Source organism: Bufo gargarizans, chromosome 2 (assembly GCF_014858855.1).
Source record: "Bufo gargarizans isolate SCDJY-AF-19 chromosome 2, ASM1485885v1, whole genome shotgun sequence".
NCBI lineage: Eukaryota > Metazoa > Chordata > Amphibia > Anura > Bufonidae > Bufo > Bufo gargarizans.
In genome coordinates, this window is record NC_058081.1 from 473,972,787 (window position 1) to 474,261,144 (window position 288,358).

Consider the following 288,358-nt stretch of genomic DNA (forward strand, 5'->3'; position numbering starts at 1 on the left):
GCCAATCAGTCATCTCATCCCGCAAAAATCATACCCTATCCAAGATAATCGCCCAAAAACTGAAAAAACTATGGCTCTCAGACTATGGAAACACTAAAACATGATTTTTTTTGTTTAAAAAATGAAATCATTGTGTAAAACTTACATAAATAAAAAAATTGTATACATATTAGGTATTGCCGCGTCCGTGACAACCTGCTCTATAAAAATACCACATGATCTAACCTGTCAGATGAATGTTGTAAATAACAAAAAATAAAAACGGTGCCAAAACAGCTATTTCTTGTACCTTAAACTAGTACCAACAATACTGCCACTCTATCCCGTAGTTTCTAAAATTGGGTCACTTTTTGGGAGTTTCTACTCTAGGGGTGCATCAGAGGGGCTTCAAATGTGACATGGTGTCAAAAAACCGATCCAGCAAAATCTGCCTTCCAAAAACCGTATGGCATTCTTTCCTTCTGCGCCCTGCCGTGTGCCCGTACAGCCGTTTATGACCACATATGGGGTGTTTCTGTAAACTACAGAATCAGAGCCATAAATATTGAGTTTTGTTTGGCTGTTAACCCTTGCTTTGTAACTGGAAAAAAATTATTAAAATGGAAAATCTGCCAAAAAAGTGAAATTTTGAAATTGGATCTCTATTTTCCATTAATTCTTGTGGAACACCTAAAGGGTTAACAAAGTTTGTAAAATCCATTTTGAATACCTTGAGGGGTGTAGTTTCTTAGATGGGGTCACTTTTATGGAGTTTCTACTCTAGGGGTGCATCAGGGGGCTTCAAATGGGACATGGTGTAAAAAAACTAGTCCAGCAAAATCTGCCTTCCAAAAACCATACGGCACACCTTTCCCTCTACGCCCTACTGTGTGCCAGTACAGTAGTTTACGGCCACATATGGGGTGTTTCTGCAAACTACAGAATCGGGGCAATAAATATAACATTTTGTTTGGCTGTTAACCCTTGCTTTGTTACTGGAAAAAATGGATTAAAATGGAAAATTTGACCAAAAATCTAAATTCTGAAATTTTATCACCATTTGCCATTAGCTCTTGTGGAACACCTAAAGGGTTGACGACGTTTGTAAAATCTGTTTTGAATACCTTGAGGGGTGTAGTTTCTAGAATGGGGTGGTTTCTATTATTATTATTTTTCCATTTTTGGGTGGTTTCTATTATGTAAGCCTCACAAAGTGACTTCAGACCTGAACTGGTCCCTAAAAAGTGGGTTTTTGAAAATTTCTGAAAAATTTCAAGATTTGCTTCTAAACTTCTAAGCCTTGTAACATCACCCAAAAATAAAATACAATTCCCAAATTGATCCAAACATGAAGTAGATATATGGGGATTGTAAAGTAATAACTATTTTTGTAGGTATTACTATGTATTATAGAAGTAGAAAAATTGAGACTTGGAAATTTGCAATTTTTTTATTTTTGGGGGAAAATTTGGTATTTTTTTATAAATAAAAATGATTTTTTTTTTACTTCATTTTACCAGTGTCATGAAGTACAATATGTGACGAAAAAACAATCTCAGAATGGCCTGGATAAGTAAAAGTGTTTTAAAGTTATCACCACTTAAAGTGACACTGGTTAGATTTGCAAAAAATTGCCTGGTCCTTAAGGTAAAATAAGGCTTTTTGCACCCGTTTGGGCAAAAAAAAAAAAATTGCTAGCCTTTGCTGCAGATATCATTGTGAGATACACTCTTTAAATACAGGGGTTCTATTCAGGTATATGAAATACCGCCATTTTGTGCACAAATCTTTAATTGCGGCCTAGTGTGGGTCAGGGTGTGTGAGATACACCCTGTACATACTGTCGTTCTATTCTACTATTAATTAAACACCAATTTAGGGCAAGATCCTAAATTTGAGAAATATGAGGAGAGCGTCAAATAAGGGTCGTGGTGCTGCTGGTGGAGCTCCTGTTGCAGGAAGAGGACGTGGTCGATCTGTGCCAGCTACACGAACAGCTACACTCTGTGCCAGCTACACTCAGGTGCGAGTAGGTGACAGAATGTGCAGCGGTATTTGGTTGGACCTAACGCGGCTCTACGAATGGTGAGGCCTGAACAAGTACAGGCGATAGTAGATTGGGTTGCTGACAGTGGCTCCAGTTTATTCACATTGTCTCCTACCCAGTCTCCTGCTGAAAGAGTTGGCACCTGCAGCTGATGTCCATCAGTCTTTCACCTCACCTTCTTGCAAATCAGCCAAGCAGTCTGAGCCCCAAGTCATGCAGCAGTCTCTTCTGCTTTTTGATGACTCTGTTAGCAGGGTTTCCCAGGGCCATCCACCTATCCCTGCCCCAGAAGTGGAAGAGATTGAGTGCACTGATGCCCAACCACTTATCTTTTAAGATGAGTACATGGGAGGACCATCGCAGCACGTCTCGGATGATGACGAAACACAGGTGCCAACTGCTGGGGCTTTCGAAAGTGTGCAGACCGACAAGGAAGTCAGGGGTAAAGACTGGGTGGAAGATGATGTAGAGGACGATGAGGTCCTCGACCCCACATGGAATCAAGGTCATGCGAGTGACCGATGTAGTTCGGAGGAAGAGGCGGTGGTTGCACAGAGCCACCAGCACAGCAGAAGAGGGAGCAGGGTGCAAAAGCAGAGCGGCCATCCTCTAGACACCAAAGCCAGCTCCAAGGAGCTCCCTGGCGTGGCAGTTCTTCAGACAATGTGCTGACGACAAGACACGAGTGGTTTGCACGCTGTGCAATCAGAGCCTGAAGCGAGGCATAAACGTTCTCAACCTGAGCAAAACCTTCATGACCAGACATTTAAGTGCAAAGCACGAGCTGCACTGGAGTAGACACCTCAAAAACCAAGAATGGTCTCTGGCTCCTCCTGCTTCCTCTTCTGCTGCAGTCTCGGCCTCTTCATCCACCTCTGGAGTGACAGTGCCACCTGCCACCCCACAAACAGAGGATCTGCCAGCAACACCACCACCTGGGTCACCAAGCATCTCCACAATGTCCCACGGAAGCGTTCAGCTCTCCATCTCCCAAACACTGGAGAGAAACAGGAAGTACCCCCCTACCCACCCACAATCCCTAGCCCTGAATGCCAGCATTTCTAAATTACTGGCCTTTGAAATGCTGTCATTCGATCAGGTGGAGACGAATAGTTTTAAAGGCCTTATGGCGGTGGCTGTCCCACAGTACGTCGTGCCCAGCAGCCACTACTTTTCCAGGCGAGCCATCCCTTCCCTGCACAACCAAGTAGGGGACAAAATCAGGTGTGCACTGCGCAACGCCATCTGTGGCAAGGTGCACCTCACTACCGATACGTGGACCAGTAAGCAGGGTCAGGGACGTTATATCTCCATAACAGCACACTGGGTAAATGCAGTGGCGGCTGGGCCTGAGGCAGATAGCAGTTTGGCGCATGTCCTTCCACCACCGAGGATTGCAGGGTGCTTCAGTTTGCCTCCTGTTGCTTCCTCCTCTGCTTCCTCATCCTCTACCAGCTCCTCATCCGGTCAGCGTAACACCTTCACCACCAACTTCAGCACAGTCAGGGGTAAACGACAGCAGGCAGATTTAAAACTTATCTGTTTGGGGGACAAACCCCACACCGCGCAGGAGCTGTGGACGGGCCTTGAACAACAGACCGATGAGTGGTTTGTGCCAGTCAGCCTTAAGCCCGGCATGGTGGTGTGCGATAATGGGCGAAATCTCGTTGCAGCTCTGGGACTAGCCAGTTTGACGCACATCCCTTGCCTGGCGCATGTGCTGAATTTGGTGGTGCAGAGGTTCCTTAAAAATTACCCCGATATGTCAGAGCTGCTGCATAAAGTGCGGGCCGTCTGTGTGCGCTTTCGGCGTTCTCACCCTACTGCTGCTCGCCTGTGAGCGCTGCAGCGTAACCTCGGCCTTCCCGCTCACCGCTCATATGCAACGTGCCCACAAGGTGGAACTCCACCTTGCACATGCTGGCCAGACTGTGCGAGCAGCAGCAGGTGATAGTGGAGTTTCAGCTGCAGCATGGGTGAGTCGCTGTGCGGAACAGCGCCACTTCACACCAATAACTAGGCCACCATGCGAGACCTGTGTTCCTTGTTGCGCTGTTTCGAGTACTCCACCAACATGGCCAGTGCCGATAACGCCGTTCTCAGCGTATCTATCCCACTTCTATGCCTCCTTGAAAAAAAATGCTGCTGGGGATGATGGCAGAGGATGTGGTACAGGAGGAGGGGTCATTTCGTAGGGTTTCCAGCCAATCATTCACAAGTGGCTCAGAGAGTGGGTTCCTGCAACCACAAACGCCAGGTACACAATTGTCCAGCCAGGGCACAGTTCTGGAGGATGAGGAGGTGGAGGATGAGGAGGAGGAGGAACCATGTTCACAGCAGGGTGGCACCCAGACCAGCTCATGGCCATCACTGGTGCATGGCTGGGGGGATACAGAGGACATAGGCGATACACCTCCCACAGAGGACAGCTTTTCGTTGCCTCTGGGCAGCCTGGCATACATGAGCGATTACATGCTGCAGTGTCTCCGCAACGACCGCCGAGTTGCCCACATTCTAACTTGTGCTGATTACTGGGTGGCCACGCTGCTGGATCCCCATTTCAAGTACAACGTACCGTCCTTAATTCCGTCTGGAGCGTGATCGTAAGATGCGCGAGTACAAGCACACGCTGGTAGACGTGCTGCTGGTGGCATTCCCACTGACAGCGGGGGCTCAGTGGAAGCACAAGGTGAAGGCAGAGAAAGAGGTCGCCAACGCAGCTGGGGCACCTCCAGCACCTCAGAAGGCAGGGTTAGCATGGCCGAAATGTGGAAAAGCTTGGTCAGCACGCCACAACAACCAGCACCACCAGCTGATATGGAACGTCTTAGCAGGAGGCGGCATTTCACCAACATGGTGGAGCAGTATGTGTGCACACGCCTACACGTACTGAATGATGGGTTTGCCCCCTTCAACTTCTGAGTCTCCAAATTGGGCACATGGCCTGAGCTTGCCCTTTACGCCTTGGAGGTGCTGGCCTGCCCTGCAGCCAGTGAATTATCTAAACCTGTGTTTAGCATGGCAGGGGGCGTCATCACAGACAAGCGCAGCCGTCTGTCCACAGCCAATGTGGACAAGCTCACGTTCATTAAAATGAACCACGCATGGATCCCATAGGACTTGTCCATACCTTGTGCAGAATAGACATGTATACCGGCACTAACCAGCCATTGTTATACTGCAGCGCAATTGCTCATTCTTGTATTTTGGATATTTCACACTCATTTGGAGTGTACCCAAATAAAAAAAAATTAAATTAAAACCAAAAACCTGTGTTGGCTACCTCGTCCTCCTCCACCGCCGCTTCCACCTACACCGCTACGTCCACCACCTCCTCAAACTCCTACTCCATATCGAACTCCACCTCATAAATCAATTTTTTTTTTTATTTGTACGCATTTTATTTTATGTCATTTCACTACTTTGTCAGTTACATTTTCGTGTAATATTCACCAATTTTTGGGTGTGATGTGCCACTGCTATACCTAGTGGACATGTAAAAAAATAATTGTCAGTTACATTTTCGGGTGAAATTCACCAATTTTTGGGTGTAATATACCACTGCTATACCTAGTAGACAGGTTAAAAATAAATTAATTGTCAGTTACATTTTCAATTGAAATTTAACAAATTTCGGCTGTGATGTACCACTGCTATACCTATTAGACCAGTAAAAAAAAAATTTAGCTGTTACATTTTCATTTGAAATTCAACAATTTTTGGGTGTGAAGTACCACTGCTATACCTAGTAGACTGGTAAAAAAATAACTAAAAAATTTTTGGATTTTTTTTTTTTTTTTTTTTTTACCTGTCTACTCGGTATAGCAGTGGTAAAATTGTCATTTACATTTTCTGGTTAAATTCACCAATTTTTGGGTGTGATGTACCACTGCTATACCTAGTAGACCGGTAAAAAAAATAATATAATTGTCAGTTACATTTTCGGTTGAAATTTAACAAATTTTGGTTGTGATGTACCACTGCTATACCTAGTAGACAGGTAAAAAAAATAATAATAATTTGTCTTACATTTTTGGGTGAAATTCACAAATTTTTGGGTGTAATATACCCGTCCTCTACCTAGTTGACAGCTTAAATAATTTCAATAATTTTTCTTTTACATTTTCGGGTTACAATAAACATTTTTTTTCTGTCAAGTAGACAGGTTAATAAATTTCTGTAATTTTTCTGTTACATTCTTGGGTTGACATTATACAATTTTAGATGTGAATAAACCCCTGCTCTGCATAGGTGACAGGGAATAAAATTTCAGAAATGATTCATTAATTGATGCGCGCCACCTCCTTTGATTAAATGCTTAAACTTTAACAAGTTGTACCACATTTGCACTTCAATAATTTGTCCCACATTTCCGCTTTACTCTTTTGGCCAACATTTGCGCTTCAATACTTTGTCCCACATTTCCGCTTTACTCTTTTGGCCCACATTTGGGCTTCTGTAATTCTTCCCACATTTGCGCCTCAAAAACTTTTCCCATATTTCCGCTTTACTCTTTTGGCCCACATTTGGGCTTCTGGAACTTGTCCCACATTTGCGCCTCAATAACTTTTCCCATATTTCCGCTTTACTCTTTTGGCCCACATTTGGGCTTCTGTAATTTGTCCCACATTTGTCCCATAATTCCGCTCTATAATTTTAAATTTGAAAAAATGTATCCTCCCTTGGATGTGGTCTCTGTTTCTCACGCTCCCTCTCCAGCGTGGAACCCTGATTCCCCGCCACCCGTGATCACCATGGTAGGCGCATAAAAGAACATCGAAAGTTGATAGAGCAGATATCAAATTGGATCGTGAATAGGGATGAGCGAACTCGAACTGTATAGTTCGGGTTCGTACCGAATTTTGGGGTGTCCGTGACACGGACCCGAACCCGGACATTTTCGTAAAAGTCCGGGTTCGGGTTCGGTGTTCGTCGCTTTCTTCGCGCTTTTGTGACGCTTTCTTGGCGCTTTTTGAAAGGCTGCAAAGCAGCCAATCAACAAGCGTCATACTACTTGCCCCAAGAGGCCATCACAGCCATGCCTACTATTGGCATGGCTGTGATTGGCCAGAGCACCATGTGACCCAGCCTCTATTTAAGCTGGAGTCACATAGCGCCGCCCGTCACTCTGCTCTGATTAGCGTAGGGAGAGGTTGCGGCTGCGACAGTAGGGCGAGATTAGGCAGATTAACTCCTCCAAAGGACTTGATTAACTGATCGATCTGCAGCTGTGGATCATTGAGCTGCTGATCCTCAATTGCTCACTGTTTTTAGGCTGCCCAGACCGTTTGTCAGTCACATTTTTCTGGGGTGATCGGCGGCCATTTTGTGTCTTGTGGTGCGCCAGCACAAGCTGCGACCAAGTGCATTTAACCCTCAATGGTGTGGTTGTTTTTTGGCTAAAGCCTACATCAGGGTGAAGCTGTCACACCAAGTGCATTTAACCAGCAATAGTCTGTTCATTTTTTGGCCATATACAAAATCAGGGGCAAGCTGCGCCTGTCACCAAGTGCATTTAACCCTCAATGGTGTGGTTGTTTTTTGGCTAAAGCCTACATCAGGGTGAAGCTGTCACACCAAGTGCATTTAACCAGCAATAGTCTGTTCATTTTTTGGCCATATACTAAATCAGGGGCAAGCTGCGCCTGTCACCAAGTGCATTTAACCCTCAATGGTGTGGTTGTTTTTTGGCTAAAGCCTACATCAGGGTGAAGCTGTCACACCAAGTGCATTTAACCAGCAATAGTCTGTTTATTTTTTGGCCATATCCCAGTCTAATTCTGTCACTAAATCCATACCGGTCACCCAGCGCCTAAATACTAGGCCTCAAATTTATATCCCGCTAAATCTGTCCTTAGTGCTGTAGCTGGGCGAGTTATTTAGTGTCCGTTCAAGCACATTTCTTGTTCTGGGTTGAAATACAATTCCCAATTTAGCAATTTCATAATTTAGTGGTTTCTGCTATATCAGAGCTATTTGAAATCTATCCCTAAAAGGGTATATAATATTCAAGGTGCACATTGGGTCATTCAGAATAACTTCACACACACCCGCTACTGTGTATTTCCAAGTCTAATTCTGGCACTAAACCCATACCTGTCACCCAGCGCCTAAATACTAGGCCTCAAATTTATATCCCGCTAAATCTGTCCTTAGTGCTGTAGCTGGGCGAGTTATTTAGTGTCCGTTCAAGCACATTTCTTGTTCTGGGTTGAAATACAATTCCCAATTTAGCAATTTCATAATTTAGTGGTTTCTGCTATATCAGAGCTATTTGAAATCTATCCCTAAAAGGGTATATAATATTCAAGGTGCACATTGGGTCATTCAGAATAACTTCACACACACCCGCTACTGTGTATTTCCAAGTCTAATTCTGGCACTAAACCCATACCTGTCACCCAGCGCCTAAATACTAGGCCTCAAATTTATATCCCGCTAAATCTGTCCTTAGTGCTGTAGCTGGGCGAGTTATTTAGTGTCCGTTCAAGCACATTTCTTGTTCTGGGTTGAAATACAATTCCCAATTTAGCAATTTCATAATTTAGTGGTTTCTGCTATATCAGAGCTATTTGAAATCTATCCCTAAAAGGGTATATAATATTCAAGGTGCACATTGGGTCATTCAGAATAACTTCACACACACCCGCTACTGTGTATTTCCAAGTCTAATTCTGTCACTAAACCCATACCTGTCACCCAGCGCCTAAATACTAGGCCTCAAATTTATATCCCGCTAAATCTGTCCCTAGTGCTGTAGCTGGGCGAGTTATTTAGTGTCCGTTCAAGCACATTTCTTGTTCTGGGTTGAAATACAATTCCCAATTTAGCAATTTCATAATTTAGTGGTTTCTGCTATATCAGAGCTATTTGAAATCTATCCCTAAAAGGGTATATAATATTCAAGGTGCACATTGGGTCATTCAGAATAACTTCACACACACCCGCTACTGTGTATTTCCAAGTCTAATTCTGGCACTAAACCCATACCTGTCACCCAGCGCCTAAATACTAGGCCTCAAATTTATATCCCGCTAAATCTGTCCTTAGTGCTGTAGCTGGGCGAGTTATTTAGTGTCCGTTCAAGCACATTTCTTGTTCTGGGTTGAAATACAATTCCCAATTTAGCAATTTCATAATTTAGTGGTTTCTGCTATATCAGAGCTATTTGAAATCTATCCCTAAAAGGGTATATAATATTCAAGGTGCACATTGGGTCATTCAGAATAACTTCACACACACCCGCTACTGTGTATTTCCAAGTCTAATTCTGTCACTAAACCCATACCTGTCACCCAGCGCCTAAATACTAGGCCTCAAATTTATATCCCGCTAAATCTGTCCCTAGTGCTGTAGCTGGGCGAGTTATTTAGTGTCCGTTCAAGCACATTTCTTGTTCTGGGTTGAAATACAATTCCCAATTTAGCAATTTCATAATTTAGTGGTTTCTGCTATATCAGAGCTATTTGAAATCTATCCCTAAAAGGGTATATAATATTCAAGGTGCACATTGGGTCATTCAGAATAACTTCACACACACCCGCTACTGTGTATTTCCAAGTCTAATTCTGTCACTAAACCCATACCTGTCACCCAGCGCCTAAATACTAGGCCTCAAATTTATATCCCGCTAAATCTGTCCCTAGTGCTGTAGCTGGGCGAGTTATTTAGTGTCCGTTCAAGCACATTTCTTGTTCTGGGTTGAAATACAATTCCCAATTTAGCAATTTCATAATTTAGTGGTTTCTGCTATATCAGAGCTATTTGAAATCTATCCCTAAAAGGGTATATAATATTCAAGGTGCACATTGGGTCATTCAGAATAACTTCACACACACCCGCTACTGTGTATTTCCAAGTCTAATTCTGTCACTAAACCCATACCTGTCACCCAGCGCCTAAATACTAGGCCTCAAATTTATATCCCGCTAAATCTGTCCCTAGTGCTGTAGCTGGGCGAGTTATTTAGTGTCCGTTCAAGCACATTTCTTGTTCTGGGTTGAAATACAATTCCCAATTTAGCAATTTCATAATTTAGTGGTTTCTGCTATATCAGAGCTATTTGAAATCTATCCCTAAAAGGGTATATAATATTCAAGGTGCACATTGGGTCATTCAGAATAACTTCACACACACCCGCTACTGTGTATTTCCAAGTCTAATTCTGGCACTAAACCCATACCTGTCACCCAGCGCCTAAATACTAGGCCTCAAATTTATATCCCGCTAAATCTGTCCTTAGTGCTGTAGCTGGGCGAGTTATTTAGTGTCCGTTCAAGCACATTTCTTGTTCTGGGTTGAAATACAATTCCCAATTTAGCAATTTCATAATTTAGTGGTTTCTGCTATATCAGAGCTATTTGAAATCTATCCCTAAAAGGGTATATAATATTCAAGGTGCACATTGGGTCATTCAGAATAACTTCACACACACCCGCTACTGTGTATTTCCAAGTCTAATTCTGGCACTAAACCCATACCTGTCACCCAGCGCCTAAATACTAGGCCTCAAATTTATATCCAGCTAAATCTGTCCCTAGTGCTGTAGCTGGGCGAGTTATTTAGTGTCCGTTCAAGCACATTTCTTGTTCTGGGTTGAAATACAATTCCCAATTTAGCAATTTCATAATTTAGTGGTTTCTGCTATATCAGAGCTATTTGAAATCTATCCCTAAAAGGGTATATAATATTCAAGGTGCACATAGGGTCATTCAGAATAACTTCACACACCCGCTACTGTGCATTTCCAAATCTAATTCTGTCACTAAACCCATACCTGTCACCCAGCGCCTAAATACTAGGCCTCAAATTTATATCCCGCTAAATCTCTCGTTACCGCTGTCCTGTTGTGGCTGGGAAAGTTATTTAGTGTCCGTCAAAGCACATTTTTTGTTCTGGGTTGAAATACAATTCCCAATTTAGCAATTTCATAATTTAGTCGTTTCTGCTATATCAGAGCTATTTGAAATCTATCCCTAAAAGGGTATATAATATTCAAGGTGCACATTGGGTCATTCAGAATAACTTCACACACACCCGCTACTGTGTATTTCCAAGTCTAATTCTGTCACTAAACCCATACCTGTCACCCAGCGCCTAAATACTAGGCCTCAAATTTATATCCTGCTAAATCTCTCGTTAACGCTGTCCTGTTGTGGCTGGGAAAGTTATTTAGTGTCCGTCAAAGCACATTTTTTGTTCTGGGTTTAAATACAATTCCCAATTTAACAATTTCATAATTTAGTGGTTTCTGCTATATCAGAGCTATTTGAAATCTATCCCTAAAAGGGTATATAATATTCAAGGTGCACATTGGGTCATTCAGAATAACTTCACACACACCCGCTACTGTGTATTTCCAAGTCTAATTCTGTCACTAAACCCATACCTGTCACCCAGCGCCTAAATACTAGGCCTCAAATTTATATCCTGCTAAATCTCTCGTTACCGCTGTCCTGTTGTGGCTGGGAAAGTTATTTAGTGTCCGTCAAAGCACATTTTTTGTTCTGGGTTGAAGTACAATTCCCAATTTAGCAATTTCATAATTTAGTGGTTCCTGCTATATCAGAGCTATTTGAAATCTATCCCAAAAAGGGTATATAATATTCAAGGTGCACATAGGGTCATTCAGAATAACTTCACACACACGCTTCTGTGCATTTCCAAGTCTAATTCTGTCACTAAATCCATACCGGTCACCCAGCGCCTAAATACTAGGCCTCAAATTTATATCCCGCTGAATTTGAATACAATACATTGGGCCAAATAATATATTTGTTGTTGTGGTGAACCATAACAATGAGAAAAACATCTAGTAAGGGACGCGGACGTGGACATGGTCGTGGTGGTGTTAGTGGACCCTCTGGTGCTGGGAGAGGACGTGGCCGTTCTGCCACATCCACACGTCCTAGTGTACCAACTACCTCAGGTCCCAGTAGCCGCCAGAATTTACAGCGATATATGGTGGGGCCCAATGCCGTTCTAAGGATGGTAAGGCCTGAGCAGGTACAGGCATTAGTCAATTGGGTGGCCGACAGTGGATCCAGCACGTTCACATTATCTCCCACCCAGTCTTCTGCAGAAAGCGCACAGATGGCGCCTGAAAACCAACCCCATCAGTCTGTCACATCACCCCCATGCATACCAGGGAAACTGTCTCAGCCTCAAGTTATGCAGCAGTCTCTTATGCTGTTTGAAGACTCCGCTGGCAGGGTTTCCCAAGGGCATCCACCTAGCCCTTCCCCAGCGGTGAAAGACATAGAATGCACTGACGCACAACCACTTATGTTTCCTGATGATGAGGACATGGGAATACCACCTCAGCATGTCTCTGATGATGACGAAACACAGGTGCCAACTGCTGCGTCTTTCTGCAGTGTGCAGACTGAACAGGAGGTCAGGGATCAAGACTGGGTGGAAGACGATGCAGGGGACGATGAGGTCCTAGACCCCACATGGAATGAAGGTCGTGCCACTGACTTTCACAGTTCGGAGGAAGAGGCAGTGGTGAGACCGAGCCAACAGCGTAGCAAAAGAGGGAGCAGTGGGCAAAAGCAGAACACCCGCCGCCAAGAGACTCCGCCTGCTACTGACCGCCGCCATCTGGGACCGAGCACCCCAAAGGCAGCTTCAAGGAGTTCCCTGGCATGGCACTTCTTCAAACAATGTGCCTGACGACAAGACCCGAGTGGTTTGCACGCTGTGCCATCAGAGCCTGAAGCGAGGCATTAACGTTCTGAACCTGAGCACAACCTGCATGACCAGGCACCTGCATGCAAAGCATGAACTGCAGTGGAGTAAACACCTTAAAACCAAGGAAGTCACTCAGGCTCCCCCTGCTACCTCTTCTGCTGCTGCCGCCTCGGCCTATTCTGCTGCTGCCGCCTCGGCCTCTTCCTCCGCCTCTGGAGGAACGTTGGCACCTGCCGCCCAGCAAACAGGGGATGTACCACCAACACCACCACCACCACCTCCGTCACCAAGCGTCTCAACCATGTCACACGCCAGCGTTCAGCTCTCCATCTCACAAACATTTGATAGAAAGCGTAAATTCCCACCTAGCCACCCTCGATCCCTGGCCCTGAATGCCAGCATTTCTAAACTACTGGCCTATGAAATGCTGTCATTTAGGCTGGTGGACACAGACAGCTTCAAACAGCTCATGTCGCTTGCTGTCCCACAGTATGTTGTTCCCAGCCGGCACTACTTCTCCAAGAGAGCCGTGCCTTCCCTGCACAACCAAGTATCCGATAAAATCAAGTGTGCACTGCGCAACGCCATCTGTGGCAAGGTCCACCTAACCACAGATACGTGGACCAGTAAGCACGGCCAGGGACGCTATATCTCCCTAACTGCACACTGGGTACATGTAGTGGCAGCTGGGCCCCAGGCGGAGAGCTGTTTGGCGCACGTCCTTCCGCCGCCAAGGATCGCAGGGCAACATTCTTTGCCTCCTGTTGCCACCTCCTCCTTCTCGGCTTCCTCCTCCTCTTCTTCCACCTGCTCATCCAGTCAGCCACACACCTTTTTACCCGGGGATAAACGTCAGCAGGCCATTCTGAAACTCATATGTTTGGGGGACAGGCCCCACACCGCACAGGAGTTGTGGCGGGGTATTGAACAACAGACCGACGAGTGGTTGCTGCCGGTGAGCCTCAAGCCCGGCCTGGTGGTGTGTGATAATGGGCGAAATCTCGTTGCAGCTCTGGGACTAGCCAATTTGACGCACATCCCTTGCTTGGCGCATGTGCTGAATTTGGTGGTGCAGAAGTTCATTCACAACTACCCCGACATGTCAGAGCTGCTGCATAAAGTGCGGGCCGTCTGTTCGCGCTTCCGGCGTTCACATCCTGCTGCTGCTCGCCTGTCTGCGCTACAGCGTAACTTCGGCCTTCCCGCTCACCGCCTCATATGCGACGTGCCCACCAGGTGGAACTCCACCTTGCACATGCTGGACAGACTGTGCGAGCAGCAGCAGGCCATAGTGGAGTTTCAGCTGCAGCACGCACGGGTCAGTCGCACTACAGAACAGCACCACTTCACCACCAATGACTGGGCCTCCATGCGAGACCTGTGTGCCCTGTTGCGCTGTTTCGAGTACTCCACCAACATGGCCAGTGGCGATGACACCGTTATCAGCGTTACAATACCACTTCTATGTCTCCTTGAGAAAACACTTAGGGCGATGATGGAAGAGGAGGTGGCCCAGGAGGAGGAGGAGGAGGAGGAGGAAGAGGGGTCATTTTTAGCACTTTCAGGCCAGTCTCTTCGAAGTGACTCAGAGGGAGGTTTTTGGCAACAGCAGAGGCCAGGTACAAATGTGGCCAGCCAGGGCCCACTACTGGAGGACGAGGAGGACGAGGATGAGGAGGAGGTGGAGGAGGATGAGGATGAAGCATGGTCACAGCGGGGTGGCACCCAACGCAGCTCGGGTCCATCACTGGTGCGTGGCTGGGGGGAAAGGCAGGACGATGACGATACGCCTCCCACAGAGGACAGCTTGTCCTTATCCCTGGGCAGCCTGGCACACATGAGCGACTACATGCTGCAGTGCCTGCGCAACGACAGCAGAGTTGCCCACATTTTAACCTGTGCGGACTACTGGGTTGCCACCCTGCTGGATCCACGCTACAAAGACAATGTGCCCACCTTACTTCCTGCACTGGAGCGTGATAGGAAGATGCGCGAGTACAAGCGCACGTTGGTAGACGCGCTACTGAGAGCATTCCCAAATGTCACAGGGGAACAAGTGGAAGCCCAAGGCCAAGGCAGAGGAGGAGCAAGAGGTCGCCAAGGCAGCTGTGTCACGGCCAGCTCCTCTGAGGGCAGGGTTAGCATGGCAGAGATGTGGAAAAGTTTTGTCAACACGCCACAGCTAACTGCACCACCACCTGATACGCAACGTGTTAGCAGGAGGCAACATTTCACTAACATGGTGGAACAGTACGTGTGCACACCCCTCCACGTACTGACTGATGGTTCGGCCCCATTCAACTTCTGGGTCTCTAAATTGTCCACGTGGCCAGAGCTAGCCTTTTATGCCTTGGAGGTGCTGGCCTGCCCGGCAGCCAGCGTTTTGTCTGAACGTGTATTCAGCACGGCAGGGGGCGTCATTACAGACAAACGCAGCCGCCTGTCTACAGCCAATGTGGACAAGCTGACGTTCATAAAAATGAACCAGGCATGGATCCCACAGGACCTGTCCGTCCCTTGTCCAGATTAGACATTAACTACCTCCCCATAACCATATATTATTGGACTCCAGGGCACTTCCTCATTCAATCCTATTTTTATTTTCATTTTACCATTATATTGCGATGCTACCCAAAGTTGAATGAACCTCTCCTCTGCCTGTGTGCTAGGCCTAAATATATGCCAATGGACTGTTGCAGTGGTGGCTGACGTGAAGCCTCATTCTCTGCTATGACATGCAGACTAATTCTCTGCTGACATGAAGACAGATTCTCTGTTACGGGACCTCCCTCCTCTGCCTGGGTGCTGGGCCTAAATATATGCCAATGGACTGTTGCAGTGGTGGGTGACGTGAAGCCTCATTCTCTGCTATGACATGCAGACTAATTCTCTGCTGACATGAAGACAGATTCTCTGTTACGGGACCTCTCTCCTCTGCCTGTGTGTGTGCTGGGCCTAAATATATGCCAATGGACTGTTGCAGTGGTGGCTGACGTGAAGCCTCATTCTCTGCTATGACATGCAGACTAATTCTCTGCTGACATGAAGACAGATTCTCTGTTACGGGACCTCTCTCCTCTGCCTGTGTGTGTGCTGGGCCTAAATATATGCCAATGGACTGTTGCAGTGGTGGCTGACGTGAAGCCTCATTCTCTGCTATGACATGCAGACTAATTCTCTGCTGACATGAAGACAGATTCTCTGTTACGGGACCTCCCTCCTCTGCCTGGGTGCTGGGCCTAAATATATGCCAATGGACTGTTGCAGTGGTGGGTGACGTGAAGCCTGATTCTCTGCTATGACATGCAGACTAATTCTCTGCTGACATGAAGACAGATTCTCTGTTACGGGACCTCTCTCCTCTGCCTGTGTGTGTGCTGGGCCTAAATATATGCCAATGGACTGTTGCAGTGGTGGCTGACGTGAAGCCTCATTCTCTGCTATGACATGCAGACTAATTCTCTGCTGACATGAAGCCAGATTGTCTGTTACGGGACCTCTCTCCTCTGCCTGTGTGTGTGCTGGGCCTAAATATATGCCAATGGACTGTTGCAGTGGTGGCTGACGTGAAGCCTCATTCTCTGCTATGACATGCAGACTAATTCTCTGCTGACATGAAGACAGATTCTCTGTTACGGGACCTCCCTCCTCTGCCTGGGTGCTGGGCCTAAATATATGCCAATGGACTGTTGCAGTGGTGGCTGACGTGAAGCCTCATTCTCTGCTATGACATGCAGACTGATTCTCTGCTGACATGAAGCCAGATCGTCTGTTACGGGACCTCTCTGCTCTGCCTGTGTGCTAGGCCTAAATATATGCCAATGGACTGTTGCAGTGGTGGGTGACGTGAAGCCTCATTCTCTGCTATGACATGCAGACTGATTCTCTGCTGTCATGAAGCCAGATTGTCTGTTACGGGACCTCTCTGCTCTGCCTGTGTGCTAGGCCTAAATATATGCCAATGGACTGTTGCAGTGGTGGGTGACGTGAAGCCTCATTCTCTGCTATGACATGCAGACTGATTCTCTGCTGACATGAAGCCAGATTGTCTGTTACGGGACCTCTCTCCTCTGCCTGTGTGCTAGGCCTAAATATATGCCAATGGACTGTTGCAGTGGTGGCTGACGTGAAGCCTCATTCTCTGCTATGACATGCAGACTAATTCTCTGCTGACATGAAGCCAGATCCTCTGTTACGGGACCTCTCTCCTCTGCCTGTGTGTGTGCTGGGCCTAAATATATGCCAATGGACTGTTGCAGTGGTGGCTGACGTGAAGCCTCATTCTCTGCTATGACATGCAGACTGATTCTCTGCTGACATGAAGCCAGATTCTCTGTTACGGGACCTCTCTCCTCTGCCTGTGTGTGTGCTGGGCCTAAATATATGCCAATGGACTGTTGCAGTGGTGGCTGACGTGAAGCCTCATTCTCTGCTATGACATGCAGACTAATTCTCTGCTGACATGAAGACAGATTCTCTGTTACGGGACCTCCCTCCTCTGCCTGGGTGCTGGGCCTAAATATATGCCAATGGACTGTTGCAGTGGTGGCTGACGTGAAGCCTCATTCTCTGCTATGACATGCAGACTAATTCTCTGCTGACATGAAGACAGATTCTCTGTTACGGGACCTCTCTCCTCTGCCTGGGTGCCGGGGCCTAAATATCTGAGAATGGACTGTTCCAGTGGTGGGTGACGGGAAGCCAGATTCTCTGCTATGGAACCTCTCTCCAATTGATTTTGGTTAATTTTTATTTATTTAATTTTAATTTTAATTCATTTCCCTATCCACATTTGTTTGCAGGGGATTTACCTACATGTTGCTGCCTTTTGCAGCCCTCTAGCTCTTTCCTGGGCTGTTTTACAGCCTTTTTAGTGCCGAAAAGTTCGGGTCCCCATTGACTTCAATGGGGTTCGGGTTCGGGACGAAGTTCGGATCGGGTTCGGATCCCGAACCCGAACATTTCCGGGATGTTCGGCCGAACTTCTCGAACCCGAACATCCAGGTGTTCGCTCAACTCTAATCGTGAACATCACGGGGACGTGCGACATGGTAAGTGTGCACACGCCTACACGAACTGACTGACAGGGGTCAGCCCCTGCAAGGTCAGCCCCTGCAACTTCTGGGTCTCCAAATTGGGCACATGGCCTGAGCTTGCCCTTTAGGCCTTGGAGATGCTGGCCTGCCCTGCAGCCAGTGTATTGTCTGAACGTGTGTTTAGCACGACTGGAGGGGGTTATTACAGGTTATATTTCCCAATGTTTTGGGGTGTACCCTAATTTAAAAAAATAAAAATAAATTTAAAACCAAAATGCAGTGTAGGCTACCTGCTCCTCCTCCACCGCCGCTTCCACCTACACCGCCACATCCACCGCCTCCTCAACCTCCCATTCTATATGGACCTTGTCCTCCTAGATCAAGATTATTTTTTTTTATTTTTACGTATTTTGTTATTTAAAGTCATTTTCCTATCCACATTTGCTTGCAGATGCCATTTGCAGCCCTCTAGCCCTTTCCATTACATTTTTACAGCCATTTTAGTGCTCAAAAGTTCGGGTCCCCATTGACTTCAATGGGGTTCGGGGTCAAGGTCAAGTTCGGGTCCCGAACGCGAACTTTTTTCTAACACACATGTGTTAATTCATAGTTTTGATGCCTTCAGTGTGAATCTACAATTTTCATAGTCATGAAAATAAAGAAAACACTTTGAATGAGAAGGTGTGTCCAAACTTTTGGTCTGTACTGTACACTTATTGCATTTTTTTTAATCAAAGACATGTAGAACAATAAATTTAGAGAAAAAAATTATATAGAAATGGAGTTTTATTTGAAAAATTTTACAACAGAAAGTGAAAAATGTCATTTTTTTGGCAAAAATTTCGGTCAATTTTGATTAATATCAAAAAAAGTAAAAATGTCAGCAGCAATAAAATACCACCAAATCAAAGCTTTATTAGTGAGAAGAAAAGGAGGTAAAATTCATTTGGGTGGTAAGTTGTATGACCGATCAATAAACCGTGAAAATAGTGTAGTGCAGAATTGTAAAAAGTGGTCTGGTCATTAAGGGGGTTTAAGCTAGGGGGGCTGAAGTGGTTAATAGAGCTCGGCATCGGGACCTCCACAGCACCCCATCCCCTATAACAATGAAGAAAAATGGCTGTTGTTATGGAAACCCGATGTAAAACTGTGTGTATGTTAAAAATTAAGGATTTGCGTGCTTCTGTTGGCTAATAAGGCTCATGTGACCATGTATATGGCAGTCAAGATGTACCGGTAGCGAGGGTCCAACAAGGTGGAGAGCCAGAAGTCATCCCTCTGCCGAATGGTGATAATTCGGCTGTCACTGCGCAAGCAAGTGAGCATGCATCGGGCCATTTGTGCAAGTGACTCGGAGGGACTCCCTGCCTCCATCTCCACTGCATACTGCCACTGTGTGTCCGGGTCCTCTGTCTCATCTTTCTCCTTGCCCTGTAGCTCCTCTGGCTGCTCCTGATCCTCCTGCCAGCTGAGTAGAAAAACCACCCATTTGGCTACACATTGCCTGTGCTCCAATGTCCTCCTACCCCTCCTCCTCTTTCAGTTCAGCCCCCACAGGGCTCATGTGGCTGTGAGATGGAGGCGCCACATCTCCTGTCCCCTGACCAGCCATAGTTACCAGCATCTGTTTCAGGACATGAAGCAGTGGAATGACGTTGTTCATTCCGTAGTCCTGGTGACTGACAAATAACATGGCCTCCTCAAAGGGCCTGAGCAAACGGCAGGTGTCACGCATGAGCTGCCAATGGCTGACATTGAAGTTACACAGTGGAGTACTCCTATCCGCTTGCATCATCAAGAAATCGTTGATGGCCTTTCTCTGTTCGTATAGTCGGTCCAACATATGGAGGGTGGAATTTCAACGGGTGGAAACGTCACATATCAGCCGATGTTGGGGGATGCTGTTCTGCCGCTGTCGCTCAAGGAGGGTGTGCTTTGCAGTGTACGAGTGGCTGAGATGGGTGGAAAACTTCAGGAACCGCTTGACAACCAGATTGAACACGTGTGCCATGCAGGGCGCATGGCTCAGCCTTCCCCGACATCATGTTCTTCCCATTGTCCATCACCATGGTTCCGATTTTCAGTTGACACAGAGAAAGCCAGGATCCGATTTCTTGATGCATCACATGGAGCAGTTCCTCCCCTGTGTGATTCCGTTCGCCAAGGCAAACCAGGTGCAGAACAGCATGACACCGCCGAGCCCTGCACATGTGGTATGCTGGAAGGGCACTGTGACTTGTCCCTGCACTGGAGGCTGAGGACACAGTGGAGGATAAGGAGGCAGAGGCGGACATTGTCGCAGGACCAAGGGCGTGACAACGTGGAGGCGGAAGCGGTGTGACCTGGCCAAGTTGCTGTACAGGAACCACATTCACCCTGTGGGCCGTAAAGGACATGTACTGTCCCTGACCATAGTTACAGCTCCACACGTTGGCGCTGCTGTGCACTTTGGCAGACACCGACAGGCTCAAGGACTGGCCCACCTTCTGTTCTACGTATTTGTGCTGGGCTGGTACTGCCTTTTTTGCAAAGAAATGACGGCTTGGGACTCTCCACCTCGGCTCAGCACAAGCCACAAGCCAGAGTCCACCACTTTGAAAGGGAGGGAGGGACTGCAGCACCAGCAACTTGGACAGGAGCACCTGTAACACCCCAGAGTTGTGTTACTACACGTCTCTACCCCGCTACTGTCTTCTAAGAGCTTTTATTTTGTTATCTGTTGTAATTTACATTATGTCTCCACAACTGTGCATCTAAAACTATGTTAAACACAATTGTTATTGTAATTTTACAGGTCCACCAGCAGGTGGCAGCATCATTGGTAGTTGGCAGTTCAGAGTGGCGCGATTCTGTTCTATTCTGCCCCCCTGCTGAAGAGAAGTGGAGGTTTCCGGCTTCCTGCAGCAAGGGAGGAAAAAAACTGTTAGAACCAGTTCTAGTTGGCCCCTGCATAGGGAAGACGGCAAGGACCAAGACTCGGTCTGAGACTTGGTCAAATTCCCAGTCTGAGCCCTGCAGCTCAACTGGATGAAAAGAAGCAGAAAGCTGCAAACAACCTCCAGAGGTCCAGGAAGAAAGCATCCCCTGAGAAATCATCTGTGAGTTAGGTCCTGTGACCTAGGAGAAGCCATTCCTCCTCAGCTAGTCTGTCCCCACAAAGCAGAAGGTACAGAAAAGTGCAGAAGATTAATTCCTGCCACAGTTACAGAGCTATCAAGCAGAAGTCCTATCCTGCAAGCTCCCCACATATCAAGCAGAAGCATTTATTCCTGCCAATGATTGCTAAAACCTGCTGGGACCAAAGACTAAAGCTGTACACTGCTTGGATACAAGTTACCTTCAGTAAAGAAACATTTGAACTTCACCTAAAGGTCTGGACATAATTTCTGCTGCAAAATTCCTCTATTACTCCTACTATCACTACAGTCAAATTTATTGCAAGGGAGCCAGGAGTCCAGCCGTACCCGGGTAGGAGACACCGTTGACATAATTATCACCACTCTTTAGAGACATTATAAGCCATTACACCACTCTGGCAGTCCTAATCTGGGACGTGCGTTATAACACCTTGGAAGGGCCCTGGGGTAGTACCCTTCGCACGCTGCAATTGGCATCACGACAAATACAGAACATTAAATACCCGTATCTTGGCCCACTGCACACGTTCAGCTTCTGTGCCGTTAGATGCTTGCACGCATACTGCTGTCTCTTGGCAATCGCTTTGGTGATCAATTACTGACGGAATGACTGACGAGGAGTAGAAGGAGGAGGAGCAGGAGCATCTGGACCAGCAAAAGATAGGAATGACAGACAGCTCCCTTTGGCTGAGGTGGTGGAGCCTTGACTGGCTGAAACCGGGTGTGTGCCACTGGCTGATGCAGCGGCTGGACCACCACATCGGAGCCACGGTTCTCCCAGGCCACTGCATGGCAATGCTGCATATGTTGACGCAGGGCTGTAGTGCCAACATTTGCACACTGGCCACGCTTCACCTTCTGCCCACATATTGTACATGTGGCCAAGTTAACCTCCTCTAGCACCTTAATTTAAAAAATGCCACACCGCCGAGTAGGTGATTTTTCCCCCAACAGTCCGTACTGACTGACTGCTACTGCCGCTGCCTCTGTGAACCCCTGCACCACTACTTCCCGGGCAGGTAGGCTGTTGCGAAGCAGGTGGTCTACCCCGGGCACATTTGGCTCCCGGCCTGCAGCTGCTGCCACGCTGCTGACTCCCAGCCATACTACCGACTTGCTGGCTCAGCCGCTGCCTCACAGACAAAGCTGCCACCCTCTTCTTGCGATGATGATGAAGTCCCTTCTGCCCCCAGCTCCCAAATGCGATTGGCTTCATCATCATCAAGTAGTGTCTGCATGTCACTGATGTCCTCCTCAACGGTCTCTGGGTCAGTAGCCTGAACGCTCGCAACACAAGCTCCTGCACCACTGTCCTCATCACTACTTAACCGCCTAGCGGAGTAAGCGGCGGATGTCTCCTCCAAATCTTGGCTGGGCAGTAGCTGCTGACTGTCCTCTAGCAGCTCATCCTCGCTGTACAGTGGAGCTGAGCCCACAGAACACAATACTTCTATGGCTGAGGGAACAGCAAAGGACAGCTGAAGTACACAAATTAAACAGAAATTAAAGCAGCCCTAAAAGCGACGAATATATTTTTCTTTTTCTACTAAAATAGTCCACTATTCGCTTTCACCAGAAATAACTGCAAAATTGAAATGTGTATATATTTTTCTTGTTGTACTAAAATACGCCCCTATACGCCCTCACCAGAAATAACTGCAACAGTGCAGTGCGTATATATTTTTCTTTTTATACTGTAATATGACCCTATACGCTTTAAACAGAAATAACTGCAACTGTGCAGTTAGTATATATTTTTATTGCTAAACTGAAATAGGCCACTATACGCTTTTGAATTAGGACACGATTCCTCAGGCAGGGTGTAGATTTAATGCCAAGCAGCATTACAGCTGACTTGCCAGTGTGAATGCGGTCTGATACCGAGACCCAGTGTTATACTGCACGATTGGGTAGGCTGTTATAGGCGGCTGAGTGAGCGTCCACAATTCATATATACTGGGTGGATGCTTTATGCTGGTCTGCCCTGGCACCCAGCTCATTACTCACTCATAGCTGTTCTATAATTCATGCTAGGTAGGACTGCTCTAACTATACACCTGTGCCTGGTTCAAATATAAGAACCGTATCCTGATTCCCTTTCCAGTAATTACTGGCACCAACGTGCTAGCTGGTATAGGGATCTAGTCCAGACTTTAGGTTGGGTGGTGGATATAATTAATTCCTATACCACATCACCTGAGTCTGGAGCCTGATAGTCACGGAAAGTGATACACAGATTTTTCTGTCTTAACCTGAGACTAATAAACAATTTATTATTTTCTTTTAAATACGTTCTTCAGGCAGTAATTACACTATACGCTTTGACCAGAAAACAATCAAAGAGTGAAGTGCATATATATTTTTCTTGCAGTTCAGAAATACTCCCCTATACGCTTTTACCAGAAATAACTGCAACAGTGCAGTGCGTATATCTTTTTCTTTTTTTACTGAAATACGCCCCTATACACTTTTACCAGAAATAACTGCAACAGTGCAGTGCGTATATATTTTTCTTTTTTTTACTGAAATACGACCCTATACGCTTTCACCAGAAATAACTGCAACAGTGCAGTGCGTATATATATATTTTTTTTACTGAAATACGACCCTATACGCTTTCACCAGAAATAACTGCAACAGTGCAGTGCACATACTGTATATTTTCCATTTTTTTACTGAAAAACGCCCCTATACGCTTTCACCAGAAATAACTGCAGAAGTGAACTGAGAATATATTTTTCTTGTAGTACTGAACTACCCCCTTATATGCTTTCACCAGAAATAACTGCAACATTGCAGTGCGTATATCTTTTTCTTTTTTTACTGAAATACGCCCCTATACACTTTTACCTGAAATAACTGCAACAGTGCAGTGCGTATATATTTTTCTTTTTTTTACTGAAATACGACCCTATACGCTTTCACCAGAAATAACTGCAACAGTGCAGTGCGTATATATATATTTTTTTTTACTGAAATACGACCCTATACGCTTTCACCAGAAATAACTGCAACAGTGCAGTGCACATACTGTATATTTTCCATTTTTTTACTGAAAAACGCCCCTATACGCTTTCACCAGAAATAACTGCAGAAGTGAACTGAGAATATATTTTTCTTGTAGTACTGAACTACCCCCTTATATGCTTTCACCAGAAATAACTGCAACATTGCAGTGCGTATATCTTTTTCTTTTTTTACTGAAATACGCTCCTATACCTTTTCACCAGAAATAACTTTAACAGTGCAGTGCATATATATTTTTCTTTTTTACTATAATACGCCCCTAGACGCTTTCACCAGAAATAGCTGCAACAGTGCAGTGCGTATTTATTTTTCTTGTTGTACTGAAATACACCCCTATATGCTTTCACCAGAAATAACTGCAACAGTGCAGCGCGCATATATTTATCTTGTTGTGCTGAAATACATCCCTATATATGGCACTATATTCAAAATATTTACAAATTCTTAAAGTTGCGATATTCTCGATAAATATTCATAATTCAAATATTTATACTCAACACTAGCTCCTATAGACTTTCTCCTGAAATAACTGCAAAAGTGCAGTGCGTATATATTTTTCTTGTTGTACTGAAATACGCCCCTATACGCTATTAACAGAAATAACTGCAGAAGTGAACTGAGAATATATTTTTCTTGTTGTACTGAACTACGCACCTATACACTTTCAACAGAAATAACTGCTGAAGTGACCTGTGAATATATTTTTCTCGTTAGACTGAAATAGGTCACTATACGCTAATACCAGAAAACAATTAAAGAGTGAAGTGCGTATATATTTTTCTTGTAGTACTGAACTACGCGCCTATACGCTTTCACCAGAAATATCTGCAGCAGTGCAGTGCATATATATTTTTCTTTTTTTAATGAAATATGCCCTTATATGCTTTCACCAGAAATTACTGCAACAGTGCAGTGCGTATATATTTTTCTTTTTGTACTGAAATACACCCCTATAAGCTTTCACCAGAAATAACTGCAACAGTGCAGTGCGTATATATTTTTCTTGTTGTACTGAAATATGCCCCTACATGCTTTCAACAAAAATAACTGCAGAAGTGAACTGAGAAAATATTTTTCTTGTTGCACTTAAATACGCCCTTATGTGCTTTCACCAGAAATAACTGCAGAAGTGAACTGAGAATATATTTTTCTTGTAGTACTGAACTACCCCCTATACATTTTCAGCAGAAATAACTGCAACAGTGCAGTGCATATATCTTTTTCTTTTATTTACTGAAATACGCTCCTATACGTTTTCACCAGAAATAACTGTAACAGTGCAGTGCGTATATATTTTATTTTTTTTTACTGTAATACGCCCCTATACGCTTATACCAGAAATAAATGCAACAGTGCAGTGCGTATATATTTTTCTTGTTGTAGTGAAATACGCCCCTATAGGCTTTCAACAGAAATAACTGCAGAAGTAAACTGAGAATATATTGTTCTTGTTGTACTGAACTACGCCCCATATGCTTTTACTACAAATAACTGCTGAAGTGACCTGAGAATATATTTTTCTTGTTGGACTGAAATAGGTCACTATACGCTTTGACGGTTTTACAATTAAAAAGTTAAGTGCATATATATTTTTCTTGTGGTACTGAACTACGCCCCTATTGCTTATTTTTCTTTTTTTTTATGAAATACGCCCCTATATACTTTTATCAGAAATAACTGCAACAGTGCAGTGCATATCTATTTTTCTTGTATTGAAATACACCCCTATACTCTTTCAACAGAAATAACAGCTGAAGTGAACGGAGAATATATTTTTCTTGTTGTTCTGAAATACGCCCCTATATGCTTTCACCAGAAATAACTGCAGAAGTAAAATGCATATATATTTTTCTTGTAGTACTGAAATACACCCCTATAAGCTTTCACCAAAGCATTTATATTTTTCTTTTTTTAATGAAATATGCCCCTATACGCGTTTACCAGAAATAACTGCAACAGTGCAGTGCGTAGATATATTTTTCTTTTTTTACTGAAATACACCCCTATAAGCTTTCACCAGAAATAACTGTAATAGTGCAGTGCATATATATTTTTCTTTTTTTACTGAAATATGCCCCTATACACTTTCACCAAAAATAACTGCAACATTGCAGTGAGTATATATTTTTCTATTTTTACTGAAATACGCCCCTATACACTTTCAACAGAAATAACTGCAGAACTGAACTGAGAATATATTTTTCTTGTTGTACTGAACTCCGCACCTATACGCTTTCAAAAGAAATAACTGCTGAAGTGACATGTGAATATATTTTTCTTGTTAGACTGAAATAGGCCACTATACGCTTTCACCAGAAATTGCTGCAGCTCTTCCTCTCTTGTGGGCACCCACGTGACGTCCATCGACACGTCATCTTCATAACCTTCACTACCACAGACATTAGAGATCTCAGAGTAGGCAGCAACAGTGGGGACCACCCTCCTTGGGCTGATCTGGGTACTGTCGTCAGACTGCTGGGTGGCGACCGTTGATACCTCCTCTTCCTGATCTGATGCCAAGAATGGCTGCGCATCGGTAAGGTAATGGAATGAATGGGAAAATAATTCCTCTGACTCGAGCGGAGGGAAATGGTGGCGGTGGTGTCTTTGGGGGTGCACACAGCAGAGAGTGAAGAGAGTGCAGATAGAGAGGATGAGGAGGGTGCAGAAGCGGAAAGCTGAGTGAGCCACTTAACCAACTCTGGTGCATCCTTTGACGTAATCGCACGCACCTTCTGCAACTTCCCACTTAGGCTCCGGCCTGGTGCACCTGCCCAACCCCTACCACCCCTGCGGAATGGTCTTCAGAGCATGGGGTGTCTGGTTTAATGTTCGGGTTCTCCCATTGACTTCCATTGTGCTCGGGGGCTCAGTCAACACTAATTACATCCTATACAATATTAACTGCCTCCGGACCGCCTAACGCAGGATCGCGGTCCGGAGGCGGCTGTCTCAGGCAGAGTCACGCATTGGTGCGTCATCTCGCAAGACTTCCTGTGAACGCGCACACACAGGCGCGCGCGTTCACAGGAACTGCAGGTAAGCAAGTGGATCTACAGCCTGCCAGCGGTGATCGTTCGCTGGCAGGCTGTAGATGCGATTTTTTTTTAACCCCTAACAGGTATATTAGACGCTGTTTTGATAACAGCGTCTAATATACCTGCTACCTGGTCCTCTGGTGGTCCCTTTTGCTTGGATCGACCACCAGAAGACACAGGCAGCTCTGTAATAAGTAGCACCAAGCACCACACTACACTACACCCCCCCCCCCCGTCACTTATTAACCCCTTATTAACCTCTGATCACCCCATATAGACTCCCTGATCACCCCCCTGTCATTGATCACCCCCCTGTAAGGCTCCATTCAGACATCTGTATGTGTTTTACGGATCCACGGATCCATGGTTCGGATCCGCAAAACACATACGGACGTCTGAATGGAGCCTTACAGGGGGTGATCAATGACAGGGGGGTGATCACCCCATATAGACTCCCTGATCACCCCCTGTCATTGATCACCCCCTTGTCATTAATCACCCCCCTGTAAGGCTCCATTCAGACGTCCGTATGTGTTTTGCGGATCCACAGATCGGATCCGCAAAACACATACGGACGTCTGAATGGAGCCTTACAGGGGGGTGATCAGGGAGTCTATATGGGATGATCACCCCCCTGTAAGGCTCCATTCAGACGTCCGTATGTGTTTTACAGATCCACGGATCCATGGATTGGATCCGCAAAACACATACGAACGTCTGAATGGAGCCTTACAGGGGGGGTGATCAATGACAGGGGGGTGATCACCCCATATAGACTCCCTGATCACCCCCCTGTCATTGATCACCCCCCTGTAAGGCTCCATTCAGACGTCCGTATGTGTTTTGCAGATCCGATCCATGGATCCGTGGATCCGCAAAACACATACGGACCTCTGAATGGAGCCTTACAGGGGGGTGATCAATGACAGTGGGGTGATCAGGGAGTCTATATGGGGTGATCACCCCCTGTCATTGATCACCCCCCTGTAAGGCTCTATTCAGACGTCCGTATGTGTTTTGCGGTTCCATGGATCTGCAAAACACGGACACCGCGGATCCGCAAAACACATACGGACGTCTGAATGGAGCCTTACAGGGGGGTGATCAATGACAGGGTGGTGATCACCCCATATAGACTCCCTGATCACCCCCCTGTCATTGATCACCCCCCTGTAAGGCTCCATTTAGACATTTTTTTGGCACAAGTTAGCGGAAATTGATTTTTTTTTGTTTTTTGTTTTTTTGTTTTTTCTTACAAAGTCCCATATTCCACTAACTTGTGTCAAAAAATAAAATCTCACATGAACTCACCATACCCCTCACGGAATCCAAATGCGTAAAGGTATTCGCTGAGGGGCATATTGAGTTCATGAAAGATTTAACTTTTTGTCCCAAGTTAGCGGAAAGGGAGACTTTGTGAGAGAAAAAATAAATAAATAATCAATTGTCGCTAACTTGTGCCCCCAAAAAAAAAATCTTCTATGAACTTGCCATGCCCCTCATTGAATACCTTGGGGTGTCTTCTTTCCAAAATGGGGATACATTTGGGGTATTTATACTACCCTGGCATTTTAGGGGCCCTAAAGCTTGAGAAGAAGTCTGGAATCCAAATGTCTAAAAATGCCCTCCTAAAAGAAATTTGGGCCCATTTGCGCATCTAGGCTGCAAAAAAGTGTCAAACGTGTGGTATCGCCTTACTCAGAAGAAGTAGGGCAATGTGTTTTGGGGTGTATTTTTACATATACCCATGCTGGGTGAGATAAATATCTTGGTCAAATGCCAACTTTGTATAAAAAAATGGGAAAAGTTGTCTTTTGCCGAGATATTTCTCTCACCCAGCATGGGTATATGTAAAAAGACACCCCAAAACACATTGCCAAACTTCTCCTGAGTACGGCGATACCACATGTATGACACTTTTTTGCAGCCTAGGTGGGCAAAGGGGCACAAATTCCAAAGAGCACCTTTAGGATTTCACAGGGCATTTTTTACACATTTTGATTTCAAACTAGTTCTCACACATTAGGGCCCCTAAAATGCCAGGGCAGTATAACTACCCCACAAGTGACCCCATTTTGGAAAGAAGACACCCCAAGGTATTTCGTGATGGGCATAGTGAGTTCATGGAAGTTTTTATTTTTTGTCACAAGTTAGTGGAATATGAGACTTTGTAAGGAAAAAAAAAATCATCATTTTCCGCTAACTTGTAACAAAAAATAAAAAGTTCTATGAACTCACTATGCCCATCAGCGAATACCTTAGGGTGTCTACTTTCTGAAATGGGTTCATTTGTGGTTTTTTTCTACTGTCTGGGCATTGTAGAACCTCAGTAAACATGACAGGTGCTCAGAAAGTCAGAGCTGCTTCAAAAAGCGGAAATTCACATTTTTGTACCATAGTTTGTAAACGCTATAACTTTTACCCAAACCATTTTTTTTTTACCAAAACTTTTTTTTATCAAAGACATGTAGAACAATAAATTTAGAGAAATATTTATATATAGATGTCTTTTCTTTTTTTTTTTTATTACTAAAATTTCGGTAAATTTTGATTAATAACAAAAAAAGTAATGTCAGCAGCAATGAAATACCACCAAATGAAAGCTCTATTAGTGAGAAGAAAAGGAGGTAAAATTCATTTGGTTGGTAAGTTGCATGACCGAGCAATAAACGGTGAAAGTAGTGTAGTGCAGAATTGTAAAAAGTGGTCTGGTCATTAAGGGTGTTTAAGCTAGGGGGGCTGAGGTGGTTAAAAAGTGAAATCCATCCCACAAAAAAATGAGCCATAATACAACTAAAAATGTTATGGCTCTGTGAAGGCAGGGAGTGAAAAATAAAAATCCAAAAACAAAAAAAATTGCTTGGTTAAATCTATGAAATTCTCATAATTCAAAGAATGCCTCTCTTGAGTATTATGGTGACTCAGTGGGTGCACTGGATTCAAAACTGAAATTAAGCCTTGTACATGGCAAAAGTAGATTAAAAGTGAACCCCATTAGGAACATGGAGTGTCGAATCTCTGTTACAGCGCTGCAAAATGTGTTGGAACTATACAGACAACCAGAAATAAGAGCAAAGGGAGATGTTGCCCATAGAAACCAACTGTATTCAAGCTCTTATTTTTCTAAAACACTCAGAAAATGAAAGTAGTAACGTGATTGGTTGCCATGGACATCTGCTTCATTTTCCTCTTCCACTAGTTTGGATAAATCTCCCAATTAGCACCCAACTGCCATTTTATATAGCGAACAGGGCCCGACGAACTTCCAGCAGGTAGTTATGGATCTGGCAGGCTGTTCCCTCGCCGCAACAGCCTGCCGGAGAAGGCTGCGGCTAGTGTGAAAGTAGCCTTAGTTAGGGAGTGTTCAAATTGCCATTATTTTCCATTCTTCTGAATAAAGAAAAAAAAAAAGGATCCTGTAAAAAAATGAATCCTGTGCATTCGTTGCACATTTAGCATTCATTTGAGCCATTTCTGTGTGATCCTTTAGGCTACTTACAGCTTTGCATTCTGGCAGGCTGTTCCCTCTGAGAACAGCCCGCCAGGATGAACTTGATTGGGCTCAGCCGGATGAAAATGCAATATGCAAGTATAATGGCATACAGATGACATTGCATTTACAGTATGTTTCGCCCTATAAGACGCACCGGCCCATAATACGCATCTAGGTTTTAGAGGAGAACAATAAGAAAAAAATATTTTTCATTAGACCTCAGGCAGGGCCGGTGCAAGGATTTTTGCCGCCCTAGGCAAGATAAAAATTGCCGCCCCCCCTTATCCCCTTATCAGATGATCTGCCCATATCATGACATCACATATGTTCCACCCCTTTCTCAGCCTGTCTGTACATCATCTCCGGCCGCCGGTTCAGTGCTGTGCCGCCTGAGGGATTCTTACTAGAGCGCTCAGCCGCTGGCCAGCCGCCACTTAACCAACCTTTTTTTTTTTAAACCGCACGGTTCCGGCGCCCCCTGCTAAATTGCGCCCTTGGTGGCTGCCTAGGTCGCCTTACAGGTGGCGCTGGCCCTGACCTCAGATGAGACCACCAATCAAACCCCCAATTTTAATAAGACGCTCAATCAGACCTCAGCTCAGACCCAAATATGAATGTGCCGCAATCAGACCTCAGATAAGAATTGCCTCTCATCAACCCCCATATGCCTCTCATCAGCCCCATGCCTCTCAGATCAACCCCCATGCCTCTCATGTCAACCCCCATGCCTCTCATGTCAACCCCCTTGCCTCTCAGGTCATCCCCCTTGCCTCTCAGGTCATCCCCCATGCCTCTCATTTCAGCCCCCATGCCTCTCATCAGCCCCAAGTCACAGAGCATATAAGATTTAAAAAAAACGTACCTATCCTGCTCTAGACACCACCGCCATAATGTAAGCGCTCATTAGTATTCGCCCCATAAGACTCTGGGGCATTCCCCCCCCCCACACACACACTTTTGGGGGGGGAAAAATGTGTCCTTTGGGGCAAAAAATACGGTACATCTGGCTGACTATTGGAGGATGGACAAAAACTGCAGAATGCTGCCATTTTTTGTCCGGATGATCTTCCACTTGCCTGCTGGAACAGGCTACGGACATCTGCTAATGCCACCTGAAAAAACGATCTGAGACAGAAGTAAACATGCATAACTGATGCACACAATATGTTTTTTTTTTTTAACAGGATCCATTTTCCATTGCTCTCTTGTGCTGGTGGTCAGCAAATTGAAATGGAACTCCAGCTAAGAGTCACTGCCGTAGATTGTTGATTTAAATGAATATCCATTTTTATTTAGTGTTAACTACCGTATTTTCCAACGTATAAGACGACCGGGCATATAAGATGACCCCCAACTTTTCCATTTAAAATAAAGGTTTTGGGCTATACTCGCCGTATAAGACTACCCCTGAATGCCCAGCCCTCCCTGTCTTTAAGACGATCTTCTCCAGTCCAGGGAACTGACTGGGATCTGTTGATGGCACTGTTATGAGGAGGGGGATCTGTGAATGGCACTGTTATGGGGAGGGGGATCTGTGGATGGCATTGTTATGAGGAGGGGGATCTGTGAATGGCACTGTTATGGGGAGGGGGATCTGTGGATGGCATTGTTATGGGGAGGGGGATCTGTGGATGACACTGCTATGGGGGGGATCTATGGATGACACTATATAGAATCTTATGCTATATGTGTCATCCACAGATCCCCTCTCTAAACAGTGCCATCCACAGATCCCCTACCCTAAACAGTGCCATCCACAGATTCCCCCCCCCCCCCGAAACAGTGCCATCCACAGAACCCCCCCTAAACAGTGCCATCCACAGATCCCCTTCCCCAACGCTCACAGGAGTACCGTACATTTATAAACTGTAATCCATAACTTTAACTTTCATCATTGCTCATCTCTTTACTAGAATACCTTACTCTCAGCTCCGATAACAGCAGGCAGTGCCTGCGCCGCCTAGTGTTACCGGAGCTGAGAGTAAGGTATCCTAGTAAAGAGATGAGCGATTATTACAGTTAAAGTTACTGATTACGGTTTATAAATGTACTCCTGTGAGCAGCGTGGCCCTGTATATTCTAACCCCCAGGCAAGCATCCCCGTCACCATGGGAACGCCTAGGGGTTAGAATATACCACCGGATCTGAGTATACCCGGCGTATAAGACGACCCCTGACTTTTGAAAAGAATTTCTAGTGTTAGAAAGTCGTCTTATACGACGGAAAATACGGTAATAGTATTAGTTATTTTTGGTATAGGGATAGATTTTATTGGGTGCTTCTTCTTCTTCTTTTTTTTGTGTGTTTTTGTAGACTCCAAGTCTTGAACACCCAAAAATTAGTGCAGCAATAAAAGCACAAACAGATAGTGGAAGATCATTCCAAGAGGCCTGGACAGAGTCATTTGGAGTGATTGAATGCAATGGGAAAGCGTTATGTATTCTGTGTAATGAAACTGTTGTGTGTCGCACATCAAGTGTCAGACAGCATTTTGACACCAACCACAAAAGTGTTGCCGCACTTGGTGAAACTAAATGAAAATAGTTTCTTGAAGGGAAATTAAGAAAATATCATTCCCAGTATCACAGTTTTTGCAACTACCTTTCTAAAACAAATCATCTGACAAATGACAGTTTTCAAATTTCACTATGCCTAGCAAAACATAGTAAGCCCCTCTCTGATCTTATCAAAATGGCCATGTTTTCTGGGAGTAATTCCCTTTTCCATAATTTCCCAAACAAGGATAAAATTATTTTTCTGAGATGCCACTTAGCAGAAATACTGTTAAAGATCGAGTCCAGCGCATGGCCAGTGATGTTAGTCAGCAGCTCACCACTGACTTACAAAAGGCAGCCCGTTACTCCATGTGCTTGGACGAAAGCACAGATATACGCAATCATGCAAGGCTAGCCGCAATTTTGCGCTATGCTTTTGGTGACATCATGAGAGAAGAGCTGGTGAAACTAGCGTCTTTGCCTAAAAGAACATAAGGGATGGATATCTACAATGCTGTGATGGAGGTTTTTTGTCACAAGACATAAGACCAGAAAAAGTTGTTTCAATTACTAGTGGTGGGGCACCTTCTATGGTGGGGGCAACATCTGGTTTCATACAGTTCTTTGTTAAAGAACCAAAACATGAAGTCATTCAGTTCCATTGTATTATACACCAAAAAGCTCTTTGTGCCAGGGAACGCATTAAAAAAATTTGACGATGTCCTCCAAGATGTCACAAAAATGGTGAATTACATCATGGCTCGTGCTCTGAATTTTCGCCAGTTTCAAGCACTTCTTGAGGAGGTTCAGGCCCAGTATAATTGTTTACTTATGTACAATAATGTACGTGGCTGAGCAGAGGATGTGTCCTGGACTCCTGGAGAGATTTGTAGCCTGTTTGGATGAAATTAGGCTGTTTATGAATGAAAAAGAGCGAGAATATCCACAGCTGACTGATAAGGCCTGGCTTACCAACCTCATGTTTTTTTTTACAGATTTTACACTACACTTTAATGTACTGAACAAACAACTGCAAGGTGTAGGGAAAACAGCAGAAAGGATGTTATGTGATATCAAAACTACAGGTTTTTGAAAGAGACCTTGAAAGTGGGCAGCTAAAATATTTTCCATACATAAAAAAGCATTTAGAAAATGCTACAACACTTGCGATTGCTTCCCTTACTTTGTTTGGATCATCTTATGATTGTGAGCAGCTGTTTACAGCTTTGAATTTGATCAAATCTGACATCAGAAACAGACTAACAGACGACCTCAGTGCTGCACGTGTTGCTCTCAAACTTACAAAGTATGAGCCAAGATTTGACAAATTGTCAGCATGCATACAACAGCAAAAATCACATTAATTGCAATCTTTTACCTTTTTACTTTTTAATGAAAAGTTGTTTGTATCAATAAAAGCTCTGTTGTTGTGTTTTTCTTTTAAAGTAAAAGATGTGAATGTATGAGTTTTTCTAAAATAAAACCTCAGTATTAGGCAAATTCCGGATCCGCAAAACACAGATGGCGTCCGTGTGCGTTTAGCGATTTGCGGAACGCCACGGACAGCCATTGATATAACTGCCTATTCTTGTCCGAAAAACGGACAAGAATAGGACAGGTTATATTTTTTTTTGCGGACCACGGAACGGAGTGCTGTCCGCATCTTTTGCGGCCCCATTGAAGTGAATAGGTCCACATCCAAGCCGCAAAAACTGCGGCTCGGATGCGGACCAAAACAACGGTCGTGTGCATGAGGCCTTAAGGTTAAATTGCCATTGGCACTTTGCAATAAGTAAGTGGGTTTTTGGGTTGCGATTTGGGCACTCGGTCTCTAAAAGGTTCGCCATCACTGTACTAAGCTATAGGTCATGCCTTCAAAGAAATGCATAAGAAACATTCACAGTGCCATTTCTGTTAGTGCGACCGATTGATTCGAACTATTAAACAGCTGCTGTCCAATCTTGTGGACTGCAGCTTTCATTCAATAGTTGCTAAAAAAGTTGCCGTGTCACCATGGTCTTAAAACAGTTGTGGCTGCCACAAATGTCAGATAAGTGAAAGTCTCACCCTTGGGACCCACTCCTATCTCGAGAATGGAGCCTCCAAAGTGGTTTACGTAGAGAACATGGAATGCCATAGCAAAGAGCACCCCCTTTCTGGAGCTGCCTGACACCACCACACCCCTAGCCATCCAGACCCAAAGGTCCTAATGTCCCCATTGCCCTTCATGAGTTCTCACCTACCATTAACATGGAATGGGTCCTCTCTCTCTCCAGGTTCAAAAGGAGCCGTATGGAGTGTCTGTATTGTATGGTATAGTACAGCATAGTTACATAGTTAGTTAATACGAGTTCAACCAAAGGATGGGTGGGGATGTGAATTAAGAGAAGGGGAGTGAGAAGCCAGAATTCTACCCATTTTCATTGGCAATAAATGGGTTGGCCCATCTCACACATTGGTGGTATATTGTTAGGATATGCTACCAATGTTAGATATACTACTGACAAAAAGTTAGGGATATTTGGCTTGTGGGTGAAAATTATGCACTCTAACCTTACAGGTTAACTTAATGTGACCTTCTCTAAACTTTTGAATGCACATGTCCAACTGTTCAATGTTTCAGTACTTTTGGCATAGCTTGCTGTTTTCTAACAAGGAGTTTAACGGCAAAATTCAAAACAAGTGTGGGATCCATGAATCACCCAATAAGTTTCCTGGTTCAATTAGAATTTGCAATTAAACAGTCCTCCTCATCATGCTGTTCACATTTTGACATCATGAGACCAAGATGACACCTAACAATTGATGAACAGTACCTCGCCATTGTGAGGCTTCAAGCAGGATGTTCTCAGACTGAAGTGGCCACTGAGCTTAGAGTGTCACAGAGTGTCATCAGCAGGTTGCCACAGAGATACAGAGAGACTAGAAGTCACAGAAAGGCATAGAAGTGGACGTCCTTTGGCCACATCCTACACTGATGATTGCTTCCTTGTGAGCAATGTCCCACCATGCCCTGCTTTAGGCTGATAGCTATAGGCAGACTGGGCATGCTGGGAGTTGTAGCTGGAGAGCTGCAGGTTGGCCATCCCTGCACTATAGAGTCATTATTATTGAATGTACTATAAAGGGAATTATTATTAGTGGGGGCATTATTATTACTGGGGAAATGACAGGAGGCATAAATACTACTGGGGGCACTATATGGAGCTTTATTACTATTGTGGACACTATAAAGTTGGCTTATAACTAATGGAACCACTACGGGGGGGCTTCTTTTTGCTGGATCCTCTCTGGGGAAGCATATTACTACTGGGGTCATTTTATAGAGGTCATTTTTACTACTGGGGGTACATTTTTTCTGCCGTATAGTATTTTGGACATTGAGAAGCATAACGGACACTGTATTGGGGTTGGCAGTAGGATGACACAACTGGGGAGTTTGTGTTGAAAGATAGCGAGAATAATGATATCTGTGTGACAAACTCTACAAAGACATGACTGAAAGAAGTTGTCATGACAGCCCGGGCTGAATGGAAAAAAAGAATTAAAGAGAATGTCTACATCAAAGGAGATGTCACTGTATGTAATAGGTATGTAATGCTATATGTATGTTCGGTAGTGCTCAAAGATCAGGCAGCAAGAGAAAAGTAGGGCTGGCTCAGTGCTGTGACCTGCATCTCATCTGCTCAGCCCCCTCCTCCATATCATAATTAGAGAGAACTGAGGGCAGGGTGGAGGAGAACAAAACATGTCAGATGGCACTGCCCACTGCAGAGCTGCAGGTTCTAGGGAGAAATTTGGGCTGCTGAGGGAATATTTTGTTCTGCACTGTGGTATTTAGATCAGCTGGGGCAGTATTTAGTGTTGCACTGTGATATTTGTATCTGCAAGGGCGGCATTTAGTGCTGCACTATGGTATTGCTGATTCTGCCTACTTGTGTTGATCCGGCCTACTTGTTTTGGTCCTGCTTTCTGTGAATTTGGACTTGTTTAAAACATCTCACCACTTTTTTTTGTATTTCCCAGTCCACCCCATTAATAAGCATATTAAATATATCAGTAATTAAAGTTAAGATTATAAAAATAGTACATTTCCACAAATCTTTGCACCATCTTTGCTGCATCTTTGTGTTGGTTTTGCCTTGCAGTCACAGGAGATTTTCATTTGCTGATTCATTTCACATACATACAAATTTACATACACATAGTATTACACACATTTATAGATGGTGTATAGGGGTGTGTGTATATGTATTTGCTTTGTATGTGTGTGTATAGAAATGGGCGAGTCACAATATTATGACCAGCAGCTAATATATATAGTAACCGCTATGTGCAGCACGGACAGCAGCTAGACGGGCTGGGAGTGACTCAATAAGGTCCTGGTAGGTGGTCACAGGTATCTGGAGCCATGCTTACTGCAGTGCACCCCACATATGCTGAAGGGTGTGTAAGGGGGAACATGAAAGTGAACATGGGAAAGTGAACGTGATGATCGAGGTGGTCCCACAGATGCTCAATTGGGTTTAAGTCTTCAAAATATGGGGGCCAGGGTAGTACTAAGAAGTCTTGGCCATGCTCTTACAACCAATGTCAGAAATTTCTAGCCATGTGCTATGTTGCATTGTCTTGCTGGAACATCCGATCCTCCCCAGGGAAGACAATCAGCAAGCATGAGTGTACATGATCTGCAAGGATGATTCATACCTAAATCTTTTCAGAGTGCCTTCCAAATGGATGAGTGAGCCTAGAGAATGCCATGAAAACATTTCTCAGACCAAAACGTTTGTTCTGTGATGTTTCTCACCTGACAGGCCAACATCCATCCGTTCTATGAAGAAAATGTGACTCATTGGAGAAGGCAACTCTTTGCTAATCAGTATTCACAGGCTACAAAACATAGAATAAACATAAACCCAAAACCATTGTATTGGGCACTGTGGTAAAATGAAACCCTAACACAAAACCTACTCACTGTACCAAATACACAAATACCAGCATGAACTGAGACTAAACAGGTTTTACATAAAAAAATATGCTTTATTATAAATACAATCTACATAAATAAAAAAGAGACATGATACATCAGATTAAAAAAGCGTACTACACCTGAAGAGGTATAAACAGAGTATACGTGTGGAGGAAAATATAAAAAATCATGTAGGCAGGCCCAATTTTATGAATACATGTGTACAAAAAAAAAAAAAATATATATATATATATATATATATATATACACTCACCTAAAGAATTATTAGGAACACCATACTAATACGGTGTTGGACTCCCTTTTGCCTTCAGAACTGCCTTAACTGTATGTGGCATTGATTCAACAAGGTGCTGGTAGCATTCTTTAGAAATGTTGGCCCATATTGATAGGATAGCATCTTGCAGTTGATGGAGATTTGAGGGATGCACATCCAGGGCATGAAGCTCCTGTTCCACCACATCCCAAAGATGCTCTATTGGGTTGAGATCTGGTGACTGTGGGGGCCATTTTAGTACAGTGAACTCATTGTCATGTTCAAGAAACCAATTTGAAATGATTGGAGCTTTGTGACATGGTGCATTATTCTGCTGGAAGTAGCCATCAGAGGATGGGTACATGGTGGTCATGAAGGGATGGACATGGTCATAAACAATGCTCAGGTAGCCCGTGGCATTTAAACGATGGCCAATTGGCACTAAGGGGCCTAAAGTGTGCCCAGAAAACATCCCCCACACCATTACACCACCACCACCAGCCTGCACAGTGGCAACAAGGCATGATGGATACATGTTCTCATTCTGTTTACACCAAATTCGGACTCTACCATTTGAATGTCTCAACAGAAATCGAGACTCATCAGACCAGGCAACATTTTTCCAGTCTTCAACAGTCCAATTTTGGTGAGCTCGTGCAAATTGTAGCCTCTTTTTCCTATTTGTGGTGGAGATGAGTGGTACCCGGTGGGGTCTTCCGCTGTTGTAGCCCATCCGCCTCAAGGTTGTGCGTGTTGTGGCTTCACAAATGCTTTGCTGCATACCTCGGTTGTAACAAGTGGTTATTTCAGTCAACGTTGCTCTTCTATCAGCTTGAATCAGTCGGACCATTCTCCTCTGACCTCTAGCATCAACAAGGCATTTTCGCCCACAGAACTGCCGCATACTGGATGTTTTTCCCTTTTCACACCATTCTTTGTAAACCCTAGAAATGGTTGTGCGTGAAAATCCCAGTAACTGAGCAGATTGTGAAATACTCAGACCGGCCCGTCTGACACCAACAACCATGCCACGCTCAAAATTGCTTAAATCACCTTTCTTTCCCATTCTGACATTCAGTTTGGAGTTCAGGAGATTGTCTTGACCAGGACCACAACCCTACATGCATTGAAGCAACTGCCATGTGATTGGTTGACTAGATAATCGCATTAATGAGAAATAGAACAGGTTTTCCTAATAATTCTTTAGGTGAGTGTTTATGTATATAACATCTAGCAAAGTACTAAAGTGCAAGTGCATAGATCTATTATAGTGATACAATCATGCAGGAGCGTGTTAATTTGCGCGCTCTGTGGGGATCGTCATCCTGGAAATGGATGAGAGAGCATGCGCGAACGCCCGATGGCCAGTCTGGCGACCGCGCGCCCAATCCCGCCCACGTAACGCGCCCAGACACGTGATGGCCAGTCACGTGCTCGCCAGCGTCATGGTCAGGTGACTGTCCCCACAGGAAGGTCCTTAAGTCATAGTACACTAATGTAAGTATATCCGAAAATAGGGATATTGACAGGAGACTCGATGGGACAAATTGTTGGACAGTAATGTGACAAACACACCTACAATGAATGCATGATTGTACAAAGAATGAGTGAAAGTTAATTAAGTGAGTAATAAATATAGAAATGTAATGAAGTGAAAGAATAAAAAGCACATGATGAATAATATATGAATACATGATTATACAAAAAATATATGAATAATCAATTGAAGTGAATCATGATGCAATACAATTAAATCAGTGAAAAAACACATTTAAAAATACATATGTAAAAAATGCTGAGAAATCAAATAACAAAAAATGATCAAATACAAAACTATATAATCATTGTGAAAACACAATTAATTTGTATGATAAAGATAAAATGACACATGAGAGTGTGTAATGGAGTAAAGTTAGGTAAAAGGGAAAAAACATATACCGTAAATGTGATTAAAAACTAATGAATATAAATCCCATATATCATTTCATAACAAGGTATAAAAGAATAGGTTAAGAAAGTACACCCAAAACGGCCAGTATATCTTCCAACAAATTCCTGCTTCCTGAATCCCTCCTGGAGTCTCCAAAGGACGAAACCACAGGAGCATGAAAACGAAAAAAAAGGTGAGCTAGGGAATATAATAATGATAAAACAATTGTAAGTATACATGTAATATTGCTAAAAGAACACAAAGACAAGGACTCACAAAATATAAAAAAATGTAAAATAAAATATATGGTTATAACTGAATGGTACTGAGAAAAAAAGAGCGAAGCTCAGGACATAATTAAGACCCCTCGGTTGCATAGTATCCAAGGTCCAGATCCACCTGGTCTCACGTTGTGCTAATATTTTCATTACATTGCCTCCTCGCATTCCCAAATCGACACGGTCAATGCCATGTATTCTCAATAGGGAAGGATTTCCCTCATGGTATTTTTTAAAATGTTTTTGAATCGGTTTTAAATTAACCAGGTCATCATCATCCCTGGCTTTCACTATATCTATACAAGTAACATACAGTCATGTGAAAAAATTAGGACACCCTTTGAAAGCATGTGGTTTTTTGTAACATTTTTATAAAAGGTTATTTCATCTCCGTTTCAACAATACAGAGAGATTAAAGTAATCCAACTAAACAAAGAAAACTGAAGAAAAGTCTTTTCAAGATCTTCTGTAAATGTCATTCTACAAAAATGCCTATTCTAACTGAGGAAAAAGATAGGACACCCTTGCCCCTAATAGCGAGTGTTACCTCCTTTGGCTGAAATAACTGCAGTGAGACGGTTCTTGTAGCCATCTACCAGTCTTCGACATCGGTCTGAGGAAATTTTACCCCACTCCTCAATGCAGAACTTTTTCAGCTGTGAGATGTTTGAGGGGTTTCTTGCACGTACAGCCCTTTTCAAGTCACCCCACAGCATCTCAATGGGATTCAAATCTGGACTTTGACTTGGCCATTCCAGGACTCTCCATTTCTTCTTTTTCAGCCAATTTTTGGTTGATTTACTAGTATGTTTTGGGTCATTGTCATGTTGCATGGTCCAGTTCCGCTTCAGCTTTAATTTTCTAACTGATGGTCTCACATGTTCTTCAAGCACCTTCTGATACACAGTAGAATTCATCGTGGATTCTATGATGGTGAGCTGACCAGGTCCTGCTGCAGCAAAGCAGCCCCAAACCATGACACTTCCACCTCCATGCTTCACAGTTGGTATGAGGTTCTTTTCTTGGAATGCTGTGTTTGGTTTACGCCAAACATGTCCTCTGCTGTTGTGTCCAAATAATTCAATTTTGGACTCATCTGTCCAAAGAACATTATTCCAGAAGTCCTGGTCTTTGTCAACTTTATCTCTGGCAAATGTCAGTCTGGCCTCGATGTTTCTCTTGGAAAGCAAAGGTTTCCTCCTTGCACACCTCCCATGCAAGTTAAACTTGTACAGTCTCTTTCTGATTGTAGAGGCATGTACTTCTACATCAACAGTAGCCAGAGCCTGCTGTAGTTCTCGAGATGACAGTTTAGGGTTTTTGGAGACCTCTTTTAGCATCTTGCGGTCTGCTCTTGGGGTGAACTTGCTGGGGCGACCAGTCCTGGGCATGTTGGCAGTTGTTTTGAAAGCCCTCCACTTGTAGACTATCTTCCGGACAGTGGAATGGCTGATTTCAAAATCTTTTGAGATCTTTTTAAATCCCTTCCCAGACTCATAGGCTGCTACAATCTTTTTTCTGAAGTCCTCTGACAGCTCTTTTGCTCTCACCATGGTGCTCACTCTCACTTCAACAGTCAGGAGCACACCAAACTAAATGTCTGAGGTTTAAATAGGGCAAGCCTCATTCAACATGCAGAGTAACGATCTACTAATTATGTGCACCTGGTGTGATATACCTGTGTGAGATCTGAGCCAATTTAAGAGGGAATACATGTGAGGGTGTCCTATCTTTTTCCTCAGTTAGAATAGGCATTTTTGTAGAATGACATTTACAGAAGATCTTGAAAATACTTTTCTTCAGTTTTCTTTGTTTAGTTGGATTACTTTAATCTCTCTGTATTGTTGAAATGGAGATGAAATAACCTTTTATTAAAAATGTTACAAAAAACCACATGCTTTCAAAGGGTGTCCTAATTTTTTCACATGACTGTATGAGGGTCCAGATGAATTCCATCGATCTTTTGGAGTAAGTCAGCAGTATCTCGTGTATATGAAGGTAGGCATTCCACAAGTGGTTTTAAAGGGCTTCTGTCACCCCACTAAAGTCTTTTTTTTTGGGGGGGGGGCTACTTATAATCCCTATACTGCGATATATCAATCTATAATGCTATTACTCATTTTGGTTCAGTAGTTTATAAAAAAAAACGGACTTGTATAATATGCAAATTACCTGTCTACCAGCAAGTAGGGCGGCTACTTGCTGGTAGCAGCCGCATCCTCCTTTCATAAAGACGCCCCCCTCCTCATGTTGATTGACAGGGCCAGCGAACGCGCTCGTCCTCTGCTGGCCCTGTCTGCATTCAAAATCTGGTGCCTGTGCCGTACCTGTCTTCAGTCGGCGCAGGCGCACTGAGAGGAGGATGCTCGAGCGAGCGTCCTCCTCTCAGTGCGCCTGCGCCGACTGAAGACATTTTTGGGACCCGGTACATGGATGACATCTTTATGATCTGGCATGGTTCATCTAATGGGCTTCAACGATTCATTAAGGACCTTAATGATAATGAATATATAATGGGCCTACCTGGGGGCTTTGTCACACTTTTATGAACTTTAGGTAAAAGGTACAACATCGGTATCGTAGGGTTATTCACGATTACTACCTCCTGTAATTGTTGGGAAATAGTACTGTCTTCCACAGCTCTATTTAAAGGATCCCATAATAGGTTGCTGAAAGATGAAAGAGGGTTATATGTAAGTTTCTTGTAACATAGTACATAAGGCCGAAAAAAGACATTTGTCCATCCAGTTCGGCCTGTTATCCTGCAAGTTGATCCAGAGGAAGTAAAAAAAAAAAAACTGTGACGTAGAAGCCAATTTCCCCCACTTTAGGCAATTAGACTAACTCCCTGGATCAACGACCCCTCTCTAGTAGCTATAGCCTGTAATATTATTACACTCCAGAAATACATCCAGGCCCCTCTTGAACTCTTTTATTGTACTCACCATCACCACCCCCTCAGGAAGAGAGTTCCATAGTCTCACTGCTCTTACCGTAAAGAATCCTTTTCTATGTTTGTGTACAAACCTTCTTTCCTCCAGACGCAGAGGATATCCCCTCCTCACAGTCACAGTCCTGTGGATAAACAGATGATGGGATAGATCTCTGTACTGACCCCTGATATATTTATACATAGTAATTAGATCTCCCCTCAGTCGTCTTTTTTCTAAAGTGAATAACCCTAATTTTGATAATCTTTCAGGGTACTGTAATTGTCGCATTCCAGTTATTACTTTAGTTGCCCTCCTCTGAACCCTCTCCAGCTCTGCTATGTCTGCCTTGTTCACAGGAGCCCAGAACTGTACACAGTACTCCATGTGTGGTCTGACTAGTGATTTGTAAAGTGGTAGGACTATGTTCTCATCACGGGCATCTATGCCCCTTTTGATGCAACCCATTATCTTATTGGCCTTGGCAGCAGCTGCCTGACACTCTTTTCTATAGTTTAGTTTGCTGTTTATTAAAATTCCTAGATCCTTTTCCATGTCAGTGTTACCGAGTGTTTTACCATTTAGTATGTACGGGTGACTTGCATTATTCCTTCCCATGTGCATAACTTTACATTTGTCAGTGTTAAACCTCATCTGCCACTTATCTGCCCAAGCCTCCAATCTATCCAGATCCCTCTGTAGTAGTATACTTTCCTCTTCAGTGTTAATTACTTTACACAGTTTAGTGTCATCTGCGAAAATTTATACTTTACTATGCAAGCCTTCGACAAGATCATTGTAACAGGATAAATCTCTGAGTTGACAATAGACTTCCAACTCATACATTTTATGGGGCCAGATGACCACGTTGCCAACTTTATCCGCCGGCTTGAAAATTACATCCTTAAAAGACTGTAATTTGCTCAAGATTTTGCATTGGTCCGATGTTAAATTGTTTCATGTCTTATTTTGGGGCAGTTTATAAAGCTCATAGGTGACAGATTTCACAAAAAGGTCCACAGCTGGACAGATTGATAGGGAGGGAAATTTTCCAACAGGGCCTCACTTTCCACAGGTGTATTAAAAAACATTATCCTCCTCAGACCTATAAAACCACTTCTTAAAGATCAATGACCGTCCAAATAGATAATGATCTTTCACCGCTGTAAAAATATCAAGAGGGGAACAGGGTGAGAAGGTTAATATTTTCTGTAACATGCATATATTCGTGTCAGAAAGTTGATGGTCAGATAGATTAATTACCTTCAAACTGTTGGTATTTTGAACTCCTCTTGTTCTTGCCTTTCCACCTAGTGGTTACACCCAAACTAGCATAGCTGTCAGTATCACATTGAATAAATCAAGGACGTCCGGGCCAATGCGTGCATCTGTTGTGTGTGCCTCCAGCGATATACCTTGTTTAAAGGGGTTCTGCACTTTCAATTAACTGATGATCTATCCTCTGGATAGATCATCAGCTTCTGATCGGCGGGGGTCATGACACCCGGGACCCCCGCCGATCAGCTGTTTGAGAAGGCAGCGGCGCTTGTATCAACTAGAGTGGGCGTGGCTAAGCTCTGTTCACTTGAATGGAGCTTAGCCGTGCCCACTCTAGTTGATACAAGTCGTGACGTCAGTGGGCGGGCGGCCCGGCGGTAAACAGTGAGAAGGCCGCGGCGCTGCTGGAGCGCTGCTGCCTTCTCAAACAGCTGATCGGCGGGGGTCCCGGGTGTCGGACCCCCGCCGATCAGAAGCTGATGATCTATCCAGAGGATAGATCATCAGTTAATTGAAAGTGCAGAACCCCTTTAATTGTTCATAATTGGAGTCCCTATCAAATTTTTTTGTTTTCATAGCTTGAATCTCGTTTTCCTATGTATCCAGCTGTAATTCCAACTGCCGATTAAATTAATTCCATTCCTTATCCGTTAGAATCTCCCTCAATTGTCCATGTGTTGTCTCAATATCTTGATCAAGCGTACATAATATTTTAGAGCCAAGATCTATAAGGAGTTCAATGAGTTGTAGCGAGCTGTTGGTACAGATTTCCTCCCATTTCACTATAAACCCTTCATCCGAAATAGGAAAAGATGGAAACACGTGGACACGCAACCCTCTAGGGATAAGTTTCCGTTGAACATAATTTTCCAAAAAAAGATTTACTCCAACATGTTTTCATCCTATTGTGGAGTTGTGTCATGAATGTGCTCTGAAGCCCACTCACATTTCTCTGAGTACCACAACCACCTGATGGATTCACATCTCTAAATACTTCTGCAAGGCGAGATTGCCAAGTATGTTCTCTTACCTTCAAATCCATGGGGTCCGTAACCAAAGAATCTGTTGAAACCACAGTAACCAGAACGATTAGTATACACAGGCTACAAAACATAGAATAAACACAAACCCCAAACCATTGTATTGGGCAATGTGGTAAAATGAAACCCTTTACACAAAACCTACTCAGTGTACTAAATACACCTATACCAAAATAAACTAAAGACTAAACAGGTTGTACATAAAAAAAATATATGCTTTATTATAAATACAATCTACATAAATAAAAAAGAGACATGATACATCAGATAAAAAGTATACTGCACCTGAGGAGGTATAAACAGAGTATACGTGTGGAGGAAAATGTAAAAAAATCATGTAGACAGGCCCAATTTTATGAATACATGTGTACAAAAAATATATATACATTTATATAACATCCAGCAAAGTACTAAAGTGCAAGTGCATAGGTCTATTCAAGTCGTTTATCCATATCAAATGACAACATGCCAGTAGAGTAAATGGAACTGCTTGAATCATACAGATAAATCTGCTGGGGAATATACATATAAAGAGCCTGAACCCAATAGTAACACTGAGTGTGTATGCAAATACACCACTAAGTGTTTTCCTCATACCTGGAATCACACTGATATCACATACCCATAATAGGGATATCCACCTCAGGAGTACCCAGATGCTCGTTTTGGCGATGCTTTCCTCTGGGGGTGCGGCTCTCCCTGTATATGTGCTCCTTTTAAAATGTCCAGCTCACCTGTGTGGAGTGATACAATCATGCAGGAGCGCGTTAATTTGCTAATCAGCAGAGTTCCAATTCTGATACTGCCGCGAAAATTGAAGCCTTTTCTGGTGACTGAGCTTCATTAGCAAAGGTGCAGTGACCATCTGTCTGCTTCGGAGCCCCATATGCAGTAGGGTTCACTGAATTGTTGTTTTACAAATCAACTGGTTGTCCCCTGGTTCATTTTTACGGAGAGCTGTTCCACTGTAGCGTGTCAATCTGCCCTTGTACATCTTCATAACCGAAGTTCACCTCTCGCATCAATGGCTTGTGGTGCTCTGCAGTCTTCACAAACTATTCACAAACTGCGCAATTTCAGAAATACTGCCTCCCTTGGCCCAAAAGCCTATAATCATCCCTTTTTGCAACTCTGATAAATCGCCCCTTTTTACCCATGATAGCAATGAGCAATATGTGTGCACACAGCCCATCACACACCTTATACACCCACCAAGCGAGCTCACGACACGTGACTTCTTTCATGAGCTACTTGCTGCCCATATCAAAAGTAGGAAGTGGTCATAATAATGTGACCAACTGTGTAGGTGTGTAAGGCATGGCTTGTGTGTATGCATGCGTGCATTTTGTTCAGGGGTTGACTGGCCATAGACGATACAGGGAAATTTACAGGATGGCCGAAGCCCAGAGGGCCACCTGAGGCCTCCTCATGGATAGCAGCTGGATACATAATGATCTCATGCTCTAAGTAGTAATTAATGCTAGGAGCATCAGACAGGGGCATACATAGAAATCATGGGGCCACATAGAAAAACTGAGCACTGGACCCCCCACACCTGTCCAAATATAAAGTACAATTTGTATAGCTAATTATATACTGCGCTCTAACAAATACATCCCCACATACATCCAGTGATGTCTCCTCTAATGTAGACGTTCTCTTTCCTCATCTTCTCCATTCGGACCAGACCACCTTGACAAATCATTTCAGCTGTGTCTCATCTCTGTAGAGTTTGACAAACAAATATCTTAGATTCCTCACTTTTCCGTCATCCTCCTCCTCCTAGTGCCCCAACATTGTTATCCTGCTGCTACACCCAATGCTCTGCCCACTGTGCGTCTCAATACTATACTGTATTATAGTACCATAAAGGTAGTCCTCCATAGTAATAGTGCTTCCAGACTGCCCCAATAGTAATAACAGTTAACAATAGCAACTCCATTAGTAGTAATGCCCTCCATATTATGCTGAATAATAATGCCTCCATTATTAAGTACCCCCAATACTAATAATGTCCCAATAAAGCCACTAGTAGTAGGCCCCCTAAAGTGTCCCCAGTAGTTATAATGCCCCCTGCAGTAGCCACAGATCTGTACTGCTGCAGACGCCGGGAGGCTATCGGACGCCACATGCACATGAAAATACAATTTCACAGATTGCATCGTTATATATCTGCAGTCTTCATATATGTACTGTGCCCTTATATATATTTATGATACATAAATATTATCAACTATAAGTCGGCTGAGATACATGTGAAGCGATACTGAGTATCTCTGAGTACCGGCCCCCGGCAACACAATCTGTATTGGACATATACTACAGACACGTTCCCTTGCATGTCACAATCTATAAGGCCAGCAGTAATCAGGTGGCTGCCACTATAGGAAGATATCGGGTGTATTACCCACGTCTGTGATGCGCAAGTAGACAATTGTCTATCAATGTCATATATTACCAATTTAAATATCATTTAGATATTAAGGCACTATTTATACCCCTATCATTCTGTGTGTAATTTGTCCCCTGATTAACTCAAAGACAATAAGGGTGAAACGCGTTGGAACAAGGAAGTTATCAATCTGGATGGCATCTTAATTTTCTTGAATTAAAGGAATATTGATGTCACCAATTTTGGTTGACGCCAAACCCCCCGCTAAACTAGAGGATGGGATTTTGTGCTATTTGAAAATTGACAATGTACATCTATGACTACAATTAGGAGATAGATTGATCATCACATAACCTATCTTTCAATCACTACCCTCAGGGTATGTCAACAATATCTGAGTAGTGGGGTTCAGACACCCGGGGCCCCCACCGATCAGCTGTTAGAAGGCCGCTTCCAAGCACAGCGTCGACACTATTGGTATGAGCTGTGCCTAGGCCACGTGACTGATGTCGTCACTGGCCTAGGAAAGGTGAGAAGAGGCTGCGTTACTGTGAGAGCTGGGACCTTCTCAAACAGATGATTGGGAGGGGTCCAAGGTGTCAGACACCCCCAATCAGATACTGATGATACTGATCAGATACTGAGGTCATTAGTTCTAAAGTCTCAGATAAACCATTTAATACATTTTTTGTGGAACACGGCAGGTGATAAAATGGAACTAATACTCCATATGTATGACCCTAATTCTGCAGTTTTTAGGAATTTCCCACATGTGGCCCTAGAGTGCTACTTGTCTAAAAAACCATCCTCAGAATTGAAGGAGCACTTTGTTGATTTTTAGGGTCACTATTTTTTAGGAAGTTTTTTGGGCAGCATTTAAGGTTTGCTTTGAGGTGCTAAAATATAAGAAAAAAAACAAGAGGCCCTATTTTATAAAAAAAAATACACCTCAAGGAATTAATATATGGGTACAGTGATTATTTTGACCTTATAGGAGTTTCATAGACTTTATTACACTTGGGGCATGAAAAAAAAAATTGCATGTTAACAATAATATGTAGTTTTAGCTCAAAATATTTTTATAACAGTTAACAAAAGAAAATGCACCCCAAAAATCATAGCACCATTTCCCCCAAGGGTGACTTTTTGACTGCTTTCTATACCATTTATTTATGAGGTGAGCTGACATAAATAGAATCATAGTTTTTTATGTTGTTCACCACATGGGATAAGTAACATGATCCTTTTTTTTTCTTTTTAACCAATTATAAAAGTTTTTATGGGGAAAAGGGCTTTTTTTTTTATTTACCATATTTTTCGCCCCATAAGACACATTTTTTGTCCCCCAAAAGTGGGGGGAAAATGCCCCTGCGTCTTATGAGGCGAATACTAATAAGAGCTTCCATTATGGAAGCGCTCATTAGTACCGGAGGACCAGGAAGCGGTGAAGGTTTTGTACTCACCCCTTCCTGGTCCTCGGCTGTGCAGTGGCTGCGCACAGCGCGAGGGTGCTCTGTGATCTCACGCGATGCTCTCCGGTTCACAACACAGCCGACGGAGAAGGGAGACAGAGCCTAGGCAGTGAAAAGCAGCGGCGTCCAGGAGCAGGAGAGGTAAGTGATTTATTTTTTTGTGAGCTGAGGCTGGGGGCTGCAGAAACATGGCTGGGGTCTGCAGAAACATGGCTGGGGAATGATCAAACATGGTTGGGGGCTGCTGAAACATGGCTGGGGAATGATCAAACATGGTTGGGGGCTGCTGAAATATGGCTAGGGGCTGATCAAACTTGGTTGGGGTTGCTGAAAAATGACTTGGGGCTGCTGAAACATGGTTGGGGCTGCTGACACATGGTTGGGGGCTGATCAAACATGGCTGGGGACAAATAAATATGGCTGGGGGTTATGAGATATAGCAGGGGGCTGATATGAGGCATGGGGTCTCATCTAAAGTCAGAATGGGGGGTCTTACTTATATTGGGCTCTGATCTGAGGTCTCACTGGGGTCTCGTCTTATTCACATTGTAGTCTGATCTGAGGTCTGATTGAGGGTCTTATTAACATTGGGGGTCTGATTGGGGTTGTGAGCTAAAGTCTGATTAATATTGGTAGTCTGATTGGTGGTCTGACCTGAGGTGTAATGAAAAATATTTTTTTCTTATTTTCCTCCTCTAAAACCTAGGTGCATCTTATTGGGCACTTTTTTGATGTGGTAGCTGTTTTTACAGGTGAAATGCGTAAATAATAGGGCACATTTATTAAGACCAGCATTTTAGAAACCAGTCTTAATAAAGCCCCATACCTGGCGAAGGATCCCACTTAATAACTTTGGCACATTCAAAGCCAGTTCTAAATGTATGACAGCTTTCTAGCTGTCTTACATTTAGACCATTTTCTACGCCTAAAACAGGCATAGAAAATGGTGAATGAGACAGGCCTGCCGGCCCATCTCCTTCCCCGCCCACAATGTTAGACCTGGCATGAGCAGGGAGAAGAAGCAGATGGCGGGGCAACTATCTTTTGCGCCACCATCTGTGCCTGAAATATGCCTCATTTAGGCGTATTTCAGATTAGTAAATAACCTTCTATATGTGCTTCAATTGTAAAAATGGCAACTGTATTGATATCCACAGAAAAAAAACCATGCAGTTTTTGATGTGGTTTTAACCTTACCTCACCCACAGTGTATGAATACACCCTTAAAAATATATATCAAGAAATTAATCAGTACAGAAGTATTAAAAGGAAGAAATTCACTTCAATGGGCTATCCCATGAGTTTAAAATTCTTTTTTTACTCACTTATCTGCTTATCTAGAGGATGTTCTTCCCTTTCTGTGGGCGGGCAGCAGCTCACATAAGACAATCAAACACCTGCACACCTGCATCTCCCAAGATACATTGCAATTAGCTGCTACTTTACCCCTACATAATACTCTCCATGTGTCCCTCACATGTAGGTATAGGAGGGGGCACCCTTGCTGTTATTTTATTTTTTATTTTTTTGTGTTGCCATGGGCTGCCTTATTGAAGAACAGAAAATTGTAAAAGCATAAATGAATGTTATTGGATATACTATATATTCATGTCCTTATTTTTTACCTATATCAACCCTTCACCTCTTTCTATCCCATTTAATTGTGCAGTAAGTTAACGCATCTTCTCTGTCTCTATGTTACTTTGTCTTAATAGGTTGTAAAAGCAAAAAAGCCTCTAAACGTACTAGTTATTTGAGATGATCACATGTGCACTTTATGTTATAGAAAATGTGGTGATGGCTCTGAAGAATGACAGGGATTTACCTAAATTGGGCTTTGTATTGTGCGCAGAAATTCAGTTCCCTTTCACACATAATTCACAACAAGCCCCCAAAAAAAATTCTGAATAAAAAAAATATATATGACAGCTTTAAAAATAACTGCGTAAAAGCTTAACTCCTGTCCTCCTCCGACTGTAGTAAGCCACTCTATTCCACTTCTACCTTGTTTCCAGGGAAACTAATAAAAAAAAATTCACAAAAGGTTAAAAATAAAAAAGTGACCATATGCACCCTCACTGGTTCACCACCGGTGCCGCCCAGCGCAGGACCGGCCCACGCTCCTCTTAGCTTCCAGGAATCGGCAGGAGATCAGTGAGAATGGCTTGTTCTTTGTTACCCTTTTAGATAAAAATATTATTTCCCCCCAAAAAAATATTTAAACTCAAATGGGTCCAGAAAGATGATATATGGGGAACTGTTTGTTAGGAACTTCACCAGTGCTGTACACAGAAGATAACACATATAACTTTTTGATCATGTTTTATTAAATTTTTGGGGAGACAAGATGAGCATGGTCAATATGGGGTTAAAGGTTATTGCATCCAGGGCTGGGCCCACCTCTCTCCAAGGATTTCATAGCAGCCACATGTTCCACCTCTGTGGTATGTACACCCTTTGTTCTCAGAACCTGATTTTTTATCAGACACGTGGAAAGAAATTCTTGACTAAAGCATGCTCCTGTTATCAGTTACTGAGCAGCGGCATAGCTATGACAACCATTGATTCATGCTCAATCTCATAAAAAAACATGAAAACTAAAGAATATATCTTCGTGGGTAAGATAGAATTAAGCAATAGAAGGATTGATTTGGACAGAGTTACTATTCACTCATGCAAAATGAGAAAATTAAGACAATATTTTAAAAATATATTGACCACTCGTATGGACATACATAAAAAAAATTAACATTTTCAAATTGCAGTAGGGTGTACTCTGGCACTGTTTATGCGGAAGAACTCTGCCGACACTGTTTATCAGGCAGCACTCTTTTAGCACTATTTATACAGAAGCACTCTGCTGGCACTGTTTATACAGAAGCACTCAGCTGGCACTGTTTATACAGAAGCACTCTGCTGGGATTGTTTATCAGGGAGCACTGTGCTGGCACTGTTTAACAGAGAGCACCCTACTGGTAATGTTTATCAGACAGCACTCTGCTGGCACTGTTTTCAGGGAGTGCCCTGCTGGCACTGTTTATCAGGAAGCACTCTGCAGGCACTGTTTATTAGACAGAAATCTGCGGGCATTGTTTATCAGAGACCACTCTGCTTTCACTATTTATCAGGGAGCCCTCTGCTGTCACTGTTTATCAGGAAGCACTCTGCTGACAACTTTTTTATCAGATAGTAGTCTGCTGGCACTGGTTATCAGACAGCATTCTGCTGGCACTGTGTATCAAGTAGCACTCTGCTGGAATTGTTTATCAGGGAGCACTCTGCTCTCACCATTTATCAGGGAGCACTCTGCTGTCACCGCCTATCAGAGAGGACTCTGCTGGCAGTGTTTATCAGGAAGCACTCTGCTGACAACTTTTTTATCAGATAGTAGTCTGCTGGCACTGGTTATCAGACAGCATTCTGCTGGCACTGTGTATCAAGTAGCACTCTGCTGGAATTGTTTATCAGGGAGCACTCTGCTCTCACCATTTATCAGGGAGCACTCTGCTGTCACCGCCTATCAGAGAGCACTCTGCTGGCAGTGCTTATCAGACAGCACTCTGCTGGCACTTTTTACTAGAGAGCACTCTGCTGGCAATGTTTATCAGGGAGCACTCTGCTTGTATTTTTTTTTTATCAGAGACCACTCTGCTGACACTAGATATTAGGGAGCACTCTGCTGTCAGTGTTTATCAGAGAGCACTCTGCTGGCACTGATTACCAGGTAGCACTCTATTGTCAGTTTTTATCAGGGAGCACTCTGCTGGTACTGGTTATCAGGGAGCACCCTGGCAGTGGTTATCAGGGAGCACTCTGCTGGCACTATCAAAAGGCAATTTCCTCACAATGTTTATGTGGGACACTGTTAACCCCTTAGTGACCACCAATAGTTTATTTTCCTGCAGTCGCTAAGGGGCCTTTTGCTGGTCTGCCGCCTTTTCAGAAGTGCTGTTATAGTGGGGGCAGACTCCCTCTCTATCCCATTGGCACCCTGCAAATTTCAGTAAAACAGGCTGGAACCTAATTTAGGCCTCAGGCCTGCCTCCAGTGTTTCCCAGCAGGCTATGTCTCGTTAATGTCAGTATAGCACTGACATTAAAATGCATTGCACTATAGGAATAGTGCAATGTATTTTAAAAGTGATCAATAGATTGCCTATTATCGTTCCCATATCCCATTTAGGGACAATTAAATGATTTAAAACGTTTTTTTTATATATATTTTTTAAAAATTCCAATTAAAAAAATACCCTTTCTCCATAGAAAAAACGCTTTTCAATGGAAGAAAATTGCAAAAATAAAATCTCCACATGTTTGGTATGGCCGTGTCCATAATGACGCACGCTACACAAATATCATGTAAATTACAGTGAACTGCACAAAAAAAAGAACAGAATTGCTGCTTTTTGCTCAGTCAACACCAAAAAAATGTCATTTCACCCAAAATGATACCAATGAAAACTACAAGTCATCCCGCAAAAAACAAGCTCTCATACACTTCCATAGAAGGAAAGTTCAAAAAGTTTGCGGTTCACCCACCTGTCGTTTCGATGAGAACTTTGCTTATTCGCGATTAGCCAAACATGCAAACATATGGCAATATTTAAACGCGCCATATTTTTTTGCATAGCGTTGAACTTTGACCCATGACACATCCATCAGGTGGGACAGGACAGCCAATTGAGACGTTTCAGCACATGGACACACCCCCAACCCTATAACATAACCTGATCTGGCAGCCATTTTGCATTATGTGTTTTGCCAGTGTAGGGAGAGGTTGCATTTTGAAGCAGGGACAGTTAGGGGCACCAAACGCTAGCTAATAGGGCCACAAAAGGACTGGTATATGTGTGGTATTGATAGGTGTGATATAGAGGGATGTGATATACTTGAAATATACTTTCTAACATAGAAATTATATTATAGCGTATTTGTATTGTGCAGCAGTTGTGTGCAGTTCTGCTGCGATACCGCAGCTAGATAGAGGGACAAACGCTATTGGAGTAACTAATTGCAACGGGTGTGATATACCTGTTGCCGCTAAATACTGACTGAGGGGTGCTATATACCTTCTTACACCAAAAACTGCTTGAGGGCTGCTATATACCTGTTTCCGCCAAATACTGATTGAGGGGTGCTATATATCAGTTTCTGCCAAATACTGATTGAGGGGTGCTATATACCTGCTTTCGCCAAATACTGATTGAGGGGTGCCATATACCTGCTTCCACAAAATACAGATTGAGGGGTGCCATATACCTGTTTCTGCCAAATACTGATTGAGGGGTGCCATATACCTTCTTCCACTAAATGTTGATTGAGCGGTGCTATTGCTATATACCTTTTTCCACCAAATACTGATTGAGGGCTACGATACACCTGCTTCCACAAAATACTGATTGAGGAGTGTCATATACCTTTTTCCGCCAAATACTGATTGAGGGGTTCCATATACCTTCTTCCACCAAATACTGATTGAGGGGTGCCATATATCTTCTTCCACAAAATACTGATTGAGGGGTACTATTGCTATATTTCTTCTTCCACAAAATACTGATTAAGGGGCTGTGATACACCTGATTCTACAAAATACTGAGGGGTGCCATATACCTGTTTCCGCCAAATACTGATTGAGGGGTACTATATACCTGTTTCTGCCAAATACTGATTGAGGGGTGCTATATATCAGTTTCTGCCAAATACTGATTGAGGGGTGCTATATACCTGCTTCCACAAAATACCGATTGAGGGGTGCCATATACCTGTTTCCACCAAATACTGATTGAGGGGTGCCATATACCTTCTTCCACTAAATACTGATTGAGGGGTGCTATTGCTATATACCTTCTTCCATCAAATACTGATTGAGGGCTGCGATACACCTGCTTCCACAAAATACTGATTGAAGGGTGCCATATACCTGTTTCCGCTAAATACTGACTGAGGGGTGCGATACACCTGCTTCCACAAAATACTGATTGAAGGGTGCCATATACCTGTTTCTGCCAAATACTGATTGAGGGGTGCTATATACCTGATTCCACCAAATACTGATTGAGGGGTGCCATATACCTTCTTCCATAAAATATTGAGGGGTGCTATTGCTATATTCCTTCTTCCACCAAATACTGATTGAGGGCTGTGATACACCTGCTTCCACAAAATACTGCTTGAGGGGTGCCATATACTGTACCTCTTTCTGACAAATACTGATTTAGGGGTGCTATATACCTGTTTCTGCCAAATACTGATTGAGGGGTGCCATATGCCTTCTTTCACCAAATACTGATTGAGGGCTGCAATATACCTGCTTCCACAAAATACTGATTGAGGGGTGCCATATATCTGTTTCCGTCAAATATTGATTGAGGGGTGCTATATACTTGTTTCCGCCAAATACTGATTGAGGGGTGCCATATGCCTTCTTCAACTAAATACTGATTGAGGGGTGATATTTCTATATACCTTCTTCCACCAAATACTGATTTAGCACTGCAATACACCGCCAAATACTGATTGAGGGGTGCTATATACCTTTTTCCACCAAATACTGATTGAGGGCTGTGATATACCTTCTTCCACAAATAAAGCTTTTCTCTACCGACTTAGGCACAGGGTAATTTATAAAATGGCAGACAGAGGAAGAGGCAGACCGTTCCGCAGGGATGGTAGGGGTCGGGCAGGTGCACCAGGCCAGAGCCTAAGTGGGAAGTTGGAGAAGGCGCGTGCGATAACTTCAAAGGGCACACCAGAGTTGGTTGAGTGGCTCACTCAGCCTTCCGCTTCTACACCCTCCTCATCCTCTGTATTTGCACCCTCCTCACTCTCTGCTGTGTGCACCCCCAAAGACACCATCACCGTAGCCCCTACACTAGAGTCAGAGGAATTATTTTCCCATCCATTCCCAGACCTTACTGATGCGCATACATTCTTGGCATCGGATAAGGAAGAGGAAGTAGCAACGGCCACCACCCAGCGATCTTACGACAGTACCCAGGTCAGCCCAAGGAGGTTGGTCCCCACTGTTGCTGCCAACTCCAAGATCTCTAATGTCAGTGGTGGTGAAGGTGACGATGATGACGTGTCGATGGACGTCACGCTGCTGCCCACAAGAGAAGAAGAGGAGGGGAGTTCAGAGAGAGAGACAGAGCAGCAGATAGGGAGGAGAAGGCGGAGAAGCAGGTAGAACTCGCAGTGCACATAAGGCAAAAAGCAGACTGCAAATGTATCTGGAGCGAGCCACTAGCATGCACGTTCACATCTTGCGCTTCCAGGACGCCGGCACATGGTTCCTTAGTGTGTTTTTTTTTTTACGTGTCAGCTGCTGATAATAGTGTTGCCATCTGCAGCCTGTTCTGTCAACGCATAAGTCGCGGAAAGCCCAACGCTTACCTAGGGACGACCGCCTTAATAAGGCACCTGGCCTCCCATCACCGAGCTCAGTGGGAGCAACGCCGTCAGAACCCACAAAGCCACACTCCCGACTCTCCATGTCCTGCCTCTTCTCCTTCTCCTCTCTCCTCCCATTTGTCCTCTACTCCACCTTCCACCGTACCATGGTCGCGTTCATCAGGCACAAGGCAGGCTTCCGTGGCCCAAATGTTCGAGCATAAAAAAATTATAACGCTGGATAATCCTCTTACCTAACGGCTGACCGCTGGCTTGTCGGAACTGCTAGCCAGCCAACTACTGCCATATAAATTGGTGGACTCTGATGCCTTTAGAAAATTTGTGGCCATTGGCACACCGTGATGGAAGGTCCCCAGAAGGAAAAATTTCCCCCAGAAGGGCATCCCTGAACTATATGACCACGTTCAGCGGCAAGTTAATATATCTCTGGCACACAGTGTCGGTGCCAAGATACATCTGACCACAGACACCTGGTCTAGCAAACACGGGCAGGGAAGGTACATACCTTTTACTGCCCACTGGGTGAACCTTCTGAGGGCCGTCAAGCATGTAACCCGTAGCACCCATGTGGATTTGGTGTTACTGCCACGGATTGCATGCAGGCCTGCCTCTACTTCTCCTCCTCCATCTCCTCCTTGGCTGACTCCTTTTCCATTGCTACCGCCTCTTCTGCTGCACGCCCCAAGCTCCCCAGAACCTATTTGACATGCCAGGTGAGACGTTGCCATGCTGTGCTGCAGAAGTTGTACCTGGAAGCTAAGAGCCACACCGGTCCTGCATTGATTTCAGCTCTGCGGTCACAGGCTGAACAGTGGCTAACCCCGCTCAATTTGACAGTTGGTAAAGTGGTGTGCGACAACGGTGCCAATCTGCTGAGTGCCCTGAAACAGGGCAAAACGACACAAGTACCGTATATGGCACACATCTTGAACTAAGTCGTGCAGCGATTCGCTGCCAAATACCCCAGGAAAATCTCTAGCCATTTTAGAAGATCTTACACGGCCATAGCTCCCCTTGCTGATGTTCAGCGGCGACACCACTTGCCCGTCAGACGTTTGACTTGTGACTGCCTGACGTGCTGGAACTCCACCTTTTATATGCTTGATAGGCTGCTCCAGCAGACACGTGCCGTTAACGACTACCTGTACGAACTCTGCTGCAGGACAGGGTCTGGGGAGATTGTTTTTTGTCACCGCGCCAGTGGGTGCTCGTGCGCGACGCATGCAGACTTCTGCGGCTATTTGATGAGATAACCAAACTGGTCAGTCGCAGCTAGGGCGCGATCAGTGACATCGTACCTTACGGCTTCTTTCTGGAGCGCGCATTGCGCCGTGTCATTGATCAAGCCATCGAGGAGCTGGAGCTGGAAAATGAGGAAGTCGCAATGCTTAATGAATTCCCAGAGGGGGCTACTCCATCTGACACAAGTCAGCAGCAGTCTGAAGAGGAGTCAGAGAAGGATGGTGGCTGGGGGGAGGAGGAGCAAGAAGAGCAGGCTTTAAACTTTCCAGGGATCCCTGCTGTTGTCCGTGGCTGGGGGGAGGAGACCGAGGACGACATTCTCCGGGGCGATGAGCAGGAGCCAGGGTGCTCCACCGCTTCTAATTTAGTGCAAATGGGAGCCATGCTCCAGTGTTTGAAGAGGGACCCCCGTATAAAAAGCATAAAGGTCAAGGACCTGTACTGGGTGGCAACGTACTTAGACTCCGGGTACAAACACAAAATGGCGGACATGTTACCAGCATCACAGAGGGCTGGCAGAATGCAGCATTTCCAGGCCTTGCTGCGAGAGATGCTTCATTTTGCTGTTGCGGGCACTGGCAGAGGAATTTCAACCCACAGCGTAACAGGTGGTGGTACCACTCCTACCACGCCTGCAAAAAGAGGGCGGTTTAAAGATGTGTTGGTCACTTCAGATATGAGATTCTTGCAGCCAACCCATAGACAGTCGCCCTCCGGATCCAGCCTCAGGGAATGCCTAGACCGACAGGTGTTCGACTACATCGGGTTAACGGCCGATGTGGACGCTCTGAGAAGCGAGGAACCCCTTGACTACTGGGTGTGTAGGCTTGACCTGTGGCCAGAGCTGGCACAATTTGCCATGGAACTCTTGGCTTGCCCCTCGTCGAGTGTCCTGTCCGAAAGGACGTTCAACGCAGCAGGGAGGATTGTGACCAAAAAGCACACTCGCCTAGCTAATGACAGTGGGGACTACCTCACATTTTTAAAAATGAATGAGGCATGGATCTTGGAGTAATTCAACATCTGTGGTATTTCTTCATGCCGGCCTACACATATCCGCCACCACCCGGAACAAAGAATGGTCCTTGCCTTATGTATATACAGCAGCATAAAAAGCCTTTTATGTCAGGTGAATGCCTAATTTTTGGGGCCTGTACTGGCCGACAGTTACATTTGTATCCTGTGACTGCCTAATGTACCTCCAGCCACAGAATCCAAAGTTCTTTGCTTTCAGGTAAATGCCTATTAGCAAATTTTTTGGGCCTGTACTGGCTAACAGTTACATATTTATCCTGTGACAGCGTAATGTACCTCCAGCCACAGAATCCAAAGTTCTTTGCTGTCAGGTGAATGCCTATTAGTTAATTTTTGGGGCCCGTACTGGCTGACAGTTATATTTTTATCCTGTGACTGCCTAATGTACCTCCAGCCACAGAATCCAAAGTTCTTTGCTGTCAGGTGAATGCCTGTTGCCTCATTTTTGGGACCTGTACTGGCCAACAGTAAAAAAAAATATCTGTAGCCACATAATCACACCCCTGTCTCACTCCTCTGCCTCTCATTATGGTGGAGTATGAACCGCATTCACCATAAGGACCTTCTAATGTCACAGGGTCATGTGACTGTGCTTCCCACCCTGTACTGTGCCCCTCACCCCGTACTGTGCCTCCTTTTACCCTGCATTGTGCCCTGTGCAGTGCCCCTACTCATTCCCTGTACTGTGCCCTTTTATACACTTTCATCCGGTCACGGTATGGCAGTGTTATCCGGTCACTGTACAGAGGTGTTATCCGATCAATGTATGGCGGTGGTATCCAATAACTGGATGGCCAGAACTGTATCCCTTTCCCTGCCCATGCCATCCTTTTTTAGACCTGGCATGAGCGGGAAAAATATGCAGATTGCGGTGCTAAGGACCTTTGCGCCACAATATGTGTCAGAAATACGCCTAACATAGACGTATTTCTATATAATAAATGATCACCTAATTGTATTATTATTCGGGGGTAGGGCTAATATCTTTATCTTATATAGATTCTAGTGTATTATACTGTGCCCTGTGTTTCCCAGTAGAAAATGATCCTTGGGAAACACAGTCCTCATCCTTGACCACCAGAACCAGGTAGCGCTGTCAGTACTTGGCGGCCTCCCCTCTCCACCACGCTGCTCCGCTGTGTACTGGTGCTTATTCTGACACTAAGGCTGGGTTCACATCCTATTTTTGCCAAAATTGTATGTGTTAACAGATGCCTCAGACTGATGCCGTACAGTTAATATCACTATTTGTGTACTTCTAGTAAGTGTTTGCTGGCTGCGAATATGACCTGAAGGTTTTTCAGGTTCGCCTGCCATTAAAGTGAATGGGGCCCGCCGCAAACGCGCGTTCGCAAATCGTCCCAGCCGATGTTCGTCCATCACTACCTAACGGGCCTTTTATGGCACATCCACAGAGTAAGGTGATGCCTTTAATACAGACAGTCATAATGGATGTTAAGGGGCATGGCTTGTACTCATGGGCAGGGTTTACATTGAAAACATTTACATAGCTAAGCATGCTACATCTCATGTGTCCCTGACAAGCAGGCATGTACACTGAGTCTCCTCAGAGACTGGTCCACCCTGGCCTTGATTGGGCACAGCATTGTCCATGTTATAATAGAGAGCTGGTAATACTCCATGACAGAAATGTACAGGATCTTATAACAATCTATTAAGAAGGCCACCTTCAAATCAACTGAAGTGGCAGAAAATCAATGCCTTCTGATTTCTTATTTCTGATATTTTAGAACCGGAGAGCACGATATGAGCGGGTGTATTGGGACGGCTGTATAAATTGTAAGTAATTTTAGCGCAGATGAAACATAAAACCATCAAATCTTTTCAGTATGTACTACAGTTTTATGCTTATAATTAAAATCCAACGGTGCTCTGCAGCCGAAGAGCGGCATACAAGTGCCACTACTGGCAAATGTCTGCATTTGACCGGAGCTGCAGTAGCACTGTATGGGATTATACGGTGGTGTAATAAACGCTGAATTCTCTACCTCTGGCCTGGTTTTATGGTTCACTTTAATTTTAACAGGGTGCCTCATGGTTTGAGAGTCTCTGAGTCACACTACCTCACTGACTGAGGTCATAAACAGGTCACAGTCTTACCACTGCTTACACACTTGGCGCTCACAGTGCCAGTAAGGCTACTTTCACACTGGCGTTTCTGGGTCCGATTGTGAGATCCGTTTCAGGGCTCTCACAAGCGGCCAAAACGGATCAGTTCAGTCCCAATGCATTCTGAATGGAAAAGGATCCGTTCAGAATGCATCAGTTTGGCTGCGTTCGGTCTCCGTTCCGCTTTTGAGGCGGACACCAAAACACAGCTTGCAGCGTACGCAGGTGTGAAAGTAGCCTAATCTGTGTCTACAGGCCAGGTGGTTTCCCTGATAAGCAGAGCTAAATTAAGATTGGTGATTCCCCATAATCTTAGGGACATGGATTCGCCTTGACCCCCAATCACAGCCACGTATAGAAGAGGATGCCATGCATTTGCCAGTCTCTCTGTAATAAAATATTTCATATAATGGTGACAGCCGAGCTATACTTTAAAAGTAGGAGGTACACACATGCATGGTTACTTCTCAGTCTTTTCCTGGCTACCTATGTAGTGCCCTGGAGCAGGGGTAAAGCCTGGAATTTTGTGGATATTTGCTCCATATTTCCCCTATGCAAAGTCATTAATTCCTTACTTTAACTTTAAAGGGTTAACTTGCACCGACATATACTGTTTAATTCAGTGTAACTGCCTTTTATATGTTTGTTGTAATACAGTATATATCCTGTTCTTTTGCACTGTATTTGCATAGTACTGTGTAAAGGGTTAATGCATACTGAGACATTTTGGGACTTTATAGCTAATAATGAGAAGCTAATAATTTTCCACAGTTACCATAAGGGTTAAAGAAGAGTATGTTTTGGAAGGAGAATAACAGTCTTGTTTACCACCAAAAACCAGACTGACTTACCTTTTTGAATGTCTGGTTTAAATATGTTATTATGTGTGAAGACTGCTTCATTCCCATTAGGTATTATTGAAGTTGACAGACAGAAATTGTATAATTGTATCTGTTTGGACTGAGTTTCTCTAATCCACCCTTCCCACTAGAAGGTTCTAGTTTGGCTAGAAACTGCATATAATCAGAGCAGTCAGAGCCGCTAGTATTCTGAAGTTAGGGAACAGTGCTTAGAAAAAGACTCTGCCAGACTATTGAGTGACCAACTGAGACAGGGATACTCTACCACAGACCCTGGATCACCAACATTTGAACAGGATTTTAGGGACAGCTAGCTGAGGCCTTTCCTCAGCACCAAACCTTCTTCTGCCAGGGAAGAGAATGAAGAATCTATCCCAGCCTGGACTTATTTTTCATTGGGGTGCACTATGCGTTACCATCCTTTCAGAGATGAGCAGCAGGTGGTGACACTTCGGCAGTGTCCAAGGGATCCAGTGTAGTATTGGGGCCACCACAAACTTGGCCACTGCACATATGTGTGGTCACCAAAATCCATCAAGGAAAGTAGGTGGTGAATTAACATAGTTACCATACATAGTAACATAGTTTATAAGGACGAAAAAAGACATCTGTCCATCCAGTTCGGCCTGTTATCCTGCAAGTTGATCCATAGGAAGGCAAAAAAAAAAACAACAACTGTGAGGTAGAAGCCAATTTTCCCCACCTAAGGAGAAAAAAATTCCTTCCCGACTTCAATCAGGCAATCAGAATAACTCCCTGGATCAACGACCCATCTCTAGTAGCTATAGCATTTCATCTGACAGTTTATTTTCCTCAGTGAATACAGTGGAGAAAAAAATGTAACAGCTTTGCTTTCTCCTCATTGTTCTCTGCAACTCTGTAGAGGGCCGACGCTTTTTACCATTATAATTGAAGAACATTTTAGGGTTAGTTTTGCTCTCTTTGGCAATTAGTCTCTAGTTTGGCTGCTTAAATTTGTTTTTTACATATTCAATTTTTTCCTTATAGTTTGTCAGTGCTTCCTTGTCACCCTCCTGTTTTAGTGATTTAAATGCTTTCTTTTTGTCATTTATTGCTTTCTTTACAGTTTTATTTATCCACGTTGGTTTTTTCTTGTTCCTGAACCTTTTATTCCCATAAGGTATGTACCTCTCACAATTAGATTTTAGGATGCTTTTAAAAATATCCTATTTTGTGGCTGTATTTTTATTTTTGAGAACTTTGTCCCGGTTAGTTAGGCCTATAGCCTCACTTAGTTGGCTAAATTTAGCTTTTTTGAAGTTCAGTATTTTTGTATCTCCCTGAAGAAACACTCTTTTGAATGACAATTGGAAGGTTATTACTTTATGGTCACTATTTTCCAGGTTTCCACCAACCTGCACGTCTGTTGTTCTGTCAGGCCTATTGGTTAATACTAAGTCCAGTATGGCCGTCCCTCTAGTCAGGTCCTGAACCAGTTGGGAAAGGTAATTGTCTTTGGTTATTGCCAAGAACCTATTTCCTTTATGAGATATTCAGGTTTCAGTTTCCCAGTCTATATCTGGGTAGTTGAAATCCCCCATAATAACAACCTCATTATGATCTGCCGCCTCATCTATCTCGTTTAATAGCAGATTTTCTGTGGATAGATACTGATATAGTGTAGCTGATAGGTTCTACTGTCATACATACATGCTACATACATAGTGCTGTGATGTCACAAGTTCACAACAATACATAATGCACCAATCAATAGTATGTAGTCAGACCTGTTAAATGTGAAGGCGCACGTATTGCGAAAAAATCTGCGCATCATTATTTGCCGATTTGCGCAATTGCAAATATATTGGAGCACTCTATCTGCATATAAAGCTATTCTAATGTTCTGCCGTGCCAACCATTTTCTCCAGTCTCAGGAAACTTCTAGCAGCTTGAAATATGTAGCAAAAAAGACCCATGCCTGTATTGCGCACGCATTATACGAATATAACATTGCCGATTTTCGCAATCAAGAAAATAATCTCGAATTCACAAATTTATGATAAATATTTGCCAAAATATTCGCGAAATATTGCAAATTCGAATATTGCCCCTGCCGCTGATCACTATTCTAGCCATCTTCTCCCCAACACAGCTGCCCCTTTCCCATTGAGTTGCAGCCCCTCCCTACGATAGAGCCTGTAGCCGACAGAGAAGTCGGCCCAGTTCTCCAGGAACCCAAACCCCTCCTTCCTACACCAGTTCTTGAGCCACTTGTTAACCTCTGTAATCTCCCGCTGCCTTTCTTGTGTGGCAATATTGGATGCCCCAGGGCACATGTCCCTTGTATCCTCCCTATAATCCAATCCTGCTGAAGTGTAGAACCATTGTGAGTGCAAAGGATTTCACCAGTGTAGTGTCACCTTTGAAAAAAATATTAGCCACATGTATTTAGTGGCATTTCCAAATATGGTATATGGTAATATAATTGGAACAATATGCTGAACCTACTGCAGAAAGAACTCAAATTCCCTAAATTTTTCCTCATTATTTTCAGTTTTCAACATTTTGAAAATATTGGGAAAAACAAATAATTTTCAAGTGACTATTACTAAGCTGCAATACTATACACATTCATGGACAAAAATGGTGCTCTTACAAAAATTTTTTACATATGACTGTTCTAGGTTATGAGTTTGCTCTGTCTAATAATTTATTAGTTGTGTCTAATCATGTGAATTATTTTTCAAATGTCTTTTTCCCTGTGTATTCAGATTGGAAACATGTCCTCTGGCATGTGGATGTTGGCAAGAATCACTGAGTCCAAGTTACTCAGCTATTTAGGATTTTTTTGGATCATGCAAAACACTGAGTTGACAGCTGTAAGGCATTTTTAGGACGTCTCAGCAAAGAAAGGCAGAATTGGCAGATTTGTCTTGCCTTGCTAGACCAGCACTACAACAATTCATTGCGTATCTAGAGATGTTTCCTGTAGAGAGAGTTAGTTAGAGCGAGTGGGTTAAAGTGTGAGCAGGTACCAGCTGTCTTCAGCCCTATGGCATACACAGTCAGAATTTGGGACCCAGGAAGGACCGTTGAGAAACCATTAGACTGAGAGTAGAAAAAATCAATTGAGAAGGTTGTACAGCCAAAAAGGAGGATGCGTGGAAGTAGTCTGTGAAGGTAACACATGTTTATGGCTTCTGGACTTCACAACCTTTAGCTGGGCAAAAAGGCTTCTGGCTCCTAGTCATACCAGAGTGACATAGTTTGTGTCTTAGGTTTTACATCCCGCAGTGGGAATTGTAGACATATATATTTTTTTTTTTTAGGAATTGCACCCCAAAGCTAGATAGGAGTGTAAAAATGTGTTATATGAGTGAGGGCATCTTAAAAGGGACCTGGAGATAACCCCTTGATTTAGCCTAGAACATTTTGGAGCTGATTAAGAATTGTGCCTCCATTTTATGTGGCTGATTGTTTAGAACTTGATCTTCAGTAAAGACTTCTGCTAAATGTTAACCTGCATCACCACTATATCCTTGTCTGGTCTCCTGTCCTTAAACCACACTCTGACACCCAGGACATCCACCTTCTACAGGGCATGAGGCCACAACCTAGGTGTGCCCCAGGGGAGAACTACACGTATCATAGCCGCCATCAGCATCGGGACTACTACCACCCTCGTCACCACTCATCTATCTATCTTCTATCTATATTATCAATATATATCTCTTATAGCTATATCTATATCTATCTAAGGAAAAAAGCAGCTCTTCCAAAGTTGAAAAGAATCAGGTGCCATCGTATTAGACCTTGATCCAATGTCCCAAACATACAAAAGAATCCACAACACTCCAATGCAGTCAAACTCAAACAAGGATTTATTCACCTACCTTCATCTGAAATATGATGTGCATAAAAAATTAGTACATATGGTATTGAAAATTATGTAATTTTACAATAAAGCACATAATGATCAACTATATTATGGGTAGAGGAATATTGGCACTCATCAATATCTATCTATCTATCTATCTATCAATCCTATTGTTTGTCTGTCTAACTTAGTAAATATATTGCTTTCTCATCACGTACTGATCTTACGCTACTGAATCTTGTCAATTGTTTTCAATATAGTCAAGTTCCCTAAAGGCATTAGGACATTTAGGCTTTGGCAAAAACTATTCATCAGATAACGGTATGCTCAAAAATGAACAAGAGCATGGGGTATTGGGAGGCTTAAAGGGGTTCTCCAGGATTTAAATACTTTTGATACTGAAGCCAGGGGTTCTGAGAGTCAGACCCAAGCTGATCAGCTGTATGAAGAAGCTGCAGCACTCCATGATGTTACGTTGATCGGTCATGTGGCCTAGGTGCAGCTCAGTCCTATTCAAGTGAATGGGGCTGTGCTGCGATACCAAGCACAACCACTATCAAATGGAAGGCGCTGTGCTTGGTAAGCTGTGAGGGAGCCATTATGCTCACTGGAGCTTTAGTGCCTTGAGTTGAACCCTCACTAATCTCCTATTGATGACCAATCCTGAGGAAAAGTCATTAATATGAAAATCCCCGAGAACCCTTTAACCTACCTTGCCTCTAAATCCACCCAATGGGTGTCTATACATGCCCAATCCCACCCTGTCTCTTTAGTGCCCCCACACAGTAATTATTCACCCTTAGTGCCCCCACACGGTAGTTATGCCAGTTTAGTGTCCCCACACAGTAGTTATGCCTCCTTGATGCCCTCACAAAGTACATATGCCCCCCTTACAGTAGTGCTGCCCTCTTAGTGCCTCCTTACAAAAATGTTGGCCTTTTAGTGCCCCCTCCTTACAGTAGTGAAGCCCCTTAGTGTTACTAAAATAAAAAAGGTACTCCTCATCTAGCCTCGTTGAACAGAGCGCATCATGCTCTCTCTCAGCAGCAGGCGCGATGCAGTAACAATAAGGGCAAATGTCCATAGTCCAAAGTACCCTTGCTCCAGAGCACTACAGCTGTTGTGCAGTAGGTTGGGCGCCGGAAGAAAGCACTGGACCTACCCAACCTACATCCACTGTGTGGTGGATGGCGCTGCTTAGTGCACTCTGCTCCTATTGAAGAGAATGGGTTTTGCCAATCCCTTTAAAGAAAAAGTGGTGGCAGATTCCTTAATGATCTCTGTGTGATTTCTTAATTTTGCTTCATGACATCACAATTACAGTCCAGGAATCTCCTTCCGCAGATACAAAGTCAGCATTATCTCACACACTGTTTATATCTGCTATGACACAGCTGGTATTTTCCAGGAAAAAAAAACTGAAGCCTTCCACCCGCTCCTGCGTTCCATAAGTCTACAAGTGTGTTGTATCCATCCAACCTGATCAGTGACAGAAACGTATCAGACAATCACATTCACTTACTGCTGATACTAATGAGCCTCTGCTAATTCCCTGCTGAATGTTGACCATGATAAATGAGATTATCGCTACAGTGGGAGATCCTGCGTATTTGTGGCTGTTGAAAGTTTTTTTTAGGGATAATGCCTCAGGATGGGTGCAGTCCTAGGTAAATAACACTTAATCACTGGAAAATTAGTGCAATTGTAAAAACTGACCATGTGCTACTCACACAGTTGCAGTTCTTAGAATGTATACAATATCTATCTATCTATTACCAATCTATCTATGTATCTATCTATCTAATATCTATCTATCTATCTATCTATGTATCTATCTATCTAATACATGGATGTCAAACTCATGGCCCTCCAGATGTTGCAAAACTACAACTCCCATCATTCCCTGATAGCTGTAGTATGGCCAGGCATGATGGGAGTTGTAGTTTTGCAACAGCTGGAGGGCCACGAGTTTGACATACCTGATCTAATATCTATCTATCTATGTATCTATCTATCTAATATCTATTATCAATCTATCTAATATCTATCTATCTATCCATCCCATATCTATCTATCTATTATCTATCTATCTATCTATCTATCTAATTATCTATCTAATATCTATCTATCTATCTATCCATCCCATATCTATCTATCTAATATCCATCTATCCATCCCATATCTATCTATCTATTATCTATCTATCTAATATCTATCTATCTAGCCATCCCATATCTATCTGATTATCTATCTATTATCTATCTATCGAATTATCTATCTAATATCTATCTAATATCTATCTATCTATCTAATATCTATCTATCTATCTATCTATCCCATATCTATCTATCCATCCCATATCTATCTATCTATCTATCTATTATCTATCTATCTATCTATCTATCTATCGAGCTATCTAATATCTGTCTATCTAGCCATCCCATATCAATCTATCTATCTATTATCGATCTATCTATCTATCCATCCCATATCTATCTATCTTTCTATCTAATATCTATCTATCTATCTATCCCATATCTATCTATCTAATATCTATCTATCTAATATCTATCTATCTATCTATCTATACATTCCATATCTATCTATTATCTATCTATCTATCTAACTATCTAATATCTATACAGGGAGTGCAGAATTATTAGGCAAATGAGTATTTTGACCACATCATCCTCTTTATGCATGTTGTCTTACTCCAAGCTGTATAGGCGCGAAAGCCTACTACCAATTAAGCATATTAGGTGATGTGCATCTCTGTAATGAGAAGGGGTGTGGTCTAATGACATCAACACCCTATATCAGGTGTGCATAATTATTAGGCAACTTCCTTTCCTTTGGCAAAATGGGTCAAAAGAAGGACTTGACAGGCTCAGAAAAGTCAAAAATAGTGAGATATCTTGCAGAGGGATGCAGCACTCTTAAAATTGCAAAGCTTCTGAAGCGTGATCATCGAACAATCAAGCGTTTCATTCAAAATAGTCAACAGGGTCGCAAGAAGCGTGTGGAAAAACCAAGGCGCAAAATAACTGCCCATGAACTGAGAAAAGTCAAGCGTGCAGCTGCCAAGATGCCACTTGCCACCAGTTTGGCCATATTTCAGAGCTGCAACATCACTGGAGTGCCCAAAAGCACAAGGTGTGCGATACTCAGAGACATGGCCAAGGTAAGAAAGGCTGAAAGACGACCACCACTGAACAAGACACACAAGCTGAAACGTCAAGACTGGGCCAAGAAATATCTCAAGACTGATTTTTCTAAGGTTTTATGGACTGATGAAATGAGAGTGAGTCTTGATGGGCCAGATGGATGGGCCCGTGGCTGGATTGGTAAAGGGCAGAGAGCTCCAGTCCGACTCAGACGCCAGCAAGGTGGAGGTGGAGTACTGGTTTGGGCTGGTATCATCAAAGATGAGCTTGTGGGGCCTTTTCGGGTTGAGGATGGAGTCAAGCTCAACTCCCAGTCCTACTGCCAGTTTCTGGAAGACACCTTCTTCAAGCAGTGGTACAGGAAGAAGTCTGCATCCTTCAAGAAAAACATGATTTTCATGCAGGACAATGCTCCATCACACGCGTCCAAGTACTCCACAGCGTGGCTGGCAAGAAAGGGTATAAAATAAGAAAATCTAATGACATGGCCTCCTTGTTCACCTGATCTGAACCCCATTGAGAACCTGTGGTCCATCATCAAATGTGAGATTTACAAGGAGGGGAAACAGTACACCTCTCTGAACAGTGTCTGGGAGGCTGTGGTTGCTGCTGCACGCAATGTTGATGGTGAACAGATCAAAACACTGACAGAATCCATGGATGGCAGGCTTTTGAGTGTCCTTGCAAAGAAAGGTGGCTATATTGGTCACTGATTTGTTTTTGTTTTGTTTTTGAATGTCAGAAATGTATATTTGTGAATGTTGAGATGTTATATTGGTTTCACTGGTAAAAATAAATAATTGAAATGGGTATATATTTGTTTTTTGTTAAGTTGCCTAATAATTATGCACAGTAATAGTCACCTGCACACACAGATATCCCCCTAAAATAGCTAAAACTAAAAACAAACTGAAAACTACTTCCAAAAATATTCAGCTTTGATATTAATGAGTTTTTTGGGTTCATTGAGAACATGGTTGTTGTTCAATAATAAAATTAATCCTCAAAAATACAACTTGCCTAATAATTCTGCACTCCCTGTATATCTATCCATCCCATATCTATCTATCTAATTATCTATCTATTATCAATCTATCTATCCATCCCATATCTATCTATTATCTATCTAATATCTATCTATCTAATATCTATCGATCCATCCCATATCTATCTATCCATCCCATATCTATCTATTATCTATCTATCTAATTATCTATCTATCTAATGTCTATCTATCTAATATCTATCTATCTATCTATCTAGAAAAAAAGCAGCACACAATGAATGCGGGTGCAAAATCCTCCTGAGGGACCTGAGACCAAGATCCCAAGTGTGTACAGAAAAGAAAAGAAGGCAGAACTCCAAATTGTGCTGAAAAATGTGGACGGTTTATTCACCCATCTAACAGCAACGTTTCAGCTCTCTCTTTGGAGCCTTTGTCCAGCTGAATAACATGTGCATATTGGCATACATAAATAGTGCAAATGGTTAACAAGATTCCAAATTAATACATAATATAATAAAGTGCAAGTGCATAAATAATATAGCCATGTAGCAAGTATAATTCATCTATCTTCATAATTCAAATCCACATAGCCGTAAACATGATCATATAAATTCCATAACATGATTCGTACAGTGCAAAATCGCAAAAAATACATGATTGATAATCAAATGTGGTAAGTGAACAGGTGTGTTTCAGTACTACATCAATAAAAATGTTAAAAACCTTTGAATGGATCACATTAGGCCAGAAAAACCAGGTGGGAACTGTTGGCGTCCGGAAAGGCTGTTGGCGCATGCGCCGCTCCATCTGCTATCGCTAGACTCACAGTACTAGTAGGAAGCATAAAGACCACAACAAAGATGGCCGCTATTGAACATCGCATTAGGGCGCATGCGCAAGTCAGCACAGCCGCCCATGTAGAATTGACAGACACATGAATGGTCACGTATGGCGAAGACTGGAGGAACTGTGACGGCGATCCTTTTATATGCTACTTATTAGTTTACCATGTTGAGCCATTTTTCAGTGACAGCCCCTGTCTGTCATGTATCTATCTATCTATCTAATATCTATCTATCTATCTAATATCTATCTATCTATCTATCTAATATCTATCTAGCCATCCCATATCTATCTATTATCTATCTATCTATCTATCCATTATCTATCTATCTATCTATCTATCCATCCCACATCTATCTATCTATCTATTATCTATCTATCCATCCCATATCTATCTATCTATCTTTTATCTATCTATCCATCCCATATCTATCTATCTATCCATCCCATATCTATCTATCTATTATCTATCTATCCATCCCATATCTATCTATCTATCTATCTATCTATATATCTATCTATCTATCTATCCATCCCATATCTATCTATCTATTATCTATCTATCTATCCATCCAATATCTATCATCTGTAAAGTTGTGCGGAGGCATGACAATGAGCGACAATAAGCCTCTTTCTAACAACTGTAAATGTCAACTAGGAGTTTCTTGCACACAAATCTGTTCAGAAACATGAAAAAAAGCCTGGTGCAAAAATTGCTGTTGGTTCCTATGGGCAACTGCTCATGAATTCCTGTAGGTAAAATGTAATTCTGCATTGTGTGAATTTACATTTTCAGTTATTTTTTTTTCAAACCTTAAAGGGATTGTTCCATCTAGGACATAAATATACAAAAGGTATGGGTCCTGTTGTGCCTGCTCGGGAATGGGAAGAGGAACATTCATGAGTGACGTTCTCCGAAAGTGGCCGAGGCACATATGGTGTGCTATCCATTCCCTACTCTGGAGACAGGAGTGGGTCCCAAAGGTGGGACCCACACCTTTTGGACATTTATTGTATCCTATAGCCTAAATATCTTAAACAGGAATACCTATTTAAGTAAAAATAAAAGCTCTGAAAAATTAAAGGTGGAATCTGATTGGTTGCTATGAACAATATAAGGCTACTCTCAGACTGGCGTTTTGGCTTTACGTTCAGGGCTCTCACAAGAGGTCCAAAACGGATCAGTTTTGCCCTAATGCATTCTGAATGGATAAGGATCCGCTCAGAATGCATCAGTTTGCCTCCGTTCCGTCTCCATTCCACTTTGGAGACGGACACCAAAACGTCTGTCTGACAAAACTGAACCAAACAGATCTGTCCTGACACACAATGTAAGTCAATGGGGACGGATCCGTTTTCACTGACACAATCTGGCACAATAGAAAACAGATCCGTCCTCCATTGACTTTCAATGGTGTTCAAGACGGATCCGTGTTGGCTATGTTAAAGATAATACAAACAGATCCATGATGGATCCGAACCAAACGCGAGTGTGAAAGTAGCCTAAGCCAATTTTTGATTGCTCCAGTTTTGTTAAATCTCCCCCTAAGAGCTCCTAGTGGGAAAACCCCTTTAACCCTTCAAGAAAAAGCGCATTTTCTAATTTTCTATTCACATTAATATTTTTTGCTGGACAAGTTTTGCCATCTCAGACAATGGGGGCATATCGCTAGGATATGCCCCCATTGTCTAATAGGTGCGGTCCCACCTCTGAGACCCACACCTACAATGAGAACGGGGCGGGGAAATGAACGGCCGCCCTCCATTCATTTCTATGGGGCCGCCGAAAATAGCTGAGCACTGACTCGGCTATTTTCATCTGCCCCATAAAAAAAAATGGGAGCAGCGGCCGCACGTGCACGGTGCTCTCCCATTCACTTCTATGGGAGCAGCAGGGAGCAGCAGGGCCCTCCAGCCACAGCTCTCCCTGCTCCGTTCTCGTTGTAGGTGCAGGTCCCAGAGGTGGGACCCACACCTATCAGACAATGGGGGCATATCCTCGCGATCCTAACAATTAGTTACTAAAACTGACATGTCAGGAGAGGTGACAGGCAGGTCTTCTTGAAGCTTGAATGGACATACTACTCAGCTCTGTTTACTGTATTTATCAGTGAGGGCTCAGCTTGTAGATCCTCAGTGATACTGTATTCCCTGAATGCTTCCATTCATGCGCCTGTGTCTGACTTGTCCAAGACAGTCGAACATGTGCATCGTCTCCACTCTCCTGTACTCAATATACCGCCGTGCCTCTGTATATGTGGGGATGTTCTGTATTAGTTGTTGAGCTGCCGATGTGTCCACAACTGCAGAGACTAAAAATACATCATGTTTATTTCATGAGTGGCATTCGCAGGGAGTCAGTAAAATGTCAGGTCCGCAGCAGACACATGTCAAGGGTGTTACAGTAGACAGCAAAAGTGCTTTTCTATTTAAAGGAACATGTGAGCTCAAAAGTAGAATTTACTGAGTGTGACGGATGACTCTGACTTGCTGGAACTGGCAGTTTTTATAAGAATATAATCAACGAACGCTAGTGTGAAAAATAGAGGAGACAGTTGCCTGGGGCAGGGCCAGCAGGTAGGTGCAGAGAGGGGTAGAAAAGATTAAATAATGGGTGAGGGCAATGGTTCCAGTGTATTTTCTACTCTGCTCAGTTATAGATAGGGGGACTAGCAGAATCTGTCAAGGATGTTTAAAAATAACCCATCAATTTCACTGATTACATTGGAATGAGATGTGTAATGTGAAGTTAGGAAACTTTCCAATAGAATCCATTAGGCGATTAGAGACATGAATTCCACAAGTCAAATTTTTTAAATGAATCGTCACTTTTTTACTGTCTAATGTGGACAACCACTTTCTGTTTATTCAAGGGGTAAGGAATGTTGAAGATGCACGACTTAAAGGAGTTTTCAGGGCTACAGATATTAATGATCTATCCTCGGTGTGTGAATTATGGAATGGTCTGCTGTGTGTTAGGCAGAGAAGTCTTCTCTACAATTGGGCCATGTACATATGGGTCATATACAGTACTTGCTTCACCTTTCTCTTCCTTTGACTGCTCTGATGTCTCCTTATCACTTACATTTGTTAACTGCAGCACCAAGTCAGGGGATTTAACCTTTACACTGCTTTTCTTAAGAGATTACTTTTACAATAGATGTAAGCAGTGTGAGGTTTAATTCTCCTGACTTGTAGCTACAATAAACAAAAGTTAGTGATAAGTAGACATGAGAAGGGGGATGGAGCTTGGCTGCACTGCTAGATTGCAGCCTGACTAAGAGCTCCTCACTAGACCTAGCCAGCTATCTCTTCTAATTGCCTTCAATCTCAGCCAAAATGTGCAAACTTGGTAAAGATAAGCCCAAAGAACCTTCCGACACTATTCAAGCCAAGAGAATGCAACCCAACATGGAGAAATATCTGAAAAATAAAACCGATCCATCCGCCTCCAGTCTCACCAAAATGGCGCCTGGACGTGCTCTCTCTTCAGACCGTGAAGATGATTCAGAGGTGGGCAACCTGTCAGATGCCTCTGAACTGCATACAAAGGCTGATAAACACCCAATCTGCAAATCGATCCTCCAAGATGTTCTGGAGAGAGCTTTGTCACCCTTAAAGAAAGATCTGACTGACAATAAAGAGAATTTGCACCATCTCAGCAACAGAGTGGTGATGCTTGAAACTACACAGGAGGCCATGCTGGCCTTTGAAGAAAAAACTACAGACATGATACAGACCTATAAAATTCTCATAAACGACATCTTCTAGTTAAAAGACCAGGAGAACAGAAGCCGTAGATGCAACACAAGGCTCTGAGGCGTACCTGAAACCCGGAGGCCCTGCCCCAAGCAGCCAAGGAGATATTCGTCTCACTCCTGGGTGACAAAAGATTGAGCCACATTGTCATTGGAAAAAATACATCAGGCCCTATGCCCAAAGCCAAAATCTAAAGAGCCATCGCAGGATGTCATCTGCAGCCTGCTTTTCTGAGCACAGTAGTCATCTTGAAAAGCAGCAGAGGGGTAGGTCAGCTTCGCTATGAAGGTACCGACATTTCCCTTTATCAAGACTTGGCAGCCTACACTTTGATGAAACGCCAGGCCTTCAGTCTCTTTTTGGAGGTACTAAGAGCCTCTAAAACTCCCTTCTGATGGATTTACCCTTTTAGGATAGCCATCATGAATAACGGGCACCAGATTATTCCCACAAGACCTGCGTGTGGCCTGGGACATCATGGATATCTTCCATAGACTTGCCTTCTTGGATGCCTGCAGACCAGGGGGACCCCCCTCCCTTCATTGATGAACCCAGGATCCTGGAAATTCAGGAAGGGGAAAGCAGGGGGCACCAATAGCACCTAAGACCTGAGGCCCTTCCTTTGGTACATCGGGTCACCTCTCAGTTGATCTGGACATGTGAGCAGTGAGTGTAGAGGCTATTTGCCACAGCCGCCTGTCTTGTTCCCGGTATAACGTTGGACGTATAACGTAGTTCCTTGGGACCCCTGCCTCTGTTGCACTCATGACCTAGGTTCTCTGTTTTAGGCCTTTTTCACACGACCGTATGGCTTTTTCAGTGTTTTGCGGTCCGTGTTAAACGGATCCGTTGTTCCGTTTTTTGTTTCCGTTGTGTTTCCGCTTCCAGTTCAGTTTTTCCGTATGGCATATACAGTATACAGTAATTTCATAGAAAAAATTGGTCTGGGCATAACATTTTTAATAGATGGTTCAGCAAAAAACGGAACGGATATGGAAGACATACGGATGCATTTCCGTATGTGTTCTGTTTTTTTTTGCGGACCCATTGACTTGAAAGGAGCCACGGACCGTGATTTGCGGGCAATAATAGGACATGTTCTATCTTTCAACGGAACGGAAATACGGAAACGGAATGCATACGGAACACATTCCGTCTTTTTTGCGGAACCATTGAAATGAATTGTTCCGTATACGGACCGTATACGGAATGCAAAAAACTGACCGCAAATGTAAAAACAACACGGTAGTGTGAAAGAGGCCTTAATTTTTTTAATTTTACATTGTGTTATATACATCAGATGCCGTGATCATATATGAACGCGGCCTCAGAGGGATACAATGATGGGGGGTGGCGCAAATGTAGCTCCCTGTCATGCACCCACTACTTGCAAAGAAATGCGCTTCGTGATGAAGTAATTTGTAAGGAAGCAAATTTTTTTCTAAAATTCGGCAAAGCAGCCAAATCGAATTTTCCAAAACTGTGCTCATCTCTAACAGTAACAATAAAACTCCCCCACAGCAAATCTGTTGAAAATGATGAGCTACTGCCACAGAAAGTTAGTTTTTTTTTAGCTTAGATAGGAAGGTCATATAGAAAAAAAACTCAGGTTTTCTTGTGCTCTATAGCCATGGAGATACAATAGGCCTGCATAGTTGTACAAGATGGTAGGAGATTTTGCAATCAAGAGTATTTATAAAGCAGTGGGACTCAAGGCAACTAGTCAGAATATATAGGTAGGAAAATAAAGAAAAAAATCCTGACTGGTTAGACCAGGGGTCAGCAACCTCCGGCACTCCAGCTGTTATGAAACTACAACTCCTAGCATGTTACATTTAGGCCTCATGCACACGGACAGTTGTTTTTTGCATCTGCAAATTGTGCGTCCGCCCCCAAAAAAAGGGATGAGGCATCCGTTTTTTTTTTGGAGGATCCGTTTTTTTCCCCACAGATCCCTTGTAATAAATGCCTATCCTTGTCCGCAAATGTGAAAAAAGTAGGACATGCACTATTGTTTTTTGCTGAAGGGAAACACGGACAACGGACGCGGAACACAAACGGATGAACTATCAGCATTTTTTGGCTCACCCATTGAAATGAATGGGTCCCCATCCTATCCGCACAAAAAAAACGGAACGGAGGCCGAGACATTTATACTAGGGGCTCCCTATCTCCCTCTAGTGTCTAGGATGTCTAACTACACCCAACTAGGCCTGCTATTGCATCATACAGGGGTACATTGCATATAAAAACACATTAGAACATACATTAAATGCACAATTAAATATAACATTTCTGTCCCTTGTGAGTAGGAGTAACGCGCACACCAATTGACCCTTGTGTAGTGCCCACCCCTACCTAGTGGGACACTACATACCCCCACGCTATAACGTTGCCCGTCCTCGGCGCAACATGGAGGGGCCCTGCACAGCTGGATACTGCACCTGTAATAGAAGAATAATGCAAAGCAGGAAAATACATCTACATTTGCGAAAAATACATTATATGCATGTATCAGGCAGTTCCACTGGCTTAGGAACAAGTAACGGTGAAAAGGGGCGTCGTTCTCTTCTCTCAGGATCATGTAAGGGAACAGGGGCGCTGACCTGGCACAGCGTAACAGTAAATACCAGGATAGTCCATAATAATACTTTTAAGTGCAAATTGTCCATAATAGAACAGTTGTAGTCCATAGAAAATGTAAAAAACATTAAATAACAATTCTTGGAGGCTCAAAGCATATAAAATGAGTCCGTACCCAGGTTCTTTTCTCTTCAGACAAGTAAGGATTTCACAGACAGCAAAGCAAGAGGAATAGGATCACAGAGGCTCGCATATGGTGGAGTCCATCTCTGGGCACATTTCTTTGAAGTAGTAGCAAAATCTCAGAGGCTCATGTGCATTTGAGTCTATCTCTGGGCCCAATTCTTGAAATTTAAGTTGCATAATAAAATAGCAGCACATAAAATAGTCCACATTATTCAAATGGCATCCATATAGAAATAAGTGCTGTAATACCCTTAATCAACCTGAAAAGGGGGTGAAAGGGTTAAAGGTGCAACTTATCAATAGGCACAACTGGGTTCAAATATTGCAGAAGCAGGTAGGAGGTCCTGTAAACAACATGACCTTGCTGCACGTGGTATTTCATTGGTTTGCCGCCTCCACTGAGCCGTGGGTAACTGGCAGCAGCAACAGAGGGCCAAAACAACGAAGGACTCCTGTCCTGAAAGGGTTAAATCTTCTTTATAGGATCCCTTGGTAAAATAAATCAAACATCAAGGGCCTAGCAGGCCAATTCACAGGGGCAAGTCATATCCACTAGGCATCTCAGTGGTGCTCCCTGGCTCCATTTGTATATTGGGCCTGTATTGAGGATCAACAGACGGATGTGCCCACAACACTGTATTGGGGGGCAACTGCAGCATAAACGGACCCCTAATAGGTATAGGCCCCATAGGCCTAGGGGTTATTAAAGTTGCTGACCGCACCGGTGCAGGCATGACGATAGTGGGCTGCTGCACTGGCCTGGGTACCGCTGCTGCAAGCGGTCCGGTGGGTTCTTGGACGACTGGCTCTGTGCGCCGGTGCACAGCGTAAGAAGACCTCACCGCAGGTGCCGATACTAAGGAGGGACGGCTGGAAGGGACAGGTACTCTCACCTTAGACCCGGAGACGTCCGAGTCCTTAAGTCCACTTTCTTTTAGGTCAGGTGGAGTCTGGATCCTGGCGGAGGCAATCTGACGCAGCTCCTGTAGTTTCATCTCCAGCCGCACGATCTGGTCGTCCAGGCTTTTGGAGTCGGGATCGCTGGTCTCCGCTGTCGCCGTCGGCACTTGTAAGGTGGGTGGCACGTCCTGCGCAGCCGCTGCAGGCTCAGGTGAGGCGTCCGCTCTTCTCCCTCTTCGGATATTCTCCAGGGTAGCACGGAATCTTTCTGCATCTTGTAGTTCACGGACAGTCTTTTCCCTGCGAGGCATCTCAGCCGAGGGCCATGGGCTAACCTTCTTCTCCACCACTGTTGGTTGCCAAAATACATTCGGGCCAATGAAAGAGCCCCGTTCCTGAAAGGCATGATGGGCCGGTTCTGGAGAGCGCACAGGTTCGCGCTCGCAGCCAGGGTGGTCCTCATCAAGGTCCCAGTCTTCCGTTTTCTTTTTAGGACGGGACACGGCAGTGGCGTAGGGGCATCGCAGGCCCTCAGCAGGGGTGAACTCAACCTCCTCTCCCTCGCGGAGGTTATGCAAATGTTCTGGGAGGTAGCTCCGCTTGACGGACCTCCGATTGACATATAAGTCTCTTCCGGTAAGATAGTCCTTTATGAAACCGAAGCCTCGGTCCTTGTCAAAGGCCACAACTAACCCCATTCTCCTTTCCAGGCGGGGTTGGGTGTCAGTGTGGCACTCGTGAACGGTCTTTGCCAGTTCTTCGTAGTAGATTTTAGTTTTAGTAGTCTCCTTTATTGCGGCCTCCCGGATCTCTGCCATCAACGCTGACCACTTAAACGAGGGCTGGAAAAAGTCTCTCCAGGAGCCATAGTAGGTCTCCGGTTGCGTCCTCGGTGGCGGGCAGGCGGGTCTCTCCGGTCCCGGAGAGTAGGCCGGTGGAGCGTCCTCTTGCTCTACACCAACAAGGTTCATGGTTAACAAATCAGGCGCAGACATCTCAGCAGAGCAGTCCTCACTCCTCAACATGCTCGATCCTTCTCTGGAGAGCGTCAGGGTGGCGCCAACAATTGCAGACAGATCCTCCCATTGCGCTGGGAGGCCGCCCCCCAGGTACTCCAGTATGGGGGAGGCGGAGTCCATTTCAGAAGACATGCAAATGTCCAGACAGGGCGGTGGCGCCAGCATACAGCCTTCCCGCACTTTTCAGCAGAAGGCGCCAATTTTTACCGCCAATTTAGTATGAAGATGACGCAACAAACAAATCCAATCAAGCTAAGCGGCCTTCTTTGTGCAAAATCGCTGTCTATTCATTGACAGCAAGCGGTGGCTTAAATAAGCAGAAAACAGTCCATACAATGCAATCTTCACACCGCAATTATGACAGTTCACTTTGGCCCAGCAATTTTCAATAAAACAATTGGGGCTTGTCACTTTAAGGCAATAAACAGCGCACAGTTTTTGTATCCGCAATGGCGCAGGAATGTTCGTATCCTGTTCGTGACGCCAATTTATGCAACACGCCAGACCTGCAGGGTATAGCAAAGTGAGGTCACGGTTATGGGCAATCGAGGGTTACTTACTGTATTGGAGAACCCTGGGCAGGCATGTGACAGTGAAGGAGAGGTAGACACGGTTCCTCTGGGGCACACTCTGGATGGAGGGACCAGGCCTGATGGTGGATGAGGTGCCCTGGATGTTACGGGTATTTTGAGTGCCTGGGGCAAGGTCCCTTTAAGGTTCGTGACGCCAGTGCCTTTGACGGTGGCACACCAGATGATAGTTGGAATAATTGAGGTACACAGGTAGTATAGTGAACCAAACGTTGCTTTACTAAACAGTCCAACTTTGTACATGCAGGTGGTACACAGTCTCTCAGTTCACAGCTTCACAAGTAGGCTTTCTTCCACAAAATGGCAGGTATTAATTATGCAAGATACTCAGAGGGTAAATCCACAATGCACTCAGAATCAGGTTGTACCTTTCCTCAGAAATAGCGTACACTGTTCTTTCTAGAACTCCTGTCTGGCTTTCTATCCCAAGGCCCGGATGCCTAAAGGGTGGCTTAAATCCTTGGTAAATATCTCTTCCTCTGGTATTAATTAAATCCTTGCTTTATTTTGTAATGCATCTGCCCATCAGGGTTACTTATCTTTCCCTGGGATGTCCTTACTTGTTAGGTGGATGACTGTGGGTTTCTCCCAGGAGGTTCTGTCCTGCTACTGGGGTGACTTCAGAGCTAACTAAGGCTCTCTTGGCTTCAGGCAGGCTAGGTCTCCTCACTAGCCTCCTGGTCATAGCTAGCAGCCGGGGCTAAGTTGCATGTCAGGAGAGGGCTTTCTAACCTCTGTCTTCTCAGACTCCTGACTCTGCACACCAACACTCCCTGTGTGGGCCTGGACATTTATACTAGGGGCTCCCTATCTCCCTCTAGTGTCTGGGATGTCTAACTACACCCAACTAGGCCTGCTATTGCATCATACAGGGGTACATTGCATATAAAAACACATTAGAACATACATTAAATGCACAATTAAATATAACATTTCTGTCCCTTGTGAGTAGGAGTAACGCGCACACCAATTGACCCTTGTGTAGTGCCCACCCCTACCTAGTGGGACACTACACATGAGGCCTTACTTATATGGGAGTTCTGAGAATGGCCAAGCAAATGTGCATGCTGGGAGTTGTAGTTTCACCACACCTGGAGTGCCAAAGGTTGCTGATCCCTGGGTTACACAGTCCTTAGATGCAAGGATGGAAGTGTTGCGATTGGGCCAAGACACGGTAGCTCTTCTCACAAATGCAGCTTCAAAAAACAAGTGCAATGTGTTTTGGCATGTTTTATTGCCATTTTTGCATAGTGTTTTTTTTTTTTTTTTTACCTATGCTTTCTTCCCATATTCCCATACTGATCAACAGGGAAAGTGACATTATGGGGGAAGGGGGACACATACATTCCTGTAATAAAAAAAAAAAAAGGCATCCAAAAAACGCCACGTGCAAAAAAACACTATATGGGCAGAAACTCCTAAAAAGATACTGATCAGGTCAGGTGCCTTTTGAGGCATTTTTTGGGGGGACAAAATGCCAGGGACAAAACTGAGTCTGAAGGAACCCTACAAGTGTCATGTTTCACACTGGATAATGCTAGTAGTTAGCAACGTATTGTGCGACCTGCGTCTCTCGCCTGGTGACAGATCAGGTGGTAGATCATGTTTAAAGTGATCCTTTAAAGGGGTTGCTTGGTTTAGAAAACCAGTGATGAAGAATACATTAGAGTGAATGGTGGATGGTCCAGTGTTCAGTGCCTTCATCTATTTGCCGGATCAGACAATAACTAGAAAGGGCGTCTTTTACTTTATGGAAGACCGAGACCACTTTTCATTACATGGGAATTGTGTATTGTCGGACCCAGTGAAGATAACCCAGTTAATATAAATATTTTTACCATTCTCCTTTAAAGGGGTTTTCCGAGAGCTTTATACTATTCAGTGGGAGTCCGACACCTTGGACCCCACCGGTCAGCTGTTTGAGAAGGCACCAGCAGTAGTGCCACGGACTTCTCCAGGTTTTCCTAGGCCTTGTGACATCATGTTCATCACTGAAGTAAATGGGGCTGAGCTGTAATACCAGGCACAGCCGCTATACAATGTCTGATCGGTGAGCAGAGTGCTACTGCGAGCGCCGATGCCTTCTCAAACAGCGGTGGAGGTCCTGTGTGTCGGACACCTACTGATCAGATTCTGATGACCTATCCTGAGAATAGCTTACTATAAAACTTTCGGAAAACCCCTTTAAGTGTGAAATCCCTTTTCCCCCATCTCAACTGAAATTCCCTTCACCACTATGTTCTAGATTTTCCTTAGGGCTACATGCACACGACCCGCAATACACGGGTCCGCAATACACGGGAACCAGCCGTGTGCATTCTGACGCGGAACGGAGGCAAGGATCGGAACCTCACGGAAGCACTACGGAGTGCTTCCGTGGAAATTTTGGCCGTGACTCCGCACCGCAAAAAAGTAGCGCATGCACAACTTTTTTGTGGTGCGGACCGCCGGATGCAGATCGCGGACCCCATTCAAGTGAATAGGTCCGTGATCTGCATGCAGCTGCCCCACGGTCTGTGCCTATGCATTGCGGACTGCAATTTGCGGTCCGCAGCACGGGCCCGGAGCCTTAACGTTCGTGTGCATGTAGCCTAAGACACATTTTTCCTTGCGTTCTTTTCCCCTTTCTTATCGTGTTCCTCAACATGCTGTTGAGATGGTTAATCTTCTCCTGTCGTCCACTCTACTCTTGCCTGGCGAGGCATGGCACTCACGAGATACGGTAGCTTCTCGTAATAATTACATGGGAAACGGGCAGAGTTGTGTGTAATTTCATTGTTAAATGTCATTTTGATTAAAAAGACAGAGCTTTATACATTATTAAAAATCACATTTCAAGATAAGAGGAGCAATCGCAACTCTCAGGAAGATATTCCACAGTAAATTGTTTCGCGCTTGAGTCCCCAGCTCATCACTAATCATATTTAATTGTGGATAGAATTGATTTGGTGTAGAGAAGGATTGCAAAATCTGTCATTCTACCTGTGACAACTTCTGGTATTTTCTGTCAGCTGACACAACCTAATGTAGACAATTACCATTAGAGCCTGTTACTTATAAATACAGAAAAATGGCAATTAATCTATCTATCTATCTATCTACTGTATCTTCTATCTATCCTCTATCTCATATCTATCTATCTCATATCTATCTATCTATCTACTGTATCTTCTATCTATCCTCTATCTCATATCTATCTATCTCATATCTATCTATCTATCTACTGTATCTTCTATCTATCCTCTATCTCATATCTATCTATCTCATATCTATCTATCTATCTATCTATCTATCTATCTATCTATCTATCTATCTACTGTATCTTCTATCTATCCTCTATCTCATATCTATCTATCTACTGTATCTTCTATCTATCCTCTATCTCATATCTATCTATCTCATATCTATCTATCTATCTACTGTATCTTCTATCTATCCTCTATCTCATATCTATCTATCTCATATCTATCTATCTATCTATCTATCTATCTATCTATCTATCTATCTACTGTATCTTCTATCATCTTTCTCATATCTATCTATCTATCTATCTACTGTATCTTCTATCATCTTTCTCATATCTATCTATCTGTCTATCTATCTCATATCTATCTATCTGTCTATCTCATATCTATCTATCTATCGCTCTATCTATATCTGTCTATCTATCTCATATCTATATCTATCTATCTATTTATCTATCTAGAACAAATGAACTCCGCGACACATCCAAGTCGTGAAGAAGTAAAAGAAACTTTATTCACCAAGCATGCGACGTTTCAATCCTCTCAATGGGATTTTTCTCAAGCAGTGACATAGTGGGCAGTGCACAGTACATATTTAAACACATTGACATAATCAAACAATTAATGAATAAATTACAATCAATTAAAATAATATGGTTAAAAAATTATGACAGCAACAGTGTTATCATTGTAAAGTAACATTTTATGAAACTACATTCAGTTTTGCAGTGCAAACAATCTCCATATCAAATTCAAAGTACAGTGTGCTAACAAAATATAGAAATGACAATCATAATTAAATCAGGTGTGTATCATTATAATAACTAAACAGTGCAGGTGTACCTCAGTAGAATGATGAGTTAGATTGCAGGAGTGAGCGATGGGATCAGAGCACATGGGTCCAGGCGTCTCAAGCAAATCAATGCGCATGTCACAGGACCTACTTATCTATCTATCCATCTATCTCATATCTATATCTATCCATCCATCTATCTCATATCTCTCTATCTCCTACCTATATCCTATCTATCTCATACCTATCTATCTCTACATCTATCTGTCTATCTATCCGTCTATCTATCTATCTATCTATCTCTACATCTATCCATCTATCTATAACTATCAACCTATCTAATATATATCTATTTATCTTATATCTATCCATCATCTATCTATATCTATCAACCTATCTAATATCTATCTATCTATCTATCTATCTATCTATCTATCTATCTATCTTATATCTATCTAATTATCTATCATCTATGTATGTTTCTCTGATTGACTGTGCAATAGTTTCCAGGCAGCAACCACAAACCATTGTGTGCAGTGCACAACATGCGTGAAACCTAATTTTCAAAAAATGTATGGTTATACCATAACTTCTTCACTATGCAAGGGTTAATGTTTATGTAAGCCAGTTTTCCTGTGATCAACTCATTGGTGAGCAATAGAGAAGTTTCCTCAGAGTTGATCCATCGTTTTCAAAAACCTCCTTCTTTCCCCCATCAGTCTTGCATGTTCACTAGGTCACAGTGACATGACATAACATGACTACATCATCTAATGGCTGTAGGCCACAATAAATGGCATCCATGTACCATATACTGCGACAGATATTGGATGACATATGTAAGAGGTGTAACTGTGCTCAAGTAACTGTCACTAACTATTGCATTTAAAGGGGCTGTCCCATAAAAAGTATTCTACAGTTTTTAATCCGGCTCCTGGATCTAAATACCTTAGTAATTGCATGTAATTAAAAGTTTTGTATAGCCAAATATAATTGTATGAGTTAGGCCTCTTTCATACGGGCGTCCGGGATTTGCTCTGGATGCGTCGCATGTGCATTGCGTGAAACCCGCGCGAGTGCGCACACAATTTCAGTCAGTTTTGACTGCAATTGCGTTGCGTTGTTCAATTTTTATCGCGCGAGTGCAATGCGTTTTGCACGCGCGTGATAAAAAGCTGAATGTGGTACCCAGACCCGAACTTCTTCACTGAAGTTCGGGTTTGGGTTAGATGTTCTGTCGATTTTTTTATTTTCCATTATAACATGGTTATAAGGGAAAATAATAGCAGAAGGTCCTTCTATCTTCATTCAGCAGGACCTGCGCTGATGTCACCACGTGGTGAGCGCGATTACGTCATCAAAGGTCCTTTTGCAGGTCCTGAAAGAAGAAGAAAGAAGACGATGCCGGCTGTGCGATCAAGTGGATAAGGTGAGTTAATTTTTTATTTATTTTTTAACCCCTCAATCGACATTTTAGTAAGCATTCTGTATTAAGAATGCTATTATTTTCCTTTATAACCTGTTATAAGGGAAAATAATACAGTGAATTTACTTTAATGGGGTCCGGGTTTGCTCATCCCTATCATCTCCTACCAATCATGCGTGAAAATCGCACCGCATCCTCACTTGCTTGCGGATGCTTGAGATTTTCACGCAGCTCCATTCATTTCTATGGGGCTTGCGTTGCGTGAAAAACGCAGAATATAGCACATGCTGTGATCTTCACGCAACGCACAAGTGATGCGTGAAAATCACCGCTTATCTTAACAGCCCCATTGAAGTAAATGGGTCCGGATTCAGTGCAGGTGTAATGCATTCCCCTCACGCATTGCACCCGCACGGAAAACTCGACTGTGTGAAAGGGGCCTTAGGCTACTTTCACACTAGCGTTTTTACTGGATCCGGCAGGGTTTAGCAAGAACACTTCCGTTACTGATAATACAACCATCTGCATCCGTTATGAACGGATCCGGTTGTGTTATCTTTAACATACCCAAGACGATTCGTCATGAACTCCATTGAAAGTCAATGGGGGACGGATCCGTTTTCTATTGTGGCAGATTGTGGCAGAGAAAATGGATCCGTCCCCATTGACTTGCATTGGGGGTCATGACTGATCCGTTTTGCCCCGCATCCCAGGACGGAAAGCGAACTACAACATGTTGCGGTTTTCTATCTGGTATGGGAACGCAACTAAACGGAATGGAATACACTTTGGAGCATTCCGTTCTGTTCGGTTCAGTTTTGTCCTCATTGACAATGAATGGGGACAAAACTGAAGCGTTTTTTTTTTTCCTGGTATTAAGTTCCTATGACGGAACTCAATACCAGAAAAAAGAAATGCTAGTGTGAAAGTAGCCTTATTCACTGAAATCTGTCTGTTGTGGCAGTGGAGCTGCCAGAGGGCCATATTAGAGCCATTAAAATGGTGTATCTCACCCAGAGGAAGCTGGGTGAGAACAAGGAAGGCTGGAAAAATAGGTTTTTCCCACTGTATGCAGCAGCTAGGCTGGTAATTAGCAACCAGCTTAGGAACTCGGATAAATGTGGGCTGAGCTTCTCAATCAAGGCTCCCAGTCTGGGGAAGGAGCAGGCTGCGTCCAAGCCTGTGGGAGCCGGGACCCTCTAACCCTGTGTAGGGTAAGCACCGTGTTGTGTTTTGGGGAGCTGGGTGCTAGACCCAGATCCCGTATAGAGGGAGAAATACTGTGGAGTCAGTGGCCAGACGGCCTAGGATTTGTTTATGATTTATGTTTGGTCTGCTGCAAAAGTGACAATAAAGCTGGTTGTGGCTAGTTTGCACCCAAATCTGCAGCGTTAGAGTGGCTTCTTGAGGTGTGCCAACCCTCTAAGAGGAGAAGACGGCGATCCTCGAGAGCTAAGTGACCCTGAGTTGTCACACTGTTTAGCGCCACCTGCTGTTTTCCCTTTTTCTACATTCTCTGTCCAGCTCACTGAGGTTGACATACATACTCAGGACCATCCTTAAACTGCCACCAGCTGCAGCAGAAAAGAGACAACCCCTGAAAAAGTGTACACCCCCTGAGCTGCCCTCCTGTAATCAATCTAGCAGAGCAATGAATGTGGAGATCTCTGGATCCATGTGACGTTCTAAGTTAGTTAGATAAAGACTGTCATGTACTATATATTATCTGATTTTCATTTTTTACTTTACTCATGGGATGACCACTTTAAGAATTGAAATAAGATCTATTATGGTCACTTGGCGTCCTACCACAATATCTGGACATCTGGAAATGCAGCCACAGTTTTTCCATGGGTTGTGTATGGCATTGCAGCTCAGCCCATTGAAGTGAATGGAGCTCAGTAGCAGTACCACACACAACCTGTGGACAGGTGCGGTACTGTTTTGAGAAGAAAGCAGCCACATGTTTAATTCTGTATACCCCCTCAAATCTGAAGCTTATCCATGAAGGACTTGGGCAAGCTATCTGAACTTTGAATCCTGTTTTCCTTAATATGATTAGAGATTGAATTTCATCGCCATCTGTACAGAATGCTGCTAATCCTTTTTTTACAGTTACACACTGACTGGCAAAATGATATATTTCCCACTGGGGTCCCAAAGGGTTAAACTGATTTTATTTTAACTCTTCCCGCTTGGTTTTGACAGACAAGGGATTGCATGAGTTGTTGGTCAAAAGTATCCGTCTGTAACTTGTGCACTTGGTCCACTTCTATATTACATAATATACAGTGCATTGAGAAAGTCTTCAGACTCTCGCCCTTTTTCTCATCTTATATTACAACCTTGTGCTAAAATAAAAAAATAAAAAGTTCAAGTTTTCCCCCATCAATCTGCACTCAATACCCCATAATGAGAAAGTGAGAACAGAATGTTCAAATTCTTTGCTAATTTATTGAAAAGGAAAAACTAAAATCTTGCATTGACATAAGTATTCAGACCCTTTACTCAGGACTTAGTTGAAGCACCTTTGGCAGTGATTACATTCTCCAGTCTTCTTGGGTATGATTCCACATGGATTGCATACCTGGATTTGGGGATTTCCTTCCATTCTTCTCTGCAGATCCTCTCAAGGTCTTTCAGGTTGGATGGGGACTGTCGGCGGTCAGCCATTCTTAAGCCTCTCCAGAGATATTTGGGTTCAAGTCAGGGATCTCAAGGACATTCACAGAGTTGTCCCTAAGCCACTCCTGTGTTGTCTTGGCTGTGTGCTTAGGGTCACTGTCTTGTTGGAAGGTAAACTTTGAGTCCATTCTGAGGTCCAGAGCACACTGGATCACATTTTCATTAAGACTATCTGTGTACTTTTCTCCATTCAGCTTTCCCTCAACTCTGACCAGTCTCTTCGTCCGTCCCTCATTCGCAATCAGTGTCTGCTCTGTTTAACCATGTAAAAGAGCCCCAATACTTGTAACCACCACTTTAATATCTATTCTTTGTTAGCTAGTTGCCTAGTAACCACATGACTTCCTGTCTGGGTGACCACCATCTGAATACATGTAGATACATGTAATTAAATCGTTACAAGACCTTCTTTTCTTTTGTCATTTAATTCACCCTTTTCCTGACTGAGGACTGGTAAAACACAGAATTCTAGAAAAAAAAAAGGTGACCACAATTGTTTTTTCAAGTATTTGATAAAACAGACATATCTTCTTTAAATTATTGTCACTGGGAGAGATCTTAGAAGTTCAAAGAGACGGAAGACTCAGGAATCGATTTGACAGATCTCTTGTTTTCATTGTTGCTGACAGATTTCCACCCCTTCGCAGATGCTGCTCATTATCAGTCAGGTGGCTCTTTATATGTTCCGCCTCTCACTTTGTTTCCCTGCGGCTGATAGTTCTTCTGTGGAGTGCTCTGCTTGTGTGGTGGTTCTCCTGCTCCAGTTACATCTCAAGCTAAGTCCTTTTCCCTTTTCTTGGTGTGTCTGTTCTGACTAGGCCTCAGGGAGACACTAGCTCCTTCAGTTTGGAATATAGGACCACAGCTTCTTGGTCAGTTACAGCATTCCTGAAAAAATTGAAGTGTTTGACCTGCAAATAAAGGGAATGTAAGTGATTAATATTCCTCATCTAAAAATTTAACCCATATAAATCCTGTCCATACCCATAGTGGTTGGTGATGGCCCATGAAATTTAATACCATGAGGTCTAGATCATTCTCAACACACCTTGCCACCTCTTCCCTGACTTGAGAAGAACACATGCAGAAGACATTGTAAATCAACACATCTATATTAGTTGACTAGTCTTCTTCTCACACTGTGACTCACTTGATATTTCTGTTCTTGTGGTAATGGTGTCATACATGATGTGACTTTCCTGCATTTGGAGTCATACTTCAATTTTTTCAATTAAAGTGGACTATGACTTTTATACAACCATGACTGTCACGGATGATTTTTATCACGTTAGCAGTAGTGATGTTCACGTCATAACCGATGCAACCATCTGCAGTTGTAAAACTTAATGCGTTTTTTCAGGTTCAGCATCATACATCATAAGAACTATGTCTCATCAGGGTGATCCTACAGTAGCTCACTCTTTCTGCTCCATTTCAGTATTTGGCTTCTTTACAAGTTACAATATCCCATTTCTACTTGCATTCATTATAGCAGGAAATCTCTGCTTAGGCAGGTCACCACTGCAGCCCTTTTTATAAAATGTTTTATCTTGCCGTACAGCCCTTTTTATATCATTAAATGGAGATGGAGGGGGATCAACTACTTTTCTACATACATAATCATCACCCCCCGTTATTACTACTCCAACAGAGAATGCTGTATCCTGGAATAAATCCCTGCGTGTAAATGGATAAAATGATCCGATTTGATGGCTTTATTATTTGACTAAATATAAAACATGCTTATTCAGCAGTCTGCGCTATTACCATAGTTTTCTGTTCTATTATGGTAAATGTAAATTCAGAGCTAAGGCCGAACGTCTGGACAACCAATATGCTGTGTGTTTCTATGGCAGGTGTCTCTCTTGTCTGTGTCTTGGCCCGACACTGTCCCACTGATGTATCTGATAAAATTATGCTATATATATAGTGCCAAGTCTCTCTGCTGAATAAGCAAAGAGTAAACGGCAGGACTGATCATACTTTGGCAGGAGCATAACATGTCCTGCTAATCGGAACATAAAGGGGTTTTCCGGGATTTACTTATTGATGGCCTTTACTCAGGATAGGTTATCAATAACAGAACAGCGGGGGTCCGCCTCAGCTGTACATGAGCACTTAGGCCTCTTTCTAGGCCATGTGACACGACGTTCATCACCGCTATCAAATGTGTGGTGCTATGCTTGGTAGGTTGAAAGGAGGCCACTAGCTCCGGTGAGCGCAGCGGCTTCCTCGAACAGCTGATCGGCGGGAGTCAGACTCCACTGATCTCGTACCGATTACCTATCCTTAGGATCAGTCAGCAATATGTAAATCCACGAGAACCGCCTTTGATATGTACAGAAGATACAGATGTTACATTAAAGACATTGGTGGAGATTTAGTAAGATCGGCTTTGTGCACACAGGTCTTAATTCATCCTGCACTGACGTGAGAAGAACCACCATTTTTTGACAGGCACACGCTGAAACAGATTTCTGACCAGTTTTCTGGTGCACATGTTAAATGAGTCGGGTTACACGGGTCCTGCCTGATCCAACCCATGCCCCGTCCACCTTTTGGAGAAGTAGGTGTTGGAAAATTCTAAAAAGCTGCACATTTCATCACTAACTGGGACTTGTGCCATAGAAGCTTGGTCAATCTCCCCTATAGTAGTAATGCAGAGAACGGATATCTCAGGGCTTATTTACTGAACTGTTTGGCAGATTCTTCTCTGTTACGGATTATCATGTGTAAATGTTTTAAAACAAGCAGATTCCCTTTAAGACAAATCCACACATATGTCAGTGAAACAATGAATTACTTACAGCTTGTCTCAAGCACAGGAGCTTTAATCCACTAATGTAATCAGCAGTGATTGGAAGGAAAAGTCAGGCCTTAGCATGAAGACATGCGGGTACATGTGGGAATGGGATCTGAGGGAGGGAAGCGAAATGTGAATGATGAAGCTCTAGCCAATCTGTTCTATATTATCTGCAACACTGAAGAAGCTGATGTTGCATACATCTACTGATGAGACTGAACTACCTCCAAACATCTGCATTGAAGCCTTGTAATTTAGCATAATAGTAGTGGTTACATTTATGCTGCTTTTGCAGAGTACATTTGCTCCTGGTGCAGTGATACCCTGAGAGGATGGGAGTGGTAGTGGCTGTGATGATGTGTTGTGTCATTGAATACTCCCTTAAGCCATTACTCCCTGGAGATCAGTGCAGTGGAAATGTAGTACTGAAGAACGAGGCCGGAATTAAACATAACAAAGTATTTTTACTAAGTGCAATGTACAACTTCAAATACATTCAGTAGCAGCAGACTGTAAGTGCAGATCTTCTCTGGCACCAGTAAGGATTTGAAGGCAGGTTGGTTGGTGACAATTCAGCACTTAGGTGGTAGTAGTCTGAGGATGGGAGTCTTGGCTGTAATCCCTCACCTCGCAGCAGTGTCTTTAATGCTGATGGTAGCAGTTCACTCTGCTCTCTAGCATCTAGTGTTGAGTGAATCCAAGCCAGAAAAAATTTGATCCGCCAAATTTCCTCGTACTTTGTGGGGTGCCTAAAAACCACTTTGCAATAAACAAGGCATTTTGGTACTGGGATGAGACAGCGAATGGAATCGTTGACCAGGGTGAAGGAAATCCTAACTACTTCTCCCATTAGAGCTTTAGCTTTAATATTTGTTTTTCTATCTAACATCTTCCTATCTATCCATACATATATCAGCGTGTATCAAAAAAGCAAAAAAGTGCACGAGGACAGCAAACGAAAACAATCCAGCGTAATCTCACAGCCATTCAGTCTGAAGGTTTGTACTCTCTCTTGTATAGAGGTCAGAGTGCAGCTTGCATGTGAGCGAGAGAATAGGGATGCTGGGAAATGCAGTCCCTTCCTCTCTGCATGGACCCTGGAACAAAGGAGTAGCAACATAATCATCTTTCAGCTCATGCGTAGGAGGCACTTATGAATGGCTTGTTTTATTTGCAAGGCACTCCCAGCTAAACTTACTAAAGGAATACAAATATATAAAAAGCTGAGCACGCTGGGAAAATCACTAACACTGTAAGAAGTTCTTGCTGCATGCATAACGATCACTAGAGCAAAAATACAGAACTAACAATCGCTTATAACATCCAGCATAAATTCATTTTCAGTATAAATAATAAATATTTCTGGCGATAATTTGGGGGCCAAAAAAATGTGTTAATTTATTTTTTCTTATTTGAGCTATAAGTGTAATATAAAAACATGATATAAAGTGATATTAAAGTAAACCAATCTATACTATAATATCTAGCATAGTTATTTAATTGCTGAACATTAAACCTGAAAAGTCATTACTTGCAGCATTTTATATTAAGCTTTCATTGCTGTTAATTTTAACAGTATAAAAAAAATATCAAAGTCTAAAAAGAAAAATAACAAAAAGAAAAGAGCACCGGTTCTTTTCTTCACTCTGTGCATAAAAATCATGAAGTCATTGAATTTTTAAACCTTAGGGCAACTGGAGGTATAAAAATGCAAAGTGCACTAAATCTCAAGGGAATGATTGTTTTAGTCAGATTCAATTTAACAGAAAGCAAGGAACAAAAACAATAATAAAACGTGTAAAAAAATACCATATTTTTTTTTTAACAAAAAGTGGGGGTTGACAAACCAAAAAATAAAAAATACAATTTCCAGACTTTTTTATGAGGATTTTACTGTGAAATTCTCTTTAAGTTACTGTTTTCCCCTCCCCCACTTTAACCTTGTCTCCCTCTAGCTCCTCAGATGCTGCTCTTCTCCTCTACATCAGCTGCTACAACCCATTTCATGGCTGACTGGTGAAACTCTCCGACTCCTTTTTCTTTTCTGGAAACGTCTAACTTGTTTGCCTATCCATAGCTGTGTTACACTTGCTCGAAGCTTCATCTTTTATACAGTTAAACCTTGCGTACTTTGCTAATACATGTCTTCTTTATTGCCAGCTCTTTCTAGTACACACGGCTAGTGATGGAAGTTCCTGCAGTGAATGAGGAAAACATCCCCTTGAATAAACATCAGCAAGCCTATGAATAAGAATGTGAAGGAGGCGATCCTCACGCTGCCTTTCCCATCATTTGTTTACTAGTCAACGAAGGCCTGCAAAAATGTGTTTACAGCTGGCGAGAGGAAAAGCCGGCTCTTACAAGGCATCCAATAAACAGTAATTATTCGATCAGGAAACCAACAGTGAGGAGCGTTCCTTACCACCGTAGCCCTGTATAAATGAGCAAAACGTCCGTCCATGAACCATAAAGTTACTGTTGAGAAATTCATCCACAAAATGTTGAATGAAATTTAACGGAACACTATTGCTAACCATCGATCATACACTGCCAATCACATCTGACGTATTGACCCTGTTTGGTGACTATATAAGCGCTTCATTCAACTATGAAATTACAATGGATTTTATTTCCATTTCAGGGTGAAGTTTTCCAAAGATTCTTACACACAAGAATTTGACTGTAGCTTTTTTTCACCTGTAAAAAAAAAACACCAGGATAAGCACAAGCATGGCACCTTCTGTTTTTGTGGTGTATTCTCTAGTGCTTTTTGCACACACTGATGGACATTTATCAAGACTGGCGCTCCCATATGCCAGTCTTGATCCGTGCGCGATGCACCTAATTTATTAAGAGGCTCTGGTACCCCATTTTTACAAAGGTAGCCCCCCTTTGCCCCCTAAAATGAAAAGGCTTTTTGAGGAGATCCGGTGACATAACGGGCTTTCCACAGGGACTGCTAGTCGGAGGCTTCCACCCAGCAGTGAGCCCGGTGACGTCATTGGGACTAATGGGCGGGCTGTAGCACTGCCCTAGCCTGTAAACAGCTAGGGCAGCGCTAAACTCCGTACATCAGAGGTGGTGACGTCACCAAATACATCGCTGGGTGGAAGCCTCCGTCTAGCAGTGTGTAAACATAAACAAAAAAGCCCTTGCCCTGGGCGATACAGCGCAGTGCAAGCTTATATCATAGAGGCAGGAGGGGTGAAAATAGGGGTATGTCCAGACTCAGACAACCTCTTTAATAGATTAGTCGCATCTCTGGCAGTCTTTCTGCCAGAAACTGATGTCTCATGCCAGCTACCAGAAACTGAAGTCTCTGCTATAACTTACGCCAGTTTCTGGAGTAAGTTATAGCAAATCTAGTCGTTTGTGCAAAGCTCTGCCATCTGCAAAGCCCCACCCCTTTTCTTGATACTTTAGAAAAGTGGAGAAAAGCTCAAAAAGTTGAAAATGATGGTGCAACTATGAAGTGTGCCATAATTTAACTTTTTACACCACAATAGTGGCAGAAGAATTTTAGTAAATGCCACTCAATGTGATACAGCTAGTGTTTTCTTAATGGAGCTTTGGGTGATGGCAAACGCCTGAAAAAATTGCAAGAGTTACAGCATGCTGTATTTTGGAAGAGCAGCAAGAAAAACAAAAAACGCTACCTAATTAACAAAAACGTCAGGAGCAAAAAAAATGCTTGTGTGGCCTGTATTTCATATTTCCCATAGACCTTTATTTAACATCTGGAGGTGGCGTTTTTTTGCACCAAAAAAAAGCACTGAAAATGCGAGTGCACAAAAACTCCACAACAAAAAGTGCAGTGAAATGCCACTAATAAAAAAAGATAAATTACTCTAAGACTGGTTTTATATATAAAATATAAAATAATTAATTAAGTGTGTTGTATGTGTATAGGCTGTGTTTATACCATTTTTTGCAAAATAATCTTAATAAAGGTCATCATTTTAAATAAATGTTTATATGATAGATTTAAACCGTTCATCTAAACCATGCAAAAAAGTTAAGTAAAGATAAGAATCATTCAGAAATATAAACAGCACAGAAGACGTTTTTAATGTAAATCTTGAATCGACTATGGAAGTAGATTACAAAGAAGAGGTGTCCATGTGCTGCCTATTATAACACAAGTCATATGCCAGTGAAAGAAAATAATTGGTAGTACAATTCCTCTGGGCTACGTCTTTCATCTGCTCATTTCTTCAACCATTCTCCACAGTCGTGCCTCAATATACAAAATGTTTCTGTTGTTATTTTTGTGTCATTATTTAAAGCCTTGCTTACACTAAATTGCATTGTGGGTTGTTAGAAATTAGAGCCTTTAGTCATAATTAGTCATATCAAGTAACAGAAATTGTTGTCGGGAGCAATGGGGAGTATTTATTAGACTCAGGCAGTCATGTTTTTGTATGCTGCTGCACTATGCGATTAGGCTCTATAGGCTATGTTAACAGTAGAGTTTGTATTTGTGGGTTTATTGATCATATTACTTGTCATTTGGTTTAAGAATTCTACAGTGTACGAGTTTCCCCTCAGGACAAATGGAGAGGAGTAGTTTTCATAAAGCAAACCCTTCACTAAAAAGTAGCCTGGCCCAGATGACCTCCGGGTCCAGGAAACCATAAAGATGCACTTTTATGACCAAGAAATGTTTTGTTCTCCAATACATTTCTTCTTCAGGATTATACAGGACCAACCATGAACTAGATAGACAAAGCTGGGTCTACCTTAGTGAAAGGTGTTCTCACATAGTGGTTATCTTGATAGTGCCTATGCCGAGGGCATCTCAGGATAAGAATCCAACATCTCCACACAGTCTGAAGCAAATATGAGGCCCACCAGAGGAGTCCCTATTCCAAAAGAGAAAATATGCCATATAGTGCAAACTGGGAATTACACCTCTAGGTAGAGACTTGTGAGGAGAAAGCCAGGGGCGGACATACCGCCTGTGCAGCTGGTTCAGCCTGTAAAGCCACCCATCACTGGGAACACTGCTAGGGCTGTAAACAAAACAGCCCTTGCCCTACACTTTACAGTGCAGGCCAAGGGAGAGCATCAGAGGGGCTGAGTGGGGGGGGGGGGGGGGGGGATATGTCCGGGTTCAACTCTGAACCCAGACAACTGCTTTATAAAGGCATCTGTCATCAGTTTTGAATCTATGAAACGGGCTGACCTGTTACATGTGCACTTGGCAGCTGAAAACAGCTGTTAGTCCCATGTTTATATGTGCCCGCATTGCTGAGAAAAATGATGCTTTAATTTACGCAAATGAGCCTTTATGAGCAACCGGGGCGTTGCCGTTACACCTAGAGGCTCCGGTTTCTCTGCAACTGTTGCTCCCTGTCTACTTTGCCAGGGCTTGGCAGTGAAACTGTCATCACAACTGGCCATGTCAAAGTGCAGAGGGCACAGCAGTTACAGAGCGCGGAGCCTCTAGGAGTAATCATAACGTCCCCGTTTGCATATAATAAAACATAATTTTTCTCAGCAATATGGGCACATAAGAACATGGTACCAACACAGATGCCTTCAGCTGCCAAGCGCACATGCAACAGGTCAGCCCTTTAATTGTGCAAGCGTATAAGGGAGTCCTGAGGTAGAGCATAAGGCCTAGGGAGCATTTTACTATCAGCTATCTAAAAAATTCAGACTTCATTGGGGGGAGAAAGCCAGCACTAAAGTGTCTAGGGCAGCATAAAATCAAAATACGGCCCTGGCTCTACAGCAGCAGCGCAATGTAGTGTCAGACATCACACTGCTACTGTGAAGTAGGCACATATCTGGACATAACTACTGTGAGGGGCACATATCTGGACATAACTACTGTGACGGGGGGACAATATCTGGGCAAAGCTACTGTGAAGGAGGCACATATCTGGACATAACTACTGTGAAGGGGGCACATATCTGGACATAACTACTGTGAGGGGCACACATCTGGACATAACTACTGTTAAGGGGCATAATCTGGCATAGCTACTGTGAAGGGGGCACATATTTGGGCATAACTACTGTGAAGGGGGCACATATTTGGGCATAACTACTGTAAGGTGGGCACATATCTGGGCATAGCTACTGTGAGATGGGCACATATCTGCGCATAACTATTGTGAAGGGGGTACATATCTGGAGATAACTACCCGTGAAGGGGGCACATATCTGGCATAGCTATGGTGAAGGGGGCACATATTTGGGCATAACTACTGTGAAGGGGCAGATATCTTGGCATAGCTGTGAAGGGGGGCACATCTCTGGGCATAGCTACTGTGAAGGGGACACATCTGGGCATAGCTACTGTGAAGGGGGCACAGTTTGGGAGCATTAAGGGGACTGGGTGTGTACAGTTATGTTTTGGGCAGAGTTAGAGGCGTGGCCTAATACGAAAAAATATATATACATATTGTAAGCATATTGACCCATATTAACAAGATGTTTTTTATTGCATGTATCTGTATATGTGTTTTGTTTTTTTTTGGGGGGGGGGGCAGGTACATTCCTTGCACAGGGGCCCTCTGCTGTCTGTGTCCGCCCCTGGAGAAAGCAATGGTTGGTGTTCATGTTCTGAGATTTTCATTAAAGTCCCATAACGCAGGGACAGTGATTTTGTGTACACTCCAATCTTTGGCACTGGTTTCAGATTTCTTGATTTGTGGCACAACCATTGCAACATACTTGTATGCACTATCCCTGGTGCATTGTCCACCAACATGTTGCACAGTTTCCCAACCAATAAATACAGATCATAGGGGGACATTTATCAAGACCAGCTTTTTCTTTCACACACCTCCCGCATCCTCCCGCTGGTGCATCCTCCCACTGGCCGTGCAACAGTTTAATATCTACAGCAGCCTCCTAGGTTCTGTAGATATCTGTCTTTATTCACGCCAGCAAACTGACATGTAACATAGTACATAAGGCCGAAAAAAGACATTTGTCCATCCAGTTCGGCCTGTCATCCTGCAAGTTGATCCAGAGGAAGGCAAAAAAAAAAAAAAAACTGTGAGGTAGGAGCCAATTTTCCCCACTTTAGGGGAATAAAAAATTCCTTCCCGACTCCAATCAGGCAATCAGAATAACTCCCTGGATCAACGACCCCTCTCTAGTAGCTATAGCCTGTAATATTATTACCCTCCAGAAATACATCCAGGCCCCTCTTGAATTCCTTTATTGTACTCGCCATCACCACCTCCTCAGGCAGAGAGTTCCATAGTCTCACTGCTCTTACCGTAAAGAATCCTCTATGTTTGTGTACAAACCTTCTTTCCTCCAGACGCAGAGGATGTCCCCTCGTCACAGTCACAGTCCTGGGGATGAATAGATGATGGGATAGATCTCTGTACTGACCCCTGATATATTTATACATAGTAATTAGATCTCCCCTCAGTCGTCTTTTTTCTAAAGTGAATAACCCTAATTTTGATAATCTTTCAGGGTACTGTAGTTGCCCCATTCCAGTTATTACTTTAGTTGCCCTCCTCTGGACCCTCTCCAGCTCTGCTATGTCTGCCTTGTTTACAGGAGCCCAGAACTGTACACAGTACTCCATGTGTGGTCTGACTAATGATTTGGAAAGTGGTAGGACTATGTTCTCATCACGGGCATCTATGCCCTTTTGATGCAACCCATTATCTTATTGGCCTTGGCAGCAGCTGCCTGACATTGGTTTTTGCAGCTTAGTTTGCTGTTTATTAAAATTCCTAGATCCTTTTCCATGTCAGTGTTACTGAGTGTTTTACCATTTAGTATGTACGGATGACTTGCATTATTCCTTCCCATGTGCATAACTTTAAATTTGTCAGTGTTAAACCTCATCTGCCACTTATCTGCCCAAGCCTCCAGTCTATCCAGATCGCTCTGTAGTAGTATACTGTCCTCATCAGTGTAAATTACTTTACACAGTTTAGTGTCATCTGTGAAAATTGATACTTTACTATGCAAGCCTTCTACAAGATCATTAATAAATATATTGAAGAGAATAGGGCCCAATACTGACCCCTGAGGTACCCCACTAGTGACAGTGACCCAATCTGAGTGTGTACCGTTAACAACCACCCTCTGTTTTCTATCACTGAGCCAGTTACTTACCCACATACAGACGTTTTCTCCCAGTCCGAACATTCTCATTTTATATACTAACCTTTTATGTGGTACAGGGTCAAATGCTTTGGAGAAGTCCAGATATACGACATCCATTGATTCGCCGCTGTCAAGTCTAGAACTTACCTCCTCATAGAAACTGATTAAATTAGTTTGGCATGACCGATCCCTCATGAGGCCATGCTGATATGGCGTTATTTGCTTATTTCCGTCGAGATGCTCTAACATAGTATCTCTCAGAAAACCTTCAAACTGTTTACCCACAACAGATGTTAAACTTACCGGCCTATAGTTTCCAGGCTCTGTTTTTGGACCCTTTTTGAATATTGGCACCACATTTGCTATGCGCCAATCCTGTGGGACATTCCCTGTCAGTATAGAGTCTGCAAATATCAGAAATAAGGGTCTGGCTATGACATTACTTAATTCCTTTAGGATACGGGGGTGTATGCCATCCGGTCCTGGTGATTTGTCTATTTTAATCTTTTTAAGTCGCTGTTGTACTTCTTCCTGGGTCAGACAGGACACTTTTAATGGGGAATTTATTTTCACATTCAGCATTTCATCTGACAGTTTATTTTCCTCAGTGAATACACTGGAGAATTTTTTTTTTAACAGCTTTGCTTTCTCCTCGTCGCTCTCTGCGACTCCCCCTCATTACTCTTTAAAGGGCCGACACCTTCAGATTTATACTTTTTAACATTTATATAATTGAAGAACATTTTACTGTTAGTTTTACTCTCTTTGGCAATTAATCTCTTAGTCTCTAGTTTGGCCGCTTTTATTTGTTTTTTACATGTTCTATTTTTTTCCTTATAGTTTTTCAGTGCTTCCGTGCTACACTCCTGTTTTAGTGTTTTATATGCTTTCTTTTTGTCATTTATTGCTTTCTTTACAGTTCTGTTTATCCACATTGGTTTCTTTTTGTTCCTTAACCTTTTATTCCCATAAGGTATGTACCTCTCACAATGAGATTTTTGGATGCTTTTAAAGATATCCCATTTTGTGGCTTTATTTTTGCTTTTGAGGACTTTGTCCCAGTTTCTTCGGCCTATGGCCTCTCTTAGTTGGCTAAATTTAGCTTTTTTGAAGTTTGGAATTTTTGTTCCTCCCTGTAGAAACGCTCTTTTGAATGATCATTGGAAGGCTATTACTTCATGGTCACTTTTTCCCAGGTGTCCCCCAACCTGCACGTCTGTTGTTCTGTCAGGCCTATTGGTTAATACTAAGTACAGTATGACCGTCCCTCTAGTCGGGTCCTGAATCAGTTGGGAGAGGTAATTGTCTTTGGTTATTGCCAAGAACCTATTTCCTTTATGAGATGTACAGCTTTCAGTTTCCCAGTCTATATCTGGGTAGTTGAAGTCCCCCATAATAACCACCTCATTATGATTTGCCGCCTCGTCTATCTCATTTAGTAGTAGATTTTATGTGGACTCTGGTATATTAGGTGGTTTATAGTAAACTCCTATTAGTAATGTATTATTGTTTTTAGCGCCATGTATCTCTACCCACAGTGACTCCACATGTTCATGTCCCTCACTTATATCTTCACGGAGTGTGGGCTTTAGACAGGACTTTACATAAAGGCAGACCTCTCCCCCTCTCTGGTTTTGACGATCCTTTCTAAACAGACTGTATCCTTGTACATTAACTGCCCAGTCATAGCTATCATCCAGCCATGTCTCAGTTATTCCCAACTATGTCATAGTTCTCCTCACACATCACTAATTCCAGTTCCCCAGTTTTATTTGTCAGGCTTCGGGCATTAGTATACATGAATAAAGATAAATGTGCCGGACCTGATACGCTGCTCCATCCCCACCCTCACCATGCCCACTTTTCTTGCCAGTTTCGTAGCGTACCGTATATAGAAAAATAAATGTCCCCCACAGTGTGTAATGCAAATTTGTTCAATGTAATCCAGACATCTCCTTGCCTAAGAGATCAATGATCTACTGAACCTAACTGAATGGGTGGGTGTACGTGGTGTCAGCCATTACTTCCTTTCTAGGAGTTGTCTCTGCTGTTCACCATTGCCAAGCAGAATTTGCATTTCACTTTCTGAACCAACTTCACAAGTACCTATTTAAGAGTCAAGAACAGGGATGGCCAACCTGAGGCTCTCCAGCTGTTGCAAAACTACAACTCCCAGCATGCCCAGACTGCCTTCTGCTAGCAGCCTACAGCAGGGCATGGTGGGAGTTGTAGTCTTAAAACAGCTGGAGAGCCACAGGTTGGCCATGCCTGGTCAAGAAGATAAGGGAATCAGAACACATGAGCCTTATTGACAGTACATTGAGTAACTATATTGGGGGCAACTGCACCCTCTAGTGTAGTTCTAAGAAGAAGATGCCCCATCCTGGTAATGGGTTCTCTTTAAAGGTGTTATTCCATAAGTAATGTTAAAAATTAAAATTGGATATCATACAGTCTATGGCAATCTCTAACAGAGCTAGAACAAGACCTCACATGGATGCAGAGCTCTTCCCATTCATTGCTTTAAACTGCTCTGCTAAATTTATTTCAAACTGGCAACTCAGGGGCATGTCCTGGAACTGCTTCTAACAGAAGATAGGACAAGCTGCAGTTAAACAATGGACCTAATCATCTACAACCACTTCAGCAAGTTGCACATAGTAATGCGGAAAAGAAGAAATAGTAGGTGGCGCTATACAGTTTTGCTACAAAACATTTTTAATTACATAAAATTACCAAAGTATGCAGATTCAGGTGCTATTTTGAAAAATGTAAAACATTTTTTGTGAAACAACCACTTTTAAGTACAGAATAAAGAGACGAAAGGTGATCAGGACAAGATATCTTTTAGTGATCACATTACATGAGCTCGTTTCTGCAGAAGGCAGCGGTATTGTGAAGGGGGATGATAAACTGCTGTCACTCTCCTTCCATGTTAACACTTCTTGCTATTTACAGGAAAATTACCATAATCACACACAGATACACATGTGACACGTTCACACATATGTTGCCATTAGAGATAAGCAAATATAATCTAAACGTATCATATCAAATTTCACAAAAATTCTTCTTCCAAACAAATCTGAAGTTTAGTCGATTTACTTTGGATGAATTGTGCAAAACAGTGGCTGCCGTTTTACATTTATTATTCAGTGAGATACCGGTGAGAGATACAAGACAGAGGATCACATGACCCCAGGTGGTACCGCGGGCGTTAGGCTTGCCCACAATGCTTTGCAGTCAGCCTGACAGCTAATAAGCAGGGAGGATATTAGCTGGTCTATCAGGCTGTAAGTTAGTGCTGAAGCACAGATTTCATTGTGAGCTCAGCCACTAATGTGATAGGCCTCTTTCACACGGGCGTCGCGTGTGAGGGCCGGATAGGATGCGGGTGAGTCGCGGGAAAATTGTGCAATTTTGCGTGCGAGTGGGGTGAGTTTTGTATGCATTTGCGTTGCGTTCTTCAGTTTTTTCCATGTGAGTGCAATGCATTTTGCACGCACATGAGAAAAAACTGAATGTGGTACCCAGACTCAAACCCGGACTTCTACACTGAAGTTCTGGTTTGGGGTAGGTATTCTTTAGATTTTAATATTGTCTCTTATAACATGGTTATAAGGGAAAATAATAGCATTCTTAATACAGAATGCTAAGTAAATTAGGGATGGAGGGGTTAAAAAAAGAAATAAAAAAATTTAACTCACCTCATCCACTTGTTCGCGCAGCCCGGCTTGTCTTCTTATTTCTTCTTTAAAGACCTTGGGAGAAAAGGACCTTTGGTGACGTCACTGTGCTCATCACATGGTCCATCCCCATTGTGATGGACCAGGTAATAGACCATGTGATGAGCGCAGTGACGTCACCAAAAGTCCTTTTCCTCCCAGGTCATCAAAGAAGAAGAAAGAAGACGAGCCGGGCAGCGCGAACAAGTGGATCAGGTGAGTTTAACTTTATTTAATTTTTTTAACCCCTTCATCACTAATTTACTTAGCATTAAGAATGCTATTATTTTCCCTTATAACCATGTTATAAGGGAAAATAATAATCATCGGGTCCCCATCCAGATCGTCACCTAGAAACCATGCTTGAAAATCACACCGCATCCACACTTGCTTGCGGATGCTTGCGATTTTCACGCAGCCCCATTCACTTCCATGGGGCCTGCGTTGCGTGAAAAACACTGCTCATGTGCACAGCCCCATAGAAATGAATGGGCCCAGATTCAGTGCGGGTGTAATGCATTCACCTCACGCATTGCACCCGCCCAGAAAACTCGCCCGTGTGAAAGGGGCCATAGGATATATCTGCCATTTCTCTGGCAGACAACAATTAGGCACACCAGACAAGCATTTTAGGGTCTTGCAGGGGCAGTGTAGGGATTGTGAAGAAAATATATTTAGGTAGTCAGGTTTTATTTAATAGGGACAGGATAGGTGCAGTTACTGTACTGTGTGTCTTAAACCAGGAATGGAGCTTCTGAAAAGAAATGAGATTTTAAAGAGACAGCACTCTTTTTTATATGCAGGACCTGAAGGGGTATAAGTAACTCCATTTTGTTTAATTCAGCCACGTGTATTACATTTGGCTAGTACACTACAAAATCTCCTTAACCCATTCCCCCTCTGTAATATTTGAAACTTCCTGTGCTGCTTCAGGATATCCATACATTCCTTAGTTTGTATGTTTGAACAGCCTTCTAACCATATAAGGTCATCTGGCTCAAGTGTATGCTGGCCTATGTGTATATACTTGATTGGTCAAATGCTGTTACTATGAGTCATCTATTATGTTAATGCAGAGCTCATGTGTGTTCATGCTATAGGTTAAACAAATGCTAACATATGATTGGATGTAAAGAAAGTTCAACCCCTCCTATATCAACTGTTGTTCCCCTGTAATTAAACAGAATGGATTGGAACTAGACACGTGTTCAGTGCTCATCTGATTCATTCTCCCGGTACCGGATAGACTTAATCCAAGCTGATCACCGAAATCATGTGTCAGGGACACGTTAGGCAAGAGAGTATATTGCCCAACAGTTCCCAGACTATATTTTGCCACATATGCTGCACAATTGCCCCTTTTTCTTTCCAAAGACCTTTTGCAAAGCAGTGTATAGTTTGATCGCAGAAGACCTACAATTGCATCTTTTTTTCTGTTTCCTACAAACCTGTTGCAATTTTTCTTCCATTTATGTGTGCAAATAAGCGCATTTTAGTGCATCAAGAGCAGTGTATAGTTTGTTCGCACTCAGGGGACATCCAATTTAGTCTTTTACTGTTTCCCCAAACCCCGTTGGAATATTTCTATTGTTTATTAGTTCATAAATAAGCATATTTTAGTTGGTCCATAGCAGAATTTATTTCTGTCACACCCATGGAATGTCCAATTGCACCTTTTTGTTTCTCAAGAACCTGTTACAAGTTTTCTACTGCACAAATGCGTGTCTTTTAGGCTACTTTCACACTAGCGTTTTGGCTTTCCATTTGTGAGATCCATTCAGGGTCCAAGTGGTCCAAAACGGATCAGTTTTGCCCTAAGGCTGGGTTCAGACCTGAGCGTTTTACAGCGCGTTCCTACGCGCTGTAAAACGCTCAACAGGCAAGAACCAATGATTCCCTATGGGAATGGTTCTCATCTGAGCGTTTTACAGCGTTTTACATCGCAAACGCTCAGGTCTGAACCCAGCGTCATGCATTCTGAATGGAAAAGGATCCGCTCAGAATGCATCAGTTTGCCTCCATTCAGTCAACATTCCGCTCTGGAGGCGGATACCAAAACACTGCCTGGAGCATTTTGCTGTCCGCCTGATGAAGCGGAGCCAAATGGATCCACCCTGGCACAAAATGTAAGTCAATGGGGACAGATCCGTTTTCTCTGACACAATCTGGCACAATAGAAAATGGATCTGTCCCCTATTGACTTTCAATGGAGTTCAAGACGGATCCGTCATGGCTATAGAAGACATAATACAACCGGATCCGTTCATGACTGATGCATGCGGTTGCATTATTGGGAGCTCAACTAGAAAACATAGATATTTGGGGTTGTATTATTGTAACTGAAGTGTTTTTGCAGATCCATGACGGATACCCCAAAAATGCGTGTGAAAGTAGCCTTAGTGTGTCAATAGCAGTGTATATTTTTGTTGCACCCAGAGGATGTTCTATTGCTCCTGTTGAAAATCAAGCTTCTACAGTTTATAAGTGTACAAATATGAATCACCGGCAGTATATATTTTGGCGACAAACTGTGTCCAATTGTGCAATGAAAATTCTTTTTTACACAGGCTAGTGTACCTAACCTGGCGTATTGGCAGTGGCGTAATGCCAATATAGGCAGACCACGTCGCTGCTATGGGGCCTGTGGCACAGGGGGCCCAGAGTGAATGGAAGGCCCCGCCCACTTGTCCTTTGTTCCGTTTCAGGCCCTGCTTGCTTCCCCTTTGCTCAGTCAAAGCCCCCCTCCCCCCATTGTGTGCACAGGCAGCACTCTCAGCTGGTGTCCTGAGTACAGACCCTCCCTGTCCTACCAGTTGATACAGACTCCCAGGCACGCAGCATAGCCAATCAGCATTTAGCAGTGCAAAGCACCTGACTTGACAGTGTATTGCTGGCAGCAGGAGCAGAACAGCAGGTTCAAGTATACAGAACTTTGAGGGGCGGGCGAAGCAGTTGTATACTGCGCTCACGCCCTGCCCGCCTGCCTCATCAGCCACCCACCAGACCAGACTGGAGAACAGTCGGTCACTGAACACAGTCAGGCCGCACCCCCCAACCCCCCCCCCCCCTAGCATCACCACCGCCGGCCTTGAATAAACACTTGCCTGCCCGTGATGTGTGCCACAGCCGAGCTGCCCACAGTAAGAAGAGTAAAAAAAGTTAATGTGGGTATTCTTGATGGGGGGAGAGCAGCAGCAAGCAAGCAGAGTCCCTGTGGGGTTGGGGGGGGGGGGGGGGACACTGTAAGTTCATAGATAGAGGACTCAGGACAGTGTGCGCCCCCCATGAACTCTGCTTGCTGATAGAGGACAGAATGCCCAGCCAGCACAGCTGCACATCCCCACTCAGTCACCTTGCAGGGTTTTGCACACTAAGCATCAGCAGCAAGGAGTTAAAGGTGTTATCCAACCCCTATAATGCCCCCCAAAATGCCCGGGCACCTCATACAGGTAATATTTAGCCCGCTCTCCGGCACCCGCATCCCTCCTCATGCCCACACGGCTGCCACTGCATCTCCCCGTCGTGCAGATGAAAACATCCGGAGATGTGGGGGCAGTCAATAGCAGGCCTTGATGGGAATGAGCCTCCCTAGCATCGCAGGTGACGTTAGAGAGGCTCATTTCCGTCGCAGTCTGCTATTGGCTGCAACTCTTCCCCACCAGGCATTAGTATTACCTGTATGTGGGGCCTAGCATTTGGGGGGAGCATAATAGGACAAGTTGTACTTTAATATGGCATACAATGTAGTGGAAAGTGGGCAAAAAATTCCAAATGGGGTGGAATTGGAAAAAAAAAAATTCTCCACCATTTTGCGGGTTTTGCTCCTATGGCATTCACTTTGCGGCAAAACTGACCTGTGCCCTTCATTCTCTGGGTCAGTAGGAATACAACGGGGGGGGGGGGGGGGGAGGGAGCCAGGGCAGGTGGTGGGAGGGGCCAGGGGTGGGTAGTGTGCTGAGTTAGGGGGGCCCAATCCAGATTCTTGCTATGGGGCCCAATGATTTCTATGTACGCCCCTGCGTATTGGTCTATGTCACAGTTGCTGTATACTGTAATAGTGTGATGAGATTGGTCATGTGGTCCCACGTCGTCATATGTCTCCAGAGAGCCGGCTGTTATTGTATTAGACTCTGTCCAAATGTCACTTTTTTTTTCTTAAAATGCATGAAAATTTTCTTCCAAAATATAAGTTTATCAGAGTCTTGTGTACACGTTCTAATGAACATGGCAGTTTTCTTTTAATAAAAAAAGGCATGTAAATTGTCTTCCAAAAATCCATGTATCAGACTAATGTGCCTGACCCCTAATGTACATTGTGTTGGACATCCAAAAAATCCATTTATCATAGTTGTGTACTTGACCTAACGTACATTTTATTGGACTCTGTCCAAGTGCCTTTTTTTAATTAATGAAAATTCTGTCCCCAAAAACTCCATGTATCAGGGTTGTGTGCCTGATCCCTAATTTAGCCCTGTTTCACACGGCCGTTTTTTTTTTCCGTTTACGGGCCGCTTTTTGCTTTCCGTATACGGTCCGTATGCAGAACCATTCATTTTAATGGTTCCGCAAAAAAACCTGAATGTACTCCTTATGCATTCCGCGTCCGTATTTCCGTTATTCGGTTCCTTGAAAGATAGAACATGTCCTATTATTGCCCGCAAATCACGTTCCGTGGCTCCATTTAAGTCAATGGGTCCGTAAAAAAAACGGAACACATACGGAAATGCATCCGTATGTCTTCCGTATCCGTTCCATTGTTGCTGAACCATCTATTGAAAATGTTATGCCCAGCCCAATTTTTCCTATGTAATTACTGTATACTGTATATGCCATACGGCAAAACGGAACGGAAAAACGGAACAGAAACGGAAACACAACGGAAACAAAAAACGGAACAGATCCCTGAAAAACAGACTTAAAAATATTGGAAAAGCCATACGGTCGTGTGAAAGAGGCCTTACATTCTACTGGTGTCAATTGTATTTTTCCCTAAAAAGTAATTAAAATTGTCTTCCAAAAAAATCCATGTTTCAGATTCGAGTGCTTGATCTGTCATATATTGTACTGGACTTTTTCAAATAGAGAATCTTATCTACAAAAATAAAAAAAATTGCCTTATCTACCAAAAAATGTGTATGCCTGCATACCAAACCATCGCCAATTCATCGCTGTCTACAAGCTCTCTGCGAACTCTGCAGACAGACACTTAGATGTGTCACTTTGGGCATTAATGTAGATACTATGGATCTCTAACACATGAATCGCCATCACAGGCTCTTGTGGGAAAATCCATTTATTAGAGTTGTGTACCTGACCTTACATACATTGGATTGGACTCTGTCCAATTGAGAATTTCTTTTCTAAAGAATTGTTTAAATTGTCTTGTCCTAAAACATTTATGAAGTCCTTGAGCTCCAGGTTTTCACAATAATTATTTAAAATTGATTTGTTATAAAAAAAGAATTCTAAAAATTGTCCTTGCGTTTAACCCCTTAGGGACACAGCCTTATTTCACCTTAAGGACCAGGCCATTTTTTGCAAATCTGACCAGTGTCACTTTAAGTGCTGATAACTTTAAAACGCTTTGACTTATCTGGGCCATTCTGAGATTGTTTTTTCGTCACATATTGTACTTCATGACACTGGTAAAATGAAGTAAAAAAAAATATTTTTTTTGCACCCAAAAATACCTAATTGACCAAAAATTTGGAAAAATTAGCAAATTTCAAAGTTTCAGTTTCTTTACTTCTGTAATACATAGTAATACCCCCAAAAATTGTGATGACTTTACATTCCCCATATGTCTACTTCATGTTTAAATTATTTTGGGAATTATATTTAATTTTTTTGGGGATATTACAAGGCTTAGAAGTTTAGAGGCAAATCTTTAAATTTTTCTGAAATTTACAAAAACTCAATTTTTAGTGACCAGTTCAGGTCTGAAGTCACTTTGCGAGGCTTACATAATAGAAACCACCCAAAAATGACCCCATCTAAGAAACTACACCCCTCAAGGTATTCAAAACTGATTTTACATACGTCATTAACTCTTTAGGTGTTGCACAAGAGTTATTGGGAAATGGGGATAACATTTTAAAATTTCATTTTTTTGCCTAATTTTCCATTTTAACCCATTTTTTCCACTAACAAAGCAAGGTTTAACAGCCAAACAAGACTGTATCTTTATTGCCCTGACTCTGCCGTTTACAGAAACACCCAATATGTGGCCGTACACTACTGTACGGCCACACAGCGGGGCGTAGAGTGAAAGGTGCGCAGTTTGGTTTTTGAAGGGCTGATTTTTATGGACCGGTTGATTTACACCGTGTCCTGTTTCAACCCCCCTGATGCACCCCTGGAGTAGAAACTCCCTAAAAGTGACCCCATTTTGGAAACTACGGGATAAGGTGGCATTTTTTGGGGGACTATTTTTAGGGTTAATATGATTTTTGGTTGCTCTATATTACATTTTTGTGAGGCAAGGTTACCAAAAATTTAAATTCTGAAATTTCATCTCCATTTGCCATTAACTGTTGAGGAACACCTAAAGGGTAATAAAGTTTGTATAATCAGTTTTGAATACCTTGAGGGGTGTAGTTTCATAGATGGGGTAACTTTTAGGGAGTTTTTACTCTAGGGGGGCATCAGGGGGGCTTCAAATGGGACATGGTGTCAATATAAAAGGCCATCAAAATCGGCCTTCCAGAAACCATGTCGGTCCTTTCCTTTTGTGGCCTCCCTTTTACTAATAGAGTAGTTTACGACCACAAATGTGGCATTTCTGTAAACTGCAGTATCAGGGTAATAAATTTTAACTTTTGTTTGGTTGTTAACCCTTGTTTTGTTACCGGAACAACCGTGTTAATCTGGGGGGTTAGGGAATGGGATATTTTTATAGAGGAGATTCTTACGGACGCGGCGACACCTTTTTTTTTACAATTATTTAGGTTTTTGACTATATTATACTTTTTGATAGCAAAATTTTTTTTTGTATCTCTAAAGTCTGTGTCATTTATTTTTTATTTTTTTATCCGATTATCTTATGTGGGGGCTCATTTTTAGCAGGATGAGCGGACGGTTTTATTGGCACTATTTTGGGGGCTATATGACTTTTTGATCGCTTGCTATTAAACTTTTTATTATGTAAGGTGACAAAAAAAAACTTTTTTTGCACCTTTTTTTTTTTTTCCTGGACCGTGTTAATCCGGGGGGTTAAGTCATGGGGTAGTTTTATAGAGGAGATTATTACCGACGCGGCGATACCTAATATGTCTACTTTTAATAAATTATTTTAGTTTTTTGGGTGTCTCAAGTCTGAGAACCAGTTTTTTTTATCCGATGTCAGTGCTAAATTGGGATATAAGTTTAGTGTTGGCCAGGGACGATCCGGGCCAACTCCTCCCATATACCGATTGTAGTAGACGCTACAATAGGGATTGAGGACCGTTGCCATGGTACCTCGCACAGGGACAGGGGTGATGCCGTTACCATGAATTGTGGACAGCATAAGGACATCCCTCTTGTCCTCATACCTGACCAGCAACAGGTTTCCAGTGGTAAGGGCACGGGTCTGACCCCTGGGGATAGGTACCTGGAGGGGGTGGGCAGGGAGGCCGCGTTGATTTTTCCGCACAGTCCCACAAGCGGACGTGGATCTGGCGGCAAGGGACTGGAACAAGGGGATACTGGTATAAAAGTTATCCAGCAGTGGGTACATAAGGTCCCACACAAGTTTCCCGGTAACACCCAGAGTGGGGGGACATTCTGGGGGTTGAATCCGGGAATCTTGCCCCTCGTATACACGAAATTTGTAAGTGTACCCTGAGGTACTCTCACAAATTTTGTATAGCTTCACGCCATACCTCGCCCGCTTGGAGGGCACATACTGGCGGAAAATGAGTCTCCCCTTGAACGCAATGAGAGACTCATCAACCGCGACCTCCCTTCCAGGTACATAGGCCTCCATGAATTTTGGGGGACATGCTGCATTATCGGAATAATGCAGACATTTCCAGATGGCCTCAAACCGGGAGCGTGTCATGGCCGTACTGTAAAGTGGGGTCTGGTATAGGACGTCCCCACTCCAGTACAGCCTGACACTGGGTTTCTTGACCAGGCCCATATGCAGCATGAGGCCCCAAAATGTCCTCATTTCGGCTGCACTGAACGGCGTCCAGCCACCGGGCCTGGCCAAAAAGGAGCCCGGGTATTGAGCAACGAACTGTTAGGCGTACACGTTCGTCTGCTCCACCATCAGATTTACCAGTGGGTCACTGAAAAAATGACAAAAAAAGTCATATTCAGTGTAGCCCACTGTGGAAATCTGGATTCCTGATTGGCCTACAAAATCAGGAATCACGGGCTCGTATCGCTCTGGTCTACACCAGACAAGTTCACCGGCAGGGTGCTCCGGTGGATTTAACTGGTGGGCCGGGAAACCAGTACGAGCCCCAGAGCTACTCGTACTAGTGTGGGCCACAGGGTCCCTAACATGGCGGTCCCTTTGCTCCGCCTGGCGGCGTCTCCTCCGCCTTGGGGGCTCATCATCCTCGCTAGATGATGAGGAGGACGCGGATGACAACAGATATGAGGGGTCATCCTCGTCCTTACTGGGATTCTCGGAGTCGGAGGCAAGCTGGGCGTATGCCTCCTCGGCCGAGAACGTCCGGCGGGCCATAGGGGAGTGTGTGTCTGCGTGTATATGTGCGTGTGTGTAAATCTTTATTTGGTGTGCGTGTGTGTGGGGGCACGGGTGTTCACGAACTCACCCTAAAAATAACAGAAAAATAAATAAAAAATAAATAAAAAATGTCACGATGTCACGGCCATGCCCATGACCGTGACTCCTTGACCGCATGCGGTTGCCTGCGGTTTTCTATGGGTATTCAACCATGGGTGAGGGCCGCTTGTGTGTGGCCTCACTTGTGGTTGCCGCAGGCAACTAGCGTGGTATTTTGCAGCAGAGCAGCCTGAGCGTCGCTAGGCAGCTTGCTGCCCTGGCATGCGGTCTCACCTGACTCCCTTTTTGTTAGGTGTGTGTGTTGTGTGCACGGTGTATTATGTTTTGTGTGCACTTCCCCTTATATGTGTGTTTTCCCTTCGGTGTGCTGGAAGGGTTAACTTCCTTCCCAGTGTGTGTGATGTCACTGGGTGTGGTTGACCGGTAGGTGTGGCTTTTTGGCCTATATAGCCTGAGTCTCTTGCAGGCTTCAGTAGGTTGCTTCAGCCTTGCTAGCTGGAGCAGCCTCCTGTGTATTTGATCTGCCTGTGAGAGCCACCACTGTGGTCATAAGTTTATGTTCAGTTTGTCTTTGTCTGTGTGATGTTCGGTTTATGCTTTCTTGTATATTTCTGTGCTGCCATGTATCTGGGTTCCGGTGTGTGGATGTATTTGTGGACTTCAGATTTCCTTCACACTGGTCCAGTCAGCAGGGCTGTGGCAGGTGGCTGGAACTAGTGCAGCACCTGCCATATACATTGGTTCGCATTTGTGTTCCCCTTTTCCCTACAGCTTGGCCATTGGGACTCTTGATCCTCCCTGTCTTGGAGGAGTGGGTTGTCCTACTCTGTCACCTAGGTCAGGGCCGACTTGAGGGCTTGTAGGGACTTTAGGTTCCGGCGTATGAGCCCTCCTACCATCAAGGTCGGCTCATACTGACAGGAGACAGGGTCAGCGTTAGGGACGCAATAGGAGGTTACCTGCTTCCTAATGCTGTGGTCCTGGCCAAGCAGCGACCGGACATCCTCTAACAACACACGGCTGAGGATTTCCCCCATCCTCAGCCGTGACAAAAAAGGGCAAAAAATGTGGAAAAAAAAATTCGAAACCGCTGATCAACCGTCCGAAGTTGATCAGCGGTGGGGTGTGCGATGCGCTAACAGTGGCCGGACGCTAAGAGTGCCGGCCACAGTCAGCATACACAAAAAAAAAACTGCACCCCAAAAAAGTGGGGGGGGGGGCAAGCGGCAGCACCCCTGGGGGGTCTAGGGTCACACAGCTGTTCTGTGGACCCCAGACACCCTAACTTACGGTGATGCAATAAAAGTTCACAAACTAACTTTCCCTTTTTTTCCCCTGCCTAACCCAAACTTTCCCTATGCTTTCCCTATGTACCTGATGGGGGGTGCTGGGGCACAGATCGGGTCCTGGGGGCACAGATGGGGTGATGCTGGCACCGACGGATGACACGTTCAGGCAGCTCCTCTCTCCTCCGTCTCCGGAACACAAAAGGAGGAGGAGAGGAGCGCCTGCATCTTTTGAATCTGCCGCCAGCCCGTCCACAGACCAATCAGAAGCGATCCTGAGTGGTGATGTCACCATCACCACTCAGGATCGCTGGATGGTGATTGGTGGGGTGAAATCACACCACCATCACCATCCTGTTCTGGGTTATCGGGTCTTCAGAGACCCGAATAACCCGGAAACGCAGAAAACCGCAGGTCTGAATTGACCTGCGGTTTTCTTCGATCGCATACATGGGGGGGTCACAGGACCCCCCGGTGCATTTGCCCTAAGTGCCTGCTCAATGATTTGAGCAGGCACGGGGTTTCCGATCGCCGCCCGCCGGTGATCGAAAATATACAGGGCGTACATGTACGCCCTGTGTCCTTAAGTACCAGTACCTGTATGTCCTATGTCCTTAAGAGGTTAAAGGGAACCTGTCACCGAGATTTTGTGTACAGAGCTGAGGACATGGGTTGCTAGATGGCCGTTAGCACATTCTCAATACCCAGTCCCCTTAGCTCTGTGTGCTATTATTGTATAAAAAAAACGATTTAATACATATGCAAATTAACCTGAGATGAGTCCTGTCCCTGACTCATCCCACGTACAGGACTCATCTCAGGTTAATTTGCATATGTATCAAATCGTTTTTTTTACACAATAAAAGCACACAGAGCTATGGGGACTGGATATTACGGATGTGCTAGCGGCCATCTAGCAACCCATGTCCTCAGCTCTATACACGAAATCCCGGTGACAGGTTCCCTTGAGGCTGGGTTCAGACCTGAGCGTTTTACAGCGCGTTCCTACGCGCTGTAAAACGCTCAACAGGCAAGAACCGATGATTCCCTATGGGAATGGTTCTCACCTGAGCTTTTTACAGCGCATACGATCGCGCTGTAAAACGGCCGACGCCCCAAGAAGTACATGAGCTTCTTTGGGGCGTCTTGTCGTGCGTTCCCGTACATAGACTTCAGCGGGAACGCGCGACAATGGGCGTTATCTTGTCTCTGTATGCGCGATTGCAAAAGCCCGTCCAATCGCGCGTACAGAGCGCGCCATCGCGAACGCTCAGGTCTGAACCCAGCGTTAAGGTTTAAAGTGCTTAGAATTGTCTTTCTTGGCCTCAAAAATTGATGTAGGGTAGGTTCATACATAACTGATTAGGTACAGAATTTCTGCAACAAAATCTGCAACAGAAAAAAAGTATCAAATGGTGCATTTATGTTGCTGATTTTGTTGCTGAAAGGCTGCTGATTAGATGCAGATTTCAGACTTTCAGTACTGGAAACGGTGAAATCTGCCTCAACAGGTATAAAGTAACATGCTTCAGATTTTAAATCACCACACGCATATGGAGGGTCCTTAGTACATGGGCACAGGCCCATGTGCACTTCGCATCACGGATGCGGACCCATTCACTTGAATGGGTCCACAATCAAGGAGATGTGGAACAGAAGCACGTATCGGAACCCCATGGAAGCACTACGTAGTGCTTCCGTGGTGTTTCTGTCCATGCCTCCGCACCGCAAGAAAATATAAATTTTTTGCATAGAACTTGTTAAAAAAAAATTGTGGTGCGGACTGATCATAGACACATTCAAGTTGAATGGGTCTCGATCCGTCCCGGCAGCTTCACAGACGTTGCCCATGCATTGGGGACTGCAAATTGCACAACGTTCGTGTGCAAACTTTGTAGCTTTGTACAACACTGCTAATTTGCTGCATGAAAATCAATGACGGCAAATTCCAAACTGTAGCTTACGCAGTCACGTGTGGATACTGCTGAAAATTGTCTGAGTCCCTAAAAAAAATTGAAGAAAACGATCTATGATTTTCATGTCTTTAAACATTGCTTAAAATTGACTTGTTTTAAAAAAAATTGATTAACTTTGAGTTTCTTGTCTTCATGAAAAATTGATAAAAATCGTCTTGTCTTCCTAAAAATCCATTCTCTAGTGTGCTTGCATATACCAAACCATTGCTGTCTGCAAAGCAGTACCACAGCAACAAGGCCAGGTGATATTGACATCTCCATTGACACCTCGATCTGGTTCCCACACCAGGCATTTATCCACATTCTCCACGTGTCCACTTTAACCAGTGTTTCTTCCACTCCCCCTCCCTCTTTTCATATGTGTAAACTGCAGAGTTGCTATGGTGTCTTAGAAATGATAAACATGGGCAAGAGAAGCCACAAGGCAGGTCAGTTGCTAATGTGCACCAAGCAGCAAATTTCTTGCAGGACATCGTCCTGCAAACAACTGGGCAAGGTGGTCAGTGACAATGACACAACACCGTGGCTGGGCTCCATTTGAGGGAAATAACACATGCTTCCTGCATGGCAAACTATATGGGGTGTATATACGTCACAATATAGTGGGTGCAAAGTTTTAAAAAAATATAGTGGCTTGAAAAAGGTGCTTGCCATGTACAGTAGAGAGTCTGCGCATTTCAGCCACTATTATGTGGCTAAAAATGCCCTCCTGGACTTGTAGTGACAGAAAGGTCTCTCTCTGCCTCCCTTGATCTGCATCCCTCTCTGTAATTCCACCTTTCATATGCTGGATGTTCTGTAAAAGCAGTGTAAAACAGTCAATGACTATATCATGCACCAAACCATATCTTGCTGGCCACCCTGTAGTTGTTAAGGACCCACATGGGCAAAGTCCCATAGTGGAGGAGGATGAGGATGAGAAGTTACCACTGGAGGAGGTGTTGGCGTCGGTGGTGCAGGAGGACAAGGCTGCTGCTAACAATGACCCTGTCCATGACCAATCATCGCAGTGGAGGAGCATAAAAGAACTGGGTCTTTGGGCACGCTTGCGAGCATGGCAAGCTCCATGATTTGTTGCTTATGTGCTGACAAGTATATAGTTAGCATCAAGCAAACAAAAGGCATGCTTTTATACCCTTGTTATAAAAAAAATTGGGGGAATGTTTTCCTAACATCAAAAGGGAGGCAAACTTGTTGTATTACCGGGATATGCTTTGTACACAGCATGCTGCAGCTTTTGCTGAGCAAAGGCCAACCACCTGCACGCCTGATCAGGAAGCCCCTCTCCGTCCCTGCTGAGTCATAAACCTGCAGCCATCTCTGCTACAACAAGTAGCAGAAGCCACAGCAGATTCAGCGACAGCCAATACAGTTGGACTTCTGGGAAGGTAGATTGGAACAGTGACCTGAACTGGCCCAGTTTGCTATCACTGTACTATCTTGTCCAGCCGCAAAATGTAATATTAACGTGGGTATTCAGCATGGCAGGTGTCAACATCACACCCAAGTTGACAATATTGTAGCATTTATCTGTGATTTTCACACACACTCCTGGCTCAGGCCAATTAATGAATCTGCTGACAATGGCTATTTATCGCCAGCCCAATCATGTCACAGCCGCTCTTGGCCTATCCATCATGTTACATGCTTTATTGATAGGGAACTTGTTTGGAACAAGCCACTGCTTCTATCAATACTACCACATGTGTGTATAAACACAGGTAGGCATCTGCCCCTGTTAAGGCATAATTTCTGGACCACTTCAGAACAAGCCATTGTTTTTTCTGGCAATACTGTTTGTATGTATAAACACGGGCAGGCATCTTCCATGTTAAGGCACAATATTTGGACTGCTTCTTCAGAACAAGGCACTGCTTCTTCTGATACTGTCCTGGGTGTGTATAAACACAGGCAGACATCTACTCCAATAAGGCATAATCTTTGAACCGCTTGTTCAGAACAACCATTGCTCCTTCTGATAATACCATGTGTGTATAAACACAGGCAGGGATCTGTCCCCAGTAAAGGACAATATTTGGAACTGTTCTGTGTGTTCAGTGTGACAGAGAAATAGAAGAAAAAAAAAAGTAAAAATTAGAGAAAGATGAGAGAGAAAAAGACCTCAGAGTGTCATCAGTTTTCAGGTCAATTGGAGCAGCAAAATCAATTCCAAACCAAATCTAATTTTTGACCAATTCTTTTAGAGTCAGGCTTAGAACGAATTTTAAGAAATTCACTGATCTATAATTGATTCTTAGATGCCAATTTTCCTGATGACAATGGTTGTTAAAGGGAAAAAAATGCCACTGTCTCAGGTCTTGGTAGCCTACTTGAATCCTCCCTGATTCTCCAGAACTCCGGAACCTGAGGTGAGTGCTTCTGACTATTAGTGGCAATCCTATTCCACTGTATTCCCTGATTTCTGGCTACACAATCTTGTTATTTCCTGACCTTCTCTCTTGTCTCTCTTCATTAGTTGATACACTTCCTAATATTGATCTTGGCTCTGTCTATGGGCTACGTCTTAGATATTCCCTAGTACTTTTGCTTGGTTTTCAACCCCTGACTGGTATTAACCTTTGGCTATTCTATTCTGATCACCTATTTTCCCAAAAACAGCACCATTCTAATCCATTTGTTGAGTATGTAACTGCAGCTCAGCCCAATGCATTTGAATTAAAAGCTGTAATCACAGACTAAACCACTTTACTAGAGTGGACTACAGTTGACTAGAGCTGCTTCCAGAAAAAAAAAAAAAAAACTTTTTTTTAATAACTACATAAACCCATTTAACTGTAGGGCCATGACCAAAATAGTATTAAAAAACACAGGAAAACCCATACATTTGGTAAAAAGCCATTACTCTTAGTCCTCATTCACACAACCCTATTTTTAGTCTGCATAAAATGCAAAAAATGCCAATTCGATGCAGACCCATTCATTTCAATGGGGCTGAAAAAAATGCGTACAGCCCACCGTGTGCTGTCTACATTCGTATGTCCATTCTGCAGTCCCACAAAAAAGATAGAACATGTCCTATCCTTGTCCATTTTGCAGAGCCATGGTTAGTGGCCATCTATCACTGAAGTCAACTACCTAAAATATAACTTTTAATATGTAATATACAAAAAAATCACAGTTAATCCCTCACATGGGGACAAAATTACCAACAGACAATGAGGGGCTTGATTCAGGACCGAGGATGTATAATGCTGATGGAATGGGGGCAAGGCCATAGGGGTCCCTAGTATATCCCTAGGGTATCCCTTACCTGTTCTCTGCCCAGAGATGCACCCCGATGGTGGGAGCACTCTGCCCCCGTACCTAACCTGTCTGTCCTTAAAACACCCTGTAGCAAACTCACCTTTTTGCCAGAGTTTGCCATGAGCTTTTGGAGGGGGCTGCGTGCTCGCCTCTTGCCCTGGGATTATGGTCCCTTAAGTTATTGGGTCTTAAGACACTTGGGACTGAGCCCTCTGTCCCTGGATTGCATCCTTTGCCTTACTTGCTTGGATGAAGCACATGGTGAGAACAATAGATAGCGGCCATTTTAGCTCACAGACACTGTTCTGACTTTTCAACACGGTGCTATCTTGCCTGTATTTGGTGCACAGAGACATCATTCAGTAGTTTGAAACTACCAAACAGGGGACACATTTATTAGCGACTTTTTTCTGTATAACTTGTATATTATCAGTGTAACTGTATCTTCCAAACTATTGAACGGATGTGGGTAAATTTTGGATATGTGGTTCACCCAGATCCCCCGGTTCCGAGGATATATTGGTTATGGGGTTATTGCATGTTTTGGGGTTCCTGTGATATGTTTTATAAAACTGTATTTCTCTGCCTTTGATAATTATATTCGCCAGTGTGTTCAATAATCATCATCGGCAGAGGGGAGGATTTTGTGTGGGTGGGTTTCTATTGTCCCATTGTGTGTTTAAATTGTGATGTCTGTCCTGTTGTCTCCACATGTGTATTGGCGATCTCCCCTTTGTCCTGAGAGATAATTGGATTTCCCTCGGTTGTCTCTGGGACAGAGAGGAGGAAACCATGATGCATTGTGGGGATGTGTTGTATCTGTCCTGTATTTGCAAAACTGTAATAAAAACCAGGCTGGGTGTGCCAGCACGTGAGTTCCTGTTTTAAACCTCAAGGTGAAGTGTCGTCTCATTCTTGGGGGAGGATTTATTGCATGCTGTCCCAGTTTGACTGCTAGGAGTGAAAACCTATTCGTATGGTTTCCTATTCAACTGCCTACAGCATTCATATGCATCAAGAGGATTTATCTGCTTCTTCGGTTTGGTGATTGTGGTGTCTGCCAGAGTGCTTGGAAGCCTCAGGAAACGCTAGGCGCATCCGTAAACGGAGGTACTCAGTCGGGGTGCCAGGTGATCCGTTACACACCCCTACAACACAAATGGACCCTTATGGATACCCGGGTCATATAGTATAATCCAAAGATTACTACAAGATGATTGTCAAAATAAATTGTTCTCGTCTCGACGCGTTTCCCCTTATAGATCAGGTTCGTCAGGAGACAACAAGCAAACAACCAAATCAGACGCTGCCCAATCGCAGCGAATACATATTGACAATCAAAATTAGAAAACGAAATAAACCAAAATGCTGGAGCACCCGCAGGACGATATCCAGCTATCAGACATACAGACAGTTGCACGAAGATAATGCAGCTGAAAACGAAACTTACAGAGCATGCAACAGACAAATGCAAGCATCAACATGTATAACGATAAATAATGCTATACTCATCCGATGATGTATGTCGGCTTGGGGTGCTCCAGGGGGCACTAAAATGAGCCTCTGCCCTGGTACAAAGCCCCCCGGCTGGTTTCCCTGTAACTGGGGCTACTTTGGATGCTCCCGTTACAGTGGAAATAGTACCAAAAAAGTCAATTATTGTCTACCAAAGGTCAGTGACCTCTTGGGGACAAATTATGTGGTAAAAATATATTTAAAAAAAATAAGTTACAAAATTATTTAGAAAAATGAAAACGAAATAAAAAATATAATAAAATATTAAGAAAAGAAAAGAGAACTAAAATATGAAATATTTATGACCTCTTGTGGGACATATTATGTGGCAAAAATATATTAAAAAAAGTAATAAACCAATTATAAAAAAAGTAATACAATAAAATATAAATAAAAGTAAAAAAGGAAAAAGTGCAAAATTTAAAAAAAGTGACGGTGTCCCCCAAGGTCTTTATTTTGGTGTCAGTTTGCATATTTAAAGAATAAGGAGCTATAGTTTGAACAAAAAAAAATACTTTTTAAAAACGTTTTGTACAGTCCCTTCCCGTCCCCCGTCCCCCAATAAAAATTGTTGCAAAAATTATTTTGGTAGTCCAACAAAAAAGATAGTTACAACCGTTTGAACCACCACGCGCGCTATATCACAAAAAAGTGTCTGGTCATTAAGGCTTTTTCAGGCCTGGTCATTCAAGCGTTAACCAATAAGCGCCTTCTCCACTAGCAAGGTAAAGCGCTTACTGGTTACTGCAAGGTGCCTATAACTGGATTGGCAGGAGATGGTAATAACCAGTGAGCTCCGTCCTCTGAAGGGAAGGAAAGTACTGATTTATGAATCGGAAGCAGGATGGAAGGAAATGTCGCCACTTTTCTGTTAAAAATTATTTTTAACAAGTTTCTGGTAAAAATTATTTTTAACAAGCATCATGGCGTCTGAAATAGAAGATTCATAATTACATGCTCCATAACGCTCTGGTCCTCTGCACTGCCCCCGCTGCCTCCATCTTCCGGTTCCTGCGCTGTTTACACCTGACAGTGCATGGCCATGGTCACTCGCACGGCTCCAGTCAATGACTGGCTTCAGAAGTGACATGCTGCTTGTGGCCACATCACCGCGTAAGCCAGTCATTGGCTGGAGTGGTGTATGACCATCATTGATGGCCAGTACGCCATGTTCGCCCGCGAACACATGCGGACTGCCATCTTAAATCACAAGTCCGGCGATGCACAGGTAAGACCTTATCTGTGCCTGCGCCGCGAGCCGGTCTAAAACAAATGCGGCCACCGGGAGCAGGCAGTTCCGAGAAAAGCCGCAGGGGGCCTTCATCGGGCTGTTCTCGAAACTGCCTGCTCCCAGTGACCGCATTTATTTCAGACCAGCTCGCGGCGCAGGCACAGGTGAAGACTGAGCATCGTCGGACTTGCGATTTAAGATGGCAGCCCGCATGTGTTCGTTGGCGAACTGGCCATCACTGATGGTCATACACCACTCCAGCCAATGACTGGCTTACGCAGTGATGTGGCCACAAGCAGCATGTCACTTCTGAAGCCAGTCATTGACTGGAGCTGCGCAAGTGACCATGGCCATGCACTGTCAGGTGTAAACAGTGCAGGAACCGGAAGATGGAGGCAGCGGGGGCAGCGCAGAGGACCAGAGCGTTATGGAGCAGGTAATTATGAATCTTCTATTTCAGACGCCATGATGCTTGTTAAAAATAATTTTTACCAGAAACTTGTTCAAAATAATTTTTAACAGAAAAGTGGCGACATTTCCTTCCATCCTGCCTCCTATTCATAAATCGGTACTTTCCTTCACCGCGGGCGAACGCGGCGAACTGGCCATCACTGATGACCATGTCCATGCACTGCCAGGTGTAAAGAGAGGGGGCAGTTCGAAGGACCGGAGAGGTGGGGAGCAGGTAAGTATAACTCTTCAGTTTCAGTGGCTATGCTGCAGCACGATATTTGGGACAATTACTGGAAACAAGTGTTCATAGGAGCGCTCATATCTTATATCTGGCCAGTATAATCGTGCAGCTGATTAGTCGATATACAAGGAATTGCTAATTTGTCGGCTGATTTGCATATTTTATCAGGATGAAAGATGTGCGATTATCTGCAGCACATCTCCCTGTGTAATCTAAATGACTTTGGCAGCTATCACTCCTCCCCAGTCACTTTGCATTGGCTTGTGTAATAGGCAGATGAGCGCCGATCAACATTTTTTTTATTCGAGGCCCTTTGAAATAGAGCGACGTGACAATACGGCCCCCAGACCAAAAAAGGTTGTGCCCCCTGACGTACACAATACTTCCATAGGATAACCAGCAGTGTGATGTTGATTCTGAGCTTCTCTTTCTATCAGATCCAAAAATATTTTCCAGATTGACCAAAGGGATGCACAGGCAGATTATCCAGAATGAACATTCCTAAGAATGCTCCTTCCCGACAAATCTGCCCGTTTAAAAGTGCAAAAGTTCACCCGATCTATGAACGAAACACTCATTCATCGAGTGAAACTGTCGTTAGTGCCGGCACCTATACTACCATTTCCGTTTAGACAGCACGATCTGCTGCTCAAAAACAAGGTGGTTGCATGAGGAGGAGGGATCTCAGCTGTGATCCCTCGTCATCATACTGTGGAGGAGATCACTGCATGTAAATGCAGCACTTCACCGCCACTGAACCGCCAATCTGCTGATCACTGACCTGTCTATATACATCTTTACTTTGGGGCCTAAAGGGGCACTATTACTGTGTGGGGCAAAATAAATGGGTGCTGTTACTGTATGAGCCACCAATAAGGGGGGGGGGGGGGGAAAGACAAGGGTCAAAGATGCCTTGGTGGCAAATTCTGTAGAGATGAGAAGACGTGACCTGTGAGTGACTGGATTTATGGTCTGCAGAGTGCCAGTGTTAAAAATGGTATCTACCACTGTATGGTGGTAACTTTGATCTTAGTATATGGTTTTATATTCAGTATGGAAGTATTATTCACATACCATGTAGTGGTAATTGTAGTAGACATGGAGTGCTGGCACTCCGGGCAGATGGCCATAGACCCTATGGGAAAATTTCCCCCAAGCCCTCCTGACTGCCGCTGGCCGGGTACATAATGATCTGATGCTATAGCCTATAAGCATTTATTAATGCTAGGAGCATCAGGTACTTATGCACTTGACCAACGACCGCAGGTCCCTCCTGAACTCAAATACATCCCCATCCTCAGGACGGTGATACAGTTGAACACTCTGATGAAGGCAGCAGTATGTAGTGCAGCACTGTGGTATTTGCCTCTGCTGAGGATGTATATTGTACTGCATTGTACTAACTGGATCTGATGTGGCGGTATTTTGTGCTTCATAGCAGGCCCTGTCTACTTCTTTTGTCTCTGTCTAGTTGCAGTGCCCCATCTTCTGTCAATCTGGATCTGCCCACAATATGGGCCCCTTTAAGTTTTTTTCCAGGGCCACTTTAAGTTCCCAGTCCGCCCTCAGCAGCACTGTATTTGCCCCCCTGCATAGTGGTATTATTGCTAATATTACTTTGTTAATATTACTTTGCTATAATAGTTTTGCTCATTTACAGTGTGGTAATCATATTTGTTCTCTGTAAAGTCGTATTGTTTTGTAACTATTATTTAGAGGTATATTATCATACACAGAATGTTACTAGTATTACTAGTATTACTAGGGAGGGCAAAACATATGTTTATAGACTGTAGCGAGAGCACTGAGACCAACACATTTGGCCTGGGATGCCTAAGACTGTAGCTATGACCGTGCTTTAAAGTGGTTTTCTGGGACTACCCTCAGAATAGGACATCAATAGCTGATTGGTGGGGGTCCAACACCCTGCCCCTCAACTGATCAGCTATTGTGCAGTAGCTATAGTAGCTCTGGAAGTTAGTACCAGAACCACACAGTTCTATCCATAGCTGTAGTGGACAATGCTGGTTACTGCAGCGCTGCTCCTATTGAAGTAAATGGAGCTCTTGCAGAACAATTGATCGGTGGGGTTGCAGGGGGTCAGATAGGCGAATAAGAATGGACTTCAAAACCCCCTTTTTAAAGATTATCTGTAGGTTTAGCTATATATTGAGCAGGAAGATCCCACTGACTGCAATGCCCCAATGTGTTCTGTGTGTATTACACAGAGAAGGGGTACTAGTATTATGCAGATATTAGTCACAATTAACATTTATACTCATTCTTCCCATATGTGAGTCACGGCTGGGGGGTCTAGGATTAGGTGAAATACCCTGCACCACTGCTACTAAATAAACAGGCACAGGTAGACAGATTCATGAAAACAAGGAACAGGCTACATCAGTCGCACAAGGCCCACAGCCCCTACAAACAGCTGATTGGTGATACAGCCGAGAGTCAGACCCCCATATATGTGACATTGATGGCCAATCCCGAACTTAGAAGAGAAAAAAAACGAAGAAAAAAAACACAATGCAACAGCACTCTACAAACACAAATAAAGAACAATAATGCCATAGTTATAGAAAACATTCTGGTGCTAATGCTATGCTTATTTTGTAAATTTGAGATTCTTGGCAAATACGTTTTGTACAAAATTATTTGGGCCCGTCTACCAAACGTCAAGGCGATCTCTGTAAGACGGGAACCTAACACTAAATGCTACCTGTTATGTGCCATAACGGCCACCATAAAATTCAGCTAGTGCAGGTAATGCATGCTGGATCCACTCTACCATTTTTGGTGCCATAATGGCCTCCATTAAATCCAGGGAATGCAGGAACCAACATGCATGCTGAGCCCACTCTATACTTCTCCTGGTGCCAGATGGCTTCCAATGAATGCAGAGAGAGCAGGCTACAGCTTTAGGCCTCATGCACACGGTAAAATCACCATGGTAAAAGATCATGTGACGTACCATGTGATGACCGGAGTGACGTCATCAAAGGTCCTTTACCTGTATTTAATGCTCACCACAGGTCCTATTCAACAAAGGAGACAGAAGGAGATTCCGGGCTTCGCGATCAAGTGGACTAAGGTGAGTTAAATTTTTATTTTATTTTTTAACCCCTCCAGCGCTGTTTTACTATGCATTCTGTATTCAGAATGCTATTATTTTCCCTTATAACCATGTTATAAGGGAAAATAATACAATCTACAGAACAAGGATCCCAAACCCGAACTTCTGTGAAGAATTTCAGGTTTGGGTACCAAACATGAGCGATTTTTTTCACGCGAGTGCAAAACGTAATACAATGTTTTGCACTCGCGCAGAAAAATCGCGGGTGTTCCCGCAACGCACCCGCCTCTTATCCGGGCCAAAAATATGACGCCCGTGTGAAAGAGGCCTTAGGGTCCGCAAAACACGGACAGCGGCAATGTGCGTTCCGCATTTTGCAGACCGCACATTGCAGGCACTAAGAGAATATGCCTATTCTTGTCCGCTATTGTGGACCAGAATAGGACATGTTAAATTTTTTTCTAGATCGGAATTGCGGACCAGGAAGTGCGGGTCTGCAATTCCAGATCCGGGCCGTACATCGTGCGGCCCGATAGAAATGAATAGGTCCACAATTCCGTTCCGCAAAATGCGGAGCGGAATTGCGGATGTGTGAATGGGGCCTAACTGGAGTCAGCCACATCTCCAGCTCAGTACAACTGTGGCACCAAAAATGGGAAAAGGCAGAGTTGACCCAGCAGGCATGTGGAACCTGCACTACCTGAACTTTATGGTGGCCATTATGGCACATAACAGGTAGTAGTTAGTGTTATGTTCCCGTCTTATATCGCCTTGACGTTTGGCAGACGGGCCCAAATAATTTTGTACAAAATTTGCCAAGAATCTCAAATTTACTAAATAAGCGGAGCATTAGCACCAGAATATTTGTTATAACTATGGCATTATTGTACTTTATTTGTGTTTGCAGAGTGCTGTTGCATTGTGTTTTTTTTCTTTGTGTTTGCATAGGGATGTGCTGACTGACCCCCTTTTTCTGCAAACCTGAACATAGGCCATCGATATCCTTAAAATGGAAACCTATTTACAGAAGATGGCAGAATAGACACCTGGAAAGCAGGCATTAACCTCTCTGCTGCACTAGACCATTAAGGATGGAGGCATTAACACCTAAACAACCCTGGACTACCAGGACTTGTGACATGAACACATGAAAACGTGTTTTAAAACCTTCAGTACGCCACACAACTGGGGAAGCTAGGATTAATTCCTTTACTACCCAAAACTTTTGGGAAAGCTGGCTTTAACACCTCTACAGTCCTAAACCAGCTAGAAAGCAGGCATTAATCCCATCAGCAGTCCAGATCATCAGATAAACTGTCATTAGCCCCTCTACTACCCTAAATCACTAGGAAAGCTGGCATAAACCCCTCCACTGACCTAGACCTCCAGGGAGATCTAAATTAGACTGAAATCTTATTTTCATTATCGTCTCTTATCTAAAGGTGCATGCATCTCATAGTTCAATGCATCTGATACTCCAAAAGAGTAAATTATTTAGAAAAAACTATGGGGGTCATTTATTAAGAACGATGTTTTAGATGCTGGCCTTAATAAAGCCCTATATCTGGTGGTGGATCCGCCACTTCTAAATGTAAGACAGCTACCGAGCTGTCTTACATTTAGACCTTTTTCCACACCTGAAACAGGCGTAGAAAATAGTAAGTAAGACGGACCTGCCAGCCTGTCCCCGTCCACGTCATGCCCACTTATTTAAACCTGGCGTGAGCGGGGGAAAGTCACAGATTGCGCCACAATCTGCGCCAGAAATACGCCTAAATTACACATATTTCAGCTTGAAAAATGACCCCCTATGTTTTTTAATTTTGTCGCCATTTCACTTGGGAACACTTACAGTGGCTGCACAAGGCGTGGATTACATGCGTTTTTTTCCAGAGGGATTTTGTGCGGAAAAACTGCAGTATAATGCCTTCTGCACACGACCGTAGGTGTCTCGTTGCCGTATTATGGACCGCATATGCGGATCCGCAATACACGGGCACCGTTTTGTGGGCATTCCGCATCACAGATGAGGACCCATTGACTTAAATGGGTCTGCAAATCCAGAGATGCGGAACGGTGCAAAACGGAAGCACGGAACGGAACCCTAAGGAAGCACTACGGAGTGCTTCCGTGCGGTTCCGTTCCATACTTCCATTCCATAAAAAGATAGAACTTGCTCTATCTTTTTGCGGAACGGACGGATGCCGACCCATTCAAGTTGAATGGGTCTGGATCCATCCCGGCGGCCGCATGGAGGTTTCCCATGCATTGGGGAGCGCAAATTGCAGTCCCCAATGCACGGAACGGAACAAATACGTTCGTGTGTAGGAGGCCTAATACAGTACCAGCAAAGTGTATGAGATTAAAAAAAATCTCACTTTGCTTTTTTTTCTAAGCCCTGGTTCACACTTGAGCATTTTACAGCGCGTTGAAACACGCTGTAAAACGCTCAACACATGAAAACCAATGCTTCCCTATGGCCCTGGTTCACACTTGAGCGTTTTACAGCGCGTTTGAACGTGCTGAAAAACGCCCTACGCTCAAAAAAGTTCTTGAACTTCTTTGGGGCGTTTTGTCGCTCGTTTGCGGCCATAGGATTGCATAGGAATGAATATGTTATTTTGCGCGTTTGTGACCAGAAAAACGCGCGTCCGAACGCGCATTTGGCACATAGCAACAGTCATAAAAGGCCACACCCTAGTGATCGGCAAGTGTCTAGCCTGACCAAGATGGAGGAAGCAGGCTGTGCTAGTGAGACACTGATCAGGCTTGTGCAGGCAAAACGCTGCCTGTATGACATCCAAGATGCCAAGTACAAGAACAGGAGAAGCAGGCAGCAGGCATGGGAGGACATTGGAGCAAGCATCTGGCCACAGTGGAAGACATTATCAAAAACTGTGAAAGAAGGCAAAGGTATTTACATGTGTGTTCTGAGTGTAAAAAAAACTAACTCCTTGTGTGCACTGGTGTAAAATCTCTATGTAATAGTCCAGCCCAGCTCTACCTGTGGCCCTCCAGCTGTTGTCCAACTACAACTCCCAATATGCTGTGCTGTATTTTACTTGCTGTAGCCTGTCCAAGCATGCATGGAGTTGGAGTTTTGCTACAGCTGGAGGGCTGCAGCTTCACCATCCCTGTTCTAGTATAAGGCCAGATGGGTTCCCCATCACCCATATTCTTGCACAATGTAGTCGGCCAGTATGCTCAATTTGCACTTGTTCCAATCTGGCAATGTATTTTAAATTCAAATGTTGGCCTACATTAGTGGTGCGGATTTGTGTTATAAAGCTGATATGGATATTGTCTACGTTGAAACATTATTGTGCTTGTGGGCTATTGCAGCACTGGCACATTATAGGTGATTGTATGTCTATATAGTACCAGTATTGGGCACATAAATGGGATCCGTAATTCCGCCCACATTGTTTTCCCTTGTTAATGGACGAGTATTGGTGGGCACTATTGGGGCTTCTACAAGGGGCACGATATAGGTGAAAAAACGGCATTGCACAAATTCACTCTTCAAATCTTTTAATTCAGCCATTACAATAAACAAAGAAAATGGAATATTACAAGTTAAAGAAACAATTTTTGAAGCTGCAAAAGAAAATATAAATTTATATGGCTTGCATTTGCCAAGGTAACTCCCCCTGTGGTGACATAAAATAAGTCGCAAAGTAGTCCCGAATGGCGGCACCATGTGTGGTCCCACGCACACCGCTGCGATTCTGACTCTCCATGGAATGGCTCAACGAATCCTCAAAATTGAAGCCATCCCTATCTCTGACAAAATTGTGAAGAGCACATGCTGCCTTCACAGCCGAGATGGCGGTCTCCAATTTGAGATTTATGGGAGAGTGCAGAACTCGCCATTTGTTGGCTAATATGCCAAATGCGCATTCCACCACCCTGCGTGCTCTTGTCAGGCGATAGTTAAAAACACGCCGCGCAATGGATAGATTATGGCTATAGTATGGCCTCATAAGGTGCTCACCTAGACCAAATGCCTCGTCACCAACAAAAACAAAAGGCATAGATGGATAAGTGGTGCCAGGCAGTGTGGTGTTCCCGGGAAGGTCAGAGGCATTTCTACTGAGCATTTGACCAAAGTCAGAATGCCCAAAAACAGCAGAGTCAGAGCTGCTGCCATAGGAACCCACATCGATATAACGGAAACAATAGTTCGCATCACATACCGCAAAAAGAACAAACGAAAAGTATTTTTTATAATTATAAAACTGACTGCCACTCCTCATTGGTTTCAGAACGCGGATGTGTTTTCCATCAATTGCTCCGACACAGTTCGGGAAATTGCAGGTATTTTGAAAAGTATCCGCAATTTTCAGCCACTCCTTGTTTGGTTGGCCCATCACAACAGCATGAAGGACCTGCAAAATGGCGCTGCAGGTTTCCTTCACAATCACACTGGCTGTGGATTTCCCGATCTGGAAGGTGTAGTGAAGACTGGTCAACGATTGGCCTGTAGCTAAATAGCTGAAAAAAATGTGTGAAAAAAAAAAGATAACAATTAATGGATGTTATTTTATTTTTATTATAGTAAACTTCCTAAAAAGCAAGTGGAAGAGCCTCAAAGATGCCTTCATTCGTCATCGACGCAAAGAGAAGGAACAGAGGAGTGGACCTTCGCCAAGTGCACGGTCCAGCTATGTCCATGCGGAGGAAATGGCCTTTCTAATACCATGCACTGAAATGCGTAGGTGAGTCCAGGGCATACACATGCAGGAGAGGGTGTGGTATGACATGCATTCACTTTCATATCTTGCACATACTTATGTATATTTTCATGTTCACAGCACCGATAGTAGCTGGTCGAAAAGACAACAGCAGGAGGAGGAAGAGGAGGAGGTCACCAGGGACAGTGAGGCCTGTGCGTCTACGGGGCCACTAAGTCCTCTTCCACCCGATCCCACCCCTACATTCCAAACACCCACACAGCCTGCCCCACCTGTCGTGAAACCCGAAACCATTCGGACTCACCGTTCAAAAAGGAAAAGAACCGATCGCCAGGAGGACCGGCTAATTGCATGCCTGGATGCACTTGTCCATCCAGCACCCAAACTCACTAGTGATGCACATTTCTTACTGAGTTTGGAGGAAAAAATGCTGCTAGTTCACCGAAGTCGCATAACTGAAGCGAGGGAGGCCTTAACAAGGACTCTAGACAGCTTCATTACACATTATGACATCACACAGCCCAACAATGCACCACAACATCCACCACCACATCCACCACAATATCCACCACAACATCCACCACAACATCCACCACAACATTCACCACCCACTCACACATACACATCACAAACATACCCACAAACTAACATACCACACCCTCACGACACATGGCACACACAACCACAATCATACAGCTATGGGCACCAGCATGGGCACCAACACCTCCATCACCACTCAAATGCAACCTGCCCAGCAATCAGGCGGAATGAGGGAGGCCATGCAGGATAACGAGCCACAATACCAAAACCTTTGAGAAGTAGCAGACATAATTTGGTGCATCAGGGGTGTTCTACCTTCATTGTTAATATCGGAAAATTACCGAATATTTTTAAGTTAAAAAGTACAAAACTTATGTTGATTTTGTTAAACACAGTTTGCGCATTTTTGGAGGAACTGTAAGATGTTATTACTTTTCCAAAATATAAAAACATTTGCAAACTTTTTGGGACTCTTATTTTGAATAGAGTGTTTGGTATGGAAAAATGTGGGTAAACTATGTATAGTATCTATATGCCAAATGTAAAAACATACACATACAATACCCCCCCCCCCCTCAAAAACACTTGAAACGTCACAACCACCAGTAGAAAATAACAAAGGCCACACTAATATACAGTCAACACACAATGCAAATGCTTTATTAGGCTACAATTACAGTCTACTTACCGCAAAGTAATGATCAGTGTTTTCAGCTGGTGGTATACTGTCCCGCATGAATGTGTCCTGACGTTGTAAACGGGTGCCCAACAACCCCAGGAGCTCATCAAAGCTGTTGAAAACGAAAATGGTGAGGGTTAACAATACCAAAAAACTACAACTGGTACCTTCACAATTGGAACCCCACTACTAGAACTATTGTATTTGTACAAACCTGGTGATGGACATCCGCGTGTATGAAAAAAATTTGTCTTCATGGGCCCGGAGGGTCTCGTACAGTGCCCAGAACTATCCCCTTTCCTGTCGATTGGCAATGACAGGATGGACCCAGACGCGTCGCCTGCTCTCTCTCCTACGCCTCAAACGTCGGAGAAGGATTGCTGACACAATTGCCGCAATTTGTCGCCTTCTGGAGTATTCCATGGTCGCAAACAATCCACTACAATCCACTCTCCCAACACACATGAAATTTATCACCTCCATTTCTCTCTCATTAGACACCTTTCATATAGACAGGCCTGTATTTTCATTGGACAACACTGCTGTCAATCACACAAACGCGCGTTCTACGCGCGTTGACTATGGACAAAAACGTGCAACAAAAACGTGCAAAAAACGCACGTTTTGTCGCGCATAAAACGCGCATATCAAAAACGCTCAGGTCTGAACCCAGCCTTAGGAGTGGAAATTGTCCTATATGGATTTTGAAATCAATTGTTGTTGCGTGTTTTTGTGTGGATTTCGCCCTTTTCAATCGAAGGGTGAAATCTGTGGAAAATCTACATCAAATCCGCATAAAAAAACGCATAAAAACTGTACAAAAAATGCAATAAAAAGTTGCTACAAAGTAGATCATTTATGTAAGATATAACATAATTGTAGGAGACACATCAAAAAAAAAAATCACGTACATAGTGATGTAATTTTTCAATTTTACAGAAGCAGTAGGAAAACCCAGTGCATGTATAGCCGTTCATGTGTATAGTCTCAGGGGAAACACTGGCTGTTTCTTTACTGTTATAAAAACTAGGTCTGTAAGTCTACAAGATTAGGGCCATGCACTGTTTTACGTTTTCTCTCCCCTCCCCCACCCTCCCATGATTTCAGAGCTATTCCTACGATCTCCATGTATCTGGTATCTTGCATTGTTAAACCTCCATGACTTTTGTTTGTGTGGACAATATCCCACTACAGGCAGGTGCAGCACTGGTCTCCCAGCAAGTAAGCGCCTGCCCCATTACTAGTCCACCAGCTGCTGTCCTGATATGGCCAATGAACCCAGCACATACAGTCATTTCAGTCTGGAGCAGTCACAAAAACTTTGTTACATCTGGTCACCCTTCCTCTGACCCTTTCCTTGTTTTCTGATGCCTTTGTTTAGCACATGTTGTTGTTGCAGGGTCTGAGAGCAGTGATGCAAGCGCTGAGTGTCTCAAGTGCTTATGTCACCACCTTACTCATTCACATCGTATAAAAGGCCTTCTCATGAAATACAAAGGCTTGGAACATTTTGGACATATTCAAAATTGAAAGGGTCATTTCCAATGCTAGATTTTTAATAAATACATAAATTACTCAGGGTCCTGTAGGTATAAAGTGTTAGGGCTCATGCACACGGCCGTGCCGTTTTTTGCGGTCCGCAAATTGCGGATCTTCAAAAAACGGATGGCGCCTGTGTGCCTTCCACAATTATAGAGATGCCTATTCTTGTCCACAAAACAGACAAGAATAGGACATGTCTCATCCTTTTTGCGGGGTCACGGAACGGAGCAACGGATGCAGTGCTGTCCGCTTCTTTTGCAGACCCATTGAAATGAATGGTTCCGTATTTGGACTGTATACGGAATCAAAATAAGGTCCGGATACGGAACGCAAAATACTGTCGTGTGCATGAGCCCTTAAAGGGATTCTGTCACCAGGATTTTGCCTGCAGAGCTCTTCCAATATACACTTTTGTCTACTTGATTAAGTTTTAAATATACCAGTCTTATTGCCATCTATGCTTTATTAGTTTATCTAAAAAATATATATAATTGCTTGTATTGATATGCAAATTACTTTGATCGACAACGTCACTCCTGCAGTCTTCATTCTCTGTGCCAGCCTAAGGGACGCTCAACCCGACAGCTAAGGCCTTGTTCACACGTCAGTTATTTGATCAGTTATTTACATCAGTTTTTATGAGCCAAAACCAGGAGTGGAGGCTACACAGAGATAAGGTATAATAAAAAAAGTTCTGTGTTTTTGACCCGCACCTGGTTTTGGCTCACAATAACTGATGGAAATAACTGATCAAATAACTGAAGTGTGACCAAGGCTTAAAACTCTGTTCTGCATACGCGCTTCATTCCCCGAGGCTGCTGCCAGCACAAGAAATGAAGACTGCGCAAGCGCTGACATGCCATGCGCTAGATTACGGCGCTTCGGATCACTGGCTTTGGCGCTGGAAGGAGTGAAAATTTGTATACGGGGCGGTGCTGGGCTCCAGGAGAAGGGTTGGGCTCCAGCGGCAATAGGGACAGCTCCTTGGGCTTCTTATTAAGGTAATTTGCAATCAATAAAATGTCAATATTTTTTTTTTTATAAACTAAAGCATAGATGGCAACAAGACTGGTATATTTAGACAAAAGTGCATATTGGAACAGCTCTGGAGGCAAAATCCTGGTGACAGAATCTCTTTAACTGTAAATCAAAAATAGCTTTCAAATATACATGCAGCCCAATGATTTTAATTAAATATCCCTTTTTTTTTTCTTATTGCCAGAATTGAATGCCCTCTTTATTTCTTGTTGCTAGTACTGGTAGCTAATTTCTACTGGTGACTAGGGGAATACTTACCCAAAAATCAGAGTGACCCCTGGAGTGATCCGGCTCCTAAAATCGACAGTATTGTATCTACTAGCGATCTATAAATAGTATTCCACTGCAAAAAGGGTTAATATGCATTGTCTGTATGTAACTTGGTTACCCTTTCTATAGGGAGTAGTTTAGTTTGGTTGATGCGATGAGTCTAGCCAGAGACATTGAAAAGGCCTGTTAACTACCTTTGCAGCTGTGAGAATTGTAAAAGTGCAAAGCTGTATAAGAACTGCCAGTCCATGCATGCTGAATACTGTGACTGTGGGAAAGAACCATTCATCTGTTAAACCTACATCATCATAGCCTCACGCCTCAGGAGACCCAGCCTTGCACCTCAGAATTCATCGTCACCAAGGACACCAGGCAGGAGAACCTCAAACCAGGGTGTGCCCTGAAGGGAAGAAAAGGTGGGCGCTTTACTCAACGTCCCAGGGGAGCAACAGCGAGAGGATATCTACTGTGAGTGGCTACTACCCCTATTATAGCTCCAACCACTCCTGTCTGCTCTCCCCTGCGGCTCACTGTATATAATATATATAATAATAGAGGGGGTCATTTATTAAGCTGAAATATGCCTCTATTGGGTGTATTTCAGGCACAGATTGCAGTGTCGCAATCTGAAACTCTTCCCCGTTCGCGCCAGGTCTAAAAAAAGTGGGTAGGGAAGGGGACAGGCCGGCAGTTCTGTCTCATTTACCATTTTCAATTTACCTGTTTTAGTGCCTGTTCACACAACTATGCTGTGTTTTGCGGTGCGCAAATTGCGGATCCGCAAAACACGGATGCCGCCTATGTGCAGAACGAAACAGGAGGCCTATTATAGAAATGCCTATTGTTGTCTGCAAAACGGACAAGAATAGGGCATTACTCAGAATTTTTGTGGGGCCACGGAACGGAGCAACGGATGCGGACAACACATGCAAAAAATGCGGCTCGGATGCGGACCAAAACCACGGTGTGAACAAGAAAATGGTCTAAATGTAAGACAGCAAGGAAGCTGTTTTACATTTAGAACTGGCGATGGATCCGCCGAAGTAGAGGCCAGCACCTCTTCAGAACTGCGGCGGATCCACGCCAGCGTAGGGCTTCATTAAGAGCGGCATCTAATACGCCGGTCTTAATGAATGTGCCCCATAATATTTATCCAAAAATCCAAGCTATTAGACATTTGCTTCATTATGAGATTCATGGCACCGCTAATACCTACGTAATGCAATGCTGCCATTGATATAAGCAAATAAGATAATATTAAAAGGTTTGAGATATAAATAGAAGATCGGTAAAAGATAATGATGTGAAGTATGTTATAAAGAGAGAAGGCCCAGATGTCATTCAGCTGGTGACGTCTCTGAGGGGACACTTTGTTATTGCCTTTCAGTGACATGGCCGTTTAATCCTATATCAAGCAATAGCCATAAACAGCCATAAAAGAATATACATATATCCTGTTGTGTCCCCTGCCTCCCTGTCAGTCACACAAACATTTACCTTTCTGATTGCCACAGTCCTGAAGGATCTGAAAGATCTGCTTGTGCAGAAACATTGCCATATGTTCACAAATTAAACAGAGGGGTTGGTAAGTGACATATACTACGAATGTGGACATAAAAGTAGATTTTTGAGTTAACAGGACACAGGTCCCTCAAGTTCAACCTTTCTCAATATATTATTTTACCATATATTTGCTTCTATATTATTTTACTCCTGCAGAATGACCTTAAAAGGGGTTGTCTCATTTATCAAACTGGTGTAAAGTAGAACTGGCTTAGTTGCCCATAGCAACTAATCAGATTTCTCCTTTCATTTATGTCAGCTCCTTTGGAAAATGAAAGGTCGAATCTGATTGGTTGCTAGGGACAACTAAGCCAGTTCTATTTTACACCAGCTTGATAAATGATCCCACAACTTTCCAAATACCTCATTTAAAGAGGACCTTTCACAATTTTCTTTTTGTTAAACTAAGTACCTTTACAAGCGGGGTACACTCCGCTGATGCTGCTGTAACTTTTCTTTTTTTCAAAGGCCCCTTTGCTGCCCCGCTGCGCCCCTGTTCTTTTATCGCGCCCTGTATGCTAATAGATAGCATCAGAACAGAGAGGAGGAGTGGTCACAGTCAGGGAGAAGGTCGGCTGTTTTCTTTCCCTTAATTGTGACGTGGTCCACTGCCATCTTACTGCGCCACAGCCAGGGAGAAGGAGACCCCCCTGAGAAGCACCAGTGTCTCCTCTTCCCTGTACCAATACAAAAACAGAACGGGGGCACAGCGGGGAAGCCAATGTTTTTTGAAAAAAAAATAAGTTATAGCAACAACAGCAGAGCGTACCCCGCTTATAAAGGTACTTAGTTAAAAAAATAAAATAATTTAGAACTACAATGAGCGTCCCTTTTTTATCTGGAGGATCTGGCTTGCCTGTATATTACATGAATGATCCATTGATTTCAATAGTCACCATGCAATGCTTCATTTTATTATTCAGTTTGCCCTGGAGAGAAACCGAACACTTAGGGGAATTTATTAAGACTATGAGGGAGGATTTATCAAACTGGTATAATGTAGAACTGGCTTAGTTGCCCATAGCAACCAATCAGATTTCACCTTTCATTTTCACAGGAGCTGTGAAAAATGAAAGGTGTAATCTGATTGGTTGCTATGGGAAACTAAGTCAATTCTACTTTACACCAGTTTGATAAATTTACCCCTATGTTTCATATGCCAGTCTTGATCTACTTTGCACTGGAGTGAGGGGTGTCTAATTTATTAAAAGGCGCAAGGTGATGAAGGTTTCAGCAAAAATTTACATCAGTTTTTGGAGTAAATTATAGTAAATTTGCTAGGCCATGGGAAGCCATGCCACCTAAGCCCCCATGTCATAATCACTTTTCAGAAAAGTGGTAAGCGTGGCATAACATATGTAACGCTAGCAAACCACAGGGGAAAACACATGAGGCTCACGGTGGGCTGATGGGTGCAATAGTTCATGTACTCACGGTTAGCAGATGCCTCCCTGGGCAGGCGTACAGTGGAGGGGAAGACAGCACGAAATCCTCCGGGGCACTCTCGGTTACAGGGAACACCAGCCAGATAGACGTTGAGGTGCCCTTGATGGTAAATGGTGTAGGGTCACTTTGCGGATGGGCCCCTGGTTCGTGACGCCAGCACAGTTAGGTGCAAATGTTGAGAGTAGTAGTAAGAATGAGGATTCGATTGTTGTAAACCAGTTGAACATTTACTGAAGAATCAATAGTCTCTGGACAGTTGGTACAGTTCATCAATGGAAAGGTTTTTGTATAGCACAAATAATAATAAGTTCAATTGTACTCCTATTATCAGGTAGTGGCAGTTGTCAATGGAGGGATTATTCTATTAACCATTTATTTAGGAGCGATCCTTTAAGGGTGTTCCCCTCACAGCAGGCAAACACATCTGCTTCATTATTTGGCAGGAAACTCTTCTAGAAAGGTTTTTGGTTTTCACTACTACCCGGAAGTTAGTTAGTGATAAAGACAATTCTGCACATCAATTATACATTTCAGTCCAGGCATTCGGAAAGCTACTCCTGGTCACTTGTGCTGATGAGGTCCATAAGCTATAGTTAGCTGTTACCCTCGCTAGGATCTCTGCATCTTGGTGTATAGACTCACTGTCTGGTGCTTGGTTTCTATAGTTATCTTCTCCAGGCTTGATCAGGGACCAGAGGAAAGGAACACAGCTACATGTTGACTTTAGCCTGTCTCTCTCCTCCATGAACTTGCTTCTCCTCCTCTCACCAACTACTAACTAACATTCTCTTCTAAGGCCTCTTTCACACTTGCGTTGTCCGGATCCGGCGTGTACTCCACTTGCCAGAATTACACGCCTGATCCGGAAAAAAGTGTACTGAAAGCATTTGAAGACGGATGCGTCTTCAAAATGCTTTCAGTGTTACTATGGCACCCAGGACGCTATTAAAGTCCTGGGTGCCATAGTAGGACCGGGGAGCGGGGGAGCGGTATACTTACAGTCCGCGCGGCTCCCGGGGGGGCGCTCCAGAGTGACGTCAGAGCGCCCCATGTGCATGGATGACGTGCCATGCGATCACGTGATCCATGCTTGGGGCGCCCTGACGTCACTCTGGAGCGCCCCGGGAGCCGCACGGATGGTAAGTATGCTGCTCCCCCGCTACACTTTACCATGGCTGCCAGGACTTTAGCGTCCCGGCAGCCATGGTAACCATTGAGAAAAAGCTAAACGTTGCATCCGGCAATGCGCCGAAACGACGTTTAGCTTAAGGCCGGATCCGGATCAATGCCTTTCAATGGGCATTAATTCCGGATCCGGCCTTGCGGCAAGCATTCAGGATTTTTGGTCGGAGCAAAAAGCGCATCATGCTGCTGTATTTTCTCCGACCAGAAAACGTTCGGTTCCGGAACTGAAGACATCCATATGCATCCTGAACGGATTTCACTCCATTTAGAATGCATTAGGATAAAACTGATCAGGATTCTTCCGGCATAGAGCCCCGACGACGGAACTCTATGCCGGAAGAAAAGAACGCAAGTGTGAAAGAGCCCTAAGCTAGACACACCCCACTATATATATTATATGTTGCCAGCACTACCTAGGGGCGAATGGATGTAAATGAAATTGGCAGTCAGATAATAGAGAATACCATAAAATGCAAATAAACACATGTATATACATTAAGATGTTTGAAGTGTCCCATTTATACACATATGTGGGATGCTGCGGATACAAAAAAGTTGCCTTTTTTTTTTCACAGAAAACGTTTTGTGCACAAATTTTCTATATAAGGCTACCTTCACATTACTGTTAGCCGGGTCCAGCAGGCATGCTGCAGTTGTTGTCCGGCCGCCTCTCGGCATGTTTTCTGCACTGCGGCTGGACCTCCGGCCTGTCCCCATTATAGTGAGGGCTGCAGCGGACTTCCGGCGACACACATGGGCTATCGTTAGTACGGATCCCCTGCCGAAACAGCCTGCCAGACACTGCTAATGTGAAAGTAGTCTAAAACATCTATCAACTTTGATAAATTCCTCCTTTAGGCCCCATTCATACCACCGTATTTTTGCTCCGCATCTGATCAGCATTTATTGTGGATCAGATGCAGAGTTTTGCAGACCCATTAATTTTAATGAGTCCGCAAAAAATGTGCACAGCATACCATGTGCTGTCTGCATCCATAAGTCTGTTCCGGAGCCCTGCAAAAATATATAACATGTCCCATTCTTGTCCATTTTGTAGACAAGAATAGGCATTGTTAAAGTGGGTCCACACAAAAAAGAATACAGCTGCAACACAGACGTCACACAGACGTCATCTGTATATTTGGCAGATATGCGTTTTGCAGACCGCAAAATACATAGAGTCACATAGGGTCAGTTGACTCCTGTCTACGGTTGTTTATGGCAAACTCGGCCAACGACAAAAATGAAGACCACTCTTCTTGATTCTCAGAGACAAAACATCTCAAATAAGTCTCCAGATTCTGGTTAGTGCGCTGAGTCTGCCCGTTCGACTGAGGATGAAAGGCCAAAGAGGAGGACAATTGGACCTCCAGACGAGTACAGAAAGCCTTCCAGAATCTGGAAACAAATTGAGTCCCTTTATCAGACACCACATCAGAGGGAATGCTGTGTAGTTTCCCAATGTTATCGACAAACACTTGAGCTAGAGTTTTGGCATTAGGTAAACCTGATAATGGTATAAAGTGCTCCATCTTGCTGAAGCGGTCAACAATCACATTTTTCCCAAAAGAATTAAGCAAATCTGTGATAAAGTCCATGGACAAATGAGTCCAGGGTCAGGCTGGGATAGACAAGGGAAGTAGAGATCCTGAAGGCCGAGTATGAACCACCTTAGCACTCGCACAAGTCTCAGAAGCTGCCACATAGACCTTAACACATTTACGTAACCCTGGCCACCAGAATCTTCGAGAAATGAGATCCACAGTGGATCTGCTCCCAGGGTGTCCCACAAGAACAGTATCGTGATGTTCCTTAAACACCTTGTGTCGTAGTTCCGAAGGGACAAACAACTTCCCTGGAGGACAGGAATCGGGTGTCTTTCTCTGCCTCAAGTTCAGGATAAAGGGCGGATACAACCACCCCATCAGCCAATATCGGAGCAGGATCCTCCGAATCACCCCCCACCCCCAGGAAAGCTACGCAACAAGGCATCCGTCTTGACGTTTTTAATCCCAGGACGATAAGTGACAATGTAGTAAAAAAAACAACGACCATCTGGCCTGCCTTGGGTTCAGACGTTTAGTCGACTGCAGGTAGGCCAGATTTTTGTGATCAGTAATTACCGTAACGGGATGAATCGCTCCTTCCAACCAATGACGCCAATCTTCAAAAGCCAATTTAATGGTCAACAACTCTCTATTTCCTACATCATAATTTATTTTGGCAGAAGAGAGTTTTTAGAGAAAAAAGCACAAGGGCGCCATTTGCTAGAAGAACCATGTGATAAGACTGCTCCAACCCCTACCTCTGATGCGTCAACTTCCACAATAAATGGTTGTGACACATCCGGTTGCACCAGAATAGAAGCAGAAACAAAACATTCCGTTATTGCTGAAAAAGCATGCAATGCTTCTTCAGACCAGACTGAGAAATCTGCGCTTTTCTTAGTTATATTAGTTAATGGTTTAACAACAGTTGAGTAATTCAAGATAAATTTATGGTAGTAGTTGGTGAACCCCAAAAATTGCATGAGTGCCTTCAGATCTTCAGGTCGATCCCAGTCCAACACAGCACTGACTTTTTCCGGATCCATACGAAAACCCGATGATGAGAGTAGGTACCCCAGGAATTGCACTTCAGGGATCGCAAACACTTCTCCATTTTGGCATACAATTTATTTTCTCTTAGGATCTGTAAGACCTGTCTCACGTGATCCTTATGCATCTGCATATTAGGAGAATAAATTAAAATATCATCCAGATAAAACACCACAAACCTACCCACCAGATGATGAAAGATGTCATTGATGAAGTGTTGAAAAACCGCAGGAGCATTTGACAAACCAAAAGGCAAGACCAGATTTTCAAAATGACCCTCAGGAGTATTAATTCAGTTTTCCATTCGTCCCCTTCCTTGACTTTTATCAGAATATATGCCCCCATTAAATCCAACTTAGAGAACACCTTGGTGGCGACAATCTGATTTAATAAATCTGGGATCAAAGGAAGGGGACAGGGATCACGGATAGTGATGCGATTAAGTTCACGGAAGTCCTTGAAAACTTGGCTTAAGAGTTCCATCCTTTTTTTAACAAAGAAAAAACCCCGTCACCATTGGTGATTTGGATGGTCTAATATGACCTTTAGCCAAACTCTCGGTGATATACTCTCGCATGGCTACTCTTTCGGGTTCAGAAAGATTATACAACCGAGACTTTGGCAATCTAGCTCTGGGAATAAGGTTGACGGGGCAATCATACTCCCGATGAGGAGGCAACTCCTGGTCTACACCCTTAGAGAATACATCAGAAAAATCCAAAAGGAAAGGTGGTAACATTTTAGTATTTCCACAGAAAGCAACATGCCAAGACAGTTGTCAAGGCAGAAATCACTCCAATCGACAATCTGTCTCGCTTGCCAATCGATAGTAGGGTTATGTTTGATTAACCATGGTAAACCTAGCACCAGAGAAGCAGAAAAACCCTCCAGCACAAAACATGAAATGGATTCAATATGAGAATCTCCCACCTTTAGGTGAATGTCCTGCACCATTTGAGACAGACATTTTTTAAAGAGAGGGGCAGAATCAAATGCAAACACAGAAATATTTTTGTCTAATGCGCTTGTTGTCAAACAATGCATACGGACAAACTGGCCATCCACTAGGTTAACTCCTGCCCCACTATCAATAAATACTTCCATTTCCACCTTGGCAGGCAGGAGAAATTGGGTACTACCGGTAAAAGACAAAAGTACATTCTCAACTTCCCCATACACACTACCAAGAGTGAGAAGAGGACTAGACACATTAGGACTTTTATTTCCCTTTTCACCTTAATGTTTAACATAAGGACATACGTTATCAAAATGTCCTACTTGACCACAGAAAAAGCAAAGTCTTTTCTTAACCCTAAAGTTATTGTCCAGTAGTGACCTGATCCAATTGCATTGGCTCATCACCCTACACGAGCTCGAGTGTCTCTTTACCCAGAGTGTCAGAAGAGACCGCTTCCCTGTATGATAATACATCCCGAGTGAGAGGAACTTTAATCAATACTCACCGCCAGAGACATGGCCGCCTCCAATGACTCTGGATTTGCGTGAAATGCTAAGGCGTCCTTCAGGTTCTCAGACAGTCCTTGACAAAATTAACTACGGAGAGCTGGGTTATTCCACTCCATATCAGTTGCCCACCTCCTAAATTCAGAGCAAAAGGACTCAGCTGAACGCACTGCCGCAAGTAACGCAACTTAGATTCGGCAAGGAAACCCGATCTGGGTCATCGTAGATAAGTCCAAGAGCTCTGAAAAATTAATATACCGACCGGAGGGATTGTGAACCATTCAGCAAAGAGAAAGCCCAAGACTGAGCGTCTCATTTCAGCAACGAAATAATAATCCCCACTCTCTGATTCTCGTCTCCAGAAGAGCTAGGACGCAGTCTGAAATATAATTTGCACGATTTCCTGAACCGAACATAGTTGTCACTTCCCCCGAAAAACCTATCCGGGAGAGCAACCTTTGGTTCAGGGTAGGCCTGCTTCCCGCTGCCAGAACCCACCGCCTGTCTCTAAAACTGTGTAACAGCAGTGCGGAGGTCAGTCACCTCCAAAGACATCCCCTGCATACGATCTCTCAGTGCAGAAACAGTATCCATAGCTGCACTGATAAAATAAAGCATAACGATTTGGGCGGTTGATAATGGCACAGGTTAAGGAGAAGGGAAAACACCAAATACACACCACAACGAATAGACAACAATCTAGGCCTCAAAAGCTAAGGAAGAGGGATGGTGACCTCCTAGTAATCCCTAGGCCTTTCCCTAACTCCTGCTAGTATGAGCAGATCCTGATGGTGGAAATACTTATACACCGGATACCTGAAGCCCTGCTAAAACTGATGAGCCCTAGTATAGGTAGCAGGGGATGAGACAGCTATAGGGTTGCCACCCGTACGGGAATGACCCGGACAGTCCGGTTTTGTAATCCTGTGCCCAGGTACAAGCCTTTCTCAGACCCGGGCACAGGATTAATTTCAAACTACAGACTTGCTCACCTGACAGGTGGCAGTGAGCGGCGGCGAGTGGTGATTGTGAGCGGCCGGCGATGAGGTGTCAGTCAGCGGCGGCTGGTGATGAGGTGTCGGCGGCGTGCGATTAGGACGGTGTCAGCAGCGAACGATCAGCTGTCACTGCTGGCGCGGCGATCAGCTGTGAGTGATGCTAGCGCAGGGCGGCGCTGACTTCAGACACTCCCTCCCTCCTTCTCTCTGCTAGTGAGAGGAAGTGACATCAGAGAGAGAAAGAAATCATTCTCCAGCAGCGAGTGGAGCAGTTTCTTCTTCTTTTCGTCTGGGAGTCTACCTCTGCAACCAACGCGTTGACTGCTGTCCTTCTCCACACACCTAGACCTCTGAACTTCTAAAAAAGCTATTTAAAACAATTGAAGTGTTTAATAAAAAAATGAATTAGAAGTGCAAGGGGGAGGCGGGCACGGCACTTGTTAGTATTGCACATAAAACATGCCCCCATAAAGAAAATGCCACAGGTAATCAGTGACATGTTTTGTGGGGGCATCTTTTATGTGCAATAATACATATCGTCCAATACAGACATCCAAATTTCATGTTAGTGCAAAATCCATTTTATTGATAGTGCTTTTGGGGCCGTGCAGGGTCCCCTTCATCAGGCCCAGAAATGCGCTTGTCGTTTCATTGACAACTATCAATAAAATGGATTTGCACTATACTACTTGTACTCGCCCAAATGCTCCGATATCTTCCCTGATATTGGAACTTCTGGTCGGAGGGAGATTTTCCCTCTTCCCTCTTTTCCAATCAGGAAGCCGGGAGGTGGCTTCACTTGTTGCTAGGCAGCCTGGCTTTCTAACCAATCAGCAAGTTGGGCAGTATATCATGACTTGCGTCCCAGCCTCCTGATTGGTCAGGAAGGTACTCTATATGTTTTGTGATACCTTGTGAATACCTGCAATATTATTTAATTACAAAATATGTGCATAGTGCATACTTTACCAAAAATTACCGCTAGGGGCTAAAGTGTTCAGGTTTGGGTTGAAGAAAAGGTGGCAACCCTAGACAGCTGGTTCCTTCCATGAAGGAACCTGCTTCTCCCTGAGGCCTAGATACAACACACACCAGATAATAAGAAACAGCGATGGCAACATGCACTTAGCTTAGAGATGTATGGAGAAGCAGGAGATCCAAGACAAACCAGCACTAGCAACTCCAAGCAGAAACTATCAACCGCATGGTCAGCAGTGTGAGGCGGATCTAAATAGAGCCTCATCACTGATAACGAGCGGCACCTGAGGAGAGGTGAGATCCTGCCAAACAACAACATACATAGAAACCTGTCAGATAGCCTCACGTACAGCAAGTCTTTCCGATCTTCTCACCTCTCTCACAGGAGGGACCGTGACAGTGAGTTATCACATTTAGTTAACGCCTTATGACTGTGACTGTTAACTCTGCTACATCTGTAAAGAGTGCATACAAGTGCAGTCCCAATTGGGACCTAGAGCCTGTAAGGACCTAAGAGGTCTCACTGCCACATATGAATTGACTAATACTATTGTTTGAGGAAGTTGCTATTTAAAGATTTTACACAAATTTACAAAATACAAAACTTTCTACTTTTAATATTTTTTTTTGTAATGAGATTGAATAAATATATGGACAGATAGAAGACAGATAGATAAGAATAAATAAATCAACGAGCACCGCTGTAAATCAAGCAAATGCTGGAGTGCCAGCGGCTGAAGGGCAATCCCTCAAGCCCAAAAATACAAAAAATAAAGAAACTCTGCGGCACTTCCGTGAATGTACGTTTATTCACCTGGTATCATGCATGATATAAACGCACATTCACGGAAGTGCCGCAGAGTTTCTTATTTTTTTTTAGATAGATTTTTAGATAGATAGATATGGGATAGATAGATATGATATAGATAATAGATATGAGATTGATAGATATGAGATAGATAGATAGATAGATATGGGATAGATAGATATGATATAGATATGGGATGGATAGATATGAGATAGATAGATAGATAGATAGATAGATAGATAGATAGATAGATAGATAGATAGATAGATAGATATGGGATAGATAGATATGATATAGATATGGGATGGATAGATATGAGATAGATAGATAGATAGATAGATAGATAGATAGATAGATAGATAGATAGATAGATAGATATGAGATAGATAGATAGATAGATACCGTAGATATTGTGATCTTATCTGCATTCACTAAGTTGTGCTTTTATGCTCATTTATCTTTTTTCCACTCCAGGACAGTGCCATCTAGAGGCTACCTGCTGCTATTTCCTGGCAAGTTACACTGTATATTTACACTGAGATTTGAAGAGCACTTCATTGAGCAGGAGAACCTCGTACATATTGTGCGGCTGGATATACATTCTCACTTGATTAGAGATTAATAGCCTGTACATAAACAAGGGCATAATGGCGCTGAGTTGTTTTACGATGAACTGGTGATTATAGAATGGTGCTCTACTGTGTAGATAAACAATTGTATATGAAGGGAAGTAAGTGATCATCTAAATGAATGAGGTACCCTTGAAATACTAAATTATATTTCATTTCATATGGCAGGCATGGCCAACCTGCAGCTCTCCAGCTGTTGTAAAACTACAACTCCCACCATGCCCTGCTGTAGGCTGATAGCTGTAGACTGTAGTTTTGCAACAGCTGGAGAGCCTCAGGTTAGCCATCCCTGTCATATGGCAATACAAACTGTGAGAAATATATAAATAATTATTTTATATGTGCTCCAAAAGATCCACCTTTTCCCCTAACTCAGAAACTTCTCCCTGGCTGTAAGGCAACTGGATGCTGCACGAGCCCTCCCCACTGTTCTGTTTGAAAACGGAAAATAGGAATACAAAAGTCTGATCCTGCTTGAAAACTCATTTAAAGGTGAAGAGAAATATGACTCCACTTCATGCAGCCACGATAAAGCTGAAAAATTGTAGTATCATGGAGCTGCGCGCTGCCAGATGACCGGGACAAATTTCTATCGAGTGGAGGTAAACAATGTCGTTTCTGACTTAAAGAGCTTAAAGAGGACCTGTCCCCTCTCCTGACCTGCTTGTTTTAGTGACTACTTGCATTCCCCATGTAATAGCAATTCTGCAGCATCTATTCTTATGACTCTATGTTGTGCATATCCATTGTTATTTCTACTAGTATATAAATGAATTTCCAGCAGTTTGCAGTAAGGGTACAGATGGGTGTTAGCAGTTGTGGCTGTGTCCCTGCACAGTCTGCCACTGGCAATACTGACTGGATAACATCAGACTGTGCAGTGGCATGCCCCCAACTAACACCCATCTGTACCCTTACTGCAGACTGCTGGAAATTAATTTATAAACTTGTAGTAGAGATAATAAAGGAATGGAACAACATGGAGTCATAAGAATAGATGCTTTATAAGCGTTATTACATGGGGAGTGCAAGTATCTACTATAGGCATGACCGGAGAGGTGAAAGGCCCTTTTTAACCCTTTCTACCAGAGGTTTTTTTCATGTTTGCGTTTTTGTTTTGCGCTCCCTGCCTTCCCAGAGCCTTAACTTTTTTACTTTTCCATTCAAATAGCTGTATGAGGGCCTATTTTTTTGTCGGACAAGTTATACTTTCCAACTCCACCATTTAATATTGCATACGATGTAGTGGGAAGCACAAATTCCAAATTATTATTATTATTCATTATTTAAGCGCCATTCATTCCATAGCGCTGTACATATGATAAGCGGTGCACATACATAACAGACAATTGTACTAATCATAAACAAGATGAGTTACAAACTGGTACAGAAGGAGAGAGGGCCCTGCCCGTGAGGGCTTACAATCTACATGGTATGGGAGAAGGACACAGTAGGTGCGGGTTGAGTTGGTCATGTGGGGTGGAATAGGAAAAAAAAGCAATTCCACCACAGTTTTCAGGTTTTTATTTTATTTACAATGTTCGATGTGCGATAATACTGACCAGTTACTTTCATTCTTCAAGTCAGTACAAATTCAGCGATACCTTATATGTATAGCTTTTCTTGCATTTTAATTCTGATAAAATAATAAAAACCTTGGAAAAATCTGTTTTATTTTTTCATTGCCATATTCTGATCCCTGAAAGGCCTCATGCACATGGCCGTTGTGCGGCCGTTCCGTCCATTGGTGACCGCAATTTGCTGCTAAGGAAAAAATTGCAATGGCACCCTCCCCCTGTGCCAAATTTGCAATCCAACTCCTGCTCTGCTGTTGAAGACAAATTTGGGGGGACAGTACATACAGCTCTAAAAAACATACAGGAGAATACAGCACATACCTATTAAATCCAATGATGTTTCCTAAAATATAGACATTCTCTTTCCTCATCTGATCCATTCAGAGATCAGACCATCTTGATGACTTCTTTTAGCCACAGCTCATCTCTGTAGAGTTTGGCACACAGACACTTTTTCATCATTCCCCCCTCCTGGTGCCTCAAATCTCATCCTGCACAATGGGCAATACTATGCCCACATTGCCTGTAAACACTATACTGCAGAAATAATAGCACTATATGTGATGCTCACAGCCGGGTCCAGCACCTGGGGGATCCCTTGCCCCTTAGGAGGTTTCTACAAAATATGTCCATCTTATAGAGCAAGTAAATGTGACACCAGTTGCAGTTAAGCAACGGGGACATGGAGTCCCCTTTGTAGATGGTAATGTTGGTACCAGGGGTAGAAAGGCCAGAGTGGTGTTAAATAGGCCACACTATCCCTTTAGATGTTGTGTAGCACTTTTGTCACGGTGCTCCTACTTGAATACGGGTGGACCCCAGACGTGGTCGTCCGAAGCAGTGCAAAAGGGTAGTTGAACTTGGATGGGGTAGAACAAAGTTGAGTCCAGAGTTGAGTAAATGTTTAAACAGTTGCTTTTACTTTGGCATAAACGGTAGTCTATACAGTTTCCAGACTTTATCTTGGTTTCCAATAGGTTTCAACAGGCAAATGGCAGGCAAATACTTTCTCTGCAAACAAACTCCTCTTTGCTGTATCTGTAGCAATAGTAGTCTGTCTCTTACTGTAGGTAGTCCTAGGAACTTTTTGTCCTGGCTTTGAGTACCTGAAGCTTCGGCTCAGCTTGGGTGAAGGCAATTCAAGCCCAGGAGGATACATGCAGCCAAAATGCACTTTAGAGGCAGAGCCTCTGGGCCCAGCAGAACAGGCAGAGCTCTGCTAGCCAACATTCAACCTTTCCCCAGGAGGGGGTAGGATAAACTACTCTGCAGGCTCGCCCAGGAGGGACGAGAACCTGCTGCTTCCCCATGCACAGGCTAAGCTAGACTGACTCCTACTAAATAAACTCCTCCTCTCCTTCTTCCTCTAAAAGGAGAGAGAGAATCGACAATGCAATCCATTCCCTGGAACTAGCACTGCCAAGTGTTGCTGCCACCTTGTGGTAACCAGGCACATTACATGAAACACAACAGTTACATGGAATAAATATGCACATTATTAGCAGATGACATAAAATACGTTAAATGACAGGTATTAGCACATATGACATGGTAGCAAGGTGTCAAAAAGAGTGGTAATGGCACTCCGGGTCATTACATATACAGATAGTCCCCCCATAATAAAAGTGCACCCCAAAGTCCCACCAATAGTAATAGTTCTCTCCCAGACTGCTCTCATTAGTAACTGTAACCCCCAGAGGCGACTGACCATAGACCCTACAGGAATATTTCCTGGTGGGCCAATGCCCAGGGAGAGCCTGAGCCCTTCTGATGGCTGCCGGTCGGATACAGAATGATCTGTTGCTCTCAGCATTGAAGCAAACCTTTCACCTGCATTTCACTTAATAAGCTATCAAAAGTACCTTATAGATCATCCTCATTGTGTTATCATACAGTCTTGTCCCGCTTTTCTGCCATGTATATGCATGAAAAAATCGCCTTATAAAGTACTCTTCTCCAGCTCCACAAGTCACGATAGAAGTCAAGGGGGTAGCCCTTCCCTCACTCCAGGCTGTAACTCCCCTGCCCTAACCCCGCCTCTATGCAGTCTAATTGACACCCGGCTCAGTCGCCGGGACCGCGCCTGTACAGGCTGCGCATGCGCCGTCAGCCTTATTAGCAGCGCGATCCCGTCTATCGCGCGGACTCAAGCGCGATCCTGTAATTCACTTACAGGATCGCGCTTGAGTCCGCGCGATAGACGGGATCGCGCTGCTACTGAGGCCAACGGCGCATGCGCCGCCTGTACAGGCGCGGTCCCGGCGACTGAGCCGGGTGTCAATTAGACTGCATAGAGGCGGGGTTAGGGCAGGGGAGTTACAGCCTGGAGTGAGGGAAGGGCTACCCCCTTGACTTCTATCGTGACTTGTGGAGCTGGAGAAGAGTACTTTATAAGGCGATTTTTTCATGCATATACATGGCAGAAAAGCGGGACAAGACTGTATGATAACACAATGAGGATGATCTATAAGGTACTTTTGATAGTTTATTAAGTGAAATACAGGTGAAAGGTTCTCTTTAATTAATGCTGGGAGAATCTGCACCTGGCCAACGGCTGCAGATCCCTCCTGAACTCAACTGTATCACTATCCTCAGGACAGTGATACAGCTGAATGCTGTGACATGGGCAGCAGTATTTTGTGCTGCACTGTGGTATTTGGTTCTGCTGAAGCAGTATTTTATGCTGCTCTATAGTACTGCAGGTCTCACCTACTTCAGTTGTTCTTGCCTACTTGTCTTGGCCCTGCCTACTCGTGTTACCCGTCTTCTGTCAGTTTGGACCCACCTCCAATATGGGGCCTCTTTTAGTTTTTTTTTCAAAGTCCATCCCTGATGTCCTCTACAGTACCATAAGTCCCACCATTAATAGCAATGCCCTCTATATTGTGCCCAATAATAATGCCCCCAGTAGTAATAATGCCATCCTGGTGTGTCAGTAGAAATAAAGCCCCTCTATAGTGCCCACAGCAGTAACAAGGCTCATCTATGAGGCACCTGTATAGAACCCCCTATAATTATCCAGTAGATATAATGTCCCCTATAATGGTCCCAGTATTTATAAATCCCCCTGTAGTGCCCCCAGGAATTATAATGCTCCCTGATGCACCCCCAATATTTACAATGCCCACCTGCAGTTGTAACCCCTCTGTAGTGACCTCTGTGCTATAATTCCCCCTGTAGTGCCAGTATGCATAATGCCCACTGTAGTGTCCTGAATTATTATGCCCCCCCCCCCCCCGTAGTGCCCCCTGTATTATAATGCTCACCTGTAGTGCTCTGGCCTGTGAGGCTCACGTGTAGTGCTCCAGCTTGTAATGCCCCCCCCCCTCCCCCCGTAGTGTCTAGCCTGTAAATACCCCCTGTAGTGCTCTAGCCTGTAATGCTACCTGTAGTGCTCCTGGTTGTAATACCCCCTGTAGTGCTCCAGACGGTAATGTCCCGCTGTTGTTCTACAGCCAGTAATGCCCCCCTGTAGTGCTCCAGCCTGTAATGCCCCCCTGTATTCTCCAGACTGTAATATCCCCCTGTTGTTCTACAGCCAGTAATGCCCCCCTGTAGTGCTCCAGCCTGTAATGCCCCCCCCCCCCATAGTGCTTCAGCCTGTAATGCCCCCCATACTGCTCCAACCTGTAATGCCCCCCTTGTAATGCTGTAGCCTGTAACAGCCACCCTGTAGTGCTGCACCCTTTAACCCCCCCCCCCATAGTGCTCCAGCCTGTAGTACCCCTATATATATTAAAAAAGTAAAATACTCACCTGACTCACGTTCATCATCGATGCGGACCACAGGCCTCGTCTGGCCTGTGATCTGATTTGCCACATCGCAGCTCAGGAGGTCATGATGACATTATCTGGACCTCCTCTTATGGGTCCCAGGCGACATGATTACATGATCACGTCACCTGGGACCTCATCTGAATCAGGTAGCAGGCGTTCATGACCACATGATCGTTGCCATCTGAGACCTGGACAGGAGGTCGCTATGCTTTAATTGCAACCTTTTGCATTGCTCTAATGCCTCATAGACTTGGGTCTGCGACCTTTGAGGCTGAATTGTGGGGACAGGTGCGATAGGCCCCGTTGCCCCACTGTAAACTGCCTCCCCCATAAAGTTAGGCTACTTTCACACTAGCGTTCATGGGTCCGTTCGTGAGTTCCGTTTGAAGGAGCTCACGAGCGGACCCGAACGCCTCCGTCCAGCCCTGATGCAGTCTGAATGGAGCGGATCCGCTCAGACTGCATCAGTCTGGCAGCGTTCAGCCTCCGCTCCGCTCGCCTCCACACGGACAGGCGGACAGCTGAATGTTCGCCTGGCCGTGCGGAGGCGAGCGGATCCGTTCAGACTTACAATGTAAGTCAATGGGAACGGATCCGCTTGAAGATGTCACCCTATGGCTCAATCTTCAAGCGGATCCGTCCCCCATTGACTTTACATTGAAAGTCTGAACGGATCCGCTCAGGCTGCTTTCACACTTAGAATTTTTTCTAAGTTATTAATGCAGACGGATCCGTACTGAACGGAGCCTCCGTCTGCATTAATATGATCGGATCCGTTCAGAACGGATCCGATCAAGCGCAAGTGTGAAAGTAGCCTTAGTCACCATCTTGCCTCATGGCAGATGTGGCCCCGGCAAGGAGATGTCTTGAAAATATATAAATTGATACAGAAAATATATTGGAAAATGTTATACCACAATAAACAATATTAAATAAAGTCTTAACTTTCTCAGTGCTATGTGTTGATACGAATAATAATTCTCCTAACTTCATTAGATGCAAGTGATCCAATGACTTTGAGTATTCGAGTGGGAAATGACTCAGTATTCAGAATACATGACTATCCCTGACTCCTCCAATCAATCACCAGGCCAAGCCTTCAGCTACTTTTGTCTCCGTTAATAGCAGCGGAGCCGGTTTCAGAGCTGTCGTAGATTTGTTTATTAAATGACAAGTTCCTGGGAGAGACACGCTATCATTTTGTCAAGCTGCGGAAATGCTAATCTCCCTCAATAACGTCTCATATCATTATTGAATATATGAGCAAGAAAAATATAGCCTGTAATACAGATATCTATAGTGCAAAATCCCCGGAAGGTTCAACTTGAATGTACCGTAAGTGATGGCTGAGTGGCAACAAGAGCTATTATAATAAATGTGCGGATATTATAAAATGGGAATAATCAGGAGAAGATATGAAAACACATCTCTGTTTTCAGGGACATGTAGTTATGATTAATGGTGACAACAGTTAAAGGGGAAAAAGGATCAACATGTGTAGTAATAAAAATAAAGGGGTTGTTTCTTGTCAATGAATGGCATATGTCTGGGATCCCCGAGCTCTCACACTGACCAGTGCCGTACGTCCACGTACTACTTGGATTGCTATTCATTTAAAACACTATATTTGTTTAAATTATTATTGGATTGTGATGCTGTCACTGTCTTCATCACCACTGTTGACGTTATTAATGTGAATGTTGTTTGTTATCCCTGGACTGACATCTCCACGGCCTTCTATGTTTATTATCTCTGTGACATCACTGACCTTCTTATACCTGTAGAGTGACATCACTGGGTTTATGACATCAATGTGATTATTATTTCTGGACTATTAAATCACTGTGTTTATTAAGGCCCTTTTACATGAGCCAAGCATCGGGACAATTATCGGGGAGAGTTCGTATGCTCATTCGTCAGGTCATCGCATCTTTCATGTGGCACATAAAGTCCTCGTTTGTCAGCAGCATATCACTCTCCACTCTCTAAACAGGGATGTGCTGCTAATAAACAAGAGGGCAAATAATTGTAGTAACAATCGTTTAGCCGCATACAGTCCCACCTATTGCTGCATGTGAATCTACTGTGTTTATTATCTCTGTACTGTGACATCACTGTTTATTATCTCTGTACTGTGACATCACTGTGTTTATTAAATCTGTAATATGACATTATTATGTTTATTATCTCTGTTATTTGACATCACTGTTTATTATCTCTGTGCTGTGACATCACTGGTTATTATCTCTGTACTGTGACATCACTGTGTTTATTATCGCTGCACTGTAACATCACTGTTTATTATCTCTGTGCTGTGACATCACTGGTTATTATCTCTGTACTGTGATATCACTGTTTATTATTCCTGTACTGTGACATCACTGTGTTTATTATCTCTGTGTTGTGTCATCACTGTTTATTATCTCTATACTGTGACATCACTGTGTTCATTATCTCTGTACTGTGATATTACTGTTTATTATCTCTATACTGTGACATCACTGTGTTCATTATCTCTGTACTGTGATATTACTGTTTATTATCTCTATACTGTGACATCACTGTTTATTATCTCTGCACTGTGACATCACTGTGTTTATTATCTCTGTGCTATGACATCACTGTTTATTATCTCTATACTGTGACATCACTGTGTTTATCATGTCTGTACTGTGATATTACTGTTTATTATCTCTGTACTTGACATCACTGTATTTATCTCTGCACTGTGACATCACTGTGTTTAATATCGCTGGCCTGTGACATCACTGTTTCTTATCTCAGCGCTGTGACATCACTGTTTATTATCTCTGTGCTGTGACATCACTGTTTATTATCTCTGTGCTGTGATATCACTATTTATTATTCCTGCACTGTGACATCACTGTGTTTATTATTTCTGTACTTGGCATCACTGTATTTATTATCTCTGCGCTGTGACATCACTGTGTTTAATATTGCTGCCCTGTGACATTACTGGTTATTATCTCTGCGCTGTGACATCATTGTGTTTAATATCACTGCCCTGTGACATCACTGTTTACTATCTCTGTGCTGTGAAATCACAGTTTAGTATTCTTGTACTGTGACATCACTGTGTTTATTATCTCTGTAGTGTGATATCACTGTTTACTCTTCCTGTACTGTGACATCACTGTGTTTATTATCTCTGTAATGTGATATCACTGTTTACTCTTCCTGTACTGTGACATCACTGTGTTTATTATCTCTGTACTGTGACATCACTGTTTATTATCTTTGTGCTGTGACATCACTGTTTACTATCTCTGTGCTGTGAAATCACTGTTTGGTATTCTTGTACTGTGACATCACTGTGTTTATTATCTCTGTAGTGTGATATCACTGTTTACTCTTCCTGTACTGTGACATCACTGTGTTTATTATCTCTGTAATGTGATATCACTGTTTACTCTTCCTGTACTGTGACATCACTGTGTTTATTATCTCTGTACTGTGACATCACTGTTTATTATCTTTGTGCTGTGACATCACTGTTTACTATCTCTGTGCTGTGAAATCACTGTTTGGTATTCTTGTACTGTGACATCACTGTGTTTATTATCTCTGTAGTGTGATATCACTGTTTACTCTTCCTGTACTGTGACATCACTGTGTTTATTATCTCTGTAATGTGATATCACTGTTTAGTATTCTTGTACTGTGACATCACTGTGTTTATTATCTCTGTACTGTGACATCACTGTTTATTATCTCTGAGCTGTGACATCACTGTGTTTATTATCTCTGTACTTGACATCACTGTATTTATTATCTCTGTGCTGTGACATCACTGTGTTTAATATCCCTGACCTGTGACATCACTGTTTATTATCTCTGCGATGTGACATCACTGATTATTTCATCTGTACTGTGACATCACTGTTTGTTATCTCTGTACTTTGAAAAGTACTGATCCCGTAGGACAGAGGGATAAAACTTAGCGTTTATTTTCGGTCAATCTAAAATTATAGACAGCAGAGGAGGAGCCTCTATACATAACAAATATAACAAGACAGCCCAGCGGGCAAACTAATACATACAGAAACAGTGTGACCAAAGGTTTGAAAAAAAGCAGGAACGATCTCACCCGGTTGTTGATCAGGATGTCTCATGGAGAAGACTGGGGGTGAAGAACGGTCCTTGGATGCTTCTCGTTCACACACAAAAAAAATTGATGAGCCCCTTCAAGATGGTTGGAGGCAAGGTGGTTAGCCCTAGGCAACCCTAAGAAGGGGGGCAGGGGCTAGTATGCCCTACCTATCTACACGGGGACTTACCCCGCAAGGAGCGTCCCCGTCCGGATGCCTGTCCCTGTGGGGACAGAAACCCTAGTAGTCCCTAAAAGATGCTCCCTACGTGTCACGTTTCAGTTCGTTCACAGAATATCATCAGGGGAGATAAATGGTACACACAGGGCTATGGATTGGGCCTGTGCGACCAAAGAGACAAAATAATACTAAAAAAGGGTATTTTTAGAACATGGGTCAGAAGCCTAAAAAAGTGTGAGGCCAGTCAGGCTAAGACACACGGGGCATGACCGCATTGGACGTGTTATTCAATATAGATGCACCAGTGGGTGCCAACTATGCAGTAACACTGGGCCACAGGGACGATCAATCCAGGGGCGGGCTGTCGGCAGAGTGTACTCACCGCTCTGTATCTTAAGTACACTCCGATGCCGCCGGATTCCCTTGCCGCTTTCTACTTCCGGGCACGTGACTAGGTGAACAGGGTGTCACGTGCCCGGTGGAACGCAGGAAGTGAGCGTGCGTTCCAACCCGACGCGGCCCGTGGAGCGCGTCGCCAGAAGATGACGTCGCACAGCATGTGAGATATCACATGACCAGAAACTGGTCACGGGGCACGCCGGGCCGAAAGGGGAACGCCCACCATCCCTGTTCCGAGCAGGAAGCAACGAATGTATTGGCAAGTGGCGGAACGGAGTGTGGGCAAAGTAATTGGGCACAATAGTAATTGTCACAATTAGATGCCAGGTGGATCCAGGGTTCTAAGGATCCATGGTAACGATTCATATATATGAAATAGAAAAACTAGACTATTAGAGGCAAATTCAATTGTACATAGGCCAAAGGAGCAGTAGAACTGGCCCAACGAAAAAAGAGAGAAAGTGCATGTTGGGAAAATCAAATAAAGCAGCTAAAATTAAGCTGTTCATTTAATCCCATAGGGGCCATTGTCTTTAAATAGTAGATCCAGCGCAATTCGCGCTGCAATATGGCACGGTCCCAATCTCCTCCACGTTTGGGGGGTGGAACATGATCGATGCCCATCACAGTGATGCGGGCTTTCCCGTTGTGTTGACGGTGAACATGATTGGCGACCGGAGTGTCTTTAGCTTTGGTTATGTCGCCAAGATGTTCACCGACACGTCTGCGCAGTTCCCGGATAGTTTTTCCTACGTATCCCTTGCCGCATTCACACGACAAGAGATAAATGACACCACGGCTCCTGCAGTTAATGAAATGGTGTATATGGTATGTCTTCCCTGTAACCGTACTACTGAAATCTTTACCGGTTTTTAGATAGGGACAGGCGATACACCCGCTGCATCTGAAGCATCCCAAGGGATGCTTCAGATGCAGCCAGTGGCGACTCTAGGAACAATATATAGGGGGGGCACAAAGATACCACAGTCAAAAATGGGGGGGCAAAAACAAAATAAGTATATAGAAATAAGATTACAAAATACGAGAGAGTTGCGGTCTGCAGGGATACAGTTATAATAAAACAATTTACTTACAAAAGAAGCTATTGAGTCATCTGCTGTGCCATCCTCTGCTTGCTTCCACGGATTCGTTCCCCTTCTTTCTGTCTCTCGTCAGTGCACAGGCGCACTGTTATGGTGGATCTGTGGAAGACACACTGTTATGGGGGATCTGTGGATGGCACATTATGCCTCTCATTAGCCCTCATTATGCCTCTCATCACTCCCATATCAGCCCCCATATCAGCCCTTATGCCTCATTAGCCCCCATTATAAGCCCTTATGCCCCATTAGCCCCCATTATGCCTCATTAGCCCCCATTATGCCTCATTAGCCCACATTATGCCTCTAATTAGCCCCATTATGCCTATAATTAGCCCCCATTATGCCTATAATTAGCTCCATATGCCTCCAATTAGCCCCCATATGCCTTCAATTAGCCCCCATATGCCTCCTATTAGCCCCCATATGCCTCCTATTAGCCCCATATGCCTCCTATTAGCCCCCATATGCCTCCAATTAACCCCATATGCCTCCAATTAGCCCCATAGACCCCATATGCCTCCAATTAGCCCCCATATGCCTCCAATTAGCCCCCATATGCCTCCAATTAGCCCCCATATGCCTCCAATTAGCCCCCAATTAGCCCCTATATGCCTCCAATTAGCCCCTATATGCCTCCAATTAGCCCCCATATGCCTCCTATTAGCCCCCATATGCCTCCTATTAGCCCCCATATGCCTCCAATTGGCCCCATAGACCCCATATGCCTCCAATTAGCCCCCATATGTCTCCATTTAGCCCCCATATGCCTCCAATTAGCCCCCATATGCCTCCTATTAGCCCCCATATGCCTCAAATTAACCCCATATGCCTCCAATTAGCCCCATAGACCCCATATGCCTCCAATTAGCCCCCAAATGCCTCCAATTAGCCCCCATATGCCTTCAACTAGCCCCATAGACCCAATATGCCTCCAATTAGCCCCCATATGCCTCCTATTAGCCCCATATGCCTCCTATTAGCCCCCATATGCCTCCAAATAGCCCCATATGCCTCCTATTAGCCCCATATGCCTCCTATTATCCCCATATGCCTCCTATTAGCCCCCAAATATGCCTCCAATTAGCCCCCAAATATGCCTCCAAATGCCCCCATATGCCTCCAATTAGCCCCCAAATATGCCTCCAATTAGCCCCCAAATATGCCTCCAATTAGCCCCATATGCCTCCAAATGCCCCCATATGCCTCCTATTAGCCCCCATATGCCTCCTATTAGCCCCCATAATGCCCCCAGCAGCCACATTTTTTATAAAATAAAATAAAAAAACACTTACCTCTCCTGCTCCTGGACGGACGCCGCCTGCCATTTTCTCCCTCCTCAGTCGACTGTGCTCTAAACTGGCGCGCACAGCGTGAGGTCACAGAGCGACCTCACGCTGTGCGCAGCCCTGCACAGCCGACAGCCGAGGACCAGGAAGTGGTGAGTACAGAGCGTTCACCACTTCCTGGTCCTTCTGTACTAATGAGCGCTTCCATAATGGAAGCGCTCATTAGTATTCACTCGGGGGAATCAGCGGGGGGGCACCTGGGGGGGCAAGGAACAACATAGGGGGGGCAATTGCCCCCCCTCGCCCCCCTCTAGCGACGCCACTAGATGCAGCGGGTGTATCGCCTGTCCCTATCTAAAAACCGGTAAAGATTTCAGTAGTACGGTTACAGGGAAGACATACCATATACACCATTTCATTAACTGCAGGAGCCGTGGTGTCATTTATCTCTTGTCGTGTGAATGCGGCAAGGGATACGTAGGAAAAACTATCCGGGAACTGCGCAGACGTGTCGGTGAACATCTTGGCGACATAACCAAAGCTAAAGACACTCCGGTCGCCAATCATGTTCACCGTCAACACAACGGGAAAGCCCGCATCACTGTGATGGGCATCGATCATGTTCCACCCCCCAAACGTGGAGGAGATTGGGACCGTGCCATATTGCAGCGCGAATTGCGCTGGATCTACTATTTAAAGACAATGGCCCCTATGGGATTAAATGAACAGCTTAATTTTAGCTGCTTTATTTGATTTTCCCAACATGCACTTTCTCTCTTTTTTCGTTGGGCCAGTTCTACTGCTCCTTTGGCCTATGTACAATTGAATTTGCCTCTAATAGTCTAGTTTTTCTATTTCATATATATGAATCGTTACCATGGATCCTTAGAACCCTGGATCCACCTGGCATCTAATTGTGACAATTACTATTGTGCCCAATTACTTTGCCCACACTCCGTTCCGCCACTTGCCAATACATTCGTTGCTTCCTGCTCGGAACAGGGATGGTGGGCGTTCCCCTTTCGGCCCGGCGTGCCCTGTGACCAGTTTCTGGTCATGTGATATCTCACATGCTGTGCGACGTCATCTTCTGGCGACGCGCTCCACGGGCCGCGTCGGGTTGGAACGCACGCTCACTTCCTGCGTTCCACCGGGCACGTGACACCCTGTTCACCTAGTCACGTGCCCGGAAGTAGAAAGCGGCAAGGGAATCCGGCGGCATCGGAGTGTACTTAAGATACAGAGCGGTGAGTACACTCTGCCGACAGCCCGCCCCTGGATTGATCGTCCCTGTGGCCCAGTGTTACTGCATAGTTGGCACCCACTGGTGCATCTATATTGAATAACACGTCCAATGCGGTCATGCCCCGTGTGTCTTAGCCTGACTGGCCTCACACTTTTTTAGGCTTCTGACCCATGTTCTAAAAATACCTTTTTTAGTATTATTTTGTCTCTTTGGTCGCACAGGCCCAATCCATAGCCCTGTGTGTACCATTTATCTCCCCTGATGATATTCTGTGAACGAACTGAAACGTGACACGTAGGGAGCATCTTTTAGGGACTACTAGGGTTTCTGTCCCCACAGGGACAGGCATCCGGACGGGGACGCTCCTTGCGGGGTAAGTCCCCGTGTAGATAGGTAGGGCATACTAGCCCCTGCCCCCCTTCTTAGGGTTGCCTAGGGCTAACCACCTTGCCTCCAACCATCTTGAAGGGGCTCATCTATTTTTTTTGTGTGTGAACGAGAAGCATCCAAGGACCGTTCTTCACCCCCAGTCTTCTCCATGAGACATCCTGATCAACAACCGGGTGAGATCGTTCCTGCTTTTTTTCAAACCTTTGGTCACACTGTTTCTGTATGTATTAGTTTGCCCGCTGGGCTGTCTTGTTATATTTGTTATGTATAGAGGCTCCTCCTCTGTTGTCTATAATTTTAGATTGACCGAAAATAAACGCTAAGTTTTATCCCTCTGTCCTACGGGATCAGTACTTATTGCTACCTAATTTTGGGATTTAGTGGGCCTGTTTGACATACCTGGCCCTTCAGTTGACTCTATCTCTGGACTTTGAAATCATTTTGTTTATGATGTCTGTACTGACATTGCTGTGTACTGTGACATCCCTGGGTTCACTATCTGTGTGTTGTGGATTCATTGTGTTTGTTATACCGGTATTGTGGCATCACTTGTGTCTATTATCTGCGTACCATGACATTACTGTGCTTATTATCTCATATTATTATAACATCATCGGGGAAAATGTATCAAGCCCTGCACGCCAGAATTCTGGCTACAAAGTACGCAAATTTAGGTTTTGCAACCTTTTAAGTTTATTTGCACAAAAATGCGTGACTTTTTGTGATTTTACGCTGCTCTCAGCTCTTTTGAAAAGTGGCCGTGGTTAGCTATGTTCATGAAGTGTGTGCTAGAGTTAAGAAATGTAAAAAATAACACAAATGTACAAATCTCACTACAGTAGGGGGTGACGGAGTAATCGGAGTAACATCTCTAGACGTGACCTGAAAACTTCCGAATGCCACTAGATAATAGCATGGCTGAGACTTTTGTCTACTCACCCTTAGGGGTCAGCCACCTTCAGCACTCCAGCCATTGTGAAAAACACACATGGGAAATACACTGTAAAAGTTATCGCAGATTTTCCCATGGATGTGGATTTTGCTGTGGAAATGGTTGTGGATTTCACCCTCTTCACTGCAAAATCTGCAATGGGAAATCGGCAGTGTATCCGCCACATGTGAACTAACCCTGATTTGTTCAATGCATATGAATTCGACGCAGCATTATTATTTCTACTGTATACTATTTACAGCACTTGCATGACTTTACTGTTCTTTAGGCCACACTATGAGATTGTCCAGACATAGACAGAGGAGGCGTACACTTATTTGTGCATTTTTAGGACAGATGTGGTCTCCAAGCGGAGGTCTCACAGACCAGCACCATCTAGTGTGCCACACAAGCTCAGCCGTACAGATGCCTTTATAGACCTGCAGCATACATTACTGTATGCATGGCCAGGGCGAATCATCCACAAGCAGTATACATAAAGGTCGATATAGGCATCTTGTCCATAGAGGCTGCATGGGCAACATCCTACTGTATATGGCAATATATGCACTGATATTATGGTACCAGTCACTAAGCTTAGGAACTTTGCTGTTCAATAACAGGTCGAAAAGATGTTGTTAAGCATTTTGAAAAGTGATGACGTTCCCCTTTAAAAAAGGAATATTTGAGCACAGTGATGAGACAGAGCGGCAGATGGACCTGCTTCAGATACCATCGTTACTATGGGGCGAATCCACCTGCATTCAAAGTCCATTCCTCCCATAAAACTTTGTGATAAAGATAAGAGCTGAGATTCAGGTTCTGCGGGAGCCTGGGCCCATCCTCATATCCGGGTGTAGACCCTTAATCCATCTGTCACCCTCTCTGCTGCTATCTCCTGACTCTGCACCATCTGGCCAATTTCTCCTTTACATTCCAATTAACCAGTTCCTGGCTTGGGGCTGCTTGCATGCATTGTCTTGCAGGCGGCCTGTGATGCCTGCCCTGTGAGGCTATTGTGGGAGAAGTTGTGTCTGGCCAGTTTGTAAATAACCCATTGTATGTGGAATCTGAATGAGAAAAAACTCAAAGCCACGAAGGGTTAAACTGTCATGAATAAGAAGAGTCTGCCATCATTTATAGTATAGGACAAAGGCTGCAATACTTTAAGGCAGATGGCAATGGCGCTGCAGGGAGGGACATGTGACTAAACAAGCCTCTTAGAAAAGATTTTTATTGTAATTCTGGAATGGAAGATGATGGTTTCCGAAGCCACAGGTAAACATTTATCCAATAATGTATCATTCCTTCCTTCCGTCATATTCTTCTATCCAATCTAATCTAATCTATCCCATATGTATCTAGCTAGCTAGCTATCATCTATCAGTCATATTCTTCTATCTATTATTATTATTATTATTTATTATTAAAGCGCCATTCATTCCATAGCGCTGTACATATGAGAAGAGGTATACATACACAATACAGACAATTGCACTAATCATAAACAAGACAAGTTACAAACTGGTACAGAAGGAGAGAAGGCCCTGCCCGTTAAGGGGTTACAATCTACATGGTATGGGAGAAGGACACAGTAGGTGCGGTCTATCTATCTATCTCTATTTATCTATCAATATAACTATCTATCTATATTTATCTATTCATATAACTATCTATCTATATTTATCTATTCATATAACTATCTATCTATATTTATCTATTCATATAACTATCTATCTATCTCTATTTATCTATCCATATAACTATCTATCTATTTATCTATCTACAAGAAACTATGTGAAAAAATATGCACTCCTCATCCAGATTCACACTGTGTACACCTATGGTTGTAAACCTCGTGTGTATTGCAGTCTCCGACTAGACTTGCCGAAAATATTAATGCAACTTATGAGGGACCACTCTATCATGAATCTAGGAATAGCCAAAACCCTGAGACCAAACCGTTCCCCAACGTCAAGTAGATGAGTAAATTCCGTTGGAACTTCACTAATATGTCGCTATTTGACAAACACTCCTTCTCTCCAAAACATAGGTATTTATTACTTGCGTGCATTACACCATAATAGATGCTACTGCAATGACAACAAAATACATAAAAAAAAAAATATATAATAAAAATAAAAAAGGAAAATGAAATATAAAAATATATCAATTGTTAAAAAGTCATCCGTATGGGTGCTAGTGACCAATTAGGTCAGATATTAAAGGGGTTTTCTCAACACACAGTTTCATACTTACCTGCTCCCGGCGCGCTGTCCACTTCCTGGTTTCGGTACTTGGCAGGGGACGGGCTCCATCTTGATTGATGTCTTCTCCCGGCCAGGCCACGTGCTGTACTGAACGCGCACGCCGAGTCCGCGCATGCGCCCTGGTGACTTCTTCCTGGCCAGTATAGTATTTGCCAGGAAGAAGTCACCAGGGCGCATGCACGGACTCGGCGTGCACGTTCAGTACAGCGCGCGGCCGGCCGGGAGAAGAAAAGAAGTCGTCTGCGCACGCGCAACCACCGCGATTCCTGAGAAGAGCGGTGGCCGTAACCAGGGGAGACGGAAGACAACAGTCAGGTAAGTATAGGTTTATTTTTTTCTAAGGGGTGGGGATTTGTTAATGAAATATATTGAGAAAAATGATCACTGTTAAATCATTAACAGATTTAACAGTGATCATTAAGATGATGATACCCCTTTAACGTTAAAAGCTAGCTGCTGTATTCATATGCAATAAAGGGTTAATACATTGCCCACACGGCACCTGCCAGATTCGTTGCTGGATTGTCCGAAGTACTTGATCACCAGTGGCGTCGCCAGGGGGGGGCCGGAGGGGGCCACGGCCCCCCCTACATCATGCTCGGCCCCCCCATATGCCCCCCCAACTAAAATGCGCCGCCCCCCCCAAAGTGAGCCGCCGCCGCCGCCGGGCACAGGGAGATGAACGCTTTCATTGCGCTCATCTCCTTACTACTGCCTGTGCCAGCGGCGGTGCAGGGGAGGGAGAGGCGTGTCCCTTCCCCTTGCTCTGATAGGCTGCAGGCACTAGGCCGGCAGCCTATCAGAGGCCGGCGCAGGCGGCGCGATGACGTCATCGCGCTGCCTGAGCCATACAGCGTGGGACACAGGCCTGAAGAGGCCTGCATCGCATCGCTGACACTGAGGTAAGTATGTGTTCTTTTTTTTTTTATTTTTTTTTTACAATAGTGATACTGAATACTGAAGGGGGGGGGGACTTAATAATGGCACATGATGGGGGGGGGGACTTAATAATGGCACATGACGGGGGGGACTTAATAATGGCACATGATGGGGGGGACTTAATAATGGCACATGATGGGGGGGACTTAATAATGGCACATGACAGGGGGGGGACTTAATAATGGCACATGATGGGGGGGGGGACTTAATAATGGCACATGATGGGGGGGGGGACTTAATAATGGCACATGATGGGGGGGGACTTAATAATGGCACATGATGGGGGGGACTTAATAATGGCGGATGACGGGGGGGACTTAATAATGGCACATGACGGGGGGGGACTTAATAATGGCACATGACAGGGGGGGGACTTAATAATGGCACATGATGGGGGGGACGTAATAATGGCACATGATGGGGGGGACTTAATAATGGCACATGATGGGGGGATGTAATAATGGCACATGATTACTGGCACGTAATGGGGGGCTTATTACTGGCACGTAATGGGGGCTTATTACTGGCACATGATGGGGGGGCTTATTACTGGCACATGATGGGGGGGCTTATTACTGGCACGTAATGGGGGGCTTATTACTGGCACGTAATGGGGGGCTTATTACTGGCACATTATTGGTGGGCACTATAGGGGCATCTACTGAGGCAACACAAAGAAGGGGTGTTTTATATGGGGGGCTCTGTACAGTAGCATTTTATACTGGGACACATTATGGTGGGTACTATGGGGAAGGGGGGAGAGGAGTACTATGGAGTCATCTACGGGGGCACTAAGAAGGGGTAATTTATACTTGCAAAATTATGGGGGACACTGAGGGCATCTACTGGGGCATTTTATACTGGTACATTATGGGGGGCACTAGGAGGAAGGGGGAGAGGAGCACTATGGGGGCATTTACTGGGGGCACTATAAAGGGGTATTTTATACTGGCACATTTTGGGGGACATTAGCTCAACTGGGGGCATAAGGGGGTATTTTTTGCATTGTCACATTATAAGGAGAATTATTTCTACTGGGGGGCATAATGGTGGGCTTTATTACCCCCCCATGGTATGACCCCCTAGTAGCAGCACCAGCCTCTCCCTGCTCTGCTATCCCTCTGCCCCTTCTCCAAATCCTTATTATGAAATCTTTCTCATTAGGATAAAACACAACATCAGCTCCACTGAGCCCCCGGCCAAAGTGTGGAAGTGGCGTCCGAGATCCCCAAAGGCCAAGCCAAGTAACTGTAAGTGTTCATGTGAAATATGTTTATGTTATAGACATATAGCCTACACTGTGCCACACAATATACAGTATACCGCTACACTGTGCCGCACAATATACAGTATACCTCTACACTGTGCCGCACAATATACAGTATACCTCTGCACCGTGCCACACGATATACAGTATACCTCTGCACCGTGCCACACAATATACAGTATACCTCTACACTGTGCCACACAGTATACCTCTACACTGTGCCACACAGTATACCTCTACACTGTGCCACACAGTATACCTCTACACTGTGCCACACAGTATACCTCTACACTGTGCCACACAGTATACCTCTACACTGTGCCACACAGTATACCTCTACACTGTGCCACACAGTATACCTCTACACTGTGCCACACAGTATACCTCTACACTGTGCCACACAGTATACCGTATACCTCTACACTGTGCCCCACGATATACAGTATACCGCTACACTGTGCCCCACGATATACAGTATACCGCTACACTGTGCCACACAGTATACAGTATACCGCTACACTGTGGAGTCTGTTCTATAAGCACCCTTGTTCTGTGGCGGCGGACAGAAAATAATCTGGAAGTGCCTCTCCCGAGACCAGGCTCTGGATCCGCCACTGGTCTGGACCGCTCACAGGAGTGTACATTTCTTCTAAACTGTAATCCGTATCCTCTGACCTGCAGAAATCAGCACTCGCTCGATAAGAACTAACAGGCAGTACCTGAAGGCTGTAGCCTGGCCCTGTTACCGAAGCTAGCCGAGTGGTGTAAGGTTTAGGTACTAGTAGAGATGAGCGGCTGCTGAATCCTGATTTAAAGTTAAAGTTACTGCAGGATATGGATTACGGTTTAGAAATGTCAAATGTACACTCCTGTGAGAGGCGGGGAGGGGGATCTGTGGATGACACTGTTATGGAGGGGGAAATGGGGATGACACTGTCATGGGGTGGATATGTGGATGACACATATAGCATAAGATGCTATACACTGTATGTGTCATCCACAGATCCCCCCCATAGCAGTGTCATCCACAGATCCCCCTCTCTATAAAAGTGTCATCCACAGACAGCTGGACTTTTTCTTCCCTGTTGCGGTTTTAGGTATTGGGTAAAGTATCGCAGCATTTCGAAGCGTACTTGTGTAAATGTATCGTTGTTATAGCTGCCCCCCCCTACTTTTGTCCTGGCCCCCAGTGTGCCCCCCCAAATTTTGAAAGCTAGAGACGCCACTGTTGATCACAGAATGGCTGTAATATCGCAGCGATCAATAGTCATGTGCCTCAGTTTAGCTTGATGTTGAAATACTTAAGTGTGCACATTATTTTGGCAAATATCTTCGATGTAGCGTGTAAAACATCCAAAGTCGCGATTTAATCTCTCACATCAAATCAGTGCAGACCTATACTTCTATAGGCTGCATACAGCTGCTAACTCTGGCGATGAAGTTTCCATTCACTGATTGAAAAACAAATAGCGTATCGAACCGGTATCCCGGTTACTGCTACGATACCCCGATATCAATATATGCTGTGGCAATATTTGGCAATTAGTTAAATGTCCATAGACCAAAACCTAGTTGCGATTAAAATGTCCTGTTCACACGCACTATCTATCTATGTCAGGGCTCAGCAACCTTCAGCACCCCAGTTGTTGAAAAACGACAATTCCCAGCATGTTCCATTCATTTGTATGGGAGAGCAGAGCAAGTTTGCCTGCTAGGAGTTCTATCTATCTATATTTATCATCTATCTATCTATCTATCTATCTTCTGTCATCTATCTGTTGTATACTTTGTTTTTCTTTCTTTTATCTATTTATCATCTATGTATCCATCCTCGCATATCATATCATGCACCTATCTAATATATATCTATATCTATATATATATATATATATATATATATATATTATATATATATCATCTATCTACATATCTATTTTCTAATATTCTCATATCTATCTAATATAGTTTTCATAAAACTTTTTTTTTTTTTTATCAGGTTGGATTTTGACCTGCTAGATCCTCTTGTATACCGGAAGATAAGATACCCCAGACCTGTCTAGTAGTTGATCTCCTTAATTAAAATGGCCACACCAAACATGCATGTTAGGGCTCATGCACACGACAGTATTTTGCGTTCAGTATACTGGCCGTTTTTTTAGTTCAGTATGCGGTACATATATTGAACCATTCATTTCAATGGTTCAGCAAAAAAAAACTAAAGTGTCTCAGTGTGCATTCCATTTCAGTATTTCCGTATTTCCATACCGTGAAAAGTTAGAACATGTCCTATTCTTGCCGGCAAATCACGGTGCTTGGCTCCATTCAAGTCAATGGGTCCGCAAAAAAAAGTAACACATACGGAAATGCATCCGTATGTCTTCCGTATCTGTTCCGTTTTTGCGAAAACCATCTATTAAAAATGTTATGCAATTTTTCCTATGCAATTACTGTACATATGGCATACAGAAAAAAAGAACGGAAAAACGGAAAGGAAACGGAAACACAACGGAAACAAAAAACGGAACAACCGTTCAGTAAAAAACGGACCGCAAAACACTGAAAAAGCCATACGGTCGTGTGCATAAGCCCTTATTCGGCGAGTTGGTGCTGGCTGCCATTGACCACCACTGCAGCTACCTGACCTCTATAGACAACTTTGCTCCCTGTTGAGAATATACCGGTACAAACAGAAGAGCACCCCTAGTGGCCACTCATGAAAGATAACAGAGCACTTTTCAGGTACAATATTAACAAGCCAGGTTCAGTGCAAAGTGTCTGTTTTTTGTGTCTTTTCCAAAAGCCATATAGCTTTAAAAGTGAGATGTGCATGAATCTAAAGTCTCTGCAGATAGAATAAACCTTACAGCAATAACAACATTAAGTAGCAATGATGTATTCATTGGTAACCGCTGCAGGGATTTAATATACCAGTGACTATATGTATAATACACACGGGATCTGCTTCCTACAGTGAGTGAAGTTGCATTGCGCTTATACGGCGGCGCATATGTCATTACATCCCGGTGACATTCTCCTGATAAATCTCCTCTCAGCTACTTCACATACAGTAAGGAGGAGGGGGGGTGACGCTTGATTCATATCATTTTTCACAGTCTATGGCAGTATTCACGGTGCTCAATGAAAACCTGCTTTTAGCCACAAGAGAAAATTGTCTATTGACTAAATCCACTTCCCTTCCGTGCTGAGGTTGGCAGCACAATGTAAGTGGCATCTAAAGACTTGCGACAATGCAATCTTATGTTTTATAGGTTAGCGCTGCTCTGACAATGAAGGTTTGTTCTGTTATTTTTAGCTGTTATGTGTGATTGACCTGTTTACAAAATTGCAGAGTGGCGCTACGGAGAAAGTCGCAGGAATAAAGATCAAAGAAAGGGACAGGAGTCTGCAGAGCAGGAGCGTTAGTCTGAGGACATCCTATTTCTAAGATAAAATCCTCAGCAATGATGAGCCTTTGAGTCATCCTACAAATGATCTGCAGTACTTATTTCTGTTTATAGGAAAGCTAGATGACGGCGAACATGGACGCCACGGAAAGGGCTGCGGATTTCACCCCCTTCATTGCAAAATCCACAACAGCAAATCCACGTGTGAACATGCACTTATGGGGAATTTGATTAGCACTTCTATGAATTTGATACCACATTATTATTCTGTAAACTACTTACTTGTTATGGACGCCAGCAGAGCTCCCACAGGAGTTGTTGCCCAGCAGACGTGAATGGCGAATTCATATAGTTATACAGGGTGTTGAATGTATCACTATATACAGTATCCATAGGCCCCTTTCACACTGGCGAGAATTCCGTGCGAGTGCAATGCGTGAGGTGAACGCATTTCACCTGCACTGAATCTGGACCCATTCACTTCAATGGGGCTGTGCAGATGAGCGGTGATTTTCATGCATCACTTGTGCGTTGCGTGAAAATCACAGCATGTTCTATATTCTGCGTTTCTCACGCAACGCAGGCCCCATAGAAGTGAATGGGGCTGCGTGAAAATCGCAAGCATCTGCAAGCAAGTGCGGATAGAATGCCATTTTCACACATGGTTGCTAAGATGTGATTTTAGTAAATTGATTAAAGTCAATTTACTATACAGGTCCTTCTAAAAAAATTAGCATATTGTGATAAAGTTCATTATTTTCTGTAATGTACTGATAAACATTAGACTTTCATATATTTTAGATTCATTACACACCAACTGAAGTAGTTCAAGCCTTTTATTGTTTTAATATTGATGATTTTGGCATACAGCTCATGAAAACCCCAAATTTCCCATCTCAAAAAATTAGCATATTTCATCCGACCAATAAAAGAAAAGTGTTTTTAATACAAAAAAAGTCAACCTTCAAATAATTATGTTCAGTTATGCACTCAATACTTGGTCGGGAATCCTTTTGCAGAAATCACTGCTTCAATGCGGCGTGGCATGGAGGCAATCAGTCTGTGGCACTGCTGAGGTGTTATGGAGGCCCAGGATGCTTCGATAGCGGCCTTAAGCTCATCCAGAGTGTTGGGTCTTGCGTCTCTCAACTTTCTCTTCCCAATATCACACAGATTCTCTATGGGGTTCAGGTCAGGAGAGTTGGCAGGCCAATTGAGCACAGTAATACCATGGTCAGTAAACCATTTACCAGTGGTTTTGGCACTGTGAGCAGGTGCCAGGTCGTGCTGAAAAATGAAATCTTCATCTCCATAAAGCTTTTCAGCAGATGGAAGCATGAAGTGCTCCAAAATCTCCTGATAGCCAGCTGCATTGACCCTGCCCTTGATAAAACACAGTGGACCAACACCAGCAGCTGACATGGCACCCCAGACCATCACTGACTGTGGGTACTTGACACTGGACTTCAGGCATTTGGGCATTTCCCTCTCCCCAGTCTTCCTCCAGACTCTGGCCCCTTGATTTCCGAATGACATGCAACAGTCCAGTGATGCTTCTCTGTAGCCCAGGTCAGGTGCTTCTGCCGCTGTTTCTGGTTCAAATGTGGCTTGACCTGGGGAATGCGGCACCTGTAGCCCATTTCCTGCACACACCTGTACACGGTGGCTCTGGATGTTTCTACTCCAGACTCAGTCCACTGCTTCCGCAGGTCCCCCAAGGTCTGGAATCGGTCCTTCTCCACAATCTTCCTCAGGGTCCGGTCACCTCTTCTCGTTGTGCAGCGTTTTCTGCCACACTTTTTCCTTCCCACGGACTTCCCACTGAGGTGCCTTGATACAGCGCTCTGGGAACAGCCTATTCGTTCAGAAATTTCTTTCTGTGTCTTACCCTCTTGCTTGAGGGTGTCAATGATGGCCTTCTGGACAGCAGTCAGGTCGGCAGTCTTACCCATGATTGCGGTTTTGAGTAATGAACCAGGCTGGGAGTTTTTAAAAGCCTCAGGAATCTTTTGCAGGTGTTTAGAGTTAATTAGTTGATTCAGATGATTAGGTTAATAGCTCGTTTAGAGAACCTTTTCATGATATGCTAATTTTTTTAGATAGGAATTTTGGGTTTTCATGAGCTGTATGCCAAAATCATCAATATTAAAACAATAAAAGGCTTTAACTACTTCAGTTGGTGTGTAATGAATCTAAAATATATGAAAGTCTAATGTTTATCAGTACATTACAGAAAATAATGAACTTTATCACAATATGCTAATTTTTTTAGAAGGACCTGTATTATTTTCCCTTATAACATGGTTATAAAGGAAAATAGTAGTATTCTCAATACAGAATGCTTAGTAAAATGTTGCTTGAGGGGTTAAAAAATAAAAAAAAATTAATCACCTCATCCTCTTGCTCGCACAGCCAGCAAGTCTTTCTTCTTCTTCTTTCAGGACCTGCAAGAGGACCTTTGATGACGTAATCCCGCTCACCACATGAACTCCAGTTGTGGTAAAACTACAACTCCCAAGATGCACACTTGCTTGGCTGTTTTCAGAACTCCATAGAAATGAATAGATCATGCTGGGAGTCGTAGTTTCACCACAGCTGGAGTGCCGGAGGTTAGACATCACTGCTTAGGTTGCCTGTTAGGAGTCTGGGAGTGTAAAGGCACAAAGTAATAGCTGCATTTATTTTCAGTTTTATTTGAGCCAAGAGAATGGCACAGAGAAATCTGCACGACATATCTTGATCAAATCATGCAGGTTTTGGTGCTGTTTTTTTGTTGTTGTGGAAAACAGTTATTATTATACTAACTTATATAGTGCTTCTATATTAAGCAGCACTTTACAGACATAAGCACAAAGCTGTCCCCAATGGGGCTCACAATATAAGGTCCCCGTCAGTATGTGTTTGGAGTAAACCCACACAAACTGTTCTCTCCCAGCACAGGGAGATTCATTTCAGTATCATTACATACCACATCTGCTGTATTTCTGTAGTTATTAGTTTGGTAACAGCACCATCTAGCGGTGGCAAAAATGTATTGCACTTTGTCATTAAAGATTATTGTATTGTGGGAGTGTAATGGATTCTGGGAAAGAGAAGCCCAGTCTACAGTCTCCAGGACACAGGACAGAGCTGTCCTCCTGCATATCTCCTTCTTAAACTCCACCATCCTTTTGCAAGTATATCTGGTAAGACATATACCTTTGTTTCAGGGACAGTATGTGATGCAGAGCTGTTCAGTTAGTTGTAGTGTTACTCAGGGAAGTTTACTGCTGTTAGATAGGTATGCAGTCTTATGTGCAGGCAGTCATTTTACCATGTGCTTCTGTGTTAATGTAATGTTACAGTTCATGCAATGCTATGCTATATACTTGTTCATGTTATTTGTATTCTTATAGTTTTGCCAATTCACAATCATGTCGACCAATAAACAAGTTAGACTACAGAAAACAGTCCTCTTATTTGGAAGACAGGAATGGTTTATGCTGAATGTCAGACTGCACATTGTGTGAACGTGTATGAAGACAGAACACAAACACCGGAAGAACATACAGACTTCAAGCAGATGTTGTCCTTGGTCGGATTCAAACCCAGGACCCCAGTGCTGCAAGGCACCAGTGCTAGCCACTGAGCCCCAGATGAGCACCTAATTAAAGGGGTTGTCCGGGTTCAGAGCTGAACCCGGACATACCCATAATTGTACCCAGGCAGCCCCCCAGATGTTAGCATCAGAACATTTCATGCTCCGATGCTCTCCCTTGCCCTGCGCTGGATAGTGTAGGACAAGGGCTCTTTTATTCACAATAACACACTGCTGGGCGGAGGCTTCCGCCCGGCAGTGTGTTCGGTGACGTCACCAGCTCTGATGGGCGGGCTTTAGTGCTGCCCTAGCTGTTTTACAGGCTAGGACAACGATAAAGCCCGCCCGTCAGTGCCGGTGACATCATCGGGCTCACTGCTGGGTGGAAGGCTCCGCCTGGTAGCCCTAAGGAGAGCCCGGTTCGTCACCCGAACTCCATAAAATGCCTTTGTCCTGTGCGATTTAGCGTAGGGCAAAGGAGAGCATCGAAGCATGAACTGCTCTGATGTTCAAGTCAGGGGGGCTGCCTGGGTGAAAATGGGGATATGTCTGGGTTCAGCTCTGAACCTGGACAACCATTTTAAAGACACACTATACTCATCTCTCCTGCGTTAATGTGCCAACACTTCCCTGGTCCACCACTTGCCCCTGTATACCTGGTTGGGCCAGACTACCCATGTGACCGCCACAGTCTGCCGATGAATGCACCGCTGGAGGCTGGGAGACAAAAAAATAGAAGGAATCCATTAAAGCACCAAGATGGGAGCACCAGGTAGGTAAGTAACGTTGTTCTTTTTTAATATTTGAAACAATTGGGTTTTGTTTTGACTTTCCTATTAAACTTAATACAAAAATCCGCACAGGAATTGACATGCTGATTTAAAAATCCAAATTGCAGGTCAATTTCCGCCCGGACATATTGGGGTAGATTTATCAAACTGCTGTAAAGTAAAACTGGTTTAGGCCTCTTTCACACTTGCGTTGTCCGGATCCGGCGTGTACTCCACTTGCCGGAATTACACGCCGGATCCGGAAAAACGCAAGTGTACTGAAAGCATTTGAAGACGGACCCGTCTTCAAAATGCTTTCAGTGTTACTATGGCACCCAGGACGCTATTAAAGTCCTGGTTGCCATAGTAGGAGCGGGGAGCGGTATACTTACCATCCGTGCGGCTCCCGGGGTGCTCCAGAATGACGTCAGAGCGCCCCATGCGCATGGATGACGTGCCATGCGATCACGTCATCCATGCGCCTGGGGCGCCCTGACGTCACTCTGGAGCGCCCCGGGAGCCGCACGGATGGTAAGTATGCTGCTCCCCCGCTCCCCGCTACACTTTACCATGGCTGCCGGGACTTTAGCCACTCTAAAAAAGCTAAACGTCGTATCCGGCAATGCGCCGAAACGACGTTTAGCTTAAGGCCGGATCCGGATCAATGCCTTTCAATGGGCATTCATTCCGGATCCGGACTTGCGGCAAGTTTTCAGTTTTTTTGGCCGGAGCAAAAAGCGCAGCATGCTGCGCTATTTTCTCCGGCCAAAAAACATTCCGTTCCGGAACTGAAGACATCCTGATGCATCCTGAACGGATTTCACTCCATTCAGAATGCATTAGGATAATCCTGATCAGGATTCTTCCGGCATAGAGCCCCGACGACGGAACTCTATGCCGGAAGACCATAACGCAGGTGTGAAAGAGCCCTTAGCTGTCCATAGCAACCAATCTGATTCTTCCTTTCATTTTTCAGAGCTACTTTGGAAAATGAAAGGTGGAATCTGATTGGTTGCTATGGATGGGCAAATAGGCCAGTTTTCTTTTACACCAGTTTGATAAATCCCCCATAGTGTGTGAATGAGATTTATTCAAATCTGACCACTTTGATCTATTGTATTCTGCTGTGTATTCTCCACCAGCAAATCCGGACTGAAAATCCAAGGCAGTTCCGGTATATGTGAACACACCGTAACACATACCTCCACTCTTTTCAACCTCACATCATGGCAAATATCTTATTCACACCCAACATAGAATTCAAAATTCTATTTCCTGTTAGTTCTCAGGCTCATGCCCCCTTATGGTTCAATCTGTAAGGAGCATGCTCTGTTGTGATGCGTTACTGTAAGGTTAAAGGACAATTCCTCCCACAATGCCGCAATTAGCCACCGTATATTGCCTCAAAGGATACCAGCTAATCTACTACGGCTATATCTAGCAATTCCAAAATGGCAGCCAGCAAAATTGTCAATGCTGCTCTGGATGCGACTGGAGTATAAACATAATAGGATCAATCCCTCACATTGAATATACTTACCTGGCTCCTCCCTATACAACTCCTGGTCCCCACACCGCAGCTGCTGCTTCTCCCCGTGCGCGGGTGAAAACATCCGTTGTCGGGGGGAGCAGCCAATGGCAGGCAGGGACGGGGGGAGCCTCCCTAGAGTCACCCGCGATGCTAGGGAGGCTCGTCTACGTCACCACCTGCCATTGGCTGCTACCACCCAACACCGGATGTTTTCACCCATGCTCGGGGAGAAGCAGAGGCCGTGCGGGGAGCCATGTAAGTATATTCAATGTGTGGGGCCTGGCATATGTGGAGGCTTTTTATACTCTTGGATAACCCCTTTAAGTAAAGCAAAATATTTGCCAAATTATTCAGCATTCAATGTAAGTTTTGCCCCCCAAAAAACGGTGGCCCCTCCACATTTTAATAAAAGTTAAAGTTGGATTCACACAAACTTTCTGCATATTTAATGTAATGAAAATTGATCTTACCTTTAATTATACTGAAAGTGCTTTAGTAAATGAATACATTAGTCCAGGGATCCCACCGTCGCCGCCTCCTTGTCATCCAGCAAAACTCATCTTTGGCAGGAGAGAAAATGAGATGTCTGGATGACCCTGACATAGAGTAACTAGGGCAGCGGAGAGTAATAATATGCTAACACCAGCAAGTCAGCAAGTAGCCAGCTCATGTGTCGGAGAAAGGACGGCAAATCAAACTGCATTTTTATTTTTATGTGTTGCAAGTTATACTGTTCCGCTCCACCAACAGCAAATGCACAATAAAAGTGAACGGAATGCGAGTGAGAGCAGCTCCTGCAACACCCTGAGCAAGATATATAAAATATGGCAGTGCATTGAGGAAACAGTGTGCTTCCACTTTCATTACTCTCATACACATATATAGGGAAATTCCTCCAATCCGGCATCAGAGAGATCGGATGGACAAAGCTATATGGAGCCAACCCATTCTGCAGCACTGTACAGATATTGTCATGACTCACATTACTTCCTGTCTCAAAGGGCTCACAATCTAAATTCATACAGAACCGCAGATGTGCAACGCCCGGTTGCCATGTCTGGGGTATCCCTTGCCCCTTAAGAGGTTTTTACGATATATGTCCCTCTGATAAAGCAAGTAGTCGTGACGCCAGATGCAGTTAAAGGGGACTCCATGTCCTTGTTGCTTAAGTATAGTGGTGTTGACATGCAGGTGGGCCTACAATGTGCTTGAAGGTGTTGTATGCACGTGTCATGGTGCTCCTACCTGGATGTCCTTGGATCCCAGATGTGGTAGGACTAAGCAATGAAAAAAGGGATGATTAACTTGGATTATGAAGAGAGTAGAATAGAGTCCAGACTTGTAGTAACATTGAACACAGCTTTAGTTGGGTAAACGGTAATCCAAACAGTTTTACAGACTTGGTCTTGGTTTCCAGCAGCTTTGGCATGAAGTTCTGGCAGGCAAACACTCTCAGCTCTGCTACATCTGTACTCTTTTTGATTTGCTATGTTGGCTGGCTTAAAAAGGAACTTTTCCTTTAGCTTTCTGTTGTAGGCTGCAATTTAGCTTTCTCTAATCTGACTCTCACTGTAATCCTAGGAAATATTCTTCCTGGCTTCAAGCTTCTTTAGCTTGGTTTTGAAGCAATGCAAGCCCAGGAGGGGACATGGAACCATGTAGAAACTCACAAGCAGGGCCTGTCTGGAAGGGACAAGGCCTGCTTTTCTCCCCCAGGAGGGGACAAGCTGGACACACAACTTCACCACCTGAGGGGTAGGCAGGAACTCCCCTACACTAGCTAAAACGTCTCCCTTTCTAGAGAGGGGAATAGAGCGGAAAAAGGATTCCGTTCTATACAACTCAGCTCTGCCAGAAATGCCGCCACCTTGAGGTAAACCAGGTAATTGCATGAACATAACCAGTTACACAGGAATAGTTATGCACATTATTTAGAGATGACATAAAATACATTTTGATGACATATTAGCACATAGGAGACAGTAGCAAGGTGCTGTACCCTTAGAAGAGTTGGTAAATCTCCTGCAAAGTGCATGGAGAGCTGCTTTCTCTATTTATCTGACATCCATCTCATATATATCTATGTTTCAGGGGCGGACATACTGCCTGTGCAGCCAGGGGCCACAGGGGCCCTGCGTGGGAGGGGACCCATTCTTGGATACTGGTGAGCATTCCCATTATGGAAGCACTCAATAGTCTGAAGGAGGTGGTGGAGTGAAGCGCTGTACTCACCCCTCCTCCTTGGTCTCCTACGGGCCATGCTGCACTGTCGTGACCACGTACAGTGTCAGGACATACAACGCGCACTATGACCTGACGCTGCACACAGTCAGGTGACAGTGCAGCGCGGGCTGGAGGAGACCAGCGAAAGCGGACCGGAGTAGAGGACACCGGACATGGAGAGCAGTGGTGGAACAGGAGAGTTAAGTTAATTTATTTATTTTGAGTCTGATCTGAGGTCAGATGGCGATCTAGGCATCTGATATTGGGGTCTGAGCACCGATATGGAGGCCTGAACATCTGATATGGGGTCTGAGCATCTGATATGGGGGTCTGAGCATCTGATATGGTAGCCTGAGCATCTGATATGGGGGTCTGAGCATTGATATGGGGGTCTGAGCATTGATATGGGGGTCTAGGCATAGATATGGGAGCTTGAGCATCTGATATGGGGGCCTGAACATCTGATATGGGGGCCTGAGCATCTAATATGGGCTCTGAGCATCAATATGGGGGTCTGAGGATCTAAAAAAGAGGTCTGAGAATCTGATATAAGGTTCTGATCTTAGGGGAGGACTAGAGGGAAGGAGGTTAGGTTGAGAATTTGGCATGGGAGGTAGGTGCCATTTCAATTTTTGCCTCTAGCAGCAGAAAGGCTGCACATTTCCACAAAGCACGGAGAGAAGAGGGGGCAGGCACATTCTTTGCACAGGGGCTCTCTGCTGTCTGTGTCCGCCCCTGCTGTCTATTGATTATCTATCTATCGATTTGTCTATCTATCTATCGATTATCTATCTATCTGTCCGTCTAATATCTATCTAATTATCTATCTGTCTAACATCTATCTAATATCTATCAAATCTATGTATTTTCCCTATCTATCTCATATCTATCTATTCATCTACAGTCAGGTCCATACATATTGGGACATTGACACAATTGTAACATTTTTGGCTCTATACACCACCACAATGGATTTAAAATGAAACGAACAAGATGTGCTTTAACTGCAGACTCTCAGCTTTAATTTGAGGGTATTTACATCCAAATCAGGTGAACGGTGTAGGAATTACAACAGTTTGCATATGTGCCTCCCACTTGTTAAGGAACCAAAAGTAATGGGACAATTGGCTTCTCAGCTGTTCCATGGCCAGGTGGGTGTTATTCCCTCATTATCCCAATTACAATGCGCAGATACAAGGTCTAGAGTTCATTTCAAGTGTGCTATTGCATTTGGAATTTGTTGCTGTCAACTCTCAAGATGAGATCCAAAGAGCTGTCACTATCAGTGAAGCAAGCCATCATTAGGCTGGAAAAATAAAACAAACTCATCAGAGAGATCGCAAAAACATTAGGCGTGGCCAAAACAACTGTTTGGAACATTCTTATAAAGAAGGAACGCATCAGTGAGCTCAGCAACACCAAAAGACCTGGAAGACCACGGAAAACAACTGTGCTGGATGACCGAAGAATTCTTTCCCTGGGGAAGAAAACACCCTTCACAACAGTTGGTAAGATCAAGAACACTCTCCAGGAGGTAGGTGTATGTAAGTCAAAGTCAACAATAAAGAGAAGACTTCACCAGAGTGAATGCAGAGGGTTCACCACAAGATGCAAACCATTGGTGAGTGTCAAAAACAGGAAGGCCAGATTAGAATTTGCCAAATGACATCTAAAAAAGCCTTCACAGTTCTGGAACAACATCCTATGGACAGATGAGACCAAGATCAACATGTACCAGAGTGATGGGAAGAGAAGAGTATGGAGAAGGAAAGGAACTGCTCATGATCCTAAACATACCACCTCATCAGTGAAGCATGGTGGTGGTAGTGTCATGGCGTGGGCATGTATGGCTGCCAATGGAACTGGTTCTCCTGTATTTATTGATAATGTGACTGCTGACAAAAGCAGCAGGATGAATTCTGAAGTGTTTCGGGCAATATTATCCGCACATATTCAGCCAAATGCTTCAGAACTCATTGGACCGCGCTTCACAGTGCAGATGGACAATGACCCAAAGCATACTGCAAAAGCATCCAAAGCGTTTTTCAAGGAAAAGAAGTGGAATGTTATGCAATGGCCAAGTCAATCACCTGACCTGAATACGATTGAGCATGCATTTCACTTGCTGAAGACAAAACTGAAGGGAAAATGCCCCAAGAACAAGCAGGAACTAAAGACAGTTGCAGCAAAGGCCTGGCAGAGCATCACCAGGGATGAAACCCATCTGGTGATGTCTATGCCTTCCAGACTTCAGGCTGTAATTGACTGCAAAGTATTTGCAACCAAGTATTCAAAAGTGAAAGTTTGATTTATGATGATTATTCTGTCCCATTACTTTTGGTTCCTTCACAAGTGGGAGGCACATATGCAAACTTTTGTACTTCCTACACCGTTCACCTGATTTGGATGTAAATACCCTCAAATTAAAGATGACAGTCTGCAGGTAAAGCAAATCTTGTTTGTTTCATTTCAAATCCATTGTGGTGGTGTATAGAGCCAAAAATGTTAGAATAGTGTCGATGTCCCAATATTTATGGACCTGACTGTATCTATCTCTCCCTTTTACATGGGCCAAATCAGACCCTCAATGTTATCAAGACCCCCAATTAGACCTCAGACCAGACCACCATGTCAATAAGGCCCCCATTCAGACAATCAGATCAGATCCCCAATATTAGGACCTCTATGAGATCTCACATCAGCCCCTATGTTAATAAGACCCCTTTTAGACACTGAAATCAGACCCCCAATGTTAAGACCCAACATTCAGACTTCAGATCAGACAAAAATAATAAATTAACTTACCTCTCCTGCTCTATACTCTGCTGGCACGGCTCCTGCTCTGCCTGCCTGCAACGTCCTCATGCTGTACGCAGTCACAGCACAGTAGGCGCCCGAGGACCAGGAAGCGGTGAGTGCAGAGCCCAGGGAGTGCTGCATTCACTGCTTCCCAATCCTCCTGTACTAATGAACGCTTCCATAATGGATTAGTATTCACCCCATAAGACACACTGACATTTTGCCCCCACTTTGGGAGAATTAAAGTGTGTCTTATAGGGCGAAAAATACTGTATCTATCTATCTAATCTTATCCTTTTACATAGGCCACTGCCCAGACAATTATCGGTAATGAACTAAACATTCCCATTAATTGCCTTACCGTTGAGTGCAGGTGATAGTTGCATTTACATGGCGATGTATGATTGCTACTATGACTGCTCACCCCGATACAGATTCACTGTTTGGCATCAGCAAATGCTTGCTTACATATGGCAATGTACTGCTGGCAAAAATTAAATTTATGTGCTGTATAACAGTTGTGATCACCTGATGAACATGCTCATTTTTTGGGTGATTGGAGACACCTTCCGATGTGGAAATCATTGAGAATGAGCATTTGAACAAACATTCATCCCTGATAATTGCCCCAATCTTCAGCAGGTGCAAAAGGGCTTCAACTTCAGGTTTCATCTTTACCACGGGAAAACTGACATGTCATTCTACGGGTCAGTACGATTACAATGATGCCACGTTTATGTAGTCTTTCTTGTGTTTTAATACTTAGAAACCATGGTATCTGAGGGGTTAGAAGTCTGTGATCAGCATTATCGCTGATCACAGACATTAGCTCTAGGTACCCCCTGCACTCTGTAGTGGGCACCATTTTTAAAGAACTTCATTCATACATGTGTGGCAGATGTCCTAAAGGGCTTAAACTACACTAACCAAATGGGTGGGGATTAAGCAGAAGTGGCTAGATCCTACATGGCCCGACGCAGGATGACTTACGAGTTTTTTGCTGCAAGTCACATGCTCCTAGCTGGGGCAGATTTCAGATTATGGCACAAAGACCTGCTGAGAGCGCTCAAACAAATTAGATTCCATCTTTTATGTCTTAAGTGCAGATTAAAGTATAAAACAAGAGATCTCATTGGCTGCTCAGCACCTCCTCCCATTTTCACCTGTGTATTATAACAGCCAATGAGTGGAGCAGATGCTCAAAGCAACAAGTCAGCTCTCTTCACCTGACTGAGAAAATGAAACCCAGCTGCTACGAGCAAGTGATCGCACTAATTTTTATACAGGAGGTCCGGTGTACCTCATTCCTGCCAGCTTTCCAACATTTCCATAGTATTTGTCACATGCCTCTGTGTACTTTTGTCTCATGAAATAATTATGAAACGAAGAGACCTCTGTTGTCATGGTGATTTTCTTCCGCAAATACGAGAAACCTTTACCTTTTTCCCTGAACCTTTGTTCCAATTGAAATCCCCATTGATAATCTCAATGTGTCACTCACCTATTTGCTTCAGCAACTCCCATCATCTGGAGTGGTCGAGGCCTCCGAGCCAAGCACTGTGAGCTGCGTAAACTCCTTCACTGCCAGCAAGAGAAGGGAAGCAATGTCAATGGCGTTCGGATGAACATGTGGGGTTTTATCAAGACATTGTTCCGATTAGGTTATTAGTGGGAAAAATAGAAAGTGCATAAACTGGACTTCATACAAATGACTGAAAGTGTGTTGGGTTTTTCTTAAAAAATACATTGGATGGGAGTCATAAGAGACCTCCTTATGAAACCAAGAGCACAGTTACTGTAGATAGCGGTAGGTTACCAGAATAAAATGCTTTTCCCCTTCCCAATCCAAGGTTCCATACCTGCCAAATTAGTATTTTTACATTATGCAAATTAGCTGTTTAGTGCTCCTTCCAGCTCACTACCTGCTTTTATTTAAAGGGCCAAGAAGTGCATGCTGTAGAACGCATCAGGGCTGTACTGTGCATGCTGTGCATACTGTGCATGTGATGTCACCCACAAAGTGACAGCACATTCGCAAGAACACAGGGCCAGGCAACATTACTGCCTGGCCGTGTCAAACAAAGCAGGGATGGGGTACAATTTCCAAGTATGTGCGCATCAATCACTCCCAGGCAATGCAGAATGCAAAGTACAATGCCTCAGATTTCTGATGAACTTTTATTTTTTTATTAAACCCCTCAGGACCCTGCCATTTTTCACCCTCTTGACCTTGGCAAATTTTACAAATCTGACATGTGCCACTTTATGAGGTAATAACTTTAGAATGCTTTTACTTATCCAAGCCATTCTGACAGTATTTTCTTCACATTTTACTTCATGTTACTGGAAAATTTGACCTGATGTTTTACCTTTATTTTGTAATTTAATCTTTTCAGATAGGTTAAAAGGCTTAAAATTTTAGAATCAATTTAAAAAAAATTCCAAACAATTTCCAAAATCTACATTTTTAAGGACCAATTCAGTTCTGAAGTGACTTTGAGGGGCTTACATAATAGAAACCACCCAAAAATTACCATATTTTACAAACTATACCCTTCAAATAATTGCGTTCCACAAGAATTAAAAGGGTTTTCCAAGATTTTTTTTTACTGATGACCTATACTCTGTATAGGATAGGTCATCAGTACCTGCACCACTGCAGTATTCAACCAATCTGGGCTTTTAAAAAAAAAAAAAAATTATGTTTTGTATCTTTTTCTGTGATTTTTGATTAACTTGTTCTAGAAGTAGTGGCACCTTCATGTGTGAATGCACTTCTATTTTTGTCTTCAGAGTAGCATTTTTGTGCACTTTTGTCCCACTTATCCCACAGGTGACCTTGATTAGATGGTACATATAGCTGGGTGTGCTCCTCCTCTCATAGCATGCTTGATGCACTCAATGTAGATGCCCAATGGCATAGGTAGGTTTAGAGTAGGACCCCAAGAGGAAGCAAGGCGAAATGTGGGTCGGGGTTGGAGCCCTCCCCTCACTCCTGGTATTCATTGCTCTGTGCTATGTAAGTGTTATACTCTTTTTGGACCATTGCTCATGTGCCTCTATATGTCATTTAAGTATTCATAGATGTTGAGATAAGGTTATGGATATAGAAGTATCCCCTTTGGGAGACTCTTAACAGCAGGTAACCTTAACCACTTTCTGTCCGCCCATAGGATATAAACGTCCTATGGGTGGACCTCTATTTCTGAAAGCACGTTTTAAAACGTCCTTTCAGAAACAGCAGCTGCACGCTAATCGTGCAGCTGCTGATCGGGTTGCCCGCTGTCAGTGACAGCAGGGCAACCCAGAGATAAGGCAGGCACAGTTCCCAGGTGTCCCTGCCTTCCGGATCGCTGCAGACACACCGCTCACCGAGCGCTGTGTATGCAGAGCAGGAAGCGCTGTGCGCTTCCTGTTCCGGCCCGGTGGTCATGTGACCGCCGGGACCGGAGAGTGCAGGAGCTGTGTGAGGTCTTTCAGAGACCTCAATCAGCCCTGCTTTGAGGCTGTACAGCGCAGAATCATGCTGTACAGCCTCTCTGGGGGGTGCATTTCTTCTGTAACTCGGGCTACTATGTCAGCCCCAGTTACAGGAGAAATCAACAGTGAAAAAAAAAAGAAAAAGTGAAGCAAATGTCCCCCAGAGGTCTTGTATGACCTTATGGGGGACGAAAAGTGTAAAATAAAATAAAAAAAATAAAGGGTTGAAAAAATAAAATAAAAAAAAGTTTCACATGTAAAAAAAAAAGTCCCCAAGTAAGGAATAAAAAAAAAAAATTAAAATAGAAAAAATAAAATAGACATATTTGGTATTGTCGCGTCTGTAAAAACCAGCTCTATAAAAATATCACATGACCTAACCCCTCGGGTGAACACCGTGAAAGAAAAAAAAAACGGTGTCAAAACAAGCAATTTTTGTCACCTTGCATCACAAAAGGTGCAACACCAAGTGATCAAAAACGTGTATGTCCCACAAAATGGTACCAATAAAACCGTCACCTCATCCCGCAAAAAATGAGCCCCTACATAAGAAAATTTCTAAAAAAATAAAAAAACTATAGCTCTCAGAACATGGACACATTAAAACATAATTTTTTTGTTTCAAAAATGCTATTATTGTGTAAGACTTTAATAAATGAGAAAAAGTATACATATTAGGTATCGCCACGTCCGTAACAATCTGCTCTATAAAAATGTCTGAACCCCTCAGGTGAACGCTGTAAAAATAAATAAATAGAAACTGTGCTAAAACAACCAATTTTTGGGTCACCTTGCCCCATAAAGTGTTATAATGAATGATCAAAAAATTATATGTACCCAAAAATAGTACTAATAAAACTGGCACCTTATCCCCTAGTTTCCAAAATGGGGTCACTTCTTGGGAGTTTCTACTGTAAGGGTGCATCAGGGGGCTTCAAATGGGACATGGCATCTAAAAACCATGTTCCTTTTCTTCTGCGCCCTGCTGTGTGCCCATACAGCAGTTTATGACCACATGTGGGGTGTTTCTGTAAACCGCAGAAAAAATTGGATTAAAATGGAAAATCTGCCAAAAAAGTGAAATTAAAAAATTTGATCTCCATTTTCCTTTAATTCTTGTGGAACGCATAAAGGGTTAACAAAGTTTGTAAAATCGGTTTTGAATACCTTGAGGGGTGTAGTTTCTACAATAGGGTAATTTATAGGGGTATCCACTATGTAGGCCCCACAAAGTGACTTCAGACCTGAACTGGTCCTTATAAAGTGGGTTTTGGCAATTTTCTTAAAAATTTGAAGAATTTCTTCTAAACTTCTAAGCCTTCTAACGTCCTAAAAAAATAAAATGACATTTCCAAAATGATACCAACATAAAGTAGACATATGGGGAATGTTAAGTTATAAATATTTTATGAGGTATCACTTTCTGTTTTAAAAGCAGAGAAATTGAAATTTAGAAAATTGCAAATTTTTTACATTTTTTGGTAAATTTGGGATTTTTTCATAAATAAAGGTGAAATATTTTGACTCAAATTTATGACTATCATGAAGTACAATGTGTCACGAGAAAACAATCTCTGAATGACTTGGATAAATAAAGCTGTTCTAAAGTTATTACCACATAAAGTGACATATGTCAGTTTTGCAAAATTAGGCCTGGTCAGGAAGGGGGCAAATGGCCCAGATGGGAAGTGGTTAACAGCAATATATGACAATAGGGGGTTTTATGTTCTGTGCTCTAAACAGCACACACATATATTGTATGTTGATCACACCCATCTGACATTTGTGATTGTATAATGCAAAGTCTCTTTTTGCCTTAGAGCATATGGGTCATGAAGTGTCACCATTTACCGAGCTGTCGTATGGTAATATATATGGGAGTATGCCTAGGTAACTCCAAGTAATTGATTATAACTTTTATTATAATAGGGTGATAATTATTTGATTCTGACTAGCACAGTTCATTATCTGTAATCTGGACTTACCTGTTATGAGTGACTGTACAACACTGTTATAGATATTGTGCACAGATCTTTCAAACATTGTACTGTCGCCAGTGGGAGTTGTGCGAGGGGAGAACTTTTTTTCCCCCGCAGTATTGTCCTGTAGTCACTTCCATTAAAGGGGTTGTCCGGGTTCAGAGCTTAACCCGGGCATACCCTTTTTTTCACCCAGACAGCCCCCCTGAGGCTAGCATCGGAGCATCTCATGCTCTGATGCACTCCCGTGCCCGGCAGTGTGTTCGATGACGTCACCGGCTTTGCTGCGTCTACGACAGGGTTCTTCGTCTGTGGGTCAGTACGCCATCCAGTTTCGTACCCTGACTGCCAAACTTGCATGGAACAATGAGGCTCAACTGGCGGTGTTCTGGGAGGGCCTTTCTGACCGGATTAAGGACGAATTAGCTGGTCGCGACCGTCTGTCTACTCTGAATTACTTGATCACCTTGGCCATAAGGATAGATATGCGTTTCAGAGAACGTTCCAAGGAGGTCACATGCACCAGAAGACCACCTCGTTTGGCTCCATCCTTCCAGAGGCCGGTAATTCCTCTAGTATCCACCCACTCTGAAGAGCCCATGCAAATAGAGCGCCTTCAATTGTCTGACCAGGTACGTTTAAGCCACAAAGCAGAGAACCTGTGTCTGTATTGTGGTGGCCAGGGCCACTTTGTGCGTAATTTTCCACAGAAGCCGGGAAACGCCAATGTCTAGGATCAGTTGGACAGGTGGTCCTAGACAAGGAGGAGTCCTCTCGAAACTTTCAGTTCCGGTGACTCTCTCTCACAAGGGAGTCACACTGTGCCTGGATTCTTGGACTCTGGGTCAGCTAGTAATTTCATTCAGCAAGCTCTGGTCCATCAGTTCCAGCTTCCTACCGTCCGTCTCGAAAAGCCTCTGTCAGTGGCCTCCGTTAATGGACTGCCACTCCCTGAATCAGTGATCTCCGTGACTAAGCCCCTCAAGCTGCAAATTGGGGTTCTGCATTCTGAGATGATTTCCTTCTACGTGCTGCCAGCGTCCGTGAATCCGGTTATCCTTGGTCTTCCCTGGCTGTGTCAGTACTCTCCAGTTCTGGACTGGAACTCTGGTCAGATTCTACGTTGGGGATCATCCTGTCATTCCACCTGTCTATCGGAGGTCGGACCTGCTTCCTCGCCTCCTGTACCTGTAGACCTGCCTGGACTCCCACAGCAGTACGCCAGTAGCAAGAAAGAAGAGGAGACCCTGCCTCCTTATCGTCTGTATGATTGTCCGATTGACCTCCTGCCTGGTGCCACTCCTCCTTGTGGTCAAGTTTACATGGGTTACAGCTCTGGTCGACATTCCTGCAGTCAGCATGCCAATTGCACGCTCCCTCAAATGTTGCGACATCTGTGGCATTGTGCTGTATGATCATACTGCACATTTCAGAGTGGCCTTTAATTGTGGGCAGTATAAGGCACACCTGTGCAATATTCATGCTGTCTAATCAGCACCTTGATATGCCACACCTGTAAGGTGGGATGGATTATCTTGGCAAAGGAGAAGTGCTCACTAACACAGATTTAGACAGATTTGTGAACAATATTTGAGAGTAATGGGTCTTTTGTGTATGTAGAAAATGTTTCAGATTTTTGAGTTCAGCTCATACAAAATGGGAGCAAAACTGAAAGTGTTGCGTTTATATTTTTGTTAGGCCTCATGCACACAACAGTTGTTTTTCTCGGCCTCCGTTACGTTTTTTTTGCGGATAGGATGGGGACCCATTCATTTCAATGGGTCAGCCCAAAAATGCTGATAGTTCATCCGTTTGTGTTCCGCGTCCAATGTCCGTATTTCCCTTCAGCAAAAATAATTGTGCATGGCCTATTTTTTTCACATTTGCGGACAAGGATAGGCATTTATTACAAGGGATCTGTGAAAAAAAACGGATCCTCCCAAAAAAACGGAAGCCGCATCCGTTTTTTCTAGAGGACGCCGTAGCGGACGCAAAAAACAACTGTCGTGTGCATGAGGCCTTAAGTGTATATTTCGTCTGCATGGTTTACCTGGGCATATTGTTTCTGATCGGGGAGTCCAGTTTACCTTCAAGCTCTGGAGAGCTCTTTGCCGACTGCTAGAAGTTGACCTGGACTCCTCCTCCGGTTATCAGCCCCAAACCAACGGACAAGTAGAGCAGGTCAATCAAATATTGGAGAATTACCTTCAGCATTTTGTTTCATCTCAACACGACAACTGGGTACAATTGCTACCTTGGGAAGAGTTCTCCTACAATAACCATACTAGAGAGTCTACAGGGTAATCTCCTTTCTTTGTCGTTTTTGGACAGCATCCTCGTACTCTTCTCCCTGTTCCTATGTAGAGGCGGATTCCTCATTTAAGGATTTTTTGAAGATCTGCCAGGATACTAAGATTTCTAGGTTCCTGGGACCCTTTGTAGTTTTGAAGAAGATCAATGAAGGGACCTATAAGTTACGGCTACCTCTCTCTCTTCGTTTCCCCAATGCCTTTCACATATCCTTTCTCAAACTGATAGTCCTTAACCGCTTCGCTACAGCTCTGTCTACTGCGACTCTGGTGTCTAAAGACTCTGAATGGTCAAGGACATCTTGGACTTCAAAAAACATGGTAAGAAAGCCTACTACCTGGTGGACTGGAAGGGCTTCGGTCCAGAAGAGGTCTTGGGAGCCATGATAAAAAGGTACTTGTCCCGTCGTGGACTCAAGAAAAGGGGGCGTGGGAGTACTGTAACAGCTGATGCCATACGCCGCTGTTCCCCCGCTTATCGCCGCTGTCCCAGACGCCACGCCCAGCAGTGACCTGTGGCCGGTGCTTCCCATTTCACTACTGCAGTCCTGGGCTCTGTTTCTGTAGGTGTTATTGCTTTTTAAGATTCCGTTCCACAGCTTCCACTCAGCCCTGGACACAACATGAGTTTGGCAGGTTTCGTGTTACACCTCGCTGACCAACTCGTGCTCTCCTGCATCTATTTAGGTGGCTCAGCCCCCTTCCAAGATGTCAAGGTTCTTGAGTTTGCTTGTTCCTGATACTCTTGTGTGCTCCTGATCTATACTTCATCCCTGGACTCTGCTTATAGTCTGATCCCTGCATGCTCGGTTTGTCTCTCCTGTTGCCGACCCAGATTGCCTGACCTGTACCTGTGCTGCCTGCTCTGACCTATTGCCTGTCTGACAACGCCTCTGCCTCATCCTTCGGTCCTATACTGTTGCTCCTGGTAACGTCTCTGCCCACCTGACTACGCTTGTACTTCCGGTACCTACTCAGGTACCTCCTGGTCCGCCTGGGATTGCTCTAGGAGTAGCCCCTGGCAACTACCCTAACAGCTCAATTCTATCCTCACCACCTTAGGTTCTAGTGAAAACCAGGTAGCTGCTTAGACACACCCCTCCAGAGTATAGCCAGTCAGTGGCACTGCGGGTTCACACCCGCTGATCCGTGACAAAAAGACATGACATTTTGCAAAAAAGCACCTAAAGGACTCTCAGACTCCCAAATTCTTTGGTCTGATGAACCAGGACTGAACTTCAATCTCAATTCTAAGCATCATGTTTGGAGGGAACCAGGCACTGCTCATCACCTGCGCAATACCATTTTTACAGTGAAGCATGGTCGTGACAGCATCATGCTGTAGTTTTTTTTTCTGTCTGGACAGGGAGACTGGTCAGAGTTGAGGGAAAGTTTAATGGAGTAAAGTCAGGCAGGACTGGTAATCTACCCAGGGGGTGGGCCAGTCTGACAGGGGCCGTCTGACATCAATAAATATGAACTGCACTGCATAAGTGCAGTTCTGAATATAAAACAGCTTAATAATACAACTACAGGTCTTAACCACATGAGAGTACAGGAAATCAGTGCAGTTCCAAGTTTAGGAGAAATTAAGGACCTGTGATGATGTCATCACAGGTCATTAACAACCTAGGTATACAGAAACTGCACTGATTATTAGTGCAGTTCCAAGGTTAGTAGTGCTCAAGGACCTGTAATGATGTCATCACACAGGTCCTTAACTACCTAACAATATAGGAACCATCGGGTAAAGCTTACAATGTATTGGCTCCTGAGAGGTTTAGGTCATGTGAAAAGTTCATGCAAGTCTGAGGTAGGTGGTGGGAAAAGTAGTGTTTAAGTGAGGCTGTGAGACTTTCTATATGTTCTGTGTGGTCTCTTAGGATTGGGTTAGGAATAGGGATAGGTTTAGAGTAAGGTTTGTTTTGGTGGAGAACATTACTTCTTAGAAAGATTTGGGGCAGTGCTAATTCTCTCAGAAGCCCATACATTCTAGGCAAAACTAGGAAGAGCGCTGATAAGGGCACATGCACAAGAACGTGATCGGACCGGTAAACGCATTCCGTGTGTCTGCTGGATCTCCCGTCCAGCCACGGCTCTCCTGAACTGAACTGACTGTATAATATAGTATTTTATAGTGCAGTCAGTTCATGTCTGTTTGTGGATCTTTTTTACTGAATTATGAGTTCTGCAGAAAAGATCAGGAGAAGATGTGCTCTGACTGCATAATTAACTATGATACAGTCAGTTCAGATCAGAGAAACCACAGTCGGCCTGGGAGATCCAGCAAACAAACGGACTATGTTTACCCAGCCAATCATGATCGTGTGCATGAGTGCAGTTCTAAGATTAGGAGAGTGAAGGACCTTCACCATCTCAGAGTGGTGATATCTCCTATCCTATTCTACCTACTCTCCCTCATTGGACAAATTATTCCCAGTCCTAGAAAACACCTTTTAATTCTTTTTTAATCCTTAAAAAAGTTTTCTGGCCTTGGAATCGAAAACCCCCTGAACATGAAAAAGCAGACTAAACTACCCATGTTCCCACCGTTGCTCAGTTCCGGTCTGTTTCTTTACCCTGTGGGACTAGGAAGCTGCTTGGTCCTATTACCATTGTGGCCAATCACAGGCCTCATGAGTCACAGTGGCTTGAAAGGTACCTCACAGCTGTGATATACTGTTGAAGCTTAAGTGACCACTGAGACCTGTCATTGGCCACAGCAGTCACAGGACCCAGCCGCTTGCTCGTCATGTGGGGACTATAATTGAGCAGGAACGGAATAGCATTAGGACTGTCGACAGTTCAATCTAGTTTTTTATGTTCAAGGGCATAGGTCTAAATAATAAGGGTTGTCAGGTCTGCCAGCAAACCCCTTTAACATACCTCAAATGGGTTTTCTCCGTCATAGAAAACAATGATAGGTGTACCGACCGGGAACCTCAGGGTTTCTAAGTATTAAAGTAAATGTGTCACCAAAAGTTTTATCTGCCAGTTAAAGCCAGATAACACATTTGTTTGTTTTTTGTAATCTGTTTATATTTTCTGATTGCAGATTTTTTTATTCTCTTTGTTGGACAGGATTATGGGGGCTGCCATTTTGCCTGAGCTGTTCTTAACAGCGTTTAGAAAACATTAAGGACATTTCTTTACGGCAGCCTCATGGGCCATAGACACAATGGTCTGGAGCTGACCCTATTGACTTCTACGGGAGAGTTTTCTAGGCATGATCTGTGAACTCTGCAGAGGTCACTGTACAAAGACAGAAAAGATTAGCTTGGAAATCATCTATTGTGAATGATGGATCCTGTCTTATCTAAATGTAATACCGCAGGATTACCCCCAAGCCAGCAGAGGTAGCTGTGTGAGATGTATACATCCACATGGATGAAGCCAGGACCCAGGGGTGAGAGGTAGATGTGTGCTGTGTGAGGCAGTTGAAACTGAGCTGCTGAATGAGCAGTTTCCAGAGGGTCTGGCTCTGTTACCCACAAAGTCAGAGAAAAGAAGAAGAATGGAGCTCAAAAAGCCAGGTAGTAATTGTTATAAATGTTTTATTAGGACATAAAAAGACATCAAAATTGCATACACAAAATGCAGTAGGACAGGGAACAAAAAGGAGCAGGGAGAGGAAAAAACAGCGCCACCCTGGGAGGGGCACTCCGGTCATGGATGATAGTATATAATCAGCGGGTGCAATATATAATGAAAAGAATAAACCGCAGATATAGAATGATTGTAAATGAAAATGGTGAGTCTGAAAGTAAAAAATTCAAAGCCCACACAAGCATGGACCTGCAGACACCCGGCCAACAGGCAAAAGCCTAGCAAAAAAAGTAACAATCCTGATGGAGGAAAGCTGGGGTGTAAGAGAGCAATAAAGACTCACCAAGGATCAGACCAGGGGGGGACCAACCAGGATGGCGCTACCCCAACGCGCGTTTCGGCGTGCCTTCGTCGGGGGATAGCGCCATCACTGCGGATCGAACATTTTAAAATTTGTGCGAGCCAATCAAACACCAGCAATTACTCGTCCCCAGGTGTGAATGTCCATAGGCGCGCGATCACTCCGGAGCAAACCACATCCGGGCACCCCGCGCCCGGCGTCCGGTCAAACCCCCGCCCACCACGTGACCCAGCACATGATCGGACGGGGATGACGTGTGGACGCACAGGCTCGGGGAGCCGGAGGCGGTGCCAGATGACACGCGCACGCATCACACCGGGGGAGGAGCAACAGACAGCCGTCTGTCAAAATAAAAATAAAAAAATCGGACCACCAGAATAATGAAAATGGGAAGGAGAGGGGAAGAGGAAAGACACAGGGCAACGGAGAGAATAAATATATATGTACATAATTAAGGTATAGGTGTAACCACATATATATACACCGAAAGTAGGTCACTTCCACCGGCAGGTGAACCGTGCAGTGCACACTCCAGAATACCATCCGAAGTCGATTCACATAATACTTTGTTTTAATACCGTATACTGTAACGCTCCATACAGTATTAGAATGTATTGGCTCCTATGAGCCGAAGTTATTACTTCATGAAGTCTCGCGAGACTTCGCATAATAACTTCGTAAATCAACTTCTACTGTAAAAAATAATTCCCGAACTCGAGTTCAGTTCCAAGTGGTACACTGTGCTTGCTCCGTACAGTATTCAAAAAAGTATTATGCTAATCGCCTTCGGATGTTTCATCCTAAGTCGATTCTCTCATCCCTACTGAGAGGACCTAGTGAGGGTCATTGGCCATAGAGAGACACATGTGCAGGCAGCAACAGTGAGCGTAGCATTCCCCAGGACAGGGAATATATGTTGATTAAGTTTGTTAGACTTACTGTCATTTCAGAATCAGCTCCCAGTGTCTTAGTTATTGTTAAGGATACATTATTCATTGCTATACCCTGAGAAACGACATGTAAGGGATACGGAGACTCCCCTCACACAGGCGTGTGGCTGGAGACAGGGTCGATGTCTGATTATTGTAAACCCTGAGAGACTACGTGTGAGGAAGACTCCCCTAACACAGGTGTGCGGCTGAAGAAGGGTCAATTTCTGATTATTGTAAACCCTGAGAGACTACATGTAAGGCAGAGGGAGACTCCCCTCACACAGGCGTGTGGATGAAGACAGGGTCAATGTCTGATTATTGTAAATCCTGAGAGACTACGTGTGAGGAAGACTCCCCTAACACAGGTGTGTGGCTGAAGAAGGGTCAATTTCTGATTATTGTAAACCCTGAGAGACTACGTGTAAAGGAGAGGTAGACTCCCATTACACAGGTGTGCGACTGAAGACAGGGTCAATGTCTGATTATTGTAAATCCTGAGAGATGATGTGTAAGTGAGAGGGAGACTCCCCTCACACAGGCCCGCGGTTGAAGACAGGGTAAATGTCTGATTATTGAGAACCCTGAGAGACGACGTGTGAGGGAGAGTGAGACTCCCCTCACAAAGGAGTGCGACCGAAGACAGGGTAAATGCTTATTGTAAACCCTACAAGATGACATGTGAGGAAGAGGAAGACTCCACTGACACAGGCATGCGGCTGAAGACAGGGTAAATGTCTAATTATTGAGAAACCTGAGAGACGAAGTGTAAGGAGAGGAAGACTTCCCTTACACAGGTGTGCGGCTGAAGACAGGGTAAATGTCTGATTATTGTAAACCCTGAGAGACAACGCCTGAGTGAGTGGGAGACTCTCCTTACACAGGTGTGCAGCTGAAGACAGGGTCAATGTCTGATTATTGTAAACCCCGAAAGACGACATGAGAGGGAGACTTCCCTCACACAGGTGTGCGGCTGATGACAGGGTCAATGTCTGATTATTGTAAACCCTGAGAGACGACATGTGAGAGAGACGGAGACTTCCCTCACACAAGTGTGCGGCTGAACACAGGATCAATGTCCGATTATTGTAAACCCTGAAAGACGACGTGTGAGGGAGAAGGATACTCCCTTTACTCAGGCGTGCAGCTGAAGACAGGGTAAATGTCTGATTATTGTAAACCCTGAGAGACTACGTGTAAGGGAGAGTCCCCTTGCACAGGCGTGGGGTGAGAAGACAGGGTAAATGTCTCATTATTGAGAATTCTGAGAGAAGACGTGTGAAGGAGAGGGAGACTGCCTTTACACAGGCCTGCAGCTGAAGACAGGGTAAATGTCTGACTATTGTAAACCTTGACAGACTACATATAAGGGAGAGGGAGACTTCCCTCACACTGGCGTGCAGCCCAAGACAGAGTTAACCCAGAGTTATTTGTTGAAAATGACTTTCCTCTGTTCAAAGTGTTATCTGTTATTTCCTGACAGCTTTACAGTAAAATCCTATCTTAAGGAAAAACTGCACATGTTCTGCACCTTACATATCCATAGAGGCGATATCATTACAGGAAGGATTAGAATGACAGATAAGCAGGGGCGTAGCTAAAGGCTCACGGGCCCTGGTGCAAGAGTTCAGCTTGGGCCCCCCTTCCATCAGTGCTTTCTGGCCAGGTGCAGGGAAGCACATAGCCTTCATGCTGCCTAAGGAAAAAATATATACGCCCTCAATGCCAAATTCTTGATCTAATCCCTTCCATCCAGCCAGAGGTGTAACTTAGCCAGCATGCACTTTCTATAATATAAGTATCTTAGGCAACACTTTGGGCCCCCTCAGGCTCCTGGGCCCCCTATAGCTACTCCCCTGCAGATAAGCAGATGACTGCAGTAAAGTGATCTGTACAGAATATAGATATTGATATGGAAAATAAAAAATAAATCAAAAACTCTATAAAAATATGTTAAACGTAATTTACGTTTTTCTGAAGACACATTCCCTTTAAGGGGGAGATTTATCGAAACTGCCATTTTTAATGCAGATCTTCATATCCCCTGCACCTAGGGTTGGGCAATATTAAAAATATTCCCATGATAATTATATTAAGAAATATATTGCGATAACTATGTATATCTCAATAAATGCCCAATTAGAAGAAAAAAAAACACTTGGTGCCACAAGGAGACATTATACTCTATGGGGCAGCCACAAAGAGACATTATACTCTATGGGGCAGCCACAAGGAGACATTATACTCTATGGGGCAGCCACAAGCAGACATTATACTCTATGGGCCAGCCTCAAGGAGACATTATACTGTATGGGGCACTGGGGCAGCCACAAGGAGACATTATACTGTATGGGGCAGCCACAAGGAGACATTATACTGTATGGGGCACTAGGGCAGCCACAAGGAGACATTACACTGTATGGGGCAGCCACAAGGAGACATTATACTCTATGGGGCAGCCACAAGCAGACATTATACTCTATGGGGCAGCCACAAGCAGACATTATACTCTATGGGGCAGCCACAAGGAGACATTATACTGTATGGGGCAGCCACAAGCAGACATTATACTCTATGGGGCAGCCACAAGGAGACATTATACTGTATGGGGCACTGGGGCAGCCACAAGGAGACATTATACTGTATGGGGCACTAGGGCAGCCACAAGGAGACATTATACTGTATGGGGCAGCCACAAGGAGATGTTCTACTGTATGAGGCAGCCACAAGAAGAGGTTATACTTTATGGGGCAGCCACAAGAAGACATTATTACTGTATGGGGCAGCCACAAGGAGACATTATGCTGTATGGGGGAGCCACAAGGAGACATTATACTGCATGGGGCACTGGGGCAGCCACAAGGAGACATTATACTGCATGGGGCACTGGGGCAGCCACAAGCCCCCCCTCCCCTTAGTATAACATACGTGGTCATAGACAAACATAATCGCTTTATTTGTCAATATTCTGGCTGAGGGATTTTGATATGAGGCTTGGATGCCTCTTAAGATGGGACCTGAGAAACCAAACTTATCAAGAGTAGAGAACATATATCCCCAGTGTATTCTGTCAAACGTCTTCTCAGCGTCTAATGAAAGGAGCAGAGAAGGCGTTCTTTCTATTTCAATCCACTTAAGGATGTTTATAAGTCTGCGGGTACCATCGGAGGCCTGTCTATTAGGGACAAAGCCTACTTGGTCGGGTTTTACTAAAAGGGGGATGATGCTCGATAGTCTTGAAGAGATGATCTTTGCGTATAGTTTAATATTCGAATTAATAAGAGATATAATCGCTTTATTTAAAGGGATACTGTCATGACATTTTAGGCCTATAACCTAAACATATGGCCAGGTCTGTCCAAATAGCATGAATCCGAAACTGTACTTATTAAATGTGCCTGTGGATCTATTAGCACATAAAACAGGTTTTTATAACCTGTCATTCACCTACCTAAGGTGCCCAAGGGGACGTCGCTTCATACAGGGTGCCCGGCTGCAGCCATCTCCGTCTGGTGCCCAGCGCCACCTTCCCACTAGAAATCGCCGCCCTCCCTGTCTATAGTGCTGCCTTCCTCACCTCAGCCCCGCCTCCGCAATTGTCCGGTCCCTCAGGTTATGCCTAGTGCGCATGCGCGGGATCTGGCAGAGGGACCGGACGATTGCGGAGGCGGGGCTGAGGTGAGGAAGGCGGCGATTTCAACTGGGAAGGCGGCGCTGGGCACCAGGCGGAGATGGCTGCAGCCGGGCACCCTGTATGAAGCGATGTCCCCTTGGGCACCTTAGGTAGGTCAATGACAGGTTATAAAAACCTGTTTTATGTGCTAATAGAGCCACAGGCACATTTAATAAGTACAGTTTCGGATTCATGCTATTTGGACAGACCTGGCCATATGTTTAGGTTATAGGCCTAAAATGTCATGACAGTATCCCTTTAAATAAAGCGATTATATCTCTTATTAATTCGAATATTAAACTATACGCAAAGATTATCTCTTCAAGACTATCGAGCATCATCGGTGGGCGGAGACTTCATTATGGGAGCTCGGAGGAGCCGGGGGCGGCCATGCCGGCTGTAATTGGTACCTGATATGCATGGATACAGGGGCGGGCGGACGCAGATTTAGAAGTGGTGAGCGCACACGACCACTTCATGACGTCACAAAATACTGTGGTTATTAGAAAACAGCAATATCGACATATATCACCAGTATATCGCTGAACCCTACTTGCACCATCTGAGAATGTGCTTACAGGGGTTGTCTCTCTTCAGCAAATAGCATTTATCATGTAGAGAAAGTTAATACAAGGCACTTACTAATGTATAATTATTATCCATATTGCTTCCTTTGCTGGTTTGATTCATTTTTCCATCACATTATACACTTCTTGTTTACATGGTTACGACCACCCAGCAATCCATCAGTAGGGGTCGTGCTTGCACACTATAGGAAAAAGCTACGGTTTGTGTGCATGAGCCCTTACACAGCAGCACTACCAGCCTGTTTTGCACCTTGTATTGCATGCTAAAATGCATGGTTTCTTGTGCATAAGGCCTAAAAATTAACAGGTAATATTTTCTTGGGCCTCCACAATCAATTCCACTGCTATGCCCTAGACAACCCAGTCCAACACTGATAACCCCTTTTCCCAGTTTTACACATAAAAGTACTGCGCCACATACGAAAATGTCCAAACTATAATAATATTTTTCCTGCATGGTAAAAGATAATTTTTTGGTCACTTTGTAAAAAAATGTTTAATAAAAAGTAAAAATAGTACCAATAAGAACTAAAGCTTGCCCCACAAAAAACAAGCCTGCATCCAGCTCTGTAGATGGAAAAATAGGAAAAGTTATGGCTGTGCAAAGAAAATGTTTGTTTTTCAAAAGTTTTTATTTATTTAGTAAAACATAATAAAAACTACGGTATATAAATTTGGCATTGCAAAACTCGTGCTGACCTGCATGCAAAATAGTCATCATGCAATTTTTAGCCCACAATGAACACCGTAAAAACATAACCCAAAAAACCAGGACAGAATTTAATTTCTCATTTTCCAATAAAAGATATGAAAACGAAATGGTGCATATAACACAATGTAGAGAAAAGGAAATCGGCACTCACCAAGAATCTTTTTGCAGCTTTTATTTCTTCATTAAAAACACGGGGGATGCGGGTACAGCACAGCAAAAAAGGCAACAGCCGTTTCGCATCTTCTGCGCTTCCTCAGGCCTCAAACGGTGCATATGTGACTAAAAACTTTTAAAGGGAATGTGTCTTCAGAAAATGACTGCTGTTTAAATCACTTTTTTTGTTTAACATATTTTTAAAGAATTTTTGATGTTTTTAATTTTCCATGTATTCCATATAATTAAACAAAAAAGATAAAATCCTGCAGTTTTCGCACTGGCCACTATGTCTAATAATTGGCACCATTTCTTGGTCTGTACAAATCACTTTACTGCAGTTAAGTCATTCTAATCCTGCCGGTAATAATATCACCTCTGTGTATAGATGAGACAGAATCAAATCTTATCCATTCTTTCCTTGTACAATGAAAGAGCATGGTCATAGAGCATGCCTAGAAGACTCTCCCATAGAAGTCAGTGAGGTCCCCTCCTGACCATTGTGTCTATGGACCATGGGGCTGCCGTAAATCAATTTTCTTAATGCTTTCTAAATGCTGTTAAGAACAGCTAAGGCAAGATGGCCGCCCCCATAATCATGTTCAGGAAATAGAATTAAAACGTCTACCTTCAGAAAATAAAAACAGATTAGAAAAAAAGGAAATGTGCTACTATCTAATTTTAACTGGCAGATAACATTTTTAGTGACACATTTCCCTCTAAATGTTATGGCTCCTGGAAAGCGGGAGGAAAAAAATGGAAATAAAAATTGGATGGGTCGTAAGGGTAAAGGGATTTTTTACTTTTTAGGGGGGAGCTGTTCAATATATAATGGTCCTGTCCTGTCAGCATTGTATAGTCTTATACTGGAAGTTTCATGGCGGGTGTAGTCCCATCGGTGTATTCTGTTTGTATATAGCAGCAGCGATGGCGATTGTCACTTATTACACAATGTTTTATGAACAATATCATTTCATAATGTGTTACACTATAAACGCCACACTATTATTTAAATTGTCATAATGTGCCAAGTCTTTATCTAGAAGCAAATAAACATATCTGCAACTTGGAGGAATATCCAGATATTTATGGGAGCGGTCGTTCGGCAGTGAGGCTGTAAGCTCCGTGGGAGTAAATACTGATTATCAGCTGCTATGAGCATCTTAAGGTCTAATTTATAACTGGATCATAAAGAGGATCTAATATGATGTGAAAATGTCACTCTTGCTGGAATTAATCTCCTGAATTTCACAGGGCACGATGCCAAATAAAATGAGGCTGGGTAGACGGGTATAATCTCATTACAGATTTACTATCACAATGCAGTGCTTGACTATTAGTGGTCACAATAAATAATTAATCACTTACACGCCTGGTCGCACAATCAACCTGGATTTGTGTTTATTGGACTTGTTTACATTATTACGTTTATTAATAAAGTTGTGCAGAAAAAAAAACTTATTAACTGGGCACACGAAGGGTGCAAGTGTGCCTCTGAGTGATCAATTTATTAAAAAGTGGGACCCCTTTAGAAAAGTCTAAATTAATTACCATTGCATTCTGAATTTGTATTTTTCGCCATATAAGACGCATCTAGGTTTTAGAGTAAAATAAGAAAGGAAAAAAAATTTCAACAGATATCATATCAGACCCCCAATGTTAATCAGACCTCAAATCAGACCCCCAGTGTTTCAAAGACCTCATATGAGACTCCCAATCAGAACTCCAGTGTTCATCAGACCCCCAGTGTTGCTCAGACTTCATATCAGACTTCCAATCAGACCCCTAGTATTTCTCACACCTCATATCAGACCCCCAATTAGACACCCAGTGTTGATGAGACCCCAATCAAACACGCAGTGATCCTCATATCAGACCCCCAAGTGTATCTCAGACCTCAGCTCAGACCCCCAGTGTTAATGAGACCTCCAATCAGACCCTCAGTGATTCTTAATCCTTAGATCCTTCCTGCTGCACTGTGACCTGACATCACATAGAGAGAGTTCACAGACCCTGCCAACGTACTCACACTGGGTGCAAATCACAGCACAGCGTGAGGCACCAGCGGAAGAAGACAAGGGAGCGATGAGTACAGAGCCAGCACAGGGAGTGCTGCATTCACCACTCCTGGTGCTGAGTTGATGACTGCTCCCCACATTTGGGAAGGGGGGGGGGGGGAAATACAGTACATTAATATTATTGTTCAATTACATTTTTTGGCATTGACAAATGATGGTAGAATATTAAAGGAGTATTGTGATAAAAATGTATCCACTGTCATGTCGGTGGAACGTGCGCACTGGCATTTCCTGTCGACCAGCCAGCAGAGTACTAATCCTCCCTGACACTCCATGCTGTGTGCTTCTGCAGGCCATCCCCGCCTGCTTCCTGCTGATTGCTCCATTAGGCTACCTGCACATGGGTACAGGTTTACAAACAGAAAATCCACACAGATTACCATGGAGATTTATGTGCATTTCTACACCTAATCTACAACAAAAATCGAGTGTGTTACTCAAGGTCGTTGCTAGGGTCTCAAAAGATGTGGGGCCCAAGCCCCAATGCATATGTCCCAATTCTCTAAGTCAGCCAAATGACCCCCCCTCCGTGCAAACTCTAGTACTGAAGACATTTTACTGTACTTGCTATACAGCAGCACATACCTGTCACATCCAGTGCCTCAAGGGGACGTCTCCTCTGATGTAGATCTTCTCTGTCATCATCTTCTTCATTCTGTCTGGACAACTTCTTTCAGCCGTGCCTCGTCTCTGCAGAGTGTGACACACAGACATCTTAGCTTCCTCACATTTCTATCATCATCCCCCAACCTGGAGTCCCAACAGTGTTATCCTGCTGTTTGCTGTGCTCCCTAATAGCCCCAAATACTATTCTGAGGAAAATTTGTGCCCCCAGAGTAATAGTGCTTCTCCAAGTCCCACCAATAGTAATTTTCTTTTAGAATGCCCTCATTAGTAATACTGCCCCTACTGTGCCCCAACAGTGATAATGCTGCCCAAGAGTTCTTCTCCAAGACACTCTCTTCTGCTAACAGGAACTATTCTGCTAGAGACAGCTAGCTTCCCGCTATCAAATTAGCTCTGGAAGAGTGTAAACATCTTCTGGAGTGTGCGTGTTACCCCGTGGTTATCTTTCTCATCCACAAAAATGTTATCTGCCTCCTGAATGCACAGGAGCTCAGTCCTCATCAAGCCAGGTGGCATCTGTTCTTTGCCTGCTTCACCTTTTTTCTTCATTTTTGTCTTGCACAGAAGAACATCAAGGCGGATGCTCTCTCATTCCTTTGACCCAACAGACTAGGTCACTGAGCCTCAACACATCTTTGATCTGGCCTGAATCATGTCTGTTTTTTCTGCCTTGGTTAAGGACATACCCTCAGCAATAACATTTGTCTTAAAGTAAACAGGAAACAGATCCTTGCTTGGGGTCTGGGGACATACGTCTAAACCTGCTGGTCACCCAGTAGTATGCAAGACACTAAACTTTATTTCCCAACAGTATTGGTGGCCTACACTTTCTTGGGAAGTCTATGACTATGTTTCATCCTGTGCCACATGTGCTAGATTCTCAGTGCCAACATATTGCTATGGACGAATCTACGTCCACCCTTTGCTTGTATTATGATCCATGTGGTTGTAGACCATTTCTCCAAAACGGCAAATTTTGTTTCTCTTAATGGCTTAACTCCTGCTGTTCATCTTGCCAACTGATTCATCAAGAACATTTCCCTCTGCATGGTTTACACCAGTACATTTTATCTTCTGGGAGTTCAACTCAGGTCAGGTTCTGGGGGTCTGTCTGTAGGCACTGCTGAATATCAAGTTGTATTTCTCATCTGCATAAAATCCTCAGTCCAATGGGCAGGTAGAATGTATTAACCGGGTGCTGAAAAGTTAATCATTTGCACAAATTCTTTCCTGCTGGCCATGATTTTTCTGGGCAGAATTCTCTTATAATAACGTAGATGGAAATGCCCCATTTTGCATTGTTTCTGGACAATATCTGACGATTCCACTTCCTGTTCCACTTGTTCCAGTGTCCTCTGAGGTGCCAGCTGCTGATTCTATCCTCTTAGACTTAAATCCTATCTGATCCCGATGCACTACTTTAGAATAGGGTACTTGTAACCTGTTTTTATTATATGATGTTATATATTAATGTAAGTTAATATGTTAATGCTGTGTAATGTATCAGCATATCTCTGCATGGATCAATTAGGGCTAATAATCCTGACTCTGCCCCTGCAGAGAGGCTGGATATAGACTCACATCCGCCCCAGCTCAGTTAGTCGTGTATTAGCTGTATAGGTGAGATGAAGCTACATGTGTTCACTCCTCAGAGGACTAGGCCTGACCTCCAGAGAACCACCATCTCAGAGATCCACAGAGAAAAAAACATCACTATTTCACGGTACATCAGTGAAAGAGAAAGAACCATGACGGTCCAGAATCTGCTCGGCAGAGCATTGTAGTCAGTTCGTAAGGTATTCCCTGTTTAAGGCCTCATGCACACGACAGTTTTTTTTCACCGCCCGCAAAAACGGGGTCCGTGGGTCCGTGATCCGTGACCGTTTTTCCGTCCGTGGGTCTTCCTTGATTTTTGGAGGATCCACGGACATGAAAAAAAAAGTCATTTTGGTGTCCGCCTGGCCGTGCGGAGCCAAACGGATCCGTCCTGAATTACAATGCAAGTCAATGGGGACGGATCCGTTTGATGTTGACACAATATGGTGCCATTTCAAACGGATCCGTCCCCATTGACTTTCAATGTAAAGTCTGGAGTTCTGTTATACCATCGGATTGGAGTTTTCTCCAATCCGATGGTATATTTTAACTTGTAGCGTCCCCATCACCATGGGAACGCCTCTATGTTAGAATATACTGTCGGATATGAGCTACATCGTGAAACTCATTTCCGACAGTATATTCTAACACAGAGGCGTTCCCATGGTGATGGAGACGCTTCAGGTTAGAATATACAAAAAAACTGTGTACATGACTGCCCCCTGCTGCCTGGCAGGTGCTGCCAGGCAGCAGGGGGCAGACCCCCCCCCCCCCTGTTTTTAACTCATTGGTGGCCAGTGGGCCCCCCCTCCCCTGTAGTTAACTCGTTGGTGGCCAGTGTGCGCACCCCCCTCCCTCCCTCCCTCTATTGTAATAATAGCATTGGGGCCAGTGTGCGCGCCCCCCCAACCCCCCCCCTCCCTCCCTCTATTGTAATAATAGCATTGGGGCCAGTGTGCGCGCCCCCCCAACCCCCCCCCCCTCCCTCCCTCTATTGTAATAATAGCATTGGGGCCAGTGTGCCCCCCCCCCCCCGATCATCGGTGCCAGCGGAGTAGAAGATTCATACTTACCTGGCTGCTGGCTGCTGCGATCTCTGTGTCCGGCCGGGAGCTCCTCCTACTGGTAAGTGACAGGTCTGTGCGGCGCATTGCTGTCACTTACCAGTAGGAGGAGCTCCCGGCCGGACGCAGACATCGCAGCAGCCAGCAGCCAGGTAAGTATGAAAATCTTCTACTCCGCTGCCACCGATGATCGGGGGGGGGGGTGCGCACACTGGCCCCAATGCTATTATTACAATAGAGGAAGGGAGGGGGGGGGGGTTGGGGGGGTGCGCACACTGGCCCTAATGTATTAAAACAATAGAGGGAGGGAGGGGGGGGGTTGGGGGGGCGCGCGCACACTGGCCCCAATGTATTAAAACAATAGAGGGAGGGAGGGGGGTGCGCACACTGGCCACCAACGAGTTAACAACAGGGGGGGGGGCCGCACAATGATATTCAAACTGGGGAGGGGGGGGGTCTGCCCCCTGCTGCCTGGCAGCCCTGATCTCTTACAGGGGGATATGATAGTACAATTAACCCCTTCAGGTGCCGCACCTGATGGGGTTAATTGTACTATCATATCCCCCTGTAAGAGATCGGGTGCTGCCAGGCAGCAGGGGGCAGTCTTGTACACAGTTTGTAGTGTATTCTAACTAGAAGCGTCCCATCACCATGGGAACGCCTCTGTGTTAGAATATACTGTCGGATCTGAGTTTTCACGAAGTGAAAACTCAGCTCTGAAAAAGCTTTTATGCAGACGGATCTTCGGATCCGTCTGTATGAAACTAAAACCTACGGCCACGGATCACGGACACGGATGCCAATCTTGTGTGCATCCGTGTTCTTTCACGGACCCATTGACTTGAATGGGCCCGTGAACCGTTGGCCGTGAAAAAAATAGGACAGGTCATATTTTTTTCACGGCCAGGAAACACGGCTCACGGATGCGGCTGCCAAACGGTGCATTTTCTGATTTTTCCACGGACCCATTGAAAGTCAATGGGTCCGTGAAAAAAAAATGAAAACGGCACAACGGCCACGGATGCACACAACGGTCGTGTGCATGAGGCCTAAGGCTGATAGAGCCTTTACTGCAGTCAGAGGGACCATTGCTAAAACACCTTTGACTCTTGGAAATGGTCTGCCCACTGTATTTTAATCATGTACCTCTCAGCTGGGAATTACTCCCACTATTGCAAGAACATTATTGCCAGCCTTAGATTCTACAGAAGGACACTTTGGAAAGATAGTGAAAATGAGTACTACAACCTCCAGCCTTACTTATGACCAGGCATCGTTATCTAGGATGATTTGCATTGTGAATTATTTAGAACTGGTTTTTGGCTTTAGTAAAGAAAGAATTGTTTATTTTCTGCAATCGGCCTGGTTACTGACTATAGCACCATTCTCCAGCCAGTACCCCTACAAATGCAGTTTATTAAATAACTTAGTGCCTATACGAAATTTTTAATTACAAGCAATCAGTTTTGGACTGGGGTACCTAGGGCCCACCAGTGTAATGACTGATTCTTGGGGCCCACCTTAGGGTTCCTGCACACAAACGTATTTTTTTTCCGTGTCCGTACCATTTCTTATTTTTGTGGCCTGTATGTGAAACCATTCACTTCAATGGGGCTGCAAAAAAACAGAAATGACTCCATGTGCATTCCGTGTCTGCATGTCCGCATGGCCGTTTACGCAAGATTATGTTCTATTATTGTCAGCATTACAGACAAGGATAGTACTGTTCTATTAGAGGCTAGCTGTTCCGTTCAGCATAATGTGGAATGCACACACCCAGTATCCATGTTTTGCAAATCCGCAATTTGCGGACTGCACAACCCCTTTAAATCCTCCACCACTCCACCAGTATATCTTTACATGGCAGCAGTAATGCCTGTAAATATGGAATATCATCACTACCACCATGTAAACCATACGTGTCAATACTGGAGAATATGACGCACAGTGTAGAATTTTTTGGGCATAAGTCCAACCCACATTGCACGTCACAACCTTTAACAAAGCCCAAGCAAAGGTGCTAGAGGAGCAACGTGAGCAAAGGGCACAAACGAAGGGTCATAACTGAAACAGACGCATTAGAGTCACCTGAGGCAGGGTAATAATGGGGATCCTGGAGCAGGAGTAACTGGAGAAGAGGCAATATTAGTGGTGCATTTAGAGTGGGGGAATCTGGAGCTGGTGCACTTATGGTGGTGCACCTAAAGCAGAGGCATTAGGGTCACCTGAGGCAGGATAAGAGTGGGGATCCTGGAGCAGCTGCAGGCGTATTAGGGGCGCAACTGGAGAAGATTCAATATTAGGGGTGCTTTTAGAGTGGGGGCATTGGGGGTGGTGCATCTGGAGTTGGGGCACTTATGGGGGTGCACCTAAAGCAGAGACATTGGGGGTACCTAGGTCAAAGTCCCCCCAATGCCACTCTGAACTCTGCAGAGAGCAGCACACATTCATAGATCTGTGTCTGCTATAAACAGATCCCCTATTTCCCCCCTACAGTCCCCTACAGCTCACTACTGTCACACACCTGAGAAATCAGCCTAGCACCGCAGAGGAGTCCTTCTCTCCAGCAGCCACAGTTTCCTGACAGCAGGGAGGGCAGGAGGAGGCAGACACCTTCTCTCCTCCTTCACAGCCAGCAGCCCCAGAAGTCTAGAAGATACTGCGGGGTCTCCTGTACAATTATACACCAGTAGGAGGCTGTATCACTGCCACCTAGTGGTAACAACAATTAACTCTCCTGAAAAAGGAGAAATAATTACTCCTCCATCTTATCTCGGGTGCAGGAGACTAGGGGCCCACCGAGGAATACCCCGCCCTCCCCGGTGGGCCAGTCCGAGCCTGCAAGCAATGAGAAAAGTATTCAGATTATGGTGCTGGTTTGAAAACAAATATTTTTTGTGGATAACATTTTTGTGGGATATCATTTTCCAAAGGAGCTGTAAAAAATTAAAGGTCGAATCTGATTGGTTGCTATGGGCAAATAAGCCAGTTCTACCTTACACCAGTTTGATAAATCTCTTATATCTCATATTTCATTATACATTTTGAAGACCTACTTATAATAGTCTTACTCAGAAAGCTAAATGTCCATAGACATACATTGGCATCTCCATGGCAGATGAGCCTGAGGCTAGCGATGTATGTTCTTTTTAGTTGCACTGTAACTTTGCTGCATTTCATATACCTTTTTATGCTTGGGCTTCCCATAAGGTTATCTTGATCTCTGGTGGGCCAGCCAGACCCTGATGAAGCCATGATAAAGATCTTTCCACCCATCTATATTTTTAGAAGTCATTGGTGGAAATTTTTTAACAGACTGGTGTAAAGTAGAACTGGCTTAGTTGCCCATAGCAACCAATCAGATTCCACCTTTCCTTTTCAAAAGGAGCTGTGAAAAATGAAAGGTGGAATCTGATTGGTTGCTATGGGCAACTAAGTCAGTTCTACTTTACATCAGTTTGATAAATCTCCCCCATTGTCGTCTATGGGAATGATATAGATCTATGTTTTATCATTTGCAGGAGATGAATTAGAAATTATTTGGGGGTTGTAGAATACCGAGAAGATGGTGAAATAGCAATAAATTCTGAAACTGAGAGAAAGTATTAGCTCATGTCTAACGAGGATTATCAGTTGGACATAAGTCAATCTGAGATAAATAAACTCTCTCAATTTAAAGGAGCACCTCTGAGGTGTAGCTCCCATCATATTAGGGAGTTGCCATGCCTCAAGCTTCTAAAAGCATCTCAATGAGCCAGAGAGGAGAGCCACTAACTAAGAGCAGCCCCAGCCTGTCCATGTATTACTACTTTTTAATACTATGTTTCGTCTGCAGTGGCCCTTGTAGGAGAAATGTTTGGTGGATGTAGCGTTCCCTGGCAATAACAGCCGATCGCCAGGGATTTTTGAAGCCAGACCTGCAATGATCTTGGGTTCTCTTTGATATAACTCCCTTTATGGAAATATCTATAATACCTACTAATACAATCAGAACTGAAGGTCTAAAGGGAACTTGAATACAATTCTTAAAAAACGAAAACTGCCCAAACCATGCAGTTTAATCTTCTATTCCTCCCTGGTGAAATTAAACCACAATTGCTTAACTCTTCGCCTGCCACAGAGTTGATGCTCAGTGTCTGAAGTTGTCAGCAAATCGTTATTTCAGAGGTGTTAGACATGAGTGAGGAAGACCAATATGTTTCATAATAGAATTTCACAGGTTGCTACATTGGAAAAGGCAGAAGAACATTTCAGATTATCTTCCGCTCACAAATACAGTTTTGTTTTTTTCAGTATGTCAATGAATGCTCTAATCACTCTCCAGACTGACGCAAGCATTGTACAGTCATCCCAGTAACCAGCTCTAAGTAACTAGATTTTATGTGGACTAGTAATACTTTCAAGAAAGTGCTGTAAATTTACCTGATGTTATTTCTACTTTTTCTGTGGATTTTATGTCTTTTAGCTCCGTAATGGAATACACAGTTTAAAGTGAATATCTACCCTTGAATACAATTTAATGCATTCAAAATTCTGTGCTTATTCATTTCGTAACATATCTTTATAGCAGTCAGAGACACTTATACAAAGCTCAAAATACACTACATAAGTGAAATAATTAAATCTGGCCTGTCTGCAGCTGCCACTAGAGGATGCCTGGGGACATACTTCACACTGTTATATACTGAACTACTTGTTAATAATACAGTGTGTGCAGTAAGCTCCTAAATTCCTCTTAATAGTGGCTAAAGGATTTGGAGAATTCATTGGGATAAAAAAGGGGAACATTTATTTTAAGGCTGGTAATATGGGTGCATTTTACATTAACTCTGATTGTAGACATTCTCTCTGCTTTTCTGCATCATATGGCCCAGACCACCATGACTACTTCTCCTGACAACTGCAGAGTCTACTGCTCAGGCATTGTTGGTCCATTACTTCTGCAGCCATCATAACCTCAATAGCAGAAATCCCATCCCATAGTTGACCCCACAGTTCCTGCTGTGTAGCTTGCGTCTAACTTGTGATCAATGAGTGACTGTTATCGCCACTGAGCGGCATCTGGTCAGTGTGAGGAGTAAGTGCAGCGTGTCAGTGAGAGTGCCCAAAAATAAATTCTAACTATAGACAAGGCCCCAATCAATTCAGACCACATAACAGACTCCTAAATTCTGACTTTCAGACCAGACCCTTAAAATTATTTAGAGCTCAGACCAAACTCCTAATCAAATACAGACCCCCAAATCCCCTAAAATTTTTCAGTCTCTAGACCAAATCATCATAAATGAATATAGACCCCATAACAGATATTCCCCCAGACCCACTAAAAACTGACCACGTAACAAAGCCCCCTGCTCCCCAACCCACTAAATTCAGAGCCTCTAAAGTATTACACACCCAGATACGTAAATACAGCTATTCACACTTTGATTTGAAGAGGATCCTTGCAGCTTTGCCCTCTGCTTTAGGACCTGCACATCTTCTACATTCTTTCTACAGTAACAAGACCAGAAGATGTCTGATCCTGTAACAGATCCTGCACACATCTGTGTCTTCAGGGACCAATGCAAAGACCAGTTTTGTCACATTTTTTGCCACAAACTGCAATATAACCAAAAATGTGCAACATGTCCCCATGGGCCCCACTAGGGTCCTCTAGCCCTGGAGCATTACACATGGAGTCCAATGAAATATGTTCACAAGTGCATCCAGTAACTCAGCAGTGGATTTAAGAGTTTTCCAAGACTTAGATACTGATGACCTACATGTCATAAGGATCTGATCAGCTGTTTGAGAAGCTGTTTCGAGACCTTACCCATGCTCACCAAGCACAGCGCAGTACATTGTACAGTGGCTGTGCTTGGAATCGCAGCTCAGCCCCATGGGACTGAGCTGTGCCAAGGACATGTGACCGATGAACGTGTCGTCAATTGGTCTAGATAAAGCTGCAAGAAAGCTGCGGTGCTACTGCGAGCGCCGCAGCATTCTCAAACAGTTGATTGATGGGGGTCTGAGCCATAGGACCCCCACCAATTAGATACTGATGACCTATCTAGAGGATGGGTCATCAGTATTTAAGTCTCTTTAACGCTTTAACGGTGTGTGCTACAATCCATTCTGCCACCAGGAGTATTCTTATTGGATGTGAAGTTTTTATGAATATTTTCCTATATTTACATGAAACACACTGAGCTGAACCATCATACCATCAATACCCAGAGAACACAGTCAGTACTGAGAATGCAATTCTGGAGACATTCTACTCCTGAAGATGCATTGAGACGGAAGATGAACATTCATGCTCAGCAAGTGATGATCTTTACCCAGTCAGACAGAAACCTTTATGTTCATTAGCAGCATAAGACTTTATTAGTGTAGACTTCGATGTGTAGCATCCTGCTCCCTAAGTCGCCATATACTGCAAACTGCAAATGGTTAACAAAATGTATGTGCTTTAATATGTAATACCTGCATATGTATGTACAGTATGTGCACATGCAGTCTATATTTATAGCCACCACTAGATGGGGGTGGTCTCACCCTCTATATAAAAAAAGGCGACTAGTATAGCCTAGAATAGCTAAGGCTAAGAAAAAGAAGAATATGTATGTTGCTGATACTCAGGCTCATCCTGGAATTGGAACTATCCAGGACAGGGATGGAAAAACTACAAAAAACAGAGCAGATGAAAGGATAAAAAGCACTCAGACTCTACAACGCGTGTCCAGGAGAAGCCTTATTCTAGTGCATGGATTTGTACCGTAAGGCCTCTTTCAGACGGACGTTGCGGGAAAAGGTGCGGGTGCGTTGCGGGAACATGCACGATTTTTCCGCACGAGTGCAAAACATTGTAATGCGTTTTGCACGCGCGTCAGAAAAATCGGCATGTTTGGTACCCAAACCCGAACTTCTTCACAGAAGTTCAGGTTTGGGATTGGGGTTCTGTAGATTGTATTATTTTCCCTTATAACATGGTTATAAGGGAAAATGATAGCATTCTGAATACAGAATGCATAGTACAATAGCGCTGGAGGGGTTAAAAAAAATAAAAAAAATAATTTAACTCACCTTAATCCCCTTGCCCGCGCAGCCGGCATCGCTTCTGTCTCTTTCTTTGCTGATTGCAGTCAAAGGACCTGTGGTGACATCACTCCGGAAATCACATGGTCCGTCACATGATCTTTTACCATGGTGATGGATCATGTGATGGATCATGTGATGACCGGAGTGAATTCCGGAGTGGTACAAGTGTATTCAGAATACTATTATTTTCTCTTATAACCATGTTATAATGGAAAATAATAAAATGATCGGGTCTCCATCCCGATCGTCTCCTAGCAACCGTGCGTGAAAATCCCAAAAGAAAGAAAGATGGTCCAGCTTCACTGAAAAATACTTGAGGCTTTATTCAATCCCGTGCAGATAAAAACCAACATACAGTAGTGCAGAAAATCGACCGGTTTCGGATCACTATAGATGCGGATCCTTAGTCATCATGACTAAGGATCCGCATCTATAGTGATCCGAAACCGGTCGATTTTCTGCATTGCTGTATGTTGGTTTTTATCTGCACGGGATTGAATAAAGCCTCAAGTATTTTTCAGTGAAGCTGGACCATCTTTCTTTCTTTTGGGATCCGCTGTGCGCCCAAGCTTCAGGGCGAGGTCCGGGCTCCTGGCTTCCTGTGGATGAGCGCGGCATTTTCCAGTGTTGCTCCATAGTGCGTGAAAATCGCACCGCATCCGCACTTGCTTGTGGATGCTTGCGATTTTCACGCAGCCCTATTTACTTCTATGGGGCCTGCGTTGCGTGGAAAACGCACAATATAGAATATGCTGCGATTTTCACGCAACGCACGCCGTTTTGGTCGCATTGTAAACCGCCCTAATGTAAAGTATTACACCTCATGTCTGGATGCTTATGATAGATTCAGCTAGCGGAGTGCAGAGTAAGAAACACCATCTGAAAGAGACACCTTTGGCCTGTTACTACCTGTGCAGCTGTGAAGCCTGTAACATCTATGAAAGTCCATCTTGTTTACTATCTTGCCTGGTAAGAACTGTCCTGTTTACCTTTGAATTCTTCGGTAAAGAACCGTTCTTCACTACTGTCTCCTCAATGCTTACTGCATTACTATGGCACTGTGTTGGCAAAAGTGTTGGCGTCACGACAACATGGATTCTGCCTTCCACCTCAAAACCTTCACTATCTAGGGCACCTCAACTGTCATCAGGCAGGAGGACTCCAGAACCAGAGAGTGCCCCGAAGGTAGGAACAGGTGCGTCCTTCCCATCACTGCACGCCTGCCCAGGGAGCTTTAGAACAGCGAGTACCACTATCGCTACACCCATACAGACACTCACACTCGGGCAAGCCCCCAGTCTCTGCAAGTGTACGAACTCTACTACATACGTAAGTGGATGCACCTCCCATGATGTAGCACCACACAATAGCAGTTCATGTTAAGTAATCTCTTTATTCCTTTTACTAATGTGAAACACCAGAACACAGGTTGGACAGCAGGTTGGTGGCGACTCACTCTAAGGCTTGATCTAAGTCCCGGAGGCCATAAATTATTTTTCTAGTCACTTATCATCTTATCTGGACGACTTTCTTCCCTTTCTGTGGACGGCAGCATCTCACATGAGACAGTGAAGTACCTTTAGTCTCTCAGGAAACATTGCAAATGGCTCTTGTTAACCCCTCCCATCCCTGCATAGAAAATATTCCCAGAGGTGCATTTCCTACTCTACTGACTAAAGAGAATAGCTGTATATTTGTATAAATTAAAAAGTAAGGATGAATGAATGAAATGTGTTTGGATAACTTCACCTACTTCCCTACCGGCATTGAGGGGAAGAGAAGACAGCAGAGAAGCTACTGACCATGTTACTCCACCACTGAATGCAGGAGAAGGTGGACCACAAGGACAAACAGCAGAGGGCACTACCAGAGAGGAAAATGTAATGTACATTAAAAGAAAAGCTAATAATATTTTTACTACTTGCACTGGATATTACAATAATACTTCATTTGAAATTCCCTGTACATTTCATAGCAATACCTTTTGCGGGATATCCGCTTTTTATACCCAATGATACACAATTTAAATAAACAGATAAGGCTACTTTCACACCAACGTTTAGCAAAAACACTTCCATTACGATAATACAACCGTCTGCATCCGTCATGAATGGATCGGGTTGTATTATCTGTTAACATACCCAAGACGGATCAGTCATAAACTCTATTGAAAGTCAATGCGGGACGGATCAGTTTTCTATTGTGTCCGAGAAAATGTATCCGTCCCCATTGACTTACATTGTGTGTCAGGACGGATCCATCTTGCTCTGCACCACATCACAGACAGAAAAACGCTGCTTGTAGCGTTATTCTGTCCGAGATGGGGACGCAACCAAACGAAATGGAATGCATTCTGGTGCATTCCGTTTCATTCAGTTCGGTTTTGTCCCGATTGACAATAAATGGGGACAAAATGGAAGCATTTTTCCCCGCTATTAAGATCCTATGATGGGAAAGCGCAAGTGTGAAAGTAGCCTAAGCAGTGTTAATCTGTCCTCCCTAAAATGAAGAGAAGTATAGGGGGGTTATTTATTAAAACCAGCGTTTTAGACGCGCGTCTTAATAAAGCCCCTGCACTGACGATGGATCCGCCAAAGTTAGGAAGAGGCGCCGGCCTCTCCATAACTTTGGCGCATCCAACGCCAGTTCTAAATATAAGCCAGCTTCATAGTTGGAGAAAATCACAGAAATAAGATAATAATGCACTTAGTAAAGTAGACGCAAGCATTATATATGGACAAAGTCCTCACTCTGATATGATAATATCTGAGACACTTAGCCAATATATTTTGAGCAAAACACATCTTAGCCCGCCTACCAAGCGCCAAGGTGGTCTCAGGTCAGGCAGGTCCTACGCTAAACTTACCTAAGCCATTGGGCTTCTATGTTTTGTTTTTGCAGGATGTTTTTATCTTAGTTTTTTCTGTGATTTTTTTGTCTAAGCTTAACATAGAAACATAGAATGTGTCGGCAGATAAGAACCATTTGGCCCATCTAGTCTGCCCAATATACTGAATACTATGGATAGCCCCTGGCCCTATCTTATATGAAGGATGGCCTTATGCCTATCCCATGCATGCCTAAACTCCACTGTATTTGCAGCTACCACTTCTGCAGGAAGGCTATTCCATGCATCCACTACTCTCTCAGTAAAATAATACTTCCTGATATTACTTTTAAACCTTTGCCCCTCTAATTTAAAACTATGTCCTCTTGTAGCAGTTTTTCTTCTTTTAAATATTCTCTCCTCTTTTACCTTGTTGATTCCCTTTATGTATTTAAAAGTTTCTATCATATCCCCTCTGTCTCGTCTACATGTTAAGGTCCTTTAATCTTTTCTGGTAAGTTTTATCCTGCAATCCATGTACTAGTTTAGTAGCTCTTCTCTGTACTCTCTCCAAAGTATCAATATCCTTCTGGAGATATGGTCTCCAATACTGAGCACAATACTCCAAATGAGGTCTCACTAGTGCTCTGTAGAGCGGCATGAGCACCTCCCTCTTTCTACTGGAAATTCCTCTCCCTATACACCCAAGCATTCTGCTAGCATTTCCTGATGCTCTATGACATTGTCTGCCTACCTTTAAGTCCTCTGAAATAATGATCCCTAAATCCCTTTCCTCAGATGCTGAGGTTAGGACTGTATCACTGATTTTATGTTCTGCTCTTGGGTTTTTACGCCCCAGGTGCATTATCTTGCACTTATCAACATCAAATTTTAGTTTCCAGATTTTTGATAATTCCTCTAGTTTTCCTAAATCCCTTTCCATTTGGTGTATCCCTCCAGGAACATCAACCCTGTTACAAATCTTTGTGTCATCAGCAAAAAGACACACCTTACCATCGAGGCCTTCTGAAATTTCGCTGATAAAGATATTAAACAATATGGGTCCCAGAACAGATCCCTGAGGTACCCCACTAGTAACAAGACCTTGGTCTGAATATACTCCATTGACTACAACCATCTGTTGCCTGTCCCTCAGCCACTGCCTAATCCATTTAACAATATGGGAGTCCAAGCCCAAAGACTGCAATTTATTGATAAGCCTTCTATGTGGGACAGTATCAAAAACCTTACTAAAGTCTAGATAAGCGATGTCTACTGCACCTCCTCCATCTATTATTTTAGTCACCCAGTCAAAAAAATTAATAAGATTAGTTTGACATGATTTCCCTGAAGTAAACCCATGCTGTTTTTCATCTTTCAATCCATGGGATTTTAGATGTTCCACAATCCTCTCCTTAAGTATGGTTTCCATTAATTTCCCCACTATTGATGTTAGGCTTACTGGCCTATAGTTGCCCGATTCCTCCCTACTACCTTTCTTGTGAATGGGCACAACATTTGCTAATTTCCAATCTTCTGGGACGACTCCTGTTGCCAGTGATTGGTTAAATAAATCTGTTAATGGTTTTGCTAGTTCAACGCTGAGCTCTTTTAACAGCTTTGGGTGTATCCCATCAGGCCCCTGTGACTTATTTGTATTAATTTTAGACAGCTGACTTCGAACCTCTTCCGCTGTAAAGACACATGCATCAAAAGATTCATTCGTCTTCTTTCCAAACTGAGGTCCTTTTCCTTCATTTTCCTTTGTAATAACTGAACAGAAGTATTCATTGAGGCAGTCAGCTAGTTCTTTATCTTCTTCCATATACCTTCCTTCTTTTGTTTTTAATTTGGTAATTCCTTGTTTTAGTTTTATTTTTTCATTTATGTATCTGAAGAATGCCTTATCGCCTTTTTTCCCTGACTGAGCTAAATTCTCTTCTGCCTGTGTTTTAGAAGCTCTTATAACTTGTTTGGCCTCTCTCTGCCTAATCTTATAAATTTGCCTTACATCCTCGTTTTTTTTTTTTTTTTTAATAATTCCTAAAGGCTATCTTTTTGTTTTTAATGATTTTGGCCACTTCTGTTGAGTACCACAGTGGTCTCTTCCTTTTTTTGCTTTTACTGACAAGCCTAATGCAGTTTTCTGTTGCCTTCAATAGTGCCACTTTTAAGTAGTCCCATTTCTCCTGGACTCCAATGAAACTGTTCCAATCTGATAGGGACTCGTATACCACTAATCTAATTTTAGAAAAGTCAGTTATTCTAAAATCTAAAACTTTTGTTTTTGTGTGGTGTGACTCAGTCACTGTACTTATAGTAGACCACACTTACTGGTGATCACTAGATCCCAAGCTTTCCCCTACAGTAATATCATATACCAAATTCCCATTTGTGAATACTAAATCTAAAATGGCCTCCTTCCGGGTTGGTTCCTCAACTACTTGCTGTAGAGATAGTCTCAGTAGGGAATTTAGAATATCTGTGCTCCTGGCAGAGCTAGCTATTTTTGTTTTCCAGTTTACATCTGGAAGATTGAAGTCTCCCATAATGATACCATCCCCCTTCAATGTCATTTTAGCTATTTCCTCAACTAGTAGATCATCTAATTCTTTGACTTGGCTAGGTGGTCTATATATCACACCTACACGAGTTACCTTATGATTATCAAGCTGCAAGGTAACCCAAACTGACTCTAAATTGTTCTCTCTAACTTGTATCAAATTAGATGTTATGCTATCTTTCACATACAGGGCCACCCCTCCCCCCTTCTTGCCCTCTCTGTCTTTCCTGTATAGAGAGAACCCTGGTATTGATATATCCCAGTCATTACTCCCCTTGAACCACGTCTCAGTAACAGCCACTACATCTATATTCTCAGATGCCATTATAGCCTCAAGTTCATTGATCTTATTCCCTAAACTGCGAGCATTTGTAGACAAGAATCTGAGCTTGTCATTTCTTAACCTTTGTGCTACTCGCATCTTCTGGCATTGTTCCGGGGGGCAGTTGGACTGCTGGATTATCACTCTTTTGCCCCCCTTTCCTAGTTTAAATGCTCCTTAGCAAATACTTGGAACTGTTCACTGAGGACATTCGTTCCCTTGAGAGAAAGATGCAAACCATCTTTCTTGTATAGTTCTTTTCCATTCCAACAAGAGCTAACATGAGACACAAAGCCAAACCCTTGGTTCAGACACCATTCACCAAGCCATACATTGAATTCCTTAATGCGCTTCTTCCTGTCATGCTGAAGGTTCTGCACAGGCAAAACTGCAGAGAATGAAACAGTTGATGCAACCTCCCGTATATCCTTTCCAAGTGTGTGAAAAGCTTCTTTCACCTTTGAAACCTCATTGCAAGCCAGATCGTTTGTCCCAAGATGGACAATAACATCCACTTCCCTGCTTTGCTTGCCTAACAATATTAAGGATCCGTCGTCTATCCCTGCTAGCGGTAGCACCAGGGAGACATCTCACAACACCATTCTCCTCAAACTTCACACCTCTTATGATGGAATCGCCCACCAACAGCTGCTTACTATCAATCCTCCCCTTCTCCTTTTTGTCTTTGGCTGCAGTCTTACATACTTTAGGCATGGGAGATGATTGTTTCTCACCCACTGTGCTTGAGCCATCCTCCATGTTGCTCTTGCACTCTGAAAGTGCTGCAAATGAATTATGGAGAGCCACAGACTGTGGGATATGTCTTCTATCCACAACTATCAGTCTACCAGAACCTACAGTAACCCATCTTCCATTTCTAGGGGGCCTCTGTGGCAGTGGCATTGCAATGTTCTCAGCCTGAGTTTGTTTAATGGTTAATTTACAAATCTCATATTTCAAAAAGATAATTTCCTGCTGCATTATAGAGAGCTGTCTACAGACCAGACAGCATCCAAACCTCTGAAGAGTGGAACCTAAATTAAAAGCACAACAATTCCTGCACAGAACCAGGTCTGCCATTTTAAAGAGGGGAAAGATTTTAAACAAACAAATCTTACTTTTTTAGATTGTATCCACCTCCAGATTACCTCCTGAGTATCTCCTGAATATCTCCTATGCACTTGTAGATCAGCACTTGGTGAAGCAGTCTTGGAAAAGTAGCAAGCCAGCTTCATAGCTGGTTTACATTTAGACCATTTTCTATACCTAAACCAGGCATAGAAAATGTTCAATAAGATCCCTTCCCCTCCCACTTTTTCATACCTGGCGTGAGCGGGGATAAGTCGCAGATTGCGATTAGACTGCGCTTAAATATGCCTAATACAGGCGTATTTCAGTATAATAAATGACTCCCAAGGTTAACTTGGTAAATTGAAGACAGTCCCACTATTTTGTAGGGTGGGTACTGCCACCAACCTACAGGCCTGGGCACCTGAACCTGTACTTCTAGGCTGGCTGACTTTTCTGAATTGTTCTGTATTGGAATGGGAGGGTGCTGCTTTATACAGAGTTCCTTCTCCTTAAAGGGGTTGGCCACTTTCTAAATACCATTTACCAATGGGTAAGTCATTTGACTATATGACATTTACTATATAGTCTTCCAATATCCCAATAATGTAAGTGCAGATGGCAGATGCAGTCTATTTGTATGAAGGAGACTGAATTATTTGTCTGGTCACATGACCCTGCATCAGAACCTATTTTATTGACCGGACGACATAAGGCTTGGCCTGGCCAACTAGAGGGCATAACATAAGAAATATAGAAAATGGCACAGAATATCAACAAAGACTATATTAGTAAGTGCCACATAACCATCTTACATACACTTTGGTTAACAGTAGCCAAAAAGTGTCCAACCGTTTTAACATTTGGGACGGCCACAGGAAGAACCAGCACCCTATTATCTACATTTCACAAGGACAGTGAGTACAGGAGGACTAATGGAGACAAGGTGTTGACAGAGAGGCACCCATGCCACGTGGGAATTTGCCACAGATGTTCTGTTTAACCACCTCCGGACCGCCTAACGCACGGATGCGTCCGGAAGGTGGTTGATCTATTCTTTCTGGACGCATCCGTGCGTCATCTCGCGATAGCCGAGATTTCCTGTGAACGCGCGCACACAGGCGCGCGTGCTCACAGGAGCTGAAGGTAAGCGAGTGGATCTCCAGCCTGCCAGCGGCGATCGCTCGCTGGCAGGCTGGAGATGTGATTTTTTTAACCCCTAACAGGTATATTAGACGCTGTTTTGATAACAGCGTCTAATATGCCTGCTACCTGGTCCTCTGGTGGTCCCTTTTGTTTGGATCGACCACCAGAGGACACAGGCAGCTGTGTAATATGTAGCACCAAACACCACTACACTACACCCCCCCCTGTCACTTATTAACCCTTTATGAACCACTGATCACCCCATATAGACTCCCTGATCACCCCCCTGTCATTGATCACCCCCCTGTAAGGCTCCATTCAGAGGTCCGTATGATTTTTACGGATCCACTGATACATGGATCGGATCCGCAAAACACATGCGGACGTCTGAATGGAGCCTTACAGGGGGGTGATCAATGACAAGGGGGTGATCACGCATATAGACTTCCTGATCACTTCCCTGTCATTGATCACCCCCCTGTCATTGATCACCCCCCTGTAAGGCTCCATTCAGACGTCCGTATGATTTTTACGGATCCACTGATACATGGATCGGATCCGCAAAACACATGCGGACGTCTGAATGGAGCCTTACAGGGGGGTGATCAATGACAGGGGGGTGATCAATGACAGGGAAGTGATCAGGAAGTCTATATGCGTGATCACCCCCTTGTCATTGATCACTCCCCTGTAAGGCTCCATTCAGACGTCCGTATGCGTTTTGCGGATCCGATCCATGTATCCGTGGATCCGTAAAAAATCATACGGACGTCTGAATGGAGCCTTACAGGGGGGTGATCAATGACAGGGGGGTGATCACCCCATATAGACTCCCTGATCACCCCCCTGTCATTGATCACCCCCCTGTAAGGCTCCATTCAGACATTTTTTTGGGCCCAAGTTAGTGGAAATTTTTTGTTTGTTTTTGTTTTTGTTTTTTCTTACTAAGTCTCATATTCCACTAACTTGTGTCAAAAAATAAAATCTCACATGAACTCACCATACCCCTCACGGAATCCAAATGCGTAACATTTTTTAGACATTTATATTCCAGACTTCTTCTCATGCTTTAGGGCCCTAAAATGCCAGGGCAGTATAAATACCCCACATGTGACCCCATTTCGGAAAGAAGACACCCCAAGGTATTCCGTGAGGGGCATATTGAGTCCATGAAAGATTGAAATTTTTGTCCCAAGTTAGCGGAAAGGGAGACTTTGTGAGAAAATACAAAAAAAATCAATTTCCGCTAACTTGTGCCAAAAAAAATAAATTCTAGGAACTCGCCATGCCCCTCACGGTATACCTTGGGGTGTCTTCTTTCCAAAATGGGGTCACATGTGGGGTATTTATACTGCCCTGGCATGTTAGGGGCCCGAAAGCGTGAGAAGAAGTCTGGGATCCAAATGTCTAAAAATGCCCTCCTAAAAGGAATTTGGGCACTTTTGCGCATCTAGGCTGCAAAAAAGTGTGACACATCTGGTATCATCGTACTCAGGAGAAGTTGGGGAATGTGTTTGGGGTGTCATTTTACATATACCCATGCTGGGTGAGAAAAATATCTTGGTCAAATGCCAACTTTGTATAAAAAAAATGGGAAAAGTTGTCTTTTGCCAAGATATTTCTCTTACCCAGTATGGGTATATGTAAAATGACATCCCAAAACACATTCCCCAACTTCTCCTGAGTACGGCGATACCAGATGTGTGACACTTTATTGCAGCCTAGGTGGGCAAAGGGGCACATATTCCAAAGAGCACCTTTTGGATTTCGCAGGCCATTTTTTACACATTTTGATTGCAAAGTACTTCTCACACATATTGGCCCCTAAATTGCCAGGGCAGTATAACTACGCCACAAGTGACCCCATTTTGGAAAGAAGACACTCCAAGGTATTCCGTGAGGGGCATGGCGAGTTCCTCGAATTTTTTATTTTTTGTCGCAAGTTAGTGGAATATGAGACTTTGTAAGAAAAAAAAATCATAATTTTCCGCTAACTTGTGACAAAAAATAAAAAGTTCTATGAACTCACTATGCCCATCAGCGAATACCTTAGGGTGTCTACTTTCCGAAATGGGGTCATTTGTGGGGTGTTTCTACTGTCTGGGCATTGTAGAACCTCAGGAAACATGACAGGTGCTCAGAAAGTCAGAGCTGCTTCAAAAAGCGGAAATTCACATTTTTGTACCATAGTTTGTAAACGCTATAACTTTTACCCAAACCATTTTTTTTTTTTTGCCCAAACATTTTTTTTTATCAAAGACATGTAGAACAATAAATTTAGCGAAAAATTTATATATGGATTTCGTTTTTTTTGCAAAATTTTACAGCTGAAAGTAAAAATTTCATTTTTTGGCAAAAAATTGTTAAATTTCAATTAATAACAAAAAAAGTAAAAATGTCAGCAGCAATAAAATACCACCAAATGAAAGCTCTATTAGTGAGAAGAAAAGGAGGTAAAATTCATTTGGGTGGTAAGTTGCATGACCGAGCAATAAACGGTGAAAGTAGTGTAGTGCAGAAGTGTAAAAAGTGGCCTGGTCATTAAGGGGGTTTTAGCTAGCGGGGTTAAAGTGGTTAAGTAGGGGCGTGGGAAAACGATATCCTGCAGCCACAAGTACAGGAACAGTAGGCAGGATCAAAGTAAATGCTTTTGTTAAGGGTATACAGGTCCTTCTAAAAAAATTAGCATATTGTGATAAAGTTCATTATTTTCTGTAATGTACTGATAAACATTAGACTTTCATATATTTTAGATTCATTACACACCAACTGAAGTAGTTCAAGCCTTTTATTGTTTTAATATTGATGATTTTGGCATACAGCTCATGAAAACCCCAAATTCCTATCTAAAAAATTAGCATATCATGAAAAGGTTCTCTAAACGAGCTATTAACCTAATCATCTGAATCAACTAATTAACTCTAAACACCTGCAAAAGATTCCTGAGGCTTTTAAAAACTCCCAGCCTGGTTTATTACTCAAAACCGCAATCATGGGTAAGACTGCCGACCTGACTGCTGTCCAGAAGGCCATCATTGACACCCTCAAGCAAGAGGGTAAGACACAGAAAGAAATTTCTGAACAAATAGGCTGTTCCCAGAGTGCTGTATCAAGGCACCTCAGTGGGAAGTCTGTGGGAAGGAAAAAGTGTGGCAGAAAACGCTGCACAACGAGAAGAGGTGACCGGACCCTGAGGAAGATTGTGGAGAAGGACCGATTCCAGACCTTGGGGGACCTGCAGAAGCAGTGTACTGAGTCTGGAGTAGAAACATCCAGAGCCACCGTGTACAGGCGTGTGCAGGAAATGGGCTACAGGTGCCGCATTCCCTAGGTCAAGCCACTTTTGAACCAGAAACAGCGGCAGAAGCGCCTGACCTGGGCTACAGAGAAGCAGCACTGGACTGTTGCATGTCATTCGGAAAGCAAGGTGCCAGAGTCTGGAGGAAGACTGGGGAGAGGGAAATGCCAAAATGCCTGAAGTCCAGTGTCAAGTACCCACAATCAGTGATGGTCTGGGGTGCCATGTCAGCTGCTGGTGTTGGTCCACTGTGTTTTATCAAGGGCAGAGTCAATGCAGCTAGCTATCAGGAGATTTTGGAGCACTTCATGCTTCCATCTGCTGAAAAGCTTTATGGAGATGAAGATTTCATTTTTCAGCACGACCTGGCACCTGCTCACAGTGCCAAAACCACTGGTAAATGGTTTACTGACCATGGTATTACTGTGCTCAATTGGCCTGCCAACTCTCCTGACCTGAACCCCATAGAGAATCTGTGTGATATTGGGAAGAGAAAGTTGAGAGACGCAAGACCCAACACTCTGGATGAGCTTAAGGCCGCTATCGAAGCATCCTGGGCCTCCATAACACCTTATTTGTAACTTCTTGTGTTCTGTTACACCATCCGTGACATTATAAACCGCCAAAACCGTCTCAAGCATGGATCCGGTTTCACTTTTGACTAAACACATGCAGGGTCTTTCATTGGAGGTAGCAGATCTCCGTAAAACTGTATCTCAGTTTCAGGTGACCGGTTCAGCTTGCGTTCATGGAGTTTGTTCTGAGCCTAAGATCTCGCTCCCGGATACGTTCTCCGGGGGTAGTGAGAATTTTGTTCGTTTTAGAGAGGCTTGCAAACTCCATTTTCGCCTACTTCCCCATTCCTCTGGTGATGAGGAGCAGAGGGTGGGGATCATCATCTCGCTGCTCAGGGATAACGCTCAGTCTTGGGCCTTTTCGCTGCCAGTGGGGGCACGGCCCCTCTGTTCAGTGGATTAATTTTTTTTAGCCCTGGGTCAGATATATGATGATCCGGATCGTATTGCTCTGGCTAAGTCTAGACTACGTCTTTTATGCCAGGGTAAACAGTCCGCAGAGATATACTGTTCAGAATTTCGGAGATGGGAAGCTGATACTGGTTGAAATGATGCTGCACTCAGAAGTCAATTTTGCCATGGTCTTTCAGAGGGATTGAAAGATGCATTTGCCTTTCATGAGAGATCTACCTCCTTGGACACTGTCATGTCTCGGGCCATTCGTATTGACAGGCGTCTTAGAGAGAGAGTGGAGAGATCACTCCTTCCTGCCATACTCAGTCCAAGGACAGTGCGGCGGTCTCATTCAGTGTGCAGGGGTCTCAGTCTCTCTCAATCCCCTCTGAGCAGGAGCCCATGCAGCTGGGTTTGCTTGCCTCTGACAATAGAAGATTCAGCTCTCAGAGGAGGGTTTGTTTCTGTTGTGGAGGTATAAATCATTTGGCAAATGTTTGTCCCTCTAGGAGATTCAAGCAGTTTTTTGAGAGTAATAAAGAAACAAAAAGAAAAAAATCCTCTAAAAACGTTCCATCTGTTTTTTTTGTGAGATTTTTGTAGATAGTGGAGCAGCTGTCAATCTCATTGATAATCAATTTGCTATAACACATGGTTTCCAGGTATGCACTTTGGGAAAGAATATACCTGTTTTTGCTATTGATTCCGTTCCACTTTCTCAGAAATCGTTAAAGGGCATAGTTCACAATATCCGTTTGATTGTGAGTGATACTCATGTTGAGGATGTGTCATGTTTCGTCCTAAGCGGGTTGCCTACTCCTCTAGTATTGGGGCTACCCTGGCTCACTAAACATAACCCCACCATTGATTGGCAAGCGAGGCAAATAAATGGTTGGAATGACTTTTGCAGAGAGAATTGCCTCACAACATCTGTTTCAGAGGTTTCTACTAAGACTGTACTATCTTTTCTCTCTGAATTTTCGGATGTGTTTTCTGAGAGTGGTGTTCAGGAGTTGCCCCCTCACAGGGAGTACGATTGCCCTATTAATCTCATCCCAGGCGCCAAGCTGCCTAAATCTCGTTTATACAATCTCTCCCAACCTGAAAGGGTCGCTATACGTGCTTATATCTCTGAGAGTCTGAGAAAGGGACGCATACGACCCTCGAAGTCATCTGTTGCCGCTGTTTTTTTCTTTGTTAAGAAAAAAGATGGTTCTTTAAGACCATGTCTGGATTTCAGGGAGCTGAACAGTATCACAATTCGTGACCCTTATCCGCTTCCTCTGATCCCGGACCTGTTTAACCAGATTGTTGGGGCTAAAGTTTTTTCCAAGTTGGATCTAAGAGGGGCATACAACCTGGTCGGGGTCAGAGAAGGAGATGAATGGAAGACGGCCTTCAATACCCCTGAGGGCCATTTTGAGAATTTGGTTATGCCTTTTGGTATGATGAATGCTCCAGCCGTCTTTCAGCATTTTGTGAACAGCATTTTTTATCATTTAATGGGGAAATTTGTATTAGTGTATCTAGATGACATTTAGATTTTTTCTCCTGATTTCAAAACTCATAAGGACCACCTACGTCAGGTCTTGCTCATCCTGCGGGAGAATAAGTTGTACGCTAAACTGGAAAAATGTGTGTTTGCGGTTCCAGAAATTCAATTTCTGGGGTTTCTTCTCTCCGCTTCCGGTTTTCGCATGGACCCCGAGAAGGTCCGTGCTGTGCTTGAGTGGGAGCTTCCTGAGAATCAGAAGGCGCTGATGCGTTTTTTGGGTTTTGCCAATTAATATAGGAAGTTTATTTTGAATTATTCCTCTGTTGTTAAACCACTCACTGATATGACTAGAAAGGGGGTCGATTTTTCCTCCTGGTCGGTAGAGGCGCGTAAGGCCTTTTCTAGTATCAAGGAGAGTTTTGCTTCCGCTCCCATCTTGGTACAACCTGATATCTCTCTGCCCTTCATAGTTGAGGTGGACGCTTCTGAGGTGGGTGTGGGTGCGGTCTTGTCTCAGGGTCTCTCTCCTGCCAAATGGCGACCGTGTGCCTTTTTCTCGAAGAAACTCTCCTCCGCAAAGAGAAATTACGATTTGGGAGATAGGGAGTTGTTAGCCATCAAGTTAGCTTTTGAGGAATGGCGCCATTGGCTCGAGGGAGCCAGACACCCTATTACTGTGTTTACCGACCATAAGAATCTGGCCTACTTGGAGTCAGCCAAACGCCTGAACCCGAGACAGGCCAGATGGTCTTTGTTCTTTTCAAGGTTTAATTTTGTTGTCACGTTCCGCCCTGGGGTTAAGAATGTGAAGGCAGATGCCCTGTCACATTGTTTTCCGGGAGGTGGGAATTTTGAAGACCCGGGTCCCATTTTGGCTGAAGGTGTGGTGGTCTCTGCTCTTTATCCTGAATTGGAGGCAGAGGTTCAGGCAGCCCAGGCAGAGGCTCCTGATCTTTGTCCTCCTGGGAGGTTGTTTGTGCCTCTCGCTTTAAGATACAAGGTTTTTAAGGAGCACCACGACACTGTCCTTGCTGGGCACCCGGGGGGTAGAGCCACAGTGGATCTTATCGCTCGGAGATTCTGGTGGCCGGCGCTTCGTAAGTCGGTTGAGGATTTTGTGGCAGCCTGCGAGATCTGCGCTCGTGCCAAAGTCCCTCATTCACGGCCATCAGGTCCTCTCCTTCCGTTACCCATTCCTTCCCGTCCTTGGACACATCTGTCCATGGACTTCATTACGGACCTGCCTCGTTCCTCGGGGAAGACTGTGATTCTGGTGGTGGTGGACCGTTTTAGCAAAATGGTGCATTTCATTCCTTTTCCTGGCTTGCCCAATGCTAAGACGCTGGCGCAGGCATTTATTGATCACATTGTCAAATTGCACGGTATTCCTTCAGACATAGTCTCTGATAGGGGCACGCAGTTTGTTTACAGATTCTGGAAGGCTTTCTGTTCTTGCTTAGGGGTTCGGTTGTCATTCTCTTCTGCTTTCCACCCGCATTCGAATGGCCAGACGGAGCGCGTCAATCAGAATCTGGAGACATATCTGCGCTGTTTTGTGGCGGAGAATCAGGAGGATTGGTGTTCTTTTTTGTCCTTTGCTGAGTTTGCTTTAAATAACCGTCGTCAGGAGTCCTCTGATAAGTCACCATTTTTTGGTGCATATGGGTTTCATCCGCAGTTTGGGACATTCTCTGGAGAGGGGTCTTCTGGTTTACCTGATGAGGACAGATTCTCCTCGTCTTTGTCATCTATTTGGCAAAAGATTCAGGATAATCTAAAGAGCATGAGCGAGAGATATAAGCGTGTGGCGGATAAGAGACGTGTGCCTGGTCCGGACCTGAATGTTGGTGATCTGGTGTGGTTGTCTACTAAGAATATCAAATTGAAGGTTCCCTCCTGGAAGTTGGGCCTTACAAAATCTTGTCCGTCATCAATCCTGTTGCCTAGCATCTTGATCTTCCTCAGACTTGGAAGATCCATAATGTTTTTGATAAGTCCTTATTAAAACCTTATGTCCAACCCATTGTACCCTCGTCTTTGCCTCCTCCTCTGATTGTGGTTGATGGTAATCTTGAATTTCAGGTCTCTAGGATTGTGGATTCTCGTGTTGTCCGCGGTTCTCTCCAGTACCTTGTTCATTGGGAGGGTTATGGTCCTGAGGCGAGGATGTGGGTCCCAGTGACAGACATTAAGGCCACTCGTCTCATCAGGGCTTTCCATAGGTCCCATCCTGAGAAGGTGGGCTCTGAGTGTCCGGAGTCCACTGGTAGAAGGAGGGGTACTGTCACCACCAGACATCTGAGAAGCTCTGACAGACATTCTTCAGAACCTCCTGCTTGAAGTTCTTTTGTTTTGTTTTCGTTTTGTCATCTCGTTAGCCTCTCTCAGCTGTCATGTAGTTGCACTGATTGCAACCCTTTAACCGCCTCCTGACCATGTAACGCACGGATGCGTCCGGGAGGTGGTTGATTTATTCCTCCTGGACGCATCTGTGCGTCATCTCGCGAGAGGCGAGATTTCCTGTGAACGCGCGCACACAGGCGCGCGCGTTCACAGGAACGGAAGGTGAGCGAGTGGATCTCCAGCCTGCCAGCGGCGATCGTTCGCTGGCAGGCTGGAGATGCAATTTTTTTAACCCCTAACAGGTATATTAGATGCAGTTTTGATAGCGTCTAATATACCTGCTACTTGGTCCTCTGGTGGTCCCTTTTGTTTGGATCGACCACCAGAGGACACAGGTAGCTGTGTAAAGTACCACCAAACACCACTACACTACACCCCCCCTGTCACTTATTAACCCCTTATTAACCCCTGATCACCCCATATAGACTCTCTGATCACCCCCCTGTCATTGATCACCCCCCTATCATTGATCACCCCCCTGTAAGGCTCCATTCAGACGTCCGTATGATTTTTACGGCTCCACGGATACATGGATCGGATCCGCAAAACACATACGGACGTCTGAATGGATCCTTACAGGGAGGTGATCAATGACAGGGGGGTGATCACCCATATAGACTCCCTGATCACCCCCCTGTCATTGATCACCCCCCTGTCATTGATCACCCCCCTGTAACGCTCCATTCAGACGTCTGTATGATTTTTACGGATCCACGGATACATGGATCCGCAAAACACATACGGACAACTTAATGGAGCCTTACAGGGGGGTGATCAATTTCAGGGGGTGATCACCCATATAGACTCCCTGATCACCCCCCTGTCATTGATCACCCCCCTGTAAGGCTCCATTCAGACGTCCGTATGATTTTTACGGATCCACGGATACATGGATCGGATCCGCAAAACACATACGGATGTCTGAATGGAGCCTTACAGGGGGGTGATCAATTTCAGGGGGGTGATCACCCATATAGATTCCCTGATCACCCCCCTGTCATTGAGCACCCCCCTGTAAGGCTCCATTCAGACGTTCGTATGATTTTTACGGATACATGGATCGGATCCGCAAAACACATACGGACGTCTGAATGGAGCCTTACAGGGGGGTGATCAATGACAGGGGGGTGATCACCCCATATAGACTCCCTGATCACCCCCCTGTCATTGATCACCCCCCTGTCATTGATCACCCCCCCTGTCATTGATCACCCCCCTGTAAGGCTCCATTCAGACATTTGGCCCAAGTTAGCGGAAATTTTATTTTTATTTTTTTCTTACAAAGTCTCATATTCAAAAACACAGAAATATAGTGGCAAATCTGGGGGAGCTGCTCAACCCCTAACACTGTAGCGTGTTTTTCATTGGGGGAGCAGCCCCACCGCATGTGGACCGCAGCAAACGACTATCCCCAGCAAAAAATATTTTGCATACGGTGGAGGATGTCGGTGCGGTCCACATGCACCACAAAGGCATCCTACACAAAACGGAGCATTGTGCGGATGAAAATATAATCATAAATCACAGAAAAAATGCACCACACGGATATGCCACTGACTATACTGGCTAGTCATAAATGCAGATATTAAAAGCTGAGACTTTTGCCAATATATTCCTGTCAGGAAGATATCGGAGCCCCAAGCACCACGTCACGGTTCTCAGCATGGCAAGGGGTCCTACCACTACGCTACCTATGGTGTGAACAAGGTCTGAAGGTGATGTAATCCAGCTCACAGCCAAGCTTCCACACAACCGCCTAGCAGGACAACTAGTGCAATGTGAACAAAGCCAGACTGTAAGCCACACCCATATCAGACCATGTAATGGAGGCTACCAGGTGCAAAGAGTGTTTGAATGCCAGGTGAAGGCACATACACTACATGTAAAACAAGACAAAAACACAGAAATATAGTGGCAAATCTGGGGGAGCTGCTCAACCCCTAACACTGTAGCGTGTTTTTCATTGGGGGAGCAGCCCCACCGCATGTGGACCGCAGCAAACGACTATCCCCAGCAAAAAATATTTTGCATACGGTGGAGGATGTCGGCGCGGTCCACATGCACCACAAAGGCATCCTACACAAAACGGAGCATTGTGCGGATGAAAATATAATCATAAATCACAGAAAAAATGCACCACACGGATATGCCACTGACTATACTGGCTAGTCATAAATGCAGATATTAAAAGCTGAGACTTTTGCCAATATATTCCTGTCAGGAAGATATCGGAGCCCCAAGCACCACGTCACGGTTCTCAGCATGGCAAGGGGTCCTACCACTACGCTACCTATGGTGTGAACAAGGTCTGAAGGTGATGTAATCCAGCTCACAGCCAAGCTTCCACACAACCGCCTAGCAGGACAACTAGTGCAATGTGAACAAAGCCAGACTGTAAGCCACACCCATATCAGACCATGTAATGGAGGCTACCAGGTGCAAAGAGTGTTTGAATGCCAGGTGAAGGCACATACACTACATGTAAAACAAGACAAAAACACAGAAATATAGTGGCAAATCTGGGGGAGCTGCTCAACCCCTAACACTGTAGCGTGTTTTTCATTGGGGGAGCAGCCCCACCGCATGTGGACCGCAGCAAACGACTATCCCCAGCAAAAAATATTTTGCATACGGTGGAGGATGTCGGCGCGGTCCACATGCACCACAAAGGCTCCATTACATGGTCTGATATGGGTGTGGCTTACAGTCTGGCTTTGTTCACATTGCACTAGTTGTCCTGCTAGGCGGTTGTGTGGAAGCTTGGCTGTGAGCTGGATTACATCACCTTCAGACCTTGTTCACACCATAGGTAGCGTAGTGGTAGGACCCCTTGCCATGCTGAGAACCGTGACGTGGTGCTTGGGGCTCCGATATCTTCCTGACAGGAATATATTGGCAAAAGTCTCAGCTTTTAATATCTGCATTTATGACTAGCCAGTATAGTCAGTGGCATATCCGTGTGGTGCATTTTTTCTGTGATTTATGATTATATTTTCATCCGCACAATGCTCCGTTTTGTGTAGGATGCCTTTGTGATGCATGTGGACCGCGCCGACATCCTCCACCGTATGCAAAATATTTTTTGCTGGGGATAGTCGTTTGCTGCGGTCCACATGCGGTGGGGCTGCTCCCCCAATGAAAAACACGCTACAGTGTTAGGGGTTGAGCAGCTCCCCCAGATTTGCCACTATATTTCTGTGTTTTTGTCTTGTTTTATATGTAGTGTATGTGCCTTCACCTGGCATTCAAACACTCTTTGCACCTGGTAGCCTCCATTACATAGTCTGATATGGGTGTGGCTTACAGTCTGGCTTTGTTCACATTGCACTAGTTGTCCTGCTAGGCGGTTGTGTGGAAGCCTGGCTGTGAGCTGGATTACATCACCCTCAGACCTTGTTCACACCATAGGTAGCGTAGTGGTAGGACCCCTTGCCATGCTGAGAACCGTGACGTGGTGCTTGGGGCTCCGATATCTTCCTGACAGGAATATATTGGCAAAAGTCTCAGCTTTTAATATCTGCATTTATGACTAGCCAGTATAGTCAGTGGCATATCCGTGTGGTGCATTTTTTCTGTGATTTATGATTATATTTTCATCCGCACAATGCTCCGTTTTGTGTAGGATGCCTTTGTGGTGCATGTGGACAGCGCCGACATCCTCCACCGTATGCAAAATATTTTTTGCTGGGGATAGTCGTTTGCTGCGGTCCACATGCGGTGGGGCTGCTCCCCCAATGAAAAACATGCTACAGTGTTAGGGGTTGAGCAGCTCCCCCAGATTTGCCACTATATTTCTGTGTTTTTGTCTTGTTTTATATGTAGTGTATGTGCCTTCACCTGGCATTCAAACACTCTCCTTTGCACCTGGTAGCCTCCATCACATGGTCTGATATGGGTGTGGCTTACAGTCTGGCTTTGTTCACATTGCACTAGTTGTCCTGCTGGGCGGTTGTGTGGAAGCTTGGCTGTGAGCTGGATTACATCACCTTCAGACCTTGTTCACACCATAGGTAGCGTAGTGGTAGGACCCCTTGCCATGCTGAGAACCGTGACGTGGTGCTTGGGGCTCCGATATCTTCCTGACAGGAATATATTGGCAAAAGTCTCAGCTTTTAATATCTGCATTTATGACTAGCCAGTATAGTCAGTGGCATATCCGTGTGGTGCATTTTTTCTGTGATTTATGATTATATTTTCATCCGCACAATGCTCCGTTTTGTGTAGGATGCCTTTGTGGTGCATGTGGACCGCGCCGACATCCTCCACCGTATGCAAAATATTTTTTGCTGGGGATAGTCGTTTGCTGCGGTCCACATGCGGTGGGGCTGCTCCCCCAATGAAAAACACGCTACAGTGTTAGGGGTTGAGCAGCTCCCCCAGATTTGCCACTATATTTCTGTGTTTTTGTCTTGTTTTACATGTAGTGTATGTGCCTTCACCTGGCATTCAAACACTCTTTGCACCTGGTAGCCTCCATTACATGGTCTGATATGGGTGTGGCTTACAGTCTGGCTTTGTTCACATTGCACTAGTTGTCCTGCTAGGCGGTTGTGTGGAAGCTTGGCTGTGAGCTGGATTACATCACCTTCAGACCTTGTTCACACCATAGGTAGCGTAGTGGTAGGACCCCTTGCCATGCTGAGAACCGTGACGTGGTGCTTGGGGCTCCGATATCTTCCTGACAGGAATATATTGGCAAAAGTCTCAGCTTTTAATATCTGCATTTATGACTAGCCAGTATAGTCAGTGGCATATCCGTGTGGTGCTTTTTTTCTGTGATTAAAGTCTCATATTCCACTAACTTGTGTCAAAAATTAAAATCTTACATGAACTCACCATACCCCTCACGGAATCCAAATGCGTAAAATTTTTTAGACATTTATATTCCAGACTTCTTCTCACACTTTAGGGCCCCTAAAATGCCAGGGCAGTATAAATACCCCACATGTGACCCCATTTCGGAAAGAAGACACCCCAAGGTATTCCGTGAGGGGCATATTGAGTCCATGAAAGATTTAAATTTTTGTCCCAAGTTAGTAGAAAGGGAGACTTTGTGAGAAAAAATTAAATAAAAAATCAATTTCCGCTAACTTGTGCCAAAAAAAAAAAAATTCGATGAACTCGCCATGCCCCTCATTGAATACCTTGGGGTGTCTTCTTTCCAAAATGGGGTCACATGTGGGGTATTTATACTGCCCTGGCTTTTTAGGGGCCCTAAAGCGTGAGAAGAAGTCTGGGATCCAAATGTCTAAAAATGCCCTCCTAAAAGGAATTTGGGCCGCTTTGCGCATCTAGGCTGCAAAAAAGTGTCACACATGTGGTATCGCCGTACTCAGAAGAAATTGGGGAATGTTTTTTGGGGTGTCATTTTACATATACCCATGCTGGGTGAGATAAATATCTTGGTCAAGTGCCAACTTTGTATAAAAAAATGGGAAAAGTTGTCTTTTGCAAAGATATTTCTCTCACCCAGCATGGGTATATGTAAAATGACACCCCAAAACACATTCCTCAACTTCTCCTGAGTACGGCGATACCACATGTGTGACACTTTTTTGCCGCCTAGGTGGGCAAAGGGGCACACATTCCAAAGAGCACCTTTAGGATTTCACAGGTAATTTTTTTACACATTTTTATTTCAAACTACTTACCACACATTAGGGCCCCTAGAATGCCAGGGCAGTATAACTACCCCACAAGTGACCCCATTTTAGAAAGAAGACACCCCAAGGTATTCCGTGAGGGGCATGGCGAGTTCCTAGAATTTTTTATATTTTTTGTCACAAGTTAGCGGAAAATGATGATTTTTTTATTTATTTTTTTCTTACAAAGTCTCATATTCCACTAACTTGTGACAAAAAATAAAAAATTCTAGGAACTCGCCATGCCCCTCACGGAATACCTTGGGGTGTCTTCTTTCCAAAATGGGGTCACTTGTGGGGTAGTTATACTGCCCTGGCATTTTAGGGGCCCATATGCGTGAGAAGTAGTTTGCAATCAAAATGTGTAAAAAAATGGCCTGTGAAATCCGAAAGGTGCTCTTTGGAATGTGGGCCCCTTTGCCCACCTTGGCTGCAAAAAAGTGTCACACATGTGGTATCGCTGTACTCAGGAGAAGTTGGGGAATGTGTTTTGGGGTGTAATTTTACATATACCTATGCTGGGTGAGATAAATATCTTGGTCAAATGCCAACTTTGTATAAAAAAAATGGAAAATGTTGTCTTTTGCCAAGATATTTCTCTCACCCAGCATGGGTATATGTAAAATGACACCCCAAAACACATTCCCCAACTTCTCCTGAGTACGGCAATACCAGATGTGTGACACTTTTTTGCAGCCTAGGTGGGCAAAAGGCACACATTCCAAAGAGCACCTTTCGGATTTCACCGGTCATTTTTTACAGATTTTGATTTCAAACTTCTTCTCACTATCTGGGCACCTAAAATGCCAGGGCAGTATAACTAACCCACAAGTGACCCCATTTTGGAAAGAAGACACCCCAAGGTATTTTGTGATGGGCATAGTGAGTTCATGGAAGTTTTTATTTGTTGTCACAAGTTAGTGGAATATGAGACTTTAGTAAGAAAAAAATAAATAAAGAAATAAATCATCATTTTCCGCTAACTTGTGACAAAAAATAAAAAGTTCTATGAACTCACTATGCCCATCAGCGAATACCTTAGGGTGTCTACTTTCCGAAATGGGGTCATTTGTGGGGTGTTTGTACTGTCTGGGCATTGTAGAACCTCAGGAAACATGACAGGTGCTCAGAGTTTGTAAACGCTATAACTTTTACCCAAACCATTTTTTTTTTGCCCAAACATTTTTTTTTTATCAAAGACATGTAGAACAATAAATTTAGCGAAAAATTTATATATGGATGTCGTTTTTTTTGCAAAATTTTACAACTGAAAGTGAAAAATGTCAAGCTCTATTAGTGAGAAGAAAAGGAGGTAAAATTCATTTGGGTGGTAAGTTGCATGACCGAGCAATAAACGGTGAAAGTAGTGTAGTGCAGAAGTGTAAAAAGTGGCCTGGTCATTAAGGGTGTTTCAGCTAGGGGGGTTGAAGTGGTTAAATCCCTTCCCATACTGCATCACTTTGCGGTTTATACAACTTCCTGGAGTGTGTATATGCTGGATGCTACAACTGATCCTTCTACAGATAAGTCTGTTCATTGATTTGTGTTTTCCTGTTCGCTTGATCCTAGGTGACCCTGACTCCCTCCGTATTAAGTGTAGGGAGCCGGTGGTCGTGTCCCCTCACTATTATAGGGTGTTCAGGTGTCATACAGTCGAGGCACGAGGGCATGCAATTTTCTATCATAGAGATCTTTGCATGGGCTGAGAAGACAGGGAGAGTTTCAGGGCTTAAATAGGGGTCACCCTTTTGTTCCTTAGTTTCGGATCAAGCCAGTCGGATCCTTATTTGTAACTTCTTGTGTTCTGTTACACCATCTGTGACAATATCTTTAGATAATATATATTAAAGGGGTTCTGTAGTTTCATAGTGACATTTTTTATCTACACAGAGTACCACAAACCATGTATATTTTTGACCCATGTACCTGTTTTTCATGGCAGCACTTTCCTTCCCCTTTTCTCAAATTCACTTCATCCCGGCAGGATGTTTACATGCAGAACTTCCTGTATTCTAACAAAACCCAGCGTGCTTTGATTTGTATTCATTCACAGGGCTGGCTCAGCCTGCCGCACTGTTTTCTCTGCACTAGTCATGGCCCATACATCTCCGTCCTCCATGTTAGCTAGGCAGAGCAAGCCCTGAAAAATAATGCAGAGCAAAGCATGCTGGTTTTAATTAGAAAGCCCATCAGGTAGCTGATGAAAACAAGAAGTTCTGCATGTAAACATCCTGCCCAGATCAAATGAGGTAGAAAACAGTAGAAGGAACGTTCTGGCTAGTGTTGGTCGAGCACCAAAGTGCTCAGGTGCTCGTGTAGAAGATCTCGGGATGCTCGGGTGCTCTACCGAGCACCCAGGCACAATGGAAACCAATGGGAGAACCTGAGCATTAAACCAGGCACCCCCTGCTCTGAAGAGGGGAGGGTGTCTGGTTCACATGAAAAGGTCAGAAATTGATGGAAACACCACTGAGATAGTTCGGGAACAGCATGGGAAGGATGTCTGGATGCATCTTAAACTCCCAGGTTGCTGCTGGGAACAATGAACGATTTTATGCAAGTGCTGCGAAAAATTACAAGGAAGAAGCACTCCAATACAACCTGTATATCACATGAAGGAGGGCCTCATTCACATTGTGGTACAATTGTTCAGGTAGTGGACTCCTACACTCATAAAGCCTATGCACTAAGTGAAATTACAAGGAACAGGCACTCCAATACACCCTTTATTACACATAAAGGAAGGCATCATGCACACCCTTGAAAAATTATGATTGATGGCCTTCTGGTGACCCTCAAAAACTATTAGAGCAAGGGCCTGCTGATCTTGTAGTGTCCTACAATCTGTCTGAACTTGTTGGCGCCACCCTGTCGCTCTCCAGAGAAGGATCGAGCATGTTGAGGAGTGAGGACTGCTCTGCTGGGATGTCTGCGCCTGATTTGCTAACCATGAATGTTACTGGTGTAGAGCAAGAGACCCGCCTGCCCGCCACCGAGGACGCAACCGGAGACCTACTATGGCTCCTGGAGAGACTTCTTCCAGCCCTCGTTCAAGTGGTCAGCTTTAATGGCAGAGATCCGGGAGGCCGCAATAAAGAAGACAACTAAAACTAAAATATACTACGAAGAACTGGCAAAGACCGTTCACGAGTGCCACACTGACACCCAACCCCGCCTGGAAAGGAGAATGGGGTTGGTTGTGGCCTTTGACAAGGACCGAGGCTTCGGTTTTATCAAGGACTATCTTACTGGAAGAGACTTGTATGTTAATCGGAGGTCCGTCAAGCGGAGCTACCTCCCAGAACATTTGCATAACCTCCGCGAGGGAGAGGAGGTCGAGTTCACCCCTGCTGAGGGCCTGCGAGGCCCCTACGCCACTGCCGTGTCCCGTCCTAAAAAGAAATCGGAGGACTGGGACCTTGATGAGGACCACCCTGGCTGCGAGCGTGAACCTGTGTGCTCTCCAGAACCGGCCCATCATGCCTTTCAGGAACGGGGCTCTTTCATTGGCCCGAATGTATTTTGGCAACCCACAGTGGTGGAGAAGAGGGTTAGCCCATGGCCCTCACCTGAGCTGCCTCGCAGGGAGAAAACTGTACGTGAACTTCAAGATGCCGAGAGATTCCGAGCTACCCTGGAGAATATCCGGAAAGGGAGAAAAGCGGACGCCTCACCTGAACCTGCAGCGGCTGCGCAGGACAAGCCACCCACCTTCCAAGTGCCGACGGCGACAGCGGAGAACAGCGATCCCGACTCCGAAAGCCTGGACGACCAGATTGTGCGGCTGGAGATGAAACTGCGGGAGCTGCGCCAGATTGCCTCCGCCAGGATCCAGACTCCACCTGACCTAAAAGAAAGTGGACGTAAGTACTCGGACGTCTCCGGGTCTAAGGTGAGAGTACCTGTCCCTTCCAGTCGTCCCACCTTAGTATCGGCACCTGCGGTGAGGTCTTCTTACGCTGTGCACCGGCGCACAGAGCCAGTCGTCCAAGAACCCACCGGACCGCTTGCAGCAGCGGTACCCAGGCCAGTGCAGCAGCTCACTATTGTTATGCCTGCTCCGGTGCGGTCAGCAACTTTGATAACCCCTAGGCCTATGGGGCCTATACCTATTAGGGGTCCGTTTATGTTGCAGTTGCCCCCCCAATACAGTGTTATGGGCACATCCGTCTGTTGATCCTCAATACAGGCCCAATATACAAATGGAGCCAGGGAGCACCACTGAGATGCCTAGTGGATATGACTTGCCCCTGTGAATTGGCCTGCTAGGCCCTTGGTGTTTGTTGGTGTCTTTCAGGATAGGAGTCCTTCGTTGTTTTGGCCCTCTGTTGCTGCTGCCAGTTACCCACGGCTCAGTGGAGGCGGCAAACCACTGAAATAACACGTGCAGCAAGGCCATCTTGTTTACAGGACCTCCTGCCTGCTTTCTCAGAGTGAAAACCCAGTTGTGCCTATTTTCATAAGTTGCACCTTTAACCCTTTCACCCCCTTTTGAGGTTGATTAAGGGTATTACAGCACTTGTTTTATATATGCCATTTAAATAATGTGGACTATTTTATGTGCTGCCATTTTATTATGCAACTTAAATTCCAAGGAATGAGCCCAGGGATAGACTCAAATGCACATGAGCCTCTGAGATTTTGCTACACTTCAAAGAAATGTGCCCAGAGATGGACTCCACCGTATGCGAGCCTCTGTGATCCTATTCCTCTTGCTTTACTGTCTGTGAAATCCTTACTTGTCTGAAGAGAAAAGAGCCTGGGTACGGACTCATGTTTGTTCTTTGAGCCTCCAAGAATTGTTATTTAATGTTTTTACATTTTCTATGGACAATTTGCACTTATGGACTATCCTGGCATCACTGATACGCTGCACCAGGTCAGCGCCCCTGTTCCCTCACACTATTCTGAGAGAAGAGAACGACGCCCCTTTTCACCGTCACTTGTTCCTAAGCCAGTGGAACTGCCTGATATATATATACATATAATGTATTTTTCGCAAATGTAGATGTATTCTCCTGCTTTGCATTATTTTCTCTTTTTCAGATGCAGTATCCAGCTGGGCAGGGCCCCTCCATATTGCGCCGAGGACGGGCAACGTTATAGCGTGGGGGTATGTAGTGTCCCACTAGGTAGGGGTGGACACTAAACAAGGGTCAATTGGTGTGCGCGTTACTCCTACTCACAAGGGACAGAAATGTTATATTTAATTGTGCATTTAATGTATGTTCTAGTGTGTTTTTATATGCAATGTTCCTCTGTATAATGCAATAGCAGGCCTAGTTGGGTGTAGTTAGACATCCCAAACACTAGAGGGAGATAGGGAGCCCCTAGTATAAATGTCCAGGCCTAGACAGGGAGAGGGTGTGCAGAGTCAGGAGTCTGAGAAGACAGAGGTTAGAAAGCCTGCTCCTGACATGCAGCTTGATAGCCCCGGCTGCTAGCTATGACCAGGAGGCTAGTGAGGAGATCCAGCCTGCCTGAAGCCAAGAGAGCCTTAGTTAGCTCTGAAGACACCCCAGTAGCAGGACAGAACCTCCTGGGAGAAACCCACAGTCAATCACCAGCCAAGTAAGGAAATTCCAGGGAAAGATAAGTAACCCTGACGGGCAGATGCAAATAGAAAGTAACGCAAGGATTTAATTAATACCAGAAGAAGATATAATTACCAAGGACTTAAGCCACCCTTTAGGCATCCGGGCCTTGGGATAGAAAGCCAGACAGGAGTTCTAGAAAGAACAGTGTACACTATTTCTGAGGAAAGGTACAACCTGCTTCTGAGTGCATTGTGAATTTACCCTCTGCGTATCTTGCATAATTAATACCTGCCATTTTGTGGAGAAAGCCTACTTGTGAAACTGTGATTTAAGAGACTGTGTTACCACCTGCTTGTACAAAGTTGGACTGTTCAGTAAAGTAACGTTTGGTTCACTATTCTACCTGTGTACCTCCATCATTCCAACTACCAACCGGTGTGCCACCGTCAAAGGCACTGGCGTCACGAAACCAACAGGGACCTTGCCCCAGGCACTCAAAATACCCGTAACATCCAGGGCACCTCATCCACCATCAGGCTTGGTCCCTACATACAGAGCGTGCCCCAGAGGAACCGTGTCTACCTCTCATTCACTGCCACGCGCCTGCCCAGGGTTCTCCAGTACAGTGAGCAACCCTGGATTGCCCATAACCGTGACCTTGCTTCGCTATACCCTGCAGGTCTGGCGTGTTGCAATCTAACCATCTAAAACATTAGGGGTGATAACCTGCTGCTGAGCTGACCCTCTAAAACATTAGGGGCGAGTGCCTGCTGCTGATCTGACCATCTAAAACATTAGGGACGAGGGCCTGCTGGTGACCCTCTAAAACAGTAAAAACAAGGGCCTGCTAAAACATTATGGGCGGGGGCCTGCTGGTGACCCTCAGAAACATTATGGGCGAGGGCCTGCTGGTGACCCTCTAAAACATTATGGGTGAGGGCCTGCTGCTGAGCTGACCCTCTAAAACATTAGGAGCAAGGACAGCCTAATAAGCATGTTGATATGGAGGAGGAGGAGGAGGATGAGAAAAGGGAGATTGAATGATATACCCTTTTTAGTGGTGGAAGGGGTACATGGGAATACAGTGTATTCAATACATCATAAAAGCCCCATTTAGAGTGCCTTTATGTTCAGCCGCTTTCCTCTGGTGGAGTAGAGAAGTCAGAGGCAATCCAGACCTTGTTCATTTTTATAAGAGTCAACAAGTCAGCATTTTTAGTTGACAGGCGGATGCACTTATCAGTTATTATGCCCTCAGCAGCACAAAATACACGCTCTGACAAAACGCTCGCGGTGGAGCAGGCCAGCACCTCCAAGGCGTAGAGCGCCAGTTTATGCCACGTGTCCAGCTTGGACACCCAATAGTTGTAAGGCAGAGAGGGATCACTGAGGACGCTGACACGGTCTGCTATGTACTCCTTCACCATCTTCCAAAATTTTTACCTCTGTGTGATACTAGGCCACGCATCAGGTTGAGGGTGTTGGAGGGTGTCATAAAACTGTCCCAGGCCTTGGAGAGTGTTGCCCTGCCTCTGTTTAAAACTGCTGTGTGTTCCCCTCGTCTCCCCTACTTGGCCAAGGAACTACGTACTCTGCATCCAGCGTTGCCAGCTGGAAATTTTTGGAGCAATTTTTCCACAAGGACCTTCTGGTATTGAACCATTTTGCTCATCCTCTCCACCACAGGAATGAGAGATGATAAGTTCTCTTTGTAGCAGGGGTCAAGAAGGGTGAACAACCAGTAATCGGTGTTGGCCAAAATGCATACAACGCGAGGGTCACGGGAAAGGCAACCTAACATAAAGTCAGCCATGTGTCCCATGGGTACTACCCTCTGTAGCGGAGGCAACAGACTCATGCTCCTCCTCATCATCCAATTCGCACTGAGAAGACAAACTGAGGGTGGTCTGGCTATCACCCTGAGTACTGTCTTCCCCCATTTCCACTTCTTACACATGCAAAGCGTCCGCCTTAATTGTGAGCAGCGAGCGTTTGAGTAGACACAGAAGTAGAATGGTTAAGCTCATAATAGCGTTTTCGTCGCTGACCATCTGTGTTGATTCCTCAAAGTTGCGTATAACCTCACAGAGGTAAGACATCAATGCCCACTCATCACTTGTGAAGAGCGGAAGCTGACTAGAAAGGTGACGACCATGTTGCAGCTGGTATTTCACTACTGCCCTCTGCTGCTCACAAAGCCTGGTCAACATGTGGAAAGTGGAGTTTCAGCATGTGCTCATGTCGTACAACAGTCGGTGAGCTGGCAATTGCAAGCGCTGCTGCAGCGTTGCCAGACCGGTGGAAGCTGTCAACGACTTGCGGAAATGGGCACACATGCGGCGCACCTTCACCAGTAGTTCAGGCAAATTCGGGTAGGTTTTGAGAAACCGCTGAACCACTAGGTTGAACACGTGGGCTAGGCATGGGATATGTGTGAGCTTGCTGAGCTCCAAAGCCGCCACCAAGTTACGGCCATTATCAGACACAACCATACCTAGTTGTAGGTTGAGTAGCGAGAGCCACAGCTCAGTCTGGTTCCTTATCCCCTGCCACAGCTCTGCGGCGGTGTGCTGTTTGTCACCTAAGCAGATCAGTTTAAGAACGGCCTGTTGCCACTGCTACAATGCTTCCAGATACTGACTGATGTCTGACTGGTGCTGCAAGATGATAATTCAGAGGTGGAAGTAGAGGAGGAGAAGGGGGGATTGCAGCCACTAACGTAGGTGGTGGCTGAAAAACCTGATGGAAGTAGGGCCCGCAATCCTTGGCGTCGGTAGCACCTGTGCCATCCCAGGGTACGACTCGCTGCCTGCCTCCACAACATTCACCCAGTGTGCCGTCAGGGAAATGTAGCGTCCCTGGCCAAAAGCACTTGTCCATGTGTCAGTCGTTAAGTGAATCTTCCCAATAACTGCATTGGTCAGGGCACAGGTGATGTTACGGGACACATGTTGGTGTAAGGCGGGGACTGCACGCAGTGAAAAATATTGGTGGCTGTGCGCATTTAGTGCTATGGTCTGTGGGTGGGTAGCTGGGTATTTGCGCTTTTGTTCAAAGGCCTGGGGGTATAGACATCTGTAGATTGCGCTGGGACACAGAAGTGGATGTGCTAGCTGATGGTGTTTGCGAAGGTCCAGGTGCATGGAAGAGACATCCAGGCCTGCGTCTTGGACAGGCGATTGGCCAGCACGTAACACAGAGGAAGAGGAGGCAGTGGTGTGACCCGCAGACACTTATTGTGGACCAAGGTGTTCGGACCACCTATTAGGGTGCTTTGATGCCATGTGGCGGATCATGCTGGTGGTGGTAAGGTTGCTAGTGTTCACGCCCCTGCTCATTTTGGTACGGCACAGGTTGAAAATGACAATTCTTTCATCGTCTGCACTTTCCTCAAAAAAGCGCCAGACTGCGGAACACCTACCCCTTGGCAAGAGAGATTGCCACAAGGGGTGCTACGGGGAACAGTTGCGGGCTTGTTTGGTGTGGCCCGCCTTCTCCCTTTTACCACCCCACTGCCTCTTCCAGCCTATTGTGGTGCTGCGGATCCCTCCCCCTCTGTACTGCTGTCTTCGCTCGGCTTGCCACCTTCCAAGTTTGGGTCAGTGACTTCATCGTCCACCACCTCCTTTTCCACTTCCTCACTCTGGTTATCCTCCTGACTTGTTGACCTAACAACCTCGGTTATTCAATGGAGAAGCAAAAAATAAATAAAAAAAGAACTAGTGCAGCGCCAGAAACTAGGAAGGTATCAAGTGAAATATAGCTGATGGATATAACACCAGTGGGTGTATCAGAGGTCCCCAAGTCTGGTGTTGGACAATGCTCTAGAGATTAAAGGGTTTCTACCACTTCGGTTTCACATATTTAGCTGTCAGACACTAGCGATCCGCTAGTGTCTGCTCTGCCCAACCATCCTAATATAATTGCTTTTGGGGCAGCCGTTTTGCTAAAAAAAGAACTTTTATTAATATGCTAATGAGCCTCTAGGTGCCATGGGGGCGTCAGTAGCACCTAGAGGCTCCGTCTACCTTCAGAAACTGCCGCCGCCCAGCGCGTCCCTCCAGCCCGCCCATCTCCTCCTGAATGCGATCCTCCTTGTGAGCGCCTGTATTCGGCGCATGCGCAGTGAATGTCTGACAGCTTCCCTGCTCAGACATCTCCACTGCGCCTGTTCCTCGGATCACTATGGCGTCCTCGCGCAGGCGCAGTGGAGATGTCTGAGCAAGGAAGCGGTCAGACATTCACTGCGCATGCGCAGAATACATACGCTCACAAGGAGGATCGCATTCAGGAGGAGATGGGCGGGCTGGAGGGACGCGCTGGGCAGCGGCACTTTCTGAAGGTAGACGGAGCCTCTAGGTGCTACTGACGCCCCCATAGCACCTAGAGGCTCATTAGCATATTAATAAAAGTTCTTTTTTTAGCAAAACGGCTGCCCCAAAAGCAATTATATTAGGATGGTTGGGCAGAGCAGACACTAGCGGATCGCTAGTGTCTGACAGCTAAATATGTGAAACCGAAGTGGTAGAAACCCTTTAAACCAGAATACAACTTTTAACTCTAGAAGCAAATTGTCACGGCTGAGGATGGGGAAAACCCTCAGCCGTGCGAAGCCTGACGATGGTAGTCACGACTCGGCCAGGAAGACAGAATTAGGGAGCAGGTCACCTCCTAAAGCTTCCCTAATCTGACCCTAACTCCTAGCAGCATGAGCCGACCTTGAAGGTAGGAGGACTCATGCTCTGGAACCTCGGGTCCCCACTAACCCTCCGTAGGTCCCTAAGCTAGGAGCTGGGTAGACTACCTGTTCCTCCTGGACATGGAGAAAGAGGAGCCTAAAATGGCCAAGCTGTAAATAAGGGGAAACCAATACAACATATGGCAATGGCAGGTACGTGGAAACTAAAACCTCACCTACCTGCCACAGACACACAGCCTGGAACCCATGTACAAGTGCTGTTGTCCACAACAACAGAAAAGACACAGCACACACCACACATCACATGGGAAACCAGGAAACCATAAGGTGCAATAAACAAGCAACCACATACACATCTACATAACATCAGACAAGGTATAATTTATGACCAGAAGGGTGGCCCCCACTGGCAGTTGGTATTAGAGACCAGGAGGGCGCCTCCAGCTTACTACAAGGCTGGAGTACCCCTCAGACATCAGGTCTCAACTGAGGCTTTAAAGCCCATGTAGACACACCCACACTTAGACACACCCAGTGCACACACACTAGGAAGGAATTAACCCTTCTCACACCACACCAGGGAAGGGAATACAGCAACTAAAAGGGGAATACACACAATAAACCCCGTGCACACCAGACAAGGAAAGTGCACACATATAAACACACGCTGCCAAGTGTAACCGCATGCAGATTGCAGCAAGCTGCCTAGCAACAGCTCAGGCTGCTATACTGCCAAGTATAAACATGTTGCCAGCGGCAACCACATGTGAGGCAACAATCCAGCCGCCCTCACAATGTGACTGACAAAAACCAAACCGCAGGCAACTGCATGCGGATAAGGAGTCACGACCATGACCATGGTCGTGACACTCCCACCCCTCAAAGCCCCCCCACCAAAAAAAAAAGGGAAAACCAGAGAGGGACCCAAACAAGGGGATAGGAGAAGGGGAATCAGTGTCAAAAATGCGCGTCTCCCCAGGACTGCTGCCGGCCCCTGGAGCAACACACAGGGACCAGGAGCCGACTGCCAGGCTCCGGAACAACACACAGGAACAGGAGACCAGCAAAGAAACAGCCCGGGGAGAGCGCACTGACACTGCGTCCACTCCCCACTCACGTCCCCACTCCAGTCGCTGCCAGCAGAGACTCCCAACCAGCACGCAGCCGGACCACTAACGGAATGCTGCCAGCAGACGACCAGAGATAGGAACATGGAGAGGGACGAGGGATCACCATGTCGGGTGGTAATAATTCAATTAAGAATTATAAATTATGGTCATAAAAATAATTAATCATTAAAAAAAATTAAATTTATAAAATTTGTCATAAATTATTAAAATCATGACCTGGTGAATTGTAGACAACCTAATTGATACAATTCACATCTGAGTCCGACTATTTCCTCAGATAAATAAGTTCTTTTTGACGTGAGATGACGTTAATGATAAAACATGTAGTTCTGCATTATACAATAATACACAGGTTTATAAAAATATGCAGATTTATTGGTTACAAAATTATAAACATATATAAGTAAATAAACACAATGATACATGCAAATGAATATATATAGCGTTAATATAAAGCATTACAAGCTTAACAATACATGTGAGTGGAAATAACTTGTCACATTATAACCAAGCTATTATTAGGTTAGGATATCAAAGTAGGAACATAAGTTATATATATTACCTCTGTTCAGAGAAAACCTCATGATATCAGGACGGGCATGTCTAATCCTAGACATCAATATGGAATGTTAAATACATTCCACCCCCCTCTAACCAACTACACATCACATGACTTCAGGCATGGGCAAATCTATTCAAGGATATAACTCAGAAGTGAAAAACTGTATCCTTCCGCCCCATCCTGGACTATTTTCACACATATAACTTTGGTAAGACTATTAAGACAAATAACAAGGATCTAGGATCATTGCTAGATCATATCTTAAATGGGAAGGACTTTGAAATATGTCTTTCCTGTGGGAATCCATCAATTAGCTTGGCGAAGAATGTTCTATATATATATATATATATATATATATATAAGCAATCATTTAATGCTTTGCTAGATTATGAGTCTAGATTCTTCTGCAGGTAGAATGAAGCCTCACAATATCCTAAGACTACATCTCAATATGGAGATGATCAATTAATTAATTTATTTATTTATTCGCCAATCTAGATTGTATAATTTCACCCACACTATCAAATTAGTCTTAATAAAATGAAATATCATTTTCTGTGTCTCTTACCAAGTCCTAGTAGAAATCTTACTTCTGCTCCTAGGAAAGCTGGGTGGTCCATCATAGCGCATGTAACCATGGCTTTCATCCTGATAGACACCTCTAGAGAGCTCAACTTGTCGCCTTCTCTTTCTCCTCTCCTCTTTCTTGTGTGTGTCCCTTTTCTCCCCCCTGTGTATGGTTTATGAACACCAACTTATCAGTTAGACACACCTTCCTAGTTTGGCACTTTCCAATCATTGTCGGATGGGTGTGACTATTGATAAGAAATATGACATCATAACCTTACCCAGAATGCACTGTTGCTACTGTTGTAATGTCACCTATTGATACCTAGGTGGCACTGCTGTGTAAGCTATTTGCATCATAGTATAAAAGGTTAACTTATGGAAGTCTGAATAAAAGGTATTCTATACATTTTGACCTTAAAAGCTTTAATTCAAAGCTATAGAGATTAATTCTGACACTTGTAGCAATTAGAGACAGACCTCTAGGCGTCTCTCTGAATGTTTCTCACACTGTTTATTTGTGAATCGTAAATAACTTGAATGGCTTTGTTTTCTCAGAGATATCAGTACCTCCTCTCATACCAAAGAGGTGAATAATTGTTACAAAATACACATCTTCACAGACACTCTTTTAGAGACAAAGATTCTCCTAATGTGAAATATATATAATATACTGGATACATGTCTTCATAACATATAACAGTATAATATAATATATATATTATATGTTCTACTGATTGTCTTATGCTAAGGATTAAGGCTCATTAAATAAATACATGAATATTATATATTTGCTTCATTGATAAATGCCTAATTGTATAGGTAATTATCACCAGCTGCATAAAGGCTTATCTTTATCTCTTGTCATAAATTTAAAAGTAGACAAGGAGTATTCTTCTCAGACTGGTACATTCATGAGAAGAATAACACTGAAGAGTAGAAACCTTTTGTGTGACCTTACTTAAGACATACAAAATTGTAACTATAGTCGAGCATGGCTCTTAAAGGTAATGAACATTCATCTTGACTAGAATGAATTGGATATCAATGCATTTACCTATGAAAAAGCACAACAACCAACACGGACACGGAAGGTAAGGTGGCGGGGAATAAGCCACCAACCGCGCCGTTAACGGTGATCCCCAAAACGCTCTCCATTCGGAGAACGCGCATGCAGGCCAAAAGCAGATGACGCTGCATGCTGCACCCTCTTTCGAAGGTGTGCAACCGCACACCAAACAAACAACAGTGCAAAAATAAAATTAAGGGGACGCCAAGACAGAACACGGTGAAGGGATGGCGGGGAAAAGCCAGTCACTGCGCCGACTGCGGCAAAAACCCCAAAGCGCTCTCCCTCCGGAGAACGCGCATGCACCCCACAAGCATATGGCGATGCATGCTACCCCCTCTTTCGAGGGAAACCAGGTAAGGAGCCTTTCTGGTCATACTGTCACGGCTGAGGATGGGGAAAACCCTCAGCCGTGCGAAGCCTGACGATGGTAGTCACGACTCGGCCAGGAAGACAGAATTAGGGAGCAGGTCACCTCCTAAAGCTTCCCTAATCTGACCCTAACTCCTAGCGGTATGAGCCGACCTTGAAGGTAGGAGGACTCATGCTCTGGAACCTCGGGTCCCTACTAACCCTCCGCAGGTCCCTAAGCTAGGAGCTGGGTAGACTACCTGTTCCTCCTGGACATGGAGAAAGAGGAGCCTAAAATAGCCAAGCTGTAAATAAGGGGAAACCAATACAACTTATGGCAATGGCAGGTACGTGGAAACTAAAACCTCACCTACCTGCCACAGACACACAGCCTGGAACCCATGTACAAGTGCTGCTGTCCACAACAACAGAAAGGACACACCACACACCACACATAACATGGGAAACCAGGAAACCATAAGGTGCAATAAACAAGCAACCACATACACATCTACATAACATCAGACAAGGTATAATTTTTCAAAATATTGCTTCACTTACGAAATCTATAGACGGACCAAGTCTCACGAGAATTGGGACGAGATCCCGAAAAGACGCTGCAATACGAAACCAACATTGCTGGAGCATGGTGTGAGCTGTGGGACACCACTGAAAAAAATCTCTACACGCAGAAAAAGTTTTTGATCAGCACAACATATCGTGAGTAACAAATGTGTATATCCACTCTCTAAAGCGGGTAAAACCGATTGATTATGAAAGCTTGAAACTAAGGCAAAATTGTGTCCTCTATACATAAAGATTAGACGTCCTACGCATACAGATTGATATTAGACATTTGCTACTGTGACTCTTACCCATACAGACAAGTCTTCATAGGAAACCAAAGCAACAATCGATTTAGAATGCTCTATTGATGTTCTATTTTATATTTTATATATTCCAATTTTTATATATTCGATTTATTATATATTCGATTTTATATATTCGACTTATTTTATATAATTGATATATTTTATATTGTATTTTATATCTTAGATGTATAGTACCTAGGTACATTGTGATTCCAAAAATTTGTGTGGTTCCACATTGCTCTCAGAATGTTTTGAGTGCCTGTCCAATTTTCTATAGCGCAAGTAATGTCGCTGTCACCACTGGCTAATAAAAAGTTAAACTGAATGAATGTCACTGATATTTAGGTTGCACAAACGTTATACAGGAGGTATAGCGCAAGTAATGTCGCTGTCACCTCTGCCTAAAAATTACACTGAATGAATGTCCCTGATATTTAGGTTGCACAAACGTTATACAGGAGGTATAGCGCAAGTAATGTCGCTGTCACCTCTGCCTAAAAATTACACTGAATGAATGTCACTGATATTTAGGATCCGCACACATTAAACAGGAGGTATAGCGCAAGTAATGTCGCTGTCACCACTGGCTAATAAAAACTGAATTAATGTCACTGATACTGGGCAAACGTCATACAGGAGATGTAGTGCAGGTAATGTAACTGTCCGCAGCGGACACCGTCTATGGAAAAAGTACACTGGATGTCATAGATATTTTTAGGCTGTGCACACGTTAGACAGGAGATGTAGCGCAGATAATGTCACTGTCTGCAGCGGCCAAACAATTGCAAGTTATTTAGCGCAGGTTGCGCTAAAAATATATACCGTATTGCTGCCAGATACAACTATAGTCCTTAAAAGGACCTTTGGGCCTCTAATAATTCCACGCAATTTAGCTCAGGTTGCACTAATAATTATATTGCTGCCAGATACCACAATAGTCCTTAAAAGGACTTTTGGGTCTCTAACAGTTTTTTCTATAAAAATATTAGTATTTCACTCCCTACACTATCTGTCCCTTCTTCAGCACAGCTCTCCCTGAGACTGAGCCGAACACGTGTTATCGGATGACGCGTTCCGGCCAGCCAATCACTGTAATGCCAGTAACCAACATGGCTACGGTTTTACAGTGAATAGCAGTACTTACCTGCACATTTATTGGCCAAACACCGTCATGTGCCGAGCATCGCGATGCTCGAGTAAAATTAGTGTTTGGCCGAGGATGCTCACCCAACATTAGTTCTGACATGAAAGACAGGTATATAGGGCAAAAATATGCAATTTTTGGGTAGATAGAGAACCTTGTTAACCCGGTGACCCCTGTTAGCCATAAAAATCTTTATTAATGACAGGCATCAATACCCTGCAAAATCCTACCACATTGTTCGCTGTTGCGGTGAATGTTGGCATCTGAGATGCAGCAAAACATACTAAAAGATCTCTAACTGTAGCATCTGGAATTTCACATCCCTAACACTGGAAGCTGAGCAAAGCACTCTTACAGTATGTGGTTCACATTCTCATGCTGCCCCCTACTCACTCCAGCAGCCATAAAGTAACATGATTCAGTCTATTAGTGACTGGTGCATGTCACCCCTATCCACTATTAGACTCGTGGGCACCCACTGCTGGGATGCACACTGATTACTAGAGCAGGGGCCCTTGTACCCCAGAGGGCTCCTTAAAATGAACAGAGAGGCAGGTACATTGCTGCTCCATTGAACTCTATGGGACTCAGCAATCAAAGAGATGAATCAAGTGGCAGTGTGCATTCTTGACCTGCTTCCCCATTCGTTTTGGAGGGGCCCTGTGGGGTATGAGGCCCTGTGTTTGTGATCAGTGATTTGAAGTTACAGTCTAATAGTTATCCCCTATACCTGGCACAATGGTTTCTGTGATTGAAAGAATAGGGGCTTAAGTGACTAAAATTATTATAGTGACTTCTGTGGCTGATACATTGTTATAAAGGCAACTCTGGATGGCTTTTATGGCTAGCACATCATTATGGGGGCTTCTGGGCTAGCTCACTGTTACAGGGGCTCATGAGACTGGTACAATGTTATGAGTTTTCTTTATTTTCATGACTATGAAAATTGTAGATTCACACTGAAGGCATCAAAACTATGAATTAACACATGTGGAATTATATACATAACAAAAAAAGTGTGAAACAACTGAAAATATGTCATATTCTAGGTTCTTCAAAGTAACCACCTTTTGCTTTGATTACTGCTTTGCAGACTCTTGGCATTCTCTTAATGAGGTTCAAGAGGTAGTCACCTGAAATGGTCTTCCAACAGTCTTGAAGGAGTTCCCAGAGATGCTTAGCACTTGTTGGCCCTTTTGCCTTAACTCTGCGGTCCAGCTCACTCCAAACCATCTCGATTGGGTTCAGGTCCGGTGACTGTGGAGGCCAGGTCATCTGGCGCAGCACCCCATCACTCTCCTTCATGGTAAAATAGCCCTTACACAGCCTGGAGGTGTGTTTGGGGTCATTGTCCTGTTGAAAAATAAATGATGGTCCAACTAAACCGGATGGAATAGCATGCCGCTGCAAGATGCTGTGGTAGCCATGCTGGTTCAGTATGCCTTCAATTTTGAATAAATCCCCAAGTGTCACCAGCAAAGCACCCCCACACCATCACACCTCCTCCTCCATGCTTCACGGTGGGAACCAGGCATGTAGAGTCCATCCATTCACCTTTTCTGCGTCGCACAAAGACACGGTGGTTGGAACCAAAGATCTCAAATTTGGACTCATCAGACCAAAGCACAGATTTCCACTGGTCTAATGTCCATTCCTTGTGTTCTTTAGCCCAAACAAGTCTCTTCTGCTTGTTGCCTGTCCTTAGCAGTGGTTTCCTAGCAGATATTCTACCATGAAGGCCTGATTCACACAGTCTTCTCTTAACAGTTGTTCTAGAGATGTGTCTGCTGCTAGAACTCTGTGTGGCATTGACCTGGTCTCTAATCTGAGCTGCTGTTAACCTGCGATTTCTGAGGCTGGTGACTCGGATGAACTTATCCTCCGCAGCAGAGGTGACTCTTGGTCTTCCTTTCCTGGGGCGGTCCGCATGTGAGCCAGTTTCTTTGTAGCGCTTGATGGTTTTTGTGACTGCACTTGGGGACACTTTCAAAGTTTTCCCAACTTTTCGGACTGACTGACCTTCATTTCTTAAAGTAATGATGGCCACTCGTTTTTCTTTACTTAGCTGCTTTTTTCTTGCCATAATACAAATTCTAACAGTCTATTCAGTAGGACTATCAGCTGTGTATCCACCTGACTTTTGGTCTGTACTGTAAGTGCATAAAGTAATAATAGATAGATAGATAGATAGATAGATAGATAGATAGATAGATAGATAGTGAAGTGTTCACTTTTTCCCAGTGTCTGCCTGACACATTGATGTCCCATCCCAATATATCAGCCACAGAAACCTCATAACATTGTACCAGTCTCATGAGCCCCTGTAACAGTGAGCTAGCCCAGAAGCCCCCATAATGATGTGCTAGCCATAGAAGCCATCCAGAGTTGCCTTTATAACAATGTATCAGCCACAGAAGTCACTATAATAATTTTAGTCACTTAAGCCCCTATTCTTTCAATCACAGAAACAATGCAACTGATGGTCCCAACCCCATTTATAAGGCAAGAAATCACACTTATTAAACCTGACGGGGCACACCTGTGAAGTGAAAACCATTTCAGGTGACTACCTCTTGAAGCTCATCAAGAGAATGCCAAGAGTGTGCAAAGCAGTAATCAAAGCAAAAGGTGGCTACTTTGAAGAACCTAGAATATGACATATTTTCTGTTGTTTCACACTTTTTTGTTATGTATATAATTCCACATGTGTTAATTCATAGTTTTGATGCCTTCAGTGTGAATCTACAATTTTCATAGTCATGAAAATAAAGAAAACTCTTTGAATGAGAAGGGGTGTCCAAACTTTTGGTCTGTACTGTATATAGCGCTACTATATTCCGCAGCACTCTGTCCCCAGTGGGGCTCACAATCTAAGGTCCCTATCAATATGTCTTTGGAGTGTGGGAGGAAACCGGAGTACCTCGAGGAAACCCAGTCAGATTTGAACCTAGGACCCCAGCGCACCAGTTCGTTCGTTCTCTTTCCTTTCTTTCTTTCTTTCTTTCTTTCTTTTCTAGTCATATTGTATCTATCTGTATCTGTGCTATGTTTTGGGGGGGACGTTACATCTAGTCTTTATTTTCATGGGCATGGGGTGTCCTGCCTTTGTTTTCACTTACCTAAGAACATTACATTATCTCCAAATTTCTTCAAAGAAATGCTGAATTTCCAGCATCGTGCAGAGAGTAGATGGAGGTCACTCAGTCCTGCCCACCTACCATCCTTTAAAGTGTGCATCCAGTTTTTTTGTTGAAATATGTTGAGCTGTGCCTCAGGGTGCTCTCTCGGCTTTTGTCTGAGGTTCACATGCGCCAATCTGGCATCCAGTTAAAAAGACGATAAATCACTTATTTGCAAATATAATTAAATAGCTGCGGCCTGAGTGAAAATATGGAGGAATTGGCAGAAAGCTTAGAATGTGATAACATATCGGGCAGCGCCTGCTGGAGACTCAGTACATCGGAGACTAAGAAGCCCCATGCTGTTAAAATCTTTAAAAAGACCGTTTAACCATTCGCGGTATGTCTGAGACATCATAGCATAGGAAAAGCAAAAAAGCAAAGCTTTCTAGTGTGACATTTCCTTGTAAAGCTGCTTCACTTTTAAAGGGGACCTGTCACCATGAAAATGCATTGTAATCTGCAGACGGAATCTTGTAGAGCAGGAGGAGCTGAGCAGATTGATATATAGCTTTATGGGACAAATTCAATAATAGTAATTTATTTATTAAAATCTTTGCTCATTCTGAGCTAAGGAGTCATGTGGGTGGTCCTAAGCAGTGAATGACAGCTGTCAGGGAAGGCTGATAAGACCACCCACATAGCTATGAGTGAGCAGAGATTTAGATGAATACAATGTTATACTAAATCTTTTCTTATAAAACTATATATCAATCTGCTCAGCTCCTTCTGCTCTGTAACCTGTTGCCGGCAGATGGCGCTGTATTTTCATGGTGTCAGGCTCACTTTCACTCTATTTCCTCCTAAAAGAATTGGTGCCATCCTCTCTTGTGGAGTTGGCAAAAATTCTATGCAGCTGTTTCTTAGTTATATCTGTCATTGGGAAAGCTAGGTGATTACAGATAAAAACACTAGAATGATAAATTCACATTAGGCTAGGTCCACACTAGCGTTACAATCTTCTGGCAGGCTGTTTTGGCAGAGGATACTGCCTTTCTCCACTGGTGCCCATTGACTATAATGGGACCTGGAAGGGATCTGCCTGTTTCCAGCATTAGTGACGGAATTTGGCCGGAACAAAACCACTGCAAGCACAGTTTTTGGTTCAGCCTAATCCTGCCACTAATACCGGAAACCGGCCGGGTCCCACTATAGTCAATGGTGCCTAGTGGTGTTCCTAGTGGTGAAGTCTGGCAGGCCGTTCCAGTGCTGGACAGCCTGCCGGAAGACTGCTAGTGTGAACTAGATTACTACGTAACATAGCATATGCAATGTGTAAGGGGTATTCCCATCTGAGACATTCACGACTTACTCACAAGAACTGCCATATATGTCTGAAAAGTGGAGGTTCCACCTCTTTGACTCTACCTGGGGACTCCTTACAGTAGGTGAAGTGGACATGCATGAGAACAAATTTATCCATTCAAGTTTGTGGGATTAATCAAAAGTCCGGCTCTTACTATCACTCCCATTAACTTAACCACCTTCCGACCGCATAACGCAGGGATGCGTCCGGGAGGTGGTTGATTTACTCCTCCTGGACGCATCCGTGCGTCATCTCGCGAGACGCGAGATTTCGGTCACAGCCGGCCCGCGCATGCGCATCGCGGGCCGGCAAAAGTTCAAGGAGCATTTCGTCAGCAACCTGCCAGCCAATGATCGCGGCTGGCAGGTTGCTGATTTTTAAAAAAAACAATGACAAGCCAGATAGCAGATCATATTTGTAAATATGATCTGTTATATGGCTGCCTGCTCCTCTGCTGGTCCTTTTCGTCGGTTGGATCCAGCAGAGGAGCAGGCTACACAGTGAGTACACCAAACACCACATACTAGCCCCAGATCACCCCCCTGAACCCCAATTAACCCTTTGATCACCCCTTTGATCGCCCCTGTCAATCACTAGTGAAAGGAAAAAAGTGATCAGTGCAAACTGTCACTTATTTTTTTCACTGGTATTGACCGTTAGGTTTTAGGTATAGTTTAGGCCCCTTGGTTAGGTAGTTTAGGGATCAGTTAGCGCCCAGCCCACCGCACCGCAGTCCGTTATTTGCTGATTAGCGTATCGCTAATCAGCATTTGTACTTTTATAGTATCTGGAAGTGATCAAAACTGATCACGGTCAGATCTATAATTGTATTAGTGTCACTTTAGTTCGCCCTCCACCCAAAACGCAGTGTTTGCCCGATCAGGCCTGATCGCTCGCCCACACGTGCCTTCACCCACGCCCGCCCCACCGCAGTGACAAAAAATATATTTTTTTGATCACTGCACATTCACTTTACACGCGCTGCGGCGATAAAAAAATCAGTTTTGAAATTTTTTATCAACCGCAGCGGCCTCCGGTACTTCGCTAGCCTCCCATTTGTAAGACAGGCTTGCTTTTTTTTCTTGGGAAGTCTCAGGGAATACCCCTAAATTTAGCAGGGGGTATTCTTCTGAAGAGGCCTACAGGCTTCTGACCCAGTCGGATAAGGAATGGGAACCCTCATCTGATGAATCTAGCGGGTCCGAATACGAACCTGTAGAAAGCAGTGGCTCTCTGACCCAAAGTTCGGACGAGGAGGCTGAGGTCCCTGATAGCACCAGGCGTACCCAGCCCCGTGTCGCTAGACCGCAGGTTGCACAGGATCCACTGGCAGAAACAAATCGGTATGCCACACAATTTATAACCGCTAACCCGGGAAGCTTTTATGCCCAGCCTTTCCGGTGGAAACCAGTCCAAGTTTCCGAAATTAATTTTTTTTGGGGCCTTCTCCTCAACATGGGTCTAACTAAAAAGCATGAATTGCGGTCATATTGGTCCACGAACCCAATTCATCACATGCCCATGTTCTCTGCTGCTATGTCCAGGACACGATTTGAGACCATCCTGCGTTTCCTGCACTTTAGCGACAACACCGCCTCCCGTCCCAGAGGCCACCCTGCTTTTGACCGGCTCCACAAAATTCGGCCCCTCATAGACCATTTCAACCTGAAATTTGCAGATTTGTATACCCCAGAGCAAAACATCTGCGTAGACGAGTCCCTGATACATTTTACCGGGCGCCTTGGCTTCAAACAATACATCCCAAGCAAGCGCGCCCGGTATGGGGTCAAATTGTATAAGCTCTGTGAAAGGGCCACAGGCTATACCCACAAATTTCGTGTCTATGAGGGAAAAGATCAGACCCTGGAGCCGGTCGGTTGCCCTGACTACCTGGGGAGCAGTGGGAAGATAGTCTGCGACTTGGTGTCACTCTTATTCGGCAAGGGGTACCATCTTTATGTGGACAATTTCTAGCCCTCTTTAGGCATTTGTTTCTAGAACGGATTGGCGCCTGTGGTACCGCGCGAACTAGTCGCGCGGGCTTCCCCCAACGGCTCGTTAGCACCCGTCTTGCAAGGGGGCAGAGGGCCGCACTGTGTAACGAAGAACTGCTCGCGGTGAAATGGAGAGACAAGCGGGACGTTTACATGCTCTCCTCCATTCACACAGACACGACAATACAAATTGAGCGAGCAACCCGTGTCATTGAAAAGCCCCTCTCAGTCCACGACTATAACCTTCACATGGGAGGGGTGGACTTCAATGACCAGATGTTGTCTCCGTATTTAGTTTCCCGCAGAACCAGACGCTGGTATAAGAAGGTGTCTGTATATTTGATTCAATTGGCTCTGTATAATAGTTTTGTTCTCTACAGTAAGGCTGGGAGAACACGATCCTTCCTCAAATTTCAGGAAGAGATCATCGAGAGCCTCCTGTACCCAGGAGGTTCCGTGGCCCCATCCACCAGTGTAGTTAGCCGTCTACACGAGCGACATTTCCCCAATGTCGTTGCTGGTACCTCAACCCAACCGTCACCCCGAAAAAGATGTCGTGTGTGTAGCAGGAGTGGAATAAGGCGTGACACCCGCTATTTCTGTCCTGACCACCCTGCCCTATGCTTAGGGGAGTGTTTCCGGAAGTACCACACACAGGTACACCTAGCATAGGGATCATCTCACCAGGACAGGCACACAGGGCTAATAGGGCCCATTCACTCACAGCTGCTGCAAACATCTCCTTTCACCTGGGACAAAGTACATAACGCACTTCGCCACATCTTTGGGCGATTTGCACTTTGCACATTGACCCATGGGGAAGGAGAGGTTTGTTCTATAAAGGTAAAAAAAAAAAAAAAAAAAAAAACACCAGTAGCAAAAAGGTTAATGTTTAGTTCAAAAAGTTAAAGTTTATATGTTCTGTTCCAAAGTTAATAAAATTATTGAGTTGCGGCCTGTTTTTTTTTTTTACCTTCCAGGTGGACCAACCGATCGACTAGCTGCAGCACTGATGTGCATTCTGACAGAAGCATTGCGCTGCTGTCAGATTACACGCAAGTCGGTGTATGCGGCGCTGCATGACGAGATTTCTACTCTGCAGTAACAGATATGTTTGCCAAGGCATACGAGCTGAGGAGGAGGCGGCGTTCCTATGCTTTGGCAAACACTTTGTATATAAAAAAATATAAATAAATTCCCGGCAATGATTTATTCATCCACATCGATTGATGTGAATGGAGAAATCTGGTTTGCCAGGGAATACCAGCTAAGTGGGTATGGATGTTGGGCGGAGCTCCTATGTCCTGGCAGACGCCTTTCCCCTCCTTTTTTTTTTTTTTTGGGCAGAGATTTTTTCATCCACATTGATCGATGCGAATGAAGAAATCTGTGCCGTTCATTTTTTCTTTCAGCCCAGAGGCTGAACGGAAAAAAAAATCTCATTACCTGTATGCTCAATATAAGGAGAATAGCAGAAACTCCTAATGCTGGCCATACATGTAATGATTGCGGATACCCTCAAATGCCAGGGCAGTACAAACACCACACAACTGACCCCATTTTGGAAAGAAGACACCCCAAGGTATTCGCTGAGGAGCATATTGAGTCCATGAAAGATTAAAATTTTTGTCCCAAGTTAGCGGAAAGTGAGACTTTGCCAGGCCACTCATTGAATACCTTGGGGTGTCTTCTTTCCAAAGTGGGGTCACATGTGGGGTATTTATACTGCTCTAGCTTTTTAGGGGCCCTAAAGCGTGAGAAGAAGTCTGGGATCCAAATGTCTAAAAATGCCCTCCTAAAAGGAATTTGGGCACCTTTGCGCATCTAGGCTGCAAAAAAGTGTCACACATGTGGTATGGCCGTACTCAGGAGAAGCTGGGGAATGTGTTTTGGGGTGTCATTTTACATATACCCATGCTGGGTGAGATAAATATCTTGGTCAAATGCCAACTTTGTATAAAAAAATTGGAAAAGTTGTCTTTTGCCAAGATATTTCTCTCACCCAGCATGGTTATATGTAAAATGACACCCCAAAACACATTCCCCAACTTCTCCTGAGTACGGCGATACCAGATGTGTGACACTTTTTTGCAGCCTAGGTGGGCAAAGGGACCCACATTCCAAAGTGCACCTTTCGGATTTCACCGGTCATTTTTTACAGATTTTGATTGCAAACTACTTCTCACACATTTGGGCCCCTAGAATGCCAGGGCAGTATAACTACGCCACAAGTGACCCCATTTTGGAAAGAAGACACCTCAAGGTATTCCATGAGGGGCATGGCGAGTTCCTAGAATTTTTAATTTTTTGTCGCATATTCCAAAGTGCACCTTTCGGATTTTGCAGGCCATTTTTTACACATTTTGATTGCAAAGTACTTCTCACACATTTGGGCCCCTAAATTGCCAGGGCAGTATAACTACGCCACAAGTGACCCCATTTTGGAAAGAAGACACCCCAAGGTATTCCGTGAGGGGCACGGCGAGTTCCTAGAATTTTTTATTTTTTGTCGCAAGTTAGTGGAATATGAGACTTTGTAAGAAAAGAAAAAAAAAATATCATCATTTTCCGCTAACTTGTGACAAAAAATAAAAAGTTCTATGAATTCACTATGCCCATCAGCGAATACCTTAGGGTGTCTACTTTCTGAAATGGGGTCATTTGTGGGGTTTTTCTACTGTTTGGGCATTGTAGAACCTCAGGAAACATGACAGGTGCTCAGAAAGTCAGAGCTGCTTCAAAAAGCGGAAATTCACATTTTTGTACCATAGTTTGTTTTTTGCCCCAAATTTTTTTTTTTTATCAAAGACACGTAGAACAATAAATCTAGCGAAAAATTTATACATGGATGTCGGGTTTTTTTGCAAAATTTTACAGCTTTTTTGCAAAAAAATCGTTACATTTTGATTAATAACAAAAAAAGTTAAAATGTCAGCAGCAATGAAATACCACCAAATGAAAGCTCTATTAGTGAGAAGAAAAGGAGGTAAAATTCATTTGGGTGATAAGTTGCATGACCGAGCAATAAACGGTGAAAGTAGTGTAGTGCAGAAGTGTAAAAAGTGGCCTGGTCATTAAGGGGGTTTTAGTCCAAGAAAAATGAAAAATAAATTAAAGACAGGAGGGTGTCTAAAAGAAAGAAAAAAAAGCATCACTAACCTTTTCGGCTCCCATCCCTGCTGTTTTTGGTCCCCACCGGACCAGGAGTGACGACATCCCCGTACTATTCACTGGTCTCAGCAGTTACCTGGGCAAGAACAGCTTGTGCCCACAAAGGCTCATGGTCATATACTGTTCTTGGTCACCACTGAAGCCAGTGATTGTCTGCAGCGGACACATGAATAAGAATAGAACATCATTACTTCTGGTCCAGTTGGAACACGAAACAGTGGACACAGGAGACATGGTGCTGGAATCACAGGACGCTGAAAGGGTGAGTGATGTTATTTAGTCTTTTTGTAATTGATTTTACATTTTTGTCAGACAACCCCTTTAACTATCAAGTGGTCGTGGTATATAATGTAGATATAGCTGTAGCATAAATGTCTCCGATAGGAATTCCCCTTTGAAGAGAACCCTTTAGCTCTCTTGACATGTCTGTGTTAGATCTCATTTACAGGAACGTATTTTTGTTCTGGATCCAATCTGCATCTTTTGCGGACTGGATGCAGATCCATTACTTTCACAGGGGCCGCCAAAAATGTGGACAGCACACCGTGTGCTGTCTGCACCCAAATGTCCCTGCTGTAGTCCTGCAAAAAAAACAAAAAAACATATCCTATACTTGGATAGAACGTTTCTATAGAAGGCAAAAAGAAAATGGCGGCATGCACATGGCTTGCATCTGTGTTTTTCAGATCCACTGTTTGTGAACCGCAAAACACATGCGGTCATTGCATGAGGCCTCAGCAATTACATTCACTCTTTATAAAATAACAATATAACAATAGCGAAAAATATATTTTTAGAACTCTGCATTGTGCTTTTCCTCTGTTATTCTTCCTGAAAATGTATGAATACATTGACAACTGGGTATTATCATTGCACTTGAACATATGGTGCCTCCATACACACTCTAGTCAAAAAGTTGGCAGCGGGGCTTAAATACATAAACTAAGAAATGCTCACCTCCACCGATCCACTGCTGCCATTCTGATGCTGCCCAGGTCACCACTCCTCTTGACTTCTGCCTTATATCTGGACACTGAGAAAATGCCCTTTCAGCCAATTACTGGTCACAGCAGTGACCAGCCTCGGCCAGTGTTTGGCTGAGAGGGCATTTCAAGGCATTTACTGCAAGTTGTTATAAGCAGTCCATATGAATGCATCTTTTGCTAAGTTACTGAACTACAAAACTTTATAGAGGACCCGTCACCTCTCTTGATGAGTCTGTTTCAGTAACGACCTGCATTTCCCATGTAATAACAATTCTGGTGCATCTATTTTTATGAATCTATGTTGTGTTCTATTCCTACTAGTTTATGAAAATAATTGCCAGCAGTCTGCAATAAAGGTCCACCTTGGTCCTACCAATAGTGGGGCATGTCCATGCACAGTCTAACAGTATCCAATTAGCGCTGTCCCAGCTGGTAGCACCAGGAAAATATTTGTTGGTGATTCTTGGCAATACATTTATAAATTTTATTAGGAATAAAAGAGGAACAGCACCACATAGAGTGTTATAAAAAAATGCTCCAAAATTGTTTTTGCATTGGAAATGCAAGTAGTTACTAAAAAAGACAGGAGAGGTGGCAAGTCCTGGAAATAGACCTTGTAAATGTCACCAGAGACTTGTAAAAATGCATATGATTCACAATAAGTAGACCAAAATACTCAGTAAAAGGTTCACAGTGAGCTTACAAAGATGGACCAGGAATTATTCATAGTGTTAGGGAGTACTAAGGTCACCTTCCAGACCACAGCCAGTGAACCACCACTAGGTTCTTAAGCAGAGCCCGCCCTGAGGCCGGATAGACTTTGCTGCTAGAGACCTAAGATACGTCTGCAGAGTTGGTAACAGAAACCTGGTACAGGCACACTAATAACAGACTTTCCAGAATAACCAGGGAGGTACAAAGAGAAGTCGGCAAGCTGGGTCCAAACCAAGAGAGACAGAGACGATCAGTGTAGTAAAAAAAGGGTTAATCAAGAGACAGGCCAAGGTCAGTTACCTGTAGAGTAAGCAGGCACAGCAGACACAGGGTTAACCCCATCCTGACATGCACTGTCCATGTACGGATGTCGGGTTTTTAAAGATGGCACCCCACGAGGGCCATTGCTACCGGGTGCCTGCTGTTTCATACAGCAGATACCCGCGACTAATGTCCATAATCGGTGGTAATGAGGACTTTAAATCCTTCGGATGCCATTGTCAAATGTGACCACGGCGTGCGCTTCTTAGGCAGGAACGCCTCACCCCTGTGTAGATTGGGGAATGCCTCCCCTGGTGTACTAGACTTCCAGACTCATTACTTGTATATTATAGTTCATGCCAGCAGGTGGCAGCACTGAGTTGTAATATAGCTATTTCTGTACAGCATAATGGAGAAAAGTTCATTATGCTATACAAATTGCAATCTGATGATTGCACACGTTGTGGTCCACTTGAGGACTTAATAACAAAGTAAAAAAAATATATAAAAAACAAAACAAAAAACATTCTATACAGTGAATGGCGTGACGGAAAAAAATAATTGCCGATTCGCCATTTGTTTTATAACTTTACCTCAAAATTGAATAAAAAGTAATCAAAAAGTCATACACACCCCCAAAATGTTATTAACAAAAACTACAGATAGACACAACTCAAAAAAAAGTTATGAGGGTCAAAATATGGCGATGAAAATAATTTTTTTATTTTCTTTAAGTATTAAAATGTCAGAAAAACTATACATATGTGGTATCACCATATTCATACTGATCTGTAGAATGAAGAGCACAAGTCAGTTTAACGGCATGGTGAACACTGTAAAAACAAAACCTATAAAACTGGCAGAATTGCATTTTTTTCCAATTCCACCCTATTTTTCCACCCTCCCATTACATTCTATGCAATATTAAATTGTGCCATTTGAAAAATAAAAAAGTTATGGCTTCGGGAAGGCAGGGAGTGAAACACGAAAACGGAAAATCGCTGCGTCAGGGGGTTAATCCAGAAACACGCCAATATCGCACAGTAAAGAGCCCTAATACAATCAAAATCACAGCAAGTCAATTAGGAACTGGCAGTTTTAATTCCCCCTTTGGGATTGGACAAAGAGTCAGAAACCTGATTGACTCAAATTCTAATCACACTGACGGCCCTGCATAGTGATTTGGCTGAGTGAACTCCTGACACACGGGTAGGTATAGTTACATGTATCCATAGCGGTATAGACTAATCAAGCAAAAAGACTGTATTGTTTTTTGGACCTAAGGTATGTCTGTAGAATTGCCTCTGGGAATGGTAGCAATGAGCACCACCTAGTGGACGTTGCATGTAAGTAGAGTTGCATTATTTCGCTCAATTAAAGAGTAACTAAACCTTTATATGAACTTTTAATATGCTGCTCCTAATGCCCTAATAAAATGATTTCTAATATACTTTATTAATCAATTTTGTATTTTTAGTCTTTTCCCTTCCTAGAGAATGGTGCATTCACTGTGAGCTTAAACTCAGTTCTCCGTACAGCTCTGACAGCTCAGCAGTGTACGGGTTACGGAGTACACATTTTATTAATGGGGCTGCAGCAGTGCTGTGAGTATGGGCAGGAGCACATATTGCTGCCGCTGCCCGTGCCCTCCGGAGGATTACTAACTCCTGGCATAGCACATGGTACTCTGTAACCCTGTACTATGCCAGGATTAGCTGAGCGGAGTGTGTTCCTGAATGTGCCTGCACTGCTAAAAGCTAATTGCTAACATGCAGGACTCTTAGTTCAGCGAAGCAAGCACACAGGCAGGAGCCCGCTCTGCTCAGCTAATCCTGGCATAGTACAGAGTTACAGAGTACCCATGTGCTATGCCAGGAGTTAGTAATCTTCCGGAGGGCACGGGCAGGACCCGTACTAACATCGCTTCTGCGGCCCCATTGATAAAATGTGTACTCCGTACTCCGTACTCCGTACACCGCTGACAGCTCGGAGAGAACTGAGTTTAGGGCGCACAGTGAATGGGGCGCTTTAGGGGCGTAAAAGAGAAATACTAAATTGATTAATAAAGTATATTAGAAATACTTTTATTAGGGCATTAGGGACAACATATTAAAAGTTCATATAAAGGTTTAGTTACTCTTTAAAGGTACTACAAACTGTAAATAGTTATGTATTGTATTTTATATTATGTTGCTATGTATTTTGTATGCTATAGCCGTTACTTCCAGTTAAGGTAATGGATGGCAAGTATTAACAAGTATCAAGGCTAACCACCCTGTTCCTCCCCTCTTGGTAGGAGTGGGCTGGTTCTGTTTCCTGCCAGGAGCGAGAGTTCCTGTTGAGCTACAGAAAGGAAAGAAAGCACACATTTGAGTTTGTGCTCCTGCTACAGATTCTCTAGAGAAATCAACTTTATCCTAAGCCTCAAGTGAAACCTAGAGAAGAGAAACAGCAATGTGAATGAATAAATCCAGAATTTGAAGATACTGCTGTGAGGTGAGGGACTACGGCTAAGACACCCATCACCCAGAACATTACTAGGCCAGTACTGTAGCTATCCAATCTGCCTCCATAATCCTTATTGGTGCTATAAGGTTGCACTTAAAATCTGCTGCTACTGAAGGTGTTTGAAGTTCCATGTTGAACTTAGTAGAAAAGACTTTATGTTTAATTCTGGCCTCATTCTTCAATACTACATTTCCACTGCACCGATCCTCAGGGAACAACGGCCTTAGGGTCTATTCACACGTCCGTTTTTTCTTTCCTGATCTGTTCCGTTTTTTGCTGAAAAATCAGACATTGTGCTGTCCGTTTTTTTTCAGGACCCATTGAAAATGAATGGGTCCAGATCTGGTCCAGATCTGTTCAGCAAAAAACGGAACAGATCAGGAAAGAAAAAACGGACGTGTGAATAGACCCTTAAGGAGTATACCATGACACAACACTTCATCGGGGGCCACTACCACTCCCATCCTCTGCAAAGGCTCCTCCGAGGCCTGCTGCACATTAGTAGAACTACTTTAGCTGTCCTGCCAGTGGCATGGAGGAAAAATATATTTGGCTGTTGTACCCTGCAGACCTTGTTAATCAGGGAAATAAAATTCCCAGTATACACAGGGTTCCTTCAGTGTCTCAGGCAGATATAGGAGCGGCTCCACATCTAACAGCACTCTATGTCTCATCTTCCTGAAATCCTGTGAATAGGAAACGGGTGAGGCATACCTCCCGCCTTTTTGGATGGTCATTGAGGGACAGTTATGGTTCATTGTGTGAAAGATACATTTTTCCTGCATATCTATATATTTCAATAGTTTTCTAATGCGAAATAGTGCAAAAATAATCTGAACATAGAAATTTCGATTAACTAATGAAATAATATAAAAGATGGGCTCTAATATACAGAGAGGAACCTGAGATACACTTGATGGGTCAATATTGTGAATGTAATAATACAATTAATACCTCAGATCAAAAAGAGAGACATTTAAGGACCGAAGAGGGACTTGGGTCAAAAAAAGGGACTGTCCCTCCAAAAGAGGGACACTTGGGAGGTCCGGTGAGGGGGTATTGAGACTAGTTATGGTCACAGCTGAATTTTCCACTTTTGAGGATAATAGTCCCAGGCGATAGTCAGTTTGGAATGACTTGGTTACTAGATGAAGCAACATGATCATGATATGTTTGGTAGTCTGTAGCCAGATCACTGCCCGTGGATATGAGTAACAGCGCAAGAGAATACTCCTTCCAGATGGCGGAGCAATCTTCATTACCTTAGGGCCTCTAAAGAGATGTGGAAAACTGTACAAAATGTGAGGAGTATTCAGTGACATGTGACATCCAGACATTGGAAGGATCCATTACACATCCCAGCTGTGGATGAAGTATGCACAGTCACACAATCAGAACAATATCCTGCAGATACAATAAGTCACTAATAGGGCATGCCCCCTAAAATAATTTTAAATAAATTAAGTTGACCACATCATAGTGATATCTGTTTCTAGGAAAGTCGGGTGAAAATCAATATGGCCACCACTAGATATCTCCATTCATTTTTCTAACAGCATATGTGTCTGCTAACCTCCTCCTTGACTGTGTGGTCTGGCACTGGTTCTATAGGTGGGGAAGGGGAGGGCATGCAGAAAGAACAAGGTGGGTGCCTTATTTAAGAAGGCCAAGCTACTATTTATTGGGGGCAACATGGCAGCTAGCACTGATTACTGGGTAGATGGATAACACTGTTTATGGGACAGCCTGGTGACAAGCACTGACTATAGGTGTAGCCAGCATTGTTTAGAGGCTTTTATGGCATTTTTTTGGGGGGGTCAGTGTGATGGTGCATGATGGAACTGACTATGGAAGAGAGGGCAGGCACTTGTTTTGGAGCAGTGTGGTTGTGGCGCTGTTTTTTGGTGCCGGCAGCAACTGGATGGGGCAGTGTTGTGATAGAACTTATTGTAGACATGCGTTGTTTATAGGGGCAGCAGGGTGGCAGGCTCTATATGTGGCAGATGTACACTATTTATGGGAAAGTGTAGTAGCAGGTGCCAGCTGGCAGCCATTGTTTGACTGCAATAACAGCCTCTATAAGAACTGATACCCAGCTTTCCTAGACTCCTTAGTGGGATATCTGTACTGGTATAAATCTCTACAGGAGCAGGTAACATTTTCCTTCATTATTAGGAAAGCTGGGTACCATATTATTTGTCACTCAGCTTTCTAAAAAGCAGATATGTCTTTAATATTAGAAAGAACAAAACAATTAACTCAGTGCTCAGTATTCTTTCAACAGTTCTGCCTCCTAGTGGCCACTCTTTGTATAGCAAGTTAAGCAAGTTCACATCTGCAATGTTTGAACATGGCCTTAAAAACGAAGCACCTCTTCCCCTGGTACTGCAAGGAACAAACCTTCGTTTAAAGGGTTTTCAACCTTAAGAATTGGTAGCATATTAATTAGAAATGCTACCTGGGGTGTTCCAACTATTGGTCCCCTAATATTGCCCGGAACGAGGCCACCACAGTATCTTTGGCTTTTTTTCCGACACAGCATCACTTATAACTAGCGATGAGCGAAGTTTACAAAAATTCGATTCAGCTGCTTCACCGGATTTCACAAAGAAATTTGCTATGTGACAAATTACTTTATCATGAAGCGCATTTCTTTGTAAGTAGCGGATGCAATGAGGGAGAACGGTGATTGCCCCGCTCCCCGTCATTGAACCCCTCAGATAACGCGTTCATTGCTGATCGCGGTATCTGAGAATAATAGTTAGGGCTTTGAGGGGTTAAACCGTTGGGGGAAAGAAATATAATACTCACCTTATCCATTTGATCATGATGAGACCACCTCAGCCAACTTGATTGAAAATCCTGCGCAAAATCTCATGTGGTGCGTGATGACATCATCACACTGGCCGGCATGGTGACGTCATACGTCACCGCACACGAGATTTCACGTGGGATCTTCAATCAAGGAAGGCCATGGCCTCTTCGCATTCAAATGGATGAGGTGAGTATGATTTTTTTTACCGTCGTTTCATGGAAAATGTATTCTTTACCATGAAGCATGAGGAAATTCAGCTTCGCGGCAAGTCCACTTTGGATACTTCGATTCACTAAACCCTACTTATAACATTGAGCTCTATCGGTAACTCTCCACTGTGACATGTGAACATACACCATACCCTTTACCAAACCGTAAAGCAGCAGAAGTCTTTTTTTCAAGAGGGTGTCCCTATATACTCTGACCCTGCCCAATCAGCGCTGACAGTGTCAGACGGTGTATAGACGCACGCTATGGAATGGTACCATGCTGTTCTACATCTTTTCATACTTTTCGCGGAGGACATTTGATTTTAGAATTCAGTAAACTCCGACATGCCGTCTAGACCTGCACCAGAATTATCACAGGGGCTCAGGGTAAATGATATATCTGGTACAGGGATAGACACTTTTCTCAGACTCTATACCAGCTATTGGTTGTCTCACTTTGTGCAAGAATTATAATCCTAGAATCATGGAGCAATTTTGGTGCAAAATATTTTATCTTAGGCAATGCTCCTTTCCTGTGAAGCACCATCACTTCTTCCTAAGCTCCGTCCCTTTTCGAGCAAGTTTGAAAAAGTGTAGAAACAGTAGTTGCACCAAATTGCTCTAACTTGCTCCACTTTTTAGAGAGATTTTAGGCACAGACACATTCGTTAATCCGGGCCAGAGTTCTAAAAAAGATACCCTATGATTGTTATTTCATGGACAGTACAGGTATTTATTCAATCAGACATGTCCTTTAAGGACCACTGGCTTATGAGGCTTCTTTGTACAATTAGTTGATGTTGGAACAGGCTGATACGACAAAACAGGAAACAGCGCCTCCTGAAGCTTAAAAGGGTGTAAGCCTTATGAATGGGAATCAGTACATTTTATATGTGGTAAGGAAATCCATATATACTTCTATTTTTAATGTAAGCTAATGTATGCATTTACACCCTGAGGATATGAATAGAAGGTTGTGCGGTTGTAGTCGCCTTGGTTCTAACTAATATCCTTCTGCTTGTAGAACAAGAACTGAGCTATTACCTAAACACCACCACCCCCCGCCCCCCCCAATTCAATCTGTAGCTTCACTCTTGGCTCCCATGCTGAGACCTACATAGTAAAGCACAAACGGCACAATTAATCTCCACTGTGAAAAGATTGCAGTGTTATAGTGTGCTGCACAGTGGGGGAAATAACTTACCCAAGGAAGGCCAGGTAAAGAGGGATGAAGGAGAGTTTTCACTCGCAATCAATGTAAAATAGAAACAATTCATGATCCTGTCCTGAGCCCCACCGTGCACAAAAAAAGTCAGAGAAAGACAAATTTCAAATGAACTTGTAAAACATGTATAACATCCAAGGAGTATGCACAAGTCCTTGAGTTGTCCTCTTCAGTCAAGTTGACAAGTAGACAATTCTTTCTGGCCATTTCTAACCTATCTAGGTCCAAGCACCATAGCCTCCTTCTTCCAGTCTCCATCGCATTGACTTTTGCTGTATATCTGGTAGGTATGTCAGGGGGTACATATGCAGTACCTCAGACTTGGAGGTATCTGCAACTGTAATGTCATGTTGTATTAAGCTATGTTATGTATTTTTATTGTTATGTTATGCTCAGTACTTCAGCAATTATAAAGTATGGTTGGCATTAGGAATGGGATTTTCCATCCCACTCTTCCCCTCTTGGTAGGAGTGGGCCGGTTTTACTTCCTGCCAGAGGGAGATCTAGAGAGTCCTAGAGGGAGGGCTAGCTATTCTAGTAAGGAGTCATGAAGCATTAGCATTTAGGGAGACTGAAGGTCCAAGACTGTTAATATTCTTCAGACCTACGGCGCTACAGTCAGCAGGGTGACCAGCAACTAAAGCTTCACAGATCCTGCTGCAGGTGAGGGGAGAACATGTTAAGGCACCCATCATCGTAGCAAACTCAAAAGTCTGTATTTATCAAGAGGACACCTACAGCCACAGGTACCAGCTCATAGCCATAGCGAAGGAACTCAGGAAAGAGAGGACTACTCTAGAGTGTTATTGACTGCCATCTTGCCTGCCACGATACCTCATCATCTGGGGATAGCGACATCGACCCTTCTACAGACGACAGCTGGATGTACTGTAACTCATCCTTTGCACTCAGTAAAGAAAAACAATTGTTCTACATCTGCTTGATCCTTTCACACCACCTCCTTTTCACTGCATGAAACCCCAGGGAGTGATGGCCTGAGGGAGTACACTGTGACACAATATCTCATCAGGGCCAATACCACTCCCCTCCTCTGTGCCACCTCCTCAGGGGCTTGCTGCACATGCACAGTACATGCAGCTGTCCAGCCAACCAAAACCAAAAATTCTATATTTAAAGAGGACTTGTCACCTCTCCTAAAATGTTAGTTCTACTGTAGTAAATTGTACTGTACTCCCATAAAATAACAATGCTGGAGGGCCTTGGTTGCACAGTGGTTCAGTGGTTAGCATTGTTGCTATGTAGCATTGGGGTCCTGAGTCTGAATCTGAACAGGGACATCTGCATGTATGTTTTTTACCACTGTCCAATCAGTGCTGAGTCTGTTTTGGGATACATTCCATTGGTAAGTGGAAGGGCAACATCTAGTTGTCAATTATTTCTTAATAATCCCATAGATGGTGTAAACTTTTAACGCCTGTCTTGGCCTGCACCAGATTGATTACAGGGGCTCAGGCTGGATGAGACAATTTTGTCACACTTAATACCACCTATTGGTTGGCTTAGTTTAAAACAGAATTGTATGTGCAAGAATTGTAGTGCACCTTTGGTGCTATATTATGCAAATTGACCCATGATCCCTTTTCTGTAGCGCCATGCTCCTTTTTCATTAAACCAAGCCCCTTGTCACGCTAGGAGCAGATCATTTCTCTAAACCTAGATGCACCTAATTGTGCCCTATTTTGTCTCAATTTATGCCTAGTTGCACTCACACTAGTAAATGTGGGTCTGTATTCTATGAAAAGATGCATCACAATTGTTATTTTAAGGGGAATGCTCATATGATATTTACCAAAATAGACAGTCAGGAGCATTGACAGGTCCACTAACACAATGTGGACAGAACTTTAGCGTAGATGTAGATAGACCATGTGCACACCTTCTAATGGACTTGATCCAACTCACCTATCAATTCAATAGAAAGAAGAAAATAAGGCAGCAAAGTCAAGTTTCTCTTTAATAGAGCTTCTCATTGCCAGTTATAAGTATTACACCACTGTTTTGGCTTGTGGTGTTTCCTGCTTTAACTTAAAGGATAAATATATTGTTTACTGGTAAAGACATTCTCTGCTTTGAACAATCTGTACATGTTAGAGGTGTCCCTTTACAATAAGCAGATCATAAGGTGCCATCCTCCCTCTGCTTGCCTCATGGAGTAAGATATGTATTTTGAGCAGTGGAGAAATACAACCATCAAGCCACACTAGAGCTGTTGATCGGGAGATGCTTCTATTTTCTTGATTAACACCAGCTGTGGCCTTGCTTGGGACTGCTGCATTTGAGGGGAGCCTTTATAGAGGAGTGAAGTGTTCCTAGAAGAATTGGAGACTGTTCTAAGACACTTCCTAGAGAAGTCCTGTACTGTGGGTTGAGGAAGGCCATGCAGAAAACTGCAGTTGTGACCAGGGGCTATTGCGTGCCAAACCAAGGTGCCCTGCTAGTTCAGTATAGTTCAGTATACATGAGTTTTTCTCTAGGAGCCTGTGTAGACTGCAACCAAAATTATGTATGTCCTCAACGAGAGACTGTAACCAGTACATTGTGTGCCTTCAAAGAGAAACTGTAACCAATGTGCTTTGTGCCTTCAAAGAGAGACTGTTCTGTAGTCACTGGTAACCAAAGCCTATAATAGGCTTTGTAACCATCAATCCTTGTAATGATTTAACTATTAAGCCTTGTGTATATTAAAATAGACTCTCCAGCCTTTAGTAGTAATTTGTTTTATTTTAGGTGGAAAGCTATTTGAACTGTATATTAGGATAATTGAGATGGCTGCTCAGAAAGTTAGACCAACAGTAAGGTCCCTTTAAGAGGGTTATCTCAGCAAGGCAACTCCATGTCTGAAAAATGCCACCATGGAGAACACCTGAGCACTGTGGATCTATCTTCTGATGACAGCAGATCACCATGGAAACTTGAAGTCATCCCCACATTGCTTCTATTACATGGAGCCCTTTCAAATGATATATAGGGGCATACTAAATGGTGGATCCCCTCTAGGCATTAATAGGACATAGAAATATGGGTAGTCTTACCCTATCTCCAATTACTTCATATAGATGTCCTCCACCATTCAGGAAACCTCTGAACAAGAAATTCCAATGACTGGCTTTAGCAGTGACATGTCTCCTAGCTGCACATCACTGCAGGGTAATTTCCTGCTTGGGGACACGTCTCACTGAGACCAGTCATTTTCTACAGTGGCGCAAGTGACCACGTCCCTCTGGGAGATTACAAACAGGGACGTGAAAACCAGTGTAAGAAGAGACCCATTTGGAGTTAAAACTTCAAAAAGTGAAGAAAAAAAAAGCTGAGCAACCCCTATAAGTAGTGTTGAGCACGAATATTCAAAAAGCTCATTTTTATCTCGAATATTGCCACTTCGAGAATTCGCGAATATTTAGAATATAGTGCTATACATTCATTATATCAAATATTCGTCATTTTTCCACCTGAACACATGATTCCTTCCTGCTTCTTGCTTGTGGGCCAATGAGTCATTGGCCCACAAGCAACTTAAGCTTGGAGGAATCATGATTTCAAATGGAAAAAAATTACGAATATTCTAAAATACGAATCTATAGCACTATATTGAATAAAGTGCTATATATTTGTTTTTTACAATATTCTTAATTTTTTTCCATTTGAAGTCATGATTCCTCCCAGCTTAAGTTGCTTGTGAGCCAATGACTCATTGGCCCACAACCAAGAAGCAGGAAGGAATCATGTGTTCAGATGGAAAAATGACGAATATTCAAAAAAACGAATATATAGCACTATATTCTATAGTGTTATATATTCGTTTTTGACCCACGCATGTATTGATTGCGTAATATTCAAATATTGCGCGATCATTACTTTGCTGATTTAAAAAAAAGAATGTAGAATATAACGAATATTCTAATTCACAAATATTCGACAAAATATTTGTGAAATATTACGAATTTCAATATGATCCCTACTGCTCATCACTACCTATAAGGTGCTATGTTTTATTGGGCATGGTTCGTCTGCGAACCATGGCCAATAAAGTACAGACTGGCAACTCCAAGCACTAAGAGCACAGTCCAAGAAAATCTCGGACTGCACCATAGCATAGGCTATTCTAATCCAGGACTTGGATCAGAGTAGGACAAGCACTAAAGATGAAGTGTGAATCACCCCATTGATTACAATGAGATTTGTGTTGTTGTCCAAGTCTAGCCCATGCAAAATTGAACTGCACACAGAATGGAACACTGCCTGTCTGAATGGAGCCTTAGGCAGTAATATCTTCTCACAGACAGCAGAGTAGTCTGTGGCTATGGCTCTGGTTTTTGGTAGAGACCTGACACAAGAAGAATATGAAATAGAAGTTTCACCATCCCTGTGTCTATGCTCTGTGTCAGAGGATCTGCCCAACCTTGCCAGGGCTGAAACCATCTCTGGGCACCTTTAAACCTTACAATCCTTATCAATATGTATTTGCACAAATTCATTATCAATGACCTGCCTTTTCTATGTTTATGGCCCACTTAGTGGCAAGGGAGGTGGTGTATCTTACAATGACAGATGACCCATTCAATTTTACTATTGCAGAAAAAGCTGTTACACCTGTACATTCTGATTTTTGTACATTTTTTTTTACCTAGCCTATGACCATAATGACTAGTTCTATACTTGACTGCAGTTTCTATTACTGCAGACTAACTAGTTGCACTTGTGTTGTGTGATTATAAGCCTTAGCAGTTGAAATGAAATAGTTTACAGGGGTGAGAGTAGGGTAATAAGTGTCTTCATCCAGTGGCCATCTGCCATAAATGACCCTGGGGTCCATATAGTGACATATCCAATATAGTGATTACCTTCTAAGTACATGGTATTACAGGTGACTTATGGATTGAATATATTTAGCACCAGCTCTCCGTCCTTACACTATGAACTCATTGTTTTCTCATCCAACAGTTTCATTTTTGGTGCTTGTCACGTGCTGAATATGTGCTGAATGATATTAGTTATTATATGTTGGAAGGATAGGTCCCTAAGCCATAAACACTCAATAAAATGTAACATAAAAGATACATCAAGGCTATCATTAAAAAAAAAAACACACTAGCGCCCAGAAGGAAACATCAGGTACTTCTTGATAAATCAATTGGGATCTGTTAGCATTTGTTGGGCTCGCAGTGTTATATTGGTAATGGCTCCTTTAAAAATTATGAGAATGTGAGCAGAGCCTTTTTCTGAGCAACAGTTCAGTGAAAAAAGCCCACATGAAAATAACGAACGCAAAAAAAAAAAATATGTCATATATGCACAAAGGAAAAATGCCAACACAAAAAAATGGCCAAAAAGAAAAATGCCCACATGGAAAAATACCCACACAGAAAAAATGCACACATGAAAAAGCCCACATGAAAATACCGCACAGAAAAAAACACTGTCACAAGATAATTACCCACATGGAAAAAAAGGCAACACAAAAAAATGTCCCAAAGGAAAAATGCCCACATAGAAAAACACTCAAATAGAGCTTTGTAAGATCTAAAGGTCCTGGCAAGGCAATGATATCGATTCAGCAAGGAATGTGCTGTGTGAACAGTCAGAACTTACACACAGACTTCAGAGAAAGCCCTCTTCATACACAGGCCGCGTTTCAAAATCAATGAATTCATGTAAGCTATTAAGATAAAGAAAATATAAAATATAGGTAATATCTATTAAGTTTCATGCATGGGTGAGGGATGGTTATGTACATGGTTATCTTAAAATTATCCATTTGGGCATTTTCATGTGTGTTTTTTTCTGTTTACCACCTATAACATAATATGCATTACAAATGCACCTATCTGGGATGTATATGAAGTACTATGTATATGAAGTACTATGCTCCTTGGGATGGACACTTTATGGGTGTGTTATTTAGGTATTGTAAATTTAATTTGGACGCTGTATGGGAGTATTATGTAAGTATCATAAGTTTTATTGGGACACTATATGGCAGAATTATGTAGGTATTGAATTGCAGTGCTATTTGGGCATTGTATTGCAGTTTTAGTTGGGTACTGAATAGCTGTATTGTATGAGCAATGTGTTATCAGTGCACTATATGGTAGCATTATTTAGATATTGTATGGAGATATCAGTGTTGGCCAAACCAGCCAAAGGTGGGGACTTTACTTCGATGACAGATGTTGGTAAAAGATGGAAGGCTGTTAGGCCTCTTTCACAGGGGCCCTGTGGATTTGGCCCGGATAAGATGCGGGTGCGTTGCAGGAAAATGCGCAATGGATTATGTGATAGACCATGTGATGAGCGCAGTGACATCACCACAGGTCCTTTTCCTCCTGCACAGCAAAGAAGAAGAAAGAAGGGAAGCCAGGCTGCGCGAACAGTGGATTAAGGTGAGTTAAATTTAATTATATTTTTTTAACCCCTCCATCCCTATTTTACTAAGCATTCTGTATTAAGAATGCTATTATTTTCCCTTATAACCATGTTATAAGGGAAAATAATAATGAGTGGGTCCCCATCCCGATCATCTCTTAGCAACCATGCGTGAAAATCTCACCGCATCAGCACTTGCTTGCGGACGCTTGTGATTTTCAAGCAGCCCCATTCACTTCTATGGGGCCTGCGTTGCGTGAAAAATGCACAAAATAGAGCATGCTGCGATTTTCACGCAACGCACAAGTGATGCATGAAAATCACAGCTCATGTGCACAGCCCAATAGAAATGAATGGGTCCGGATTCAGTGCGGGGGCAATGCGTTCACCTCACTGCGTTCACCTCACGCACTGCACCCGTGCAGAAATCTCGCCCGTGTGAAAGAGGCTAAATAGTGCGTGCACTATGACCTGACGCTGCTCCGCTGGGCCGGAGAACACAGGGGAGCGAGACGCCGGACCTGGAGAAAAAAGGGGAGCCGCGACGCAAGAGAGGTGAGGAGTTTTTCATTTTATTCATCGAGGTCTGATAGGGGTTAATAAAGGTCTGATCTGAGGTCTAATAGGGGTTAATAAAGGTCTGATCTGAGGTCTGATAGGGGTTAATAATGGTCTGATCTGAGGTCTGATAGGGGTTAATAAAGGTCTGATCTGAAGTCTGATAGGGGTTAATAAAGTCAGTGAGTAGGGAGGATGGTGTGGAAATTGGCATTTGGCACTAGTATATTATAAATGTAAATTATAAATTGACTACCAACTTTATTAATTTATAATTCACATTTATAATATACTAGTGCCAAATGCAAATTTCCACCACCTAAGTGACTACCAACTAATATAATATATATTATGAGATATAAAATATCGGTATAAATTATCGGCTATTGCCCTGAAAGTTTACAGATTATCGGCATCGGCTCTAAAAAATTACCGTAATATCGGTCAATTCCTATTTAAAAAATCTAATTATTTCACTTTAACACTTGGATCGCCTCTCATATATACAGGCTCCTTGGGATGGTTTGTCATGAAATAAAGTAAAGGTTTTCCTTGCTGCGGAATAGATAAATCTCTCTGCTCATCTGCTCAGCAAGCTGTTACCGGGCATCTTCTTGTTTTTTTACAATTCAGAACAGGCTTCATTTTCCTATCGCTCTCCCTCATATGTTAATTCACAGGACTAAGACTTTTATGACATCTAGATAGAGGCATTTCTGAAATCTGGATATTTCCATAGTAATGCGGTTGTAGGCATAAATAAGAGAAAACACAAGAACGAATATAAATCAACAAATCTGATTATTGCTTCTTTACCTGAAGCAAAATAAAAGGGAATTTGCTTTCCAGTTAATTTAGGAGTTTTTAGATTGTAAGAAGCTGATTAACTGGGTCACTGCCGTTAACTTCTTCTTGGATTCATAGCCCTTGGCAGCAGATTTAGCATAATTAGGAACCATGTGGTCCGCTTGTGTGCTATTATTACTGTTATTTTCATTACTGTAAACCCTTTCACATGCTGGGCTGCACATTTATGCTGAAGCAAGCAGGCACAACCCATTGTACATATATGGTGCAGTCAGAAATTTTGTCATTGGGGGAGGGTCCGAATAGAAAGAAATTCGCCATGCGTAGCAAAAATTTAGGCCCCGTCCATTGTTATAAGCCCCTCCAACATATAGTAGGCTATTCCCAACAAACACCATACAGATGAAATGATATTTTTGAGGATGACGGTAAGAGTCTTACGCTCATCCTACATACACACTGTACTTAATACTCAGGGCCCCAACATAAAGCTACTGTACTCAAACTCTTCTTCGTCCCTCCCTGTGACTGGAATCACCATCCAGTTCTGTTTCACACACTGCCCACCACATAGCTCCGTGACAAGAGCTGTTGCAGCTTTACTTCCTCCCTCCTAGTCCTGAAGGCACCAAAAGAGGAGTGGAGGAGGAACTGTGCGATATTTAAGGTGTGTAGGTCTGGGTGGAGGAGCCCGGCTCTACACAACATACAGAGAGGGCTGCACTGCCTGCTTTACATTATAAAATAGACGACAGGAGGCTACAGCCAGGAAGCCCCTCTCCTCCCTCCTCGGATCCTGCTCATGGCCTGTGGTTCCCCCCACTATCCGCCACCCGCCCATGGCCTACTGCCCCCCTCGGCCATCCTCACCAGGCCAAAGCCCCCTGCCCCATTTGCAGCCACCACCATGCTTATAGCTGCCCAGTTCTGAATCCTCCTTCTGTAAATGGCAGGGGGAGGCTCCGGAGCATCTCCTCTCCTACACAGCGCCACATACCTCTTACATCCTGTGATGTCACCTTTGATGTAGATTGTTTCTTTTCTCATCTTCTCCATTCAGACCAGACCGCCATGATGATTTTTCAGCCATCTCTTGTCTCTGCAGAGATTGACAAACACCACATCTTGCCACCCCCAATACTGTGCTCCCCAATACTATAATGCAGAAACAGTCCCCCTGAAAATAGTGCCCCCTTCAATAATTATTGGCACACAGTACTCTAAAAAATATAACTGCGCCCAGTCAATAGTATCCCGGCCACTAATAGTATAAACATACCGTAATGTCCCCGAAAAATTATTGTCGGGGCCGCAATCAATTCAACGGGGCCGCAAAAGATGCGGACAGCACTCCGCATGCTGTCCGCATCCAATGCTCCGTTCCGAGGCCCCGCAAAAAATATATAGCATGTCCTATTCTTTTCCGTTTTGCGGACAAGAATAGGCATTTCTACAATGCAGAACGGTCGTGTGCATGAGGCCTTATAATTAGGGTGACAGTAGAATGTACTAAAATGCCCCCTTAAAATGTATGCCAGTGAAAAAAATTCCCCCCAATTATGTGAACTAGTACAAAAATGCCTCCGTTCTACACGCCAATACTTCCTCTTAGTTCCCGCAGATGAGCTCATGTCCCCATAGTGCCTCCATAATGTATGCCAGTATAAAATACCTCTATATAGTGCCTCCAGTAAATGCCCCCATAGTGCTCCCCTTTCCCATAGTGTCCCCCATAATGTGCCAGTATAAAATACTCCATCTTAGTGCCCCAAACAGATGCCCCTATAGTGCTCCTTTTCCCCTTCCCCGTAGTGCCCCCCATAATGTGCCAGTAAAAAATCCCCGTTCCTAGTGCCCCCATAGTGCTTCTCTCCCCCTTCCCCATAGTGCCCCACATAATGTGCCAGTAAAAAATGCCCCTTCTTAGTTCCCCCAGCAGATGCCGCTAAAGTGCTCCTCTCCCTCATAGTGCCCCTCATAACGTGCCAGTAAAAAATGCTACTTCTTAGTGCCCCCAGCAGATGCCCCTATAGTGCTCATCTCCCCCATAGTGATCCCCATAATGTGCCAGTAAAAAATGCCCCTTCTTACTGCCCCTAGATGCCCCATAGTTCTTCTCTCCTGTACTGTGCCAACTAAAAAAACACGAATACTTACCTTCATGCAGCCTCTTCTGGCCTGTGTCCCTCACCGTATGCTGCCCAGCTGAGGCGGCAAAATGATAATGACGTCATCTCGCTACCTGAGCCAGCTTCTGACAGGCTACAGGCACTAGTGCCTGCAGCGTATCAGAGGAACAGGGAAGGAAGACGCCTCACCCCTACCCTGCCCCAGCATCCATCTGTATCACTGTCCTGAGGACGGCGATACAAATAAATATGGAGATGAGAGTGTCCACAATGGAAGCGCTGATCTTGACTCCTACTGCCTGCCTGGGGGGGGGGGGGGTCCAGACCCATTGGACCCCCCCTATCAGTGCGCCCCTGTGTGCAGTGATAGTACTGGCTCAGGAGATTAGTTATATACAGCTGACACCATGCTAAAATCATCATGGCCACCGGGAGTCTATTAGGTCATGGCAGAAGTAAGGTCTAGTAGGATGGCTGTCACTGTTATGCTGACAGCCATAACACACTGCAGTACAGAAGCATTGCATTGTATTATATCAGTGATCATCCAATCACATCTTCAACCCCTTAACTGGGACAAAAAAAAAAATTAATAAAAAATCAATAATATGTTTAAAAAAAAAAAATCAGAACAAAAAAATCCACAAAACGGTTACCATTTTCCACTTAAAAATGCTTTATTATGTAAATAAGTTTTTAAAAAAAACGCATTCACGTTCATTACAGTGAACGCCGTTAAAGTAAAAAAAAAAACTAACCTCAAAACATGAAATAAAAAGCGATGAAAAAATTATATGTACCCCAGAAAACTAAAAATGAAAACAATACCTTAGGCTAGCTGCACACCAGCGGTTAGGATCCGGCAGGCTTTTCAGGCATTGCCGAAAATGTAAACGTCCCTGTTCGGCCTCATTAACTATAATGGAGACTGGCAGAGATCCAGCCAAATATGCAGAGAATTGTCCGGGAAGAAAACCTCTGAGGAAGAATACCAATATAAATTTGTTATCACCATAATCATACTGACTGTTAGTTATGCCACCAAGTGAACTGCTCAATATTTAAAGAGGACCTTTCACGGGTCCTGACATTATAAAATAAGTAGCTAGCTGTGTAGGGGATACTGAAGTCATGTTACAGCGCTTATTATGTTTTCTATGCGCTGCTCCATTCGCCCGCTGTGCCCCCCGTTCTGGTTTCCCGCCTGGTATGTAAATTCATACCATCGGTACAGTGAGGAGGAGACGGCCCTGTTTCTCGATGGGCGTCTCCTTCTCCCTGGCTGTGAGCTGCCCAATCGCAGCGGAGAGCGTCATAGCCAGTGAGAAAAAAAGCTAATCTTCTCCCTGACTGTGACGCTCTCCGCGGCAATTGGACAGCTCTCCAAAATGTTTGGAACAACCTCCCTTTAAAAACTGTGTGCAAGTGTACCGAGAAGAACTGATGCTGTTGCAAACACCAAATATTGATTGGATTTAGGCTAGTTTCACACTAGTATTAGAAATCTCTGGCAGGCTGTTCCGGCAGGGAGCAGCCTGCTGGAGATGCCTGGATCCGGCACTGCCGGATGCTACTTGACACCTGCTGGACTATTGACTATAATGGGGACTGGCAGAGATCCGGAACAAAACCTGGCAAACATGCTAAGATACCACACCAGTGTTCGTCTGCCCGATTCTTGGCATATTTGCCGGGTTGCGGCTGGATCTCCGCCGATCCCCAGTATAGTAAATGGGGCCGGATCGCGATGCAGTAGCCTCTGACAATACCATAATGCAGAGAGATCCGGCAGGGAACAGCCTACCAGATCTAAAAGTGAAAAAGTGAAACTAGCTGTAGATTTCTCTTTTGTTCATTCGATTCGCATTTTGTTAGTTGCTAAAAAAAAATATTTTCACTTCTATTTTTAAAAGCAGTTTTACTTTGCAGCATTTTTTCCTCACCTGAATAAATCTTTTGCACAGTACTGTATGTAACTGTCAATTTGAAGTTACTAATGCGACGGACTCGACAGCGGCAAGGGGTCCTTTTTTTGTGATATTGTCGTGACGCCAGTTGCAGCGAAGCAACAAGGGCACAGGGCCCCTTTTAGTGATATGGTAGATGACGGTACCCAGGTGTAGGAATGCCAGAGTGGTGTAGGGTGGCCTAAATGTCCCTTAATGGTGTTGCACATGTCATGGTGCACCTACCTGGATATGCTGGAACCCCAGGCGTTGTCTTCCGAAGCAGAAAAAGGATTGTAGTAGTAGTAGGGGATGAAGAATAAATTTGAGTCCAGACCTTGTGTATAGTTGAACAGCAACTTTACTTGAATAAATGTTCCTCCAAACAATTTACAAACTTTATCTTGGTTTCCAGCAGGCGTTGGCATTGAGTGTGGCAGGCAAACTCCTCTCTACTATGTCTGTTGTTCTCTGGCTCTGCTGTGCTAACAGGATAGCTATAGAACTCAGCTTCTTCTTTAGGCTGTACTTCACTTTGTAATCTGGTCTGTCTCTAGCTTTATCCAGGGAACACTTTATTCCTGGTTTCTGAGGCTCTTTGCTTTGGCCTCCAGATCCAGCTGAGCTGAAGGTGCTCCAGTTGGTCTAGACAGAGCTTGTCCCACAGGGATGGGCTCCTGCTTCCTTCCCCTAGCAGGGGGAAAAACTCAACTCCCTTCTAACTAGAACTCCACCCTCCCTGCAGCAAGTGGGACACGCCCACCACACCACAGAGGGGGGTGTTAGAATGGAATAGAAAGCTCCATTCTCTGTAAGATAGCTCTGCCATCTATGCTGCCACCTGCTGGTGAACCAGGCATATGACACTTGAACAGTTACAAAATAGGAAATATGAATATACATTGTGCAGGACCTGGAAATCAATACATAGGATGACATTAGGTTAACCACAGGAGACAGTAGCGGGGTGCAGTAGTGGTAATGGCACTCTAGGGCGTTACACTAATGCTGTCGGTGTTAAAGAGCTTGAAACGGGTTGGATACAGTCCTTTCATTCGATTCAGGTTGAATTTATTCAGACCCCAATCTAATCTGATGCTTAATGTGTACAAATCAAACCCAAGATGAATTTCAAGATATTTGCTCATCTCTACTGCTAACTTTGATTGTATGGACCCCTGAACCTTTTAAAATCATACACACAGACTTAATATGTAAGAAATGTTTTGCAATCATAGGCTAAGGTACTTTCCCCATCTATACCATTCCTTCAGGGTATAAGTGTGTATGTATTTCTAGTGGGATACTGAACATCAAGTGAATGACCATTTTACAATAAAATTGTCAGTTTTGATGAACTTTAGACTAATCTGTACCTTTAATCCTTTTTGATATCAGCAATGTAGTGTACAGGAGCGAGATGCCCGTCACTACTGAAGGGTCACTTGGGTACTGTCGTTCCCCCTGTATTTATGGGGAAGTTGGTATAGAATATCTTATAATGTCATGCTATGTATTTTCCTGTTACTGTGAAACGTGCATTTTGCAGGCCGGCTAGGGTGTCATTCCAGCTCTGAGTCACTAGAGGGAGCTAGGGAACCCTAGGTTATATAAGGCCCAGTCAGGAAGTAGTAGCAGGGAGAGAGGAGACAGACAGTGGGAAGCAGAGGTCAGAAATGATCCTGTGTCTGAGAGAAAGCAAGGCTATGGGCCTGTGAGAGCATAGCAGGCCTGAAGCCTGCCGGCTAGGAGAGGGTAGTAAAGGCCCTGTAACCGGGTTCCGGATCCAAGGAAAAGGTTGCCCTCCTGAGTCACCATCCGTTCAGCTGAAGCAGCATAAGCGAGCCACAAGCCAAGACACAGATTACCACAGAGGCCGATCAGATAAAGCGAGAGGTACTCAAGATAACAGAGGAGGTACTAGATAAGGACAGCTTCAAGGGTACGCCAGATAAAGGGCATTAGACCTTGGAGGAAAGTCACATGTAGCGGGACCAGTCAGGAATAGTGTGCAAGCCGCCTGTACTGCAACTCCTGTAATTAACACTCTGTATAATTCATCGCTAAGACCGGCCTTCCTGTAATGTCAAGAACCATCTGTATTCTTCTAAAACCAACCGTCTTTTATGGAACTGTGCACTACCAGTGTCCGTGTATTATCCTGACTGATATTCAGTAAAAGTTCCAGTTTTTGTTGGCTATCCTGTGCTTGCTTCATTCTTCCACCATACTTTACACGGCGTGTCACCGTTTAATTGACACTGGCGTCACGAACTCTTTAACTACCTGCCTGTTCCAGCATTCGCCCCGATTTGAAGACGACAGTGGATCCCAGGTTAGTGGTCAATCTGCACTACAAAGCCCAGCATACACTACTGACCCCCTGGGACACTGCAGCAACATGATATGAAATCTATATGGGAGTGTGCAATTGCCATTTTTGATTATCTTTTGATATAGTTTTATAGAAGATCATCACTCCTTGTCACAGGTGTCCCTCATATCTAGACTGCTCTTTTTTCCCATTAGATGATAGGTTCCAAGTGGCTATTCATCTTTTGCAGCTATAAGGGTACTTTCAGACTTGCGTTGTTGAATTTCGGCAGGCAGTTTCGTTGCCGGAACTGCCTTCTGGATCCGAAAATCCGTATGCAAACGGATAGCATTTTTTGTATACATTTTTTTCAAATTTTTAAACATCTGCGCATGTGCAGATCGGGACACCGGATCCGGTTTTCCGGAACAAATTAGGAAGGGATTCAACGCTTTGTTCAAGTTTTTGACCTATCCTGTTAACCGATATTGGTGTTAAGCTTTATGCAAAGATTATAACTTTGAGACTGTCACCAGGGGCGGATTAAGTGCATGATAGGCCCGGGGCTGTCTACCCAATTCGGGCCAAAGTCTCTTCCTAGGCCATATGACATCGTTCACCTGGTCTATGTCACGGGGCGCCAAAGGCGCACTCGGTCTCTCATCAGCCGCAGACCTGCTGCTTAGCTTCGGGAGCGAGGATGACCTTGTTCCCAGGGCGGCTTTACTAGCTGGGAGGCTCCCTGCTTCTAGGTCTGCCTTGAGCACCGAGCTTATCACTCGGTGCTCGACTTGTCTGTTTGTCGGTCATGTGATGCTGGCCACGTCACATGACCCTCAGACCCCACTATAAATACAGGCAACCTGCTGGCTACAGGTTGCCTGTTAATTCTAGGTTCCTGGCTATTTGTTGGACTACTGAATACTCACCTGATCCTGTTCCCTGACGATCCTTTGCCTGCTCCTCCTGTACTGCGCATCCGTCCTGGTATTGTGACCTCGGCTCCAACCTGACTACTCTTTGCGGACTCCTCTGGTACTTCTCTACTCTCCTGGTATTTGACCCCGGCTTCTCGTGACCATTCTTTGCTTAACCCTTTGTACTGCGTAGCTCTCTTGGTTCTGACCCGGTCCGTTCACGTTCCGTATTTTGTCTTGTCTGTCTTCCCTGCACATATCCTAAGTAAGGGACTGTCGTCCAGTTGTCCCCTGTCATCAGGACTCGTGAAGCAAGTAGGCAGGGCCAGGGGTGAGGGTGGAGCGCAGTGGTCACTATCCTTCCCCCTGTGTGTGTGTGGATGTGACCGTTACAGTCTAGGTGCCGCTCTGTCTCATCTGAGTGATTGGGTATGAGCTGTAATACCAAGCACAGTGCTATCAAATGGACAGCGCTGTGTTTGGTAAGGCGCAAAGAGGCTGCGGCACTCACTGGGACATTGCGGTCTCTTCAAACAGCTGATTGGTGGGGGTGCCAGGAGTCAGACCCCAACCATCATAAATGTTACCTGCAGTTCTATGTAACACCCCACATAACACAGTGAACTATTGTGTTATGCGGAGTGTTACATAGGACTGCATGGAACATCTACTACATTATCTGTACACAGAAAGTTATCACTGTTATCTGGGCTGTTACATAGGACTGCAGGTGACAAGTTAAAATTTGAGTTGCCAAATTTAAAATACATATGATTATGATTAAAAAACAGACTTGGAGGAGAAGAAGAAAGACAGGTCACAGTAGTGAGCCAGCTCTACATATAGGGGAATACAGCACCACCTACCTGTCACATCCAGGGACATCCTCTGTCATGTAGATCTTCTCTTTCCTCTTCTCCTCCGTTTGACCCAGACCACCATGACAAATTCTTTCAACTGCATCTCGTCTCTACAGAGTTTGTTACACAGACATGTTAGAGTTCTCATAATTGGGGTCATTTATCAAACTGGTATAAAGTACAACTGGCTTAGGTGCCCATAGCAATCAATCAGATTCCACCTTTCATTTTCCAAAGGAGCTGTCAAAAATGAAAGGTGGAATCTGCTGCAATGGGTAACTAACCCAGTTCTACTTTACACCAGTTTGATAAATTAACCCAAAGGCCCCTATAGTATCTACAGCAACTATAATGTCCCCTAGAGTGCCCCCATTAATAATAACACCCTATATTGTGCTCTAGGTAATAATGCCCATATAATGTCCCCTAATAGAAACGCCCCCACACTGCCCCATATAGTAATTTCCCCCACACAGTAATTTCCCCCACACAGTAATTTCCCCCACACTGCTCCTATATAGTAATTTCCCCCACACTGCTCCTATATAGTAATTTCCCCCACCCTGCCCCATATAGTAATAATTTCCCCACACTACCCCCATATAGTAATTTCCCCTACACTGCTCCATATAGTAATTTCCCCCACACTGCTCCATACAGTAATTTCTTCCACACTGCCTCCCATGTAATAATTCCCCCTGGGCACAGGCGCGGCGCGATGACGTAATCACGCCCGCCTGCGCCAGGATTTTACTACTGCATAGGCTGATCGGCGGACGGCGGCGGGGCAGGGAACTATGCGCTCCCGTGCCCCGCTGTAGTTTGTGGGCATTTGGGTCGGCGTTGGGGCCCCCAGCGATGCCGGGCCCGGGGCTACCGACCCAAACGCCCCAATTATAATCCGCCGCTGACTGTCAGCAGTGATTCTCCTTATAGTAAAGTATGATCAGATTGGGTTTGTCTGGGGCGGGAGGTGAGGGACAATACCAATAAAAATTTGCTCTTACATCTTTGTCATAGGAACAAAAAATTTGGGTCTGTCTGGTATCTATTGACTAATTAAAAGCTTTCAACAGAATTCACAGCACAATTTTGTAAGGTTCTCTCAGACAGATTGTTGTTGGCCTTCACTTTCAGGAGAGGATTGTGGGTCTGTATAGGGGCCCTAAAGCATGAGTTAGGGTTAATGGTCTGCTATCAGGCTCTATTCTGTTTAACAACAGGTCCTGTTAGGGATGCCTCCTTTCTCCCTTATTATACACTATAGTCATGGAACTTTTGGCAGTAATGCTCAGACTAAATCTCAATATCTAGGGCACTAATCTAGGCTCTCAAATGTATAAATTTTCTTTGTATAGTACAAGTCAAAAGTTTGGACACCTTTTCATTCCATGGTTTTTTGGTTTTAAAGTGGCGCTGGAAAAAAAACTAAAAGTTGCCCCATGTTGTAGGTAAGTCCAAATTGACAGAAGGCACCACAACAGAAGGAGGCGGGTTCGCAATACCATAGAGCAACTACCAAATACCACGGAGCAGCACAAAATGCTGTCGCCCACTCCACAGTATGAAACTGTTTCATCGTCCTGAGGATGGCAATAAAATTGAATTCAGGAGGGGACCTGCTTCCAACCAGCCAGGTGTTTAAGTACCTGAGGCTCTAAGCATTAATTAAGGCTGTGCGCATCAGATCATTATGTAGCAGGCCAGTGGCCAAGAGGAGGGCTTCGGCGGCCCTCTGGGCATCAACCCACTAGAAAATGTACCTGTAGGGTCTATAGCCAGTCCGCCCATGTGTGTAATCTACACCACTTGCATCAAGTGGTATAGTCATATGACGCAAGTGAGGCAGGTTGGCTGTCGTCAAAACAGAACAGGGAACCCGAGCACTGCAGTGCCAGTGGGGAAGCAAAGCAGCCAGGACCCAGCAGAGGGGAGCAGGTAAGTATGTTTCCCTCCGCAAGTCCACCCAGGAAGATCAACCCCTTTAAAATAATGATGGATTGTCATTTCTCTTTACTTAGTTGAGTAGAATAGAGCTAAACACTTTTTGGGACAGTGTACCAATGCTATCTCTGCACAACACAACTGATAGTCTCAAACACAGAATAAGGCCTCTTTCACATGACCGTATAGCTTTTTCAGTATTTTGCGGTCCGTTTTTCACTGATCCGTTGTTCCGTTCCTCGTTTCCATTGTGTTTCATCTGTGTTGGACGAATGTTCATATGTGCCCGCATTGCTGAGAAAAATTATGTTTTAATATATGCAAATGAGCCTCTAGGAGCAACATAGGCATTGCCATTACACCTAGAGGCTCTGCTCTCTCTGAAACTGTCATGCCCTCTCCACTTTGAATTGTAACAACCCAGAGTTATGTTACTACACGCCTCTACCCCGCTACTATGTGTTAAGAGCTTTTATATTGTCATCTGATGTAATTTATATTATGTCTTCACAAATGTGCTTGTAAAACCATGTTAAATACAATCGTTCTTTGTAATTTTCCAGGTTCACCAGCAGGTGGCAGCAACTCCATTGGCAAGGTACTAGTCCTAGTTTAGTATATCTAGTCTGGAATGGATTATTCCAGCTTAGCTCCCCCTCTGTGGAGGTGTGGACTGTTCCCACATCATGCAGCATGGGTGGAGAAGGAAGTTACAGTTAGTGTAGCCCACCCCCTGTTAGGGGTAGGTTGTGTGTGAGGAGATCCCCTGCATAGGGAAGACAGCAAGGATCTTGTCTCGGCTGAGACCTGATCATATCCCCAGCCTGAGCTCCTTCAGCCTCAGCTGGATGAAGCAGAAAGCTACAGACAACCTCTAGAGTTCCAGGAAGAAAGCATCCCCTGAGAAACCATCTGAGACTAAGTCCAGAGACCTAGGAGAAGCCATTCCTCCTCAGCTAGTCTGTCTCCACAAAGCAGAAGCTACAGAAAAGTGCAGAAGATTAATTCCTGCCACACCTACAGAGCTATCAAGCAGACATCCTATCCTGCAAGCTCCCCACATATCAAGCAGAAGCATTTATTCCTGCCAATGATTGCTAAAACCTGCTGGGACCAGAGACCAAAGCTGTATACTGCTTGGATACAAGTTATCTTCAGTAAAGAAACGTTTTAACTTCATCTAAAGGTCTGGACATCATTTCTGCTGCAAAATTCCTCTATTACTCCTACTATCACTACACTCAAATTTATTGCAAGTGAGCCAGGAGTCCACCCGTACCCAGGTAGGGGACAACGTTGACACAATTATCACCACCCTATAGAGACATTTTAGGCCATTACACCAATCTGGCATTCCTAATCTGGAACGTGCGTTATAACACCTTGGAAGGGCCCTGAGATAGTACCCTGCGCACGCTGCAATTGGCGTCACAAACAAATACAGACTATTATTTACCCGTATCCTGGCCCACTGCATAAGTGGCGTCAGCGTACCCTTTCCTGGTCACTGTAGAATGACAGGGCCAAGCGTGCCCAAACATTTGTGTGGTACTGTATACAGCTAATAGAAGTGGATACAGCCTTTGTGGGAGATTTGTTTGCAACAATTCCTCAGAGCCAATGTTACAGAAACGGATGTGGATCCATTGTGCCTACTAAACTGATTTGGTTTGGGACTAACCTTACTAAGGACATTATCCTGGCAGCCCCTGGTCTTTACCTTGGACTCTGCTTAAGGGGAACTTCCAGGCAGCTACCTCCTGGAGTGTTCTCAGTTCAGAGGCTGCTGACCCATGGGGTCAAGAGATGCAAATGTGAAGCACAAAGAGGTCGAGCAAAGTTAGGGACAACCAGAGTTCGTGCAATCCAAAATCAGTTCAAGGGTCAGGACACACAGCTAAGGGTCGATATGAGGAACAGGCAGCGTTTAGGCAGTTAAGGGTCAAATCAAAAGACAGACAGAGGTCAGCACACAAACAGGCAAAACAAATCAATAACGTACATGTACAAGACACTAGACAACACAGGGGAAGATGCCTTTAATACCCTAAGGTTGGCAGCCACTGGTGGATGGACAGAGGCGGCATGTGTGCACACCCAATAGGTAGAGAGAGGCACAGTAGGTGAGCAGGGAAGTAAAGAGACTCAATTGTCATTACCAAGTGTCATGAGGCACCCGAGGGGTGCAGCAAAAAAAAAACATAGAAACCCTGCTAATCTCAAACATTTATTGTGTGTCCTCGCTTCCCTCTTTTAAAGGGGTTGTCCGGATTCAGAGCTGAACCTGGACATACCCTTCTTTTCACCCAGGCAGCCCCCCTGAGGCTAGCATCGGAGCATCTCATGCTCCGATGCGCTCCCTTGCCCTGCGCTAAATTACGCAGGGCACAGGCTCTTTTGTTTATCATAACACACTGCCGTCCGTTTTACTGGCTAGGGCAGCGCTAAATCCCACCCATCATTGCCGGTGACGTCACCGGGCTTTCCTCGCAGCCCCATGGAGAGCCCCGGTACGTCACCGGATCTCCAAAAAGTGCCTTTGCCCTGCGCGATTTAGCTGTTTCCAATTCTACTGCTCTCCTTTCTCACTCTCTGACCACAACCTACTCTCCTTCACTGTCACAACTCCTCATCCATCCCAGCACACTACTACTTATCACACATTCAGAAGTCTACATGCCATCGACCCTGAAACTTACAGACTCTCTACAGTCATCACTGTCCCCAATCTCTTCCCTCTCCTGTCCTGAACTGGCCACTAAACACTATAATGACACCCTCAGAAGTGCCCTGGATGAAGTAGCTCCCCCTACACTCAGAACCTACAAACAGAGATATAAGCGACCCTGGCCTACACCTCAAATTTTAACGTACATTAGCAATTATCTTGCAGTGTAAGGCAGAATGCACACGGCCGTGTTCCGCAGCCAAGAGCGGTCCGTGGTATGCCGGGCTGGATTCCTGTTCAGAGCAGGAGCGCACGGCGTCATTGGTTGCTATGACGCCGTGTGCTTCATGCCGCCACTGCACTACATTAATACACTCGTATAGTGTATTACCGTACAGCAGCGGCGGCATGAAGCACACGGCGTCATAGCAACCAATGACGCCGTGCGCTCCTGCTCTGAACAGGAATCCAGCCCGGCATACCACGGACCGCTCTCGGCTGCGGAACACGGCCGTGTGCATTCGGCCTAAGTGTAATACTGCTGCCAATTGCATGATGAACGAGCAAATGCTTGTTCATCGGTCAATCCAGATTGTGCTGTCTAATTATGATCTGCTGCCAATAAACCACTGTAGAGCATGGGGACGAACGATGGCATAGCGATCGCTCCTCCTCCATGTTGCTGAGGGGATCACTGCATCTAATAGCAGCGGTCTCCTCAGCAAGCGAGTAGCAGATTGCCGGGAGGGAACGCTTCCCTCCCGAAAATCGTCTGTGTGATCGGGATGTCTAATACACCCTTCAGTTTGTCGGTAACCAGATAAGATTTTTTACCTGCAGCTATGAACCATTGGTTGGATATGACTTCAGAAACAAAGCTGCACAGGTGCAGTCTCACAACCATATAGTAACTATGCTACAGAATCGGTGGTACTGTAGCTTTTGGTTGTTTTATTTTTTGGGGGGGGGTTTGGTGGAGTTATTTCTTTTTAAAGCAGAAGGACATTTTCAGAAAAACGTAATACAGTCATTTGCAGTATACAGACAGATAGAAAATTTCAGGGATAATTTCTTTGACAAATTTCCCATAATTGTGTTGCACATATATCTATCAAATGTTAGTCTACTTTCACACTAGTGTTTTGGCTTTCCGTTTGTGAGATCCGTTCAGGGCTCTCACAAGCGGTCCAAAAAGGATCAGTTTACGTTCTAATGCATTCTGAATGGAAAAGGATCTGCTCAGTTTGCATCAGTTCAGTCTACATTCCGCTTCGGAGACGGCACCAAAACACTGCTTGCAGCGTTTTGTTGTCCGTCTGATAAAACTGAGCAAAACAAATCCGTCCTGGCACACAATGTAAGTCAATGGGGACGGATCCGTTTTCACTGACACAATCTGGCATACGTCTTGGCTATGTTAAAGATAATACAAACGGATCCGTTCTGAACGGATGCAGACAGTTCTATTATCTGAACGGATCTATCCATGACGGTTCCGCTCCAAATGCAAGTGTGAAAGTAGCCTAATGAAAAGGCTGTTCGAGTATTCATAAATTAGTTGTGAAAGAATGGGTCATTATAAAGAGCTCATTGAATTCCAGTGTGGCTCAATAATAGCATGTCACCATTGTAACAAGTCAGTTCATGAAATGTTCTTCCCTTTCTTCTAGATCAGGGGTGCACAACCTGCGGCCCGGGGGACACATGCGGCCCTTGATACCATTCTATGCAGCCCCCAACCATCTGGTAACAGACATGTATGCCTATGTCTTGTGGCTGCTCACATGTATTTTTCATGTATTTCTCCCATTAGATGGGAGTCCTGGAAGTGTAACTAGACATTAATGGTACATAATGTGTGTTCAATATGCCATAAGTACAATATTTCAGTTGTTAATGCACCTTTAAATTTTAATTTCGGCCCTCGTCATTGGTTCAGTCTGGCAATATGGCCCCCAACCAGGAAACGTTGAGCACCCCTGTTCTAGATATTCCACCATCAACTGTGAGTGCATTTAGTAAATAAGGCCCCTTTCACACGAGTAAGTTTTCTGCGCGGGTGCAATGAGTGACGTGAACGCATAGCATCGGCACTGAATCCTGACCCATTAATTTCAATGGGTCTGTGTACATGAGCGTTTTTTTCATGCATCAGTTCTGAGTTGCGTGAAAAACGCAGCATGTTCTATATTTGGCATTTTTCACGCAGACCTGGCCCCCTAGAAGTGAATGAGGCTTCAGTGAAAAACGCATTGCATCCGGAAGCAAGTGCGGATGCAATGTGTTTTCACTGATGGTTGCTAAGAGATGTTGTTTGTAAACCTTCAGTTTTTTATAACGCGCGTGAAAAACACATGAAAACGCATTGCACCCGCGTGGAAAAAACTGAACAACTGAACGCAATCGCAGACTAAACTGACTGAACTTGCTTACAAAATGGTGCGAGTTTCACTGAACGCATTCTGAACGCATCCGGAGCCAATCCGTCACGCTCGTGTGAAAGGGGCCCAACCCTGGGTTCACACCTGAGCGTTTCTGAGTCGCGCGTTTTACGCGCATATTTGTCGCACGTTTTTATGTGCGTTTTTTGCAATAGTAAACGCGTGTTTGACGCGCGTTTGTGTGATTGACTGCAGTGTTGTCCAATGAGTCTATGGGCCAAAACGCGCGACAAACGCCCCAAAAAAAGCTCAAGAACTTGTTTATGCGTCGGGCGTTTTACAGCGCGTTCAAACGCGCTGTAAAACGCTCAAGTGTGAACCAGGGCCATAGGGAAGCATTGGTTTTCACGTG